The sequence below is a fragment of the Erpetoichthys calabaricus genome, chromosome 13 (genome assembly GCF_900747795.2).
Source record: "Erpetoichthys calabaricus chromosome 13, fErpCal1.3, whole genome shotgun sequence".
In the NCBI taxonomy this organism is placed as follows: Eukaryota; Metazoa; Chordata; class Cladistia; order Polypteriformes; family Polypteridae; genus Erpetoichthys; species Erpetoichthys calabaricus.
The window spans coordinates 125,063,205-125,295,214 of record NC_041406.2 but is presented as its reverse complement, the minus strand read 5'-3'; the positions used below and the strand labels follow the sequence as shown (position 1 = coordinate 125,295,214).

General features: G+C 39.5%; 1 protein-coding gene across 1 annotated transcript; it reads left to right on the top strand.

Moving 5' to 3' along the window:
• The first annotated feature begins 21,519 nt into the window (after positions 1-21,519).
• cibar1 (CBY1 interacting BAR domain containing 1) lies at positions 21,520-181,804 on the top strand. The gene is made up of 9 exons (XM_028817797.2): positions 21,520-21,633; positions 21,942-22,176; positions 55,812-55,880; positions 107,358-107,459; positions 108,127-108,132; positions 112,701-112,805; positions 138,690-138,803; positions 179,771-179,890; positions 181,600-181,804. Exons 1-9 carry the CDS (start codon positions 21,605-21,607, stop codon positions 181,699-181,701), a joined length of 882 nt encoding a protein of 293 aa, XP_028673630.2. The 5' UTR covers positions 21,520-21,604; the 3' UTR covers positions 181,702-181,804.
• The last annotated feature ends 50,206 nt before the right edge of the window (positions 181,805-232,010 follow it).

Here is a 232,010-nt window from a genome sequence, read left to right as displayed (position 1 = left end):
TGAACAAATCTATTTTTAGCAAATGTCTTTTTTAACCACCAAGCACCTGAACTGTGCATTTAAGTCACTACTCTGACCACTTATGGAATTCATCCTGGCCTGAAAACTGACGATAAATGCAGGCATGCATAAAACTGCTGCTAACAGCTGCATCAAAAGTAAAAAAAAAAAATGATGATAGATTTCTTTTTCAAAAGTGAACTGGAATAATTAACACTTAGAATATATTTACCTGCCAAAATAAAAAAGACGCTTTGCCCACACACCATTCTCAGAAAAAAACTGCATCCTACTGCATTTAATAAAAAATATATACCTATCTGCAATATTAGCAGCTACAATAATCAATCAATTTCAGCACGTTAGGCTTGCTTATACCTGGACCTTAACTTAAGTTAAAAAACAAAATTAACTGTGTGGTGCTATATCTTCAGAGATGAAGTGTACTGCACTGGACAGGGGAATTCTTACCAATAACTCAGTTATATTTTCTTTTGTTTTACTGTTGTCTTCTTAAAGCGAATAGTCACAGTGCTACTTCATGTGATTTATGCTAGAAAATGTAGTATTTGTAAAAAAATATTTTAGTGCTTAAGGTGATTAGGTGATCAGGTAATGAGAGACCCCTCATCAGATCTAAATGAGTATCTGGATGCCATAACGTAATTCATCAATAAATGTTTGGACAGCTGTTTGCCTGAAATGACAATCCACATATTTACTAAAATTAAACCATTGATTACCACTGACATCAGGAATTTACTAAAGGCACACAGCAGTGCATTTCAAAATGAAGATATGGAAACGTGCATGAAATAAACATACAAACTAAGAAAAGTAATCAAACTAGCTAAATGTCAGTACAGGAGCAAACTAGAAAAAGAATTTAGCAACTATAACAATTCTCTCAAACTTTGACAGGGATTAGGGGTACTTACAGACAACAAATTAAAACCTAGTCCAATATCAAATTAATTTTCCATTGCAGATCAGCTTAATGATTTTAATGACTATTTTTATTGTGACAATAAAATTGTATACAGCATCACATGATTCATCATTCTTTGTTTCTGTACAGTGAATTAAGTAAGAAGGACTTTAAAATGAGTTGTTGTCCACAAGGCATCAAATGGAATTTCAGGGGATGTTTTAAAAATCTGGAGCAACCAATTAACTGAAAGATTTTTGACATCTTTAATATGTATGTTGCTCTCCAACTGTATTGAAAGGACAGCAATTATCTCTGTCTTTAAGAAAACAAAAATGAATTGTTTGAATAACTACAGCATCACTGGAAATCATGATGACGTTCTTTGACAGACTGGTTCTACAACACATTAAATACAATATTTGAGATGGTTATTGTCACCGCAAGCTTACACATCATCACAACCAGTCCAAAGAGGATGGCATATCCCTTACACTTCATACCATCCTAGCACATTCAAATAATAAAAGCTGTTATGCCAGAATCCTGTTTATAGATTATATCTCAGCATTTAACACTGACTTGTACAGAAAAAAGACAAATGTTAACAATTATTAAAAATGAAATGCACATACAGTATCTAAAATTTCATTGTAGTGTTTGTAATATTAATAAACAGCGGAAAGCTTTTGCTTTGGACATAGTCTCTAACGTTTTGTAACCTTCATCATCTCTCTATTATAATAAAACAATCCTGGGATGAGACAAGACTTTTTACCCTGGAACGAGACGTGACTTTTTCAGAGAGATACTCTCACGTCCCATGAATCGAGACTTTGTGCCAAGAGATTTAACCATGCCTGGGGCCGGATATAAAAAAGAAAGAGTAGATGACAAAGTAGAACTTTGGTTCGATACACCTGCAGAGCAGTTTAGAGATAATGAAAGTACTAAAATTCAAAAGTCTCAAAAAAATGAAAGAAAAGATCACATTAGTGCAAACAAACGAAAATTATCACTCGGTGTAATAACGGAACAGCAAAAAGAGATTGAATATATTGTTCAGATTAAAACTTTAAGTTGGAGATTGTAGATCGTCTAATTTGTTTTGCCATCAGGGAAAAGTAGTGTTTCTTCCCAATGAAGAGGCGTATCTGTGAGAATTAAAAGATTTGTTGTTTGGTGAAAGTGACATTCACATACGCGAGCAGCAGAGACGCGAAGTGGCTGGTGTGTAGCACAGGCCGGAGGGGGTTGGTGAGTGAAGTGAGCAGGGGGCGAAGCCCCCTAATATATTAAAAAAATAAATGCAGGAACAGGTTGAAATTAGAAGAAGACACACACAGCCCTGAAGCAGGCTCAACCGCTCTAGGCGGAGTGATGGCTCTGAGGCTAGGGATCTGCATTGGTAATCGGAAGGTTGCTGGTTCAAATCCCGTAAATGCCAAAAGGGACTCTGCTGTGTTGGGCCCTTAAGCAAGGCCTTTAACCTGCAATTGCTGAGTGCTTTGAGTAGTGAGAAAAGCGCTATATAAATGCAAAGAATTATTATTTACATTGACTTGGGTCCCATTTGTGGGTTATTTTCCTCATTTTTAGACCATAAGTTACTTTTCCTCTGCTTTTGAGCTGGATTCTTATGTAACTTTATACTATTTGTAAATTTAAATTATGGAAAGGACATTTTTTTATTCCATATCAAATCATCCATCCATCCATCGATTTTCCAACCCGCTGAATCCGAACACAGGGGTCTGCTGGAACCAATCCCAGCCAACACAGGGCACAAGGCAGGAACCAATCCCGGGCAGGGTGCCAACCCACCGCAGGACACACACACCAAGCACACACTAGGGCCAATTTAGAATCGCCAGTCCACCTAACCTGCATGTCTTTGGACTGTGGGAGGAAACCCACACAGACACGGGGAGAACATGCAAACTCCACGCAGGGAGAACCCGGGAAGCGAACCCAGGTCCCCAGATCTCCCAACTGCGAGGCAGCAGCGCTACCCACTGTGTCACCGTGCCGCCCATATCAAATCATGCCATTGTTTTTACATTACAATTCATTAATTTAAATGCATTTGGTATATACATGGGAAATAAAAAAATAGAGACCCACAGGAAAAATAATCAATAATCATTTGTTAAATTTACTAAATGCAAGGGAAGAGAGGGTAAAGGCTATTATCCAGATTCATACTGTGAAACTGTTATTAGCAGAAAATAATATCCTAGATAATTCCCAGCTTTGCACCATTAGGTTTATATAATGGGAGGCCCCGACCAGGTAGTACAACATTTTGGGAGGCCTTAGCTTAAAAAAGGTAAAAAATCCCTTGCCTAAACTAGCAGCATCATCTGGAAGACAGGACCCAACCCTGGTACTGGTGCTAGTCCACTGCAGGACACAAATATTATCAATGTTTATTTTATACAGCACCAAGAAAAGTATGCACCATCACAAGATGTTAAAGAGAAGATGTTGTGGAAGACTGCGTAGGGTTGAATATATTCAGTAGAAGATATTTTTAAGTGTGTCTGTTTTGAATGTTTTTTCTGCTTCAAAAGATAATGACAAACTTGAGAATTTGAAAAACAGTTGGAGAATTGTCTGGGATCTTAAAAGATTATTTTGTGAAACAGAGCAAAAGTATTTGCAGACTTATATTAAAGAGGGTTATTCTGCATGTCTGTTCTCAATTATATATAAATAGGGGTAAAGAGTGCATCAGGTAAGCTCATTTGTATTTTCTATTAAATAAAACAAAGCTGTAATACATTCTCATGTATCATGATTCTAGAGAGTGGTTATGTATTACATGTTGGTCATGCATGCAAGTAATAATTTCACTGTACTTTGTACATGTGACAATACTACTACTACAGTGATTAAACAGAAATAACTATATAAACCTCCTTAGACACTGGAATATTACAACTTCACAAAAATAAATGGAAAACAAGAATCTAACTTCTGCAAAAACATAATATCAGGAAACAATTCTAACAAGCATACATCATGATGCTTTAATATATAAAATAATTAAAAGTAAATCAAAATACAGACCATGCAGGTCTGTAACAATCTTGGTCTTCTCTATGATAAAAGTATACACAGACTGAATACTTTCAAGATTGCCTTGCTGTCCCCTAACAGGCTGGATTGAAACAATCTTATGACTACCATAGGTCTTTCCAGGCTTCCTCCTACCGTAATACAGTTTTAAATAGGGTTTCAGTTTTTCATGAATTTATTACATTAGTCAACTTATGAAATTAATAGTTTGGTTAACTAATAATACTATATATTAATTAAGATTGTATCTTTATTTACATTGTTTTGAATATAACTTCATTTTTTAAAACCTCCCACTTTTTGTATGTGGTATGGTCTAATCATCTTCCTGCCGTTAAAGTATTACCTTGAAAGCAGTAACATAACATCTTAAAATGGCCCATCAATCCATCTTATTATAAAGAAAAAAATGAAGCTCACGTATGTTATACTATGTGTTTTTATTAAGTTTAATGTCACTGTTCTCTGTGCCCACTGTTATAGACTCATTCATACAGGCCGGCCAAGTATGGCACACAGGGGCACTGCATCAGTATTTAGAATTGCCGAGCCAAGCACAGGACTAGAGAGCCAAAGGACAATTGGAGAATTGAATAGTCAGCCTAAAGACAGACTAGTATATTTCTGTCTTCTGTCAGCACACCATTTTCTTTCCTTGTTGGGATAATGAGAACTGTATGTAGGCATTGTGCTATTCCTATATGTTTGAAGGTGGGGTTTGAGTCCTATCCTGACCTTGTTTGGATTCGGAGCTAAGGAGCCTGCACATGGAGCAACCAGTATATAAGAATGGACACCTACGACCAACACTTTGAAGCTTCCGGGCGGAAGAGTATGTCTTCCGTCTAAGGCCGGGCAGAAGATTATGTCTTCTGTCCGGTGAAAATCCTTTCAGCGTGGCGACGAAAGATGGCAAGACTGAGTAGTTCAAGCCACCCACATGCTTGAAAAGAGTCTGTCATAGGCTTCCCGTCTGTAATACCACGTGAACCTGTCAGTAAAGAGCTAGATTATCCTTTATGCTTCTCGTGTAATCTTTTAACAGTCTTATTGCATGAGGGGTGGGGATAATACCTTTTTTATTTACAATTATTTAAATTCAGGTTTATTAAAACGCCGCAATTCAAAACAACACATTTCCAGAGAGCTAATGTCTCTTAAGGAAACAACGTACAATTAAACAGAGAGATAGTTAGACAGGAGGTTTCAGGAATCTTTAGAAGAAGCCATGAGACTTACAGAAACATGAATTGTTATTACATACAATATAACTCAAAATATCACAGGGTGCTGACCTGTCAAAACTTTAAATGTAACATAACATTTTCAGACTTAACTCACTTTGGGGCCATATGGATCAGACTATACACAGGTAACAATGGGTGCAAGGCAGGAAACAGCTCTGGACTGGATGCTAGTCCTACACTGGGCCCGCTCATACATATACCAACACATACATAGCCAAATTCTGTAAAATCAGCAATGTAACACTTACGTGTTTAGGAATGAGTAATGAAAACCTCCACAGTCAGGGGGAGAATGTGACAGCTGAGCAGAGGATTTGAACTTAGGACACTGGATCTGTGAGGCAGAGGTACTAGCCACTGCATCAACCTCAATCAATAACTACTGTGCAAGGAATCAGTGGTGATTTCATAGTCAGCAATTAGTACCTATTAGTACCTTTCAAAAACCTACAATCACAAAATGCTAAGTAATTAAGAAAATGTTAAAGTCTAGGAAGCACTATCAGTAATTTTTTACATTTAGTACTATTATTTTGGTATTTGGTACACTGCATTATACAGTGTGCCCATTTACTAGATAGATAGATAGATAGATAGATAGATAGATAGATAGATAGATAGATAGATAGATAGATAGATAGATAGATAGATAGATAGATAGATACTATAGCACCTTCAAAAATTTTAAAAAAGAATAAAACAAAGTCAAGAGTATTATTATAGCTAAACATTTTTTAGATAATGTTTTAAATAAATATCACTATAATTGTAGTGCACTCAAGAAAAAATCTCACAATCATGACAGGAATTCACAGAAAACAATATTAAAAGTCATTGGACAAAGGAAACAAACAATATTATGAATCTATATTTTGCTTAGCTTCTTTTATATTTAGCACTATCAAAAATTATTACACAGTGCTATTACAGTCAAAGTTAATTTCATAATGTTCCTTTCAGTGTGATCACTATTAAAAATATACTTGCAATCAATATTTTCTATAGAAAAGTAGTGTAAAAATCAAATGCAAAATTTGTATTAAATAATTATTTTAGATTGCACCTTGCCCTAGTGAGTGCTTTCACAAAGCAATTTAAAACACAATTACCATTTCTTTATTAACGGTTTTAAAAATTTCAGTCTTTAAAACACGGCAACAGATTGCCTTATTTACAAAATATGCAGAAGATTTCACGATTAGGTTTCAATGTGAGCAGTTTCATATATATAGCAATAGAAGCAGTGACACTGGGCCATTCACAAAGCTGCAAGGCAAGACAGCAGGTTAGGAGATGAGACAAGATATTTGAATGGCTAACTAATTTAGAAACAGAATGGCAAAAACACAGTGGAGACATAGTTAGGCTGGCTCATGTCATGTATAATGATTTTATTGTTAAAAAAGAAACTTTGGCAAGAAAATAATACCCATCCATCATCCAACCTGCTATATCCTAACTACAGGGTCACGGGGGTCTGCTGGAGCCAATCCCAGCTAACACAGGGCACAAGGCAGGAAACAAACCCCGGGCAGGGTGCCAGCCCACCACAGGGCACACACACACACACACACACCAAGCACACACCAGGGACAATTTCGGATTGCCAATGCACCTAACCTGCATGTCTTGGGACTATGGGAGGAAACCAGAGAACCCGAAGGAAACCCACGCAGACACAGGGAGAACATGCAAACTCCACGTAGGGAGGACCCGGGAAGCGAATGCAGGTCTCCTAACTGCGAGGCAGCAGTGCTACCACTGCGCCACCGTGCCGCCCAAAAATAACATTGTTAGTAAAATTCTATTGACGTGAAATATACCAGAAATTTGGTAGACCTTTGTCTTTCATGAGCTTCAGGTCACAACTGTTGACTTCCTCTCAGGTCAGATGGTTTTTATGGAGGCAGAAGAGGTGGAACGTTGAGTGGAGGTCACGTCAGAGTTTCTTGGATAAGTCCTCTTCCACTCTAGGACAAACAGAAATTAGGTTAAAGCTGGTGTTACATTCAAACTATTCCCTGTATTTTTAACCAGTCCCACCCCCACAAGGCACACCCCAAGCTTGCATGTCTAACAATATATAGACCATGTATTCACATTTTGTTTAATTTTTTCCATGCAGACAGCAAATTTTTTTTGAAAAAGAGCTTTATATTTACTTGTGATATTTACCCATAGATATATATATATTTTTAATTTTATTGAATTTATTGAAATCAAATAACATTCCATACAAGCAAGTCAAGTTTTACAAAACTAGGTTCGAAACTAATCAACCCTCACCCCTGAGAAAGAGAGCTAGGCCAACAGAATAAAACTTTAATAGTAGGAAAAATAAATAAATAAGATTAGATTAGATTAATAGATATTTAAACAATCTGCTAAGATAAACGGTAAGGTTTCCAGTCTAATATTGTGCACTAGAGAGTTCAATGGAAAAAGCACAGTTTTATTCAAATTGATTTTGAGTCCAGACATCTTTTGAAAATCTGTAAGTGCTTTTATAACTGCTGGCATAGAATTTTGTGGGTCAGATATAAACATCACCATGCCATCTGCACATAATGATATTTTCTTAATCCTTCTAGCTAGAACTTTGGAGAGTTTCTTAACATTATTATTCAGGAGTGAGATTGGTCTATATGATGTACATTGTAGTAAATCCTTATTTTTCTTAGGAAAAATGGTTATTAATGCTTGGTGAAAAGTTTGAGTTAGAATTTTGTTGTCCTTAGCTTCTATAAGCATTGCTAATAATGGTGGAGCTAACTTATTTGAAATGTTTTCATAAAATTCCACTGGGTAGCCATCTGGGATGGCTGCTTTACCACTTTGAAGTGGGTTTATAGTGTTTAGTAATTCTGAGACTGTCAGAGGTTTATCTATTACCACAGCACTAAGAGTATCTAGCTGTGTATCTGTAATGAATTAAAAAACTCATTACATTTTATCTTATTTTCTTTAGACTGATTCACAGTACTCTGTAAATGTGTGGGTGATATTTTTATGGTCAATGATTTTGTCTCAGTCTGTGTTGGTAATTGCTATTATAGCATTGCAGACTTCCTGTTTATGGATTTGTTTGGCTAAAATATTATTGGCCTTCTCTCTGGGTTCATAATAATGATGTCACATTTTAAACATGAGCTATTCCATTTCTTTAGTAGTCAAGAGGTTAACTTCTGATTGTAAAACCTGTCTTTTATATAAAGTGCCTCATTTGGAGACCAGTATTCTATTCTGGTAATTTTGCTGATTAACTCAGATGCCTTCTTGGTTTCCAATTTATTTTTGTGAGAAAGATATGAAATATTCTGTCCTCTTAAAAATGTTTTCAGAATTTCTCAGAGTATTCCTGCAGAGACCTCGGAGGATGCATTTGTCTCCAGAAAATAATCAGTTTGCTTGGATATGACTTCTGTACAGTTCTTATCAGCTAATGACAGGAGATTAAGATACCAGCTACAAGATGAGTGTGTAGGGCACAATGATTTAAGCTCAATGATCAGAGGGGCGTGATCAGAGATAACAAAAGTCAATGTCGACTTTATTTATATAGCACATTTAAAACAACATCGGAATGCTCTGGCCAAAGTGCTTTACAAAAATAGAATTAAAGAAAAACATACAATTAAAAAAAAATACAATTAACATGAATTACATAAATAGAAATAAAATAAATAAACATAAATAAAATAATAAATACAAGTAATGTTACATAATCACAATGAGGAAACCATCAGTATTACTGAAGGTCATAGAATGCAAGTGAATAGAAATGAGTCTTTAATCTTGTTTTAAACAGTTCAATTGTAGACGACTCCTTTATGTGATGAGGTAAAGAGTTCCACAGGTGAGGAGCAGCAGCTGCAAAAGCCCTGTCCCCCTTAGTTTTACACTTGGTACGAGGGACAACAAGAGACAACTGACCAGCACTCTGGATGGTTGGTGTAAAACACATAATTCAGATAAATAGGCAGGAGCAAGCCCATGTAAAAGTGTTGAACTAACAAGATTTGCTAACGGGCAAAAAATTATTGTCTGGATTTAAACATCTAACCAGATTATAAAACAGGAGTGCATTTAACAAAAACGTATGAATCATAACAATTAACAACCATCTTTACAATGTATGTATGTAATGTACAGACTACTTTTTCATGTGTTGCCAACAGCCCTTCTTAACTGGCCATTTTAGAAGTAAAGATAAAATACTACTTTGCTAACTCCACCCCTAAAGCTTCCTGCAAAGAAGCATCTGAAGTTACCAGATAGTAAATGCCTTTTTGGTCCTTTAGTAGAATGAAACAAAGTTGTAAAAAGTTATATGAAGTAAACAATTAAAAATTAAGCCAAAGAGTATAAGTAAACACAGAACCAAACACATTGTTTATAAGATGAACACAAAAGGAATGAAAGGCACTTGCCGTAAAACGAAACCCCTCTTATTCTTTTAAATGACAACACAGTGTTGTTGTTTACTAAAGCATGTGGTAGCCGACAGTGCTTTTTTCACTGCATTTCCGACAGTGAAAAAAGAAAGTAGGATGAGAAAGTGAAGAGAATAAGTAAGCAGCACATCACAAATGAATATTTTTCCATTTCACAAAGACATATAGATACCACATGGGCAGTGTAACAATTGGTTAATTGTTTATGTATATACTGTATGTAATTTAAAAAATCTTTTTTTTCTGCAGTATCCATTAAAAATCCCCATACTTCCTATTACAGTGCACTCTGTCTATAAATTATCAAACATATATATCATTACTCAAGAATCATAAAAGGCAAACAAAGTCTCTTAATTACAAGTAGGTGAACCAAAAAAATAGCTATGTAAAATTTTGAACTGAAGATAGAACTAATGAATGAGTGGGAGGGGCAGACCTTCAATTCAAAAGTATAGTATTAAATATATGGATGTTTTATGAAATACATCAAAAAATACATGCATTTGCACATGTTGAGCATACTTGATAACAGAAAAGTGGATTATGTGACGTGAGTAACATGAGAATTTTTTTTCCACAGATGTTTTCACATCGTTTGCCATTGCACAGCATTGGTCACCACTGGGTTCTCTTATATCATAATTTTTTGCCCTTGTTCTATATAAAAACATGAGATTCATTTTTTTTCTCTGCCATTAATACAAACTACATTGTGCAAGCAACACATAAAAAATATTTTTGGGTGGAGTATTTCTTAGAGTTTTTCTAATTTTAAAATATTTATTAGCTTTAGCATGTATTTAGTGTTTGGTTTTACTTTTTAATTTTTATTTAAGGTTTTTCAGCAATTAACTTTTAGTTTTTGTTGCCTATTACTTACCAAAAATGTCCACATGGACACTGTTATGAAAATGTAAAAACAGTATTCTTTATAGTTGTCAAATTGTATATTATTAATGTTGTACATACCAACGTAATACATACAATTTCACTCTCTGTGACAAAACTCAGTTTTCTCCGGATATTGTGACAGTTCAAGACTTTTAATATAATCAAAAATACAAAATAAAATAACAAGCATGCTCTGATGTCATTTGTTACCTTATCCTGCAACAAGTTTAAGCAAGTGGTCATTTAATTTAAAAAAAAAAAGTTATGTTTTTATTTTTGAGATTCCCTTTGTGAGCAATAAGATCACTGTTATTCTATATATATTTCGATTTTTAAGGAATTCTTACTTTGTTTACTTTTTGAAATATGGTTGATGTTACTACTTGAACTGTGTAAATAATAATAATAGCAGAAATAGAGATGAAAAATTTTCCATGCATATACTGCATCTCTACAATCATACTATTTACATTAAATAAAGAACATTCACTTAATAAGAAACATGCAACACGTAAGAGGCGCCACTTCAGTCTCAGCTTTAAAATCCTGGCTGAAGACTCACTACTTCAGTTTAACCTATCCTGACTAGAGCTGCTGATTAATTGTACAAACTGCATCTCTGTTGTAAGTCATTAGCACTAAATCATAAGTAATATGAAATTTATAATTTGTTACTAACCCTCACCCATTCTATTTCTCTGCTATTACTGCCAAAGTGCACTGGAATAATCAGGTAGAAGGGTCCTTTCATCACACTGGCTGGCTCAGCACTGACTCAGATGTAGAATGGCCAATAGTGGGGAGACAGCTTGTTGGCCAAGGTCTCCAGGACTCTGACTTTGTCTGCCTTGTCTGACTCATTTTCTACATTCTGGCAGTGGTTCTACAATTAGCTGATGGACAGATATTGTTGTTTTTTTTAGTTTTGGTAATTAGTTTCTACTTTGTTTTGATGTATTTGAACAAACCTGTATCCTTAAATGTGATAGTTCTGTATTTAGTGAGTGGTGTAATCTATTCTTACATCTTGCCTTGAGAGTTGTTGTGGCATTCTGCGCCTACAATTGATGACGGGTGCTGTGCAAGAACAAAGTAGTTTTACTATTGTATTGTATTTCTGATGTGGCAATGACAGATTGGCCATCTAGTTCAGTTTTTATTTTCAGACATTTTTTCATTTTTATTTAGTTTTATTTAAAGAAATTATTCTTTCATTAATTACATATTTTGTTTTATTTTTTGAAAAAGGAATAAAACTGGTATTCCTTTAAGGAACTTTCCATTAGCCTTACTGAAAAGGTCCATTTTGTTTCATTCATTCCTCTCTGGTACTTTATACTGTAACCAAACAAGGTGTTCAACAGTGAAGCAAAGGTGTCCAAGGAAATATAAAATTCTGAATGAAAGCATTGCTGATAATTCAGCATGGGAAACAGGCATTGAAGAATTTCCAAAAATACAGTAAATGGATTGAAATTTTGTAACTTTAAATGCTGAAGCATTATTTGTTTGAAAGTTTAATATAGAAAGGATAAAAATGAAAGTTCACTGAAGCAGAGACAGGCAGTGAAACAGCTTGAATCCATGACTGAGACTTAAACACATGTAGAATATAACATTCTACCCATATACATACTGAGGGAGACTGCAACTTCTGTGTTAAGGAAGGTTCTGTTGTTTTTAGATAAAGCAGACTAGGAGACTACAACATATGTTTGATAAATACAAAAAGTAAAAATTTAAACAGAATGGGACAAGCAGTCCTACGCTGGGCCTAACAGAAAGACTACATTCCATGTGCAAGTAAGATTAGCAGTGGAAAGAAGGAAGGTTCACAGCTGAGATACTACAGAAATTTCTGTGCAATCAAGGACACTCTGACCACTGTGGCAAGTGCAGCACTGCTCTCTAAAATTGTATTCGACAAGCTGATACACATACTTATAAGAGGCTGCAGCAAGATAATTCAAGCTCTTGGGCAACAAAGGTGACCAGGGCTTGGGTATTTCAGTGTGAATGGGAAGTCAGTTACAGTAATCCCTCGCTATATCGCGCTTCGCCTTTTGTGGCTTCACTCTATCGCGGATTTTATATGTAAGCATATTTAAATATATATATTGCTGATTTTTTGCTGGTTCGCAGATTTCTACGGACAAAGGGTCTTTTAATTTCTGTTACATGCTTCCTCAGTTGGTTTGCCCAGTTGATTTCATACAAGGGACGCTATTGGCAGATGGCTGAAAAGCTACCCAACTTACTTTTCTCTCTCTCTCTCTTGCGCTGACATTTTCTGATCCTGACGTAGGGGATTGAGCAGGGGGCTGTTCGCACACCTAGATGATACAGACGCTCGTCTAAAAATGCTGAAAGATTATCTTCACGTTGCTCCCTTCTGTGCAGCTGCTTCGTGAAGCGACATGCTGCACGGTGCTTCCCATACTTAAAAGCTCGAAGGGCACGTATTGATTTTTGATTGTTTGTTTTTCTGTCTCTCTCTTTCTCTGCTCCTGACGGAGGGGGTGTGAGCTGCCACCTTCAACAGCTTTGTGCCGCGGTGCTTTGCATACTTAAAAGCCAAACAGCCCTATTGATTGTTTGCTTTTCTCTCTCTTTCTGACAGTCTCTGCTCCTGATGCGCACTCCTTTGAAGAGGAAGATATGTTTGCATTCTTTTAATTGTGAGACGGAACTGTCATCTCTGTCTTGTCATGGAGCACAGTTTAAACTTTTGAAAAAGAGACAAATGTTTGTTTGCAGTGTTTGAATAAGTTCCTGTCTCTCTACAACTTCCTGTGTTTCTGTGCAAATCTGTGACCCAAGCATGACAATATAAAAATAACCATATAAACATATGGTTTCTACTTCGCTGATTTTCACCTTTCGCGGGGGTTTCTGGAACGCAACCCTCGCGATGGAGGAGGGATTACTGTATACACAAATAATTATGCAAGATGCAACTTGGAACCAACCTTCTGTGATATCCCGTGTAGTGGGAAGTGGCCCCAGCCTACACTCTGGACATCTGATAGTTTATGAACTGAACAGGATCAGTGGAGAGATGAGACACAGAGAAAAATTGAAGGGTGAATGGTGCAGGTTTATTTACAAGAGTGCTGTACAACAAAAAAATGCAGTAGTATCAGGTGGGCTTTGAGACACAGTCCTTCAGCACTGACACTTCTTAGGAAATATCTAAAAACAAAAAAAGGAAAAATATGGTGTATTTACAAAAACAGTGCAATCCTACAAAAACTACACACACACTCCAATAATGAAGGTTGTCTTCTTTTATCTCTGGCTCAAGAAGCTCCTCCAACAGGAAAGAAAAAAAAATGCACAAGAACAAAAACAAGTGTGTGTATATACAAAAACAATTGCACCAAACCTAAAAATCAAAATTACCCCAGCACCAAAAATGTATATATACCTCCACTATGAGATATATAACTCTACTAGCCGACGCCAGCCGTAGCATACGGCGGTGTAAGAAAAGGAACGGAAAACGGTGAGAAAGGAATTCAGAAATCAAGAAGAAATAAATACTTCTTGAAAGACGCAGTGTGCATATAGAATTTCTGGCCAAGCAGGATTACATGTGAAAGTGATAAATAAATCGGGCTTTCCGAATTTACGTACTATGGCCATGGCATCCTGATAGTTTTGTTGCGTGTACTGTATCTTGGACTTCCTAGAAATGTGGACGGTAATATAATCATTTTGCCTACACGAACGTTGTCATTTTCAGCATTTGCTTGCAGTGCGTCTGATAGTTCAACGCGCAGATCTTGTTGCTGTAATCTGAGATAGTTGAGACGTGTGCCCTCTGTTTTAACATATGCATCTACGACATACTGTTGGAATAGTTTGCCGCTGGAGTGCAATATACTAAATGTTTTCCTCATTGCTAATCTGTACGTGTAAAATTGCCATTGAGTAAGCTTTATTCGCTTGGCGGTTCATTTATCGGGAACATGTTGTAAATCTTTGTGCCAGCTAATGTCTCCGTAAGGGAAAAAAAGTGGGTAAACCATAGAATCGCAATTCATTTTGAGTGTGGAAATCTGTTTACAGGAGTTGCCTATGGGATAGATGCAAATGTCCCTTTCGGCAGGCGTTTCGACATCTTCTCCAATGAAAATCGCTGCAACATCGGTGTGACATGTCGGGGCATTGTATCGTCGTAAATCCTGCCTAGGGGTTTCCTTGAAAACCATTCGTACAGATGCTGTTGGATTAGACTGAGCGATTTCATGCATGTGTTTGTATGATTTAGCGAAGGGGTTGATGGTTCTGAGCATGGAATCTAGCTGGAGAAGTACATTTTCGCTACATGCAGAATTTGCTTTATTTTGTAAGCGTACTTTAGTAGCTTGCGCTGTATCAAAAACATACAACTGTCCATATCCTGGTGAGGTAGAAGTGTTAGCGTATAGTGGAGAGATTTGGTGATAAATTTGCCTGTGTATTTTAAAACAGTATGGTCCGTGGCCAGGAGGTTGAGTTATCTGTGCACCCATGGAAGCAAACGCTAGAGAAGGGTAGTATTCTCGAATGTGTTCACGATAATTTTTAGCTTCAGATCTTTGCTGTGTAAGAAGCTGTTGCAAAGACACAGGTGGCTCCCGCAAGGGTGGAAAATCTACTGTACCATTGTGGCAGCACCTCGAATACTTGTTGGATGTATTATGTTCAGCAGGCCAGTATAGTGCATGACATGGAAGACGACAAATAGGAATCGAGAAATGCCGTGTCGGCTGTGTGTGGGCAGGACCGGTTTTGAAGTGGAAGCAGGACGAACCAGAAGAGAAATATTTATAACAGATATATAAAAGAATATTTACAAAGTCACCAAAATCACAAATGCTCCTCCAATAGTTCAGCAGTGCTTACTCCTGCCTCGCCTTTAGGTCCACTGATGACCTCTGTTGGCCAGTAACTTCTTAAATATAACCGTCAAGATTGTCCAGCCAATCTACCACCCCGTCTACCTCACGCACCTATCCAGGTAGACGCTAGCGTGTTCATGCCATGCGCCGCGACACGCCCTGAGCAACTATGCATTTAAAATCGAACCACTGCGGGTCGCGCTCTATAAACCCCCAGGGACGGCCAACGGCTATGCTGAGCTCAAGCACATCCATTGCTGACTCATCAGTAAGTAAAATCATTTCTTTACAATATAGGATCCCCATCTCTGACTCAACCTAGTTTACATAGGCTAATGCCGGCTTTCCTTTCAGGCACGCCGCACCTTAAACTGCCTGCGCTGGGCAGGCAGTGAGGACACCGGCGTGTAAAAATGAACACGTGTGGTGGAGACTATACTGGCCATTATACTGGTTCCACGTGTGTAGAGACACACCGCGCCTCACAGTGTTCACCAGCTAGATGGCCCCGCGTTCCCGCGACAGCGCCCTCAACACACAAACGGTAAGCGCACTACCTTACAACCATGTAAATACCGCTGCTTCAATTTCAAGGCTTCTTCAACTTAAATTTGGTAATGCCACACCATCATATAAAATATTGCTTGTTTAATAGCCTCATGCATAACGCCGTGCGTAGAATTCGCACTATAACATGACATAAGCACAAAAGCCGAAATGTGCTTACACACAGAAAAATCCAGATGCATAAATCTGTGCGTTCGCCAACTTCCATGTTCTTCCACTACATAAATTCCAGTCAGCGTGAAAGGTAACGCTCATGCACGCGCCTGCTGTCCTGCCCCAACTCCTCCCAGAATTACCTCTTTGAATATGCAAATCAATATAAACAGCCCTTAAGCTCAGTGTTCTGTGAAAAGGCAATGGCAAAAGTACGAGGAAAAATAGAAGAATTTCAGTGAATACCAAATGGAGGCAAAGAAAAACGTACTATTTGTTGGTTTAAACAGTTATATAAGCAACAAAAGGAAGATGATCGAGTAACATAGCGTGTCGGAGAAACTCGAAAGCTCAAGTTCACAAAGTCGCGCAGTGCCCAAAATAAAAAAGAAGCTGTCACATATCAAAGTCGCCGTGAAAAGGCAACTCGTAGCCCACTGTCTGAGTGTCATATGAAAGCTTATTAGGGTACAGTGAAAAAAAGGCACACAGTGTCAAAAAAGCACGAAATGTCAACTTTAATCTCGAAATTTCCACTTTAATCATGTAGTTTATTTTGTCATTAAAGTAGAACATCATAAACTTCATCTTAAAATCGTTTAATTTACTAGTTTCTCAAATCCCATCGTAACTAAAGTAGCATGTTAAATGCTTTGTTTTGTATTTGATCTTATATGTGCTCTATGTGCCTGAATCACTACGTGCTCTTCCTCCGACAGGACACAGAATCCATTACATTCGTAATATTACAGCTTTCTGAATAATTAAAATACTGAGAAGTATACGTGATATCATTTTCATGATGATATGAGTTAAAGCATGTTATTAAACATGGGAACACGGTGGCGCACTGATTGTTCATGTCTTACGCAAGATGCTTGCTGCACCATGCGCGACCTTCGATGAAATGCTTTATTACAGAATTACTGTCTTTTTCAAACGTACTAACCCCCAATTCCTGTCCTTATTTCTTTCTCCAAATACCCAATCACCACACAATCAGCTCTGTAATAGATGTTAAGCCATCTGTAAGCTTAGAACGCCGATTCAGTGCAAGGCAGGAACAAACCATGAACAAAGCTCAAGTTTCTCGCTAGCGCTGCGGCACCGTGTAGTTAAAGTTAAAGTTTTATCTGTATAATATAATAAATATATTTTGCTGCATTTCATCTTAAAAATGATATCGTCATCATATGTAAATACACGCTTTATAAAGTGGCTCAGGTTGTGCAATATTATAACTGTATCATAAGTATAATTACCTCACGGTAACTTGCAAGTACAAACAGTTCTACAAGGAGCACTTGATGGACTGATTGAGTGCGTGTATAGTTCTTGGGATGAAACTGTTTGTGAACTGCGAGGTCCGAACAGGAAAGGCTCTGAAGCATTGGTCAGATGAGAGCAGTTCAAATAGCAAATGGCTGAGGCAGCGTGTGCTTGATGCTGTATACCGATAATTCTCTTTCCGATCGCTGTAGATCTGTGATTCACACTCGGATACAGTGATATAAATACTCCGAGTGGTGCAGTGAGAGTAATATGGAAAAAGATGATCTGCTGTGGCAACCCCTAATGGGAGCATCTGACAGAAGAAGAAGAAGGTGCAGTGAGAGTAACAATGCTAAAGCAGTTAAGGTATTTAGAATAGTTTGACCATTCTGTGGACCATTATATTGTTATAGGTTAATTACAATCATATGCATTAAACTAATAAACAATATGCGGTTAATTTCAGTGTATTTATAAAGCTGCATCAGGGTTGTGGATCTAAAAAAGAAAGGGAAACCACACAGGAACAGTAGCACTGCTTTGACTCTGCATGCCGCCAGTCTGCAAAACCAAGCAGAGAACTTGCGTACGACAGGGTATGAGCTACCATGGAAATGTGCATGGCTTTATGCCAAGTTTAGGTTTTATACATCGCGATTTGAACATGGAAACATTCTTACGCAACATTTCTGTGCGTACGCACCGTTTATACATGACGCCCTAGGTGAAGGTGTAGCCCAACCTTAGCAGAAATGTCATTTGATATATTATTAAAACACATGTATGCAGCCAGGGATGAAAGAAGGCACTAACAGCAGTTGTCATGCTGTTTTTTGGAAAATCTTTGGAACTAGTTTTCCTTTGCATATCAAATTACTGAACAGGGCCAAAAATCATTAACCTTTGTGCACTTTCAAAGTGCTTGTGTGGTGATGGTGAGTGTTTGAGCATCTATCTAAGGAATATGTGACAGAAAGTTTTCAGTCACTTTAAGGATAAATCAGGAGTGCTTTGCTGGCCTATGCTATTCAGTGCTGTATCATTAACTATTGGGTATCCAAAACCCTCTGTCAACTATAATGCCCTTTAAAGACACATGGAAAAGAGATAGTGAAATAGTATTAATATGGTGATAAAACAGAAGGTGAATGCATTTTGCAGGAGGTAACAAGATATCACCACTGGTGCACCACAAAATTTATGGGTCCCCCTGGCAATAGTGTAGGTAGCGCCTCTCACTAAAAAAAAACAAAAAACCATTTACAATGAAACTTTGATTATTATTTAGCATTTTCACACATTTAACTGTTTTTTGGATGCTGTTGTTTAGCATAAAACAGCTATTGCCTAATGAAGCATGAGTCTTTTAAGGCTATGCTCACACTGCAGCTAACAGTTACTCTATGCTGATTTTTGCTTCATCACTGGTTTAATTTTTTGTCTTTTTGTTTGCTCAAAATAATTTGTGACTGATCCTAATCTGACATGAGTACAGATGTCTGTTCTTAACATGTCCAAAACAATAAACCAATTTTGTCAGACAGATGCTGGCTGCTGTGCTACTTCACATTGTTTCTGTACAAGATATCTGTGAACTTGTCAGCTTGTGATGGCAAAGAAGAGAACAAGGAAATGAAAGATCAGAGCTGTTGGTCTACACACTTTTATTACTTCTGGTGTTGTACAAAGAAACACATGGCCCAAAGGACTGGTGAGACTGTGATGAGACTGATTTTATTGCTTATTAGTTGTTATGAGAACAATATCAACCTTTTTTGAGAAGTTGTGATTCCTTCTCTTTTTTGGTAATCACAGTTCTTCAGGTGCATCAGATGTGTGTCACACATAAGTGAAAAAATGGGAATGGAGCTACAGTGGGAATTGGTCCTTTTTAGGTTTCAAAAATTAAATGCAATTGGTTGAACAAAGTGGCTTAACAATGTAATATTTGCTATCAACAACACAGCGACATTTATAAAAAAAAGGAATAACAATGTGAAACGACAAAAATGACAATAACAGTTCCACAAATTAAATAAACCAAATCATCACACTTGAAACTTGATCTCTGCTCTTCATCAAAATAAAAATTGCAAAATTTAAAAAAGAAAAAAAACAAAACAAAACACAGCAAACTCAGCCTGTACTAATGGGATTCCAGGAAACCACTGACAATTTCCTGAATTTAACAGTTTTTTTTTGTCACCAGTCCCCAGAAGTTATTTCCATAAGTGAGATATTAAAGCTAATATTCAAAATTGCCTGCCTCTATGCTGAAGTCAGTTACTACTCAAAGAAATGTTTTCTTTTTTTAAACATGTGCTGTGCATGACCAGTTTATTGCAATTAAGGAAAAAACTAATGTGGAGTTAAAATTTGAAACATTTTGAGAATCCAACAATTTCTTTTCAAATACTGTATGCTGTGATTTCTACCTTGATCTGGGCTGTCAGTTTGCTCTGCAAACCTTTGTAATAGGCTTATCATCATCTGTAATGGAAGAGGTGGGCAAGGGGGACGAGGAGAAGAAGCCTTTTTCTGTTAACCTCGCCACAACATTCCATTCGCCTGATGCATAATCTCAGTAGAACATTTAGAAGTATTATGTTATCTTAGTTATAGTTTGGCAAAGGCTTGTTGTGCCAATTCCTTGCTTTGAGCAGCACTTACTTATTTTCTTTTTCTTATAATGATGCAAGTCTTTGTCATCTATTCGTTAACTTTTGTAGATTTCAAAGATTATAGTCTGTTCCTGGTAGATAGACAGATAATTAGATAGACAGATGGACAATAATGTCACATGATGCAACATTGTGACTGCTCACAGTTTTCTTTAACCTAAAAATACAGAAATATTTTTTTCTGTTTTCAACATTTAAATATATATATTTTTATGGAGGGCTTTGTGGAAGTCTGAAGAGGGTGCTCTGATGAGGGTGATGAATGGCCTGTTGCAGAGGTGTATGCTACACCACTGGATATCACCACAACTGAAAGGAAAAATGATATGCAGGACATGGTGTACCAGGCCTAAATGAATATACAATACAATTTATTAGTAAGTAGTAAGTATAGTAAGTAGATCAACATCTTGAGATCTTAATGTGCACTCTGGTTTGTAAGTAATAAATTCAGATAAGTAAGTGGGACCTTGGCCATTTAAGGCCTTATATGTTAAAAGTAGGATTTTGAAATCTGCCCTAAACTTAACCAGATGCCAGTTCAAGGATTTAAAAACTGGAGTTACGTGTTCGTATTTTCTTGTTCTTGTAATAACTCTTGGAGCAGCATTTTGGATTAATTGGAAGCTGTATAAAGAACAATTATATATATATTAGAATATTCCTTAAATTCGTTGGATATGTGGCTTACTTCAGTGCTTAGCACAGTCTAAAAGTATATCTTTTAAAAGCAGGCATTACATCTCCATCAGAAAATGACAGTATTAAATTTATTAGAAAGGCAACAACAACCACATGATTTAAAAACTAGTGCTCTTCATTCTGTCATTTTTCTCCATAAGACACCCCCCCATCCCCAGGATAAGCAGACAGACTGTTTATTCACAAATGCAAGCTACACACACCCTATGGTTCAATCAGAAGCACCACTCTAAACGAAGTGTACATAGTTAACAGGCAGGAACATTTAGAGGTTAGTAAAAAGTTAATAGCTTCCAGTGAGAAACAAATGACTGCTTTTACACAGAACTGCTATTAATGACGTACAAGTTAACACTGCTACAATCTGAATAATAGACTGCCAAAACAGTATTCTGCACCCCTCGGTCCTGAAGAGCTCCTTAGCTTCGCCCCGACGTCAGCGGCTTCACAGCCAGTAAAAAGCACTTTTTAGGTAATCTGGAGGCACAGAAGGCAAACTGAAAAAATGACGACTAATATCAAAACCTTATCATCTCAATTTTAAAAAAGATAGTATGACTCGTACTACAGAATACTACACAGCAGGCTCTGCACATGAACGCAACTGACGCCAGCGTCAAAACCATGGAAACGGTCGGCGTGCCCACGGATTCGGTTTCCGGAAGTTGTCGGTGGAAACTCATGGAGGAGGAGGAGGGGGAGAAGGAGGTTTTTTATGGATACTTGAAGACGCGACGTCATGAGTATTCTCGCAGATGTTCGTGTTAGGTAATATAAGTAAAAAAGTGTATTTTCTACATAATTTGTTACATATAAATAGATGGTATAGTGTTTCATATTATCGAATGGTTAAAGATAATGTTCAAATGATATTGCCGAAGCCCTCGATACGTGTGTTATACTGTTCAATACTAAGATCCCTTAACATTTTGTTTTGTTCATTCAAAACGATTATTGTGATTTTTCCAACACACTGTAAATGTATAGCTCCGTTGATCAAAATAACATGATTGAAATAGAAAAGAACATCACAGATTATGTATATCATCATTTCTTGCCTTCTGGTATCCATACAGAGACAACCAGACTAAGCAGATTCAAGAAATGGTGACAAATGTGGAGAAACACTTTGGGGAGCTCTGCCAGCTGTTCGGTGCCTATGCGCGTAAGACAGCGAGGCTACGGGACAAAGCCGACCTGCTAGTGAAAGAGATGAACGTTTATGGGGACACCGAGACACCAAATCTGAGATACGGGTTGAAACATTTCGCAGATCAACTGGCAAAGGTTCAGGATTACCGGCAAGCTCAGGTATTGGCTTTAATAACTCCCTTATGGAATTCATTTCAAAACATCTTCGAGACAGCAGCTGGCAACTGCATATACTGTACAGAAACGATCATTCTTAGTGGGGAATGTAAACACTTCGATATTCAGCTTCCCTTGCATACTTATTATATCTGTATGTATTTTTTTATCAGAGGTGTGTAAATTATTTAATAATGCATGATTGTTAAAATGTATATGGAGTTCAGCTTTGACACAGGCATTTTGTAAAAGTTAAGTTTCCCTCACAGTTCTTTTTCACTTGAAATCAAAAGAGTAACTTTGAAACTAGTATTTTAATATGCATTGTTGACGTACAGGATGCCACATTAAGGCAGCAGGTAGTGAAGTTGCTCTGCAGCGCCGTTTGTAAACTTTGTGTTTTCTGTATGTTTTCACGTAGATTTCCTTCCACTTTCAAAGGAGAAGCTTTTAGGTTAACTGCTAGTCAGTGCAGGTGATTGTGATGTGTTGGTATGCTGTCCAGGTTTAGGTTCTGTGTGTGGCCTGAATAACTTCTGACTCTCTAAAATGTTTTAAAGCACACTCCTCTAACAGTTGGCAGTTGAATTGAAAGAGTAATATCACACTAACCCTCAGTATGTAAATTAGTTAAATTAGCAGTCCTGAAATGTAAAATTATAATATTTGAGATGGCAGGATTTCTTTTCTATTCCACCAGATTGTGGTTAAATTAATTACCAATCAAGTGAAAATGGATGAAAATGTTTTGGCTACTTATTATAGATGAAGAAATGCTTAAAGGCTTGCATATTTTTTTGTTTCTGCTTCTTAAAAAATAATAATTTTTCATATGCATTTGTGTGGGGGAGGAGGGAGTGAGGTTGGGAGGATTCACTAAGGATTCAACAATCAATAGTCTTTATTATGTGCATTTCTTTGCTGTCTTTTACAAATGATGTCAATGTAATATGCCAGTAACTGTAATTAATATACAGTATAGGCTTCAGGGCATGAATTACAACATGCAACTGTGAAAATTGCTAATTTTTTAAAAATGTTATGCACATATTGTTTTAAGCAAGTAGTAAAATTATGCTCCTCTTTTAATACAAAAATTACTTTTCCAATTGCAATATGATTATATACACATTTTTGGACATTCTGTAAAAGTGTGATGGTTTCACTAATCAATCGGCAGATGAGTTCTAACCATTTCAATTTTAATATCTCACTGTTAGGAGAGCTGGCAAGTTAGGTAGAAGACATATCCTGTTGCCCTTTTGGAAAGCAAGGGAAATGTTGCTTCATTGACTTTACTCTTGTGCTGTAAGAATAGTTATATTTGTATTTTTGTCAATTTTATTTTGGTGCTGCATGATCCCTGATTATATAGCCATAATGATTTTTTAGATCAGAATTGAAAGCTCAGGTCTAACCTATGATTCTTTCAAATGCCTTTTTTTTAAATAACGTTATACACATTTATCAACTTACACTGCATATCTTTTGAGTTGTGCACAAAAACATTTTATTACAAAAATATAAACAAAACTGTGAATACATTCCTCTTTTAATAAAAGCAAGCACAAGTATAAAATAGTATAATTAAAATTAAAATAGCTATTACAGTATACCTGTCAAGTGGCAATTACATATATATGTGTATTTAAAGGTTTGAAACATAATAATCAGAAATGTAACATGGCAGTATTTTGTCAAGTGGCAAACAAGGAGAAAACTAACATTTTTCATTTGGAGTCGCACATTCATTTTATTTAATGATTTTTGATCATAATCATTATGGTTATCAAAGTAATTGTGTTACCCGGCTTTGCCTAGGAATTTCCTAAGACAGTGGGCCTTGGTTAAAGTGCAATTGGTTAATCAGATATATCAGAAGTACCACGTAATTAACCAAATATATTTCTGTATACAATATTTCTTGTGTTTCTCCCCCCAAGGGGTAATATTGCTAATTCACTGGAGCTCCTTATTCTTAAACAAGAAACGTTACATAACGTTTCTAATGTGTAAAACATTCCTGCTATAGATCAATTCTTGCTTTTGCTAGTGACTTGGCTTTTGTTGATGGTCATTGCAAAACACAGTTTTAGAGGATACTATAATGTTTTAAATTGAAACAGGTAATTAGCAGGAATTTGAGGTATAAAAATAACTTCACCCTGTAGCAAATCCAGTATAAATGGAAGCTTCAATCAAATTTAATTGTAATACTTTGATCTGTACTTTTCTACTGCTACAAAGCTTTGGAGGGTTTAGATCAAAAACAATGTACACTGAATTAGAGATGTCATGATACAAAATTTTTTTACGTTCTATACAAGTTCCTGTGAATTATTTTGATACTCGGTACCTTTCAATACCACAGGAAAAACAGAAATACCATCCAATGTTCATATGCAGTTCAGTATTTGCGGATCGAGGAAGGGGACCACACATTCCTCCAGAGTTACACATATGGGACTGTGAGAAGTGTGAGCATTGCCAGCACAAGCAAACATTGATGCAAGACTCAAACGAAGTATCTGTGTGGATTGTTTACACCGGCAATGGCATGAGTTGCTCCATTTGTTAATACCAACATAAAATTTATTTAGTGTTTGAATGCTTCAAAGCACCAGGTAAATCTTCCTATCATTATAACATGTTAACATAGATACATAATCGGCAAAACACACAGCAGAATAAATAAAACCACATAGTTTATTGCTAAATACACTGAATTTATGTTATTCATTTGGCTTTTGAAACAAATCATTGTTCATTACTATAACCCATGAGTGACAGCAGATATCATTTATATAAATTGTTGAACAATGTAATGCTGCCTCACAATTAAAAATTTATTGAGTACAGGTAATGACAGCCAAAGTAATTTTGTAATTCTGAATTTGTACACCAGCATAAGCAATAACAAAGTCTTGATTTTTACTTAAGAAATCTTAAACAGCAAAACAAACAATTTTAACACTAGAATACCTGAAGTGTACAAAAAAAGTTGTAATGCCGGGCCACCTTAAATTCCCTCACACCTCTTCATCAATGTCTTTGTTTTGCAAATGTGTCAAACAACGCAAGCAGCCTGCTATCCCATCCCACACCGACTCAGTTGAAGTCAGTCACAAAGTTCTCCCAGCTCAAGTCTTTTTATCTGGGTACGAGTGCGTGGAGTTGTATAGGGTCAATAATATATCGTTGTTTTGAGTACATACATCTCATGTGTGTTCCTTGTCTACAACGATCTGGGTAAATGTAGGATGACAGGAAATGCAAGGCAAGAAATCTTGAACACATAACTAAAACAGAAACTTTTTTCCTGTTCAACTAATAATTGGCAAAATGCTAACGTGAAATGTATAATGTGTGAAGACTGAAGTCCATATATCAAATAAACACTTTTAAAAAAGGTATAACAAAACAAGTGCACTTTTATTCAAGAATATAACCAAAGAAAATGAAGTTATTCAATTTAGTTGTTGCTCTCAATAAATTAAAACTGAAGGTCAAATATCAATTGACAGAAAGTTGACTGTCTGCTTAGCTGGTGTAGAGGTAAGAGTTACTGCCACGTAAACAAAAGGTTGCGGGTTTGAGCCTGGGCTTTCCTCGTTTTGAATAGCGAACTGCTATTATTATTATTATTATTATTACTATACTATAATAAAAACGTTCTTATTTGCAATGGTGATGGACTGGTTGAAAGACGAGATTAGACAGGAGTCCCCGTGGACTATGATGTTTGCTGATGACATTGTGATCTGTAGCGACAGCAGAGAGAGCAGGTTGAGGAGACCATGGAGAGGTGGAGATATGCTCTAGAGAGGAGAGGAATGAAGGCCAGTAGGAACAAGACAGAATACATGTGTGTAAATGAGAGGGAGATCAGTGGAATGGTGAGGATGCAGGGAGTAGCGTTGGCGAAGGTGGATGAGTTTAAATTCTTGGGATCAGCGGTACAGAGTAATGGGGATTGTGGAAGAGAGGTGAAAAAAGAGAGTTCAGGCAGGGTGGAATGGGTGGAGAAGAGTGTCAGGACTAACTTGTCACAGACGGGTATCAGCAAGAGTGAAAGGGAATGTCTACAGCACGGTAGTGAGACCAGCTATGTTATATGGGTTGGAGACCGTGGCACTGACCAGAAAGCAGGAGACAGAGCAGGAGGTAGCAGAGTTAAAGATGCTGAGATTTGCACTGGGTGTGACGAGGATGGATAGGATTAGAAATGAGTACATTAGAGGGTCAGCTCAAGTTGGACGTTTGGGAGACAAAGTCAGAGAGGACAGATTACGTTGGTTTGGACATGTGCAGAGGAGAGATGCTGGGTATATTGGAATAAGGATGCTAAGGACAGAGCTGCCAGAGAAGAGGAAAAGAGGAAGGCCTAAGCAAAGTTTTATTGAGGTGGTGAGAGAGAACATGCAGGTGATGGGTGTAACAGAACAAGATGCAGAGGACAGAAAGATATAGAAGAAGATGATCCGCTGTGGCATCCCCTAACTGGAGCAGCCGAAAGAAGAAGAAGAAGAAAAACATTTATTTAATTTGAGACCAGGTCAAGTTTTTGCTTATCTTTGTTTTTGGTGCCCGACTCAGTAGATGTTGCTAGTGTGCCTGTTAAGGCTTTTTACGGGAAAAGAACTTTACTGTCTAATCACTGCCTTCAACATTTAAACTAGATGTGTAGACTTGGTACGGATTTAAACGATGCATCGGTAAAGAACAACTGGATAAAAAGCCATATGTAACATGTGCAACTCAGAAGTTAAGTACTGTTGTAACACAATAAATTTCAGAAATCATTTCTCCCGACGTCACCCATAAATGTAATCTCAGTAGACATCCAAACGAGTAGAGCCTAAACAATATATACAGAGACAGCAGATAGCTCCAAGCTTCCATTCAATTTGCCTCTTGCCCAAAAAATAACAAAATCTATAGCAGTTTTTATCTGTAAAGATATGAGACCCTGCACCATTGTTGAAAACGAGGACTTTCAACAAATGATACAGGTTTTTGAACTGCGGTATGTTATACCAAACAAAAAGCAAGTGAGTGAAGTTATTGTACCTAGGCTTTATGAAGATCTTAAACAAAGCATCACTACGTCTCTCAGGTCAGTAGAGAGAGTAGCCCTAACTTGCAATAGCTGAACATGTAGGTTAGCAGACTCCTAAATGACAGTCAGATGTCACTACATTAAAAACTGCTAGGGATCTGTGGCAGATGTGTTGCAGACAAGTGCGATGCATACCAGTCACACCTGGAGCAACCTCGCTGCTTATATGCAGAGCATCTGAGGTGACTGGCTGTTGTTCCAAAAACCTTTGTAGCATTTCCACTGCATTGTTCCATTGCATGACTGCATCAATCACAAGTTTTTGAGTTGCCAACTCTAAAAACATTTCTTCTCTTTTAGCACTTGGCTAGCTGTAAAGAGCGTGTGTGTGCAAAGCAGCCAATGTGAACATCTCCACAAGCTGTACTGCACAGGTCACATTAGTGGCATTATTAGTCACAATACCATTTCTCTTTTATGTTTGATTCATCCAACGCCTCTGTCAACAAGTATTAACTCAAGATCCTCATTTTAAAACGCTTGCTTCCTTTTTGTCTGAGGAGGAACTGTGAGGCCACATTTTCAAGACTTGTTAACGTGACTGGTACAAGTGAGAAACTGAAGATATGTGTAATTTGTGAAATTGTAGAAAGACATGAGTCTTCCCACTGTATCTTTAATTTCGACTTATTCAAGATTATTTTAAATGTCCAATAGGGGAATAAATTTGGCTAACAGTTTAGTTGAAGGGTGTCTACATGGAGATTCATAATACACGAATAGATTATTGAATAACATTTGTTATTTAAGAAGCAATATTTGATAATTTTATAGTAATATTTGCAAGATTATATAGATGTTTTATAAAGTAGATGCCATTGCATTGTATTAAAACAAGGAGCACCCCCATAATATGTGTGGACACTGATGTGGCAATACATATGTTAGTTAAATTATGGTGAATTTTCAATGAGTGCAGTGCTGCGAAAATAAATACAAAAACTTCAAATAAAGTGTTACTGAAATTTGTCACATTATATTAATGTTCTTTATGCATAGTTAAGTAATCTAACCCAGCCACAGGGGATGCACAAACCAGTGTGTTTCTTCATGCCGGTCCCAAGCCCGGATAAATGGGGAGGGTTACATCAGGAAGGGCATCCGGTGTATAATTTTGTCAAATCAATCTGCGGACAACAATACAAATTTCCATACTGGATCGGTCAAGCCCCGGGTTAACAACGACCGCCACCAGTACTGTTAGTCAACAGGGTGCTGGCGGAAATTGGGATACTGTTGGCAGAAGAAGAGGGGGGAGACGTGTCTGGAGGCAGGATAAGAGAGGGAAGGTAAAGAGAGTGGAACTGAGGGTAGGGACTTTGAGTGTTGGCAGTATGACTGGTAAGGGGAGAGAGTTAGCTGATATGATGGAGAGAAGGAAGGTGCGTGCAAGAGACTAAATGGAAGAGGAGTAAGGCCAGGTGGATCGGAGGTGGATTCAAATTGTTCTATCATGGTGGTGTAGATACTGTAGCAGGAGAAATGGAGTAGGGGTTATTCTGAAGGAACAGTATGTCAAGAGTGTTCTGGAGGTGAAAAGAGTGTCAGACATAGTAATGATTATGAAGCTGGAGATTGGAGGTGTAATGATGAATGTTGTTAGTGCATATGCCCCGCAAGTTGGGTGTGCAATGGATGAGAAAGAAGATTTTTGGAGTGAGTTGGATGAAGTGATGAACAGTGTACCCAAACGACAGAAAGTGGTGATTGGAGCGGATTTCAATGGACATGTTGGTGAAGAGAACAGAGGAGACGAGGAGGTGATGGGTAGGTATGGTGTCAAGGAGAGGAATGAAGAAGGTCAGAGGACAGTGGATTTTGCCAAAAGGATGGACATGGCTGTGGTGAATATGTATTTTAAGAAGAGGGAGGAACATAGGGTGATATACAGGAGTGGAGGAAGATGCACACAGGTAGATTACATCCTATGCAGAAGAGTCAATTTGAAGGAGACTGAAGACTGCAACGTAGTGGCAGGGGAAAGTGTAGTTAAGCAGCATAGGATGGTGGTCTGTAGGATGATGTTGGAGATCAAGAAGAGGAAGTTGAGAAAGGAAGACTGCAAGGTTGAGTTTATGGAGAAGGTGAGGCAGGCACTGGGTGATAGTGAAGAATTACCAGACAGTTGGGAAACTACAGCAGATGTAGTTAGGGTGACAGCAAGAAGGGTGCTTGGTGTGACATCTGGACAGAGGAAGGAGGAAAAGGAAACCTGGTGATGGAATGAGGAAATACAGGAGAGTATAGAGAGGAAGAGGATGGCAAGGAAGAAGTAGGATAGTCAGAGAGATGCAGGAAGTAGACAAGGGTACAAGGAGATAAGGCACAGGGTGAAGAGATAGGTGGCGAAGGCTAAAGAAAAGGAGTATGATGAGTTGTATGAGAGGTTGGACACTAAAGAGGGAGTAAAGGACCTGTACTGATTGGCTAGACAGAGGGACCGAGCTGGGAAAGATGTGCTGCAGGTTAGGGTAATAAAGCATAAAGATGGAAACGTACTCACAATCAAGTAGAGTGTGTTGAGCAGATGGAAAGAGTACTTTGAGAGGCTTATGAATGAAGAGAACGAGAGAGAGAAGAGGTTGAATGATGTGGTGGTAGTGAATCAGGAAGTGCAACGGATTAGCAAGGAGGAAATAAGGATGGCTATGAAGAGGATGAAGAATGGAAAAGCTGTTGGTCCAGATGACATACCTGTGGAAGCATGGAGGTGTTTAGGAGAGATGGCAGTGGAGTTTTTAACCAGATTGTTTAATGGAATTTTGGAAAGTGAGAGGATGCCTGAGGAGTGGAGAAGAAGTGTACTGGTGCCAATATTTAAGAATAACGGGGATGTGCAGGACTGTAGTAACTACACATCATTTGATTTGTAGCATTGTTTTTCTCACCAAGTAGGCATAAATCTGTTTTTTGAACTTATTCCATAATGTGATAAAGGAAGCAATAATGTAAGCATGTGTGTGTTTTGCTTAAAAAATATATAAAAATAATAACATGTATGATACCTGCACTTGCACGCTGAAGTTCTTTTGCATGAGCAGAAAAGCATTTCCAGACATGGCATGATCTCTGCTGATGTTATTTTTGACATGTGATGATTCCATGCTTTATGTTCACCACTAAGGATGTCATAAAAACTGATACGTCAATACTAATTCAGTGCTAGTATCCAAAAATGTAACAGTACCAGCTTTTTTACAGTACTGGTAGAACCAAGAAAGTGGGTACTGTGCTCAGCATGACTGCACAACATATCATTCTTTATAAACCCTATGCTGAAATCCCTCCAAGATTATAAATTCCCCATTTGTTGTTATATTGGGTGGATCCTTACCTCTGCCACACATTAAAATTCAAGCTCTGCATTGTACTTTGAAATAATGAATACCAATACTTGTTTATTTAAATTATAGTTGGGTAACTACTTGATAGATATTCCAGTATTTTAAAGCTGTTGTTACTGTTAGTATTTATATATTTTGTACAGTATTACAGAAATATTTTTCACTTCAATAAAAGGAGGCATTTTTCTAAAAAGCCATTGAATGGGATTTGTTTTTGCCATAGTATATTGGAAGGTATTGAGTATCATAAATTTTCATTGGTATTGATTACAAAAATTCTGGTATCAAGACCTCCATAATCAACATAGTGAGACATTTGTATATGCAGTTTTTACCCTTTTTTTATCATGTATTGTTGTATATTTTAGAGTAATTCGTCTATTTGCAATCACATGAGTGCAGTGTTGACTTTCTCTGTGCTACCAATAATGTTAAAAAAAAAAAAGCTGGTATAGAAATATTGCTACTTGTGACTTCCTTAGGAAGGGTACATTTTCTGTTTGCTTGTTTGAGTTGTCACATAAATACAGAAGTAAAGCAAAGCAAAACACAACCACATCACACAAACTATTTTTTGTGATGTTATTGTTCGAGAGGAAATCACTTCTCGGTGGGGTGAAAGGCACCCATAGTTTTCTTTTAAATTGGGTGAATACCATAATATTGGTGCTTTTTTATTTTAAATTACTTGTTTTGTGCTACTGTACAACGTATGTGCAATTGCATGACATGGATCAATACTTGACCATTGTCTTGGCTTAAAAGATGGACAGATGGCCCTGTTTATTCCAATGTGAAGAGTCAGTTTGGGCAAGATATATTTAAAAATTTATTGAAAACATTGAACTTCAGTTTCGTGTGCTAAATATATGTACACCATGTTTAGGAAGACTTGAAACATACCAAGCATATCCTTTAACAGATCTGTACAAAAACTAATAGGCCAGGAGTCTGTATGAAGACAAACATAATGCAACTCATTTGAATAAGATAGGTCAATTTTTTCAGTATAAAATATTGTTATACTGTATAGTACATAGATTTCAGCATTCTGGGCAAATACCCGAGAAATTACTCTTTCTAAATTTTAGTATCTTTGCTAGGATGTAGTCATTCGGCAGCTCTACATAATACAAAAAAAAAACCCACATAATTTTCCAAGTAGAATCAGAATCTGAACTTAACTTGAAAGCAATTGTTTTATCCCATCAACAAACTGTCATTTAAATGGAACTAATACATTCTAGTCCTTACAGTTTTTTTATATGTATGTTTATAAAAAATGTCTCTTTTTTTCCTATGCATTCAGCATAAAATGGTAGGATTGTGGTAATAAACACATTTCTAAACTTGCTGAAAACATGAAAAATAAATATAATAAAACATTGATGTTATTATTTATAATACCAAATCTTGCAACTCTTTGGACTCAGTGTTTTTGACAATGTACAGATCAGTCTTAATACCTTTTACTGAGCTAAGGCACACTCTTACAAGTAAAGGTGCCAAAGTGGTTCTTAGGAGTTACACCATAGGAGAGCCATTTTTTGCTTCCAGAAGAACAATTTTTTAGCAACTATAATGGGCACCAGAAATTGCCTTAAATATACTGTATGTTAACAGGTTTATGTAATACCAATGCGTTCATGATTTTAAAGGGCTTTAGTTCAGGTTTTCGGAATGCAGCGAATTAACCTTATGAATATACAAACAAATTCCCATAGCACATGAATGCAGCTAAATTACTTCATCAAGAAATGCTTGCCAGGTTTCTTACAGTGCTATGCAAGGGAAAGGGGGGCATTTATAATTCTGAGGTGTCTAGAAGTGTGTTTGTAACTGAAAAACTGGAACATGTGTATTTTATTCCATTTATGTAAAAATTGCATATATCTGCTTAGTAAAAAAGTGTCTTGGCAAACACCAATGTACTTTTATTAAAACATTTCAGAAACAATGCCCAAATAAATAGTGCCAAAATGTTCAAAAAATAAATAATCCAATAAAAACACGGTGAACGTTAAAATCCAAATAAATAATCCATTAAAACTGGAGGTTATAACCAGAGACAGTCCATAACAAGAAAAATGTGAGCCCTAATGTTGCCTTCTTAAATCTGCTGACAGTTGCAGTCAGCCCTCAAATCCCGGCTCCTGTCCCCATTGCCTGGCCTTCGGCAATCCTGGGACACCATGGTGAGCTGCATACGTCTACCGCTGCCAGTCTTTTGGCGTCCACAGGAACAACACATATTGGGCTGCTTCTATTCCTAGGCAGGTGCTCAGTAGGAGCTCCCCTTCCACAGCCTCTGGTTCCTACAGCCCCCAAGGCTCACACCAAACCACCTGCCTCACTCAATTTATCATGGGCTGTTCTCTTTCTCTTCTGCCTCTCTTTTTAACTTCATTTTCTTTTAACCTCCTTCATGTCTCTCTTCTCCCTTCTCTCTTGCTGGCTAGTTTATATTCTCCTTTCATTCATCTTTTTCTTTTTTTCTCTCGCTGGCTCTGCCTTATATGCCTCTGTGGACGCAGTGCCTCGATCACACTCTGCAGAAACCCGATGAAGAAACTGAGACAGACTGCATCCTCACATGCAGGTGCATCTCGCCCCAGTTATACCAAAAAAGTCCCACAACTGTGAGACGCACACCCATGGAGATCGAGCCGGCCAATTAATTGTTTATTTGTTAAAACAAGCTCCTGATTGTTAAAATGTTGCGTAAGCCTGTTTCCATGCTCAAATCGCAATGTATAAAACCTAAACTTGGCGTAAAGCCACACACATTTTCACGGTAGCTCCAACCCTGGGGTACGCAAGTTCTCCGCTCGGTTTTGCATACTGGCGGCACCCAACGTCAAAGCAGTGCTACTGTTCCAGTCCCTTTCTTTTTTAGATCCACATCCCTGACGCGACTTTATAAATACACTGAAATTAACCGCATATTGTTTATTAGTTTAATGCATCTGATTGTAATTAACCTGAAACAATATAATGGTCCACAGAATGGTCAAACTGTTCTAAATACCATAGATGCTTTAGCGTTGTTACTCTCATTGCACCTTCTTCTTCTTCTTTCAGCTGCTCCCATTAGGGGTTGCCACAGCGGATCATCTTTTTCCATATTATTCTCACTGCACCACTTGGAATATTTATATCACTGTATCTGAGTGGGGAATCACAGCTCTACAGCAGATAACAACAACATTTATTTATATAGCACATTTTCATACAAAAAGTAGCTCAAAGTGCTTTACATAATGAAGAAAAGAAAAATAAAAGACAAAATAAGAAATTAAAATAAGGCAACATTAGTTAACATAGAAAAGAAGTAGGTCCGATGGCCAGGGTGGACAGAAAAAAACAAAAAAAAACTCCTGAAAGCTGGAGAAAAAAATAAAATCTGTAGGGGTTCCAGGCCACGAGACCGCCCAGTCCCCTCTGGGCATTCTACCTAACATAAATGAAATAGTCCTCTTTGTAGTTAGGGTTCTCACGGAGTCACTTGATGCTGATGGTCATACAGATTTCTGGCTTTTAATCCAGCCATCATTTTTGGAACATCATGGTACTTAGAGTAGATGGTGGTGCGCCACCACCAAAAGGACACCGGAAAAGGAAACAGAAGAGAAAATAGGGGTTAGTACAGATTTTAGAGTCACCATGAATGGTTATTATAATGAATTGGATATACAGAGTATCAGGATTAAATTACAGTGAAGTTATGAGAAGGACATGTTAAAGTAATGTGTTTTCAGCAGTTTTTTTAAAGTGCTCCACTGTATTAGCCTGGCGAATTCCTACTGGCAGGCTATTCCAGATTTTAGGTGCATAACAGCAGAAGGCCGCCTCACCACTTTTTGAGTTTTGCTCTTGGAATTCTAAGGAGACACTCAGTTGAGGATCTGAGGTTGCAATTTGGAATATAAGACGACAGACATTCCGATATATAGGATGGGGCGAGATTATTTAAGGCTTTACAAACCATAAGCAAAATTTTAAAGTCAATCCTGAATGACACAGGTAACCAGTGTAGTGACATCAAAACTGGAGAGATGTGCTCGGATTTTCTTTTCCTGGTAAGGATTCTAGCAGCTGCATTCTGCACTAATTGCAAACGATTTATGTCTTTTTTGGGTAGTCCTGAGAGGAGTGCATTACAGTAATCTAGTCGACTGAAAACAAACGCATGAACTAATTTCTCAGCATCTTTCAATGATATAAGAGGTCTAACTTTTCCTATGTTTCTTAAGTGAAAAAATGCTGTCCTAGTGATCTGATTAATATGCGATTTAAAATTTAGATTACAGTCAACAGTTACCCCTAAGCTTTTTACCTCCGTGTTGACTTTTAATCCTAATGCTTCCAGTTTATTTCTAATAGCCTCATTGTATCCATTATTGGCAATTACCAAGATTTCAGTTTTCTCTTTATTTAACTTGAGAAAGTTACTATTGATCCATTCTGAAATACAAGTCAGACATTGTGTTAGTGAAATTAAGAGATTCGGGGGTCATCTGGCGCTATTGATAAATACAGCTGTGTGTCATCAGCATAGCTGTGGTAGCTGACATTGTGCCCCGAGATAATCTGACCTAATGGAAGCATGTAGATTGAGAAGAGCAGTGGACCCAGGATAGAGCCTTGTGGAACACCATATAGGATATCATGTGTCTTTGAGTTGTAATTACCACAACTAACAAAGAATTTTCTCCCTGCCAGGTAGGATTCAAACCAATTTAAGACACTGCCAGAGAGGCCCACCCACTGACTAAGGCGATTCTTAAGAATATTACGATCAATGGTGTCAAATGCGGCACTCAGATCTAAGAGGATGAGAACAGATAAATGGCCTCTTTCTGCATTTACCCGCAAATCATTTACTACTTTAACGAGTGCAGTTTCTGTGCTGTGATTTGTTCTAAAACCTGACTGAAATTTATCAAGAATAGCATGTTTATTAACGTGCTCATTTAACTGTGTTTATTAACGTGCTCATTTAACTGCATAATGACTGCCTTCTCTAGAATTTTACTTAAGAAAGGCAGGTTAGAGATGGGTCTATAATTTTCAAGAGCAGAGGGGTCGAGGTTATTTTTCTTAAGTAGGGGTTTAACTACAGCAGTCTTAAGACAGTCTGGGAAGACCCCCGTATCTAATGACGAATTTACTATGTCAAGAACATTATCAATTAGCACGCCTGATACTACTTTGAAAAAATTTGTTGGTATTGGGTCAAGGACGCAGGTGGAGGGTTTCATTTGAGAAATTATTTTATGTAAATCAAGTAAATCTATCCTAGTGAAACAGTTCAATTTGTTTATAACAGAATACTGGGGTTTAGGAGGATCCTTAGTGTTGGGGAGATATACTATGTTATTTCGAATATCATTAATTTTTTGATTGAAAAATACAGCGATAGCCTCACAGGTTTTACTTGAAGTACTTAGGATGCATTCCTTTGAGTTACTTGGGTTTAACAGACGATCAATCGTTGAGAATAAGACTCTGGGATTACTAGCATTGTTATTTATAAACTTAGAGAAAGAGCAGCGCCTCTCAAGACGGACTGTGTTATTGTATTCTGTTATTTTAACTTTTAATATTTCATAGTGGATAGTTAGTTTAGTCTTCCTCCATTTACGCTCAGCTCTACGGCATGCTCTCTTTAAATCAGACACTCTTTGGGTCTTCCATGGTATAACAATGCTAGAAGATTTTTTAACTATCTTTTCAGGTGCAGCTATGTCAACAGCAGCTCTTACCTTAGTATTAAATCTTTCCACCTTACTATTTACATTATCCTCGCTATTATAGTTGGCACTATAAACGGACTGACTGCTTAGAATGTTTGTAAGTTTTAAAGCTGCTGATGAGTCAAAGAAGCGTTTTTTAACAATATGCTTCTCATGAGTGTTTTCTATCATTATTTCTATATTAAAAAGTAGAAGAAAATGGTCTGATAGACCAATATCAATGACCTGTTTCATATCAACTTTTAGTCCTTTAGTAATCACTAAGTCTAACATATGACCTGCTTTATGTGTAGGCTGATTAACGAGCTGTCTCAAATCAAAAGAGTCCAGGAGGTTCATAAATTCTTTTACTTTTTGGTCACACTGATTATCTATATGAAAATTAAAGTCGCCAACTATTAAGAATGTGTCATAGTTCGTAATTAAAATTGACATTAAGTCAGAGAATTCCTCAAAAAAAGATGCGTTGAATTTTGGAGGTCTATACACGGATAATACTAGAACGTGAGAATCGCCATGGATAACAACGGCGAGATACTCAAAGGACTTGAATTTACCAAAACTGACATCTTTACATTTTAACCGGCTTGAGTAAATGTTTGCCAAGCCACCGCCTCTCTTTCCGTGGCGATCTGCACAAGTAAAACTGTAATCCGGAGGCGCAGATTCGATTAAAACAACTGAGCCATCTGAGCTAAGCCATGTTTCATTTAGTGCAATAAAGTCTATCCAAGTCTATGATTGGAAAGAGATTATCGGTATACAGCATCAAGCACACGCTGCCTCAGCCATGCTGTCTGTTGAACTGCTTTCATACGGCAAACTCCTCAGAGCCTTTCCTCGCGGTTCAGAAACAGTTTCATCCCAAGAACTATAAACGCACTCAGTCAGTCCATCAAGTGCTCCTTGTAGAACGCTTTGTACGTATAAGTACAATTACCTCACAGTAAACTTGCGATACAGTTATGATATTGCACAACCTGAGCCACTTTATAAAGCGCGTATTTACATATGATGACAATATCATTTTTAAGATGAAATGCAGCAAAATATGTTTATTATATCTATACTAATAAAAGGCAAAGCACTCACTGACTTGACTGACTGACTGACTCATCACTAATTCTCCAACTTCCCGTGTAGGTGGAAGGCTGAAATTTGGCAGGCTCATTCCTTACAGCTTACTTAGAAAAGTTAGGCAGGTTTCATTTCGAAATTCAAAGCGTAACGGTCATAACTGGAACCGCTTTTTTGTCCATATACTGTAATGGACTGCAGCTCGCTGGCCGTGGGAGGCGGAGTTGCGTATCGCGTCATCACACCTCCCATGTAATCATGTGAACTGACTGTGAATGCAGTACATAGAAAACAAGGAAGAGCCCCAAAGAGCGCTGAAGAAAACATTCATTACACAATTGAGAAGGCAGCGAAACAATAAGAAGCGAGCGAATGACGCATACAAGCATATTCATAAGTACAGCTATGGCGGAAACAAAGCACGGTGTAAACCGTAAGTTTAAATTAAGTTTGGCAAGATTGCTTTTCTCCTGTACAACTATACGTTGCATTCTCAACAGTAAGCTTGCTCGACTTGGTCATATTACAACCAGAGTGCTGAACTGACAACATGGTATACAAAGAGAACTATAACAATCGTAATTGTTCTGGTTCTAATTGTTTTTGCAAACCTTTGTAATCCTAATATAAAAATCCTAATGCTACTGCTGCAAGCAGGAAGCCATGTGACAGGAGGCAGGAAGTAGGAAGTAGGCAGTGAGTGCAGCAGCAGTAAGCATGGTGTTTGTTCTCTCAAACAATCCTTCGCCATCCTGCTTAGTTAGCCCTTGTGAAGGCATTCCCTTTTCACACCATTTTTGTAATTAAACATTCTCAACATCACTTCGTGGTTCCGGGAATTATTGCATGAAGGTGTTTAGCTTGCTGGATAATTGAACAGGAGATTCAGTGAGGCCAGTACAGTGAAAAGGGAGACCTACAAGCAAGATTGCTCAGTGGCTCTGACTCCATTGTCTTATAAGGCATCTTAAGGCAGAAATAACAGCGCAGTAATTTGCTCAAGAATTGCTAGAGGAGTTACAGTTACTACATTGTCCAGTTGTCCATGTAAAATGGAGCTTCAAGAATTGGAAGTTAGATCTGTTGCTTGTCGTTCGACTAAATCTTCTGCTGTTTCAAATGTCAGTGTAGCAGCAGCCAAAGCACGCGCTAAGGCAGAAGCTGCCCAAGCTAGATGTTTTAGTTTGGGAAAATGGTTCAAAGATTTTAACAGAAAATAAGCAGGCAAGAATCAGAGAGGAAAGGTCCAATACTTCAATTGTTTACTTGTTCAAATATAATATCAGTTACATACAATATAATAGCAATATACATGCAGATATAGGAATTGTACTATTGACTTACAGTAATATATATAAAGATATATGATTTATACTATTAACTTACAGTAATACAGATATGTGAATTATACTATACTTACAGTAATATCAAAAGACCCAGAGCCATCATCCTAGACCAGTAGACTGAGGGAGCCCGCGTGTCAGTCTCGTCAGAGGATCAACTCGTGAGCCTGGTCCAATACCGGGCGGTGTGCACGTTCCCCACGGTTGAGCTTCCGAAGAAACTGAGGGCGGAACCTTCCCTTATATACTAATTGAGTGTCCTTACCCAAAATGGCTTACGTGTAAGCAGTGTATACAGAAGTGATCAGTTTCTGCACACCTTCTTCCCACGGGACACTTTATTGTTTTTCTTCTACTTGGCCCTCACTGAGATGGTGCCTAGTATCAGAAGACACACAATAACAAGCGTTGCTTGCAATGAAGCCCCTCGAAGTGAAAAACAAGTACATGGCCTTGACTGTATTCCCATAACATTCTGAAACTCTTTATGAGAAGCAAGTTTTTGCACATTGTTTCGCTATCATCCCAAACATTCCAATCTTTGTAGCTGGTTTTGCACTGAAGCGACCAATCCCCCCCCTCTTACTCCTTTATTTCATCCCTTCTCCTGTTACAGAGAAAACCTTTTTTATTACAATCGGTCCCTCGCTCAGCGCAAAATCAACAACCTTGTCTGTCGTGCTCTATTATTAATTCGTTTTAAAACACAAAACACATAGCAATTAAATATAGTCATTAAAGCAATAATAATAATATCTTGCCATATTTGCATATTATTAGTCCTTAAAGCCATTTGCATGTTATTTTTCTGTATCTGTGCTTGTAATATGTTAAAAGTGCATACAGTCCAGTTCATGAAAGTTGAGACATTTAGCCATCGAGTGTCATTGCTAGCCGTGATTATCCAATCTGAAGCGGGTTGTTCCCAGTTTACTGTTTGCTGATGAGAGACCATGGACTGAGGTAACCACCTAGCCATTTGGTCTGCCACTTTGTGAGTATATCGTCCCACATTCTCAAGCTTGTTTGCAGTTATTTCATTATCTACGGTGTTTAAAGTTCCTAGGGTGGTGCCAACCCCTCCTAAGAAAGTGTCATACCATGCCCGTTTAGCACGCTTACACTGTGGCAACAGTGGAAACGTCACTTGCCATGTAACCTTAGTCCTTTTTGCTGTCATAGAAACAAGTTTACATGTGTCAATTATTGGTTCTACATGTGACTGTCTCGTTATGGGGGTTCTGGCCCACACGGCTATAGCAAGCATTGGTATAGTCCTGTTAATAATTTCAGTTGCATTGATCCAGCCAATGGGCCCAGTCTTATTAGAGGTGTATTCGCCTGATGTTGCATTGACCTCGCACTGTACCTTGGAGCCGTTCCAGGGCCCCATACACCAAGTTACTTTCGACGTCCAGGTAATATTTAAGTTTTCAGAGCACTCAATCAGATACTTCTGTGGTTTTACCCCCGACACCTTCAAGTTCGAGGAGTAGATGGTGCACCCGTCACCAGTCGTAATGGTGAGGACATTGCAAGACTGATTCTCCGGACACGTCGTGTTCTCCTGCCGTCTAGATTTAGTGGAAGTGTTCCACCACCATTGGACCTGAGTCGTCTCCGTTGCCTCGCCTCCTAATGTGGTGGCTCCTACTTCATTCAGAACACCCCCAATTCTGTAAAACAAGAACACAGCATGTTGCACCCACTCCTCTCCTCCTCCTAAAACAGAATTTATGATTACGATACTACCTATTTACATTGTGTTAATTCTAAAAAAAAAAAAAAATTTTAACTTACACTTTAGCTTTACCCTTAACAATTTCGTGCTGCACGTTCTAATTCTTCGACGGGATATAAAGTCCTTCCTTTATTTTTCCCTTTCCCTTTGCTCTTAGCTTTCTTCCCTCCTTTCTTATGTTTACTCTTGCGCCGGTTTTTCCCCCTGTCTTCCTCCTCCTCCTCCGAGGAGCTCTCGGAAGATGAAGAGGGGCCAGTTTCATCACGCTTCTTACTCAACTTTTCCCATTCAGCGAAGGTAAGAAGTGAATGTACTTCTGCCTTTGCTACTCGTTTCTTTATTCCACCAGACTTATCTATAAGTCCTTTTTCCTTTGCCCTGTCCAGGAGCACTCCTGTAGGCAGTCCATCTATCTCTTCCTTAGGGACTTTAGCATTAATTAACGCTCCCCATAACTCCTTCCTATTCACTCCCCCTGTTCTATAGGCGCTATCCCTTGATGTAGCCCCAGTGGGTTGTGTTGCAGCTGTCCCTGGCGGGGCTCCTCCCCACTCCCCTAGGTCACCTAAATCCCGTAATTTGGCTACAACTTCCCCCACTCCTGCACCTACCTCATTCAGTAAAAGAGTCATTATTATTCCTTTCAAGTTAGCAGGGGCTGTTTTTATTAGGATGGTCCTGGCTACAGATGTAAATGGGAACACATCTAACTGATCCGCTTGGCCCGCTACCACGGCGTCCCTCATTGCCAATTCTCTAACCACTCGAATCGCCTGCTGCAAAGTCGTCCATGGTTTTACTTCAGGCCAATTCTGTGGGTGTGGATATATTTCATATGCTGCATTCGCCGCTAGCGCCAGCAACGTGCTGTCCCCTTCTAACTTAGTCAATTCTTGTCTCATTGCTTGTTTAAAACGGGAATCGACAGCATAATCTGTAAATTCAGTACCATCCCCCTTATCCAGTGACACATGCCCGGCTCCTGCATCATGCAAGCGTACGAGCCATGTGTCTACTGGCTCATTTCGCCCTTGTGCATAACGTGATCTAAATCCTTCCCTTTCTTGTGCAGTATAATCTTCGAAAACATCTCCCCTCCTAACATTACCATGTGCGTCAGTAAAAAGTCTGCGACGCATCACGGGTTTAGCCTGTAAAGGCAGAGGATCAATTACCGACCCTGCATCGGGTCCGTCATCATCCTCATAATCATCATCCCAAATGTTACCGTCCCATTTTTCAGGATCCCACTCATGGACGTTAACTGCGGCTACAAACGCTTTGATCTTCGCAACATCCGGTCTACGCTTCTTTTTCGCATTCACCTTGGCTATGCAAAAGGCTGCCTTTTCCGCCATCCCCTCGGCTCTCTGTACCCGCGGCAATAATACAGCTACCTGGGATTCGGCCATTGAGGCCCGCCCTAACGCATCCGCCAAGTCCATTTGCATTTTCTTAATCTCCCTTTCTTTTTCGTCTATCAGACTATCCAGATTTTTAACCGCAGTTAGCAAAACCCACCCTCGCGTCTGCAAGCCCATTATGGGTTCCTTTGCAGACACCTGACATTTCTTAAGCGCGGCTAGCACATTCACTGGTGTTGGGGGATCCAAGCTCTGCCAATATTGTGCTAATCCCCCCCCACATCTCAATTCTCTGGCGCAGTCTTCCCATACTGTTTCTTCCCAGCCGGGGAGAGGTAAAGGAGCTGCGCCAGGGTTTTTATCCTTTTTCTTAAACATCTCTGATTTCCTTTGCCTCACTTAATAGTTCAATATTTTACCAGATTCCCCAAAATCCTGCAACCGACTACGCCAAAATGTTTTAGTTTGGGAAAATGGTTCAAAGGTTTTAACAGAAAATAAGCAGGCAAGAATCAGAGAGGAAAGGTCCAATACTTCAATTGTTTACTTGTTCAAATATAATATCAGTTACATACAATATAATAGCAATATACATGCAGATATAGGAATTGTACTATTGACTTACAGTAATATATATAAAGATATATGATTTATACTATTAACTTACAGTAATACAGATATGTGAATTATACTATACTTACAGTAATATCAAAAGACCCAGAGCCATCATCCTAGACCAGTAGACTGAGGGAGCCCGCGTGTCAGTCTCGTCAGAGGATCAACTCGTGAGCCTGGTCCAATACCGGGCGGTGTGCACGTTCCCCACGGTTGAGCTTCCGAAGAAACTGAGGGCGGAACCTTCCCTTATATACTAATTGAGTGTCCTTACCCAAAATGGCTTACGTGTAAGCAGTGTATACAGAAGTGATCAGTTTCTGCACACCTTCTTCCCACGGGACATCTTATTGTTTTTCTTCTACTTGGCCCTCACTGAGATGGTGCCTAGTATCAGAAGACACACAATAACAAGCGTTGCTTGCAATGAAGCCCCTCGAAGTGAAAAAACAAGTACATGGCCTTGACTGTATTCCCATAACATTCTGAAACTCTTTATGAGAAGCAAGTTTTTGCACATTCTTTCGCTATCATCCCAAACATTCCAATCTTTGTAGCTGGTTTTGCACTGAAGCGACCAATCCCCCCCCCTCTTACTCCTTTATTTCATCCCTTCTCCTGTTACAGAGAAAACCTTTTTTACTACACTAGAGTTGCCTTTTCAAAGAAGGAGATTGAACTTAGAATGGAAAAGGCCCGTCTAGAAGCCACGTTAGATGCTCTGGAGAAAGAAAGAGAGGCAGAGGCTGCGCTGGCTGAAGCAGCTGTGATGGAGGCTGCAGTTGCAAACTTAGAGGCCGCAGAAATTGAACTCGGATCCCAGTTACTGCCAGCACAGAGCCCACAGCAGCGTACTGAACAGTATGTAAATGAGCATAGCGGCAGGCATTCATTCAGGGAAGGATGTTTGAATAATGGCCCCATTCCGGACATGTGTGTCCTCAACCTGGTAGCAGATGAAAATATAGCCCGAGAAGAAGCAAGCTATCTGGCATCAGGTCATCCTGCAGATACTACTGTACACAATAAAGAGTCTCCTTTAAGGCAAAGGAGCGATCCTACCCTTTTAAGTAATCAGCCAAGCAGTGCTCGGAGCCTGCCTGTGCTAACACCTTGCCCCAGTCGTTATAACCACCACATGGATGAAACTGCTGGACACTCTCGTGACCATGCCTCATCAGATTTAGCAAGGTATCTGGTACGAAGCCAACTGATATCATCTGGACTAAATAAGTTTGATGACCGGCCCGAGAATTATTTGGCCTGGAAATTCACATTCCTTAATGCCATAGAGACATTGGGTCTTACAGCGGGAGAAGAGATAGATTTATTGATTAAATGGCTTGGGACAGAATCTGCAGAACATGCGCGTCGCATCAAGTCAGCGAATGTGCGGAACTTGTCTATTGGGCTGCAGCGCATTTGGGAGAGATTGGAGGAGATTTATGGGTCACCAGAAGCCATAGAAAGTGCTCTGCTTGCAAAACTGGACAATTTTCCTAAAATATTACCAAAAGAACCCCAAAAGCTTAGGGAACTGAGTGATTTACTGTCTGAGGTTGAGGCTGCAAAACGAGATGGTTTTTTAGCAGGGCTTTCCTACTTGGACACTGCTAGAGGTGTTAACCCAATAGTAGAAAAGCTCCCATATGCGCTTCAGGAGAAGTGGATGATGCAGGGCTCCCACTATAAGCAAGAACACAAGGTCACCTTTCCCCCATTTTCCTTCTTTTTGCAGTTCATACGCGGTGAAGCTAAGGCACGTAATGACCCCAGCTTTACTCTCCCGTCCTCCACTGTTAACCCAAACAAGAGAGAGAGATTCGTCGAGAGTCACAGTGATGCCCGTAAGCCAGTGTCTGTACACAAAACAGATATTACTCCCTGTTCCAATTCCCCAGCCAATGATGACCCAGATAGACAATGTCCAGTTCATCGCAAACCTCACCCCCTGAGAAAGTGCAGAGGCTTTAGAGAGATGCCCCTCGATGAACGGAAAAGAATATTAAAAACACATAACATCTGTTTCAAATGCTGCGCATCAACCAAACATGTTGCCAGATGTTGTGAAACAAGTGTCAAATGTTCTGAATGTGAGAGTGACAGGCCCTCCATCCAGCCTCCTTGGCTGTCCAAGTCCCCTTCTCCCCTCGCACAGCATGGCGGGGAGAAGAAAGAAGCAGCAGATGACGCTATTACGTCCAAATGCACTGAGGTGTGTGGTGAAGGCTTTAGTGGGAAATCCTGTGCAAAAATATGCCTTGTGAATGTTTATCCAGCCAGTGACCGCAGCAAAAGCAGGAGGATGTATGCCATGCTGGATGACCAAAGCAATAGGTCCCTAGCTCGGCCAGATTTTTTTGACATTTTCAAAATAGATGGACCTTCAGCTGCATATACATTGAAAACCTGCTCTGGAATAGCTGAGACTACTGGCAGGCGAGCGGTTGGTTATATCATAGAGTCATTAGATGAAAAAGTAAGTCTTCCTTTGCCCACACTCCTAGAATGCTATATGATCCCTGACAACAGGAATGAAATTCCTACTCCAGAAGCTGCTCACAATCACCATCACCTCAAGGCAATCGCCCATGAAATACCACCTCGTGATAGAGAAGCAGCAATTCTGCTGTTGCTGGGAAGGGACATGTTAAGGGTGCATAAAGTCCTTAAGCAGATCAATGGGCCCCATGATGCAGCATATGCCCAAAAAATGGACTTGGGCTGGGTAATAATTGGTGATGTGTGCCTGGGTGGTACACACAGGCCTTCAGAGGTCACTAGCATGAAAACTTACATCCTGGATAATGGCAGGCCAAGTCTCTTTCACCCATGCGAGAGCCATATGATGGTCAAAGAGAGGTTCATCCCTTCTGAGCAGCACCAACTCTTCTGCCGCATTCCCAGTGAAAGCCATCTGACTGGAGCAAATGGGGAGAAACTTGGACAGTCGGTTTTCTACCAAACAAAAAGTGATCACAAACCTGCACCTTCTATGGAAGATCTTTTGTTTCTCAAAACTATGTTGAATGAATTCTTCCACGACTCCAGCAACAGCTGGGTGGCCCCACTTCCTTTTTGCAAAGCACGTAGGCAATTGCCTAATAATCGTGTATATGCTATGAATCGTTTTAGATCTCTAAGCCGCACCCTTGAGAAACATCCAGAGATGAAAGCTCATTTTCTAGAATTCATGAAAAGGATGTTGGATAGCTGTCATGCAGAGCTTGCGCCTCCGGTTCAAGAAGGTAAGGAGTACTGGTATTTGCCCTTCTTCGGAGTGTACCACACACAAAAGCCCACCCAAATACGTGTGGTTTTTGATTCTAGTGCTCAATTTGAAGGGGTTTCCCTTAACAATGTGCTGCTCTCTGGGCCAGACTTGAATAATAGCCTGTTGGGTATCCTTATAAGATTTAGGAAGAACCCCGTTGCACTTACGGCTGACATTCAGCAAATGTTTCATTGTTTTCTAGTGCAAGAAGATTGTAGGGATGTTTTGCGCTTTCTATGGTATGAGGACAGTGACCAGGACAAAAGGGTTGTTGACCATAGAATGAGGGTGCATGTTTTTGGTAATAGTCCCTCACCTGCTGTGGCCATTTATGGTCTAAGGCGAGTTGCACAAGAAGGAGAAAAAGAGTATGGCAGTGATGTGTGCCGCTTTATTCAAAGAGGCTTTTATATGGATGATGCTTTAAAGTCTGTCCCCACTGTGGAGGAAGCAATTGATCTCCTTAAGAGAACACAGGAAATGTTAGCAGCTTCAAATCTTAGGCTCCACAAAGTGGCCTCTAACAAAGCTGAGGTGATGGATGCGTTCTTAAAGGAAGATCGAGCTAAGGATCTACAAAATCTTGACTTGTTTGTGGATGACCTACCTGATCAGCGAAGTCTTGGGGTAAGATGGAATATTATGTCAGACATTTTTACATTTTATGCACCTGAAACTGAGAGACCATATACCCGCAGAGGAGTACTCTCCACGGTCAATAGTCTTTTTGACCCGCTGGGTTTCCTGGCACCAGTGACTATCCGGGGGCGCTTACTACTTAGAGAACTCTCGAGACACGGCAGTGATTGGGACACCAACCTTCCAGAAGGCATGCATGAACAATGGGTGCAATGGCAGAGTTCACTGCAGTGCCTCAGAGGCATTCAAATACCCCGTATATATTCTGCTATTCCACCTTCTAATGCCCTGCACATTGAGCTGTGCATTTTTTCAGATGCCTCTGTTAATGCCATTGCTGCTGTGGCTTATCTTAAATTTCTAAGCCATGACAAGCAAATAGATGTGGGCTTTGTCCTCGGCAAGGCAAGACTTGCCCCCCGACCTGAACTTACAGTGCCCAGGCTGGAGCTATGTGCTGCGGTGCTAGCTGTGGAGATTGCGGAAGTCGTCAGTGAGGAAATAGATCTCCAGCTAAACTCCACTAGTTTTTATACAGATAGTAAAGTGGTTTTGGGTTATATTCACAATCAATCCAGACGCTTTAGTGTCTATGTAAATAATCGGGTGCAACGAATCCGGCAGTCTTCTAAACCTGAACAGTGGCATTATGTGCCAACAGATCAAAATCCTGCTGATCATGGTTCACGCTCCATTTCAGCCTCCAAGCTTTCCAGTTCAACATGGATTACTGGACCTCCCTTCCTTCACCTTTCACTAAAGAAAATTCCAGAAGAACAAAATAAATTTGACCTCATCAACCCAGAAAGTGATGTAGATATCCGACCTGAAGTGAACTCTTTGTCCACTTATGCCTCTGAGAGTCACTTAAGCTCAAAACGGTGGGAACGCATGATTGGAGTGGTACGACACATATTAGACTCCATGCTGTTGCAGTCTGGTCGTGTACGACTTACTCATGAAGTGTTAACAACGCTAATGGCAGAGGTCATCACCATAATTAATGCACGTCCCCTGGTACCTGTTTCGTCTGATCCTGAACATCCTAATGTCCTAACACCTTCCATGCTGCTCACCCAAAAAATAGGCACGCCTTTTCTGTCTCAAAGTAACTTTGGTACAGGTGAGATGTTGAGACACCAATGGAAGCGTGTCCAATACCTCGCTGAGGAATTCTGGAGCAGGTGGAGAACGGAATATCTCAGCACTCTGCAGACACGACAGAAATGGCAAAATAAAAGGCCTGACATCAAAGAAGGTGATGTTGTCCTTCTAAAGGAAAAGCAAGTCAGAAGGAATGAGTGGCCTATGGGAATAATAATGAAGGCTGTTCCTAGCAAAGATGGATTAATAAGGAAGGTCGAGATAAAGATAGTTCAGCAAGGAGCAACAAAAATCCTTTACAGGCCTATTTCAGAACTGGTTTTTCTTTTATCACCAGATTAAAGTATTTGGCTCAGTTTTTGGTGGTATCTTAAAGATACCAGACGGGGAGTGTTCTGGTTCTAATTGTTTTTGCAAACCTTTGTAATCCTAATATAAAAATCCTAATGCTACTGCTGCAAGCAGGAAGCCATGTGACAGGAGGCAGGAAGTAGGAAGTAGGCAGTGAGTGCAGCAGCAGTAAGCATGGTGTTTGTTCTCTCAAACAATCCTTCGCCATCCTGCTTAGTTAGCCCTTGTGAAGGCATTCCCTTTTCACACCATTTTTGTAATTAAACATTCTCAACATCACTTCGTGGTTCCGGGAATTATTGCATGAAGGTGTTTAGCTTGCTGGATAATTGAACAGGAGATTCAGTGAGGCCAGTACAGTAATAAATGAACAATAAAACAGCGGAGAACCCGTGGATTACATAAAAAGGCTGCTTCCTTGGCGAAGCAAGGAAAAAGGATGGCCTTATATGGCGTTCGTTTATAAAACAGCGGACAGGCTGTGTAAAGGCAGCTTCACAAAAAACAGATCCTTAACAAATTGTTATTGGTATATTTTCCCTCAATTTAAAAAGGTTTTCTTTTCTTCTTAATTAAAATTTAAAAGCAATACTTCACCGCTGCGAAGGAATTTGGCTATATGCAGTGAGTGTGTACGCCTGATGAGCCCAGAATTAGGGCAAAACACGTGTCGCGTACTCTTTGCATTATTTGACAGTAAACTATTTTCAACCATTCTATGATCTGCTTCTCACAACTGAGGGCACCGTGGCGGATGTTAGCTGACTTGCTGGCCAACCACAAGCATTACCTGGTAGGTAACCACCCATACAATCAGATTGTGATTCAGACTACGAATGCCGTGAATGTAATTACCCCGATCTACATGCTATCAAATAAACGAACCACACGCCGTGGCGCAATGTTAGGGGCTTCGCCTCTAGTGCTGACGTCCGAGGTTCGATTCCCGTAAGGGACTGCAGTGAGTGTGTACGCCTGATGAGCCCAGAATTAGGGCGAAACACGTGTCGCGTACTCTTTGCATTATTTGACAGTAAACTGTTTTCAACCATTCTATGATCTGCTTCTCACAACTGAAGGCACCGTGGCGGATGTTCGCTGACTTGCTGGCCAACCATAAGCGTAACCTGGTAGGTAACGACCCATACAATCAGATTGTGATTCAGACTACGAATGCCGTGAATATATATATGTAGATATATATATATATATGTAGATATATATATGTAGATATATATATATATATATATATATATATATATATATATATATATATATATACATATTAATAAAAGGCAAAGCCCTCACTGACTGACTCACTCACTCACTCACTCATCACTAATTCTCCAACTTCCCGTGTAGGTGGAAGGCTAAAATTTGGCAGGCTGATTCCTTACAGCTTACTTACAAAAGTTAGGCAGGTTTCATTTCGAAATTCAACGCGTAATGGTCATAACTGGAACCTCTTTTTTGACAATATACTGTAATGGACGGCAGCTCGATGGCCGTGGGAGGCGGAGTTGAGTATCACGTCATCACGCCTCCCACGTAATCACGTAAAAAGACTGTGAACGCAGTAGGGAGAAATGAAGGAAGAGCCGCAAACAGCGAAGAACAAAAAATTCATTAAACAATTGAGAAGGGAGCGAAACAATAAGAAGCGAGCGAGTGAAGCATACAAGCATCTTCATAAGGGAAACAAAGCACGGTGTTAATTGTAAGTTTAAATTAAGTTTATTGAAACGCTCCCGTTGCGGATTGCAGTAACATATTCGCGAGATAAAAGAACGCAGTAGGGAGAAATGAAGGAAGAGCCGCAAACAGCGAAGAACAAAAAATTCATTAAACAATTGAGAAGGGAGCGCAACAATAAGAAGCGAGCGAGTGAAGCATACAAGCATGTTCATAAGGGAAACAAAGCACGGTGTAAAACGTAAGTTTAAATTAAGTTTATAGAAACGCTCCCGCTGCGGATTGCAATAATATATTCGCGAGATAAAAGTTTAATGAGAAGACACGAGGTATAAACGAACCACACGCCGTAGCGCAACGTTAGGGGCAACAGTTTCAACCATTCAATGATCTGCTTCTCGCAACTGAAAGACGGCACATGGCGGATGTTAGCCAACTTGCTGACCGCAACGTTAGGGGCTTCAACTCTGGCGCTGACGATAGAGATTCGATTCCCAAGAGGGGATGCAGTGAGTGTGTACGCCTGATGAGCCCAGAATTAGGGAGAAACACGTGTCGCATACTCTTTGGTTTTAATAGATTACTTTCAAATAATGCATTCTATGATCAGCTTCTGGGAACAGAAAGAGGGCACGTGGCGGATGTAAGGCGACTTCCTGACCAACCACAAGCGTAACCTGGCAGGTAACCACCCATACAGTCAGATTGTGATTCAGAAAACGAATGCCATGAATATAATTACCACGATCTACATACTGTCAAATAAACGAAACACACGCCGTAGCGCGACAGCTGTATAAAGCGAGGTTCACAAAAAAACAGATCCTTAACAAATTGTTATTGGTATATTTTCGATCCATTTAAAAAGGTTTTCTTTTCTTCTTAAAAAATTAAAAGCAGTACTTCGCCGCAACGAAGCGCGAGAATTTGGCTATATATATCTGCTTCTCGCAATTAAAAGAGGGCACGTGGCGGATTTTAGACGACTTCATGACCAAACATAAGTGTTACCTGCCAGGTAGGGTTACCACTAGTAATACAAAAAAATAAGGGACGCATACTGCAGCGGGTGCCACATCCCAGTGCCAAAACTTTGCAGACTCTACTTAAAAGACCCGCCCTCCTCACTGGACAGTTAAAAAGACCAATCAAACTAACGATGACATCAAGTATTACCCAATCAAAAGTAGGAAAGGAGGCATCTTCATAAAATGCGTGTGGGATGATTTGCATGAGACGCTGCTTTAAAAAAAATGATAAAAAAAATACGGGACAAATCCCGTCCCATATTGATTCAAAACGGGACGCGCAATTTCATTCTCAAATACGGGACGATTCCGTATTTTAAAGGACGGGTGGCAACCCTACAGTGCCAGGTAACCACCCATACAATCAGATTGTGATTCAGACTAGGAATGCAATGAATGTAATTACCCCGATCTACATACAAGGCGAAAGTCTTGCAACATTCAAAGATGATGGTTTGGGATAAGTACACCATGGAACATAAAAGAGCTTATGAAGCCTTGAACCGAAAAAAGCAAGATCTCAGAGATCGTAAAAAAAAAAAAAAAAAAGAGGTAATGTCGTTTTACTCGCTGTAGATTTTAGTCAAACATTACCAGTTATTCCACGAGGGAGACCAGCAGATGAACTCAACGCGTGTTTAAAATCCATGCTTCTCCCACGCTCGGTTATATGTCGCGTGTTCTCGGGTAGGTGCACCAAAAAATGTATACATTTAAGCATGTAATGGGCAAACAAAAAATGAGGTATACCCGAAGGCACTGCAGTAGTACTTAATGTAACTTTACTTCTTAAATGTTAATGTTTTACTGTTTAATAATTTATACGCTTCTTATATGTTGTTCAAATTCTTTTATCAAAATACCAGTGACAGCGCAATGCACGATAACGTGGAGTGAATACACCATACGCATCCGCCCACGGCCACCCTGGTGTGCGCTGATAGGAGTTGATTCTACAATAAAATAAAATAAAGATAAAAAGAGTAATACAATCATCACCCAAAAAGCGGATAGTAGACGTGACGTACTATATGTGTACCAGATTTCAAGCCAATAGGTGAAACGGTTTGCGAGCTACAGGTGATTTAAAATCCTGGACAGACAAACGAATAGCCACGGTAGCAAATTACAGAAGAAGATTTTACTGTTTAATAATTTATATTTATATGAAATGTGCTTCTTATATATTACTTCATATTCTCATATGATAATGATGGTAATGTTGTTTATATTGATTTCTATGTTATTGAAACTGCATGTATGTGTGTATATATATGTATATATATATATATATATATAATATATGTGTATGTGTGTGTGTATATATATATATATATATATATATATATATATATATATATATATATATATATATACACTAGCAAAATACCCGCGCTTCGCAGCGGAGAAGTAGTGTGTTAAAGAGGTTATGAAAAAGTAAAGGAAACATTTTAAAAATAACGTAACATGATTGTCAATGTAATTGTGTTGTCATTGTTATGAGTGTTGCTATCATGTGTATATATATATATATATATGTATATGTATATACAAGGGCGGCACGGTGGCACAGTGGGTAGCGCTGCTGCCTCGCAGTTGGGAGACCTGGGGACCTGGGTTCGATTCCCGGGTCCTCCCTGCGTGGAGTTTGCATGTTCTCCCCGTGTCTGCGTGGGTTTCCTCCGGGCGCTCCGGTTTCCTCCCACATTCCAAAGACATGCAGGTTAGGTGGATTGGTGATTCTAAATTGGCCCTAGTGTGTGCTTGGTGTGTTTGTGTGTGTGTCCTGCGGTGGGTTTGCACCCTGCCCAGGATTGTTTCCTGCCTTCTGCCCTGTGTTGGCTGGGATTGGCTCCAGCAGACCCCCGTGACCCTGTGTTCGGATTCAGCGGGTTGGATAATGGATGGATGGATGGATGTATATACAGTGGGTACGGAAAGTATTCAGACCCCCTTCAATGTTTCACTCTTTGTCATATTGCAGCCATTTGCTAAAATCATTTAAATTAATTTTTTTCCTCATTAATGTACACACAGCACCCCATATTGACAGACAAAAAAAACGAATTTTTGAAATTGTTGCAGATTTATTAAAAAAGAAAAACTGAAATATCACATGGTCCTAAGTATTCAGACCCTTTGCTCAGTATTTAGTAGAAGCACCCTTTTGAGCTAATACAGCCATGAGTCTTCTTGGGAAAGATGCAACAAGTTTTTCACACCTGGATTTGGGGATCGTCTGCCATTCCTCCTTGCAGATCCTCTCCAGTTCTGTCAGGTTGGATGGTAAACGTTGGTGGACAGCCATTTTTAGGTCTCTCCAGAGATGCTCAATTGGATTTAAGTCAGGGCTCTAGCTGGGCCATTCAAGAACAGTCACAGAGTTGTTGTGAAGCCACTCCTTCGTTATTTTAGCTGTGTGCTTAGGGTCATTGTCTTGTTGGAAGGTAAACCTTCGGCCCAGTCTGAGGTCCTTAGCACTCTGGAGAAGGTTTTTGTCCAGGATATCCCTGTACTTGGCCGCATTCATCTTTTCCTCGATTGCAACCAGTCGTCCTGTCCCTGCAGCTGAAACACACCCCCACATCATGATGCTGCCACCGCCATGCTTCACTGTGGGGACTGTATTGGACAAGTGATGAGCAGTGCCTGGTTGTCTCCACACATACCGCTTAGAATTAAGGCCAAAAAGTTCTATCTTGGTCTCATCAGACCAGAGAAACTTATTTCTCACCATCTCAGAGTCCTTCAGGTGTCTTTTAGCAAACTCCATGCGGGCTGTCATGTGTCTTGCACTGAGGTATGTGTGGAGACAACCAGGCACTGCTCATCACTTGTCCAATACAGTCCCCACAGTGAAGCATGGCGGTGGTAGCATCATGCTGTGGGGGTGTTTTTCAGCTGCATGGACAGGACGACTGGTTGCAATCGAGGGAAAGATGAATGCGGCCAAGTACAGGGATATCCTGGACAAAAACCTTCTCCAGAGTGCTAAGGACCTCAGACTGGGCCGAAGGTTTACCTTCCAACAAGACAATGACCCTAAGCACACAGCTAAAATAACGAAGGAGTGGCTTCACAACAACTCTGTGACTGTTCTTGAATGGCCCAGCTAGAGCCCTGACTTAAATCCAATTGAGCATCTCTGGAGAGACCTAAAAATGGCTGTCCACCAACGTTTACCATCCAACCTGACAGAACTGGAGAGGATCTGCAAGGAGGAATGGCAGACGATCCCCAAATCCAGGTGTGAAAAACTTGTTGCATCTTTCCCAAGAAGACTCATGGCTGTATTAGCTCAAAAGGGTGCTTCTACTAAATACTGAGCAAAGGGTCTGAATACTTAGGACCATGTGATATTTCAGTTTTTCTTTTTTAATAAATCTGCAACATTTTCAAAAATTCTTTTTTTTGTCAGTCAATATGGGGTGCTGTGTGTACATTAATGAGGAAAAAAATTAATTTAAATGATTTTAGCAAATGGCTGCAATATGAGAAAGAGTGAAAAATTGAAGGGGGTCTGAATACTTTCCGTACCCACTGTGTATATATATATATATATATATATATATATATATATATATATATACATGCACATATATTATATATATATATATATATATATATATATATATATATATATATATATATATATATATATATATATATATGTATTTATATATGTGTATATATATATATATATATATATATATATATATATATATATGTATGTGTATATATATATATATGTATGTGTATATATATATGTATGTGTATATATATGTATGTGTGTATATATATATATATATATATATATATATATATATATATATATATATATATTATATATATGACAGCAACACTCATAACAATGACAACACAATTACATTGACAATCATGTTACGTTATTTTTAAAATGTTTCCTTTACTTTTCCATAACCTCTTTAACACACTACTTCTCCGCTGCGAAGCGCGGGTATTTTGCTAGTGACAAAATAAACTACGTGATTAAAGTGTAAATTTCGAGATTAAAGTTGACATTCCGTGTTTTTTTCCCCCACTGTGTGTCTATTTTTTTTCTCTGTACCCTAATAAGCTTTCATATGACACTCAGACAGTGGGCTGTGACTCGCCTTTTCACGGCGACTTTGATATCTGACTTTTTTTTTATTTCGGGCACTGTGTGACTTTGTGAACGTGAGCTTTCAAGTTTCTCCGACACTCTGTTACTCGATCAACTTCCTTTTGTTGATCATATCACTGTTTAAACCAACAAATAGTAAGTTTTTCCTTGCCTCCACTTGGTATTTGCTGAAATTCTTCTATTTCCCCCCATGCTTTTGCCATTGTCTTTTCACAGAAGGCTGAGGTTAAGGGCTATTTATATTGATTTGCATATTCAAAGAGGCATAATTCTGGGAGGAGTTGGAGCGGGGCAGCAGGCATGTGTGTTACTTTTCGTGCTGACAGAGATTTATGTAGTGGAAGAACGTGGAAGTTGGCGAATGCACAGATTTATGCATGTGGATTTTTTTGTGCGTACGAACATTTCCGCTTTTGTCCATACACCTTGTTATAGTGTGAATTCTAGGCATGGCGTTATACATGAGGCCCCAGGTGTTGCTTCTGGTGGCTGACAGGACTTAAATGGTTTGGTGGTGCTGTGCCCTTGACTAGCTCCACGGCCAATGCCATGACCATGACCACATCCAGCACTCCTACCTCTAGCCTTCATTTTTACTTTTACCTAAGGAAAACAAAATGGGGAATTGAACACTTTTTGGGTGGTAAAACTAAAGGAAAAACAGCTGCAAAACATATATATAAGCATAAAAAATAGTCTTTGTAGAGCTGGATTTAGATGCCAGCTCAACTAAATTTCTGTGATGATAAACTGATATATTCACTTGTACTAACAACTCGTTGTTGAATATCGATGGGTGATCTCTATTATTACGTTTTCTGTAGACATTGATGGATTACACAGTGTTTATGATGGTGTATTTTATGGCAATCTTGAATGTGTTGCACAAAAATAATTGTCCAAATGCTTGCAATAGACCCTAATGACATACACCCTTGATATTTAATATATAGTTTATCAGTTTGTTTTTTGACATGCTTAAATTTTGCTTGATGTTTCTTTAATAGTAGCTCTGTATTCTAATATTGTTTTATTTTCCCTCCTTAGGTTGAAAGGCTAGAAGCCAAAGTGATTGAACCTTTAAAAAGTTATGGAACTATCGTGAAGCTCAAGAGGGTAAGCAGGTGTTAAAGCTGTAATAGTGAAGTTAAATCTACTAGTGATCTACAGTAGAGCACATAGGAATGCCCCTTGGCAGTTCATTTGGTTTTTTCCACATTCTACCTCACTGTCACATGACACCCAACCATTTTCCCCACCCAAGTCACTGAAATCTTACTTTGTAGTTGTTATTTTTCATGGTCCTTGCAGTTCCAAAAACAAGTGCTAGATGGCTTATAACTTACTGAGAAAACCCTGTATGCCACCTTTCACAGACTTTCTGTGAGGAGTCTTACTTTTGTTTTTTTTTAAACGCTGGTATTTTTCCATCCTCTATGCCACAAAAGTTCAGTCCAATGTCATGCTGCATCCAAACGGTGCCATCTTTCACTTTATGTCTGGTATAGCTGTATTGTTCTTCTGTGTGAGTGGACATTTCTTGCAGGGATGGCTTCTGTTGACTTTCTCCATTGTAGGACCCTCATCCTCATCTCAGTTCACCTCTGTTATAGCATGTCTTTATTTGAAAACTAACAGTGTCAGATCGGGGTTGCATGAACGTGACTGAGAGAATAAAAGTGAATAATAAAACACTAACTTATACAAATATCATAAATTTACACTGGCTGTTACAGACTCAAATAAATCAAATTTAGTTTTTATTCTATAATAGTAATAATAATAGCCGCTCACTACTCAAAACAGTTAATGCGTGAAGGACCTGGTATTGAAACCGCAACCTCTTAACTTGGACACAGCAGCTCTTACCTCTGCACCAGCCAAGCAGGTGTGTGTGTGTGTATGTACAGGGTGCGCACAAAGTCCGTATACCCCTATCTTTAGGAGCATTTACAGGAATAACCATGACAATTTGGTTCCTATGGACATCAGCCCAAGTCTTCCCGGTATTTCGAGGTGCGTTTCCGACATCCCGTCTGGTGCTGCCGCTCAGGAAATCGACGAAGCGATGGGTGACACAAGTGTTTTCACGATCGAGGAGCGTTTGGTGGCCACTGTGTGGGTTCATGAGCGGCCTGTTACTGGGAAATTGATCAAAAATGTCATGGATGACTTTGTTGTGCGTTTTGGGAAGGCGTCGCCGACAAAGAGGATGTTGTTGCAGTGGGAGAAGAAGGCTTTTGCAACGGTCAGCGTCCGAGATGCGCCGCGAAGTGGAAGACCATCCACAAGGCATGAAACGTGTGCAGATGTGGCAGAGTCTGTCCAACGATCCCCAATGAAATCCACTCGTAAATGTGCTGCTGAGTTGGGAATAGCGGAATCAACAATGCGAAAACACATCAAACAGGACTTGCAAATGAAATGTTGGCGTCCATTGCCTGTTAACGAGTTATCAGATGCCGACTTGGACAGACGTCAGGAAGCTTGTGATCTGATGCTGCACCAATTTCCAACAAATGCTGAGAAGGAAAAGGTTCTCTGACGAGTGCACGATTTATCGCAGCTCCCGCAATCGAAACGTGTTTTTCTGGGGAAAAGAAAATCCACATTTCTTTGAAGAAATTGAGCATAGCCCACCACACGTGATGATCTGGGCCAGAATGACAGCACAACATTTGTTTGGCCCTTATTTTTTTGATGGTTCTGTTAACCAAATCAGTTATCTGGAAATGCTGAATGGCTGGCTCATCCCGCAACTGAGAAACCAGGGCGTACTTGACAGTGTTTGGTTTCAACAAGACGGGGCACCTGCCCATTTCGCAATCACTGTGCGTGATCGCCTCAATGATGTTTTTGGGAATCGTTGGATCGGATGAGGATCAAACAACAATCCCACTCCTCTTCCATGGCCTCCGAGAAGCCCTGATCTCACAACTCCAGATAATGCACTCTGGGGGTTTATCAAAGAAGACGTGCGGAAGTGCCGTTATTCATCGAACGATGAACTGAAACATGTGGTTTGCGCAGCGTTCCAGAAAGTCACCCCGGAAATGTTGCAGAACATGAGCAGGAGAACCTGGCTGCGCATTCGGCTATGCAGAGATCATGGAGGGACCCATACAGATTTTTTTGGATTCCTAAGAGGTAACCTTTAGCTTTCAAAATCCTCCCAAAGAAGGGGTATATGGACTTTGTGCGCACCCTGTATATTTTGGTTAAATTCTAGAAAAAAGAACACTTCTTTTGTTATATGTGTCTTTTGTGAAAGTGTTTATTTGACATTTGGACTTAAGTCTTCACATATTATACACTTCACGTCAGCATTTTGACAGTTATTAGTAGAACATGAAAAAAATTCTGTTTTAGTTATGTGTTCAATATTTCTTGCCTCACATTTCCTGTCATCCCACATTTACACAGATCGTTGTAGACACGAAACACACATGAAATACATGTGTTCCAAATAACGATATATTATTTACCCTATACAATTCAAGGCACCTCACACCCAGATAAACAAACCTGAGCTGGGAGAACTTTATGTATGACTAAAGCTGCATCGGTGGGGGATGGGATAGCAATCTGCCTCCTGCCTGTGCTGATCGACACATTTGTAAAACAGAAGACGCTGATGAAGAGGTGAGAAGGAATTTAAGATAGCCCGGGATTACCAGTTTTTTCGTGGGCATCAGAGATTCTAGTGTTAAAACAGTGAGTTATATCTGCTGCTACCAGCTTGATGTAGGTTGACAAGGCTGTAGGGCTGAAGGTTTGTGGACAACTGATCATTACACCTATATGAGTCTTCTGGACATCCAATTCCAAAACTATGAGCATTAATATGGAGTGCCCCCCAGATCTGGCTATGGCAGCCTCCACTATTCTTGAAGCCTATATATGGAAATGTGTGTCCATTGAGCCAAGAGAGCATTTGCAAGGTCAGGCACTGATGTTAGATGAGAAGATCTGGCTCAGAATTGACATTACAATTTAACCAAAGGACTCCCAGCAGGGTTGTGGTTAGGGCACCGTGCACACCAAACTCGTCAAGTCATTTGTTTATAACCCTGGCCTTGTGCATTGGGCACTGTTGTGATGGCACAGGAAAGGGTCATTCCCAAACTGTTGCTACTAAATTGTAAGTGCACCATTGTCTAAAATATTTTACCATGTTTTAGCTTCAACAGTCCCCTTCACTGGAACCAAAGGGCCTAGCCCAAACCCCGAACAACAGCCTAAGACTGTTATCCCTCTACACGTCTGACTTCAGGTACAGGTCTCAGTCATGTCACCTGCAGAAATTCTCTGATGACTCTGTCATTGTGGCCTGTATCAGGGATGGACAGGAGGATGAATACAGGAGTGTGGTGGACAGCTTTGTGGAGTGGTGTGAGCTGAACCATTTACAGATAAACATCACAAAGACAAAGGAACTGGTTGTGGACTTTAGGAAGCAGGCTCCTCTTCCCACCCCTGTCACCATCAGAGGAACGGATGTTGAGGACTACAGGTACCTGGGGGTACACATTGACAGTAAACTGGACTGGTCCAAGAACACCAACACGGTTTTCAAGAAAGGGCAGAGCCGGCTTTACCTACTGAGGAGGCTCAGGTCTTTCAATGTCTGTAGGAAAATGCTGACTATGTTCTATCACTCTGGTAGAGAGCGTGGTGTTTTTTGCAGCTGTGTGCTGGGGCAGTGGGGTGAAGACAGCTGATGCCAACAGACTGAACAAGCTGATTAAAAAGGCTTGTTCTGTCCTGGGTGTCAGACTGGAGAACCTGGTGGAGGTGTCTGAGAGGAGAATGCTGAAAAAGCTTCTCGGTATCATGGACAACCCCTCTCACCCCATGCACGCCTCCTTGATGGGTCATCAGAGCACACACAGCAAAAGACTCATTGCCTCCAAATGCAGAACCGAACGCCACAGGAAATCCTTTCTACCTGTGGCAATAAGACTGTGTAACTCTTCCTCATTCTGTAGGTGATCTTTTTCAGAATTTTTGTCATTAGGTCTCATTCGGTTTTTTATTTACTCATCTGTATGTTACTGAATGTTTGTTTCATCCCATCATCACATGCTGCTATCTCATTTATTCATGGCACAAACACTAAGTCACTTTTCATAACCACTTGCACTAATAATCTGTTGTTTTATTATATCTGTTATAGTTTTAGTTATAGTTGTTGCTTTGCACAAATTAGTTCTACAGTTATAATACAAACTATTATAGTTATTTGTTACTTTGTTTAGAGTTGTTATTCTGTTTGCACTATTACTACTGTTCTTTTTAAACTCTTACTACCTTATCTTTATTCCTCTTGTTGCACTGAGCATGTATATGACAAAAGAATTTCCCTCGGGATAAATAAAGTTCTTATCTTATCTTATCTTATCTTATCTTATCTTATCTTATCTTATCTTATCTTATCTTATCTTATCTTATCTTATCTTATCTTATCTTATCTTATCTTATCTTATCCCTCCTCTACCAAACTCTACAACAGGCACTGCACATTCTGGGTGGTAGTGTTCTCCTGGCATCCGGCAAACCCAGATTCGTTCATATGACTGCCAGATAGTGAAGTGTGATTCATTACTCCAGATAACACATTTCCACTGCTCTAGCCAATGCTTGAAATTGTATGTAGTGATCATGGGCTTGTGTCATGGAAACCCATTTCATGTAGCTTCGGACGCACCATTCTTGTGGTGATGTTACTTCCAGAGGCAGCTTTGAACTCTTTTGTGACTGGCACAACAGGGGATAGGTGATTTTTATATAGCAGCATTTCTCAACCTTTAAGTATTTGCGACCCGAGTTTTCATAACAGTTTTAAACCCGCCCCCCTAACGTTTTTTTGAAAGGAGCCCACTAATACCAATTTGTTCTTTTTTAATTAATGATATATCATAGATGCATATTTTATTATACCTACTTAACTTTTATTGACATTTATCTAACTCTATATTTATTTTTCTAGTATCAGAATGTAGTTGAAGTTAATTTGTTTTGGTTTCAATAGATGTATTTTTCATATTTTCGATTCTTGTTTTCTTTTTTTCACATCTTCGCGCCCCCCTAGGTGGGCCCGCCCCACAAATTGAGAAACACTGTTATATAGTATGTGTTTCAGTACTTGGCAGTAGGGCTGATGATATGGCTCAAAATTCAAATCACAATATTTTTGGACCAAAAGCCAATGTACGATAATGCAACAATATTTTTTCCTATCCAATTTTACTCACAAAGATGTTATATTTTTCTTATATTTAATTATCTGGATTTAATTAAACTGTAATAACTTTATATCATATACTTTATAATAGAACAGACATAAACAAAATATACACATTATCGCAAGAAATTCATATAAACATTAACGCAAGAAAGCCAGTTTTCTGACTGTACTTGGGTAGTGTAGGAGTAGGTGCTTTAACTACTTTAATAGTTTTGCCATAAAAAATTAGTAGGAGCATATTGAAACATTTTTATTTTTAAGCTATATTTTGTACACAAATAAACCATAGGAAGAACAAGCATTCAAGTGAATCCACAAATTTTGTTTAAGAAATACAAGTCTTATCAACTGCTTCTGGGTTTAAAGATGCCCTATGATGGTTCACTTTGTTGCTGGGTGGCAGAGTCATCACACGTCTCCCTCCAATAATCAAGAATTTTGGTCTTATTTGACATAGTAAGATCTGTGTCCTCCTACTGGTGAGCCAAGATCCTGGTTTGTAAAAGGTGTAACACAGGCTAAATATTTGAGACTGTGACAAAGGGCTGAGCTGACAGCACATCTGTAAATTCCAGGAATGGTCAGAGAACTTTGCCAATTGACTCCAGAACATCAATGTCCTGCCAGGTGAGGACAAGATGTCTATATTTTTTGTCAGATGAGAGAACTTGGGTGATGGCCCGCTGTTGTTTCAACACCCTCTGGATCATTGCCACCCTTAATCCCCATCTTATATTTATTCTGTTATGAGCTGATGCGAAGGCAGATTAAGCACTTTCTGTGCTGCTGTCAAATCTATACTCTTTTTCCAGCTGAAGGAAAAACTTGCAACAATTCTCTTGCATACACCAATGGCCCGTTCAATGCGTGGATCTCTCATGCTTCTCTCTAAAACCAAAAACAAATTATAGTTCTGTTCATTATTTACATTATTATTTCATTTAAAATATTTCTCATACACGCACACACACTCAATGCACACATGCACGCACACACACAATCCCCTTACCAAATGCTAGATGTCAGTCAGTGACCAAAGCACTGTAGTCTCTTCCATTTTTTAAAATCAACGGTTTTAATCATTAGCAGCGCTGTCTGTGGTAGTGGAAGCTTGTCGCACATCATCTAAGGTTTAAGCACATCTCTGAGCCCCAGCGCAATCATTTCTCCAGTATAGTCATCTGGCACATAGCCTGTCTGAAGACAGACGCTGTTCATCTCCCAGTTCTCAATACAATGGACCGGTAGGTTCATGTACGATTGCATGGTATGACTAGTCCACAGACCAGATGTGGTGGAAAAGTGGCTTACGTTCTGAATCTGATTTAAAATTTCCTCCTTCACCTCATTTTATAGATTGGGCAGCATTTCTTCCACAAAGTATTTCCAACTAGGAAGAACATATTTAGGATCCATGTCCTTAGTCTGCTTGTCTTCAGCAAACTGTTTGCGGGCTTTCTTGTGCATCATCTTTAGAAGATGCTTCCTTCTGGGATGACAGCCATGCAGACCAATTTGATGCAGTGTGTGGCATATGGTCTGAGCAGTGACAGGCTGACCCCCTACCCCTTCAACCTCTGCAGAAATGCTGGCAGCACTCATACGTCAATTTTCAAAAGACAACCTCTGGATATGACGCTGAGCATGTGCATTCAACTTCTTTGGTCGACTATGGTGAGGCCAGTTCTGAGTGGAACCTGTCCTGTTAAACCGCTGTATGGTCTTGGCCACTGTGCTGCAGCTCAGTTTCAGAGTGTTGGCAATCTTCTTATAGCCTAGGCCATCTTTATATAGAGCAACAATTTTTTTTTTCAGATCCTCAGAGAGTTATCTGGCATGAGGTGCCATGTTGAATTTCCAGTGACCAGTATGAGAGAGTGTGAGAGCAATAACACCAAATTTAACACACCTGCTCCCCATTCACACCTGAGACCTTGTAACACTAACGAGTCTAATGACACCGGGAAGGGAAAATGGATAATTGGGCACAATTTGGACATTTTTCACTTAGGGGTGTACTCACTTTTGTTGCCAGTGGTTTAGATATTAATGGTTATGTGTTGAGTTATTTTGAGGGGACAGCAAATTTACACTGTTATACAAACAGTACACTGACTACTTAAATTGTATCAGTGTCATATCTTCAGTGTTGTCCCATGAAAAGATATCATAGAATATTTACAAAAATGTGAAGGGTGTACTCACTTTTGTGAGATACTGTGTGTGTGTGTGTGTATATATATAATATATATGGTATATACATGGTATACATAGGACAAACATCAAAAAGATCAACACGTATACAGGAACATTGCAGTGCTGTCAGAAGGAAGGACTCATGATCACTGATCTATACGCATACAAAATCAACCGGACATACATTCAACTGGGACAATGCACAAGTAAGATTTAAGGCCAGTACTAAAAGTGCCAGAGAGCTGACTGAATCTTGGCAATCAAACGAAAATGCCGTTAATAGACATTTGGACATAAACCTAGGATATACAAACTTAAGAAGAACATCCATCCATCCATCCATTTCCCAACCCGCTGAATCCAAACAGGGTCACGGGGGTCTGCTGGAGCCAATCCCAGCCAACACAGGGCACAAGGCAGGGAACCAATCCCAGGCAGGGTGCCAACCCACCGCAGGACACACACAAACACACCCACACACCAAGCACACACTAGGGCCAATTTAGAATCGCCAATCCACCTAACCTGCATGTCTTTCGATTATGGGAGGAAACCGGAGCGCCCGGAGGAAACCCACGCAGACACAGGGAGAACATGCAAACTCCACGCAGGGAGGACCCGGGAATCGAACCCAGCTCCCCAGGTCTCCCAACTGCGAGGCAGCAGCGCTACCCACTGCGCCACCGTGCCGCCCTAAGAAGAACATGTTCACTTTGAGTGCCTGGCTCTTAAACTAATAACGGAATCAGGTCCTGTCTCACTCATTGTTCTCTATCGTCCCCCAAAATACAATGCATCCTTCTTATCCGATCTGATTGAACTTTTGACCCACCTAAGCTCTTACTCTCAGAGAATTATGCTTCTTGGTGATTTCAACATCCATATTGACATTACTACATCTAAACTGAGAAATGAATTCCTGTCCGTACTGGACTGTTTTGACTTGACACAACATGTTGATTTTCCAACCCATTCTGGCGGTCATATATTGGACCTGATCTGCACTTCTGGACTATCTGTTGCCAACATTTACAGCACTGATTTGGGACTCTCTGACCATAAAGCAGTATTTTTCACTGTCTCATTACCTATCCCACCTCTTACCTGTAAACGACAAATTTCTTACAGAAACCTTAAAAATATCTGTCCCTCTATCCTTTCTGGATCCATTTCTGATCTTTTACTGTCTGCACCTATTCCACCAACACTAGATAGTTTTGTTGACCACTATAACTCAGCCCTTCACTCAGCATTAGATAAAACAGCTCCTTTAAAACATAAGGAGGTTTCCTTTAAGCGCTCAGCTCCTTGGTATAACTCAGAATTGCGATCTATGAAAGCAGCTGGCCGACGCCTTGAGAGAATGTCACGTAAGACTGGCCTCACCGTGCACATCCAGGCTTTCTCTGACCACCAAAGAGCTTACAGAGAAGCACTAACTTCTGCCAAGAACACCCATTATGGCAGAATAATAGAAAGTGGCCATGATAACCCAAGGGTTTTGTTCTCTGTAGTTAATAAACTACTCGAACCCGCATCTGGTCCAACTACCTCTTCTACTGAAGTCTGTGAGGAATTCCTCCACTTTTTCCGTAACAAAATTAAAGATCTAAATAATTCAACTAACATAAATATATCATCTGTTTATATCTCTCCCTGTTTTCCCACTCCATCCAGCTCCTTCTCTAAGTTCTCACCAGTCACCTCTGCGTTTGTTAATAACCTGCTTTGTAAGATGAGGCCGACTACTTGTGTACTGGACCCCATCCCCACCACACTACTTAAATCCTGCCTTCGTGCCATAATCCCGACTGTTACAACAATAATAAACTCATCCCTTGACACTGGCTCCGTGCCACTCACTTTTAAAATTGCTTCTGTAACCCCAATGTTAAAAAAGTCTGGCCTTGATGCTGACAATCTTAACAATTTCCGGCCTATTTCCCACTTACCTTTCCTGTCAAAAGTTCTTGAGCGTGTTGTAGCTTCCCAACTCACCAATTACCTAACCTCTAATAATTTGATGGAACCCTTTCAGTCTGGTTTCAGGGCGCGGCACAGCTGTGAAACTGCTCTGCTACGGGTAACCAATGATTTGCTTATGGCAGCAGACTCTGGACAAACCAGCATATTAATTCTGTTAGACCTCAGTGCAGCATTTGACACTGTCAGACATGACATCCTACTGTCCAGAATGGAGAACATGCTGGGTATCTCTGGCACTGCCCTCCAGTGGTTCAAGTCCTATCTGAGTGATAGGCAAGAGTTTGTTAGTCTTGGCAACAGCAGATCCAACTCCGTGCCAGTCACACAAGGAGTCCCTCAGGGCTCTGTCCTTGGTCCTCTGCTTTTCTGTATTTATATGCTTCCCCTTGGCCATATTATCCGTAGTTATGGATTGGGTTACCATTTTTATGCAGATGATACCCAGCTCTACTTCAATGTTAAAAGTGGAACTTCATCAGAGCTTTCTCAGCTCACAACCTGCCTTAGTGAAATTAAAACCTGGATGGAGCAGAACACTTTAAAATTAAATTGCAATAAAACTGAACTCCTGCAAATTGGGACTAAAATGCAACTTAATAAAATGAGCTCCTTCCCAGTCCATCTTGGCAGTGATCTCATCAGACCTGCCTCTACTGTAAAAAATCTTGGTGTCATTTTTGATTCCTCCCTCACTTATTCCACCCACATAAATCACATTAAGAAACTTTCTTACTTTCACCTCCGTAACATATCCCGTGTTCGCTCCTTCCTCTCCTTCTCTAATGCTGAGAAACTTGTCCATGCTTTTATCACATCCCGCATCGATTATTGTAATTCCCTACTGGCAGGTGCCCCTTCTAATCTTATATCACAGCTCCAGCTTATTCAAAACTCAGCTGCAAGAGTCCTTACTCGAACCAGCAGCAGCGAGCACATCACACCCATCCTGCTCCGTCTTCACTGGCTCCCTGTGTCCTACAGAATCGAATATAAAATCCTACTAATAACCTACAAAGCTTTAAATAACCTCGCACCAAACTACATCAGTGACCTCCTCCATCACTATGTGCCTGCCCGCCCACTAAGGTCCTCTGATTCTGGTAATCTTGTTGTGCCCCTCACTAATCTACACTCCATGGGTGACAGGGCCTTCAGCTGTATAGCGCCCAGACTCTGGAATGACCTACCAAAATTAATCAGGTCAGCTGACTCCATGAATTCCTTTAAAAAACAACTCAAAACTCATCTGTTCAGGAAGGCTTTTAGCTCTATTTGACTTTATTACCTTTCTCTCAGTTTACATCTCTGTCAAGATGCCAATGTAACCTGTATGTGTGTGCTAGACCATCAATTATGTTGTCTGTTTTTTTTTTTCAGAATTTACTGTCTTAATCTTCTTTATTTATTTATCTGGTTTGTACAATGCTATATACTGTATATTCTGCCGTTCTTTATTATATTCTGTAAGTGCCTTGAGCATGGGAAAGGCGCTATATAAATAAAATGTATTATTATTATTAAACCCCCCCACCCCCCCCCACACTGACCTAAGACCATATATATAAAATATATATATATCTCTAAATCAGATATACAAAATGATTAGAATAGTCCTGCTTCACAGGTAAACAATGTTTAGCTCTCTCTATACTTAATCTGACCCACTCATACCTTGCAAGTAACGGACGTCAGTAACCACTCTGGGTATTTACTCATTCCTTCTTACTTTAACATAAGACATTGCTTGCTTAATCATTGCTATGTGCATCCAGGGGTGCTTGCGTTTTGGGGGTTTGTAGATTATACTGTAATATACAGACATAAACATCAGATATTTGTGAAGCAGTAATATTCTGATCATTTTGTATTTCTAAACACTGATCAGCATTCAGAAATAACCACATAGCTCCAGTTTTCCATACCCTTTCTGATCTGGAATTCTCTTAAATGAAATGCTACCAATGAGGAATAACAGAAATCATTGTTAGATGTCCTGTACTAACTGAATGCACCAGTTCAGCAGCTGACCTTCCAAATATCTTGATCGCAGTCTCTTTTTTTTTTCTTCCTTTCTTCTAACTTTAAGAGATACATCACACAGAGAATCACTTCCACACACCCTTCATTTTTGTTTGTATTTTTCCCTTGCTGTTTGTCAAGGGTGATCCCTCCATCAAACATAGTTAATCATTGACAGAAAGCCTTGCAGGGGTTTCTGTTATTCCTTATTGGCAGCATTTCATTTAAGAGTAATCCAGATCAAGAAGGTGCAAAGGATGAACTGTCTTTGTGTGGAGAAAACTGGACCTGCACTGTTTCTTTTGCATGCTGAACAGGGATACCGAATGATCAGAACATTCCTGTTTCACAAATAAATTATGTTTTGTGCTGGGGTTAGGCATTTTAACTATAAACTGAAGATAATAAAAATCGGCTCATATAATAATAATAATGATAATAATACTACATTTTATTTATATAGCGCCTTTCCCATGCTCAAGGCACTTCACAGAGAAAGAACGGCTGGGTATACAGTATATAGCATTGTACTAAACCAGATAAATAAATAAAGAAGAGTAAGATAGTAAATTCAGAGTATCCATTGCATGCTATGCTCAGAAAGTGTTCTGACAAATAATACCTTTTTATATTTTTTTTTTTAATCATGTTTTCGCTTAAGGCATTAAGACATTTTCGTGTATGTGAAATCCACGGATTAAAGCTGTCTCTGGGGACTGAATTTTCTTGTAATCTCATGCCTTGCAAGTGAATGACAGTAAATGCCCTGTATTTATTAGTACTTTCTCATTCTAATAGAGGAGACCCCACGTTTAATCAGTAGTGTCCCCGTCGGATGGTATGTGAGTTTGTGTTCGTGTGTACATTTTAGGAGCAGTTTAACTATAAAAAGAGTTAAACATCAGTTATTTGTGAAGCATTAACTCTTTCAGGGCTGATGTCGACTTTTGTCAAAAGGAGGAGTTGACAATGGTAATCGACCGTAAACAGTGACAAAACCAACTGTTATGTTTTAGTTGGACTCTTGTTGCTAGAAGGAAAGTTAGCTTCATTGGTTTTGACCAAGATTTCCTGCGCTCCCATGAGTAGCAAGGCACAAACAATGGCAAAATTGGCACTGACATCTGCCGAGAGATCAAAGTGAATGCATAAAGCAAAATACTCAGTGGATGATGTTTTGCCTATTCTCTCTGAACTGGACTATGACTTGTCAGACTCCGATGTTGATACAAGCGATCAAAGACGAATGTGAGGTTCCGGCTTCAGCTGATTGGTCCCCAGCTATTCGTGGTGCTAAACTGGTTCAAGTAGCTAACACACCTACAGCACTGTTCGCATGGGAGTACTGCCATTTAGCAATGATAAGAGGTAGAAACCAGATTGCAATAAACTGCGACAGTGACCGCTGCTGCTGCCCCAGCCACACAAAGACAGCCTGGCAGCAAGCCTGTCGCACATTCTTGGCAAACTGGCAGTCACAGCACACAGCAACAGACGTTTAATGTTGATTTCTATGTTAAACCATTGCATTTCAGAAAACTATGTTTTTTGTAAAAAAAATATTCAGCCCTCAAAGAGTTAATATTGTGATCATTCTGTATCTCTGTTCACTGATCAGCATCCACAAGAAGCTCCGGTGTTTCCCTCCATAAAGAGGATCTTCCTATCGGCAAATGGGACTCTTATCCTTCCTGATGTAGATTGTCGTTCAGTGAAATGCTGTCAATAAGGAATACCAGAAATCACTGTGCGGCTTTCAGTTGATGTTAAACTAATGTTTCATGGGGTGAAAAGGGGATGTACAGTGGCTGCAATCAGTGCTTTCTAATAATGTTGCTTTTGAAAAGAATCTTTTTGTTGGAGGAACAGAAAGAGCTGGAGAGGCATGTGGCATGTGGTTCAGGGTGGGATGGAATGGGGTGAGGAGGCAGAGATATGTGTGAGTGTTCAAGTATTGAAAGAAAAATGAGTGATTTGGAATCGAGGCCCCTCAGCTAAGACGGCTTGTGAAATAAAGTGCACCTGATAGGCATATGCTTCTTACAGAAATACAAAACAGTTCAAGTATGTATTCATTTGAACTGTTTAATAATTTGTTCAAAGTGATTTTTTTTCTGCTTGACGTCTATGAGGCTCCTCAACCAACTTATTCTGCACTGTAAAAAAATAAAAATGAACTGTTAGTTGTAATAACAGGACAGAAATTGTGCCCTCGTACACACTGTTTACTTAGAACTAACAAATCCAAATCATAAAAAGTCATAGAAAGTTAGAAAAATCATAATCTAGGCAGAGATTCAAAGACAGTCCATCAGAAGACAGTCGGGGAAGGTAAACAAGGGGGCATTAACACTGGAGTTTATCTGGGAAATACAAGGAACAAAACAAGAAGTAGGAAATGATAAAGGCGCACATACATGAAAACAAGGGAGTTAAATCACCCAGACACGTTGCACAAACACTTCACAAAGTGCAGTTATAAAGCTATTATGTCTGTTTATAAAGTATGCTGTTTAGCTGCAACTCATACTGGCACTTCTGAGTACAGAATATAGCATTTTTCTTTTTTCATGTAACATTATATATTTAAAGCTGCTTTTTGCCAATGCTTTTTTATAGTGCTATATAAAATTATATGTTAGCACTTAGTAAAGTCAAAACTAATTTCTTTACACAACAGAAATCTACAGTGGTGCAGTACAGTGGAAAAGGGGCAGCTGAAGAGAACGTTTCGGATGTGCCCCTAATCCGCAGAAATTATGCACTACAAACTATTTGGTGGAACCTATTAAATTAATATATCGCAATACTTTTATTTTTAAACGATGCATTAAAAAGTATTGTTCATATTGTGGCATTCGATATACTGCCCATGCCTACCTGGTGGCCCTGCTCAATGAGTTTGGGTGCCTAAGATGTTATCATTCCTAGGTGCTTCCACTTCACAATAATAGCACTTACAGTTGACTGGGGCAGATTTACCAGAGCAGAAATTTCATGCAATGACTCCTGGCAAAGATGACATAGTTTAAAGTCACTGAACTCTTCAGTACGACTCATTCTACTGCCAGTGTTTGTTAATGGAGACTGCACAGCAATGTGTTTGATTTTTATGTATCTGCTAGCAATAGGTATGGCTGAAACACACATACTTTTGGCCATACTAGTATATTTGTCCCAGTTTAGATATACAGAGTCCTTCTGAAATAATTTTTATATGTTCCATGTTTTAGTTGTGACTCATTTCCTAGTAAAGTAACATATTGAGACACTGTGCCTGTTGTGACATGCATTGCCATACTGAGGTAGGTGTATCGGTACTAAACATTTAACCACCAGTCACATTAGATCTGTTAAAAACAGACAAGATCACTTTTCCTGCAATTATGAAACTTGCAGGCCACAAAACCACTAGTTCTATGATAATACACTTACTATCTGGATGACAAAGTTTGGCCATGCATGTACCCCACAACCCGGGTCATCCCTGCGTGGAGTTTGCATGTTCTCCCCGTGTCTGCGCGGGTTTCCTCTGGGCGCTCCGGTTTCCTCCCACATTCCAAAGACATGCAGGTTAGGTGGATTGGCGATTCTAAATTGGCCCTAGTGTGTGCTTGGTGTGTGGGTGTGTTTGTGTGTGTCCTGCGGTGGGTTGGCGCCCTGCCCGGGATTGGTCCCTGCCTTGTGCCCTGTGTTGGCTGGGATTGGCTCCAGCAGACCCCTGTGACCCTGTGTTCGGATTCAGCGGGTTGGAAAATGGATGGATGGATGGATGTACCCCACAAAAAAATTTTTAAATATAAAGTATAGTTTTCATGCAGAGAACAAGTAGCCCAGCACCTACAGCTAAGAATGGAAATTTTGAGGTTTTGGTTTTTTAAATTACAGCATGCACTTCCTTTTTTGTTGTAATTGCTTGTTTAACAAGTATAATTTGTTGTCTGCACTGCAGTAATTATATATTTTTATGATCCGAGTAGCCGTCTTACAGGTCTGTGGAGTTTTATGTGCAAACTGTATTAATGATATGTGAATGATGAGTGAAAGATCTAGGTGTGCATTTAATATCACTATTATAGCAGAGAATGTAAAATCACATGCCTGAAACCCCCACATTAATTTAGAAGGTTGGTATGCATAGCTTGATGACTTTGGGCATGAAGCACTTACTGCCCAAAGGGCAGTTTGCAACAGAGTTAGCCGTACAGGAGCATGAGACATTATTAGTAACTTCCTGACAGGTAGGACAGGTATTAATGCAGTCTTCTACCTAATAAATGATGCCTGGAAGCCTCTTAAGAGAAATTTTGTCCATCATTTGAGAAAATGTTTTGGAAATGGACATATACAAGATGTGAACACAGATTTATTATAGAAGAAAGAAGCCTTTTCAATTTCCACCAACTTCCTTGTGGTAATCAAAATACCTCAAAGTTATGGCTTGTAGCGCTTAGGTTGGATATGAGCACTCGAATGGAAGACCAACTGAAAATGGACGTGCAAGTTTGTAGTGCTCCATGGACAACTTCTTGCAGCTGAAAAGAAAAAATGTTTCTAATTGTTAAAGCCAGCTGCAATTCTAAACATATTTAAGGTGAGTCATTTCACTGCAGCTGTAAGTGAAGGTGGCTGAAATGTAGAGCTGTACAGTAAGTTTGAATCATAGGCCTGATCATTGTCAGTGTGTAGGTTGCATGTTCTCTAAGACTTAGCATGCTGTTCCCTGCAGCACACTTACAAAGCCATAAAGATAATTTGAAATGTTGCTTCCAGCTTAGTGTATATAGGCATGTGTGTCAGTTGTTCCTGTGTTCAGCATATAAGACTGTGTGTCATTTGTTCCTCTGTTCAGCATTTGCTCATGCTTTGCCTTTCACACATTGCCGCAGAGGGATAGACAAATGGCAACATAAGGTTCAGAACCAGTTTTGTTTTGAAATGGCCAAATCACATTTTTTTTTTTAACCCTTTTCTAAAGTGACATGGATATGCCTTATTACAGTATTTGTGCAATCTCAAGATGCAGATTAATATACTATAACATTATTTCCTTGAAAAGTGGATGTGTTTGGAAAGTTAAGTGTTTTTTCATGTTTGGACCCTCAGTGTTTCTAAACTCCCATATTTGCATGACATTAATGTGGCTGAGTTCAAAATGCTTTGTTAAAACAGAAGCACTAGAAACACAGTAATAGCTCAGTGTCACAGAGTTTATAAATAGCCTACCTCATCAGTAAACACAAAGTAGCAAACTCTAAATTTGTGGCACTAGTAAAGTTTTAGAAGTAAATAGAGTATCCATCGGTACCACAGCTAAAATATTTTGGAAGCTGTAAAATGACATAGGAAACATATTGACTAATATGGAAGGAGCTGAGATATATTAATGGACACCATGATTGCACCAATTAAAGAGCTAATTCTAAATGACTCCACAAATATTTGAGTAATGTTAAATGTCTGATCACTTACATGGCATACCTTTACAACAAAAAAAAACAGATTTTTTTTTTTTAAAAGAGTTCTGAAATAGTAGAAGGACATCCAATTGAGTTGCAAAAAATTAGTGATAGATTAGAAAACCAAAACTGGCATCAGAAGTTTTGTTAATTAATCTGATTAATTCATTAATGACTTTTTATTAAGTATTATTGATCATTTAAATTTATATTTGCAGCAATATACAGTATTTTACAAAAGCAAATGTTAGAAACCAGACAAAGTGACTTGCTGACAAACCAAATTTAAAAGGTTTTAGTGAAATGGATGCAGTCTGAATCATCTCAGCATTTACCATTCATGTGGCATTGAGTTTATATGTTTGGTTTGAAATTTTGTTAGTATTGAAATACATTTGTGTGGGATTTATTCCCACCTTGAGGCTAATGATGAATGGTGAGATTGGGTTAGAAAATGACTTAATAATATGTATTTTTGTTTAACAAAAGGCAGATGTCAATGATTATATTAAATGCAAGAACAGGCAAGGATAAGTCCAACAGTCTAAGACAATTGTATGTTATTTCTAAATTCCATGCTTTAATCCAACCAAGTTTATGAAGTCTTTACTTTTTGTTAGGATTCCCAACTTAAAAACCTCTGTTAGACTCTGTAATTCTCTTAAATTACATTATCATGAATGAAACATTTCAGTGCACAAATGAATAGTTCACACGTTGTGATTATGACAAATTAGAGGAGATGATACAGTCATTCTTGTTTGCTTAGTTGATAGTTAAATAAATGTACACTCAATTTTTATCACCTTTCTCATGCATGTTTTCAGACAATCTATTACACTTCCCAAGCTTGAGGATGTTTAATTTTTCATGCTAAATAACAACAGTAATATTCTGTATTCATCACGGATCTCAAGCAGTATTATTTCAAGCACATTTGCCTGTTGTAGGCTGGATGTAGAGGATTGGCATAAAGCTAGTAATCTCAGACAGACTCACTAAGAGGTGTAAAAAGGATTGTGTCCTTAAGATCAGTTGAAGGGCTGTTTTTGGGGATGCTAAACCTCTGTAGTACCTTGATTTGATGTGGTGCAATCTCCCTGTATTCATCCCTCCTGTGTGATTTTCTTGTTAATAAAAGCACTAGTTGTATTTATTTTTGGCAGAAAAGTGAACATACAGTATTCTTACTGATTTCCACTGCTGGTATGTGGAAGGTTCTTTAAGGATTCATATAATTCTTAAACACAGTGTTTGTGAAATTGGTAATAAAATTACACTTTTAAAAACTGCTAATTTTGACTAATAATATTATAGGCTTTATACATCATTGAGTTGCTGAAGTTAAGAGTTAGTCAGGTGTTGGTAATACAAAAGGAATGTTTCGTGCAACAATTTCACAAATACATTAATGATCATAGTTTATTTGTTTACATTTTTTAACATATTTGCTTTGGTTTTATCACTAATTTGAACTTTGATTCTGGATTTTAATCAATCTGCAAGTTTCATTAATTAAAGAGTTTTATTTTTATTGATTTTAAGTGGTTCTTACTGTGATTTCATAGCAAATATACCAAACTGGACAACTATCCATAGTTTATAACATCTTTCATACTGTATATACTGCATATACTTTAATTGTTCATTTCCATTGGGGAGTCCCCTAAATCAATTTCTTCAAAGCCATCCATATAGGCCTGGACATCAACAACAGTGTCTTTGTCCTTTTCAGTTTGAGGTTCAGTGTTGAGAGTTGAGACAGGATTAATGAAAAAAGATATTGGAGGCGTCTGAGGAAAACCTAATCCCAATGGCCCTGAAGAAAAATGCAGATTTGTAATGTACACATCTGTCAATTTTTCAATGTCAATAATTGCTAGTTTTTCTTGGTAGTAGTCATTTTTCTCTTGGGGATAAATAGTATTCTTCTTTTCACATAAAACCTTCTCTCGACTTTCAGATGGGTGCTGTAATTTAGAGCTTATTCTCCTTGTGGAATTTGCACAGGTCACAAAGCGTATCCAAAAATAGAGAAAAAGTATTGATATGTAAAAGAGAAGGCCTAAGAGACACAGAACCCAGAAAGAGTACATTTTAGATAACAGATATAAATGATTTTGTAATCAAGTAGTATTTTTATACACTTTATACATTATTGTAAACTTGCAGTAAATATTTGTTCTCTTGATTCTGATATGAATACTTGAATTGTAGTGTTGTAAACGAAATAAGCTGTACTCTACCAAATTAAACTAGTACTTTCTACATCCTTGTACTAGTACATCCATTGTCTCATAATGCTTGTACAATATATTAAGTTAGTCCTATCTTTCTAAAGAAAAAAGTGTATATATTTAACTTAGTAATATAATACATGTCATTTATAGGGCCAATTTAAACAATCATTTTACTTTGAGCAATTAGTGAGCCAATTAACAAACTTACAAACTGCTATGTAAGTGAACATCATGACACAGTAGTGTTTTTCATTAATTAATGAGGAATTGCTGCTTTCACTGTCTTGGAGGGCACAAAATATGCTCCAAATTCAGGGTTGTATTTGAACATTTCTGCACTTTATTGCCTCTTTTGCACTTGTCAACGATTACTAAAGGTGAGACCTGGTAACACAAGAATAAATTAAAGTTTTAATTACAAGTATCCTAAAAAAATTTCATATAAAGATATCATACTAAGGGAAATTTCAAATAAGTATAGCATTACCTGTTTATTGTCCGTGTATATTAACACAATGTTTAGCTTTTTTCCATTCTTTTCTCCTGAATGATTGTTGACATCTGACAGTTTTAGCTGGCTAATTTTAAAAGAACACTAGTCTGTCACAGTATCCTTGATGCTCCACGATTTTGGATTCAAAATCAAAAGGTTTACTTTAAAGGAACACAGAAATATTTAAAAATAATTGACTTGAAATGTTTTTGGAAATCATTTTAGTTTACTCAATGGGTGATATAATTTTTCTAGTAAATTGATAGAAGATTATTAATTGTAAATAGAAAATTCTGATTATGGATGTATGAGTAAAATATAGTAGTAAGAAAGAAGCTTTGTACCCATGGAGTAGACAATTCCAACTTTTAAAATAATTGTTAATTAAATATAGCTCTGACCTATTTATGTTAATTCTTGAAATTTTATGGGTGTCATTTTAATTTTAATTTTAAACTGAAACATTAATTAATGATACTTACATCAAGGTACAATTTAAATTAAATAAATTTATAGGGCTTGTATATTAACTTAAAATTAACTTATAAGCAGGGAGAGCTATTGTAGTCACCTATCATTTCCATAATTACAGATGTGCAACCAAGATAGCTACAAACTAGTGATTTTTTCATTTAATAGGACAGATGACCAATCCTTGGCAAAGTTGCTGTTCTTTTGAACAGTGGTGTTTAATTTTAGCACCTACTGAAAATGTGTAGCTGAGAGAGACACTCACTTATATTAATGTTTGCGTCAGTTTAATTCTACCAGTTCCCCTCTCTCCTTGCTCATTTTTACCACATAATTCTTCATCATCACTTAAATAGATATACCCATAATGCCAAAGAGCCTTATTTGCATACATTAGCTAATGAACAATTCTTGGCAATTTCCTTATTTGTCTTGGATGATTCTTTGTAGAATTCCAACTGAACTGTAAGAGAAAAAACTGTGGATTACAAGTACATTATAATAGATTTGTAAAATATTAGCTTGGAGTTAATATTATAAATATCTGGAATTTTAGACTGTTAGTGTATTCAACAGCATTTTCTGTATTATGCTTTTACAAATCACAGGAGATTCAACCCATTTTTACATGATTGTTAACATTTTTACATTCACGACAAAGTGCTTATTTACAAGTTTCATTCTGCACAATTTAAGATTGCATGATGCATTAACATATTTTAGTAAATGTAATATATAATAATTTATTATAGGAAAATATTTACTACACGAGGAGAACATTTTCTTATACATTTCCCCTGTGTAGCAAAAAGAAAAAATAGATTACTCTGGAAAATTTAATTTATAAGTCCATATACCTCAATAATTTCTGAACCCCATTTAGTGCAGTTCAGCATTGCAGACACCTGACTTTTTGTTTAATAATTTTGTTTAATTTTGTTTTCAGCTGTCTGTAGTAAAGGGGCTTCATTTCATTGTAGGGTAAATGCACCTGGATCTGGAAGGTTCAACTTTTGATGTATCAGTATTGTGGTTTTATGTGCAAAATGAAGACCAAAATAAAACAATAGAAGCAACCCAGTGAAACGGTTATTTAAAAGCTAAAGTAATGGAATGGATACAACAAAATATCCAAGTCACTTAACAATCCTTGGAGTACTTTTAAATTAATTATTAAGAAATGAAAAGAATTTGGTACACATATAATTATGCCTGGAGTTGATCTGAGTGATTGTACAGAAAGTCTAGTGAGGAAGGGATCCATGATAAAAAGATCCATAAAGATCCATGATAACCTTGAAGGAATTACAAGCTACAGTGGTTTAGATTGGAGAGACTGTGCATATTATAACAGTTGCCTGGGTGCTTTGTAGTTGTAGGTTTATGGGAGGTAGACCAAAAGATAGCCACAAAAAAACAAAAAAAAACAAAACTAATTTCAGCTAGAGTTTGCTAGAATGCACATGGAAGACTCTGAAGTTGCAAGAAGGTCCTATGGTCTGATGGCACCAAAATTGAGCTTTTTTTACCATTATACTAAACTGTTTCTGAAATATCAGGTGGTTATTTAGTGGTTTGAGTTGAAAGCTGGAAGCATGTAGTGACCCAGGCAGTCACTTTTCTTTATAAGTGAGCATTAGACAAAATTATTAGCAACAGTAGTAATAATATCTAAAAAAAAAAAAAAGATAAAAGATAATCAAGGAATGCTTTTATTAATGAATTTATTTAAAAGATATATAGTGTTAGGTTAACCCTTCCAAATTAAAAATTACATCTCTCTATTAAAAAAAAAAAAAAAAAAAACTTGTGATGAGACGAGACTTTTTCCCGGGAACAAGAAGTGATCTTTTGAAGAGAGACAGACACACCTTCACTTCCCGCGAGATGGACGAATCACGTCATACTCACAACTTTCAGACGCAAGGACCATGATACACGTGCAGAACAGGTTAGAGATAATGGAAGTAGGAAATTCGAAAGTCTCCAAAATTGAGAGTAAAGATCGCATTAGCGCAAAAAATCAGAAAATATGACTCTGGGAAATAACAGAACAGCGAAAAGAGATTGAATATTCAGGTGCTGTACAGGCTTTTAAATGTTTGAAGCTCTACACAAAATGCAGATCACACGGCACGCAGCAGCTGTAAGCCAACAAGCATCTCGAGCAAAGAGGAGGTGAAAAAAACACCTGTTACTTGTTTCCCAATGTATCACCGTTTAAGAGGGGTTTCGGAGGAGTAGCCGCGTCTCCTTGTGGTGCGGTCAACCCACCTTTTCACAATGGCTGCCTACTGCTGGTGGGGGGGAGGGGTAGGCGAGCAAAGTGGTAGATCATGCGTAAGGGCAGCAGCAGCACGCCAGAAGCAGCTCGCGCAAAGAGGAGTTAAAAAAAACAACATATTTGTTTCCCATTAGATCACCGTTTTTTTTTGTTTTTTTTTAAAGTATTCGTTTCCCATTGTATCACTGTTTAAGAGGGATTTCGAAGAGGCGGCCGCTTTGGGGTGGTGAGGGTGGTTGGCAAGCGAAGCAAGCAGGGGGCGAATATAACAAATATAACAAAGCTAAACAGTTCTATGCTTAATAATTGAATGAATTACTGGAAGAATAAACACATCTTTGCACAAAAGTAGAAGCATACAAATTTGCGATGCTTAGGCTAAAGGCAGCACATATCATGCCAACTTTATGTTGATTATAAATGCTATTGCTAAATATAAAGAAATTCCAGTTGAGAGCAGTATTACTAAGTAAAACTCAACTAATTTGTACAAAATTGCATCAGTTTATTTTTTAACAATACGTAGCTGTTTGAGGAATGTTTATATATAATAGCCACCATAATGTAAGTATTGTGAAAAATAATATTTTGAGGAACGCACATAAAATAAACAGCATCCTTAATATAACAGAATCAATAAACTACGTCAAAGTTTGTAAAATGGGTTTTGTTATTTTAGACAGAAGGACGACCAAACAGGTTATTAGCATTTTTGCTTATTTTCAATGTGGAAGAACATGTGAGACTTTTAACATAATATCCAAATATTCATAACCCTGTACATAATTAAATCTTCATGAACTATGTTTTGTCACATTCTGTACGCTTCATCTTTGATCTTCTTGGGCAAGCTTTGGGGTCATCAGCTTTTATTAAGTTATGTACTGTTGTCCTCAATACACGCCCTTTAGGCGCATGTAAAGAAACACATTAGAAAATAGATTTAAAAGTAGATAAGTTGAATAGAATCTGTGATAATCTTTTTGAAAAATGCAAAAAGATGATTTTTCCTAAAGAAATTAAGGAGTTTAGTTAGTGGCATATATAGTGTTACAGACGTCCGGGGACGTTGTACCACCGGGACGCCAGAAGAAGCAGAGGACCGGAAATGGGGCAGTACTTCCCCCGGAACGCAAGAGGGCAGCCTCCCTGGACTGCATGGGGGTCACAAAGCTTACAGGAGGATGTGGCCACCGCCAGGGGGCACCCCGACGTTTATGGAACCCTGGATGGCAGCACTTCCACCACACCAGGAAGTGCTGCCGGAAGAAATCCCAGGGGCCCCTGAAGTGCTTCCGGGTGTTCATCTGACACTTCCGCCACACCAGGAAGTGTCGCTGGACACAGCACCTGGAGTCCTTCCGGGTTATTATAAAAGGGGCCACCTCCCTCCAGTAGATGAGCTTGTGAGGAGGGGAGTAGAGGCGAGAGAGAGAGAAGAGAAAGTTTGTGGTGTTTATACATTGTGTTTTGGACATTTTGGTGTCTGTCTGTGTCTGGGGGCTGACTTTCCATAATAGGTAAGGACAAATGAAAGGCCCTTGAAGAGAATAGATACCATTTGATTTTATATGTACTGTATGCATCGAGATCTCTTAGTAACAAAAGCAAAACAAAAACAGTACCCTTTTGCTTTTTAGGTGTTAGCCTTTTAGTTTTACAGAAAATTTTTTTTTTTTTTGGTCATGTAATTTGATAGGTTGCATAAGGTAATATACTGTACTTGTATATCAATAAAGAGAATTGAAGGATCAGAGAGCAGTTCTCCACATACAGTGCATCTGGAAAGTATTCACAGTGCTTCACTTTTTCCACGTTTTGTTATGTTACAGCCTTATTCCAAAATGGATTAAATTAATTTTTTCCCTCAGAATTCTACACACAACACCCCATAATGACAACGTGAAAAAAGTTTACTTGAGGTTTTTGCAAATTTATTAAAAAAAAAAAAAATTGAGAAAGCACATGTACATAAGTATTCACAGCCTTTGCCATGAAGCTCAAAATTGAGCTCAGGTGCATCCTGTTTCCCCTGATCATCCTTAAGATGTTTCTGCAGCTTAATTGGAGTTCACCTGTGGTAAATTCAGTTGATTGGACATGATTTGGAAAGGCACACACCTGTCTATATAACGTCCAATAGTTGACAGTTCATGTCAGAGCACAAACCAAGCATGAAGTCAAAGGAATTGTCTGTAGACCTCCTAGACAGGATTGTCTCGAGGCACAAATATGGGGAAGGTTACAGAAAAATTTCTGCTGCTTTGAAGGTCCCAATGAGCACAGTGGCTTCCATCATCCGTAAGTGGAAGAAGTTCGAAACCACCAGGACTCTTCCTAGAGCAGGCCGGCCATCTAAACTGAGCGATTGGGGGAGAAGGGCCTTAGTCAGGGAGGTGACCAAGAACCCGATGGTCACTCTGTCAGAGCTCCAGAGGTCCTCTGTGGAGAGAGGAGAACCTTCCAGAAGGACAACCATCTCTGCAGCAATCCACCAATCAGGCCTGTATGGTAGAGTGGCCAGACGGAAGCCACTCCTTAGTAAAAGGCACATGGCAGCCCGCCTGGAGTTTGCCAAAAGGCACTTGAAGGACTCTCAGACCATGAGAAAGAAAATTCTCTGGCCTGATGAGACAAAGATTGAACTCTTTGGTGTGAATGCCAGGCGTCACGTTTGGAAGAAACCAGGCACCGCTCATCACCAGGCCAATACCATCCCTACAGTGAAGCATGGTGGTGGCAGCATCATGCTGTGGGGATGCTTTTCAGCGGCAGGGACTGGGAGACTAGTCAGGATAAAGGGAAAGTTGACTGCAGCAATGTACAGAGACATCCTGGATGAAAACCTACTCCACAGCGCTTTTGACCTCAGATTGGGACGACAGTTCATCTTTCAGCAGAACAACTCTGTGACAACTCTGTGAATGTCCTTGAGTGGCCCAGCCAGAGCCCAGACTTGAATCCGATTGAACATCTCTGGAGAGATCTTAAAATGGCTGTGCACCGACGCTTCCCATCCAACCTGATGGTGCTTGAGAGGTGCTGCAAAGAGGAATGGGCGAAACTGGACAAGGATAGGTGTGCCAAGCTTGTGGCATCATATTCAAAAAGACTTGAGGCTGTAATTGCTGCCAAAGGTGCATCGACAAAGTATTGAGCAAAGGCTGTGAATACTTATGTACATGTGATTTCTCAGTTTTTTTATTTTTAATAAATTTACAAAAACCTCAAACTTTTTTTTAATGATGTCATTATGGGGTGATGTGTGTAGAATTCTGAGGAAAAAAATGAATTTAATCCATTGTGGAATAATGCTGTAACATAACAAAATGTGAAAAAAGTGATGCGCTGTGTATACTTTCCGAATGCACTGTAGATTTCTGAGTTTGGACTTGCCTGAATTAGACTTGGAAAAATCTTAATGAAACTATTGTTAAATAAAAAGAGAAGCCAAGCAAAATGACACCTTTTATTGGCTAACTAAAAAGATTACAATTTGCAAGCTTTCGAGGCAACTCAGGCCCCTTCTTTAGGCAAGATGTTCAAAATAACACCTTTTATTGGCTAACTAAAAAGATTACAATATGCAAGCTTTCGAGGCAACTCAGGCCCCTTCTTCAGGCAAGATGTTCAAAATGTCACCTTTTATTGGCTAACTAAAAAGATTACAATATGCAAGCTTTCGAGGCAACTCAGGCCCCTTCTTCAGGCAAGATGTTCAAAATGACACCTTTTATTGGCTAACTAAAAAGATTACAATATGCAAGCTTTCGAGGCAACTCGGGCCCCTTCTTCAGGCAAGATGTTCAAAATGTCACCTTTTATTGGCTAACTTAAAAGATTACAATATGTAAGCTTTCAAGGCAACTCAGGCCCCTTCTTCAGGCAAGAAATCTTGCTTGAAGAAGGGGCCTGAGTTGCCTCGAAAGCTTGCATATTGTAATCTTTTTAGTTAGCCAATAAAAGGTGTCATTTTGCTTGGGTTTTCTCTACATTCATAATGGGTAACACGGTACAACACCCAAGTCCTACTTAAATAAAAAGAAAATTCAGTTGTGTGCAATATTACTAAGTAGAAATCAAATTAATAAGCACAGAATTGCAGCACTGTTGTAACAATAAGCAGCTGTTTACAGAATGTTGGCATATCTACAGTTAGTGCTGGGCAGTATGACCAAAATTCTGTATCATGGTATTTTTCAAAATTATACCGGTTTCATGGTATTCGACGGTATTTTTTTCACATGCATGAGTGGATGTTAACCACATTTTCCACTGCAATTACTGCAGTAGACTGGCTAAGAATAACCTATTCCACTGTCTTGAGAATTGTACAAAAACACATTTTAATGTGCGCACAAGTATTAATACGGTCTGCATGGCCCCATAAAGTGATAGTTTTCATGGGGGTGGCACTAATGAAGAGAAGGAATCACATTGCATGACAGTTGCATTCAAAATATAGAACCTTTTTATTGAACAAATTTTGCAAACAACGTAACTATAATTTTGACAACGTTTTCAACCATTAAAAGAGGTATTTAGACTTAGTAAAATATCCAGAGGTGCTTGTCAAAAGTTGTATTGCACTGAACATGTCTTAGAAAAGTAATAAATAGTAAATATTTTTTGTAAACCAACTACACTTTGTTAATGTTAATAATCTGTTGTCCATTGACACGTTAAAGTGACTTTTTAAGTAACTTTACCATCGTTAAACTGCATAATATTTAAACTAATAAATAATCCATATTACTAACCGAGAATGGTAAAATGGATATGGACGCAGGGAACTGCCTGCCCATGGACGCAAAAGACGTACTGCGCCAGCGCCATGCCCCCCCCCCATAAGGACGCTAAAGAAAAAAGGATTCAGACGCAAGCGCAAACCCATGGCACACAAAAAAGAGGATTCAGGCCCCCCCCCCTCCAACCAACGGATCCAACCAACAGAAAATAAGAAATGAGGACGCTAAAGAAAAAAGGTGTCAGACGCAAGCGCAAACCCATGCCACACAAAAAAGAGGATTCAGACCCACGACCGCCACACAAAGCTCTCCTCCACTAACAGAAATAAGAAATCAGTCCACGCGCCCCTATATGCCGCAAGCAGGATAAAGCGAGGTCAGAAATAAAACACAAAGTAGGAAATAAAGTAAAACTTCATAAAGGGATTAAAGAAACCAAGCCCACCCCCCCCCCCCCCGAGTAAAACGGGAGAGACTACCCACTTGTGCAGACAACACACAAAGCCCCCCCACCAAAGCAAAACGGAACAGACTACGAACCGTCAAAGTAGGAAACAAACTAAAACGTCATAACGAGGTTAAAGAACAGAAACAAACACATAGAGAGCAGATTACAAAACAAAGCCCCCCTCCCCACAGTAAAATGACAGACACTACGAACGGTCTGACATGCCGCAATCAAGATAAAGCGAGGTCAAAAATAAAACACAGAATAGAAAGCAAAGTAAAACTTCATAAAGGGATTAAAGAACGGGGACAAACACATGGAGAGCGGGTTACAGATGATGAAACCTGGAATGCAACAGCTACAAAAAATCCTAGCCACTAAACACATGCACACCGACATACACAATATAAAGGCAGAACCATCGACAGTTTAACGTCCACACCACACAGTGGATATGGACCCTGAAGGTTCAGGCGCCTACATCGGGCGTCACAAAGCCCAGTAAATTACAAAAGGCAAATGCTCCTACACAGCATGGTAAGAACCGACATAATACGGAATGCGCAGGCTTTGCCGCCATATTGTGAGTGGCATTACTGCGTAGATCTAATGAACGTGAACTCCTACAACGCGCATCTCAAACTGCATAAGCAAAGCAGGCACGGGTTCAACACGACACACCTCGAGTTACCGAGATACAAACACGCGCTTGCCTGGATATAATTAATTAACAGTGGAGAGCCCCGGAGTGACGCGGGCAAGCTCTCCGTATTAAACGTGCGTCATCCTCACACGTGGCTACCCAGCGGGCACGGATTCAAAACGCTGGGGGTAGGCGAGCGAAGCGAGCAGGGGGCAGAGCCCCCTTGTAACAATATAGTAAATAATAGTGCAACTTCCAGTAATAATACTATTACTTCAAGACTTCAAGCCCAGGTGCATTACACTGTATTCACCAAATAAAAATAAAATAAAACAAGTGCAACTTGGTGATGACATCTTTACCAACTGAACCATCATTAACGCACACTGCATTAATATGGACCTTGCTTCAAGCTAAGCCTTATGCAAAAATAATAAAACTGCAACTTGCATTTATAATGCTATTTGTGGTATAGCCCTACGGAAGCGTATTAGGGCCACGGTGAAGAAAAAAAATTACAGACACAGAGAAGAAAAAAAAAAACTATACGTAGAGAATAAAGTCGACATGTTGACTGTACATCTTTTGTTCTTCTTAATTAACGTGCTCCTTAATTAACGTGCTTTATCCAGTTATTGGAGTGAAGTCAGCCAGTGCCCAACATTAAGATGTGGGTTAATGTAATTTATTTAAAAACACATTAAATATTAAAAGAATGTATATTTTGGTTTTATTTATAAATTTATGCAAAAGTAAAATGCATTCACACTCAAAAAATAAAGTCAAGGGGAGTTTTACTTTATACATGAAATTTAAATTATCATCCATCCATCCATTATCCAACCCACTGAATCCAAACACAGACCTGAAACTTAAAATGTTTGCTGGTATTACATAGCTGTTTTTAGTTATAATGACATAAATCCTTTAGATAGATGACGCATTAACACAGTTAATTGACATAGCCACCAGACAACTTTATTTTAAACAGATGCACGGTCAGTCCATGGGACTGTTGATAATTATTCACCTATTTTAAGTTAATGTTACTGAAAATTAACACCTTTGTATACTTAAAAAATGATGTTCCCATTAGCACAATACACGGTTGCATCTTGGTTGATGATTATAGCTCAGTGTTTAATACAATCATCACTGGCATACTAATCGATAAGCTGTATAACCTGAACTTTCCCCATACTTCTGCACTTGGATAATGGATTTCCTCACTGGTTACCCACAAACTGTTACAATTGGCCCCCACAGCTCCTCCATCCTCACACTTAGCACTGACTTCCCTCAGGGCTGTGTACTGAACCCACTTCTGTATGCCCTGTACACTTATGCCTGTATATCTAATTACTCCAGCAACACTATCATCAAGTTCGCTGATGTCTCCACTGTGGTAGGTCTCATAACTGGTGACGATGAGTCAGCATACAGGGATGAGGTGCAGACACTGTGGTGCTCTAGGAACAATCTCCCACTCAACACCCGCAAAACTAAAGAGATGGTCATTGACTTCAGGAGGCACAGAGCAGAGCCATACCCTCAATACATCAATGGGGACGTAGTAGAGAGGGTCACCTCCTTTAAGTTTTCGGAAACCTACATTTCTGAGGACCTGCAATGGACAGCAGACACTCTGGTGTTGGTCAAGAAGTCCTAGCAGCGACTGCTTTTCTTGAGAATTCTCAGTAAAGTGAAAATAAAGGAGAAGTTGCTGTTGACCTTCTACTGCTCAACCATCTAGAGTGTTTTAGCATGGTATGCTGGCTGTACAGCAGCAAACATGAAAGCTCAGAAGAGAAAATCATGGGCTGCTCTCTACCCAACGTGGAAGATATCACCAGTGCCTAATGTCTCTGCAGAGCCAAAAAAATCATTAAAGACCCTTTCCGTCCTGGCCACTCACTGCTCATACTACTGCCCTATGGCAGGCGGTACAGGAGCATTAAAAGTAAAACAAAAAGATTTGCAGATAGTTTTTATCCTTGGGCCATCAGAATTTTAAATTGTAAGAACTCATAGAACTGTTACTTTTTGTTCCCTCCAGTACGTATGACGATTACTTTAGTGAATAATAATTTCCTGTCCCTTATTTATTTATATTTTGTATTTGTTTGTCATAGGATGTGTGCTTTTTATATTATTTGTTCATCGTTGTTTGATGTACTTGTACTTTTTTTTTTTTTTTACAATTTTACTGTACTGATACGATGACAATAAACGCGTCCTTCCTTTAATTTGAAAAAAGTTTTATGTACATGACTGTCCTTTATTTGCCTAAATTAGGACATTTTGCATAAAGAACCAATCCCTGTTGTTGCATTGTGTTCCATGGGATTCACTAATAACTTTGAACAGTAGGAAAGAAAGTTTAAAGGTGTTTTTTTCCTTGAAGGAAAAAAAGGTTACCAATCTTGGCTAAGATCAAGTGTATTAGTCAATCCTGTTGGAGTGCGGAGACCCCTTGTATTGTGGCATGGTCAAGTACTGTTTTTGAAGGGTTTCTCAGTTTGGCTTTGGAGTGCTACTGTCCTAGTGGGTTTTGGATGCTAAAAACAAAGGGAAAAAAACAATAATTTACAAAAATTACATGATAGAAAATAGTTGCATATTCTTTATTACTTGTGTTGATATGGTATAAATGATGGGTTTGAATAAAAACCTATTTGAATGTTAATTACAACCAACATACTTAACTACTTTTAAATAACCTGTAAGAACTGCATTAAACTTTTTCTTGGACTTAAGCTATCTACATTTTATCATGTTACTATACAGTAAGTGTGTTTGGTAAATACCATGTGTTATTTTTAAGTTGTATATACCTAATTCACTGCGGTGGGTTGGCACCCTGCCCGGGATTGGTTCCCTGCCTTGTGCCCTGTGTTGGCTGGGATTGGCTCCTGCAGACCACCGTGACCCTGTGTTCAGATTCAGCGGGTTGGAAAATGGATGGATGGATATACCTAATTCAATTAGGTGGAAAATCTTGACATAATAAAGTTAATTAAATTCAAAGATTTATTTTGTGACATTCAAAAGCAAAAGCTTGCAGTACAGTGTAACCACAAAAATGCATCTCTGACCATTTCTGACTGACTTGATGTTTATTTATTTATTTAAACTCTGAGGTATCAAAACCACTCAGTAGGGTTTCTGACTAATTCACTGAGATTTGAAATATTCTTTCTGAGCTAAAGGATGGTCACTCTTATTTTTATGGGGTAGTGGGGTGGATGGTATATTTTTCACTTAAAGTAATTTTTGCAGCCATACATGGCTAAAGCAAACTATTTGATTAAAACATTTTGACATACACATTAATTTTGGAATCAAAGGATGAAACTGTTTGTTAAATGTACTGAACTGCTGTATCTGTAAGGTACTGTATGTAAAAACACAGACAGTGGAATGTTAGCTTAACGTACTGTATTTCCTGAGAAGCTGATCACATCTAGAATGCTAAATTAAAAAAACTAGGGGGCTTCGCCCCCTGCTTGCTTCGCTCGCCAACCCCTGTTTTTAGTTAATCGGATATACAATTTAAAATTTTTTTTTCTTTGGAATTGCTTCGATTTCATTATTTGCACTTTAACTTTAAAGCTTCATTAAAAACAATATTTTTTGGAGACACATTGTGACAACGCAACATATAACTGCCCGTGAGTGAATATTGTTTCTGTAATAAATAATCCTAGTTTTTCTAATGTTTGTCCCTATGATTTATTGATTGTCATAGCAAAAGCTATTCTCACGGTAAACTGTAAACATTTTAATACGAATGGCATATCACAATCCCCTTTGGTGTGTAATGTTATTTGCGGAATACAGTGATCCCTCGCTATATCGCGCTTCGCCTTTCGCGGCTTCACTCCATCGCGGATTTTATATGTAAGCATATTTAAATATATATCGCGGATTTTTCGCTGCTTTGCGGGTTTCTGCGGACAATGGGTCTTTTAATTTCTGGTATATGCTTCCTCAGTTGGTTTGCCCAGTTGATTTCATACAAGGGACGCTATTGGCAGATGGCTGAGAAGCTACCCAACTTACTTTCTCTCTCTCTCTCTCTGTTGCGCTGACGTAGGGGGGTGGGAGCAGGGGGGCTGTTCGCACACCTAGACGATAGGGACATTGCTACCTTCTGTGTGCAGCTGCTTCCTGAAGAACATGCTGCACGGTGCTTCGCATACTTAAAAGCTCAAAGGGCATGTATTGATTTTTGACTTTATTTTTCTCTGGCTCTCTCTCTCTTCCTGCTCCTGACGGAAGGGGTGTGAGCTGCCGCCTTCAACAGCTTTGTACCGTTGGTGCTTCGCATACTTAAAAGCCAAACAGTCCTATTGATTTTTTTTTTGACTGCTTGCTTTGTTCTCTCTCTCTCTCCTGACACGTACTCCTTTGAAGAGGAAGATATGTTTGCATTCTTTTAATTGTGAGACAGAACTGTCATCTCTGTCTTGTCATGGAGCACAGGTTAAACTTTTGAAAAAGAGACAAATGTTTGTTTGCAGTGTTTGAATAACGTTCCTGTCTCTCTACAACCTCCTGTGTTTCTGCGCAAATCTGTGACCCAAGCATGACAATATAAAAATAACCATATAAACATATGGTTTCTACTTCGCGTATTTTCTTATTTTGCGGGTGGCTCTGGAACGCAACCCCCGCGATGGAGGAGGGATTACTGTATATACATCACCTTTCTTTTTCCCTGTTAAAATTTGCATCGCTTCTCTGTGATCATCAATATACACCAGACTGAATTGTGTATTCTTTGAAATCTAACTTGTCGTTACTTAAACTGTTCCAAGACCACAGATTCTCATAGTGTATGGTCCATTATTGTGTAAATCCACGTTTTGTGCATTGAATGTTGCGAATGCGAAAAGACTTTTTTGTCTACTCTTTGCCTTTTATTTCTGACCTCGATTTATCCTGCTATTTTTTCAATTACACCTGGTTCTGATGATTAATCACCTTTTGTTTGCGTTAATGCAATCCTTTCTATCTTTTCTTTGATACTGTAGCGAATGAAACGATAAAGTGTCCCAAAAGTTTTACTTGAACAATCGCCGTCTTCCTAACCCCAAACACAACTTTCTAGCACCCTCTCCAACACCCCCCCTTACTGCATCAATCAATACCCCGCTATCAGTCTTCTGTGCTGTACTCCGCCCTCCCTCAATCGGATCTTTACAGGTGAGGGGACGCTGGCGCACTGATGTTGTTGCCGCTCCTCCCTGTTAACAACACTTTTCACAAAATTCACCTTAATTCTACACTTTCTTACACTTGTTTTATTTCTTTTATTGTACGTATAGTTCGTGGATACAGCTGACTCGAATTGTATGGATCTGGCTTAATATTTACAGATTTTATGGACTCTACTTTGACTGGGAACAGCTGAGTCTGTGGATCACGGGACGAGAACCTACGAACATTTCTTTGTACCTGGCAATCTAGGACCTCGGGATGATCTGTCTCCGTGATTATATTAAATTCGCTATGCTGATCTGCTCCTGTTTCATCTTACAGTACTCTACGACTGGAAACTGATCTGATTTTCATATTAACCTGGCTTTTGGCTCCGGGGCGATCACGCCTGAAATTACCAAGCGTTACTCCTTGTGGCTGTGTATTGGAACCTCCAAATCCTGCTACCTCCTCCTGCTGTGCTTTCTGCTGCTTTGCTATCGCCGCTCACCTACGCTACCACACCCGCCTGTCCTACCGGTTCCGCTGTGCTGTGCTGCTTCTCCAGTGCTATTCAGATAAGTATTGCCCAGTATCATGCTAAAATACTCTCATGACAAACTCCTTCTTATTAAACAGTCTGTCCAGAGCAAATGGACTGACTGGAACATTCTAAAAGACGCCGGTATTTTGCAACGACCGAAATACATACATCACGGGTCACGTCGCCGCCACTGCCGGGCAGCGAATGAAAAGACCACCGACAGCATTTGCTCAGGAATACGCCGTCTTTCTCATGACCCTGGAAATAGAAGTGTCAGTATGCCAAATTTACATTATGTGGAATTAAACCCTGATCGCGGCTCTGTGCAAAAAGAAGCCTCATTAACTAACATTGCACTATTTAACTCGAGGTCTCTTAATGGCAAAGCATTGGTGCTGTCAGAACTCATCACTGACACCAAACTTGATATTCTGTGTTTAACGGAGACTTGGCAAAAACCAAACGAATTTGCGTCTCTCACAGAGGTGACTCCAATTGGTTTCACTTTCCACACAGAGCTTCGCAGCTCAAGACAAGGCGGGGGCTTGCAGTAATTGTCAGAGATGACTTAAACATTAAACGAATCCTGATTGACTGTCCATTGTCTTTTGAGTGCCTGGCTCTTAAACTAATAACGAAATCAGGTCCTGTCTCACTCATTGTTGTTTATCGTCCCCCAAAATACAATGCATGCTTCTTATCCGATCTGATTGAACTTTTGACCCACCTAAGCTCTTACTCTCAGAGAATTATCCTTCTTGGTGATTTCAACATCCATATTGACATCTCCACATCTAAACTGAGGAATAAATTCCTATCCTTACTGGACTGCTTTGACTTGACACAACATGTTGATTTTCCAACCCACTCTGGCGATCATATATTGGATCTGATCTGCACTTCTGGACTATCTGTTGCCAACATTTACAGTACTGATTTGGGACTCTCTGACCATAAAGCAGTATTTTTCACTGTTTCACTGCCTTTCCCTCCTCTTACCTGTAAACGACAAATTTCTTACAGAAACCTTAAAAATATCTGTCCCTCTATCCTTTCTGGATCCATTTCTGATCTTTTACTGTCTTCACCTATTCCACCAACACTAGATAGTCTTGTTGACCACTATAACACAGCCGTTCATTCAGCATTAGATAAAACAGCTCCTTTAAAACATAAGGAGGTTTCCTTTAAACGTTCAGCTCCTTGGTATAACTCAGAATTGCGATCTATGAAAACAGCTGGCCAACGCCTTGAGAGAATGTCACGTAAGACTGGCCTCACTGTGCACATCCAGGCTCTGACCACCAAAGAGCTTACAGAGAAGCACTAACTTCTGCCAAGAACACCCATTACGGCAGAATAATAGAAAGTGGCCACGATAACCCAAGGATTCTGTTCTCTGTAGTTAATAAACTACTCGAACCCGCATCTGACCCAACTACCTCTTCTACTGAAGTCTGTGAGGAATTCCTCCACTTTTTCTGTAACAAAATTAAAGATCTAAATAATTCAACTAACATAAATACATCATCTGTTTATATCTCTCCCTGTTTTCCCACTCCATCCAGCTCCTTCTCTAAGTTCTCACCAGTCACCTCTGCGTTTGTTAATAACCTGCTTTGTAAGATGAGGCCGACTACTTGTGTACTGGACCCCATCCCCACCACACTACTTAAATCCTGCCTTCATGCCATAATCCCGACTGTTACAACAATAATAAACTCATCCCTTGACACTGGCTCTGTGCCGCTCACTTTTAAAATTGCTTCTGTAACCCCAATGTTAAAAAAGTCTGGTCTTGATGCTGACAATCTTAACAATTTCCGGCCTATTTCCCACTTACCTTTCCTGTCAAAAGTTCTTGAGCGTGTTGTAGCTTCCCAACTCACCAATTACCTAACCTCTAATAATTTGATGGAACCCTTTCAGTCTGGTTTCAGGGTGCGGCACAGCTGTGAAACTGCTCTGCTACGGGTAACCAATGATTTGCTTATGGCAGCAGACTCTGGACAAACCAGCATATTAATTCTGTTAGACCTCAGTGCAGCATTTGACACTGTCAGACATGACATCCTACTGTCCAGAATGGAGAACATGCTGGATATCTCTGGCACTGCCCTCCAGTGGTTCAAGTCCTATCTGACTGATAGGCAAGAGTTTGTTAGTCTTGGCAAGAGCAGATCCAGCTCAGCGGCAGTCACACAAGGAGCCCCTCAAGGCTCTGTCCTCGGTCCTCTGCTTTTCTGTATTTACATGCTTCCCCTTGGCCATATTATCCGTAGCTATGGACTGGGTTATCGTTTTTATGCAGATGATACTCAACTCTATTTCAATGTTAAAAGTGGAACTTCATCAGAGCTTTCTCAGCTCACAACCTGCCTTAGTGAAATTAAAACCTGGATGGAGCAGAACTCTTTAACATTAAATTGCAATAAAACTGAACTCCTGCAAATTGGGACTAAAATGCAACTTAATAAAATGAGCTCCTTCCCAGTCCATCTTGGCAGTGATCTCATCAGACCTGCCTCTACTGTAAAAAATCTTGGTGTCATTTTTGATTCCTCCCTCTCTTATTCCGCCCACATAAATCACATTAAGAAACTTTCTTACTTTCACCTCCGTAACATATCCCGTGTTCGCTCCTTCCTCTCCTTTTCTAACGCTGAGAAACTTGTCCATGCTTTTATCACATCCCGCATCGATTATTGTAATTCCCTACTGGCAAGTGCCCCTTCTAATCTTATATTCCAGCTTATTCAAAACTCAGCTGCAAGAGTCCTTACTCGAACCAGCAGCAGCGAGCACATCACACCCATTCTGCTCCGTCTCCACTGGCTCCCTGTATCTTACAGAATCGAATATAAAATCCTACTAATAACTTACAAAGCCTTAAATAACCTCGCGCCAAACTACATCAGTGACCTTCTCCATCACTATGTTCCTGCCCGCCCACTAAGGTCCTCTGATTCTGGCAACCTTGTTGTGCCCCTCACTAATCTACACTCCATGGGTGACAGGGCCTTCAGCTGTATAGCGCCCAGACTCTGGAATGACCTACCAAAATTAATCAGGTCAGCTGACTCCATGAATTCTTTTAAAAAACAACTCAAAACTCATCTGTTCAGGAAGGCTTTTAGCTCTATTTGACTTTATTACCCTTCTCTCAGTTTACTTCTCTGTCAAGATGCTAACGTAACCTGTGTGTGTGTGCTAGACCATCAATTATGTTGTCTGTTTCTTTTTTTTCAGAATTCACTGTCTTAATCTTCTTTATTTATTTATCTGGTTTGTACAATGCTATATACTGTATATGCTGCCGTTCTTTATTATATTCTGTAAGTGCCTTGAGCATGGGAAAGGCGCTATATAAATAAAATGTATTATTATTTTTTTTTATATTTTTATTTTATTAATTTTCATTGTAATCATTTCATACAAACAGATCAATTTATAACCCAACAAAATTGAAGACAAATCAAACCCCACCCCTGAGAAGGAGAGCTTAGCTAAAGGAAAATTGCTTAAGGCTTTTTAATAAGGCAACATTAAACAAAGGAAAGGGAGAAGTAAATATATATGTAAATAAGAGATGGAGAAGGGAGTTAAATGCGGTAATAGTTATTTCTCTTATTCTTAAATAATATTGATTAAATCCTGCCAGGTTTTGAAAAAATTTTGTACAGATCCTCTAACTGAGAATTTGATTTTTTCCAATTTCAAATAATATAAAACATCGGTTTCCCACTGACTAATAAGAGGAGAATTAAGATTCTTCCAATTTAACAAAATAAGTCTGCGTGCCAAAAGTTTAGTGAATGCAATCACCGTTTGCTTGTCCTTCTCCAATTCAAGTCCATCTGGAAGAACACCGAACACAGCTGTTAACACTAGAATTACCAGAGCCTACGAAAAAACTCGTAGATCCGGCCCACCTTAAATCGCTTCTTAAAACCGTTCTCACCTCTCCGCCAGCGTCTTTTGTCATCTAAATATACTGATAAAGACATGCTGCCAGTAGCCGGCTATTCCATCCCCCCAACGACTTAGAACGTAAACGAGCTTTTCCCAGCTCATGCCTTGATTGATTATCTGGGAGTGAAGGGGAGTTTTAGAGTAGAAATAATAGATTGTTATTTGGAACACACGCATTTCATATGTGTTGCATTTCTACAGCAATCTGTGTAAACGCATTGTTAAAACAGAAATGTTTTATGTATTCTAGTAGCAAATGACAAAATGTAGGCATAAACTATATAATGTATAAAGCCTGAAGTCCAAATATCAAAGAAACACTTTCACAAAAGGTACAAAAAAAAAAGCCACCGCCAAAAAAAGCCACCTTAGTGTGTGACATTGACATGCATTAGCTATCACTGCTTCCGTGGCGCAACAGTATCAGTCGCTGATTGGGAATCAGAAGGTCATGAGTTCGATCCTGCACAACTTCCTTTTGAGAAGTGTTCTTATTTTCACTATTTTAGAATAAAAAGATACATTTGATTTCAGTCTGTAACAGCCTGTGTAATTTATGATATTTGTAAAGGTTAGCTTTATTTTTTTTTTTAAATTCACTTTTCATTGTCTCAGTCGCGTTCAGAATCCTTTCCTACCCCATCTGACACTGCTGTTTTCACATAAAGACGCGCTATAGTTCCGCAGTGTATCACGATACATACGACCGCGTGTTTTTTTCCCCCAATATTGCCAGTCCCCACGTGTTGCTGTATGCTGTTTATGTTGTACTCCAGGACATGCAGAGGAAAGCATAGTAAAGAGCAGTAACTTCAGCACTATATGCAATCATCAGACACTCCCCATCTGATACTGCTGTTTTCACATAAAGACGCGCTATAGTTCCGCAGTGTATCACGATACATACGACCGCGTGTTTTTTTCCCCCAATATTGCCAGTCCCCACGTGTTGCTGTATGCTGTTTATGTTGTACTCCAGGACATGCAGAGGAAAGCATAGTAAAGAGCAGTAACTTCAGCGCTATATGCAATCATCAGACACTCCCCATCTGATACTGCTGTTTTCACATAATGACGAGCTAAAGCTCTGCAGTGTACTTGTGGCTACATTGTCGTACCAATGCTTGCGAACTGAAGTGTCTGCATGCACTTTTCGTGGCATTACACGTGTATTTTTGACTATGCCCATGTAGCTCAAACACAGGAACATATGTTGATGTAAAAGTATAACAAAACAAGTGCACATTTATTCAAGACTGTAACCGAAGAAAACAGAAAAGTTACAAGTTACAGTAGGTGGTTGATATGACAGCTTGCGTGGTGGAATGCTAAGAACTGCTGATTTCCATTCCGTGCTATATAACTGTTAACATTTGAATCTGATGATTGCATATAGCGCTGTCTTATTCAGTGTGCGCAAGAACATGCAGGTGGCCAGTTGCTGAGTGCTACAATGCACATTTTAAAAAAAGAAAGAGACAAATATATGTGACGTTTTGAAGAAATCATTTTATGACGCCAATAGTACCAATCAGAAAACATCGTCGAAGTAATGCAATATTATTTGAAAACGAACAGCGTCAGATGGGATGTGAAGTTATACTGGCGCTGTTTGAGTCAAATCAGAAACTGAATAAGCTGAAAAAGCTCCTGTTCTGACTCTAAGTAAAAAAGCATGAATTAATCAACAGAAATAACCGCGATTGACATTTTAAAGTTAACGATTTACAGTGCATACCAATTTATAAATTTAATGTCTGAGGAAAAAAAAACACTTTCTTCAAAGCTGAGAATCGAACTCACGTCTCTGTAGCACGGTAGGGCAGCTGTGCTCCAAGTCAGCAAACCGTAGTGTTAAGCCACGGAAGCTGTTGTATCATCCTTGAACCTTTTGTGAAAGTGTTTATTTGATGTTTGGACTTCAGGCTTCACATATTCTATAGTTTATGCCTACATTTTGTAACATTTATTACTAAAATATGAAAATGTTTCTGTTTTAGCAATGTGTTTACACAGATTACTGTAGAAACGGAACACACATGAAATGCGTGTATTCCAAATAACGATCTATTATTTCCATTCTAAAACTCCAGCAGTTTACTCACTCCCAGATAATTATAATCAAACAAGGCATGAGCTGGGAAAACTTAGTGAACGTTCTGCGACAGTGGGGGATGGAACAGCCGGCTACTTGCTTCTCATCTTAATCAGCACATTTAGAAGACAAAAGAGAGGTGAGAACGGTTTTAAGGTGGGCCAGATCTACGAGTTTTTTCGTAGACTCTGGTAATTCTAGTGTTAATGGGTTAGGAGGGATTGTGATACCAAGGCTGTCTGAAAGGCACTTAAAAATTTTTGTCCAAAATGTGCAGGCCCAGAACATGTGACCCAGTGAGGCAGGAGCTTGGTTGCAGCGTTCGCAGGTTGGATCCTGCCCTGGAAACATTTTGGACAGTTTTAAGCGAGACAGATGAGCTCGATATATAATTTTTAGTTGAATAATTCTATGCTTTGCGCATATAGAACTCGAGTGAATTCTCTGCTTTGCTACCTTCCACTCCTTTTCTGATATATTGATTAAGAGATCTTCTTCCCAATGTCCTCTTGGATCTTTGAAAGGTAGGGACTCTAATAAGATTTTATATATTGCAGAAATTGTGTTTAATTCCTCGAGCAATATTTTTTCCAGCATTGTGGAGGGTGCAAGGTGGGGGAAATTGGGCAATTTCTGTTTAACAAAATTTCTAATTTGAAGATAGTGAAAGAAATGTGTAGCTGGGAGGTTGAATTTTGAATGTAATTGTTCAAAAGATGTAAATATGTTGTCTATATAAAGATCTCTGAGCATTTTAATCCCAAAACTTTTCCAGGTATTAAAAACTGGATATACTTGCGAAGGTTGAAAGAGGTGGTTCTCTTGCAGAGGTGCCACTGATAAAAGGTTTTCCATCTTAAAATGCTTTCTAATTTGGTTCCATATTCTGAGTGAGTAAAGCACAATTGGGTTATTAGTATACAGTAATCCCTCCTCCATCGCGGGGGTTGCGTTCCAGAGCCACCCGCGAAATAAGAAAATCCGCGAAGTAGAAACCATATGTTTATATGGTTATTTTTACATTGTCATGCTTGGGTCACAGATTTGCGCAGAAACACAGGAGGTTGTAGAGAGACAGGAACATTATTCAAACACTGCAAACAAACATTTGTCTCTTTTTCAAAAGTTTAAACTGTGCTCCATGACAAGACAGAGATGACAGTTCCGTCTCACAATTAAAAGAATGCAAACATATCTTCCTCTTCAGAGGAGTGCGTGTCAGGAGCAGTGACTGTCACAGAGATAGCCCTATTGATTTGTTTGGTTTTCTCTCTGTTTGGCTTTTAAGTATGCAAAGCACCGCGGCACAAAGCTGTTGAAGGCGGCAGCTCACACCCCCTCCGTCAGGAGCAGACAAAGAGAGAGAGACAGAGTTTGTTTTTCAAGCACAAATCAATACGTGCCCTTCGAGCTTTTACGTATGCGAAGCACTGTGCAGCATGTCGTTTCAGGAAGCAGCTGCACAAAAGATAGCAACGTGAAGATAATCTTTCAGCATTTTTAGACGAGCGTCCGTATCGTCTAGGTGTGCGAACAGCCCCCCTGCTCACACCCCCTACGTCAGGATCACAGAAAGTCAGCGCGAGAGAGAGAGAGAGAAAGTAAGCTGGGTAGCTTCTCAGCCATCTGCCAATAGCGTCCCTTGTATGAAATCAACTGGGCAAACCAACTGAGGAAGCATGTACCAGAAATTAAAAGACCCATTGTCCGCAGAAACCCGCGAAGCAGCGAAAAATCAGCGATATATATTTAAATATGCTTACATATAAAATCCGCGATGGAGTGAAGCCGCGAAAGGCGAAGCGCGATATAGCGAGGGATTACTGTATTTGTGATAACTTGCATTTATTGGAGAGCAGAGCAGGGAATATAAAGAAGTACTACAGGATTTTACTTCTATTGCGGACCAAGCCTGTGTATGTTCATTTATTTGTGTCCAGGTTTTTATGGCTTGTATGTTTGCTGCCCAGTAATAAAACTGAAAATTAGGTAAAGCCATGCCACCTTCTGCCTGAGGTCTTTGTAGGGTCGCTCTTCAGATACGTGGGTGTTTTGAGTTCCAAATGAATGAGGTTATTGTTGAATCTAACTGTTTAAAAAACGATTTATTGATATATATTGGAATGTTTTGAAATAAAAAGAGAAGTTTAGGAAGGATATTCATCTTAACAATGTTAATTCTTCCGGCTAGAGTGAGATGAAGGGTTGACCATCTATGCAAGTCTTGCTTAATTTTTTCCATACAGACGCCAAAATTTTGTTGATAAAGAGCTTTATGTTTACTTGTGATATTTACCCCTAGGTATTTAAACTGATCTGCTATGGTAAAAGGTAGGGTGTCTAATCTAATATTATATGCTTGTGGATTCACTGGAAAGAGTATACTTTTATTCAGATTAATTCTAAGACCAGATATCTTTTGAAATTCTGTTAGTGCTGTTAAAACAGCAGGGACAGTGTTTTCTGGGTCTGATATATATAAGACCATATCATCTGCATATAGAGAAATTTTCTGTTCCAGTCCTTCTCTGACAATCCCCTTTATCTGATAAGAATTTCGGCATTGAACCGCCAGTGGTTCAATAGCGATTGCAAACAACAGTGGCGACAAGGGACATCCTTGTCTGGTACCACGTTCTAGTTTAAAGTAGTCTGAGCAAATGTTATTAATACAAACTGAAGCTTGTACTAAAATGTATTATTATTATTATTATTTATCTAACAGTCACTTAAAACCAAAAAGCCCTCAGCTTGGCTGGGACGCTACAATACTTTCGAATTTTACTGCTTTCATTAACTGTACGTTTCTCTGCATGTGTATCGTGCCATCATTTGTTTGAGCCTTTCGAATTCCACTGCTTTCATAATCTCTTATCTGCCTTTTTTTCTCTCCAACGTCTTTGGGTCTCTATTCTCCGTATTGTCCTTTATACGCTTTATATGTGCTGAGAGCACATGATCTGTGTGTACTACGTGCTTTTACACGACTGAGTTTTTTTTTGATGGGTGTGCTCATATATGATATCTTTTGTAAGCAGGGCGTGTCTTGCAAGAATCTCATGTTCCATATCCCCGCGAGACGGCCCTGGGACAATCTCTTGGCACCAAGTCTCATGTTTACGGTCCCCGCGAGACGCACCATGGCATGTCTCTTTTGTCTGGTGGGTCTTTTAAATGTCTTCCGAGAAGATCACGTATCGTAGCCTTGCTTTTGCTTTCCAGGATTTTTTTTTTTATAATAGAGAGAAATAAAAAACAGGAGACCTAAACTGGGGCTAATGCAAGGGCTTCTTCTGTAATATAAATATAGGGGAACATTTATGTAAAAGGAGGTTTTGGTATAATATTATATTGTATTGTGTTGTTCTGTGTCACTGTTGCTACAATAATGGAGAATCTTATCCTTTTCACTGAGTACAAGACCGAAACCAACACTGGATGGCCTAGGACTATAATCACAGGGCAAATTCAAACACACAACCACACTCACTGAAATATTAAAAACAGTTTCATTACAATACAGTGTGCATTCATATTGGGAACTGCACACTGCTCTGTTGATGATCTCTTGATTATGTGCTTCCTAAGTTTCTTAGTACATCTGTTCCATGTTACTTTTATCCACATGATTATGTTCTGGATTTAAATACAAGATATCTATCATTTCATCTGTTATGGAGTTGCTACTTTTATTTATTTTAACTGTTCTATGGACTCTTCATTTCTCTTCTGTTACTGCAGTCTGGGTGTGGCTTGTACTCGGTGTGAGACAATTCAGTGGTCAGGAGTAGCTCCTACACCTGCTCACTTTTAATCACCAGGGTAACTATAATCAAAATAATGAGTGAAAGTAATGCATGTCAGAGACACAGGGGTGTCAGGCTGAAGATGCAGTCTGGAACCCACTGCATTCCTCTCCCAGCTATTATCATGGTGAATGTGCAGTCTTTATATATTATAAACTGGATGACAAGTGTTATGTTGTAATTTAGTGGGATTACAATGAAGCCTGCATCCTGTGTTTTACAGAGACTTGGCTTTCTGAGACAGTCAGTGATGCAGAGCTGAGCACTTGTGAGAATAGATTAAATCAACAGTGCCACAGGAAAAAGGCATTGAGGTGGAGTCAGTCTGTCTGTTTATGAGCAGTAGTATGAATCACTAATATTTAGAAAATATGTGTATTCTGCAGACACAGGGTTATTGTCACTGTCCTGTTAGAGAGTCCATTTTACTTGTGATTTTCCACAAATATTTGCAGTTATATGTATTCATTCTAAATCAAACCCTAATTTTGCAACAGAAATTATTATTAATGTGGTATGATGATTGCGGTCAATCTCTCTAGTCTATTTTTAGGACTTCAGGCACAGTACTATTCTTGACCTATTCCATGGGTCAGAAAAAACCTATATATAAAGAGCTAACATGTACAGGCTCTGTTGTGTATGATTCTGCATACAGCCTTGAAAAAATAAAATGTAAACAAAAAGCAACTTTAGTGTGAAAATTAATTTCAGTACCTACAAGGATGGTTTCAAAGTGCTGACTGGGCTATATTTAAAGATGTATGCTCAGATCTGATGTTGTTAGTGACAGTATTACATTTTATGAAGATATACTAATTGCAGCTAAAGATGTTAAGATGTATTCTGTCAGCCCTGGGTGAACAGATTCATTTCCCAAAAGAAACAATGAGACACATACAGTAGAAATAGATTTTAAACTTGTGATAAAATTTTCATTGTGGCTGTCAATATATTAATAAATAGAAATTGTTCATAAATAATTTGAGCTCCACTTGGTCAGGAGTTTAAATATTTTGGTTGACTAGCTTCACTAAATCATATAAATGTTTCTAGTTTAAACACCTGCGGTGGGTTGGCACCCTGCCCGGGATTGGTTCCTGCCTTGTGCCCTGTGTTGGCTGGGATTGGCTCCAGCAGACCCCCGTGACCCTGTGTTCGGATTCAGCGGGTTGGATGATGGATGGATGGATAGTTTAAACACCAATTTTATATTAAGCTAGTGGGTTTAGTGAATTCTTTTTTAAATTTGAGCATATATTTTTTGATGAAAAATATGTAGACAACCTTGTTAGAAAATTTGGAGCAAGTATGTCTTAGGTCATGACCGTGTTAGTGGAAAACTTTTGAAATCTTGTACAGAGCACTTGAGGTCCATTTTTTAATGAATTTATAAACTGTTATTAAAACAGCAGAATGTTCCAAAGATGTGAAACAGGCAACAAGTACTATACTACACAAAAAAAACATACTGTAAAATCTTAAAATTACTTTAGACAAGTTGTGCTGCCATCCTGATAATGAAATTATTTGAAAATTTTATAATGGAAAAGGTGATGGATTGCTTATTTTAGCTCAGGGTTGATTATTTTAATTTCACTTTGACTACCAGACTAATAGAAGGACAGGTGACGCTGACTCATACAGGGTTCCTGCTCATGGTCTTCACTCAAGCTGTTAATATCATCCAGTCCTATCTTCTAGCAGAAAGCTTATTCAAGTTTTCAATTTAGATTTTAACTTGGTAGAGTGACTTACTGACATTTTAACAAACAGAAATCAGAGTGAAAAACAGTTGTCTGTCTTGACTTGCTGTCCTCAACAATGAGATCTCGGGGCTGTGCCATTTCCCCTCTCTTATACATACTACACAGAAATCGATATTGTAGGAAACCTCAGAAAAAGTATCATCTTAAAATGTACACATATGCTGTGGTTTTGAGCCAACTTTATGTCAGCAAAATTAATCATGGCCCAGTGGTATATAATTTTGTTAACTGCTGTGCTACAACAACTTAACTTTACAAAACATAAAGTGTAGATATTTAATTTTATAAGAAACACTATTTGCCCACAATAATCAGTCATTAAAATCTAGCATTTAGAGATTATTTAAAGTCATAAGTGTCTTGAAAGTATTATAGACTTAAAAACTATAAGGAGCAAGTGTTAGTGAGGTAGAGGACAACAGTACCTCCTCAGTTTTAAAAATCTTAAGACTTTTTTTAACTAGAATTCTAAAACATCTATATATATATATATATATATATATATATATATATATATATATATATATATATATATATAATCATATAATCTTGAGTTAATTCTGTTTTAGTTTGGGTTCTTCTAGCTTGTTTTGGAAATCTTAATGTTAAATGTAAAAGTAGGATAAATCAAAATGTAAAATGGAGTAATGAAAACGGTAACAGCCAAATTTGAACAACCTCTTTAAAAGAAACAAGTATTTTGGCCAGCAGGGTGCACCCTTTAATGCAGAACTCACCCATTATATTAATAACTTCACTTGTTACCATTGTTTCACAGGTTTTTGATGCTGAGGTAAAAAGAAAATGATTCAATTACTCCTTTGTCGCAACTTCTGTTCATCATCTAAATATAATTTATGTTAATTAACTTCCACAGGCTTAACTTATGGACTTAATAGTTACCATTCATGACTGTCTTTAGTTACATTTTGTATACAGTGATTACAAGTTGGTATTGCATTATTCTATTTATTTCTGCAGAGTTATGTTTGACGGTTGCCTTTTTGTCTAATATGTTTTTAACATATCATGGCCTCTTTCTAAAAACCCTACTGACAACATATTTCCATCTTGAGACAATAAACATTTTTTATAATTGAGAAAATAAACTAAAAATATGCTTCTACATAAAAGTAATATTATTATAAGAAAAAAATACATAGCCAGGCTGATAACATTTGTACTGTATTTAATGAACAATCACAAAAAATTTACTCTTTCAAAAATAGTAACATACATTTTATATTTATATTAATTTTACTTTGAGAATGTGAGCTGTGAAAAACTGAGGACATTATGCCAAAAATGTTCAGCAGATGGAGACAAAGTAACAAAATGCAAGTTTTAAAAGTGAAACAAAGAACAAGAACTTTTTTTATTTTTTCTATATGATGTTCCTGCCTATCCAAATACAGGTGTATGCTTCCAGCTAGTAGAAAAAACTTTACTAAGATTGCCTTGGAATTGACTGTTCCTCTTACTTTTCCATATTGTACATGTAGTATGAAACTATACCTAGCATGGCTGAAGGTTCTGTAAATGAGAATTCCTCTGTGTATTCTTCCTACAAAGCAATTTAAGGCTTAATCTGTGATTGCATATTGGGTTGTCTGATTCTTCTGATAGTTCGAGATTCTTGGGTAATCTTGTTATTCTATGCAAATCATACTCCTGCTTTTAATTAAAGTTTATGGCAAAATTTGTTGATAGACAACCCAAAATACATTATTTTTCAGTAAGATTCACAGGCCTTTTGGTGTGCAATGGCTCAAAAGGGGAGAAAACTCTTTACAGTACAAGATAGGGATTTCTGATCCTCTGCTTGAAATGAGAGAGGGAATGAATTGGCAAAGTGTTGAAAATAATATTTTTTCCTTTCCATGCAACTAATTACAAGACTTTACTAGAACCGAACCGAGTATGGGGTTTCTAGTCATCTGTTGCCGGAGGCCTATTGAGGGTGGAGTGAGAAGAGGTCAGTAGTGAGAAGTAGTGAGTGGGAAAGAATGAGTGTGGAACATGAGGCGAGCAAGTATATAAGGCACTTAATCTGGTAGACCTGGGTTCTCATATTTATATCAAGCTTTTTTTTTTTTTTTTTTTTAAATGCTTATTTATGCTTGTGTTCTCCTTTTTGATCCCTCCAATGTGTGCTTTAGAAATGAAATAAAACACTATTTTTAATAGTGTGGATTATTTGGCTTCATTATGGATATGGAGAGATGCAACAAGTGTGTCATGTTTTGTTATATTACAGTAAAAACAAATTAACTTTGAAATGTTAAAGACTAAGAAAAATATAAATACTGTAATACATATGAAATTGCTGGAATGCCATATGTGGCATTTTCATCCCAGTTGCTCTGAATTTTTCAACTTCTCTGTCATACTTTTTTTTTTTTTTTAAACACTAGGGGGCTCTGCCCCCTGCTTGCTTCACTCACCCACCCCCGTGTTTGTTTTCCCGGGTATACAATTAAAGAGATTGTTATTTTCATAGAAATTGTTACATATGCATTATTTTCACTTTTACTTTAAAAACTTTTGTAAAAACAATACTTTCCTTTATTTCCGGCCCTGTGCGTGGTTACATCTCTTTCTCACCAGACGTATAATGCTGCTCGTGTTGTGAAGTGGGGGTGGCTGAACGCACGCTAAGGATATGCCGTCGGATCATCTGTTGTCTTTTTGCTGCTTGCGAGCTGCCTGTTCTGCTTGTCGCATGTCGTTGTTTTAAGAGCTGGGAGCACATGATGCTTGTCTGCCAAATACAATCCAACAACTGCTAGGTTAGATGTCTGTGGACTTGTTTTAAATGATGGCTCACTGCCACGTGACGTTGTTAAAACAATAATTGTCCTTTATTTCCTGTCCCAGGTGTGGGTAAATCTCTTTCTTGCAGGATGTATTATGTTGCTTGCGTTGTGAAGGGGGGGGGGGGGGGGGAGGCAGCTGCTCTTGCGCTGCCCTTCAATCATTTTAAAGCCTGTACAGCCGCTGTCCACTTCGTGTCTCTGCTGCTCGCGTTGTGCTCGCTTCTCCGTGATCATAAATATACACCTGACTGAATTGTGTTTTCTTTGAAATTAAACTTGCCTTTGCTTTAACTGTTGCAGGACCACAGATCCTCATAGCGTATGTTCCATTATTGTGTAAATCTATGTTTTGTGCATTGAATGATGCGAATGCGAAAAGACTGTTTTCTGTTCTTTGCCTTTTATTTTTGACCTTGCTTTGTCCTGCTATTTTTTCAATTACACCTGGCCCTGATGATTAGTTTCCTTTTGCTTGCGCTAATGCGATCTTTTAATTGTCGACGTTTCATTTATAATGTATTGTCCTTTATACACTTTATATGCACTGAGACACCTGTATCTGTGTGTGCTGCTTCCCTTTACACTACCGATTTTTTTGCTGGCCGTGCTCTGATATTGCTTGTAAGTAGGGTGTGTCTTGCAAGAATCTCATGTTCTATATCCCCGAGACCTTTCGTCTCACAGGTCTTTTATTTGTCTTCCGTGATGTTAACGTGAAGATCACGTATCGTCTCCTAGTCATTCCCTCCCACAGGATTTTTTTTATAATAGAGAGATGGACAGATTTTTTTTCCAGTCTCATTCAGCAGCCATTAAAAAGACCATTATTTTTACAAATAATTGTGATGGTTTGTTTACCCAAAATACTCAAGTGCTTTATTTTACTGTCAATTTTGTTTTCCACAGATAAGCATACAGGAATGTTGATCAAGTTACTGATGTTTTATTTACTAATTAATTTGCATGAATGGGACCATAGATATTTAAGCTCAGTATAGAGTACATGGCTACATTCTTATAAATCTGCTTTATTCTGTGCTGTTTTATCTCCTGCTGTATGCACAGTCCCAGCATGATTGCACAACCACTGGTCCTCAGCTCAGCACAGCACACTACATTGTATAGATCCTCCTTTCAGGTTTGTATCCTCTTTCACCTCCAATTCAAATTATTTCATTCATTCTTTTAATCAACAGTTGCAAGCAAAGGTTTGGACATTATTTGTCAAATTGTTTGTTTATCTCTCTTAATTCACATCTTCTGTTTGCTGTGTTATAACAGATTGAAAAAAATGTAACTAACCTTAACACTCTGTCAGTACTTTGTAACATATACTGTGCCATGAAATCACCGCTTCCTGAAGTTTCTTTTAGCTAGCTAAAATATTTTGTTATTTTTTTAGGAATTTTTTTCACTCTTACTTGCAGAACACTTCTATCTCAAACATTCTTACGTGGATGGCATATTTGAGGTTTTGCAGAGCAGCTCTTTACTTGCTGTGCTCAAACTACAAATAAAAATAATCACAGCATTTTATTGTAAATTCTTGGCAATCACATGACACATAAACCATGCATGATGCACTAAAATGTTTCAACATACTGTATATGCTAAGCCTCTGTGTAATTGAGTCAGTTTCAAAATAAAAGTAAAAATGTAGCTTTTTAAGTATTACAGCCAGGCCCGGCTTTATGGGGTTGTTTATCTAAACTAAGCCTTCCAATATCATTCAAGCCACCTCACCCACACTGTCTTAGCTGTTCCTCCCAATATTTATGACATGTTGTTGCCCATGCACATATCATTATATTGTAACAACCAAGCAGGAGGGATAAGAGCCAGAGACTCTACATTACATATATACTGATTATGTCGTTTTGTAAAATTACGTTAATTTAAGGTGTCAGTCATATATCATGTGGTTTAGTTAAAAGGCAGGTGCTCTTGAAAGACCTGAGGTATTTAGAGAAGCAAGCAGGAGGATACAGTGTTTCATTTTGCATTGAATTTCTTATTATAAATTCATTGTTTTTATTGTAAGTCACCAATTCTGTGTCCAGCAAAAGAACCCCAGACCATCATGCTTCCTCCTCCCATGTTTGACAGTTGGTGTCACACACTGATGAACCATCCTTTCACCAACTCAATGGCATACAAACACCCTGCCTGATGAACCGAAGATTTCAGTTTTGATTCATTGGTCCATAAGACTTTCTTCCAGTCATCAGTAGTCTACAGCCGGTATTTCAAGGCCCTATTTTGTCCTTTAAAGACTGGCTTTCTTACTGCCACTCACCCTGTCAACCCTAGAGCACAAAGTCTCCTCTTCATGGTAGAAACTGAGATTTGCTTTTTTTCAACCATTGTTAAGCTGTGCTTGAAGCTGTTGTGCTGTAAGGTGTCCATCATGCAAGCTGGTGACCCTCAGAAACTTGTCTTCTGATTGAGTTGTGACTTTGGGTCTGCCAGATCTCTTCAAGTTTCTTCCAGTTTCCAGTTGCCTTTGCAATGTGTAGGACTCACTCACTGACACTTTTGATAATTTGATTTTTTCTGTTTTATTATTATTAATTATTTTTTTACAATTTCTCTAAATGAAAGGCTGTCCCTTATAAAGGTAGTAATGCTCTGTGTCATTTCATTTGATACTTACCATTTTCTTGCCATTATCGCTTGAATTTACAACTTTCTGCGGTGTAATATTGTCCAAGTAGTACTTAAGAGGATGTAGGGACACAGTCTGTTCCAACTTTGCTTTAAGACTGATAGAGCTTTTAAGTATTTAACAAAACCTGTGCAAATTTTTTGCTTCAACTTGCAAGGATAAATTACTTTATTTGCTGCAGAACATCTGTAGGTTGTAACCTAGTAGTTGTTCCCTGAAGAAGGCCTATTTGTAATATTCTGATATTCCATTTTTTTCAGTTATTGCTAACCTCACTGGTTTAGGACAAACTAAGGTGTTCTAAAACTTTTGACCTGTAGTGTATTTTTTATTTTTATTTTGAATCATTTGAAGGTCTTTAAGTCATGCATGAAAATGTATAGCAACTGAAATAAGAAAGACTGTACAAAATAAAATGTTATACATACTGGTGTTATATTATTTGCCACAGTAAATTTATTAATTACTCTTTTTTTAATTAATTTTCCAGGAAGACCTCAAAGCAACTTTGAGTGCCAGAAGTCGTGAAGCAAAACAGATGCAGCAGCTGGAACGAATGAGGCAAAAGAACCCTTCAGATCGACAAATAATTGTATCCTTCTTTCCTCTGAAAGACAGTTTAGAAGATATAAACTTTCTGTTGTTTAACTGTTTATAATTAAATATGATAAAGTATGTGTTGCTAAAATAAATTTAATGTTCTATTGTACTTTGCAGGGACATTTAAAACATTAATCCAAACATTTGTTTTTGAAACCTGCCTATACTGTCCAGATCCATGGATAGCCTTAGCCTGTCCTGGCAATATTAGAAAAAAGTCAACAATACACTTTAGATTTTGTTGTTATGCGTTTGTAGAAAACTACACCCTCACTCTAAAACATTTGGGCATTTTAGAGTAACACAGCAATAGGCAGATCCATGTCAGGTGAGCTATGAGCAGTTTCCTGATCATTCTTGAAATTGAGTGACACTGTCTGTTTTGTTTCTAACTGAATTTTCCTGAAGGCTACTGTATTCTTATTTGTTCATACTACTTAACTTTGCTTTATTTTCTGGAAGTATATATTTAACGATATTTTAGAAAAAAAACTCAGTCAGTCCAATAAATTATAGTGGGTAACATGGTACAAATTATTCCAATGGAAGTAAATGCTCAAAAATATACACAGAAAAGTGGATAATAAGTATTTTCAAGAAAATGTGTTTTAAATGCAATCTTTTTTGGTTCTGTTTACTTGCTTAACTTTAAAATACAGTCTCAGGTTGGTTTGGAAAGACTTAAAGAAACTCTGCTCTTCAGATGGTGACATTTTTTTCTCTCTCATTAATTCACCGTATACTTGTTTTTTGAGATGTTAAACAAGAAAATACACTTTAGATTTTTTTTTTTTTTTTATATATAAAATTGTGAACAAATTTTTATCCATTCTTAAAAGTTGATGCATTTTGCATAGAATCCTACAATCTGTTTTTGTGACAAAATATTAAAATAGACAATTAATGTTTGATTAAACAAAGTTAACTGGAGTCTACCACAGACTATCAAGTTAATGTTACCTTTATAGATCTTGATTTGGGCACTTATTTTTAGTTTTTCATGTACTGGTGTTGTACACCTATCCCCAGCGTCTGTTTTTTCATGCACCTTCAGTAGAGTTTGAATTGAAGTGAGCAGAAAGTGAAAGAGTGGCAATTCTTTACGTTATTATGGGCCATGGACTTTGCAGGGATAGACTGTAAGTTGGTAATACTGGAGGATGAATAACCTGTTGTTAGGTCTTAGACTTTGCAGCCCCTTCCATTAGTTCATACCCCTTTCTCAACCCATCCACTCCTTTCAAGATATTCCAACTTTCTCCATGTTGCTCCAAGAAAATAAAGCCAATTTGCTTGTAGATTGTCATGAATCCTATTATTTAAATCTATATTCAGATTGTATGTATAATTTTGATATAGTACAACTTTTTTATTAGTGATTTTCTTTGCTGTTTTGTAGTGACATAACATTGCAATACCAGTGCCATTTGCAACAATGAAATGATGATTCCTGTGATGCTGGCCATAGAGGCCGGGTTCAATGGAAAATCTACAGTAATCCCTCCTCCATCGTGGGGGTTGCGTTCCGGAGCCACCCGCGAAATAAGAAAATCTGCGAAGTAGAAACCATATGTTTATATGGTTATTTTTATATTGTCATGCTTGGGTCACAGATTTGCGCAGAAACACAGGAGGTTGTAGAGAGACAGGAACGTTATTCAAACACTGCAAACAAACATTTGTCTCTTTTTCAAAAGTTTAAACTGTGCTCCATGACAAGACAGAGATGACAGTTCCATCTCACAATTAAAAGAATGCAAACATATCTTCCTCTTCAAAGGAGTGAAGCAAACAAATCAATAGGACTGTTTGGCTTTTAAGTATGCAAAGCACCGCGGCACAAAGCTGTTGAAGGCGGCAGCTCACACCCCCTCCGTCAGGAGCAGGGAGAGAGAGAGACAGAGAAAAATCAATACGTGCCCTTTGAGCTTTTAAGTATGCGAAGCACCGCGTAGCATGTCGCTTCACGAAGCAGCTGCACACAGAAGGTAGCAACGTGAAGATAATCTTTCAGCATTTTTAGACGAGCGTCCGTATAGTCTAGGTGTGCGAACAGCCCCCCTGCTCACACCCCCTACGTCAGGATCAGAGAGAGTCAGCGCAAGAGAGAGAGAGAAAAGTAAGTTGGGTAGCTTCTCAGCCATCCACCAATAGCGTCCCTTGTATGAAATCAACTGGGCAAAACAACTGAGGAAGCATGTACCAGAAATTAAAAGACCCATTGTCCGCAGAAATCCGCGAACCAGCAAAAAATCCGCGATATATATTTAAATATGCTTACATATAAAATCCACGATGGAGTGAAGCCGCGAAAGGCAAAGCGCGATATAGCGAGGGATTACTGTATCTGAAACTGGCAAGTCAAAAGAATAGGTTATAATGGGTAAATGCTTGGAACCACCCAGAAATCCTTCATCAATGTTTGTGTTCTTCTTCCCATTATAACCTTTTCTTCTTAGTGTTGTAGACAGCACTCTTTGGCATGTACTATTTAATGAAGCAGCCAGCTTGAGGGCCTGTTCAGCTTCTGGTGTACTTATCCTCTTGCACAGTTTTGCATCTGGGCTTTTCACTTTCTTTTCTGTCTTGGTTAGATCCGGTTTTCAACTGGCAACTTGCACTATTCTACTACAGAATTCACCTTTATGTAAAACCTTGACCTGTACCTTAAAGAATAAGTTATAAAGGACTGGTTTAACATGACCAAAGGTACAGCAGTTTTCTTGAAACTCCTTGCCGATGTTCTTATTTTACTCCATTTACAAAATGTAACTTAAAAATTATATTTAGTGGTCCATAGCCAAATTGACATTGCCAGACCAATTTAGTTAAGAGGAATGACTGCAGAAATTGGAGGGATGGTTTTGCAGCTGCAACTGATGATAAAAGTTATCCTATCAAAGATTTAATTCGGTTTATTCTAGTATAGGATACTTTGTTTCACAAGTCCAGAACACTGCACATATTTAAAAATATAGTTTAAAAGAAAGTACATGACATGAAACAAAGCAAAAGAGAAATATTCTGTAGTTGACACATTTAATATTGGTATAATAAACTAGATTTTTAAAATGTCTAGATACTAATAATTAATTTGAAATATTAATATGTTTAATTAAGATGAGCTAGTAATAAACAGAAAAGAGAAAAATTAAATTCTAGTTTATACAGGTTTCCTCTTTATATCATGGTGCCTGCAAGCATTGATTATTTTAATAAATTATTGAGAGGTTTTAATGTGATGCTCATTATCATGGCATTCCAAGTCCAGCTTTGTAATTGGTGATAACATATCCACTGTAAGCTTCCATTGTACTTCCAACCAATGATGTCATACACTGTCAAAGATTTCTGAGAAGAGAAAGAGAATGAAAAAGAGTAACATACAATTATTAAAGTTGCTACAATTTTTTAAAGACCTGTGGAGCCCCACTCCAGCAGCTCTAAGAATACTTTGCTAAAAAAAAGTCTTCAGCATTAAATGAAATGTTTTGATCCTTGAAGTATTTGAATTATTGTTTAGATGTTAGTTACAATTCTTTTAGGAATCCTTGCTAGAGAACTTAGATCTTGTGATTAGTCTGTACAATGACGTATATTTATGATTGCAGTCATAATCTTTTAATCAGTTATCTGTGCCTTTTAAGTACAGTACTGTTTGAAATTGTTCTGTTTTTGCTATTATTTTATAGCTTATGTCCATACTTTATTTCAGTTCATGCATGTTTTAAATTAAACAATATTTAGAAGTAATATTTTATTAATGTTTTTTTAATGACCTGGAGAAAGCATATGACAGGGTGCCTTGAGAGGAGCTGTTGTATTGTATCAGGAAGTTGGAAGTGGCAGAGAAGTATGTAAGAGTTGTACAGGATATATACGAGGGAAATATGACAGTGGTGAGATCTGCGGTATGAGTGACAGATGCATTCAAGGTTGAGGTGGGATTACATCAGGGATCGGCTCTGAGCTATTTCTTATTTGCAGTGATGATGGACAGATTGACAGATGAGATTAGGCAGGAGTCCCTGTGGACTATGATGTTTGCTGATGACATTGTGATCTGTAGCAAGAGTAGGGAGCAGGTTAAGGAGACCATTGGAGAGGTGGAGATATGCTCTAGAGAGGAGAGGAACAAAGGTCATTAGGAATAAGACAGAGTTACATGTTTGTAAATGAGAGGGAGATCAGTGGAATGGTGAGGATGCACGGAGTAGCGTTGGCGAAGGTGGATGAATTTAAATACTTGGGATCAACAGTACAGAGTAACAGGTTTCTGGAAGAGAGATGAAAAAGAGAGTGAAGGCAGGGTGGAACAGGTGAAGAAGAGGGTTGGGAGTAATTTATGACAGACGGGTATCAGCAAAAATGAAAGGGAAGGTCTATAGGACAGTAGTGAGACCAGCTATGTTATATGGGTTGGAGATGGTGGCACTGACCAAAAAACAGGATACAGAGCTGGAGGTGGCAGAGTTAAAGATGTTAAGATTTGCTTTGGGTGTGATGATAATGAACAAGATTAGAAATGAGTACATTAGAGGGTCAGCTCAGGTTGGATGGTTTGGAGACAAAGTCAGAGAGGCGAGATTGTGTTGGTTTGGACATGTGAAGAAGTGAGATGCTGAGTATATTGTGAAAAGGATGCTAAGGATAGAGCTGCCAGACAAGAGGAAGGCCTAAGAGAAGGTTTATGGGTATGGTGAGAGCGGACATGCAGGTAATGGGTGTAACAGAGCAAGATGCAGAGGACAGGAGGAGATGGAAAAAGATGATCCACTGTGACAACCCCTAACGGGAACAGATGAAAGAAGAAGAAGGTTTTGATAAATATGTGTTTTTAATAAATATGTGGAAGAACAAAGGTACATTCTCAGTGAAAGCACACATTTTTCTTTCAAATGAGTATCACACCTGTTAGCAAATACATGTACTAGAAATATTTTATATTTTCCAGTTCAGAGATGACTTATGAAAAACATGGAATGTTTAATGGCACATTATTCTGTGCTGAACACAAGTGATGTGATGAAATAAGGTTTATTGGTTCAATTAAATAACGCAGTACATAGCGTTAAGAAAAATCAAAAAGAGCAAGACCTTGGATGTGATTAAAGAAAAATGAATTTACTGAAAAGAGTATTATAAAAATTTAATGTGTGATCTTGATAACAGGATCATACTTACATGTACTTTAAAATTAAGCTTCATTCATGATTTATTCTTTTTAAGATAGGCTGAGAGTGATCTTCAGAGAGCAACAATGGATGCCACACGCACAACACAGCAACTTGAGGAAACTATTGATGATTTTGAAAAGAGAAAAATAAGAGATATAAAGGTGAGTTTTTCTCTACAATGTTGTAGTTGTTTATTTTAGTTCAAGTTTATTGTCATTTTTGTACATAGTTCAATAAAATTATTACTTGCAAATCTGCTCAGAATATTTTCTGACTCAGAAAAGAAAGCATACATTGAGTGCAACATATGTACAATGATAGAGAAATGTATACATTATATATGTGCATATACAGTATGTATGCAAACACAAATACAAGAATACATCCAATATTTGCTATTGAAGCCAACTATTCAGTAACCTTATGTGCAGTTAAAACCGACTGTTCATTAACCTGACATGCAAAGAATGTGAACAGTAGTTGTTATTGTGACTGTTTTGTACCTTGCATCCAATGAATAGAAACTGTCTGAATTTATTAGTGGGAGTGCATATTGATCCTGTACTGTTATCCAGAAGGGAGGAATGAGAAAAGTTGATTGTGCAGAATGTCTAATACTTTTAATAACCGTGTTTTGCCTTTGTAAGGCAGTGTATCTTATATACTGTATATACTGAACATTTACAGTAATTAACATCAGCATTATGTGAATTTCATTTAAATTAGTTTACTTTATAGTTTTTTTTTTTAAACAACTCGGTCTGTTCAGCTACTTTAATTATGCATGAATATTCCATATTTACATACAGTGTAAATTAGTAAAGAGCCAGAAATATTATTTGTATATTTTTCAAACATAAGGGGTGATTAAAATATTGAGACTGATCTATTAAGAGAAACTTAATAAAGCCAATCAAGCTTTATTTTTTGGGTATAATCCCTGTGAACACTATATACAATTGTCGTAATTTTCATAAAGCTTTTCTGTAACAATCAAATAAAACTTGCTTTGCAATCACTTTTTTTTGCCGACTTCTTCATCATTATCTTTGAACATCCCAAGGAGGTAACCCTTTACAGTGTGAAACAGATGGCAATCACATGGAGCTATGTCTGGAGAATACAGCATGTGTGTAATATGTTTGAATCGCTTTGAGGTTTTGCAGAACAGTCTTTGCAACCCATGCAGTGTGTGTGGGAGGTCATTGCTATAAAGCAAAATAGGAATACTACACAGATTTCCTTGCTGCTTTTTCCTGATTGACTACTGCAAATACCAAAGCAAATCAGCAACATATTGTGCAGTCATGTGAACCTTTTGAGGTATGTAATCACAACAGACTACACTCTTGACATAATAAAAATATTCTTTAGTGGTCTACACCTCAAATTTCTTTGGTATAGGAGAATTACTAGGCCCCCACATTGTTTTTAAAAGTGTTAGCAGTTTGGGTCAGTAATGTTTCTAAATCCCATCCTCAGTTAAGAAAAGCATCTTAATTTTCAATAAGACAATACATGATGTCGATTTATTGATTTTGACATCCATGTTGACTTGGTTCTGTAATAAGAAACTCAAAGTGTTCCATAAACCACAAATGCTAAGGACTTGTAGTTCAGATATTTTATTACACAGAAGGTAATTATTGGATGTTTACCATAGAATATCACTTTAAGATTCAAGTTCAAAGCTTTTTGGTTACCCCTCATAATCTGGCTATTTTAATCTAGTACAGAGCATTTGCCTTAGATTAATTTAAACTGAACAAGATTTATTTTTATTTACAGCAATATGTTTTGTGTGATTCGTTACCTATAGGTGTTGTTAGAGAACCATACCTGCATTGTATGGTATACTTTTTAAACAGTTTTCCCACTCATATGTTTGGTGTCTTTAGGCTGTGTTCTTAGAACTACAATAGTCTTACATTTTTGCTGTGTGTGGTGTGTAAAAATATTGCTGAAAATGCTTAGTAGATAAACAGTAGTCTTAAGCCATTGATATATCTGAACTGCAAAATGGACATGCTTTATATAAGCAAACTGGTGAAGCCCTATGTGCTCTTGTTAAATGCATCATGACAGACTGAAGAAATTGAACAGAATGGCTTCCTTTAATCAGCTGCATTCATTTACATATAATAACTATACAGCAGGTTAGCCACTACAACAGCAACATTTCTCTGTTTAACATTACTTCAATAGCATTATTATTGTAGCAGTTTTAAGACATTTCCAGTAATCCTGTATGCTATTTAAGGCAGTGGTTTGTCTGGACTACTCATAGTGTTTCACTTCTTCTTTTTAAGACATTCAGCGGTAACTTTAGCTTTTTATTTGCAGTCATGTTGTTGTTGAATTATGAATCATCTTCTGCCAATTAAAAGCATCCCCACAACATAAGATTGTTACCACCATACATAATTGTGGGAATGTGATTTTGTAATGACTCTGCTCTATTTTTGCCACACAGTAATTTGCATTAAAGCCAGATAGCTCAATTTTTGTAGCAGAATTCTTTGTCAGCTTCCTGTCAAATATTCCTACTTGCCTTTTTTTGAGGAAATAAAGAACTTCTATTAATTTTTTTTTGTTTTGTTACAGGACGTTCTTCTTACCATGTAGTACAGAGCAATGGAGTTCTTAATCGCTAAAAAGTTTTGCTTTTATTTTTGGTTGTCAGTCTGTTCTTTAAAAACTCTTGACATTTTTTGTGTCCTCTCTTTACTGATTTTATTATGTTCCTGGGAATTCCCAGTTTCTTTACTTTTTTTTTTACATCTCTCTACCAGCCCATGTGTTATCAGAAATTCTATTCTGCAGTTTTTTGGGGAAATTATATTGTTTTCATATTTAGTTGCATGCAATTTCCAACAGAATGAGTTTATTTGACATTGGAAAGATGGACAAATTCAGTTTAAATGTTTAACTGCACACAAGCTGATTTCTACCTACACACTGTTCAAAATTAAATGGCAACATGTTGAGCTGTAGTTTTATAATAATGATAAATGCTAGTGCAGTTACTATTAAAAATAAATAAATAATACATTCACTGTATTGTTCTTTGATATACTGTACATGCTGGAAAATTTTTATCTGATGGTGGCTTTCATTACATACAACTATAACATTATGGAGACACCTATAAACCGTTTAAATTGGTTAATGTTCGCCATCTGGTGTAACTGGAATACATTTTCAGTATATAGTCATTAAGAAAACCTCATCTGTATTTGCTGCCATTATTCTACTTTACATTTTATTTTGCTGTGCTTGCTTACTGGTGAAACCATTGACACAATTCTTAGCACTTTCTAACCTAAGCCCCATCTTATTAACTTTTATGTCTTCTAAGTCTGTATAATTCAGCTTTCCGGTTATGTCAGCTATGAATGACACTATTAAATATAATATATATTGAAAAAATCGTTTGCACTCAGGCCAATTAAAAACAATGGGAACAAATGTAATACATGAAAATCTCTCTATTATAAAAAAAATCCTGTAGAGAAACAGTACGGCTACGATACGTGATCTTGACGTTAAGATCACGGAAGACACTTAAAAGACCCACGAGACTACAGAGATTGGCCACGGAGCGTCTTGTGGGGACCTTAAACATGAGACTTTGTGCCAAGAGATTGACCCAGGATTGTCTCCCGATGACGTAGAACATGAGATTCTTGCAAGACACGCCCTATTTACAAATAAATAAGAGCAAGGGCAGCCAGCAACATGCTCACTTGTGTTTTGGCTTTGAGCACACACAGACCCGGGGCTCTCAGCGCATATAAAGCGTATAAGGACAATGAAACGTAGATGACAAAGCGAAGAAGAAAGTAGCATGAAGAAAAGAGACTCAAAAGCATTGGAGAGACAAAAAAGAAAAAGAATAATCTAGGTGCAAATTCAGAAAATAAGGAAAGTAATTATCAGCCCGGAACAAGTGGAATTGAAAAAAAAGCATGCCCAATCGGGATGTTTGCACTATACACATGCAGAGCAGGTTAGAGATTATGAAAGTAATTATTAGCCCGGAACAAGTGGAATTGGAAAAAAAAGCACGTCCAATCCGGACGTTGGCGCTGTACACATTCAGAGCAGGTTAGAGATTATGAAAGCAGTGGAATTCGAAAGGCGCAAAAATAAATTGTTGGCGCGATGCACATGTGGAGAAAGTTAAAGAATATGAAAGTAGGAAAATTAGAAAGTATAAAAAAAAAAGAAAGTAAAGATCGCAGGAGCTCAAACAAACAGAAATTATTACTCAAAAAAGGGAAAATAATCACCACGGATCAGGTGTCATTAAAAAAAAGCGGGATAAAGCAAGGTCAGAAATAAAAGACAGAGTAGAAAACAAAGTAAAACGTCATAAAAAGGTTAAAAAACAAGGGGGGCAAACACATGCAGAGCAGGTTAGAGTTAATGAAAACGGGAATTCAAAAGACTAAAAAAAAACGTAGCCATGAAACACATGCAGAGCAAGATACAGAATATGAAAGCAGAAAAAAACGACAGTGTCAAAAGAAAGAGAAATTATTACTCTGAGAAATAACGAAAAGGCGAATAGAGATCGAATATATGGACATAGGTAATATGTCAGAAGTATGTAAATATTGTAAGGCTTTGAAGTTTAAGTCAAGAGAATTTCATAAAAATGGAGTTTACCACACATGCATTTATTGTTTACTTTGCAAAAAAAATGATTAACTGCTGATGATGTAGATCGTTTTGTCTGTGCTGAAATTCCAAACAGAGAAAGCTATCCTGAATTATGGTACAGTCATTAAACACATGTCTCACTGACCTCTTTAAAAAGATTCAGCTCGTTGGAACTCGAAAGATTCCAAACAGAAGTTCTGAAATAAAAGTGAAACTAATGAAATAGCAACAATTCAAAGAAAAAAAAATCTTAAAAGTGTGTATCCGGAAATACAAAAACGGGGGTTGGCAAGTGAAGCCCCCTAGTAAATAAAAAGTAAAACATTTTTTAACTGATAAAAGGTATTATAAAGTGAGTATAAAAAGTCTACACACCCATATGAAAAAAGCAGACTTGTGTAATGTACAAAATTTAAACCAAAATAAATCATGTCAGAACTTTTCTCACCTTCATTGTAAAATTTCAATCTATACAAAGAAGGTAAAAACAAATCAGAAATTGTTTTGGGGAAAAATAAAAAATAGTTGTTTAAGTATATACACCATTAAGCTCATATTTTGTTGAAGCACCACTTGGGTTTTATTACAGAGCTCAGTCTGATTGAGTAATAATTATAATCATCATCAATTTGTTTATATAGCACCTTACATATTAGCTTGGCATATCTTGACTTGGTCAGTATTTTCCCATTGGCCCTAGTGTGTGCTTGGTGTGTTTGTGTGTGTCCTGCGGTGGGTTGGCACCCTGCCCAGGATTGTTTCCTGCCTTGTGCCCTGTGTTGGCTGGGATTGGCTCCAGCAGACCCCCGTGACCCTGTGTTCGGATTCAGCGGGTTGGAAAATGGATGGATGGATGGATATCAAATTGCCAGGGCATCTCCTATTATCTTCCCTCTTCAGATCACCCAACAGTTCTCAGTTTGATTCAGTTATGGGCTATGATGGGCCATTCCATAATGTTGATCTTATTTTGATTAAGCCACTCCTTTGCTGATTTGGATAAATGCTTTGGGTCATTGCCATGCTGAAAGGTGAAATACCTCATCTTCTTTACCTTCGAAGCACACACTTGAAAGTTTTGCACAAAAATCGATTGGTGTTTAGAGTTAATCATGATCGACTCCACCATAACACTAGAATCACTGAAGCCTACTGAAAATTCTTGTAATCCCAGCCCACCTTAAATCCCGTTACACCTCTCCATTAGCATCTTTTGTTTTGTAAATGCGTCGATCAGCACAAGCAGCAAACAACCTGCTGTCCCATCCTCCGTCTTGACGGAGCTCAACTCTGGCAAAAAGTTCTCCCAGTTCAAGCCAAGGCTCCTTATCTACATGTGAGGTTCTTGGAATTGTATAGGGTAAATAATACAGTATATCATTATTTGCAACAAGGTTATTATAGTTTTGTCTTTTTATATTAGTTTTTATTTCTATATTTTTTCTGACCTTTGTTGGAAATTCAGTTTAGTTTTAGTTTTCCTTCATCGTGTATTTTTAGTTTTAATTTAGTTTTTATTTTACAAAGACATTTCTTTTTTATTTATATATACTGTATATTAGTTTCAGCTTTAGTTTTAGTAATTATAGTATAGCTAAAGAGCTACTATGAAGTTCAGTTTTTGTGTCACAATGACACAGAACTGTATACTTAATGGGTTTGGATATAATATGAGTTTAAGTCTTTCAGGGCTGATGTCGACATTTGTTGAAATTCAGAGGGTAGAGGACGGTATTCGGCTGTAAACTGCGAGAAAACCTACCCCTCCATTTAAGTTCAACTGTCTTTGCCAGAAGGAAAGTTAAGTAGCTTTGTTGATTTGACCTCGATTCCCTGTGTGAATAGCGAAGAGCAAACAATTTCTAAATTGGCATCAAACCTGCGAGAGACTAAAGCGAATATGCAAATTAAAAAACCCCATGGACGTTTTACGTATTATCGCTGAATCGGACTATGACTTGTTGGACTTGGAATTTGATGCAAGTGATCAGGAGATGGAGATCAAAAACTAAAAGTGAAGTACCAGCATCAGCTGATCAATCCCCAGCTGATCTTGTGGTGCTGAACACGTTTGGGTAGCTGATGCGCCTACAGCAGCATTTGCCTGGGAGGACCACCACTTATGATGATGACAAGAGGTACAAATCATATTGCGTCACACTGCGACTGCCACCGTTGCCCACCTGCTGTGCAAAGACAGCCAAGGCAAGCCAGCCCACCGTGCATTCCTGCTGGCCATCGAGGTGCCCCCGCGCAGCCACAGAGATGCCAAACATGCACCAACAGCAGCCACAGCACGTAGCAACAGACATTTTAGGTTGATTTATGTGTGAAACCATCACATTGTATGCTTTTCAGAAAACTTAGTTTTTTGGAAAAAATATTCAGCCCTCAAAGAGTTAATGTTAGTGGAAGCTTACTACACAATACAACACAGTTTACTATTTGGTTTTGTTTTTGTCTGATAAAAACAAGTATATGAACAATTTTACACAATTTTATAATTTTTAATATATTTTCTATGTCATTTGTGCTGAACAAATCTGTGCTGACTGTTGGCACTTTTTGTTTTTCCTTTTCCTTTTATTGCCCAGAAGGTGAATTTTAAGGTGTGAAGGTTTTTTACTCTAAATGTCTACAGCACACAACATATCCTGCTCCAACGACAAAGTGCTTATAATGAATGCCTTTAACATTGCATTCAAATATCTCAAATACTGGGCTTTGTTATTTTCTTCCCGCCATATTGATCTCTGATTCCATCTCGGGCACAAACAATTTATAGACAGAATTTTGCCACCTGCAGGCCTGAAAAGATATAAAAAATTAGAAAACAGAATCTACTGTCTTCTGACAGGTGTGACCATGAAAATCACAGTAGTGTAAATGTTAGGGGCAATGAGACTTGAATAGCCCATTATAAGAACCCATAATGAGCAGAGCAAGAGCAAATAATAAAAGAGTATTGACAGGCACAAAATGACAGAGACAGCATCTGAGATTAAGAACAATATATACAGTTAGGTAAATAAATATTTGGACAGAGACAACTTTTTTCTAATTTTGCTTCTGTACATTACCACAATGAATTTTAAATGAAACAACTCAGATGCAGTTGAAGTGCAGATTTTCAGCTTTAATTCATTGGGGTGAACAAAACAATTGCATAAAAATGTGAGGCAAATAAAGCATTTTGTAACACAATCCCTTCATTTCAGGGGCTCAAAAGTAATTGGACAAATTAAATAACTGGAAATAAAATGTTCATTTCTAATACTTGGTTGAAAACCCTTTGCTGGCAATGACAGCCTGAAGTCTTGAACTCATGGACATCACCGGATGCTGGGTTTCCTCCTTTTTAATGCTCTGCCAGGTCTTTACTGCAGCGGCTTTCAGGTGCTGTTTCTTTGTGGGCCTTTCTGTCTGAAGTTTAGTCTTCAACAAGTGAAATGCATGCTCAATTGGGTTAAGATCAGGTGATTGACTTGGCCATTCAGGAATTTTCCACTTCTTTGCTTTAATAAACTCCTGGGTTGCTTTGGCTGTATGTTTTGGGTCATTGTCCATCTGTATAATGAAACGCCGTCCAATCAATTTGACTGCATTTAGCTGGATTTGAGCAGACAGTATGACTCTGAACACTTCAGAATTCATTCAGCTGCTTCTGTCCTGTGTCACATCATCAATAAATACTAGTGTCCCAGTGCCACTGGCAGCCATGCACGCCCAAGCCATCACACTGCCTCCACTGTGTTTTACTGATGATGTAGTATGCTTTGGATAATGAGCTGTTCCACGCCTTCTCCATACTTTTTTCTTGCCATCATTCTGGTAGAGGTTGATCTTGGTTTCATCTGTCCAAAGAATGTTTTTTCCAGAACTGTGCTGGCTTTTTTAGATGTTCTTTAGCAAAGTCCAATCTAGCCTTTCTATTCTTGAGGCTTATGAGTGGCTTGCACCTTGCAGTGCACCCTCTGTATTTATTTTTATGCAGTCTTCTCTTTATGGTAGACTTGGATATTGATACGCCTACCCCCTGGAGAGTGCTGTTCAGTTGGTTGGCTGTTGTGAAGGGGTTTCTCTTCACCATGGAAATGATTCTGCAATCATCCACCACTGTTGTCTTCCGTGGACGTCCAGGTCTTTTTGTGTTGCTGAGTTCACCAGTGCTTGCTTTCTTTCTCAGGATGTACCAAACTGTAGATTTTGCCACTCGTAATATTGTAGCTCTGCAGCTGCATGAATAAGAAATAATCGAGAATGTGTTCAGGTAAAGTACCACTTCCGGTTGATGGATTTGGCCCAAAAGTTAATACAGATCTACAAATTTGGTGTAACAAACACATGCCAAATCGCATCTAGTTGTGTTTTTGAGTTATCGTGTTTATACATACACATACATAGTTCCCAAAAAAAAAAGTCAAGATTCATCAAAATCTTGAGCTCGAATTTTTTTCATGATTACTATACTTACTCTATACTTCATATACTTTGTGTGCGAAGTGGCAGGTAAATTACTGTCAAGAAAAAGCAGGCGGCTGAGAAATATACTGAAATGTTACTCACTCGTGATTTTTCTGTCCATACAATAAAGTTTTTGTTGACCAGCACATTCCAATTTCAGGCGTTTGAATTACATCTTGATATACAACAAGTGCAAAGAAAAGCGGCACGTAAATCGCTTTTTATTCCACAGGCTTTACCCGCATATTCAGCTTGCTCTGTCACTGCAAATGCTGTATGAACAGCCACCCTCCGTCACCAGCCGCCGATCACTGGATGAATATATCCCTGCAGCTCGTGGTGGATGATTGTCAGTTTTAGAGTTAAAAGTTTTATAAGAGTTAAAAACATAACAGCAAGAATATTCATTCAAAAATGAAAACTAAAATTATTTTAGTAAATTATTTTATTTCGGCTAGTCTTTCCAGCTACTTTAATAGTTTCATTTAGTTTTAGTTTTTCATTTTGGTTTTATTCATTATTTTATTTTAGTTTACGAAAATGTTTTTTAATAATAGTTTCAGTTTTGATTTTAGTTTTTCATTAATTATAATAACATTGATTTGGAATACGTGCATTTCGTGTGTGTTTTCCGTGTTTACAAACATCTGGGTAAGTGTAGGATGAAAGGAAATGCGAGGCAGGAAATGCGGAACACATACCTAAAGCAGAAACTTTTTCCCTGTTATACTAATAATGACGTGAAGTGTATAATGTGTGAAGGCTTTAGTCCAAATATCAAATAAACACATGTGCTTTTATTCGAGAATATAACCAAAGAAAAAAAGCATTTGATTTACATACCTAAAGCAGAAACTTTTTCCCTGTTATACTAATAATGACGTGAAGTGTACAATATGTGAAGACTTAAGTCCAAATATAAAAAAAACATGTGCTTTTATTCAAGAATATAACCAAAGGAAAAAAAACAAAACATTTGATTTACATGTTGCTGTCAAGGAGTTAAAAACCCAAGCTCAAATGTCAATTGACATGGATCTGATACGTGTTCTTGAATGATGTAGAGCTAAAAACTGCTGCCTTACAACTCAAAGGTACTAGGTTCGATACTGGGTGCTCTGCATTTTGAGTAATGAACTGCTATTATTATTATTATTACTATAATATAATAAAAACATGCATTTGATTTTAGTCTGTAACACCTGGTGTAAACAGCTTTTAAAAGTTAGCACTTGTTTTTTTTTTTTTATTATTCCGTTTTATTCTCTCAGTGACATTCACGTGGTACAACGAACTTGCCTCTCCCTCTCTGAGTGGATGGCATTTATCTCCATTCTTTTCACAAGAGCAGTGCTGTGGCTGATGCCTGCTCAGAACTATTTGTTGTACTGGCAATCAAAGATATGATGTCCGTGACTGCTATCAGACTGGACAAAGGCAGGACCGTAACAACAGACAGCTTCTTCACAGCGCTTTCACTGGCTAATAGACTGCTGCACTCTGCTTGGCACCATAACGTAAAATGGGACTGCCACCTGCAGCTAAAGTCACTTCAGTACGCGAGCAATTTGCCACGCTGCTGTTTAGATCTGGCACATTTCCCATGCTCAAGGCGCTTAAGATGCAAATATTTTCTGCATAGAACAATAAATAGATAAATACGGGGTACACAAAGCATTAAATAGAATAAAAGAAAAAAAAAAGTAAACCAGAGTATAAAACTACATTCAATAGTAAAATAAATACCTAAACAAATCACATGATTTATGATTTAACTCAAACAAAATGAATGGAGTCAGTTGATTTAATCAATTTCAGGAGGTCATTCCGAAGTCTGGGTGCTATACAGCTGAAGGCCCTGTCACCCATAGACTGCAGGTTAGTGGGGCACAACAAGATTGCCAGAATCGGAGGACCTTAGTGATCAAACAGGGGTATAGCAATGGAGAAGGTCAGTGATGTAGTCTGGTGCGAGGCCATTTAAAGCTTTGCAGGTTATTAATAGAATTTTATACTTGATCCTGTAAGACACAGGGATCCAGTGAAGGTGAAGCAGGATGGGTGTGATGTGCTTGCTGTTGCTGGTTTGTATAAGGACTCTTGCAACAGAGTTTTGAATTAACTGGAGATGTGATGTAAGATTTGAAGGGGCACCTGCCAATAGGGAGTTAAAATAATCGATGCAACATGTGATAAAAGCATGGACAAGCTTCTTAGCATTAGAAAAGGAGACGAATGAGCAAACATGGGATATGTTACGAAGTAAGAAAGTTTCTTAATGTGGTTTATGTGGATGGAGTAAGAAAGGGGGGAATCAGAAATGATACAAAGATTTCTTGCAATAGAAGAAGGTCTAATGAGATCACCTTCAAGAGTGACTGAAAAGGAGCTAATTTTCTTAAGTTGCGCTTTAGTGCTAATTTGCAGCAGTTCAGTTTTGTTACAATTTAATTTTAAAGAGTTATGCTTCATCCAGGTTTAAATTTCACTGAGGCAAGTTATGAGCTGAGACAGCTGTGATGAAGTTTTGCTTTTAGCATTGAAATAGAGTTGAGTAGCATCTGCATAAAAATGATAAACCAGTCCAAACCTATGATATGGCCAAGGGGATGCATATAGATACAGAAGACCAGAGGACCAAGGACAGAGCCCTGAGAAACTCCTTGTGTGACTGGCACTGTGCTCGACCTTCTGTTACCAGAACTAACCAACTCTTGCCTATCCGTCAGACAGGATTAAACCAGTGGAGGGCCATGCCAGAGATAGATAGATAGATACTTTATTAATCCCAATGGGAAATTCACATTCTTCAGCAGCAGCATACTGATACAATAAATAATATTAAATTAAAGAAAGATAATAATACAGGTGAAAAAAACAGACAATAACTATGTATAATGTTAAATATTAACGTTTACCCCCCCTGGTGGAATTAAAGAGTCGCATAGTTTGGGGGAGGAACGATCTCCTCAATCTGTCTGTGGAGCAGGACAGTGACAGCAGTCTGTCGCTGAAGCTGCTCTTCTGTCTGGAGATGACATTATTTAGTGGATGCAGTGGATTCTCCATAATTGATAGGAGCCTGCTGAGCGCCCTTCGCTCTGCCACAGATGTTAAACTGTCCAGCTCCATGCCAACAATAGAGCCTGCCTTCCTCACCAGTTTGTCCAGGCGTGAGGCGTCTTTCCTCTTAATGCTGCCTCCCCAGCACACCACTGCGTAGAAGAGGGCGCTCGCCACAACTGTTTGATAGAACATCTGCAGCATCTTATTGCAGATGTTGAAGGAAGCCAGCCTTCTAAGGAAGTATAACCGGCTTTGTCCTTTCTTGCACAGCGCATCAGTATTGGCAGTCCAGTCTAATTTATCATCCAGCTGCACTCCCAGATATTTATAGGTCTGCACCATCTGCACACAGTCACCTTTGATGATCACTGGGTCTATGAGGGGTCTGGGCCTCCTAAAATCCACCACCAGCTCCTTGGTTTTGCTGGTGTTCAGGTGTAGGTGGTTTGAGTCGGACCATTTAACAAAGTCATTGATTAGGTCCCTATACTTCTCCTCCATTCTGGACAATAGAATGTAATGTGTGACAGTGTCAAAGCTGCACTGAGGTCTAACAGAATTAATATGCTGGTTTGCCCAGAGTCTGCTGTCATAAGCAAATCATTGGTTACCCAAAGCAGGGCAGTTTCACAGCTGTGTTGCACTCTGAAACCAGACTGAAAGAGTTCCATCAAATTATTAGTGAGTTGGAAGGCTACAACATGTGCAAGAAGATTGGATAGAAAAGGTAAGTGAAAGAGAGGCCAAAAATTGTTAAAGATTGTTGGCATCAAGACCAGCTATTTTTAACAATGGGGTTACGGAAGTAATTGTAAAAGTGTCTGGCACAAAGCCAGTGTCAAGGGACGTGCTTATTATTGCTGTAACAGTCAGGATTATGCCATGAAGGCAGGATTTAAGAAGTGTGGTGGGGATGGGGTCCAGTACACAAGTAGTCAGCCTCATCTTACAAAGCAGCTCATTAACAAATGCAGATATGACTGGTGAAAATTTAAAAAAGGAGCTGGATGGAGTGGGAAGATGGAAAGATATAAATGGATGATGTGTTTATGTTAGTTGAAATATTTAGATCTTTAATTTTATTTTTGAAAAAGTGGAGGAATTTTTCAGACTTAGAGGAGGTAATTGGGCCAGATGCAGGTTGAGGTAGTTTATTAACTACAGAGAAAAAAAAAACCTTTGGGTTATCATGGCCACTTTATATTATTCTGCCATAATACGTGTTCTTGGCTGCAGTTAGTGCATCTCTGGAAGCCCTTTGATGGTCAGAGAAAGCCTTGATATTCACAGTGAGGCTGGTCTTAGGCAACTATTCTCTGAAGGTGTCAGCCAGCTGTTTTCATAGACCGTAATTCTGAATTATACCATGGAGCTGAACGCTTAAAAAAACTTACTTATGTGTTAATGAAGCTGTTTTCTCTAGTGCTGAATGAAGTTCTTACACAAGTCTACAGCTTTAACTAATAATAAAAAAGTAAAAGTTTGCCTTATTTTCAGTCACAGGGATGATGAATACAGGCAAAGTTTATCATTTTGTAGCTACTGGAATTTTTCAACACATACATTGTGAATGTTCCATTCTTTACTAGCATTGTGCATTATCAGTCTGTTGGAGTTACTTTTCAAACCGAGGCCATCTATGTTAGAAAAATAACCTAATAAACTTCAGTTTCAGCATCATATCAGCATGGGTTTACTGATACCAGTGTGCATGTAGCAACCAAATAGTGGCCCAGTATATCATTACCTAATATTATTGGTTAGGCCCCACTGCTATGCTGGCAAAAAGAACATGGTAACTCTTTTACCTAGATGAGCTAAATTAACAGTCTTCATGTAAGGCTTGGGAACAGTGTGGTTGGAAACAAGATCAAATATATGGCACTTCTTTGATGATCCCTTCAGTGAAGGCATGTTAATTATACTGTGAACAAATCACAAACTGAAAGACCTTTTTTTTTTCTCATGTGTTTGTGACGTGTGCGTGTTTCACATGTCTCAGGTGTCCTCACGTGAAACCTTGAGAGGCATACTGAATGGTAGTCAGCACACTGAAACATTGCCAGTACTCCAGGTTGAAACTGAAAAAGTACTGCTCAGAAAACTAACATTTGGGAGAACGTGCAGAAGACAGTGTTCAGGTATGGTAATTGAACCCATGACGCTTGAACTGTAAAATTGCACACTGTTTTGCTTCAAAGAGTACTTACAAATCCAGCATAGCATCAAGTCTTTCAGCAAATGTATTGTTTTCAATAGAGTAAAAACTGTGATCACAATCTAGCGCAAGCTTTGTGCATAAAGATGAACTGTCGCAGTAGCAATATATTTCCTGCCTTTTGCACATGGCTGTGACATGCAGTATGACTGACCCAATGACCAACAGACAAGTGTACATCTTTGGAAGTTCTGTTTGAAAGAAGACAGCATTGGGTATGTAAAAATACCATTTTTACTTTTCATTGACAAGTGGGTTTATTGCAAAGTACACAACTTCAAAATATGACTGTGTCTCTCCAGTAGGACACTTCATGCATACTTAAATGTTTAAGCACAGGCTGAAAGCTTTCTCAGCATGCATTCCCATAGGACAGAATTTCACATGCACAATATCACCAGAACTAGTAAAAGAAATTCCTACCTGGAAGGTGTCATGAGCTATCCCTAAACACAATACATTTGCGAAATAACACAATCATAATTGTAAAATAAAGCAAGTTAGAAAAAGACTAAAGATGAGCAGCAGGAGAAAGCCTCAGCAGTATTGGGGAAAAAAAATCAACTTCCTAACAAGAAAAATGATGAGGCTTCTCAATAAACCTGTGCATTTATTGTGCTGGGCTTTTAAAGGAAGCAGTTGCTACATGGCTGTTATTTTTTAGAACTGCAACAGTCAATAAAAAATAGTAAAATGCTGTGAATTTCTCTTAGTTGATGCAGCTATCAATTAAAACAACAATTAAACACTTAAAAAGCCATAGAAAAGTGTGACAAATTTATGAGATTTGTTGTATTTATGTGGGTCTGCCACTAGTGCATACATTTCAAGTTGTGATCTTCATCAGTTTGTTTCTGTAGATTCTATTGCAGACAAGTGAACTTACTGAATGCAGTTTGGAAGACGTGTTTAAAGGCATTTTGACATCTGGTTCGTTTGAGGCAGCCATGGACCCTAACGTGCTTCTCTGCGCACACACAAAATCAGCTAAATTGAGAAAGCCAAAGTACAAATATCATCCACGCAGTCTGGTGAAATGGAGAGCCACAGCAATGAAAGATAACTGTCTCATTGCTGCCTTCTTCCGCCAGCCAAACTTTTGAAGAAAACTATATGCCTTCTTTGTTTCAACAGTTTTTTTCAGTCTGCATAGCCATACCAGTGTCATAGTACAAGAAAAAAAATGAAATCTTTGTAGATTTAATGTTTTTTCTACATAAAATAGATTTTATGTTTGTATATAACAGTTAAGTATCAATTTTTGTAAAAAGATCTGTTGACATTGTCTAGAATCAGAAGACAGATAATTTCAGTATCGGGATTCCCTATATATAATGTGTGTGTGTATATGTATACTTCAATTCATTTCAAGTTTATTGTCACAAGAGGGAGATTTGTTTGTTAACAGTTGTTTTGTTTTTAACAAAGAAACCAAGACATCACACTAAAAAGCCAGCAAAAAAGAAATTGGGACATCAAACATTATTTTCCAAAAAAAGTAAATAAAATATAGTAGCAAACAAAATACATAATATATAAATATCAGATCATAGGTATTGCACATAAAAATTAAACCAACATTAAGACTTGAGTAATGACTGATCTCCTCTATTCTCATCATCTCAACTACTTTTCCTGTTGTGGCGTAGTAATTGATAAAAATGATAATTGTATTGAATTAATTATTAGTTTACTAGCCAACCCACGGCGTAGCATACGCCGCATAATTATGTATTGATGGGTGAACACTTCCTGAACGACACAGTTGTCCAAATGGGGTGGGTTTGTGGATACCACTGTGAGTGAATGAAAAGATGGACCTCTGGAGAGAGCAACATACAATTGTCCGTGACTGAAAGCAGGATCGTCTGTGACGATGGAGGCCACGCTGGTGAAAGTTACTTCGTCGGTAGGGATAAGTTTCAGCAGTTGTTCATTAAGGTGTAGCGAGTCTTCGTTGTTGACGCTTAATATAGCTTGCATACTGAGTTGTTCCGGAGTCACAGTTGAGAAACACTTTTTTAATGTCTTTTAAGCACAGGGATAAAAATTAACATGTGAAACATCCGTAATGTAATAAGCCACCAAGAAAAGTAACATTGCAATAATGCACGCTACGATCCGATCGCTGTAAACAGAAGTGAAAACAAAATCGAGCCCGGTGCATTCTTTAACTGCCTTGACATCCTGCTAGACTAATCTGCTACACGGCTGTGTTTGAAAAACCGACTTATCGCTGATGAGTTTCACTGGCATTAATGATTAGGAATCTGGTTGGAACAAAACCTTGCATCCACAGGGGTTCACCAGGACCGAATTTGGGAAACACTGCTGAACACAGACGAAACTGACTCAGGTGAGGAGTTGGGGCGGGCAAAGTAGTTGCAGCTATTGATTATTCAGTGTTGTTTGCCTGGGTGTCTGATCTGTTCAACGGGATCATAAATAAAAGGAAAACAATATGAAGGCAATGTCACAGGTGATCCTGTGGTATAGCGGGTCCACAGCTCCCCTTCAAAAGGCCATTTTTAAATAAATAATCATCGCACTCACTGCGTAGCGAGGGGCGTGGAAGTGTGGCTGAAACGGTTTCCCGGTGGAGTCGTGCTGTGGGCATTTCTCCCCTGTGCAATGCGCGAGCGAGAGAGGAGAGAGAGAAAGCCGGTACGTCAGAGTGAGCGAGAGCAGGCTCGAAGGCAATGTGTTCCTGTGGTATAGCGCGTCCATAGCTCCCCTTCAAAAGGCCATTTTTAATCAGGCGACTGACAGTAGTGGAGTCAGGCACAGAGAAGGTCAGCTGCTGAGAGAGCGTCTCGACTGTTGCAGGGCCTGCATCGGTGAAGCAGGTGAGACGCTAATGAAAAAGAGGCACAGGGCTTATTGGTTTTTAAAGACTGCTTCCTTCATTGTGTTTTAACCTCAGTTTTAAAGGATTGTTTTAAGGATCCCATGGGATACCCCTCGCAAACTGTTTTACACGGTGGGCGTGGCTGTCTTGCGTGCTTTCCATGGGTGTCTACTTGTCGGCGGCTTAGTGAATTATATATATAGATTAAACCATAGAATGTAAAGCGTAATAGTAAACTAAATGTAAAAACATTGAATAACACTGAGAAAACCTTGAACAACAGAGAAAACTAACACTGCAATAGTTTGCGCTATAGCGCTACCAACCGCTGGCGAAAAACACTTTTTTTTTAATGAGTTTTAAGCACAGGGAAAAAAATGAACATATGAAAAAATCCGTAATTTAATAAACCACCAAGAAAAGTAACATTGCAACAATGCACACTACGAACCGATCGCTGTAAACAGAAATGAAAACAAAATCAAGCCCAGTACATTCTTTAACTGCCTTCCTACCTTATGAGTCCAGCCCCCTCTCTCTCGCGCTGCCTGTGTGTGTGCGTCTGTCTCTCTCTGGCACTGCCTGTGTGTGTGCGCGTCTCTCTCTCTCGCGCTGCCTGTGTGTGTGCCTCTGTCTCTCTCTGGCGCTGCCTGTGTGTGTGCGTGGCTCTCTCTCTCGGGCTGCCTGTGTGTGCCTCTGTCTCTCTCTGGCACTGCCTGTGTGTGTGCGCGGCTCCCTCTCTTGCGCTGCCTGTGTGTGTGCCTCTGTCTCTCTCTGGCGCTGCCTGTGTGTGTGTGCGGCTCTCTCTTGCGCGCTACCTGTGTGTGTGCCTCTGTCTCTCTCTGGCGCTGCCTGTGTGTGTGCTCGGCTCTCTCTCGCGTGCTACCTGTGTGTGTGCTCGGCTCTCTCTCGCACGCTACCTGTGTGTGTGCCTCTGTCTCTCTCTGGCGCTGCCTGTGTGTGTGCGCGGCTCTCTCTGTCGCACTGCCTGTGTGTGTGCCTCTGTCTCTCTCTGGCGCTGCCTGTGTGTGTGGCTCTGTCTCTGTCTCGCGCTCCCTGTGTGTGTGCCTCTGTGTGAACCAAGGTTCCACTGAGGTTGACTAATGAAAAGTCAACGTGGCTCAGAGCTGCATGTAGAGTTGGTGGGCATGGCTCCTTCCTGCGTGCTTTCATAGGTGTCTTGCCCGCTTTGACGGCGGCTTAGAGAATCTATATATGGCTCCATCCTGCGTGCTTTCATGGGTGTCGTGCCGCTCTGGCGGCGGCTTAGAGAATTATATATATAGATTTTTATTCTTGGAAACATGAATCCGTAACCAGCATTTCTTGTAAGTGTTTCTTGCATAAATTTTTATGATTTACCACATACTGTTTTCTAGTAGTGCAAAAGACGTAAGTCAAAAGCCCTACCTCACCCGCCACTTATTGAAGGTTTTTGAAAATGGATACCACAATGATCATTCTCCCAGAAATAAACAATTAAAACATGGAATGTCTGGGAAGTCTATAGACAAATCCTTTGAAAATTTACATTAATGTTTGGACACTTTATGCTAATATTATTCCTGTAGAATAAGGGTCATCGAGTAGATTTGACCTGGGGTCTATTCTTGCAGAGGGAAATACTCCTTCAGCCTGGCTTGTCGCAACAAACACCACAGAGTGGTCACATGTACAGAAAAAATGATTAGAAAATGGATGAATAACTAAATAAACAACTGTAGCTATGCCTGTTACATGTATGGCTGTGTATGGTACTACACTATAAAGTGATTGATTTTGCTATTTTTTGTACCTTGCTCATATAAAATGTGTGACACAAATTAAAGTGATTACAACTCACAGCAGGTTGTTCACAAACTTTTATAAAAGACATGTGAACCTTGTAATCCCGTGTTGAAATTCAAGCTCTGTAGAATCAGTGCAGAAAACTTTAAATTAATTTTTAATTTCATTATGAATTATTTGCCACACGTTGTGTGTCTTGTTAATGTCAGACATACAGCTTCTTCTTCTTCTTTCGGCTGCTCCCGTTAGGAGTTGCCACAGCGGATCGTCTTCTTCCATATCTTTCTGTCCTCTGGATCTTGTTTTGTTACACTCATCACCTGCATGTCCTCTCTCATCACATCCATAAACCTTCGCTTAGGCCTTCCTTTTTTCCTCTTCCCTGGCAGCTCTATCCTTAGCACCCTTATCCCAATATACCCAGCAGCTCTCTTCTGCACATGTCCAAACCAACACAATCTCGCCTCTCTGACTTTGTCTCCCAACCATCCAACTTGAGCTGACCCTCTAATGTACTCATTTCTAATCCTATCCATCCTCGGCACACCCAATGCAAATCTTAGCATCTTTAACTCTGCTACCTCCAGCTCTGTCTCCTGCTTTCTGGTCAGTTCCACTGTCTCCAACCTATATCTATCTATCTATCTATATAACATAGCTGGTCTCACTACCGTCCTGTAGACCTTCCCTTTCACTCTTGCTGATACCCGTCTGTCACAAATTACTCCTGACACTCTTCTCCACCCATTCCACCCTGCCTGCACTCTCTTTTTCACCTCTCTTCCACAATCCCCATTACTCTGTACTGTTGATCCCAAGTATTTAAACTCATCCACCTTTGCCAACTCTACTCCCTGCATCATCACCATTCCACTGACCTCCCTCTCATTTACACACATGTATTCTGTCTTGTTCCTACTGACCTTCATTCCTCTCCTCTCTAGAGCATATCTCCACCTCTCCAAGGTCTCCTCAACCTGCTCCCTACTATTGGTACAGATCACAATGTCATCAGCAAACATCTTAGTCCACGGGGACTTCTGTCTAAACTCGTCTGTCAAGCTGTCCATCACCATTGCAAATAAGAAAGGGCTCAGAGCCGATCCCTGATGTAATCTTACCTCCAACTGGAATGCATCCATCACTCCTACCGTAGACCTCACCACTGTCACACTTCCCTTGTACATATCCTGTACAACTCTTACATACTTCTCTGCCACTCCCAACTTCCTCATACAGTACCACAGCTCCTCTTGAGGCACCCTGTCATATGCTTTATCCAGTTCCACAAAGACGCAATGCAACTCCTTCTGGCCTTCTCTAAACTTCTCCATCAACATCCTCAGAGCAAACATTGCATCTGTAGTGCTCTTTCTTGTCATGAAACCATACTGCTGCTCACTAATCATCACCTCACTTTTTAACCTAGCTTCCACTACTCTTTCCCATAACTTCATGCTGTGGCTCATCAATTTTATTCTCCTGTAGTTACTACAGTCCTGCACATCCCCTTTATTCTTAAATATCGGCACTATACACTCCTTCTCCACTCCTCAGGCATCCTCTCAATTTCCAAGATTCCATTAAACAATCTGGTTAAAAACTCCACTGCCATCTCTCCTAAACACCTCCATGCTTCCATAGGTATGTCATCTGGACCAACGGCCTTTCCATTTTTCATCCTCTTCATAGCTGTCCTTACTTCCTCCTTGCTAATCCGTTGCACTTCCTGATTCACTATCTCCACATCATTCAACCTCTTTCCTCTCTCGTTCTGTTCATTCATCAGCCTCTCAAAGTACTCTTTCCATCTGCTCAACACACTCTCCCCGCTTGTGAGTATGTTTCCATCTTTATCCTTTATCACCCTAACCTACTGCACATCTTTCCCAGCTCAGTCCCTCTGTCTAGCCAATCAGTACAGTCCTTTTCTCCCTCCATAGTGTCCAACCTCTCATACAACTCATCATATGCCTTTTCTTTAGCCTTCGCCTCCTCTCTCTTCACCTTGCACCTTATCTCCTTGTACTCTTGTCTACTTTCTGCATCTATCCGACTGTCCCACTTTTTCTTTGCCATCCTCTTCCTCTGTATACTCTCCTGTATTTCCTCATTCCACCACCAAGTTTCCTTTTCCTCCTTCCTCTTTCCAGATGTCATGCCAAGCACCGTTCTTGCTGTCCCCCTTACTACATCTGCTGTAGTTTCCAAGCTGTCTGGTAACTCTTCACTGCCACCCCATTGCCCGTCTCATCTCCTCCCTAAACTCAGCCTTGCAGCCTTCCTTTTTCAACTTCAACCACTTGATCCTTGGCTCTGCCCTCACTCTCTTCCTCTTCTTGATCTCCAATGTCATCCTACAGACCATCATCCTATGCTGCTTAACTACACTTTCCCCTGCCACCACTTTGCAGCCTTCAATCTCCTTCAGATCAACTCTTCTGCATAGGATGTAATCTACCTGTGTGCATCTTCCTCCACTCTTGTACGTAACGCTATGTTCCTCCCTCTTCTTAAAATACGTATTCACCACAACCATGTCCATCCTTTTGGCAAAATACACTATCCTCTGACCTTCTTCATTCCTTTCCTTGACACCATACCTACCCATCACCTCCTCATGTCCTCTGTTCCCTTCACCAACATGCCCAATGAAATCCGCTCCAATCACCACTTTCTGTCCCTTGGGTACACTGTTCATCACTTCATCCAGCTCACTCCAAAAATCTTCTTTCTCACCCATTGCACACCCAACTTGCGGTGCATATGCACTAACAACATTCATCATCACACCTCCAATTTCCAGCTTCATAATCATTACTCTGCCTGACACTCTTTTCACCTCCAAAACACTCTTGACATACTGTTCCTTCAGAATAACTCCTACCCCATTTGTCATCCCATTCACACCATGATAGAACAATTTGAATCCACCTCCGATTCACCTGGCCTTACACCCCTTCCATTTAGTGTGTTGCATGCACAATATATCAACCTTCCTTCTCTCCATCACATCTGCTAACTCTCTCCCCTTACCAGTCATACTGCCAACATTCAAAGTTCCTACCCTCAGTTTCACTCTTTACTTTCCTCCTCTCCTCCTGCCTCCAGACATGTCTCCCCCCTCTTATATCACAACACGTGTTTTGCCAATGGAACATTGTATGCTTTTCAAGCAGGAGACCCAAGTCAAACACCCGACTGATTTCCTGGTCTTCAGTCATCAGCATTTTGGTGGCACCATGCTATTAAAGTGTTAACTGCATACGGTGGCAGTGCTTTCGAATGGAAATGGAATCATGAGATGTCTCAAAGTTTAAATTCCAAGATACTGTAAATGTCATAACCAGCAAGGCAAGAATCAAATAAACAAAGTTCAGGATGTTTAGCAAAAATTAAAGTGCAGGGAATCTGTAAACCAATAAATGACCAGTAACCTACTATTTAGGCTAATGAGGCCAGTCATCAGGGATGGGATTTTTTTAAACAATACAGACCTACGAACATTCAGACTCATTATGACCAAATGTTTTATATTATTTTCATATACTAGCGATGTTTGGTGTTAACGTCTACCGACCTACATAATCCAGAAATAACACAAACAGCAGCAGCAGGAATAATAATAATAATAATAATCCTCAAACTGAAGCATAGAAGACACGAACATGGCAAAATAAACTAAGATGATCAAAACTACTAGAGATTCCTATGTAAAGATAATCGTTATACTTCAGTTTCATTACATTTTGTTATGTTAAGTTTGTGTACATCACTTGTATGAAAATGTGCTATATAAATAAATGTTGTTGCTGTCAATTTATTTGATTAATTTAAATGACATGTATATGTTGCAGAGCTGCAGTGGTAAAATTATGACTAAACTGTCACTGTCATCATAAAGTACATGTTTGGACAAAAGGTTTAAATTGAGACCTATAGAAATCAGATTTGTAGTCCAAGAGTGTGATTTTAACACATAGGAGTCAGGGTGTTTTTTAAAATAAAAAACAGTGCGTTCAGGCTCAGGTGGTATGTGCTTGCGATAGTATAGCTGTGCATCCTTGGGTAGTTTAATGGGTAATCTGGCTGATTCACATGCATGTGCAAATGCAACTGGAGCAGACAGTTTTATCATTGACATTCTGGGGGGTGAAATCAACGCACCTGCACCTACAGTAGGGATTAAAGGAGTCTGAGGTTAGTTTTGGGAAAAAGATGGAGGAAGAATTGGGGAGTACAAGTCAGCTTGGTAGATAGAAGGCACAGTGGTTGGAGGTCCCATGGAGGAGCGAGACGTGGAGCAGATGTGTTACTCTGAGCCCTTAGCATTTCAGAGGAGAGGGAGCAATCAAGTGCTCCAGGGGTCCTGCTAGACCAGGGGTAGGCAACGTCGGTCCTGGTGAGCCGCAGTGGCTACAGGTTTTCATTCCAACCCAATTGCTTAATTAGAAACCAATCATTGCCAATCTCAGACCTTATTTAATTTTATAGCTTATTAGTCTGTGCAATGTAAGGCTCTTATATCGTAGATTTTTTTCCTTTCCAAAGATATCATCCAAATGATATGAAGCCTAAAACAGATCATTTTCAGTCTGCCACATTTTTCTATTAAGTGTTTTATTAAATCAAACAGTGCATGATGAACACACACAGATGTAATTGGAAAAAAGCTAGCTGGAGAACTGCTGGCTGCTTTGTCTTTTACATCTTATTGCTAATAAGGAGCAATTAAAACACTGAATGCAGCAGTTTAAGATTGAAATAAGCAATTAAGGTTGGAGAACCTTAACAAGCGAGACCACTAAAATGAAGCATCAAAATGTCATTGCTTCATCAGCAATAATTGAGTTCTCGTTAAGGAACTGGGTTGGAACAAAAACCTGCACATACTGCGGCTCACCAGGACCGACGTTGCCTACCCCTGTGCTAGACTGATGTCAGCTGGCAGGATAAAGGAGGTCCAGCTCCTAGCACCCCAGTAGGTACTGCCTTAGGTGGTAGGGACAAGAGCCAGGGAGTGGGACCGCAGATGTCACCTTCTCGGCCACTGCACCTCTTATCCCCACCACCCTGCTGCTTGTCTGGTCATACAACAGAACAGCAAACATTTTATGCAACTTTACTTAGTAGGGACTTATTTTTCCAGGGAGGCAGAAGAAAGAGCACATTACAGGTACTGCATGTGCCAGGATGGCCTTTTCGTATGCAGTAACATGTTTATCTTTAAATGCTGTACTGCTTGCCCGGTCATTCTGGGAAAATCAATCCATATACAGACAGGAGTGCTATCCCTGCCTGGCCTAAACATTTCCCCTTCTGGTCCTCTCTGTATTTTTTTTAACGCTTCACCCCAACAATCTATCTGCATGGAGTCAACATATACACTTATAAAGAGAAGAGATTTTGTGAATTTTATTCAGTGTTCTGAAGAAGTTGTGGAAACTTAAAAACAAGTGCTTAACATCACAATTTAGACTGCTGCATATTGATTTTTATTAAATATTGAATCAAATTTGAAATTCAAGTTTATTGCCCAGACGTAGTGATGCTTATAAGACAGACAAAAGGCGTCATGGAAAAATGTGAATCACAAAATAAATAGGATCAGTGGAATCTTTGGTCTCTGAATCTCCAAAAATAATGTCTAAAAATGATTAGCAGATGAAGGAACAAACAGAAATACTTAAAATAGTGAGTTTGATTATGACATTTGAGGAAGAAGCTGGCTACAAAGGACTTTTAATATTAAGAATGGAAGAAATAGAGTGAGTTGGCTGTAAATGATGGAGAAATACAACAGCGTTAGGAATGACTTTGGGAGGAATTGAGAAAGAGGTGACAGAAAAAATACACAATTCTGTACTGAAAACAGTGGCTCCAAAAGCAAAGAAGAACCTCAAATATAATACTGAAATACATTTCTAGTGAGGGTTTAACCCAAATAAGTACAGATTTTCAGGTCTATGTGTAATATAGTGCAGTAAATTGTGTATTTTCAATAAGAAAAAGAACAGCTACTTGTTGCTTGCAGTTACCTGTCACTCTAACAAGACAAAAAGGCATATCGGTCATGCTCCAGTGAGGCTCCGCACTAATTTGCACACTGGTTGAGATAATGAACTTAGAGCAGAGGTGGGCCGCTGCTCAGAAGCAGATGTTGCGAAAATGGAAACTATTTTCAAGCAAACATAGATTAGAACAGAATTGACAATTACAATTAGAAGAAAACAACTAATGTACAGGTGGGTCAACTGTTATTATGAGAAAGAAACAACTTTAGACAATTAACTTTTATTTAGCAGTGACTTAAAGGTTTAAACTTAGTAGTCCTGGTAGAATTCTGTACCACTGCTTGTTTGAGAGCCTTGATACAAAATAAGTGCATTTTCCTCAGAAAGGCCTTTCTTAATGTGTATTTAGCATTCACCTGATATTTCACCTTATATTTATTTTATTTTATTTTATTTTGTATTCTTTTATTCTAAGGCATATTTGCTCTTTTTTTTGTTTTCTGTTATTCCGGACTGAGATCTAGCTTTTCTGTAGTTTACCTGAGGATCTTCTCTATTTTCTATTGAGCTGTTATTGTTGAATTTATATTTAATGCAGTAGTTCATATTCTATTTAAAGCAGTAGATAAATGAAAAAATGCCAGCAACCCTTTAAGTGCATGTATATTTACATTTAAACATTGTTTAACTGCCAATATTGATCAACTGGTTCTAGTTACAGCTTTTTTGGCACCATGTTATGATTAAAGCAGTTTCTTAAAGTAAGACTTTAATTGTTTGATTCTTTGATTTTTTTTTAGTATTATGACAAGATACAGAATTCAGCTAAGTTTACGAATGTTAGTTACTGTATATTTTATTGACGTTAGTCCACAAAAAAATCACATGGTTGTACATATTTGTAGGTTAACAGTAAATATTGTTAATTGATGACATAATTATAAAAGATCTACAGTACCTTTATGTGCTGACTTTAATGCAGAAAATCCTGGGAGAATTTGTTACTATTGAAATGGCATTCCATGCAAAGGCTCTGGAGGTTTACACAACTGCATTTCATCATATACAGAATGTGAAAGAAGATGAGGATCTACAGGTAAGACTATATTCACATTTAACTATTTCCTTAGGGGTCCAATAGTTAAAGATTTTCCCCAGGTAATTTCACAAGACCTACCTCTTGTCATTGCGGTGTTTTGTAACTAGTACAGTCCTTGTAAGTTTGTTAATGTAACTTAGTAAGGAAATTTATTAACACTTGTCCCACAGATGCTTTTAAAACTAGTTTAGCATAAAACAAACTAGCAATATTTGTACTGTTTTTAAAAGTTATAACTAAAGTATTTTTGTCAAGCACAATTGTCCACAATTATTTCAAAGTTTGCATTGTTAGACCTTTTGTAAATAAATAAGCTATTAGTCCATATATTCTTAAAGGTGGTTGTGAAAGCTGTACTCTCCTTTGCAAAAAATTCAAATTTTAATTTTCAGTTAAACTTGTAAAATGTTTATTATAGTAGTGTTTTTTTGCCTTTCCATAATTCTCAAGCTACTGGAAAGGATTGAGTATGATGTTTATAAAAATATTCCACAGTCCAAATATGTTGTTTTTAAAAATTTTATTGAAATTCAAAGCAACATTTATTTAAGTTTTACATTTTTTTTAGGTATTCTATTAATTACTCTTTGTGTTGTGTTGCTAAGTACATAAAGTTTGGACCACTTCCATTTTGTATATTGTCGTAACTTATGCTGGGAATTTAGAGTAGCAAAATTCTTATCTGACTCTAGCACTAAATAAGCAAAATTAGTGCTCCACCTGTAACATCTGTCAGTTTTTAGTGGCACACATTAAATAAAATACATCAATATGCAAATGGAAAAATTTAATTTAAACTTAATTTCCTTTATAATAATATATTGAAACAGTCATCAACCTGAGCTGCATTGGTTGACCAGGAAATGACATGCAATTTAAGATATGTAGCACAAACAAGACATGCAAATGAAATTATTGATTGACAGCAAGTGTCAGTGATGCTGAATGGTAATGTGTGTTATATGCACATTGTCCCTTCCCACAGATACTCAGGTTGCTTCCATCTGCTGCAATATTTTATTTAATGGACTCGGTCATAAATAAAGAGATAATATAAGTAATTTAAAATCCGTATTAGAGTCTGTATTAGAAAATGTTTTATTTCAGTGAAAAAGGACAGGGACACACCTGCAGCTTAGATTTTACAAAGGGCTGTCTAAGCTGATAGGAAGAATATAGCAAGGTAAATGGCTGCTTTAGACTACTGGAAAAATGTCAAGCACAATGGCTTCTTGGAACATGGGAATGCACTGACCATTTATCATTTACTTGAGGTAAACCAGTCATAAATAAAAGAATTTGTGTTTAACTTCCTTAACGTTAATGTTTATGTCACTTCCACATTTCGCCTGACACAAACATTCATAGTTGCCTGTCCTTGCACTTGATGACAATTATTTTGCCTTTTTTATCATGCAGCTACTGTTGCATCATGGTGAAGCTTCACATGACTGAATTCATAAGGCATATCACAGTGGTTTGGTTGTACAGTGCCGTATCATGCATAAGCTTCGCGTTCTGAAGCTTAACACCATAAAACGTATTACACTTCACCCCAAGCCTAACTCGGATTAACTGTAATTGTATAGAATTCCAAGCCAGAGTCAAGCTCAGTGTTAACCCCAAGGAGGTTAATAAGATAAATTAAAATAATTGCCCATGCTTGTGTACTGACCTCTTTCACACATGATTTTTGCCTACAAAACAAAATGAAGAATATTACTTTCTCATTAACCTGAGGGTATGTGCATAGGTGTCCTCTGTAACAAATTTAAATCTTGTCCATGATTCCTGATTTACAGTTTTATCTTTGTCGGTGTTTCATTGATGCTGAAATGTCATGCTGTTCAAACAAGGGAAGCAAATAACACAGTATTATATTGAGTACTATCCTCAGATGATATGTATACATTCTGTTTGTAGTTAATATCCTCAAGGAACTCATTAAGCTAGCAGTAAGCCCACTAATCTAACAGTTTTAAACCAATAAACAATAAAGCCTCCAAACTAGCCTTTTCCAAAATACTCCTTCCTGATTTCTATCTTATTGTCAAGTTTCTCAAAAGACATGTTTGCAAAATATTTCATTCATGAACAGAAAGCCAAAGGCTGACTGTGGTACTAGCTGGCACAGGGTCATTCATTTGGTTATTTGGTCCATGCCATGACACTACCCTAACCTCCTCAGTGCTGCAATGGACACAGCGAAGTACATAGCCATTGACTAACACAAGTTATTTACATAGACACAAAACACACACTTTGTTCTGTTAATGTTACCAAAATACTTTAATAGCATTTTTTAAATATAACAAAAAATAGCAAGCTATGGCGCAACAACAGATCAGTCCCTTGCACATTAAAATTTTATTAGGTTTAACTTTTGTGTCTTCTGATGACTTTCCCACTGATTTTGAAGGACTTGTGAATATTTTTAAATATAAATCTTGTTTCAATACAAAGAAAGCAGGAAATGTGATTTTTATCCCAGTGTATTCATGTATGTGTAACTTCTTAAAGTTAATATATTTGTGTATGAATTTATTGTTCATGCAAAAGGAAAGATTAAACCTCATTTATGTCAGTGTGTTAACTTCTTAAAGATAATATTTTTCTATATGGACTTATATGTGATGTTTGTAGTAAGTGAGCTTACCTCAGTAAAGATATTGCACAAATTATGTGTGATTTGAAGCAGGAAGAGAGAGATAAAAAAAATGCTTGTTATCAACTTCGTTTTAGTAAGAATTTTAATGTGTATGTTGATAGATCAAGACGTGCACCCGTATGCACAGTTAATCACTAATATATGTGTTACTAATGAAAAACACACATTAGTCTGAAAATATTATATTTACAAGTGTATTTAATTACGTTTGTAAAGTGGTTGTTCATCATTGTGCCCTTGGCATATTAAGAGCCTTTGAAATGCTGGTAAAATTACTTATGAATGTAAAGGATTCACAGGTCTTATAGTGAAGTATGCAATATCAAGAGAATATGACTCACTTAAGGCAAAAAATTATTTTAGATAGATAGTTTTAGTAGGTCAAATTGTAATGATGAATAGCCACTTCACTGAAGCTTTGTAAGTGTTATCAAAACCAAAAGAAGTGTATGTTAAGGTATTGTTACATAAGAGTAAATGAGTGATAGATTCTTATTTGCACTACCTAAACTCAAGTGATACCAGAAAAAAAACTCCTAAGAAGTTACTAACTTCATGCATTTTTCTTGTACACATTTGTCACATTGCACTTTTGTTGAGAAAAATTTTTGCCACAATTTTTTTTGTGCCCCCCAAGCTGTACATGTTCTGACCAGTCAGTGTTGACTTAGTACTATTTATTATGCAGTGTATGAAAACAACAAGTATTTCATATAATCTTATGATAATAACAATTGTCCATTGTTCTCCTCATACATACCACCAGACTCTCAAATAGTATTTTTCCCCTGGTCATTTGGACTACTATTAATTGATCAGTGACTAAGACACCCCTATGTAGTTACCGCCAATTAGTTTGTGTTGTAGTTTTATTGTTAAATGTGTATTTTTTTATGTTGGGAGCATGCACTGATACAACACATTGCTGCTCCCACCACATAGTGTATTGTTTGGTGGTTGTTTGTTTTATCTGGTACATGTTATATATTTGTATTGTTAACTTTTTTATTGTAATGTCAATTATTATAATAAATTTTATCATGGTGGCAAAAGGCCCCAGGTCCCAATACTTTCCTTACAATTAAAAGTTAAACAAGATCTTGTTCTGGATCCAAGAAGGGCCTGACTAAGCAAGACCAAATATGTATCCTTGCTTAACTTAACATGAGCGACTGAAATGGTGAAAAGGAGTAAAAAGGCATAAAATAAATCATTCTACAGATGCCAAAAGTAATATGGAATAGCCCAAGCAAACAAACAAAAAATAACTAATAAATAGTGAAGTTAGAATTTCAAAAGATGGAGTCAGACTTTTCCAAAACAGTCAAATGTTCTGAGCATCTGTTGAAAATACATCAATGTATAAAAACACATAACATGTTTGGTCAAGGAAGAAAAAAAACAAGTTAGGGTAATACACCATGTTATAGTCTAAAGGAGCATTGCTTATTTTATCTAGAGGGTTGTAAATCTATAGCAAAATATACTGCTCGAAAAATTAGGGAAACACTTAATTCACACATCAGATCTCAATGAACGAAATATTCAAGTGGAAAATCTTTACTGAGTAATACTAAGTAATTCGTTGAGAATACAATGATGTAACAGTGGTCAATGGAAACCAAAATCACCAACTCATTGCAGGCTGGATTCAACATAACACCAAAAATTTAAGTTACAGGCTGATCTGACTTGGATGAATTTCATTATGGCATTTCATAAGGAGAATTAGTAGTGTGCGTGTCCCCCACATGCCTGTATGCACTCCTGACAACGTCTGGGCATGCTCCTGATGAGATACCAGATGGTATCCTACGGGATCTCCTCCCAGGGCATCAATGAGCTCCTGGACACTCTCTAGTGCTACTTGGTGGTGTCAGATGCCCTAATACATAATGTTCCAGAGGTTCTGAATTTGATTCAGGTCTGGGGAACGTGCGGGCCCGTCAGTGGCATAAATTAATTTGTCATCCAGGAACTTTCTACACACTCTGTCCACATGAGGCTGGTCATTGTCCAGCACCAGGAACAACCCAGGGCCCAAGGCACCAGTGTAAGATCTGACAGTGGCTCTGAGGATTTCATCCTGGTACCTAACAGGGTACTGTTCCCTAGCATGTGGAGGTCTGTGCGACCATCCAAGAATATGCCTCCCCAGAAGATCACTGTCTTCCCACCTAACCGGGCATGCTGGCTACATAACTTTCTCCATGGCATCTTTAGACACTTTCACATCTGTCACATGCTCAGTGTGAACCTACTCTCATCTGTGAAGAGAACGGGGTGCAGTGGCGGAGCTGCCAGTTGTGGTATCCTCTGGCAAATGCCCATCGAGTTGTAGAGTGATGGGCTCTGAGCACAGGTCCCACTAGAGGACGTTGGGCCTTCATGCCACCCTCATGGAGTCTGTTTCTGATAGTTTGGTCAAAAACATGCACACCCGTAGCCAGCAGGAAGTCATTTTGTAGGGCCCTAGCAGTGCTCCTCCTGTTCCTCATTGCACAAAGGACCAGATAATGTTCCTACTGTTTTGATGCCCTGCCACAGCCCTGTCCAGCTCTCCTCGTAAAATGGGCCATCTCCTGGCATCTCTTCCATGCTCTAGAGACTGTGCAGGTAGATGCAGCAAACCCTGCGATGGCACATATGGATGTGCCATCCTGGAGGATCTGTTTTACCTGTGCAATCTGAATCAGCTGCAGGTAGTGCTTCATGCTACTAGTAGTGACAAGGACACTAGTAAAATGCAAAGCCATTCCTTTTTGGGGGTTGTCTTTCTGTTGTTACTTTCATTTGCACCAGAGCAGATGAAGTTGATTCACAATCACTTATGCTTCCTAACTGGACAGATTGATATCGCTGGAGCTTAATTGACTTGGTGTTAGACTGTGATGATTAAGTGTTCCCTTAATTTCTTTAAGTGCATTTTGGATTTTATATGTATCTTGTAAATAAAATAGTATTCAAATGAAGAAGACATAAGAATGTTTCTCTGCTTAAATGTGGATATTCTTCCAATTATCCCACACAGCTACTAGACAAAATCAGGATGTCCAAAACAACTCCAGTACTACATCTGCAGAATCTCCAGTCCAGCTGATGTATGTGTTCATATATCAGTAAAATGCTACAATATGTATAGCAGTAATATTCAAAGAAAATAAAATCTAATATTAGAGTGTTTCTTTCCATATTATTATTTCATGACTCTTTGGTAAGAGATCCTGAAATTGTCACTTTAAAAGCAATATTGATCATAACAAAAAAAAGATAGGTTTGGTGAAAGCTTAAGAATGCCTACCATCAAAACAACCTAATTTGTATGGTGTTGGGAGTGTTCTGGATGAACTTTGATACATCAGCTTATGCAAGATAAATGCAAGATTTTCTGCTTTACTGAGACTTGGCTCAGCCTCAGCACCATTAAACCTTAGGGCTTCTTTTTGCACAGTTTGGATTGCAACATGGTAATCATCAACGAGACAAATGGACGCTATGTATGCTTCTTCTTTTTTTTTTTTGTTTGTTTTAATAAACTCAACAGCTTCTGCTGTGGAAGCAATCCTACAGTCCTATTCACCAACCTTGGAGTACCTGAAGTGCCAGCCATTTTACCTGCCAAGAGAGTTTTCCTCAGTGCTGGTCACATTAATTTATACTCCACCAGAACCTTCAGCAACACCATTTGTAAACAAGAGCAAACACCCAGAAATTATCTACATCATTTCAGTGCATTTCAACCACTGAAACCTCAAGAAGGTCTCCCCCAAGTTCTACCAGCCCGACACCTGCCCCACAAGGGTGATTAGGCACTCAGTCACTGCAACACCACAGTTAAAGGTGCCTATAAGTCCACCCCTTGTCCACACTTTCGCAAATTTGACCACACATTGGTGCCTCTACTGTCTGTTTACAAACGGGTACTAAAGCATGCAAAGCCAGCAGGGAAGGAAAGTACAGTGCTGGACTCCGGAAAACAAATCCAAACTGGTCTGTTTTTAAGAATTCCTCTGCTAACCTGGATGAATTTTCCAACTCAGTGATGCGTTCTATATGGACTTGTGTGTGCCTACCAGAACTGTTTGCTCTTACCCTATTAGAAGCCCTGGGCAAACAACACTGTTTATTTGCCCTTGAGGGAGCCTGCTGATGCCTTTAAGGAACCAGCTACGTTAAACTGAGGCAAAGTTACAGAATAGAAACCGGTTGAAAAATGATTTTAATGGTATGTCCAGTCATCCTGAGGGTTCGCGGGATCCCCTCGAGGTTCTTGGATATCATGGCCGGCCTGTATACTGGTACTGTGAGTGCTGTGCAGAGTGGAGGCAGAACCTCTGCGTTTTTTCCAGTTGATTTTGGGGTTCATGAGGGGTGTGTTCTTGCTCCTACTCTGTTCAATGCTTGTATGGACTGGGTGTTGGGCAAGATCGTGGGGTCCAGCAGCTGTGGGGCATCTATTGGTGAAGAAAGATTCACAGATCTTGACTTCGCTGACAATGCTATGATCTTCACGGAGTCAATGGAGGCTCTGATTGGGGCGCTCGAGAGACTGAGTGAGGAGTGTGAGGGTCTGGGCTTACGAGTGTCCTGGATAAAAACCAAGATCCAGGCCTTTAATGACCTCTTGGGCACAGCCATCAGCAGTGTGTCTGTTTGCAGAGAGAGTGTTGACCTTGTCGAGAGGTTTACTTACCTTGGCAGTGACATTCATGTCTCTGGTGAATCTTCCCATGAAGTCAGTAGACGGATTGGGAGAGCATGGGGGGTCATGAGGTCGCTGGAAAGGGGTGTGTGGCGCTTCCGATATCTATGCAAAAGGACGAAGGTCCAAGTCTTTAGGGTCCTGGTGCTTCCTGTCTTACTATATGGTTGCGAGACATGGACGCTCTTCAGTGACCTGAGATGAAGACTGGACTCCTTTGGTACTGTGTCTCTCCAGAAAATCCTTGGGTACTGTTGGTTTGACTTTGTGTCGAATGAGCGGTTGCTCATGGAGTTCCGAATGAGGCACATTACCTGCATTGTGAGGGAGCGTCAGTTACAGCACTATGGCCATGTGGCGCGTTTCCTGGAGGGTGATCCAACTCATAAGATCCTCATTGTTGGGGACCCGAGTGGCTGGACCAGGCCAAGGGGGTCGCCCACATAACACCTGGCTGCGGCAGATAAAGGGTCATTTCCGGAGGGTGGGACTGGATCGCGTGTCTGCCTGGGGGGTTGCCAACCGTGATCCCGAGTTGTTTCGTTGTGTAGTGGGTGCAGCAACGCACTGTACCAGTGCATGCTCCCCAACTTGACTTGACTTGACTTGTATGTCCAGTAGGGGGTGCTTGCACCCTGGGATTGTGTTCTTTTTTGAAGGCAGGACATACACAAGCCTTCTGCCCACCTCTTTCATAACTATGGCGGAAATAATCATACAAGAGGAATATGGTACAAAAAGAGATATCTGTATTTAACTTGCTTTAAAATGTATCTTCCACCCCCAAAATACAATGTACAATCATTTATACAGTGCATCCGGAAAGTATTCACAGCGCATCACTTTTTCCACATTTTGTTATGTTACAGCCTTATTCCAAAATGGATTAGATTCATTTTTTTCCTCAGAATTCTACACACAACACCCCATAATGACAACGTGAAAAAAGTTTACTTGAGGTTTTTGCAAATTTATTAAAAATAAAAAAATTGAGAAAGCACATGTACGTAAGTATTCACAGCCTTTGCCATGAAGCTCAAAATTGAGCTCAGGTGCAGCTTGTTTCCCCTGATCATCCTTGAGATGTTTCTGCAGCTTAATTGGAGTCCACCTGTGGTAAATTCAGTTGATTGGACATGATTTGGAAAGGCACACACCTGTCTATATAAGGTCCCACAGTTGACAGTTCATGTCAGAGCACAAACCAAGCATGAAGTCAAAGGAATTGTCTGTAGACCTCCGAGACAGGATTGTCTCGAGGCACAAATCTGGGGAAGGTTACAGAAAAATTTCTGCTGCTTTGAAGGTCCCAATGAGCACAGTGGCCTCCATCATCCGTAAGTGGAAGAAGTTTGAAACCACCAGGACTCTTCCTAGAGCTGGCTGGCCATCTAAACTGAGTGATCAGGGGAGAAGGGCCTTAGTCAGGGAGGTGACCAAGAACCCGATGGTCACTCTGTCAGAGCTCCAGAGGTCCTCTGTGGAGAGAGGAGAACCTTCCAGAAGGACAACCATCTCTGCAGCAATCCACCAATCAGGCCTGTATGGTAGAGTGGCCAGACGGAAGCCACTCCTTAGTAAAAGAAAGGTACATGGCAGCCCGCCTGGAGTTTGCCAAAAGGCACCTGAAGGACTCTCAGACCATGAGAAAGAAAATTCTCTGGTCTGATGAGACAAAGATTGAACTCTTTGGTGTGAATGCCAGGCGTCACATTTGGAGGAAACCAGGCACCGCTCATCACCAGGCCAATACCATCCCTACAGTGAAGCATGGTGGTGGCAGCATCATGCTGTGGGGATGTTTTTCAGCGGCAGGAACTGGGAGACTAGTCAGGATAAAGGGAAAGATGACTACAGCAATGTACAGAGACATCCTGGATGAAAACTTGCTCCAGAGCACTTTTGACCTCAGACTGGGACGACGGTTCATCTTTCAGCAGGACAACGACCCTAAGCACACAGCCAAGATATCAAAGGAGTGGCTTCAGGACAACTCTGTGAATGTCCTTGAGTGGCCCAACCAGAGCCCAGACTTGAATCCGATTGAACATCTCTGGAGAGATCTTAAAATGGCTGTGCACCGACGCTTCCCATCCAACCTGATGGAGCTTGAGAGGTGCTGCAAAGAGGAATGGGAGAAACTGGCCAAGGATTGGTGTGCCAAGCTTGTGGCATCATATTCTAAAAGACTTGAGGCTGTAATTGCTGCCAAAAGTGCATCGACAAAGTATTGAGCAAAGGCTGTGAATACTTATGTACATGTGATTTCTCAGTTTTTTTATTTTTAATAAATTTGCAAAAACCTCAAGTAAACTTTTTTCACATTGTCATTATGGGGTGTTCTGTGTAGAATTCTGAGGGAAAAAATGAATTTAATCCATTTTGGAATAAGGCTGTAACATAACAAAATGTGGAAAAACTGATGCTTTCCGGATGCACTGTACATATGTATACAGGCTGGAGAGAAGACAATGGAATGTACAGTCATCATTCAGTTCTTCAGTAAGAATGCTGATAGCTATACAAGTCCGGTCTGGCAGGGTGGGGGCAGCGCTGGTCGGCTTCTGGCTTCATGATGGATCCTCATCATTATATGCACCGATGTATGTACATATTCATAGAATTTGTTATGAACCTTGCCAAGTATGGACAACTGCCATCTGAGCTGTCTGTGTTATTTGTATACTGTGCCCAAATAACACCTTCCCCTGTTCTAATCCGTCATGGTTTCTGCAGACAGTGCCTCTTGGTCACCCTGGCCGTACATTGATTCAGCAAACATCAGCACTTTTAATAGCCTGACAGTGTCCTCTGCTGTTTTTGTCATGCCTCTCCCTGTCAGCTTCACTCTGTTAGCTTATTAATGGCTTTGAATTAAACTTCAAAGATTACACACTTCAAACCTATTACTACAGGTGGCAGTGATTCATGTCGACTATAAAAAGGTCTGCAGGGGATCACAAACTGAAAAAAAACCTTGTCAGCTGTGCTACAAAAACCGTCTTCTTCCTTCCGGATGAGCTAAATGATTTTTTCGCTCAGAGGTCGTGGGCATTGCAGCGTTGCCAGTACTACAAACAGATGGATCTGTTTTGCAGGTGTCTGAGGCCAGAGTGAGTAAAATCTTTAAACAGGTTAAACTCTACAGTGCCACCCATGCCATATCCTAAAGGCGTGTACCACCCAGCTTTCCTGAGCGTACACTAAGATCTTCAACTTGTCCCTGTCTTTTTAGTTGGTGCCACTGTGTTTCAATGATCCACATTAGCCACAACATCCCTGCTGCCCTGGATCTACTACATACCAACAAAGAGAATCTGTAGATGATACCATCTACCTCACCGTGCACACTGTTCTGGGACATCTGGAAAGGAAATCACCTATGTCACTGTGCTGGGGCCACATGTATAACACTGCGTAGAATTCATACTAACACATGGCATATGGGCAAAACTGGAAATGTGCGTACACATTAAAAAAAAAATCAAAACATAAAGCTTATCCTTAATAAATCCCAATCAATGTGAATTGTAACGCACATGCACGTGCATACAACCGTATGCATACAACTCCTCCCAGAATTACATCTGTTTGAGTATACAAATCAGTATAAATAGTGACTTCATTTCAGTGTTTTGTTAAAAGGCAATAGCAAAAGCACATGTTAAAAGGAAGAATTTCAGCAAATGCAAAATGGAGGCAAGGAAAAATGTACTATTTGGTGGCTTGAGCAGTAGTATAGGCAACAAAAAAAATTGAAGGAGTGGTACAGCATGGTAGAGGCACTCAAGTTCACACAGTCGCACAGTGCCCGAAATAAAAAAGACGTCACATATAGGTTTTGGTCTCAAGAACCATTAGAACCAGGGAATCTAAAAAACATGTGAATTACGATTCCACTTATTGACTTCCCCATGTGAATGTTCAATTAACTCTTTTAGGGCGGATGTCGACTTTTGTCGACAGGAGGGGTTGAGGGCGAATGTCGACAAAAGTCAACATCCGGGGATAGAGGGTGGCAATCAGCTGTTAATGGTGACAAAACTCGTCACAGGCATACCCTCTGTGCTTGGAGGAATGTTAGACTCTTTGACTCAGCAAGTGATCTTTGCATGTGCTGTGAGTAAACAAAGGCAAGATAGCATCGAGATCTCACAAGGGAGTGAAGCGAGTGCAGAAAAGAAAATACTCGGCAGACGATGTTTTGTGCATTATCGCTGAGTCGGACTCTGGTTTTTCAGAATTGGATTTTATTGACAGTGATCAGGCGATCGAGCAAGAGAGTGAGAAGCCGGCATCAGCTGATCGGACACCAGCTGAAGCTGCCCCAGCTGATCGGCTGCCAGCTGAGCGCATTCGCGCAGCCGATGCACCTACGGCATGGTTCACGTGGGAAGAATACCCAGACATTGATCAATGGGAGCCAAACTGGCTACCAAACTTCACAAGACGGCATGGCTGTTGGACATGACAGATTACCAGCCGCTGGACTACTTCAGGCTGCTCTCTCCTGATGCTGCTTTTCAGCTACTGTCAGACGAGACAACCAGGTAGGCAGAGCAATTTTTTGAATTGCGGGCTACACTTGCATCACATTCTCGTTTTTCAAAGTGGAAAGCCACAACAAAAGATGATGTAGCGGTCAGGAGCCGCTAAGATTCACATCGTCAAAGGTGATGGTGATTTATTTATTTTAATAGAGGAGACCCCAGGAACGTCCCCAGCCTTGGATCGACCCACACACACTCTCTACAGAGACCAATAACGCACACTGGGAAGGGTAAACAATTAAGAATATAATGAAACAAAATTAACTAAATGGAAACAGTATTACCACCCCTGACCCCTTCGGCGATATTATATTTAACATATATACACAAACACCACACAGCAAAGTCCATGAAGACCAAACCGAATGAAAAATGGAAGGTGACGAAATTAAGTCCAGCGATCTGTATGTTGAAAGGGTGAAAGAAAGCACAGTCCTACCGGTAGTTACTGAAAGGATGAAATCGGATGGATGGTTCAGGAGTGCTCCACTCTTCCGGAAAAGCAATGAGTCCAACACAGTCCTCAGTGCACAGGTAGACAGATGATCCAGACCCCAACAAACGAATACAGTCCTGGTCACAATGATTAATTAAAGTTCCAATAACAGCAGGCAGCACGACAGATAACCGCAACACACAATGCACCAAAACAAAACAAACCTTTTTTTCCTTTTGCCCTCTGCCCTCCTTTAAACCTCCTTTGACCACCTTTGACCCCAGCTGCCCCAGCCAGGACTGCTGGGAGATGCAGTTCTTATATAGTAGCACTGCTACAATCCCAACCCCCAGGCCGTGGTGTACGGTCGAACCAAGGCTTGAGATTAGAGATGTTTACAGTGTCTATTTTCTTAGTCCCTGGCAATCCCCACTCCACTGCGTAGGTCACTGGTCCCTTCTTTTGGACAACTGTAGCCAGGCCGAACCACTTAGGAGCCAGTTTAGCCATGAATTTCTCAGAGGCTTTGGAGAGGGGATGAGTCCTGATCCAGACTTTCTCCCCAACCGAGAATTGCACAGGCTTATGTCTCCGGTTGTACGATTGAGATTGTCTGGACTGGGACCTCACTATCCTCTCCTTTACCCGTTGTGTGATTTGCTGTATACTCTGCAAGTGATTATGTAGTGATGTGTCTGGTTTAGGTGGGTTGAGCTCAATTATCCTTTCTAGTGGACCATTTATCTGTCTGCCTAAAGCTAACAATGCAGGGGTTTCACCCGTAACCTCGTGCACCGCCGTGTTCAATGCAAACCGCAGTTCAGGCAGCCACTTTGTCCAATCCTGATGTTGGTCTCCAACAAAGGATGCTATCATGGTCTTCAGGGTACGGTTCACCCACTCAGTGCGATTAGATTGGGAATGGTTGGCTGTCATTTTGAGGTGAACCTCTCCCCATTGTTTCCACAATTCTTCAGCCTCTGAGCCGGTAAACTGCAGGCCCCGGTCTGTGATGATGTTCTTCGGCACCCCCCATCGGGTAAAAATCTCATCCTTCAGGGTGGAACATATCTTCTTGGCGGTGGCATTAGCCAGTGGGAATAGCTCCGCCCACCGGGTAAAATAGTCCACAACCACCATCAGGTAGGTTTTCCGGTCCTTACTAGCAGGAAATGGTCCCATTAGGTCCACACCTAGGCTTTCCCCCGGGGTAGTGATGGTTACTGGTTGAAGCTGTCCCGAGGGTAGACCAGGTGGGGTTTTGTATTGCTGACAGGTGGTACAAGTCTGGACATGAGACCAGACATGTTTGCGTATAGTTGGCCACCATGCCACCTCCAAGATCTTAAACAGTGTCTTAGTACGTCCAAGGTGACCACCGATCGAGCTATCATGGTAATACTGTAGGAACTTGGGCACATATATCTCGGGCACTACCAACTGATAATGGTAACCCCGATCTTTTGTTGGGACACAGCGATAGAGTGCCCCTTGAAGTTCCCTATAATGTATGCGGTCAGGCCTCCCTCCTGAGCCCTCTCTCAACCCCTGACATACAGGACTGGCTGCTTGAGATTGAATGATTTCTTGCATGTTCAGGGGAAGATCAGGCCAAGAGTTAGAGACCGATACTGCACATACCACTGGTGCGGGCTCGTGCACTCGTGATAAGGCATCGGGCACAACATTAGCACAACCCTTGCGATAGCACACCCTGAACGTGAACTGTTGGAGGCGCAATACCCACCTTGTTAGCATAGACGTGGTCTTCGGGCAATTGAATGCCCAGGTCAGAGCCCTATGGTCAGTGTAGACTTCAAACGATGTTCACTCCAGGACGCCACTTTTCCACGGCCCACACGACAGCGAGGCATTCCTTCTCGGTGGTGGAATAATTATACTCAGCGCCCTTTAGTGACCGTGAAGCATAGGCCACCACTCTTTCCTCTCCTTGGCTAGATTGTGAGAGAACGGCGTCAAGCCCGAGGTCACTTGTGTCAGTGTGGACCTGAAAGGTTAATGAAGGATCAGGCTGTGCCAGGACTGGAGACGATATCAGTGCCTGTTTGAGTCTTTCAAAAGAGTCCTGGCACGTTGGTGACCACTCCCAGGGGGATGCCTTCCTCAGCAGCTGGAACAAAGGAGCAGCGATGTCGACAAACCCATGCACAAATTTGTGGAACCACCCGGCCATCCCCAGGAAGCGCTGGAGACTTTTTACCTCCTGGGGTGATGGGTAGTCCAAGTTGGACTTAATTTTCTTTGGGTCCACCCGGATCCCGACTGAAGTCTACTGACACCACATGGCCGAGGAAGTTCAGATGGTCTTGCTAAAATCTACACTTCTTGGTGTTGAGGGTCAGATGAGCCTTATGCAGTCGCTGGAAGATGTGGTCGAGGTCCTTTAGATGTTGTTGTACAGATGGGGAGATTACAATGATGTAATCGATATAAACAAAACAGGTCTTCCCCATGAGTTCCTGCAGGACCTGCTCCATTAGCCGTTGGAATGATGCCCCAGCATTTTTAAGTCCAAAGGGCATCACCCGAAACTGGAACAACCCCTCCGGGGTGATGACGGCGGTCTTCTCCATGCCACTCTTCCCCATCCTCACCTGCCAATACCCAGATTTCAAATCTAGGGAGATGAATATTGCTGCCCCATGCAAAGACTCCAAGATGTCATGAATGAGTGGCATGGGGTAAGCGTCATCCAAGGTCTTCTTGTTCAGCTCCCGATAGTCCACACAGAATCGGTAGGTCCCGTCGGCCTTCTGAACGAGCACTGCAGGGCTAGCCCATGGTGAGGTGGAAGGCTCGATGACCCCCTCCACCAACATCTGGTCAACCCACTTCTTGCTTATTCCTCTTTTCAGAGGCAACACTTTGTAGGATCGGTGCCGAACTGGGAGAGGGTCGACTGTGTGAATGTGATGACACACCACCTCAGTCCAACCCAATTTGTCCATCCACACAGAGTGCCACCTCTTAAGCAGTGGCTGAACGCGCTCCGGCTGTTCAAGAATAGCCTTCTCTACTGGGCTGGGCTCATCCACCAACTTCGCGAGATAATAACACAAGTTAGGCCAAACCAGATCACTTTGAGCCTTCGTCCCAAACCGATAGACTTCACCCCCCGGCAACTCATACTCCAGCCGCGACAGATGGATAGTAAGACCTACCGACACAAGAGAGTCTATTCCTAGTAATAAGGGCATTGACAGGTGGTCATCTTCCAGGATGTAAACCTCTGTCTCCCAGTGTGTCTCATGTAAGCAGAGCCTCATAGGAACCCTGCCCCTGGCCCCGTGCGCCCTTCCATCCACAAGAAAGAATTTTACTTTTGCACTTCCTCATGAAGCACTTTAAGCTTTTCCCACAAGCTGTATTTCATAAGGGTATAGGTGCTCCCTGTATCTACTACTGCCTCTCCAGTAACACCTTGCACTTGTATGGGCAGTACTAAGAGGGGCAAGGTGGCTTGCACCAGGGTGAGATCGGCACGGGGATCCACTGGGGCCTTTCCTCGTGGTTTGGGACAGGGGACATCCCGAGACGTGGGACCCTTTCGAGACACACTAATCCCGATAGCCGCCTAGTCCTTTTCCACTCGGGACCCCACCTTCACCAACTCATCAACCGACTTCACGACCCCCCTCAGAGTAGCTGCCACCCGAGGGTCACAAGCGTCAAGGACACGTCGCAATATCTCTTCCTCACGCATGTCAGATCGCCACTTCAGGCACAACGCACGGAATTCAAAGACAAAGTCCCTGAGACTCTGCGATGGCTTTTGTACAAAGGTCCGGAGCTTTTCTTCCAACTGCACCTGGTATTCATCTGAGAGGAACACTTTCAGGAAGGTAGCGTGAAACTTCGCCCAGGTATTACACTTGTGCCGCTCAGCAAACCACCAAGAGCGTGCCGGCCCGCTGAGTGCCGTGTTCGGGAATCCCCGCAGCTCGGCTCCACTCAGAGGATGCAGTTCCACGAACAAGTCGACCTCCTCTACAAAGTCGACAATGCCCATGGATGCACACTGAGGGGCCAGCTTAGGGAACTCCATCCGCGGCATCGCAACGGATAAGGACGACTGTCCCCAGTTGTTCCACACTCCCGCTAAAGGAGTCGACTGCCCCAGTGGCTGCGTGACAGCACGGCAGCTTTCTTGCACCTGCGTCCTGATCTCCTCTCTCATATTGGCTTCCAGGCACTGCACACACTTCGCGAAGGACTGTTCCAGACGCTGCACCCTCACAACCGCCTCGCCGGAAACTTGGGTGGCCGTGGCATCGATGAGATCATGGATGGTTTCATCTCGATTCAGAAAACTGCGGGTGATGTCATCCACCCACGTCTCTAGCTGTTCTAGGCGCAGCGTCAGGTCATGCAGAAGCCGTCCCTTGTTGGTCTCGGCCTGCTTCGGACTGGAGACACACAAGGAATCCAGCAGGCTCAACTCCTCCTCAGGAGGGGCTCTGACCGTAACGTGATGTGGCCTAGGCAGCGGATGCACATCAACCAGCGGTCCTCTCAGTTCAAGCTCCTCGCCCTGCACTGCGCTTACAACAGACATGCTTCTGAAAGTGGTGTATGTAAAGTCAGCAAGAAGGGAACGTAAATAACCCTGGCTGCTACCCGGCTTGCCAAATTCTGTAGCGGTCAGGAGCCACTAAGATTCACACTGCCAAAGGTGACAGTGATTTATTTATTTTAATAGAGGAGACCCCAGGAACGTCCCCAGCCTTGGATCGACCCACACACACTCTCTACAGAGACCAATAACGCACACTGGGAAGGGTAAACAATTAAGAATATAATGAAACAAAAATAACTAAATGGAAACAGTAATACCACCCCTGACCCCTTTGGCGATATTACATTTAACATATATACACAAACACCACACAGCAAAGTCCATGAAAACCAAACCAGATGAAAAATGGAAGGTGACGAAATTAAGTCCAGCGATCTGTATGTTGAAAGGGTGAAAGAAAGCACAGTCCTACCGGTAGTTACTGAAAGGATGAACTTGGATGGATGGTTCAGGAGTGCTCCACTCTTCCGGAAAACCAATGAATCCAACACAGTCCTCAGTGCACAGGTAGACAGATGATCCAGACACCAACAAACGAATACAGTCCAGGACACAATGATTAATTAAAGTTCCAATAACAGCAGGCAGCACGACAGATAAATGCAACACATAACGCACCAGAACAAAACAAACCTTTTTTTCCTTTTGCCCTCTGCCCTCCTTTAAACCTCCTTTGATCACCTTTGACCCCAGCTGCCCCAGCCAGGACTTCTGGGAGATGCAGTTCTTATATAGTAGCACTGCTACAATGAGATGAAAGGCTTTGAGTCATTACAAATAGAGATGGGAATAGACTGGTGATATAACTTCAGGGAGCATTGGTCCAAACGTGCTTTGTCCCCTGGTGGCTTTGGACAGGTTATGCCACGTGGTAGGTACGTGCTGCTGCAAAGTTTTATTCACTTCTGTGATAACCAGAAGCAAATCCCAAGGGTTGAGCCAGGCTATAACCTCCTGCATAAAGTTCAGCCCCTGCTTGACATTGTGGAGCCAACATACAGTATAAACAATTTTATTGATTTGTCTGTGCATGAATTTATGATAAAATAAAAGGGATGCCTTTTTTTCTGCCAATATATGCCAGACAAGCCCACAAAGTATGGCATAAAGGATTTTGTACTGGCAGAAGCAAACACTGGTTTCTGCCTGAAAGTAATTACATATACAGGAAAGTATATCTTTCAAAGAGAGAACTGTCCCTTGACAAGTCAGGTTGTGCTGGAGCTGCTTCAGGGCTATGAACATTTGGGTCATGTTGTGTACATGGCCAATTTTTATACATGCCCAGAATTGTTCATGGAGCTACAGAGCAGGGGAATTGGAGCTTGTGGCACAGTGAGGGTGAACAGAAGACGCATGGCTTCACAGTTGAAGCCAGACAGGCTGAAGATGAAAAGAGGTGACAATACGGTTTTCATGCGGGTGGATAACGTGGTGGCATTGGCATGGTACGATGTCAAACGGGTTACTTGTTTCTACAGTACACACTAACAATATATGTGAGAAAGTGTAGCAACAGACAATTGAAAAGGAGGCACCAAAGCAACACGTATTGTAAGCAGTGCAATGTGGCAATGCATGAAATTGGCTGCTTTGAGCGATATCAGACTTTGCAGGACTTTGCTGTGTAACATGTATGTGATATGTATGTGAAATCATATAGTATGCAGGCTCATACAACATGCAAGACAGTAACATTTGTCAAAAGTAAATATTTTTTGTTGATTTGATATGTTAAACAAGTGCTTTGTGCTCTTTTTAAAAAAATGTTAGTTTTTGGAAAAATATTCAGCCCTGGGAGAAAAGAAACAAAAAAAAATTAGCCCTAAAAGAGTTAACTAAATAACTGTAATGCCATGGACTCTCACCACTAAGCATCTCAGCCCAAAGATTTGCTCTGTGGTAACCATCAGCAATCAGTTGCAAACCCCTCCCTATGTAAAAGAATGTACTGCCTTCAAAGTCTTATGGTCTCCCAGCCCAAGTGCCTCAGCTAGTGCTAGCACATCACTCTCAGGTTACCTTATATATCCATAACTGGTAAGGGTAAGAGCAAGTCTTATTTTACACTGCAAGAGAGCAAATTAGCTCACATTTGATAAACAATATTTTTGTTCACCTCTGGTGCAGGCAAGGACTCCAAGGTGTGACACTCTGTTCAGTTTATCGATGAAGGCAAAGATGACTACAGAGAAAAATGAAGTGTCACAGAGCAGTTAAAGTATTTGTGGTGAAAGGGCTACACTCTTTTTTACTTGTTGAATCACTGTCATTTATGTAGGTAGGAATAATAAGTAATAAACAGAATAATAAACAATAATTTAAAGATAGTACCAGTACTTTTATTTACAGGAAAGATGACAAAGGTCCAAAATTCAAAGTACACTCCCCCTTCTAGACAAAATTGTCTAATCATTTGGTGCCTGCTTGGTATGAGGCAGAGATATCAAAACTGGTATCAGAGCTCAGTGATGTTATCAAAGTGGCTTTAACCAGCGACAGCTGAACAAGTATTTCTCACGATGATTATATCACAGAGACAGCACATTACATCACTATAGGCAAAATGAGACAGAAAGTTCTTAAAACAAAAGCAGTTTATAAAGCACAAACAGGACCAGTGGTGGCTGAAGAAATCAGTGATATTCTGCAGGAATTTGGTATCTTCAATAAAGTAAATGCTGTCACTGTGGATAATGCTGCTAATATGGATGTGGAAATAAAAAAGTCACAGTTCATAAAACTAGGGATAGTACCAGAAAAGGCTGGTTCACTGATTTTTCTTAACAAGATCTGTTGACTTTATTGCTGCATGCATGCACACACTTTTTACTTTGTGCTTTTGTGATATTTAGTTTAAAGAAATGTTATTTTATAATTATGGTATCTTGAAATGCCCTATTTTTATTTTACTGCTTCAATTAACTTTTGCTGTAAAATTTACTCGAAATGTTGACTTTAATCTTGAAATTTCCACTTTAATCTTGTAATTTATTTTGTCATTAAAGTATAACATCATAAACTTCATTAAAATTGATGTTTAATTTACTAGAGTTTATCAACTGTCATCATGACAAAAGTAGCACGTTAAAAGCTTTGTATTCTAAGTGTTCCCCGACCCAGTCATTAATCAGTATGTGCTTCATAAACCGCCTTTGTCTTATACCAACAGGAGCGTGGAGGCAGTGATCACCATACAGAATATATTACATTTATTATATTGCAGCTCTCTGAACATTTTAGAATACTAAGATGTATACCTGATATTGTTTTCATAAAAAAATGCATTAATGCATGTATTAAACATGTGAGGGCATAGTGGTGTAGCGGTAGTGATGTGCTGGCGCCCCGTCCAGGAATTGTTTCTGCCTCGTGCACAATAATTGCTGGGACAGGTGCAACCCTGGATGAAATAATTTATTGCAAAAACCCAGTGAAATTTGCAGTAAAATTACTCTCTAAAATAATTGGAGATGACTTTAAATTAGATACCGAAATAGCAGCAGCTTATCGCATACTCAGATCAAGCACCTTTAAACCTAGGTCTTTTATTGTCCGCTTCGAGTGATTACGATGTAAGCTTGATGTGATGGCACTTCTCAGACACAAGCAAGAGATTATATTTGAAAAAAATCTTATTCGTATTTTCCCCGACTTCACACCATTAACAGCTGCAAAACACGCAGCCTACTTTAACATTAAAAAGCTGCTACAGAAAGCCGATATCAAATACAGCCTCTTGTGTCCCGCCAAACTGAAAGTGGAAGTTCAAGACCAATATTATGTATTTTCAAGCAAAGAGGAAGCTGAAAAGGAATTAAAGAAGCTGTTCCCGACACTCTTTTGAAAGTCAATAAGGAGCTGTATTCTGTCATGGCATGGGAAGGACCTATCACCTGCTGTCAGATCTACTTTTAAAGAGACTGGTACTATAATTATACATCCTTTAATTTACTTGGACACTATATGTTTATGTCTTAATTACAGTTATAGACGTGAGTGTGTGGAAGTAATTAAAGTAGGGTTTTGTTTTTTTGTTTTTTTTTTGTACTACCTTAAAGTAGACGTTAGTTAGAATCTACTATGTTTATTCTAGACCACTTTTTAAAATCATTCCCAGGGTTCATTATTTTATTATCTTAATATCTTAAAATTGCTGAAGATTATTTTAAGCTTATAGACTGTTAATGATTATATTTTTGGCAGATAGTATTTAGACTTCAGCTGCAATAGATATCTCTACGTTGTTTTAATTCTCAAATGCCGCTGCGGGTTTGGGGCTTGTTTTGTTTTGGACGTGCTCTGTCTCTTTGTATGTCAGAGGACTGGGACATTGCGAAGTGGGATCAAGCCTCATGCGGGGAGGCAAAATAGGGGGGTGGGGCTATAAAGGGGGGAGAGAAGGAGAGCAGGTTATATCTAATCTATTCTTCTTATCCTTATAACTATAAATATCAACGTAACAATAGACTATATGGCAATAACTCGTGGGGAAATTTGAAATTAAGATTAAAACTGCCTCACTACCAGTTAAGACTATAAAATGACATTAAAAATTCAGAATCAATGTCTCCATGATGGGACAGTTAACTTTGTGAGCTGGAATGTTAAAGGCCTGAATCACGAATTAAAGAGAAAGAAAGTATGCTCTCACCTAACAGGCTTAAACACTAAAATAGTATTTTTACAGGAGACCCACTTACTAAGCAAGGATCAGTCCAGACTACCGTCTTTTTCTGAAAATAAGACATCCCCCGAAAATAAGCCCTATCGAGATTTTCGGAACTTTTTGTAATATAAGCCCTCCCCCGAAAATAAGCCCTAGTTAAAATAATGTGAAAAAAAGAATTCGTTAAAAAATGCTGTTGATTTATTAAGTATGTTTAGCTTCCCTAATACTCGTATTTCAGAGAAATGTTTGAAATAAAATATTCCGAGAAATTCATTCTTTACCTCTACAGTTCGTTTCAAATTAATTCTTGGAATTTATCTTAAAAATACAACATAAGGCAGCATGAATACATAAATATTGTGTCCGCTCTGCTCTGCTGTGTTGTACTGCGTCGCGCGTATCGCAGAGTATGGTCGAATGAGGTGTGGAGGGGGGCATGCATATGCGGAATGCGACGGAACGCGTCGTTGGCGCACACTATAAATAATTGTTCGTTAAGGCAGCAGTCTACATTGAGCGACAGTGCAGATACAATGTTTGTTCATTTCAGTCTTGTAAGTCTGATTATTTCCTCATACGTAATTTTATTTTTTATAAAGTGAATAATTTTTAACCGCAGTTAAAATGAGTACAAAACGAAAGAGCTATTCCGTCGAGTACAAAAAGGGAATTGTGGAAGACTCCAGGGGTGTAAATCTTGATTTATGACGATGTTCCAGAAGAAGATGACATGACTGTAATTGAATAAATTTTAATTTCTGTATTCTGTGTAAAATAAATAAATATTAAATAAAAATATATAAATATACTTTTATTTTTGTCCTCCCCCGAAAATAAGCCCTAGTGCGTATTTTGGACCAAAAAAGAAAGTAAGACAGTGTCTTATTTTCGGAAAAAGACGGTACAAAAAGACTGGACTGGCCAAATGTTCCATTCTAGCTTTACAAAGAAAACTAGAGGTGTGGGAAGTCTCATACACAGAACTGTCCCATTTGTAGCATCAGATGTAGTATCGGACCCTGATATGTGATGGTCATGGGCAACTTATTTAACAGTAAAGTGATTGATAAATGTTTATGCACCCAATGTCGATGATAAGGAATTCATGCAAAATCTATTTGTCTATCTATCCCAATGTGAACACTCATAAAATTATAATGGCTGGAGACTTTAATTGTGTTTTAAATCCACTATTAGATGGGACTCCTATGACAGGGGGGACGACATCTAACACTGCAAAGACAATTACACAGTTTGTAACTGACCACAACTTATCAGACCCCTGGAGGTTTCTTAACCCAAACTGAAGAACATATTCGTTCTACTCACCAGTGCATCATAGCTACTCAAGAATTGATTATTTTTTTATAGATAATAATTTCTTGCCTACGATTAAATCGTGCAAATACGACACAATTGTTATCTCCGACCATGCCCCTTTAGTCTTGGAGCTAAAATCATTAAGCCCCTCACACTCATCTCGCAGGTGGCGTCTTAACCCTCTTCTATTGGCAGATGAGAACTGCACAGAATTTATATCCAAACAAATCAGCTTCTTCCTAGAGACAAACACACCCTCAGAGGTTTCTGCAGGAACACTCTGGGAAACTCTAAAGGCCTTCTTAAGAGGACAGATTATTTAATATCTTTCCCACAGAAATAAATTAGAAACCAAGAAAGCGTCAGAGCTAAGAAGCGAAATTACTAGAATAAATGAAGAACAAGCCAGGCGTCCAAGTGAAGCTCTTCATAGGAAAAGGCAGGCTCTGCATACAGAACTCAACATCTTGACAACTAAGGAAACTGAACAATTTATTTATAAGTCAAGACATCATTACTATGAACACGGAGAGAAAGCTAATAAGCTTTTAGCTCAACAAATTCACAAACAAGAAGTTCGCAATGCAATCCCAGTAATCACCAACACAAATGGAGAAGAAATCATTGACCATAAAAATATAATGCACACATTTAGAGATTATTATAAATCCTTGTATTTTACTGAGTTCAAAGAAGACAACACACAATCTAATGCATTTCTGGATACATTACAGACACCACAAATAGGTGCTTTAAGTGCTGAGGAACTGGGTAAACCTCTGACCCTATCAGAATTACTAGATGCTATAAAGTCACTTCAAAGCAGGAAATCAGCAGGCCCTGATGGTTACCCCGTAGAACTTTATAAGAAATTCTCCACTCAGCTAGCTCCCCTCTTATTGGCAACATTTACAGAAGCTAGAGACAATCAAATTCTACCTCAAACTTTTCGTCAAGCATTAATTACCATCTTTCCTAAACAAAATAAGGACTTGTTACAATGTGCATCATACAGACCAATTTCATTCCTGAATAATGATGTTAAGATACTCTCAAAAATTATAGCTAGAAGAATGGAGAAAGTGCTGCCCTCTGTAATATCACAGGATCAAACTGGATTTATTAAAGGCCGACACTTATCTTCCAATCTCCGACGTCTGTTTAATGTAATATATTCACCAGCAAAGTCAAACACCCCAGAGATATTACTATCATTAGACGCAGAAAAAGCATTTGATATGATTGAATGGAACTACCTTTTCACTGCATTGGAGAAATTTGGGTTTGGCCCGCATTTTTGTGCATGGATCAAACTACTGTATACCAATCCAGAAGCTTCAGTTTGTATTAACAACATTTGTTCAGACTACTTTAAGCTAGAACGTGGCACCAGACAAGGATGCCCCTTGTCACCACTGCTGTTTGCAATCGCCATTGAACCACTGGCGGTTCACTGTCGAAATTCTTACCAGATAAAGGGGATTATCAGAGAAGAACTGGAACAGAAAATTTCTCTATATGCAGGTGATATGGTTTTATATATATCAGACCCAGAAAACACTGTGCCTGCAGTTTTAACAGCACTTACAGAATTTCAAAAAATATCTGGTCTCAGAATTAATCTGAATAAAAGTATACTCTTTCCAGTGAATTCACAAGCATATAATATTAGATTGGACACTCTACCTTTTACCATAGCAGATCAGTTTAAATACCTAGGGGTAAATGTCACAAGTAAACATAAAGCTCTTTATCAACAAAATTTTGCCGTCTGTATGGAAAAAATTAAGTAAGACTTGCATAGATGGTCAGCCCTTCATCTCACTCTAGCCGGAAGAATTAACGTTGTTAAGATGAATATCCTTCCTAAACTTTTTATTTCAAAACATTCCAATATATATCAATAAATCATTTTTAAGCAATTAGATTCAACAATAACCTCATTTATTTGGAACTCAAAACACTCATGTATCTGAAGAGCGACCCTGCAAAGACCTCAGGCAGAAGGTGGCATGCCTTTACCTAATTTTCAGTTTTATTACTGGGCAGCAAACATACAAGCCATAAAAACCTGGACACAAAAAAATGAACATACACAGGCTTGGCCCGCAATAGAAGTAAATTCCTGTAGCACTTCTTTATACTCCCTGCTCTCGCTCCAATAAATGCAAGTTATCACAAATATACTAATAACCCAATTGTGCTTTACTCACTCAGAATATGGAACCAACTTAGAAAGCATTTTAAGATGTAAAATCTTTTATCTGTGGCACCTCTGCAAGAGAACCACCTCTTTCAACCCTCGCAAACATATCCAGTTTTTAATACCTGCAAAAGATTTGGGATTTAAATTGCTCAGAGATCTTTATATAGACAATATCTTTGCATCCTTTGAACAATTACGTTCCAAATTCAACCTCCCAGCTACACATTTCTTTCACTATCTTCAAATTTTAAACTTTGTTAAACAGAAACTGCCCGATTTTCCTCATCTCGTACTCTCCACCATGCTGGAAAAAATACTGCTCAATTTCGAGGAATTAGACACCATTTCCGCATTATATAAAATCTTTTTAGAGTCCCTTCCTTTCAAAGATCCAAGAGGACATTGGGAAAAAGATCTCTTAATCAATATATCAGAAAAGGAGTGGAAGGTAGCATTGCAGAGAATTCGCTCGAGCTCCATATGCGCAAAGCATAGAATTATTCAACTAAAAATTATATATCGAGCTCATCTGTTTCGCTTAAAACTGTCCAAAATGTTTCCAGGGTAAGATCCAACCTGCAAACGCTGCAACCAAGCTCCTGCCTCACTGGGTCACATGTTTTGGGCCTGCACCAAATTAACATCATTTTGGACCAAAATTTTTAAGTGCCTTTCAGACAGCCTTGGTGTCACAATCCCTCCTAACCCATTAACAGCTGTGTTTGGTGTTCTTCCAGATGGACTTGAAGTGGAGAAGGTCAAGCAAACGGTGATTGCATTCACTACACTTTTGGCACGCAGCCTTATTTTGTTAAATTGGAAGAATCCTAACTCTCCTCTGATAAGTCAGTGGGAAACCGATGTTTTATATTATTTGAAATTGGAAAAAATCAAATTCTCAGTTAGAGGATCTGTACAGAATTTTTTCAAAACCTGACAGGATCTCATCCATCCATCCATCCTCTTCCACTTATCCGAAGTCGGGTCGCGGGGGCAGCAGCTTGAGCAGAGATACCCAGACTTCCCTCTCCCCGGCCACTTCTTCTAGCTCTTCCGGGAGAATCCCAAGGCGTTCCCAGGCCAGCCGGGAGACATAGTCCCTCCAGCGTGTCCTGGGTCTTCCCCGGGGCCTCCTCCTGGTTGGACGTGCCCGGAACACCTCACCAGGGAGGCATCCAGGAGGCATCCTGATCGGATGCCCAAGCCACCTCATCTGACTCCTCTTGATGCGGAGGAGCAGCGGCTCTACTCTGAGCCCCTCCCGGATGACTGAGCTTCTCACCCTATCTTTAAGGGAGAGCCCAGACACCCTGCGGAGGAAACTCATTTCAGCCGCTTGTATTCGCGATCTTGTTCTTTCGGTCACTACCCATAGCTCATGACCATAGGTGAGGGTAGGAACATAGATTGACTGGTAAATTGAGAGCTTTGCCTTACGGCTCAGCTCCTTTTTCACCACAACAGACCGATGCAGAGTCCACATCACTTCGGACAATTCACCGATCCGCCTGTCGATCTCACGCTCCATTCTTCCCTCACTCGTGAACAAGACCCCAAGATACTTGAACTCCTCCACTTGAGGCATGATCTCGCTCCCAACCCTGAGAGGGCACTCCACCCTTTTCCAGCTGAGGACCATGGTCTCGGATTTGGAGGTGCTGATTCCCATCCCAGCCGCTTCACATTCAGCTGCGAACCGATCCAGAGAGAGCTGAAGATCACGGCCTGATGAAGCAAACAGGACAACATCATCTGCAAAAAGCAGTGACCCAATCCTGAGTCCACCAAACCGGACCCCCTAAACACCCTGGCTGCACCTAGAATTTCTGTCCATAAAAGTTATGAACAGAATCGTTGACAAAGGGCAGCCCTGGCGGAGTCCAACTCTCACTGGAAACGGGTTCGACTTACTGCCGGCAGTGCGGACCAAGCTCTGACACCGGTTGTACAGGGACTGAACAGCCCTTATCAGGGGGTCCAGTACCCCATACTCCCGGAGCACCCCCCACAGAATTCCCCGAGGGACACGGTCCAACGCCTTTTCCAAATCCACAAAACACATGTAGACTGGTTGGGCGAACTCCCATGCACCCTCCAGGACTCTGCTAAGGGTGTAGAGTTGGTCTACTGTTCCGCGATCAGGACGAAAATCACACTGTTCCTCCTGAATCCGAGGTTCGACTATCCGACGGACTCTCCTCTCCAGAACCCCCGAATAGACTTTTCCTGGGAGGCTGAGGAGTGTGATCCCTCTGTAGTTGGAACACACCCTCCGGTCCCCCTTCTTAAAGAGGGGCCTGGCAGGATCTAATCAATAATATTTTAGAATAAGAAGAAATAATTATTTCCGCATTTCTTTCCCTTCTCCATTTTTTATTTACCTATATATATTCTTTCTTTTCTTTTGTTTATTTTTGCCCTATTAAAAAGCCCTAAGCAATTCTCCTTTGGCCATGCTCTCCTTCTCAAGGGTGGGGTTTGATTTGTCTTCGATTCCTTTTTGTATAAATTGATCTATTTGTATGGAATGATTACAATAAAATTAATAAATAAAATAAATTAAAAAAAAGAAATAATTTATTTCAGCAGTACTGTCTCTGTCAAACATACCAATCCCCAATTCCTGTCCGTAAGTTTTCTTTCTCAATGTAACCAATCACCACACAATAAATCACCAAATCCCCTAACCTATGTGCCTTCAGAAGGAAACCGAAGCACATATAGGTAACCCACCAGGAAAACATTCAAACTCCATGCAGGGGACACCCACATGTTTAATTATTAACAGTATACATTATTAAATGAAGTTAACAATTTCTCTGCAAAATGCATTTCATCATGAAATTGATGTCAAGCGCACATCCTAGTAATCTAACAGCACCCAGCTCCAAGACGATAGCTCTTGGAAATCTAAATTGACTTTGAAGCCAGGCATCATCATGGGACAGGAAATCTGTATGATCTGTAAATACTTGCTCTTTTCTAATTCTTTCATTTGCAATGTCTTCTAACAATGATGAAGCAGCCATGGTAATTGGAATATTTTGGCCATTCTGTGCAAGATCATATTGTTACTGAATGTATGCAATCAAGTGAAATAAATTTGTAAACGATATGCAGTTAATTTCGATGTACTAAATAAAGTCTGCGTCATGGATGCAAAACTTAATTTTATTGATTTTATTGTAATCATTCCATACAAATAGATACATTTTTACAAAAAAAATAGGATTGAAAACAAATCCACCCCACCCCTGAGAAAGAGAGAATGGCCAATGGACTAAAACTTAAAAATAGTAAAAATAAATAAATTGAAGAGTTTAATAGGCAGATACAGATAAATGGAAAAGAAAAAGAAATAGGGAGAGAATCTACTTCCTCAGTGCTTTAAAAGTTTGTTATTAATTAGATCTCTGCCAGGTTTTGAAGAAGTTCTGCACAGATCCTCTAAGTGAGAATTTGATTTTTTCCAATTTCAAATAATATAAAACATCAGTTACCCACTGACTTTAAAGAGGAGAGGTAGGATTCTTCCAGTTTAACAAAATAAGTCTGCATGCCAATAGTGTAGTGAAGGCAATCACAGTTTGTTTGACCTTCTCCACTTTAAGCCCATCTGGGAGGACACCAAACACAGCTGTTAGTGGATTAGGAGGAATTGGGACACCAAGGCTATCTGAAAGGCACTTAAAAATTTTTGTCCAGAATGATGTTAATTTGGTACAGGCCCAGAACATGTGACCCAGTGAGGCTGGAACTTGATTGCAGCATTCACAGGTTGGATCTTGCCCTGGAAATATTTTGGACAATTTCAAGCAAGACAGATGTGCTCGATATATAATTTTGAGCTGAATAATTGTATGTTTTGCGCATATGGAGCTCGAATTAATTCTCTGCATTGCTACCTTCCACTGCTTTTCTGATATGTTGAGTGAGAGATCCTTTTCCCATTGTCATCTTGGATCTTTGAAAGGGAGGGACTCTAAAATATCTACAGTGGTGTGAAAAACTATTTGCCCCCTTCCTGATTTCTTATTCTTTTGCATGTTTGTCACACAAAATGTTTCTGATCATCAAACACATTTAACCATTAGTCAAATATAACACAAGTAAACACAAAATGCAGTTTTTAAATGATAGTTTTTATTATTTAGGGAGAAAAAAAATCCAAACCTACATGGCCCTGTGTGAAAAAGTAATTGCCCCCTTGTTAAAAAATAACCTAACTGTGGTGTATCACACCTGAGTTCAATTTCCGTAGCCACCCCCAGGCCTGATTACTGCCACACCTGTTTCAATCAAGAAATCACTTAAATAGGAGCTGCCTGACACAGAGAAGTAGACCAAAAGCACCTCAAAAGCTAGACATCATGCCAAGATCCAAAGAAATTCAGGAACAAATGAGAACAGAAGTAATTGAGATCTATCAGTCTGGTGAAGGTTATAAAGCCATTTCTAAAGCTTTGGGACTCCAGCGAACCACAGTGAGAGCCATTATCCACAAATGGCAAAAACATGGAACAGTGTTGAACCTTCCCAGGAGTGTCCGGCCGACCAAAATTACCCCAAGAGCGCAGAGACGACTCATCCGAGCGGTCACAAAAGACCCCAGGACAACGTCTAAAGAACTGCAGGCCTCAATTGCCTCAATTAAGGTCGGTGTTCACGACTCCACCATAAGAAAGAGACTGGGCAAAAACGGCCTGCATGGCAGATTTCCAAGACGCAAACCACTGTTAAGCAAAAAGAACATTAGGGCTCGTCTCAATTTTGCTAAGAAACATCTCAATGATTGCCAAGACTTTTGGGAAAATACCTTTTGGACTGATGAGTCAAAAGTTGAACTTTTTGGAAGGCAAATGTCCCGTTACATCTGGCGTAAAAGGAACACAGCATTTCAGAAAAAGAACATCATACCAACAGTAAAATATGGTGGTGGTAATGTGATGGTCTAGGGTTGTTTTGCTGCTTCAGGACCTGGAAGGCTTGCTGTGATAGATGGAACCATGAATTCTACTGTCTACCAAAAAATCCTGAAGGAGAATGTCCGGCCATCTGTTCGTCAACTCAAGCTGAAGCGATCTTGGGTGCTGCAACAGGACAATGACCCAAAACACACCAGCAAATCCACCTCTGAATGGCTGAAGAAAAACAAAATGAAGACTTTGGAGTGGCCTAGTCAAAGTCCTGACCTGAATCCAATTGAGATGCTATGGCATGACCTTAAAAAGGCGGTTCATGCTAGAAAACCCTCAAATAAAGCTGAATTACAACAATTTTGCAAAGATGAGTGGGCCAAAATTCCTCCAGAGCGCTGTAAAAGACTCATTGCAAGTTATCGCAAACGCTTGATTGCAGTTATTGCTGCTAAGGGTGGCCCAACCAGTTATTAGGTTCAGGGGGCAATTACTTTTTCACACAGGGCCATGTAGATTTGGATTTTTTTTTCTCCCTAAATAATAAAAACCACCATTTACAAACTGCATTTTGTGTTTACTTGTGTTATTTTTGACTAATGGTTAAATGTGTTTGATGATCAGAAACATTTTGTGTGACAAACACGCAAAAAATAAGAAATCAGGAAGGGGGCAAATAGTTTTTCACACCACTGTATATATATATATAATTCACTAAGCCGGGAGACAAGTAGCCACCCATGGAAAGCATGCCGGAAGGGGCGTGGATTCACTAAGCCGCCGACAAGTAAGCCGCCCATGGCACATGCAGGAAGGAGCCACGCCCACCAACTCTAAGACCATTGGATACGACGACAACTTGCAGAGCCACGCCCACCAACTCGGACGCGACGACTGGGAAAAAACGCCGTCATTTATGTTCGTCTGGGCTAGAGGCCACATGCATCTCTGAGCCACGTTGACTTTTCATTAGTCAACCTCAGTCGAACCTCGGTTCACACAGAGGCACACACACAGGCAGCGCCAGAGAGAGACAGAGGCACACAGGCAGCCCGAGAGAGAGAGCCGCGCACACACACGGGCAGAGCCAGAGAGAGACAGAGGCACACAGGCAGGCAGTAAGAGAGAGAGCCGCGTACACACACTCAGGCAGCACCAGAGAGAGACAGACGCAGAGAGACAGAGGCACACAGGCAGGCAGTGAGAGAGAGAGCCGCGCACACACACACAGGCAGAGCTAGAGAGAGACAGAGGCACACAGGCAGGCAGTGAGAGAGAGAGAGAGAGAGAGAGAGAGCCGCGCGCACACACGGGCAGAGCCAGAGAGAGACAGAGGCACACAGGCAGGCAGTGAGAGAGAGAGCCGCACACATACACAGGCAGAGCCAGAGAGAGACAGACGCAGAGAGACAGAGGCACACAGGCAGCCCGAGAGAGAGAGACGCGCACACACAGAGGCAGAGCCAGAGGGAGACAGAGGCACACAGGCAGGCAGTGAGAGAGAGAGCCGCGCACACACACAGGCAGAGACAGAGGCACACAGGCAGGCAGTGAGAGAGAGAGCCGCGCACACACACAGGCAGAGCCAGAGAGAGACAGAGGCACACAGGCAGCCCGAGAGAGAGAGCCGCGCACACACACAGGCTGAGCCAGAGAGAGACAGAGGCACACAGGCAGCCCGAGAGAGAGAGCCGCACACAGGCAGGCAGTGAGAGAGAGAGAGAGAGAGAGCCGCGCACACACAGGCAGAGCCAGAGAGAGACAGAGCCGCACACAGGCAGGCAGTGAGATAAAGAGCTGCGCGCACACGGGCAGAGCCAGAGAGAGACAGAGGCACACAGGCAGGCAGTGAGAGAGAGAGCCGCGCACATACACAGGCAGAGCCAGAGAGAGACAGACGCAGAGAGACAGAGGCACACAGGCAGCCCGAGAGAGAGAGACGCGCACACACAGAGGCAGAGCCAGAGAGAGACAGAGGCACACAGGCAGGCAGTGAGAGAGAGAGAGAGCCGCGCACACACACAGGCAGAGCCAGAGAGAGACAGAGGCACACAGGCAGGCAGTGAGAGAGAGAGACGCGCACACACACAGGCAGAGCAAGAGAGAGACAGAGGCACACAGGCAGCCCGAGAGAGAGAGCCGCGCACACACACAGGCTGAGCCAGAGAGAGACAGAGGCACACAGGCAGCCCGAGAGAGAGAGCCGCACATAGGCAGGCAGTGAGAGAGAGAGCCGCGCGCACACAGGCACAGGCAGAGACAGAGAGAGACAGAGGCACACAGGCAGCCCGAGAGAGAGAGCCGCACACAGGCAGGCAGTGAGAGAGAGAGCTGCGCGCACAAGGGCAGAGCCAGAGAGAGACAGAGGCACACAGGCAGGCAGTGAGAGAGAGAGCCGCGCACATACACAGGCAGAGCCAGAGAGAGACAGACGCAGAGAGACCGAGGCACACAGGCAGCCCGAGAGAGAGAGAGACGCGCACGCACACACACACACACACACAGAGGCAGAGACAGAGGCACACACACAGACAGATGGATAGATACTTGATTAATCCCAAGGGGAAATTCACATTCTCCAGCAGCAGCATACTGATACAATAAACAATATTAAATTAAAGATTGATAATAATGCAGGTAAAAAAAACAGACAATAACTTTGTATAATGTTAAATGTTAACGTTATACCCAACCCCGGTGGAATTGAAGAGTCTCATAGTTTGGGGGAGGAATGATCTCCTCAATCTGTCAGTGGAGCTGAACAGTGACAGCAGTCTGTCACTGAAGCTGCTCTTCTGTTTGGAGATGATCCTGTTCAGTGGATGAAGTGGATTCTCCATAATTGACAGGAGCCTGCTCAGCGCCCGTCGCTCTGCCACAGATGTTAAACTGTCCAGCTCCATGCCAACAACAGAGCCTGCCTTCCTCACCAGTTTGTCCAGGCGTGAGGCATCTTTCTTCTTAATGCTGCCTCCCCAGCACACCACCGCATAGAAGAGGGCACTCGCCACAACCGTCTGATAGAACATCTGCAGCATCTTATTGCAGATGTTGAAGGACGCCAGCCTTCTAAGCAAGTATAGTTGGCTCTGTCCTTTCTTGCACAGAGCATCAGTATTGGCGGTCCAGTCTAATTTATCATCCAGCTGCACTCCCAGATATTTATAGGTCTGCACCATCTGCACACAGTCATCTCTGATGATCACGGGGTCCATGAGGGGTCTGGGCCTCCTAAAATCCATCACCAGTTCCTTGGTTTTGCTGGTGTTCAGGTGTAGGTGGTTTGAGTCGCACCATTTAACAAAGTCCTTAATTAGGTCCCTATACTCCTCCTCCTGCCCACTTCCTGATGCAGCCCACGATAGCAGTGTCATCAGCGAACTTTTGCACGTGGCAGGACTCCGAGTTGTATTGGAAGTCCAATGTATATAGTTTACAGTTGGTGGGTGGGTCTCTGTTAGTTGCTTTTGTGAGTGGGCACATGACCAGGCAGTGTGTATGCTTCGAGAGCGAAGGTGGACGCGACAGCACGAAGAATCATATTTGTCGTGGATGTGAATCGCTGTATGCAGCGTGTAAAACAGTTTGCGAGGGGTATTCCATGGTCTTAGCAGTGTCTGTACTTCGATGTGAATCGATGTATGTAGCGTGTAAAATGCTGTATTGTATGTTGCCCTCTCCAGAGTTACATCTTTTCATTCACCTACAATCGTATCCTCAAAACCAACCCCATTTGGACAACTGTGTCTTTCAGGAAGTGTTTACCCATCAATACATAATTATGCGGCGTATGCTACGCCGCGGGTTGGCTAGTTTTTATATATTCCAGAAATGCTGGCAGAATCCTCTAGACTGAGCAATATTTTTTCCAGCATAGAGGAAGGTGGGAGATGGGGAAAATCAGGCAGGTTCTGTTTGACAAAGTTTTTAATTTGAAGATAGTGAAAGAAATGTGTTGCTGGAAAATTTAATTTGGAATGTAATTGTTCATAGGATGCAAAGATGTTGTCTGTATAAAGATTTCTAAGCAATTTAATTCCAAATGTTTTCCAGATATTAAATACTGCATATGTTTGCGAGGGTTGAAAAAGGTGGTTCTCATGCAGAGGTGCTTAAAAATGCTTTCTGCATTTGTTCCATATTCTGAATGAGTGAAGCACATTGGGTTATTAGTATTTTGGCGATAACTTGCATTTATTGGGGCACAAAGCAGGGAATATAGAGAAGTATTACAGGATTTTATTTCTATTGCTGACCAAGCCTGTGTATGTTCATCTATTTGTACCCGGGTTTTATAGCTTGTATGTTTGCTGCCCAGTAGTAAAACTGAAAGTCAGGCAGAGCCATGCCACCTTCTGCCTTAGGTCTTTGTAGAGTTGCTCCTTGGATACGTGGATGTTTTAGGTTCCAAATAAATGAGGGTATGGTTGAATCTAATTGAATCTTATTGCTTAAAGAATAATTTATTGATGTACTAGCCAACCCGCGGCGTAACATACGCCGCATAATTATGTATTGATGGGTGAACACTTGCTGAACGACACAGTTGTCCAAATGGGGTGGGTTTGTGGATACCACTGTGAGTGAATGAAAAGATGGACCTCTGGAGAGAGCAACATACAATTGTCCGTGACTGAAAGCGGGATCGTCTGTGACGATGGAGGCCACGCTGATGAAAGTTACTTCGTCGGTAGGGATAAGTTTCAGCAGTTGTTCATTAAGGTGTAGCAAGTCTTCGTTGTTGACGCTTAATATAGCTTGCGTACTGAGTTGTTCCGGAGTCACAGTTGAGAAACACTTTTTTAATGTCTTTTAAGCACAGGGAAAAAAATTAACATGTGAAACATCCGTAATGTAATAAGCCACCAAGAAAAGTAACTTTGCAACAATGCACGCTACAATCCGATCGCTGTAAACAGAAGTGAAAACAAAATCGAGGCCGGTGCATTCTTTAACTGCCTTGTAGCGCAATGGTAGTGCTGCTGTTTTGTAGTAAGGAGACTGTGGAAGATATTGGGTTCGCTTCCCGGTTTCTCCCTGTGTGGATAGCGCTTTGAATACTGAAAACACCGGTATATCAATGTAATGAAGTATTAATTATTCTTATGTGTCCAGCGCGCTCTCTCTCGCGCAGCTGTATGCGTGTGTGTGTCGCTCGCTCTCTCTCGCTCGTTGCACGTGATCCTGCAGGCATACCAGTAAGTGAATGAAAAGATGGAACTCTGGAGAGAGCAACATACAACTGTCCGTGACTGAAAACTGGTTTTGGCAGATACATTCACATCTTTTTGAAAGTTTGGCCCTGTGCCTTATTAATTGTCATTGCAAAGGCAAATCTAACAGGAAATTGTGTTTGCTCAGATGCACGGGCAGGCTCTCTCTCAGCAGCACAGGAGCTTTCCCAGCCACCCATACCCCCCCCCCCCCCCCCCCCCCCCCCCTCTCTCTCTCTCAGCAGCACGCAAGCCCTCTCTCTCTGTAACATTGCAGCAGTTGTATAAACACTTTTTTTTTAAATGAGTTTTAAGCACAGGGGGAAGAAAACCCAGGCTCCCTGCTCAGCTGCATACGCAGGCTCTCTCTCTCTCTCAGCAGCATGCGAGCCTCCCCAGCCCTCGATCTCTCTCTCAGCAGCACGGGAGCCCCCTCTGTCTCTCAGAAGCAGGCGAGCCCTCTCTCTCTCTCTGTAACATTGCAGCAGGTTGTATAAACACTTTTTTTTTAATGAGTTTTAAGCACAGGGGGAAAAAAAAGGAACATTTGAACAAATTCGAACTTTATTTAAAAGCCAACCAAGATAAGTAACATTGCAGGAGTTCACCATTTTTAATCAGGCGACTGACAGTAGTGGAGTCAGGCACAGAGAAGGTCAGCTGCTGAGAAAGCGTCTTGACTGTTGCAGGGTGGTGAAGCAGGTGAGACGCTAATGAAAAAAGAGGCACAGGGCTTATTGGTTTTTAAAGACTGCTTCCTTCATTGTGTTTTAACCTCAGTTTTAAAGGATTGCGCGGCTCTCTCTGTCGCGTTGCCTGCGTGTGCGCGGCTCTCTCTCTCTCGGGCTGCCTGTGTGTGCCTCTGTCTCTCTCTTGCGCTGCCTGTGTGTGCCTCTGTCTCTCTCTGGCGCTGCCTCTGTGTGAACCAAGGTTCCACTGAGATTGACTTATGAAAAGTCAACGTGGCTCAGAGCTGCATGTGGACTGTGGCACAGACAAACAGAAATGACGGCATGTTTTTCCGAGGCATCGCGTCCGAGTTGGTGGGCGTCGGCTCTACGAGTTGTCGTTGTATCCAATGGTCTTAGAGGTTGGTGGGCGTGGCTCCTTCCTGCGTGCGCCATGGGTGTCTTGCTTCTCGGCGGTTTAGTGAATCCACGCCCCTTACAGTGTGCTTTCCATGGGTGGCTACTTGTCTTCCGGCTTAGTGAATTATATATATAGATATTGGAATGTTTTGAAATAAAAAGAGAAGCTTAGGAAGGATATTCATCTTAACAACGGTTAATTCTTCCAGCTAAATTAAGGTGGAGGGCTGACCATCTATGCAAGTCTTGCTTAATTTTTTTCCATACAGACGGCGAAATTTTGTTGATAAAGAGCTTTATGTTTACTTGTGATATTTATTCCTAGGTGTTTAAACTGATCTGCAATAATAAAAGGGAAGGTGTCCAGTCTAATATTGTATGCTTGAGAATTCACTGGAAAGAGCACACTTTTATTCAAATTAATTCTGAGACCAGAGATCTTTTGAAATTCTGTAAGTGCTGTTAAGACTGCAGGCACAGTATTTTGTGGGTCTGATATATACAAAACCATATCATCTGCATATAGAGAAATTTTCTGTTCCAGTCCTTCTGTGATAATCCCCTTTATCTGATAAGCATTTCGACAGGGAACTGCCAGTGGTTCAATGGCAATTGCAAATAGCAGTGGTGACAAGGGGCAACCATGTCTAGTACCACGTGGATGCAAATCTAAAAAAGAAACGCAAGACCACACAGAAACAGTAGCACCTCTTTGACGCTGGGTGCCACCCATTTGCAAAACTGAGCAGAAACATGCTGTGATGGAAATCCAGGTGCCAGCAACTCCAAACCCCAATACGAACACACAAGCACAGTCCCGGGTTCAAATAATGGAAGGTTTTTATTATAAATACCTCCAAAAATGTAACACAAGCACAAAACACAGGTTTTCTTTCCATAATACTTTCTTCCTGCCACACTACCCTCCTCCACTCAAGCGTTGCTCCACTACTTCCCAGCTCTGACTCACCTGGATAAGGGAGTGTGGCCCCTTTTATTACAGATCCAGGAGTACTTCCATTACCAGGGCAATTGGCCGATGGAAGCACTTCCATGTCGCACGGAAGCCCATTAAAACAGGGAGCTTGTCTCCCTGCAATGCCCTCTTGTGGCCCCCAGTGATTCCAGCAGGTGTTCACTGCTGAACTACATCTCCTGGTATGTCTTGCTGGTTTCCTAGGGGGCACTGACATCCATGGCTGCACCCATCTAGTGTGATGGGGGAATAAAAAGCTTCCAGCGATGTCTTTCTTTACTAGTTAACTGTCCATCCATCCCTTTTGGTCCTCCCATCCAGGTAAGGAACCATCCCATCTCCTGGCCGGGATGTCCACCCAGCCCATGTGGTATCTATAGTGCATACGCATGGTGTGAGGCTGCCATGAAAATATGAGTGGCTTTATGCTAAGTTTAGTTTTTTATACATCTCTTTAAGTGAACATGGAAACAGACATACGCAAAATTTTTGTGTGTATGCACCGTTTGTACATGAGGCACCAGGTCATTGACTGTAGCTCCGCTTTTAACACCTTTGTGCCCACCAGCCTGGTTCCAAAGCTCAGAGACTTTGGACTGAGTGGCTGTTTCTGTGACTGGTTGTGTGACTTCCTGACAAATAAGCCACATTCAGTGAAGACTAGCAACAGATACTCATCCACACTGTTGATCAATATCAGTGCTATGCAAGGCTGCTGCATCAGCCCACTGCTGTATAGCTTATTCACCTATGACTGTGAAAATGATGGCAACAGAATCATCACTTTTGCAGATGACACCACTATGGTTGGCCTCATTAGCAACGATGATGAGGCTGGCTACAAAAGGGAGGTAAAAGACCTGACTTTATAGTGCCATGGCAACAGCCTCTCCCTAAATGTTGACAAAACAAAGGAGGTCATTGCTAACTTCAGGAAAAACAAAGGCAGTCATGCTCTACAGTTCATCAACAGCTTCTCCTGACCATTTAGCAGCTTCAGTTCCTGGGAGTCCAGATCACTGACTGCCTCTCAGCACCACCTGCATCCTCAAAATGCTCAGCAAAGACTCTTTTTTGTCTTTGTTTTTTTTTTTGCTGAGGAGGATAAAGAGCTTTGGGGTAGAAATGAAAATCCCTTTGAACTTCTACAGCTTCACTATTGAAAGTATTCAGACTGGATGCATCACAGTGAGTTTAGTAACCTGACTGGCCTGAATTGCAAGCTATTCCAAAGGACTGTCCATACTGCTTCTAAAATCATTGGGGCTGACCTTCCAAAGCTTCCTACTATCTGCTCCACCCAATGTCTCATGCGGGCTAAATCCATAACCTCAGATGCCAAGCCATCCACCTGTTTTTACTTCTGCCTTGTGGTAAACACTACTGGAGCCTCACCACACAGTCTGCCTGCTTCAGGGATAACTTCTTCCACCAAGGCCATAAAGACACTCTGCTATAGGTAAATTGTTTTTACCTCCCCAGTACTGTACTCCCTTAATGTTTTCTGAAGTCTGACTCTGACAGCCTGTCAGTTTGATTTACAAATTTGAATGTAATATTTTTATTAATATTTGAAGTGAACTCAATTATGCCAAGAAAATGCTATTTATAAGAGTTCATGAAGGGCTGTGTCAGAGTGCATGTGCAAAAAGAACTATAGTCAAAAAATGTTTCCATGTTAATAAAATAAATAAAAATTTTCACCAGTTTTTTAATTGTATTATTCTTTTAATATTTTAGCTGAAAAATTGTGTATAATGTGGCTAATCTGTATATATTTACGACTATTTTCTTAACTTTTTAATTTTTCACATCAATGATGACTCTTTATACTTTAATTTACTGATTACAAACAGTGTTTACTTTAGAACCCTAAATGGGGGGTGTCATGTGACACACACTGCTAATCACTTCTTAGTTCTGCATCTGCTTTTATCCTTTCCACCCTTTGCTCAATACTGATTGCCCTTGCTGTGTAAAGTTTTTCAAAACATCATTCAAGATATTCAGCTTACCTTGGTGCATCCAATCATGGCTACTTTGCAAAGAAGAACTTATTCTGTCCGTAACAGTCTGGATAAAAAGATACCCCGACCTGAAGGCAATACAAAGGAGGATGCCATCTCTCCCTTCAAAAAAATGTTTTGGGACTGTATCCTGCAGAGAGCATTAACTCCCTGGGAATGAGTTCTTTAGTAATTGCAGCCTGTTACATACCCCAAATCTATATAGATATAATAGACAAAGGCAATACCCCTCCCTTAATGATACGGTGGTAAGAAATCACATAGGAGAAAAAACTATAAGCTATAATAGCTTTGTTTAATGATGGCTTACGCTGTATAAGAGACGAAGGAAGCCAATGGCAAGAACCCAGTTCAGGAGTTGGGGCCCAATGTGTAGAGTCTGCCATTTTTGCCATGCAGTGGAAGAATTTTCAGGATCGAATGACATTATCTTCCATGCATCTGTCAGCTTCAAATATGTGCCGGGCAGTGTTACAAGGCTGTATACTCTTTCTTCATGTGGAGGCCCCCACTTAGGTGAATCATGCCATTCCAAACAAGGCAAACAATGATACAGTTTCATGCTGATTTTGACATCCAAAAATTGTATACAATGGTCCTCAGTCTGACTGCCCATTTCACAGTTGTCCCTAACTGTCTTGTCTTATAATGCTTGCCTAGCAGTTCTTATATGGTGCTAAATGTGCTAAATCTGGCTCATTGTCAACTATGAATGTGAGTAGAAAAAGGAAGATTTATAAAATATAAATATGCTGGCTATCCTTCATCAGCTCTGGCCATAAATGTTTCCCGCTGTTGCTTTCTTTGAACCTGTTACAAAGACAAAACACAGGCTGTGTAGTGTGTGAGATAACACATCTCAACCTCCCGCTATTATAATGCGGTTTATCAATTATCAAGACCACCTGTCAGTTATTCAAGAGGCAAGAAAATTTCAGGAGCTCTCATTTGAAGGTCATAAAATTTATTTTTATCAAGACTTCCGTGCTAAAATGGCACTCCAAGACAGGTAATAAATGTGCCAATCAGAAGGGTGTAGGAGTTGAGAGTCGCCCATTATTTGTTTTTTCCTGCGCTCTCTTTTAGAGGTCAGTATAGATTCTACAACATATCAGCCGAGGTGAGCAAAGCTTTAAATGACTATGAATCGCTCGGGACCTTTCCTCTGTGACACTTCAATGAAGGTCTGCACCCTTTACTTCTCCACTGGGCTCTCGCCAAAACATTTCCGAATGTCACCATTGCGAAGTTCACCTAGCTAAGGTTCTCCTGTTAATTGACTTTTACTTGCTCAAAGAATTTTACAATGACTGATTACTCTCTCGTTGTTCTGATGACTTTAATTTCTTTTAAATTTTATTTATTATGTTTTAACCTGGGAGGGTAATGCAGGTTCTGGGTATTTCATTTATATTTTGCATAATTGCTAATCCTGATGGTGGGAGCTTTCATCTCTGTTTGGTGTTTTTCTTTATCTTTTTATTAAACAGGTTTTTAACAGTACAATTTTGATTACAAAAAATGAGGCCTAATGTATTTTCAGTTCAAAAGGTTTACAGACATTTTTAATAACCCTTCATACTGTTTTGGCAGGTCTTCAGAAGTACGCTGCGGCCCACAGACTACCAGTCTCGCTTAGAAATAGTTCGTGCTAATTCTGGATCTTCATTGAACAGAACTGGTTCAATAAAGACTATGTCAGGGACTCTACAGGTAAGAACTGGTGGAATTAACTGTAATTTTTTTTTTTTGCTTCATCCTGGTTTCAAAATCTTTGTTTTCTTATCTTGAAAACATCTATGGACAAGGAGAAGCAAGATTTTTCAGTTTACATTATAATTTTTAGTATCTACCTGTTGATGAAAGATAATATCTGTTATCCTATTTGTATAGCACCTTTCATATGTTTTGCAGCTCAAGGAGATTATTATAAAAAAGAATTAAGAAAATTACCAAATTTAAAAAGTTAAATAGCAATAAGTGGAAATTTTCAGTGTATAAAACAGAAGGAAAAAAATACAAAGTGTTAAAACGTAGGAAAATAAAAAGGAGAAACATCATGAAAACATTGGTTAAATGCAAAAATAAAGTGAGTTTTAGCTGTTGTTTAAAAGTATCTACAGAGCTACTGTAACTTCTCTAATACTTTTTAGGTATGCTGGTTCACTTTTAGTGCACAGTGGCAAAAAGCTGCTTCTTCAGACACCTTATTATTACCTTTAGAAACATTTAGTAAACCTGCCTTAAAGGATCTGAGAATGCCATCTGGCATATATTTTGATACACATTCTGCAAGATATTCAGCATCTAATCCATTTGAAGCTTCAAAAACAAGAAAAAGGACCTTAAAATTAATTCTGAAAGCAACAGACGGCCAATGCAGTTTCATGAGAATAAGAGTTACATGATCTGTCTTTCTAGTTCTGGCTGAAATTAGTGTGTTGTGCACTAGTTGCAATCTATGTTTGGTAAAACTGTGAACCGAGTATTACAATAGCTAAGTCTGCTGGCAGCAAATTCATTCTGGAACACACAAAGACAAAGTGGTCTTACTTTTACTGTTGGAAAAATAGTTTTTGTGGCATTGTTAAAATGAGATGAGAAACTAAGGTTAGAATCAACACCACCTAGGTTTCAAACCTTTGATTTCTTCCATAACACTAAGTGATTATGTAGAATGAAAAATGGAGTACCGAGAGAAAACCATATGCAGGCTCTGGGAGAACATTTCAGCTCCACACAGATAACAGTTAGCTAGTTCAGGATGGTGGGTCCATGAATACTCACCACTGACCAGTTTAACACCGACTAAGCAAATTGTTGCCATGTTTGGATAAAAAATAATTACCTACACTTAGAAATTACATTTTTGACAAATTTTATAACACATTTTGTACCATTTGCAGAAGTTTGAGGATTATCCACAGTTACGTTAGATACATCCTACCATAGACGATCTCTGCTGAATGACCTAAAAGATGAAACACTAATACATTCTGATGTTTTCTTTTTGTTGTTGTACACATTCATTTCCTACAGATGGTCTTCTTATACACGTTGTCAGTGTTGATTTGGAACATCTGTGTAGATACAGAATTGCTGTCCGTTTTCTATGAATGTCAAATACTCTGTAATCATAAAACCGTTGTAAATGAATTGACGTGTTTTTACAGGTGAAATTTTTGTAACTGAATGTTAAGGATACATGTTTCCACTTAAATATTACAAATATTTTTCCCAGTATATTGATAACCATATATTTTACGTTTTAAACTGATTTGCAATGAAAATATACATTTTATAAACTTTGTGTACTTACGTTTATGCCTCCTGTCAGTTCAACTGTATGCTTGTACATACAATTCCTCAAAGTAATACAATCCTTTTGTATACTTATGATTCTTCATTTTGTGGTTTAGCAGCAGCAAACTGTAAGCAGGCCGCTTAAAAAAGATGATGATGAACTTGAAGACGAGGAAGAGGAGGAAGATGAAGATCTGGATGGCACGGAAGATGAAAATTAGTTAATATCAGTGTTTTCTGCCTTAATGATGTATTATTTCAATTATATATGAAAAGTGTTTTTCCATTTATTTTTAAACCAATAAATCTTGTGTTTTTAATGTTCATCTGAGAATTAATTTTAGTTGTTTCCTATGTTGGAGAATATTTTGTGACCGCTTCCGGGAACATCTCTATCAAATGCATCACATGGGTAACGCAATCACAAATAATTTCAGTTGTTTATTTGGCATTATACTGCACTGTAAAAAAAATTTTGATCCCATCCACGTTGCCTCTGTTATTGCAGATTGGTGACACAAAATATTTTCAAGTCTTCCATCAAAGTATAATGTTTGATAAAAGGCACCTGAGTGAAAAAATATATAATTTTTCACATACTTCATTTATCTAATGAATAAAGTTACCCAACACTAACTGACATAGGTAAAAATTGCTATAATAGGGAATTTGAGAAGTGGCAAAAAAATATTTCACAACACTCAATATTTCTAACTTAATGGATAATGGGCTTCACTTTTAAACTAACCAAATCTAAATATGTCTACTGTTTTTATGAAAATGTTGAATGTGGTCTGCTTGTGAAAGTGTCTGTTTTCTATTGCATTTTGTTTTCAAAGAAACAAAATTATCCACTATAAGCTGCACATATCACCGTGTTAGATTTACATTCTTGGCAACCTGAATTCATAACTCTTTGAACTGTTTATCCATATTGTTACATATGTTAACTTCATTCTATCTGCCTTTTTTAAATCACTGCTAAATGATTTTGTCAGCAGAGATTAACCCCATATGCACTAAGGGGTTTACACTTAAGTTTCATGCCCAAAAATAAAAGACTGTTACTCTATTTGTGTAATAAAGGAGCTGCAAATACAGTAGTGAGTAAAATATTCCAGATTTTTGAAAATAAAGTATTTATATGATTTACATCAATTTGTTTACATCAATATCAACTAAATAAAACACAAAAAAATGCAGCTTTAGGGATTTCTCTCCAAAAAACTGGATTTTACAGTATATAACCAGACATTTTATGATGCACAACCCTGAAATCAATTGTCTTTTGTGCCCCCATCTGTCAGCTATCATATATACCAAGTTCAGATGTCGTATCCCTTAGCATTGCAAAGTTATACAGTTTGACACAAGGCGTCCCTTGCACCTAAACAAAACAAGTATTACAGTTTCAGTTTGTTTTTTATTTTTTAGAAAAAAAAATTGTGTATATACATACACACTATATATCACTTTGACACAACAACTAATGAATTTATAATCTATGTATAATTATGTGCTTAGCCAATCCTTTACTTTCAATATTTTTTTTTTCATTTCTGTTTAGCTCTAGACACAAAGGAACCTTATATTTTGTACTACTACTGATTACAGTTTTTGTGCTGCAGTTCACACATCTTTTCTTGCCTTCTGTTGCAGTTGCCCCACAGAAGCTCAGTGTTTGATTTATTTAATTATCTTTCTTCTTGTTGTTTTTGCTTTTTTCTTTCATTTCTCGTCTGGAGTAAATTCAGAACATAGATACATTTTCATACCAACTTCCACTAGTGCTGGGTTACAGATGTGAGGACAACTGCTGAGGTAGTCATACAGACACATAGAGCTAAACCAGTGTTTCTCAGCCACTTTTGAGTTGCAGGTGGCAGTCACTGGTTTTGAGCGCACAAGACTTGTAAACAGTATAAACCACCCCACGCCTGCCCTGCCACCAAAGGGGTTAACAGAGCTGTATTGGATTTCTTAAATCCTGTTTTTAATCACGTTCACTTCAAAACTGAGTGAATTTCTGCCCTTAGACTTAACATGTCATAAAAAATAAATCGTCTAGGTTTTGTCCAGTATTTAATAAATCCATAAGGAGCAACACACTAGGACCCTGATAAAATCTCATCTATTAAGTAATATTGTCTATTATCTAAGACAGGGTTCGGCAAACTTTAGAGGCTGAAGAGCCAGATTAACCTTTTACAGCATCTTAATACATTTTAAAGAACCATAATCATTTTTTAAATATATAAGGTTTATGTGAAAGTTGTTTGACAAGAACATTTAATTGTATATTGATTTATTAAATGAAAAGTACATAAATAAATCACAAAATGTAAGTATACATTTAAGCTAATGAATGCGAGCAATGAGCTTGCATTTCCTTAGAAAGTTTTAGTATGCCTGGTGTTGTTTTTAATTTTAGGCATGACTGTAAGTTCTCATCAGTTATTTGGTTTCTCAGTTTATTTTTAATAAGGTTCATATAAATGCAGAGCCCAAAGATACTAAGAACACCAAATGTAAATTTTTTTCAACTCATTATATGAATCCAGCTGGCTATTCCAAGTATTGAAAATCATTTTCTTTGTCTTCTGTAAATTTTTTACAGCAATCTGCCTGTTCTGTAAAATCAATTTGCATTTTTCTTTCTCTAGATTTTATATTTCAGCACCAAGATGTGCAAATTTTGAGGTCCATAAGTCTTTACTTTGCCAAGTCCAACAATTGCATTTCACAAGCCACTATTTCAATTACAAGTGGAGAAAATTTTAATTCCTTAACATTGGCATTGAGAGGATCTGTAATAAAAGCCAGGGATCCTTTAACATGTCTGAAGTCCTGAAATCTCTGAAGAAATCATTTGTTCATTTTTAAAATTGTTGTCTTGAAATATTCTTTATTAATGACAACATTGTTTTCTTTCTTATATTGTGACAAACTTATAAAATGAATTAGAGTTCCCCTCTCTATATCATTAGCCAAAAGAATCAACTTCCTTTCAAACAAAATAAATTCCTGAAGAAATGAAAGCGCATTATTTCCTTTACCCTGTAGTTTAATATTAGTAGATTCAGTTGTGATATAACGTCCAACAGAAGTATAACTCTTTTAGCCACTGGTCTTCAGTTAATTCTGGATATTTCATACCTTTGTTATTGAGGAATAGTTTGATCTCTTTTAAACAAGATGCAAATCGTTTCAACTTATGACTTTTTGAAAGCCATTGCACTTTGTTAAAGAGGAAATAATCTAAATATCCACTGTCCATTTCACTGAGAAGCTCTTTAAATTGACGTTGGTAAAGTTTCTTTGCTACAATTCTGTTGACAATTTTAATTATTAAATCCATAACTTGACCAATTTCTTATGGGAACGTTTGTGCGCAAAGAGATTCTTGGTGGAGGATGCAATGGAAAGTAATCGCTTTGTGATTAATTTTTGCTTTTAAAATTGAAACAAACCCGTTTTCCAGACCCAACATACTTTTTTCTCCATCTGTTGCCATTGACTCAATTTTAGTGAGTGGGATATGATTTTTTTCCATACATTCTAGGAGAGCATTTGCAATGTCCATTCACGGCATTTGGTTTTTAAGTAGCAATCTAGAAGTTCTTCTTTAGGACCCTCGGATGAAATATAGCATACATAAAGGGAAACTTTGGCTGTATCTTGTATGTCGCAAGACTCGTCTACCGCAATTCGTAAGGATGAAGCTGATTTAATATCTTCAATTTGTTGGTCAGTCACGTTTGAAGACATTTTAACCATTCTGTCTTTTCTTTTTTCAGCAGATAACAGAATGCTTTCATTTTTTTTAGATGCATTTATAAAACAACTTTTGATGTACTTGCCATCTGTAAAAAGTTTTCCTCTCTTAGCAGCTTCCTGGCTCATGATAAAGCTTGCAACCTTTAAGTTATATGCAGTTTGCAACCAGGTATTAAATACAAAAGTTGAGTTTTGAAAATTTTTCTTAAGTTCTTCAACTGATTTCTTTCGCATGTCACCGATGGGATATTTACTGGCAAATGATGCATGTTTTGTCCGAAAGTGTTAATTGCCTGTTTTTCTTTACAGCTAAGGCATGCTGGAAGGCCATCTTAATTTGCAATGAACATACAAGACTCAGTCCATTAACTTTTGAATTTGCAATGTTCATCTTGTATTTTTTTTTTTTCCCCATAGCCATATTGAGATGGGGCGGCACGGTGGCGCAGTGGTAGCGCTGCTGCCTCGCAGTTAGGAGACCCGGTTCGCTTCCCGGGTCCTCCCTGCGTGGAGTTTGCATGTTCTCCCCGTGTCTGCGTGGGTTTCCTCCGGGCGCTCCGGTTTCCTCCCACAGTCCAAAGACATGCAGGTTAGGTGGATTGGCGATTCTAAATTGGCCCTAGTGTGTGCTTGGTGTGTGGGTGTGTTTGTGTGTGTCCTGCGGTGGGTTGGCACCCTGCCCGGGATTGTTTCCTGCCTTGTGCCCTGTGTTGGCTGGGATTGGCTCCAGCAGACCCCCGTGACCCTGTGTTTGGATTCAGCGGGTTGGATAATGGATGGATGGATGGATGGATATTGAGATGGGGCTTGAAAACAAAATCAAAATGTAATAAAATCAATATTTTTCTATACAGATTTCTAGGAAAGTTGCTGTGCAATTAGAACAGATAATATATTCAAAATGCACAATGACTTTCCATATGCACTATATATAAAATAATTATACTTACAACAATAGCTGGGATACAAGAATCTGTGTATGATAATTCAACAGTAAATCGAACTTCTGGACACACCGATCAACGAGATAACACAGCTGATTTAGAAAAACAAGTACAATACAGAGACATGGAGCACAACAGAGATTGAGAGTATGCGAGGCTAAGGAATTTGCAACTGATTGGTTAATAACCACGTACCTCTCCTACGTCATCAGTGTACTACCCATCCTTCATCCTGCACTGGCGTTCCTTATTCTCCATACAGTATGTTCACGTTAGTTCAGAAAGTTGCAGAGACTTATGCTCGCTCATCGACTCTAGCATAGGTGTCAGACATTTTTCATTCTATTGTAGTCCTGCCAACATGCTGCATGAAAATGGTGTTTATTTTATAATATAATGAATTCAATTTTTGTGTGAATTTATTTTTTAATTAAAATTTTATTCCTTATTATGTTAATTTAAAAAGCCACATGCCCCACTCAAAGAAACCGCACGCGGCTTGTGATCCGCAGTTTGCCGACCTCTGATCTAAGACGAATATTGTTGGTTAAAGAGGTAAACCACTTTTCTCAGCAACTGGTAAGAATTATTACTGAGGGCATTTTCATTCAGGCATATAAATATTTTGGCAAAACTAATGGAAATGTCAGTCTCAATAGCAGATGGAAGTGTGGTGTTTCAGGTCACTGGTGAAGTCAGTAAAGCGTCCAATACTCCAGTGTTAAGAAGATGCCATTGGTTTCACATTAGTGTTTGTGCCACACTGTAACAAACGCACAAATGACTGTGTAGGTTATTGCTGTTGTGGGCCTTTGTTGAAGTGAAACATTAAATATGATTTTATGTAAAATTCAACCTTCAGGTTGTGCTTAAAGAAATGGTGCAGGAACAAGCTGTACAGTATACATTGTACTTTGGTAACTTTAGCCTCACCTTAAGTGTAGGTCTGGAAAGATACAGGCTCAGACGTTTCCTGTAGCCAATGGAAAAGGACATCAACTCACAGGAAGGGGCCATTCCCTGCAAAGGATTTGAATTTTTATACCCCAATGTACAGTTCAGTACATTGAATAAAGAGGGATGACCTTTAGTTGATGACAAGAAGGAAATCAAACTGCAGCGGTGTGATGAGAATGTGATATAGCATGCAGTGTCACGGGATTACAAAAACAAAGGACTTTGGCCAGGCAGCCACTTTTTGCCTGGAATGACCACTGCTGGTAATAGCAGACTGGTGTAAATATAAAATCATTTATCTCACTTAAATAGGCTGAAGCTCAGTAATGGTTTCCCTACGCTTGAGTCCCTCACAATGCTTAAAAGTGTAATTGTGATCAGGTTGATAGCCAAGAAAAAGGGCAATTACTTGAGGACTTGCATTGCTTATGACTTTTTTTTTCTTGAAGCCAGATATGATTAAAAGTATTCTGCTGTAGATAGATGCACTCACGCCATTGCATTGACTCTTCAGAGATCATCCTTGACTTAAGAATTGAATAAGCAGCCAGTGTTAATGGCCAGCTGTATTGTCAGAATGTAAAGACCAGGGCTGGGAAGGAGAAAGGCTGTATTCAGCAGATGGCACTGTCTCCCAGGGAATACAAGTAAATTTAGATATTGTGATGGAATTGTGCTATAGCTTTGCCTCCTCCAATAAATAAAGGGGAGTAAAACACAATGAAAATGTACCTTGTTTGTTTTAATGATTGCCAATGGTCAACAAATACATCTGACAGCAGACCACAGAGAAAACTTTTAATTTGTTTGTTTGCCGATCAAATTGTTAATAATGAAATACTACACCAAAAATGCTTGTAAAAATAAAAAATTTAAACTATATGGAAGCAAATACATAAGTGGTGGCACCATCTTCCTACTTGTGTCTTGTTTTCTAATGGGATTAATTGCAATTTAGGGTGAGAAAATGTGAAAGAGACAAAAGATAAGAAAGGTCCTAGAAGATGGAGACATTAGAGGTCAATGGATTGTGGAGAGTGACAACAGGAGCAGGAGGACAGCCCTGGAACATGTGGAGAGAGGTGCCAGGGAAGAGGGAATGGTTCTGGGCACGGGATATAATCTACCAGCCAACTGAATATAATAGGACGTGGTTTAAGGGAAGCTTTGTCAAGGAGGGAAGAGAAACCAGACACAGGTTTGAACTTACAACCTGCACTAATTGGCAACTTTCCCCTGACTTTCCAGCCATGATGTTTGTTCATTTGTTTTTCCTAATCAGAGGAATGACCTACCAAAATTAATCAGGTCAGCTACTCCATGAATTCTTTTAAAAAACAACTCAAAACTCATCTGTTCAGGAAGGCTTTTAGCTCTACTTGACTTTATTACCTTTCTCTCAGTTTACTTCTCTGTCAAGATGCTCATGTAACCTGTATGTGTGTGTGCTAGACCATCAATTATGTTGTCTGTTTTTTTTTCAGAATTTACTGTCTTAATCTTCTTTATTTATTTATCTGGTTTGTACAATGCTATATACTGTATATTCTGCCGTTCTTTATTATAATCTGTAAGTGCCTTGAGCATGGGAAAGGCGCTATATAAATAAAATGTATTATTATTATTTAATACTACAAAAAATAATTCTGTGTTGCCATCTTTTACAGGCAGAGCAATAACCAGCAGCTGGCATTTGCAACTACAATAAATATGGCCGTAGCTTTGCCAGATGGTCATAAATAGTAGCAAACATCCAAAAACAGAATACAAAAATGCACTGAGGTGACAACTTCAAGAAAGTCATAACGAAGATTAGTCATCCCCATCCTCAAATGAGACCCCATAAAACCCATAAGCTCCCCCTTGTTTTGGATATCCACCACCGCAACCATTGAAAAAAAATCAGATTGTGAAAATGTAGAAGGAAAATTTTTTATATTAGCATAAAAATAGCAAATTAACATAATAAGCCATAAAAAGTAATTAAAAGCTTCTAAAACATTAGATTAAGCATAAATTAGAATGTTAAGAAAATAACATAGGTCAACTAAATAGTTAACTAAAAAATCAGTCATTTTGCATTATTATTTAAGCTTACAGCAGAATTGCTAGTGTGGGAAAGAACAGAAAAAAAAGAACAAAAATGACGTATAGAAACCAACTTAGAACAGGATAAGAAGATTGAGAACACCTGTGTCCAAGGATAGGAAGCTGAAGGAACGATGCCACAGAGAAAAGATGGCTCTGGAAGGCACATAAACAAACCAGCTGGATTGATGAATCAGCAGAAAGGTGACAAAAGGCTTTTGCTGTAAGCAAGGTCACACTGATGGGTGAAAGAAACAGTAGTAAATTCAGACATTAGCAATTAACATAGAAGAATATATTAGAAATCAACTTTAGCATAGAAATTAAGGCAAACCAAGCATGCCAAGCAGATGATTAAATAAAGGCACATGCCATAGTTCACTTTAAATTAAAGCTTAAGCTTCAGGCCACCATTATAAAAAAGTTTGGAAGGCTTAGGAAAGGAAATGACATAAGAAAAGCCCAAAGATGGTAAGAGGAAGCCATCTGCCCAGCCTTAGACCAATCAAAAATAAGAAACTGGAACTAAACAATAGACAAGTAGAAATACCGAGGGGCCAGCTGCAGAAAAGTGAGGAGATAATAACGGTTCCCATGGGAACTCAAGGTATCGGCCGGACAGGAGTAGAGGGGAGTCAGAGAAAATGAGTCAAAGTGATAAGAAAATGATATATAAGTTTTGAATCCGGAACTGTTCGAGGCTCAGCTCAATTTGGCCGTATTGGGTTGAGTCCTTGTTATTTTTATGCTTATTTCATTGCAATAAAACTATAAACTCTGTTTGCCTATCCTGAGACTCCTAATAGCCTTTATTTCAGGTAAAAAACCTTCTGGTGATGATTTTTTGGCCACGGCAAATCAAAAAACAAACTTGGTGGATACCAGAGTGGGGTCCCCACCAGTCTGACATAGTAGAAAGACATGGCTTGTGCTAGGGAACTCACAATCTTTAGTATATAGGACTATAAGCAGATGGGTATCAAGCTGAGGACTCCTGATAATGAAGTTGACTTGCACGTGCTGTCTGGGATTAAACCCCAAAGAGCTGCAAACATGCCTCCGAACACCTCGGTCCAGAGAGGGAAAAAGAGAAAATAACATACCACCATGCTTCAACATGATGCAGTGCAGAACCCAATACAGAACTCAAACAACACAGGATAATATTCTACAAGGTGTTAACAGGAATAATGGCAATGAAACCATTTCATAGTCACCAGAATATCACAGGATAGTTGGTCCTCAAAAAAACACACGTAAACAGCGATGACTCAGGAGTGTAATTGTGAAGAGTCTGGAGAAGAGACAGAATTATCCACAACCAGGAGGTCCTAAAAGTGGAGCCACTAGCATGAATCAACAGCCCGGTCCAACGCTTCAGTCACGTCAGCTGAAGTGTCACGAAAAGCCTGCTGATCTCCAAATAAGGAGCTTGACATGAGCTGGAAAAACTTGTAAAGGGGTGAGTTTATTTTTTATTTTTTGTCTTCCTAATCATTGCCATTTTAGGATTAAAGTCCTGAAAATAAAAAGATTTCAATTCCTTTCAAGGAGAGGTCTTCAATCGTACATGCATCAACATGCATAGCAGTCTTGATAATGAATAAATCACATTGTAATTACAGGAAGATGCAAAGTGTTACGCCAAACACTTTTCAACTTTCTCTACAGAGGGCTGGAACGAAGGAAAACCTGGAAATGTTAGTGGCAAAGCTGAATTAGAAAGGCCAGCACATTGTTTCATTCCTGGCCTATTCTTAGCCTGACTAGTCTTAAGTTGTTGTTGTGCTGGAGATCATCCATCTCAGTGTGCTTTGCTTTTACCAGGTCCATCTTCAGTGTTGAAGTATGTGTCAGTAACAGGTTTGACTGAGGTGTTGTCTTTTTGTAGAATCTTGAAGTCAGCCCTTAAAGCATTAACATCAGCCTAGAGCTCAGTGTTAAGTTATGTGTGTTATGTTAGGTGAGGCCAGGTAGGGAATTAATCTGCTCCACAGCAAAATGTTTCATCTCCCTGAAAAAAGAAACCATGAGGGGAGAGAGAGATGGCATCTTCATCTGAAGTACCTTCGGCCCAAGGTGACATCTTCAGTGGACTTTAAAGAGAAGCCCTTGATCTTCTTGGTGAAGTAGACACGATCTAATGGAGCATGTTTAGTCACCGCAATTGTATTATTTTAAAGCAGTTTAGGGGGCAAATGCAGTTGATATGAAGTGGAAAGTGGAAAGAGTGGGAGCAGAAACAGCACTAAGCAGTCAGCAGCAGCATTCATCACATGCTCCCACCACAATATATGTTTATTATGTCATTGACAAATGTGTAGACAAGCTGCTGTTTCACCCTCAACCAAGTGCTCACCCAAAGTAGCGTTATCTTGACATTTTGCAAACGTGTACTGACTTGGAGCCATATGGTCTCCCTCTTTCTCTCTGTCTGTTTCTGTTCTTTCATTAACAAATGTAGTTTCTTGGTGATGGTGAAGTTCAATTCAATCTGCTTCTCATCTTTATGGCAGAGGGTCCATCAACTTCACTTCATAATTTGCCTGTTTTGTTTACCCTTGGAGAGGACAATCTGTATAGTGCAAACAAAACAAAGGAACATTTGAATGTATGTTAGCATTTAATACAGCAACTCTTAATACAAATTGTTTTTATTATGGCACCTTACTCTCTTGGTGCCCAGATTTACCTAGAAGTACTATTCTGATCACTAAACCACTAATCACAGGCGCCACCGAGAGTGGCAGCCTTTTCAGCAGCTCCGTGTACGACTTTATTTTTCTACCTTTTATTTTTCTCTTTATTATTTTTTATTGATCACTCCTATCACTTTCTTTTATGTGGATTAGTTCCGTGGACACTTTTACTTTTACAACGTGGACATGGATTTTTACACGCTGAGACTAGTCTATTCAAGTGGTCAACTTCAAGCACTGAGAACAAATGCCAGTGTCGTTGTGGTTCCCTATTTACCCGATGAGCTAAGAAGGCGGTATCGTGGCAGCAGAGCCGGCACTAAGGTAAAAATGAAGCGGCTTGCGAGAAAGTGGCGTTTTAAGCCTTCTGTGATCCTGGGAAATGTGAATACACTACCAAATAAGATCGACGAACTGGCTGCGCTGGTAAAAAAATTCAAAACCCACAGAGAATGCAGTTTGTTGTGCTTTTGCGAAACGTGGCAATCTACCACCATCCCAGATGCTAACGTTGAGCTACCCGGGTTTAGCACAGTTAGAGTGGACAGAGACGCAAGTACCTGCGGGAAACACAAAGGAGGAGGTCTAGCTCTCTATGTCAATACAAAGTGGTGTAACTCTGGACATGTAAACGTCAAAATCTCCACTTGCTGTAGGGACATCGAACTGTTGGCCGTAAGTTTGCGTCCCTATTACTTGCCCAGAGAGTTTGGACACATCATTGTTGTTATTGTTTACATCCCTCCACGAGCGGACGTGGAGATAGCGGGGGACATCATCCATTCTGCTGTTGCTAAGTTACAAACGCAGCATTCTGAGGCGCTTGTGCTAATCGCTGGAGATTTTAACCATGTGACGCTGGACAAAACATTACCTGCCTTCTCCCAATGTGTGAACTGTAACACCCGGGGAAATAAGACTATTGACTTACTATATGCAAACGTTAAAGACGCATACAGCACCACCCCGCTGCCTGTGCATGGGAAAGCAGATCATAACCTGGTTCTGCTTCAGCCTCACTACAAACCAAGAGAGAGGGAGCTACCTACAACCACATGCTCATTCAGGAAGTGGTCCCCTGAGGCAGAGCAGGCTCTGAGGGACTGCTTTGGAACTACAGACTGGGATATCCTGCAGGGATCACATAATGAGAACATTGAGGAGGTTGTTGACTGCAGTACTGACTACATCAACTTCTGTATGGACATTGTAGTTCCATTAAGAACAGTACGCTGCTATGCTAACAACAAGCCATGGATTACAAGTGACATCAAGGCCTTTTGAACCAGAAGAAAAGGGCTTTTAAAGGCGGCGATCAGCATGAGCTCAAGCGCGTGCAGAAGGAACTCAGAGTCCAGCTCAGGGCGGCGAAGGAGCAGTACAGGAGAAAGCTGGAGCAGAAGTTGCAGAATAACAGCATGAAGGAAGTGTGGGATGGTATGAAGATCATCACTGGCTGCAGCTCGAAGCGGGGTGCCACCATCGAGAGAGACATGAAGAGAGCAAACCAAATGAACAACTTCTTTAACAGGTTTGACCACCCTAACCCACTCTCACCTCGGAGTACTACACCCTCCACCCATCCTTCTGCTGATACCAGCATAGGAGAGACATCCCCACCCACAATTACAGCAGCGCAGGTGAGCAAAGAGCTGAGGAGACTTCGTGCCAGCAAAGCAGCGGGTCCAGATGGAGTATCGCCACGAATGCTGGAGCTGGGGAGTCCTCTACAGCGCATCTTCAACCTAAGCCTGGAACAGGGGAGAGTCCCGAGGCTTTGGAAAACATCTTGCATCACCCCAGTCCCAAAGGTATCACGTCCTAGTGAGCTGAACGACTCCCGGCCTGTCGCTCTGACGTCACATGTGATGAAGACCATGGAGCGGCTGCTGCTTCACCACCTGAGGCCACAGGTACGCCACGCCCTCGACCCTTTGCAGTTCGCATACCAGGAGAAGGTGGGAGCGGAGGATGCCATCATCTATCACTCTCCCACTTGGACAGAGGCAGTGGTGCTGTAAGAATTATGTTTCTGGACTTCTCTAGCGCCTTCAACACCATCCAACCTCTGCTCCTTAGGGACAAGCTGACAGAGATGGGAGTAGATTCATACCTGGTGGCATGGATCGTGGACTATCTTACAAACAGACCTCAGTATGTGCGTCTCAGGAACTGCAGGTCTGACATTGTGATCAGCTACACAGGAGCGCCGCAGGGCACTGTACTTTCTCCGGTCCTGTTCAGCCTATATACATCGGACTTCAAATACAACTTGGAGTCCTGCCACGTGCAAATGTTCGCTGATGACACTGCTATCGTGGGCTGCATCAGGAGTGGGCAGGAGGAGGAGTATAGGAACCTCATCAAGGACTTTGTTAAATGGTGCGACTCAAACCACCTACAGCTGAACACCAGCAAAACCAAGGAGCTGGTGGTGGATTTTAGGAGGCCCAGGCCCCTCCTGGTCCCCGTGATCATCAGAGGTGACTGTGTGCAGAGGGTACAGACTTATAAATACCTGGGAGTGCAGCTGTATGATAAATTGGACTGGACTGCCAATACTGATTCTCTGTGCAAGAGAGGACAGAACTGGCTATACTTCCTTAGAAGACTGCCATCCTTCAACATCTGCAATAAGATGCTGCAGATGTTCTATCAGACGGTTGTGGCGAGTGCCCTCTTCTACGAAGTCCTGTGCTGGGGAGGTAGCATAAAGAAGAAGGATGCCTCACACCTGGACAAACTGGTGAGGAAGGCAGGCTGTATTGTAGGCATGGAGCTGGACAGTTTGACATCCGTGGCAGAGTGACGGGCACTCAGCAGGCTCCTATCAATCAATGGAGAATCCACTGCATCCACTAAACAGTGTCATCTCCAGACAGAGGAGCAGCTTCAGTGACAGACTGCTGTCACTGTCCTGCTCCACTGACAGACTGAGGAGGTCGTTCCTCCCCCAAACTACTCTTCAATTCTACCCAGGGGGGTAAATATTAACATTATTCAAAGTTATTGTCTGTTTTTACTTACATTTTTATTACTCTTTAATTTAATTTTTTTTTTTGTATCAGTATGCTGCTGCTGGAGTATGTGAATTTCCCCTTGGGTTTAATAAAGTATCTATCTATCTATCTATCTATCTATCTATCTATCTATCTATCTATCTATCTATCTATCTATCTATCTATCTATCTATCTATCTATCTATCTATCTATCTATCTATCTATCTATCTATCTATCTATCTATCTATCTATCTATCTAAACCTGCACTCTTTATTAATTCATTGTTTGCCAGCACATGTACAATAACCAGTGAAGAGACACACACTGGTGGATGTCTTTCTGAATTTTTCATTCTATAAAAAGTACTTTTGGATTAATGTACAATTAAACAAAACCCATTTTAAACTTTGCTCTTTTTATTTTTTTAGACTCTGTATTTCATGTTTTAAAAATGTCCATTCATTCTTCTTCAGTTATTAAATTGTTCCTCTTGTATCCCCATTATTACCGGCTTCTGTCATGAGCATTTACACAACTGGTGTGACGCCCAGGGTTCCCTCACCCTGACCAGAATGAGCCAATGTCGAGTGAGACAGACAAACAAGATTTCGAAATTAGAATCAATGCAGTGTATTAACAGAGAATTCAAAGTGTCAGAAAGAATGTGCAAGTGCAATAAATAAATCAGTCAATAAATATTTCAAATAAAAACATCCCTTAAAATCCGTAGCATAAAACCAAAGTCAGTATCTTAGGGTGTTTAAAGTAATCCACATAATAAGTTCAAAACCCAAATGTCAGAGAGTTAAAAAAAACGATTGTTTCGTTATGTCTCTCATCCAGTTCTCATCAGGATGATAAGTGACCTCAAGGCTGCAGTCCACTGCATCTCCCATTCAACTAATGAATCCGAGCTCCCAGGTTGCCTTGCTCATCCATGAACACCAGTGTACCTGACTCCTTCCTGGATGCACCTGTCGCATCCCCAGTCCTGAAAATGGATGCAAGCTGCCCCCAACATGGTCACCACAGCTTAAAGGGTGCCTCGTCCATCTACAGGACGCCACTGCTCTTAAGCCTCCTTCCTTCAATGGCCTCTCCTCCTCCTGCTCGTGCCATTACTCAGCAGATGAGGGCACAGTCACCATCTGGAACTTTGTACACAGCCATCACTCAACCCTGCTATTCCATCCCATTCAGCCTGGTCAATGCCTCCTTACCTTCTCTCACCTTTCCTCTCTGACCAGCAACCGTTCTTCAACAAAACCAAAAAAACACAAAACAGTTCTCTATGTAGCACTAACTTGTTTTATTCTAGCCACATGTCTTTTGATTAGTGTACCACGCTGCAATCAGTTCGTTAACCCAGCACGTTCTTTGACATTTGCACAGCATATCGGCATGAGATAAAAACAGATCGTGCTAATACCATAAATTAATTAAACAATTAAAATCACTCCCTTGACTTACCACAAATTGCCCAAGAAGAGTCCATCCTTTTTCAGCTGATAATCCACACAGTAATTCTTTTTAAAACAGCCTGGTTTTCTTTGTTTTTCACTGTGTCACTTCCATTTTCTATCATTTTCCTTTGCGTGCTAAAGGATCATTTTATTGTATGACTGGTAAGTCACTGCCCTCCTGATTTATTGTACTTTACAGTAAATGGTATCCCTTGCAAGTCAGATAGTGCTTATATTCTTTTCCTCTGTCACTGTCATCTGCAGTGCCCTTGTGTCACTTCCCTTCAAATCAGCTGTTGCCGGAATATAATTTTCATTGGCACAGCATTGGATTCTAAGCAGAACTGGCTCTCACTCTCAGTTCTTTATTGCACAATATTTTTATCCATCCTCGCCAAGACTCTATGCGAGTCATGTAGTTATGATTCTTTTTCATTAAATTTCAGTTCAAAATCAGTTATTTTCTGTGCCACCCTTTTTTTGGAACCTCTCAGTATCACTGGTAAAAAAATCACATCTTAGGCACATCTTTAAACTTGTGTTTCTTTCTCTCAGCCCAGTTTCTTTTTCTTTCTGTTTTTATTGTTAAAGTGTCTTTTCTAGTGTTTAGGCTGCCCTTTATCTGACAGAATGATGTCATCTACATACTGATAATTAAAGTCCAAGCAGTCAGATATCTTGCTATTGGATTACAAACTGCCTGAAGAAGAGGCCTGAGTTGCTTTGAAAGCTTGCATATTGTAATCGGTTCAGTTAGCCCAGGGGTCTGCAACCTTCACTATCAAAAGAGCCATTTTGCCCCCTCTTCCTCCAAAGAAAAATAGTCTGGAGCCGCAAAACATAACACAGCTTATAAACTTTTAAAAGTTTTAATCTTTTTTTAGATTTTAAATGTTACAACCACGGAATACAACAAACAGAAGTGCAGTGTGCATGTGTAGGACTACTTTGAAATAAATTTAACTGAACTCTGCAGGCCTATTTGAGTCCTTCCTATACCTGTATAAAATTAAAATAAAAACTAGCCCACTTTAATATAAATAAAACATTTAGCTGTAGCTTAGCAGCTTTAAAAAAGTAAACATAAAATTCCATTTCAGTGTGCTCTCATCCTCTTCAGGTTTCCCTCTCAGCCAGCAATCAACTGAAGCACCTGAACATACAAAAAAACCGACATCAGCTCTGGGTCTGAAATAAATGTGTTTTTTTTTTTTTTTTTAAATATTAGCCTATTAAATGCTATTGTTCTCACCTGTTTAATGTGACTTCTGTTTCTGAAGTTCGCTGCAGATCATCTCTAGCACTTTGAGTTACTTTTTGTATGAAAATGTGCTATATAAATAAATGTTGTTGTTGTTCTATTTTGGGGCTATACGATGTGACTTTGACCTTCACACAGGACTGCAGGCTCATGTGTGAGGTGGGAGAGATATTTGGACTTTATGAAGTTCATGCTTGAGAAAACTTGCTCACATAAGTATGTTGAGCCAAAGATGGACAGGACTCCAAATGCATATTTTTTCATGTTCATATATGTTTCGGGAATGGCACTCCATGTATTGAAAACAAGTTTGTCGGGTTTGGGGAGGTTTTCAATATCAGTCCATTTGTGCTCTTTAGCGAGAGTAGCCTTCTGACGGGCGACTTCTTCAAGATCCGCTGTCAGGCATTTGAACTTGGACACCCATAAATCTTTATCCGCTATGCGGCCAGTTCAATTTCTAGATCGGGCTTACTTACTCCTGTGAATGCGGATGTGTTCAGCAGGGATGGGTCGATGTCCAGGGAAGGAGAGAGTGTTTTTTTTCTTTCTGAACTCACTGAATCTTTCTCTAAATGCAGCTTGCATTGCAATAATTGTACGGTGGAAATAATCACAATTTATGTGAATGTTCACTGCTTTGAACTCTCTCAGGGAGGGGAAGTGAGAGAGTGAACCTTTCTGTACATCTCTGGCAAACACTGTCATCATGCGCTCAAACACCAAAACATTTAAAGTCAGAGAATAGATGCTCTGATATTTTTATGAACGATTCTTTCATGTATTCTCCGTCTGTGAACGGCTTACCCCTCCTTACGATCTCTTGAGCTGCCACAAAACTAGCAGCTGTAGTTGATTGTGGAGAAGTGATCCACTTTTTTTGTTTGCTCTGTTCAGCTTTCCGTTGCAGTTCCGAAATTGCTCTCTTTCGCTCATCTTCACTTGGGTATTTTTCAGTGAATGCTGAGTGCTTGTTTCGAAAATGTCTTTCAACGTTACATTTTTTGTTGTTCGATAATTTATCGCCACATATTAAGCACACCGGTAAGCCAGCGTCGTTGGCGGTGAAGGCAAATGCTTCTGTCCACGCAGAATTAAACTCTCTGTTCTCTTCTGGGATTTTTCATTTTTGGGATTTATTCATGGTTAGTGCAGGGGTCGCACACTCCAGAAGCCACCTGCAGGTAAAGGCGAGGGCTATAGACGTAGATGTGACGCATATTTTAGTTGACAAATTATAAATAAAAAATAAAAATTAGATGTTAAAGTGTATAACAGTAGTAGTAGTAAATAAACATTATATATATTACATATATTATATACAAATTAAATTAAGAAATTGCCGTTATTCATTTTCATGTTTTTTTTTTTTTGTCAAGGCCAAAAGGAGCCATTACAAGGAGGCTGAAGAGCCGCATGCGGCTCCAGAGCCGCGGGTTGCCGACCCCTGAGTTAGCCAATAAAAGGTGTCATTTTGCTTCACTTCTCATTGCATCCATAATGACTAACATGGTACAACACCCTACCACTATTGGATTACTACAAATCATGAAACTGTTCTTCCAGACAACTGCTAAGGTACAAGAAGAAAATGCTACAGCACAAATAAAGAGTAGAACAAAAACCCACTGTCATTTTTGATATGTAATGACAGTATTTTTATATACATTGTAAAATAACAAATTACATTCAGTTGTCACCTTAATATTTTAATGCATTTGGCCTCATTATTATCTTTATAATAGTCCCTATTGTTATTTTTCACTAGTAAGATCTAAAATTACAAACTGTATTGTAATCAAGGAAATGCCAGTAAAACAGATGAGCCCATTATAAAGATTTCCAGGTATAGTTTGCTACTTCGTAAAGAAGATATTCACACAGATGATTGTTGTCACATTCAATGTACAAAAAGTCTGTTTGTTTTCAACATCCCCAAGGGATCATCCATTACATCAGGGGTTCTCAAAGTCGGCCCAGTGGGTCCACTGTGGCTGCAGGGTTTTGTTCCAACCAGATTCATAATCAGTGAAAATAATTGATAACACTAATCTCATTTAATTAGCTGGTATTTTTTTCTCTTATTCTACATTCAGAAAAGAACGGCAGCATGATTTTTAAATTTATAAGATACTAGCTGTACCCCGTGGCTTCGCCCACATACTAATTAAACAGGACAAACTTTAAAAATCAATAGACGTTGGCACTATATCTGATCGTGTTCAGCTCTGACAGGAAAGCGTTCCCCGCGTGGGGAGAAAAGCACATGGCTGTGATATCCATGGCAATCAGCAGCTACCCTCTAAATCACATGGAGCTCTGACCTCTCTCTCTCTCTCAAAAACGTCAAACGTTACTCCTTAACAATCTGTAGATGATAATGTCTGTTGAACAAACAGGTATCACTAGCTAAGTGTGCACTCCAACATATGGGGAGACATAGACTAACTCGAACAGAGGCTGGCGAGTGAATGAGGAAGGCCCCGCCCCCCCTGCTCTTGGCCCACTGCCATTCTGTTGGAGTTGCATAAATACATCGGTACCGCAAGTGAACTATGGTACTTTGCGCAATGAGAGAAGTCGCAAAATCAACCGGAAAGGACAGCAAATTATAGAAAACAACCAGATCTAAATCCGTTAAGTAATTCTCTCGTGAAAAGCGGACAGGCATACAGACAGAATGCGCTTGGACCGCGAAATTTTTAAAACCGTTTCTTAGCAAGCACGTATTGGCCAAGGGTAACGTACATTGCAAATTTCAAGTCCAAAGTCCTCATGGTTCGGGAGATTTTGTGATGAGTGAGTCAGTGGTATTTGGCTTTTATATACAGTATATAGATTTAGAAATATTTCTCTGTGCAGTTTGCCCCCTTCTTTGTCTTCTTATATAATACGCTACCGTGGCTGTTCATTTGTCTTTCCAGGATTTTAAATCACCTGTAGCTCCCAAACCGTTTGACCTATTGACCTGAAATTTGGTACACATACACTACGTGACCTCTACTGTCCGCTTTCAGGATGACAATTTTTATTACTCTTTTTTTTACTCTTATTTTATTTAATTGTAGAATCAACTCTTGGCAGCATTCAGCAAGGTGGCCATGCAGCGCATGCATACGGGGGCCATTCTCATCCCTACCACCTTCGCCATCTTTTCCTCTACCTCTTCATATCTTAAATCATTCTAGAGGCAAATTGAACACTTAAGTGAAAAATTAAGGAATACGTACTAAGTAATTTCAACACAAACACTGACTTAATCAGTTTTAACTCGAAGAGATGCCGACGGAAGAAGAGAAGAAGCAGGCCGCTAGGGTGGAGAAAAGAAGAGCTGCTCAGGAAGCAGCAAGCTCATCAACCTCTGACCAAATGAATGGTAAATGTACAGAGAAAGAGTATGAAAACTAGGAATGCTCAAGTTAAGTATTTTCACTGCACGCCATTACTGGTATCTTAATAATGACAATTAAAAGCAAGCAGAGCAGACACCCAGGTAAACAACACTGAATAATCAAAGGCTGTGTAACAGATGAGGCTTGTGTACACCTCTCGAACCCTCAGGTACCACTCTTGACACGAGGTAAAAGTACAACTATAATTCTTTTTATTATTGTACCGTGCACAAAGCACTCCACACACTACACTCATATATTCACAATAAACTCTTCTTTAAACCAATACCTCCTCGCCCAGACACTTAGCCCACCTTCCTCCCAGCTCAGCTCGGTGTTCTGGGCTTCCCAGAGTCCTTTTATAGCCCCTGACCCGGAAGTGCCTCCAAGCCAAACCCACAAGTCCGTTTTCCTTCCGGGTCAGGGCAAACAGTCCTTTTCTTCATCCCGGGAGCACATCGCTTCTTCCAGTCACGTGACTGAGATGCACTCCCGGGTTATAGGGCATGCCAGAGCCCACTAGCCCCCCTACAGCGACTCCTGGCGGCCCCCAAGGTATCCAGCAGGGCTGTGTCACAACACTACAAAGTCCATGAGGCCCTGCTGGAACTCGGGGCACAAATATGCTGTCCGGAGGGCTCCTCCTAGCGGCCTGGGGGTGACGACCGGAGTCCATAGCCGGTCGTCTGTCACAGCTGCGACTACTTTAGTGTCAGACCCACTGATTAGTAAATAATGGATTAATTAAACAATTAGAACACCAGGAAAAGTAGAATGAAAATCAAGATGAAGATATTGTTAAAATGGAAAAATAAATTATTCCCATATAACTGCTTAGTACATTTTAATATTTTTTTTACCAAAGTTAGTTTTCTAATTCTATATTGTTCTCAAAACACAGAACCTCAGAAATAACAAATCACTTAATTAGCCCAGGAGTCCAATTAAAAACAGAAGCTGGTTGGAACAAAAGCCTACAGTCACAGGGGGTCCCCAGGACCGAGTCTGAGAACCCTTGCATTACGTGTCTGTTCCTTGAAAATCTGATGAATGAGGGAACTCGGATTGTCCATAACAAGTACTGCTAAAGGACAACACAGACCCCTTGGCACTTATTGATGACTATAGAATTGCAAAAAACAACTTTATATGCAGTCAGTTGAAGCTATGTATTGTGAAGTCAACTCGCCATGGCAAATAATGAATTTTTTGGTAAATTACTCTATGTATAATACATTCATTGATAGCTATATCAGTGTCACTAGACTAGATAATGTAATGCAGCCTTCCCAAACATCTCAGGTACAACAGACTGCGCTCATGTGTCAATAATGGCACTGCCAAGCTCATTAGATATTAACTATATAAACTACAATTCACTTATAAGATCAGAGCACTGGCCAGTCTTCTTAAATGATACTGACATGAATGTTCAATTGTATTGTGAGTTTCTGATGAGGGCAAAGTCCTTCAGCATGAGTGACATTGGGGCATCACACCAATGACAAAAGCTGCAACTTTCTTTTTGATTGATAAATGTGCAATATACATTTGCCTATGCTAAAAATACTGTTCTAGTAATTCAAAGGTAAGTTATGTTCTTTCTGTATATATAATTTTCAATTGCTGCCAAATGTGCTTCATTGCTACTAAATACATATTTGTTTTATCTGTTTCAGCTATAAAGTTCACAAATGTATATTTACATTCAAACTGGGCAATTCAAAGGAAATGTTTTAAAATTTGAATAATGGCATTAATATTTAATTATGAAATGCACAAATTCAGAACCATAATGTGTTCAGGCATCAGTCTGCTATAGATTGCCACGCAGCATCCCCTCACTTTCTTAATAGCAGCCTCATTCCCTTTTTGTGTTAATATTGATCAAATATTATTTCTTGATCAAATGCTGAAAACACCAGCACTGTCTCTGTTACAGGGTTTTCTGTTTTATAACAAATATAACTCTAAACTTTTCAAATCTGTCCCAAAATTCACCATACATTGCATCACTTTCACAGGTAATGTCACAGGTCCTTAATCTGCAGATATTGCACTCTCATTTGTGCTTTTTGAACTATCATCGATGTTATTGACATCGGTTCTCAAGGTGCTTAAACATCACACATAATAATGGCTTGCCTTAGCCCCTTTTGAGTCAACAAGAAACACTTTGCGTTCATGGAACCAACTTAAGGCCATGTTACCTTTTGCAATTTTTCCAGTGATTCTTAGTCATAGCCTTCATTCACATAACCTTACTAAGTCAAAGTACGCGTCAGGAAGTTTCTGTGAAACCAGCTGGTAATGTTACTTGCACCATGTCTCACGCCAATTAGTCCACAACTTGCTCCAACACAATCAAAACAGTTTGATTTTGTCTTTAGTCATTTGGGTGGGCTGTGTGTGCATGAGAGCTGACAACCAATGAACGCTCATCCAGATTTACAATGCAAAGAATGCAGTGGTGAGGGATATGGAACATGAGGGATATGGAACATGAAGGCTTTGGACCTCACAAACTGAAGAGAAGCTTGTCTGACTGATGTCTTGTGTTTTACATACTACGACGGAGTGAAAAAAAAGAAGGCCAAGATTGTGGCTGAACTCACCATAGCTGTTAGCCATGTGTTGCAGCATGAGCTCTGTCAGGGAGCACGCTAGAGGCTGTCACAAAGAGGGGTGAGTATGACTCGACTGGAATGTCAGCACAAGACTATTAAATGTGATATGGCCAGCGATTTTCAGTCATTTCAACTGACATGATCCAACAAGATAAGTAACAGCAGTTGGCAAATGTGAGGTACCCTACAATTACTATAGAAGGCACATAATGTGACATTGGCTTAAGCCTCAATTGTAAAATAAGGCTTATTTAAGTGAGTCATACACAGCTAAGTCTTGGTTTCATAAGTGCACTTCATGAAATACCTCATAGCTCACATCTCCTGCAGTTCAATGTAACTGAATAAAAAATATGTCTTGTGAGAGACGGCCAGCAGTTCAACCTGGCCAGGTACACCCCTAAAATGGAAGGATGGTTGAAGGAAGCTACTTGTTGACACTGCCTCCCCAAACCGCTAGGTGGCAGCTTCCCTGGAGTGTAGTGGTGCCCTGGATTCACGCAGGACATCCTGGGACTTGGAGTTCAGTTTCTCAGCTAAGTTGGGTGCTGCCAGGGGAAGCTGTCGAAGGACTTGGGGACTCATGCTTTCCCTATATCCTGGAAGTAGTAGTGGATCATGAGGACGGAAGCCCCGAAGTACTTCTGAGCTGAGAAAAGAACTTGAATTTTCAAGCTGACCCAGAAGTGCTGGCAAGTCATATGGGAGAAAGAACAGAAGCACTTCCAGGTCAAGAACTATTTAAAGGACTGCTGGGAACACAGTGAGCGACCCAGAGTCGTGTGGAGGTGGACAAAGCTTACTGGGAGGTGTGGTTGAGATAGAGAGAGAATTCTTTGGTTATTGTGCTTACTACATGCCTGTTTATTGGGGGCTGTGGTGCTTAGGGCACTATTATTGAGATGGAAATAATAAAAGTATTTCTCAGTGCTTTTACCTTGGGTCCTGGGCGTCTGCCTGTTGGGTCTAAAAGGGCAACAGCGACCCCTGGCATCTTACAGTCTCTTATTGGGAAATGAATGGAAGAACGGAATTATGTAAGTGTCACTCTTTAAACACAGTGAAAAAATAAAGTCAGGTCCATAAGTATTTGGACAGCCTATACACCACCACAATGGACTTGAAACAAAGCAATTAAAATGTGATTGAAGTATAGACTTTCAGCTTTAATTCAAGGGGTTTAACAAAAATATTGTATGAGCTGTTTAGAAAAGATAGACATTTTATACAGGTTCCCCTATTTTAAGGGGCTGAAAAGTATTTGTTCAAACTAACATATCATAAATATAATGATCATTTTCAATATGTGGTTGAAAATCCTTTATAGTCAATGACTGCCTGAAGTCTGGAACTCAAGGCCATTTCCAAGTGCTGGGTTTCCAATCTAGTGATCCTTTGCCAGTCCAGCTGTCTTCAGTTGCTGCTTGTTTGTTGGACTTTCTGCCTTCAGTTTTGTCTTCAGCAAGTGAAATGCATGTCCGATAGGGTTGAGGTCAGTTGATTGACTTGTCCATTGAAGAATATTCCACTTCTTTGCCTTGAAAAGCACTTGGTTAGATTTCGCAGTATTTTTTGGCTCATTGTCCATCTGTATTGTGAAATGTCCTATTTGGCTGAATCTGAGCAGACAGTATAGCCCTGTACACTTCAGAATTCATCCTGCTACTTCTACCAGCAGTCATATCATCAATAAACACAAGTGACTGACTTCCATTGCCAGTCACACATGCCCATGTCTTAACACTGCCTTCGGTATGTTTCACAGATGATGTGGTATGCTACAGATCATGAGCCGTTTCTTCTTTTCTTCATACTCTTCTTCTTTCCAACATTCTGGTATATATTGATCTTAGGTTCTTTTGTCCAAAGAAATCCATCCATCCATTATCCAACCCGCTATATCCTAACTACAGGGTCACGGGGGTCTGCTGGAGCCAATCCCAGCCAACACAGGGTGCAGGGCAGAAACAAACCCCGGGCAGGGCGCCAGCCCACCGCAGTGTCCAAAGAAATTTCTTCCAGAATTGGACAGGCTTTTAAAAAATGTTTTCTGGCAAAGTCAAATCTGTCATTCCTATGCCTTAGGTTTACCAGTGGTTTGCACTTTGTGGTAAACCCTGCATATTTATATTCATGAAGTTTTCTTTTGATTGTTGACTGAGAGTGTTCTTGGTTTGACTAATTGTTATGAAGGGTTTTTCTTCTCCAAGGAAAGACAGCACAGTTGTCTTAAATGATTGTCCAGGCTTTCTGGAGTTGCTGAGCTCACCAGTGCGTTCCTTCTTTATAGGAATGTACCAAATGGTTGATTTGACCACTCCTGGTGTTTCTGCTATGTCTCTGATGAGATTGTTTTGTTTCCTCAGCCTAATGACGGCCTGTTTTTACGTGCATTAATAGCTCTTTAGGCCTCATATTGAGATTTCACTGGAACAGCTTCCAAATACAATTCCAGACCTTTTACTTGCTAAATAGTTAATGAAATAAGGAGGGAACCATTCCCACTTGGCTATGGAACAGCTTCCCAGTCAATTGTCCAGAAAATTTTGATTCCCTGGAAATTGGGGGTTGGGGTGGAGGGCTATGCAGAAAAATGGTAATCATTCCTAAACAGTTCTTATGATTTTTTTTAAACCCATCGAATTAAAGCTGAAAGTCTACACTTCAATCACATAAGATTGCTTTAATTCAAATCCACTGTGGTGGTGTACAGAGCCAAAATTATGAAAATTGTGTCACTGTCCAAATACTTATGGACCTGACTGTATACTATCAGTATTTATATTATACTGTACTAAAACACTTCATGTCTGCATTATCTGAACATTATTATTATAAACAATAGACATTATCAACCTCCAGCTAAAAGCTGTATGAACTAATTGTTTACACAGGAAAGGTACAGCTCCCCTAATTTATATAAACATAGGATAAGTTTAGACTGGGAACTGCAATCGATATGTGGGCAGAAGACTGGAGCTGCTGAGACCGTACTGTGATAAACAGTTTCTGCAGGGCTGGAAGAGGATGATTCTGCCACAAATAGCCAGGATGGAGCAGAACCACTGCTAGTGACATGCTCAAAGAGTTGCTTAGCAGTAAAACATGCAACAAAGACTGAGTTGGAGTTACGGTTAATCCATGTCTGAAGAAGATGCGTTGGCTTCTGTGTATCCTGAGGAGGAAACTAAAATCTTTAAGATTAGTATCACCTTTGCTGTTTTCGTTATTCAATAAATCACTCCCCTTCCTAGTTCTTACTTATTTGCATAACTTTAATGAATTATTGTTTTTTTTACTAATATTAATAAGTAGATGTGAAAACCTTAGTGTAGTTTTCTCCTTTCATGGAGTAATGTTGGTTATGAATTTATGGTAGTATTGGTGATTTTGCATTTATAGTTTTATTTTTTCGGTAATTTCAATTTATGGTTGATATGTAGGCATTTACTTGGTAACTGAGTGGTGTGGTATTGTTACTAAAGTGGAAAAAAGAAGGGATTGTATTTACTGCACTATATATATGTTGAGGTGTTTATTGGATTTTTGTGAGGGAGTATCCCTTTTGCTATTAAAAAAATAATATATTCTTAAATAAAAACCTTACATTACATAATAATTCAATAGTGCTCTCACAGTACAACAACAAAGATTTTAATTTTCTATCAGGTATTTTTTTTTTTAAACGTTATGTTTAAGAAATTTGAAGTAAGACACAGATTCTCGACAACCACCAATAACACATCAATCATTGCCATTTTTACATCACTTGAGTTGAATTCTGCTGTCTCTGAAAGCTACTGAGCCATCACAAGCATACTTGGGGTACGTTTTTAACTACATAAAAGTGTGAAATGCAGTTAAAAAGCAGGTATTTAATGTAGTCTGTTAATTCATGTAGTTTCATATATGAATATGTGGTATAGCGGGTCCACAGCTTAGAATAAAATGCCAGTTTTAAATAAATAATCGCCGCACTCGCAGCTTACAGAGGTGGCATGGTAGTGTGGCCAGAGCGGTTCTCGGATGCGACATGCTGCGGGCTTTTCCTCACTTAAGTGCACAGGTGAGGAATCGTCTGCATCCATAATTGAGGCCGGGAACTGCTAATCGTCACACAAGTGCCACATCCCCATTATATATAGTAGGAGAGCAAGTGCGGAGTGGGAGAAAAAAGATTGAGAAAGTGAATGGAGGTTAGTGGAAGAAGAAGAGAAAGTTGGAAGCTGAAAGCCAGTGAGAGAGAGAGAGAGAGAGCGAGCGCGAGCGAGGGCAGGCTCACTGATAACAGCAGGCAGCTGTGAGGAAGAGCACCTCAGGAGAGTTAGGCCAACACTCAGGGGCAGCAAGTAGTGATCACTCCTGCTGAGCACTTGTGAGGAGCAGGAGTGACCGGAAGGCAGTTGGCTTGCTGCATAAGGCTGCGGGAGTCAGAGGCTTGGGAGGTTGAAGCCCCAGCATGAGCGCCCTGTTCACTGGGGAACCCAAGTCTCAGTCTGGTGAGAGCTGAATGAAGCCAGGGATTGGGAAGCTACCAGACCAGCAGAGGAAGAAGGTCAGCTGTAGCTAGGGTGACTCCCCTGGTGATGGCCTGGACGGGAAAAGTAGGGGAGCCACCAGTTGAAGAAGGCACTGGGTTTTGTTTTTAAAGGACTGCTTCCAGCTATTGTTTTAACCTCGCTTTTAATGGAACTATTTATTGGATTTCAACCTCCACCCTTTCACCCTGGTTTTAATGGATTATTTATTATATGATGTTTTGGAGCACTGCACTTTATTTGAAAACTTTGTTTTGGTTTTGTTGTTTTTAAATAAAATCACTTTTGTACTTTTGCACCTTTCCCCTTGCTTCGTTAAGGTGTCCTCATTGTCCAGTTCATCTAGTTACATTACCGACAGTGTCGGGTTCGGAAGGCTCCCTAAAGGGAAGTGGGAGCCATGGAGTAGAACCTGCATTGTCACAGAATATAACTTAGTGTTAAAAAAATGTTTAATAAACAAAAATGCGATAACTCCTGGATGAAGTAAATGTAAAATGTACGGTAAGTAACTTTCAAGAAAGTTAACTAAGTCCCCATATGCACCTGAATATTATGCCAGGTGTATATTTTCTACTACTAGTAATATCTTTAATTCCAACTTCCAACTGTCCCAGGTCAGCGAACCAATTCTCCCCACTTTGGGCACTTTCAGGGCATCGCTGTGCAGGCAACAGATGACAATTCCAGTTGGCTGTGCAATGTTCTGACAGTGGGTCCATCACTGATGATGACACGTTTACTTCAGGATTCACTATGGGTCTTCAATAAGAGAAGAGCATTGGAAAGACTTGGTAGTAGTCAATAAAAAAACTGTTAAACAACAAATACCAAATTCTTCAGTAACATTTTACTTCATTTATCATGTACTGAACATATTAAAATAATAAAAGGTCTTACAAAAATGATAATAATTTTACTTTAATTATTTAATCATTGACTGGCCATTTGTTAATATTCATTCTGACTGATAACGTTGTAAAAAGTGTGATTCTGTCAAATAAAAGAAATTAAAAGTGTAGAGGAGATCAGTAATGAAGACTCTAGATGAGCAAAAAAGCTGAATGGTTCGTGAAATCTGCTTGGACAATACCAATGCAACATGGCAATCTTTCTTCACCTAAAGTCCGCAAGATTTTGCTGACATTTGAAGATCTCCGAGGTGTCGATTTCAAGCATATTAAATAACTAATTCTGTAAAGAAGTAAGGGAAACACTAGAACAGGAGCCACCCAGATGCATCTATAAGTCACTTACTGGTATATAACAAGACCTCAGCTAACATTTTGTTGGGTGTTAACAAGGCTTACAAAGCACTAATGACAACACTTCAAAATAGGAGCTATTCATCGTAAGCTGTTAATCATTTACAGTTGCATAGCAAGACTTTAGTGAAGGCTTTGTTAAAGTAGAAATAATTAATAGACAGCCATCACTTAAAGCCTCTATTCTGAAGTGTTACCAGATATATTTCCTACAAGTTGTACACAACAATCTGAAATACCTTACCAACAGCGATACGCCAGTCCAACATCATGGATCATTCAAAAAAAAAAAAAAAACTTTTTAAAATTTTGCTTTTTTGTAGCTATATTTTAGTTCTGCTCCTAACAGACTATACATGTACAGAAGAATCATGTTCTTTATGGTTTTGCAGTCATTGCTAATCTTTACTTTTCTCTGTTTTCTTTTCTGGTCCGTCTATGGTGTCCCCACCTCCATCCGATCATGTGATGCTCAGATGAAAGCAGATACACAAACTGTCCATAAATCACAATGCATTGAGTCCTCTTTGATGAAGCCTAAAAAGCAATAACGAATGACTTTAGTACATTTATGTTCAGTAGAATGCCCAGTGGGGCTGGGTGGTCTTTTGGCCTTGGATCCTCTGCAGATTTTATGTTTTTTCCTGCTTAACTGGAGGGTTATTATTTTTTAATGTCTACCATGGCCATCTGACCTTATCATCAGACTCATCTTTATAAATTAAAAAAAAATAATAGAATATATAAAGATTTCTTATTTCTACCAATTATGTGTCTATTTTATGTAGGTGTGCATTGATTAATTTCTTGTTATTTGTTCATTATTATTCGTATCTAATATTAATTTGTTTTTCTTTTCTCGTAACTATTTCCTTGACATTTCGTAAAGCAGTTTGAGCTACATGCTGTTTGTGAAAACATGCTGTAGAAATAAATGCTGCTGTTATATTCTTGATCACCCCTCTTCTCTGGCTGTATAAGCCGAAAGAATGAAATACATTCAAATTTTTGTCTTTGTGCAAAAGCTTGGAATGTACTGTGGTTACTTGAGAGTATTTAACCACTTATTTGTTCATTCATTTTCTAAACCTTCTCATTCTAAGACAGCACTGCAGGGATATAGCGCTTATATCCCCTCAACGATGGACATAATTCAGGATTCAATTATGAATGTTTACTGTATTCACATATATACTTAGTCATCCTAAGTCAATTCAGAGCTGTCAGTTATCCACAAACCAATTCCTTAGGATGTGAGAGGAAATCAGTGGTCATAGAGAAAACTCATGCCGACATGGGGACAAAGTGCAAACTGCATGAAGACAATAACGGCTCAGATTTCACCAGATTTTCAACAATGCTGCTGGGAGGCAGCAGCATTAACTCATGTGCCTCTCTGGTGCTCAATTATGTATCCTATGAATGATTTCTAATTCTATTTACCAGTATCAAAATTGTGCTTTTTATAATGGTATTATACAATATTATCCATACATTATTGTACATGTGTAATTCTCTGTTAGAATCAGAAGGACCTGGGGTCTATCATTAGGCACATGCAGAAACTAATCCCGGACAGGACACCAGTCCATTACAGCACATGAAACTTAGGTTTCCAAAATTTGAAAGGAACATGGAATTAGTGATTACTGACTAACTAACTGCTCCACACTGGAAGTCGTCTTTACAAGTGTTATTTCTGAAATGAGAGTTTTATTTATTTTCATCTATCAAATTTGTGTTGTTTCAAAACAAGTGATTGTTAATTTTAAAGCTTTATGAAACAAATGTGTAAAAGATATCACTTATTTTAGACATTTTAACATTTGCTTGTAATAAATCTTGAAACAGCCGTATGACAGCAGTGGCTGTAAGCAATAGCCAGATGTTGTCCTTAAAAAAAAATTCCAGTAGTATTGAATGCACAGTAAAAGTTAATTGCACAATTACTAAAGATGACGTGCTTATCCTTGGAGATCATGAGATACTCTACTGTGGTCTATACAGCTGTGAAAGTGTTTGGCTATAGCATGGATAGAGTCAGAGGAAATGTCTTTACTTGCAGACATCTGGAACACATTTTACTCTTAACCCCCAGCTGGCAGCAGCTTTTGAAGGTTGTAAAAAGCTGTATTGAATGTTTAATTAAAACATTGATTGTGTATATATGAAAGGTAACAACTGCTTTCACAGTTTTTATTATATTTTAGTGTGAACAGCTGTTGACTTGGTCATTGCCAAAGGATGCCAAAGGATACAAAGCATGTATTCCAGGTAGGGGATCTTAGCCGAAGTGAAAGAAAAGCCACACAAGAACAAGAAGAGAAAGAAAGCTCAGGTCAAGATCTAAAGATCCTCTCAGTTTGACTTGAGACCTGAAAAGCCACTGAAGGTGTCAGTTGAATTACATCTGTTTGACCCATCACAGAAGGCTCCTTTGATGCATTTGGTGATGAGACCAACAGTTACATACACTTCTGTTGACGGACTTTTACAAAAACGATTCCAGCCAATCTACTGTAGTGATGGTGGAATGAAGAGGCTGTGTTAAATGCAAGTCACAAATTCTTAAAAGCTTACTTCAATGCAAGATTAACATATTAAAAAGATGTTGGCTGGGAAAATGGACCAAGACTTACAACACTGAACCTTCACAGCTGATTCCAACAATTCAGAAGAAAGCTAGTCCTTTAAGTTGTTGCTTATCACTTACGTTTATCATTTGCATATTTTAAGAAATTAAATCTCCAAACCTGCCTTTCCCACCAAGAGTAATCATTTCTTATTTATCTTTATTGTATCTGCAGATTGTAATATTTCTCTGGCACTTTGCATGTTTCCACAAAGCAGTAGACCACTTTACTGAACTAGCTCAATCCCAAGTCCAGTCCTCATCAATGGTAGTTGCTGTCCTTCTTTTTTTGCCTTTTACTGTCTGTGCAGTGTGATGGACAGCCGGGACCCATGCCCGGCAGGGACGCCCCTGCTGCATCTGTTCCGGGGGAGCAACCATGGGCAGCTCAATACCTCCCCCAGGACGCTTGGTGGCAGCCTCCCTGGCGGACAATGATCCCCGAACCTTTCGCATGTTTCCATGGGAGATGGAGTCTTCCACAGCCTGGTTGGGAGCGCAGATGGCCGCTAGGGGGAGCAGCATGGAGTCAACAGCCCGGCTGGACGAATCTTCAGCCCCACCCGGAAGTTCAATTAGGACTAGGTGGTCAAGCACCTGGAACGCTTCCGGGTGGGCTATAAAAAGGACCAGCCACCACCACTCAAGAGCCAGAGTCGGGAGGAGGAGAACTAAGCTAGAGAAGGAGTGGTGGTAAAGGAGAAGTGTTTTGGTGGTGTTGTAATTGTACTTTGGGACTGTGTTCGGCTGTGTGGCATGGGGAAGACGTGTCCCACAGTTGAAGAATAATAAAGCCTGTGTTCATTTTGTACGTGCCTCTGCGTCAGTCTGTGTCGGGTCGGGCGTTATATGGTGTCCAGATTACAGCAGTTAGCCAAGTCCTAGCCTACTGGAGTTTGTCTGTGCAGCTCAGCCAGCGACCTTGGCATCTCTGCCTTAAATGTCTTTCCCGTTTGCCTCCTTTTCATCTTGGGTGACACCCCTGTGTCCGGTCACATAGCAGTTGTCTCATTTACAAGAAGTATCTGAGTTTCGCACTCTGGTAAGTCCCTTTGTTAACATGCAGTATTGTTTTTCTATTCCTTGTGCTTTCCTCCAACCCTGTAATCTGGTTTAACTTCTGAAATCATAACATTTGGGCATTTTTCTTTTTATGTACCTTGCCTTGATGATTAAAATCAATTTTGTTTCACACTTAGAACAGAATAAATAACATAAGTCATCTAGTGAGCATCTATGAAAAATAAAATTCTATTGATTATATCTACAATAAAATACAAATCATTAATACATACAGTACAACATCTTATAAATCAGGGTAGATACTCTCTACCAAATCGATTTAGAGAGCAGAGAAAAAAGGACCTTCCAGATGAGGATGATGGCAGCCAGTGATGTCCCATGGGTGTTACCCCATACAGAGAATTTAGAGGACTATGGATTACTGAGAACCATAGACTGTCTGATAAATATTCAAAGATTTTATTCAAATAGGATCTGAGCTAGGGACATTTCCAAAGCCCATGTGTCCCGGTAAGGCTTGATGACATCATTTGCAATTAGGGCCTTTACTTGGATGTTTTTTGAACTGTCTGAGTTAAGAGAGATGTGTGTGAGTTGACTTGGACTATGCTTTGCACAAAGTGAAAGGTGACTTCTAATTATACTTCTGAAAACCTAATTCAAAGGTCCTCTTCCCAATGCTGTTTAAAATTATGTTAAGGTAGTTTACAGATATTATCTGTATGTTTATCACTACTAAAAACTAAACTTGTACTATACAGGAATAAAGTATAGTTCTTTTAGCAAAGTCTCTAACTTGCAAGATTGTCTTGCAAAGGTGCAATTAACAGTTACATGTCTGCTTTCTAGTGACTTTAATATTGGCACCATATTCTAAATTAGCGTTGAACAGCTGCATTTTAATCAGTTGTCAGTAATTATTGGTACCTGATGCACAGAACAAAGCATACATGAAGGAATTAGTGTAAGAGTATCTCTTCATGGCTAGCCAAGCATGTACAAGTTCATTTCTGTCTGATTGTTTACAAAATCTCACAGTGCGTGAAAGGCAAACCAGTATTACAACTGAAAGTTAGAAAGTGTCATGCCCTCACCTGCATTTGATCACTTTTAAATCTGTGTCCTCTTTGTATTCCAAATTAACAAAGCTACAATGGAATTTTTATTTTAATATCTTTGAAAAACATCAAAAAAGGTTTTGAGTTGATTTTAATAATTTTACTCTACCAGTTAATGTATGATGTTGTCTTGTCCAGCACATTCCACCAGGATGCTAAACCATTGAAATCATTATGTAATTACAATTCCTAGATATTTTAACTGCTGTGATACAGTTAGGAAGAACTTCTTCAATTTAGGCTAAATATAATATAATACTAATAGTCAAATGAATTTTAAATCCTGGATTTGTTAGGTCTTCTCTGGTACTTTAGCTACTGATGGAAGTAATTTTTTGATTGTAATAACTCTAGGGGGCGTGCCAGCCACCCAACCCGACAAAGACAGATGCTAGAGGCACACTGATAAAAACAAAGATGTTTTTATATTTTTCTTCACCACGTGGGAAACACCTTCCCCGTTTCCCACAGGCAATTCAGTCCCACAAACACAAAAGCACACAATACTAACAAGTCTTCTGTCTCTTTACTCCTCCACTCCTCCTCAGCAATCTTTGTCTACCTCTTCCACCCGACTCTGGCTCCCTTGCTGGGTCTCCAACAGTCTTTTAAATAGTCCTTGACCTGGAAGTGCTTCTGTCCTTCTGCCCACGTGACTTGCTAGCCCTTCCGGGTCAGATGGAGAATTGGCTTTTTCTTCAGCCCTGAAGTACTTCTGTGCCCCCGTCCTCGTAACTTAGGAGTACTTCCGGGCTATGGATGAGGCTTGGCTCCTCTGGTCCTCTCACAGATCCTCCTGGTGGCCCCCACGGTACCCAAAAGGGCTGAGAAACTGCACTCCAAGTCCCAGGATGCCCTGCAGGAATCCAGGGCACCTTTACATTCCAGAGGAGCTGCCATCTAGCATTTTGGCCCAGGGGGCGTACCGTTCCCCAAACCCTGACACAGACAAGCTCAGACACAAGGCTTGCCAGAGAACACACCTTTATTTAAGTGGAGAGTGTTTTCTGTTGCTCCCCACTTCACAGCACAGTACAAAGCACCAAATATATCACAGTCCTTTTCTCTTAACTCTTTTTCCACTCCTCCACCCACAAGCTTTGTCCTCCACCACCTGACTCTGGCTCTTTGACTAATGGTGAAGCAGCTCCTTTTATAGTATATCTGGAAGTGCTCCAGGTGTTTCTCGACCTTCTTCCGGCTGCACTTCTGGACTCAGCTGCACCTGCAGCACCCCCTGGTGGCGCCCACGGAGCCAGACAGGGCTGCTCCAAACTACAACTCCCGACATACTCTGCGGGTATCCGTGGTGCTATAGCATCTCAGGGGGGGCTGCCTTCTAGTGTCTCGGGGAAGATGTGGTCTCTCCCTCTGCCCTTCCACCCACTTGGCTTCCTGGTTAGGTAATGGCCCTAACCTTCCATCACAATATATATATATATATATATATATATATATATATATATATATATATATATATATATATATATATACATACATATATATACACACATATATATACATACATACAGTGTCACACACATGTGCATAAGAGATGGTTGACAGTTGGAACAGGGGTTGGCACTGTCACCTGATCCTTTCTGCTTTTATCCCTCTGCAGACCAGCCGAAGAACCAGCCTCCCAACGGCAGTACCACTAGTCCAGCCCCTGTTGACGTCACTTCCAACACTCTTTGATGACAACATATCCAGCACACAGAACTACTCTGCCTGCCATGTCAGTTCCTGTTCCGGCCCCTCTGACTCCATTTCTTCCTTCATTCAGCTTTTCAACCTGTTAGTCAGTTCTGTTTTGGACTCCAGTCTGTAAAGACGTTTTTTTTCTGCCAGTTTTTCAAGTACACAAGGTGACCATCCCCAAATTTTTTTCTGACTACATTCAACCTTATTACAACTGTATATAGTAATAGCCACTGTACCTGTTGAAGACAGGTAATAGAATAATTAAAAAATATTTGTTATCTCTTGCCCTACATGTACCTTCAGTGCCTTTCCACTGTATTTGCATGTTTGTGAAGGCTTCTTCACCAACACTCCCTCTCTCAAGAGTGCCCCCATAAAACCTGCTTCTCAGACTCTGTCATTATTGTCGAGGCCCCTTTCTTGCTTCCTGTCTGGTTTTATACATGCCGTCTTTTGAAGGTGACTCTCTCAGCGTACGCCTTTACTTTTCCTTGTATGCTTCACACTTGTATGCCTCTTTCATTGCATCATCAAAGCCAAACTGACCAATCACACCAAAGCCAAACTTATCAATCAGATTGCTCTGAGGGACTGGACACACATATTATTTATTATATAGTACATATTATATTATAGTTTAGAATATTTTTGTTTAGGACCTTCCTTTACAATTCTCTAATTCTGTGATCGCTTACACAAGACATGACTTGATTTTAATGGGGGTCCCTGAATTCCTTAATTGGATTTTTGAAGTTTGTGAATATTATGTTATAACTAGTGTTGATCAGTGAAATTCTCCAAAGTGTTTTTTGCAAAGAATTTGTGAGGCCAGCATGACACCACAGAGCTGTACAATCCAGTTTAGGATGGAGATGCCACTACCCAATCTGCACTAACCATAGACAGATCCCTGAACACACCTAAAGATCAGTGGGGCTCTCTTGAAAATGAATCCAGCTGACTTTTGGAAGCTGAGCCTGGGTGCATGGGTAAGGATTTCGAGTGTCCTGAAAGGTCAGATTTTTGGCAAGAAGGAAGCCTTAGGACGATAGGCCTGCTGAATTATGAATTAATATTCTTTATTTTTACTGTTGTGCTTCTCAATATATTTAGACCTGGGTTTAGGTTTTGGCTTTTCTTTGCTGTTTAAGTTAAGATATTAAACAAAGATAATGTTAATGGGTGTAACATTAGCGTTTTCCTACAGTAAATTATTTTTTATTATAAGGAGTTTTCTAAAGCTTTACATAAATATCACCGATTGTCACCGATTCTGTTCATACGTTTTATGGACAGAATTTCTAGGCACAAACAAGGAGCGGAGGGGTCTGGTTCGGTGACCTCAGAATCTCATCTTTGCTATTTGCAGATGATGTGGTTCTGTTGGCTTCAATGGACAGTGACCGCCAGTTCTCACTGGAGCAGTTCGCAGCCGAGTGTGAAGCAGCAGGGATAAAAGTCAGCACCTCTAAATCCGAGGCCATGGTTCTCTGCCAGAAAAGGGTGGAATGCTCTCTCCGGGTTGGGAACACATTACTGCCTCAAGTGGAGGAGTTCAAGTATCTCGGGGTCTTGTTCACGAGTGAGGGAAGAATGGAGCGGGAAGTTGACAGACGGATTGGTGCGACATCCGCAGTAATGCGGGCTCTGCAACGGTCTGTCATGGTGAAGAGAGAGCTGAGCCAAAAAGGCGAGGCTGTCGATTTACCAGTCGATCTACGTTCCTACCCTCACCTATGGCCACGAGCTTTGGGTAGTGACTGAAAGAGCAAGATCACGGGTACAAGCGGCCAAAATGAGTTTTCTCCGCAGGGTGGCTGGACTTTCCCTTAGAGATAGGGTGAGGAGTTCAGTTATCCGGGAGAGACTTGGAGTAGAGTCGCTTCTCCTTCACATTGAGACGAGTCAGTTGAGGTGGTTCGGGCATTTGGTCAGGATGACCCCTGGACGCCTCCCTAAGGGGGTGTTCCGGGCATGTCCCACTTGGAGAAGGCAACGGGGTAGACCAAGGACATGCTGGAGGGATTATATCTCCCGGCTGGCCTGGGAACGCCTCGGGGTTCCCCCAGAAGTGCTGGAGGAGGTGGCCGGGGAGAGGGAGGTCTAGGCTTCCCTGCTTAGGCTACTGCCCCCACGACCCGACTTCGAATAAGCGGTGGACAATGGATGGATGGATGGATACATAAATATCCAAAAAAAATTGAAACAATACAGATATTATTTTCATACAAATAGAGAACTGACATTAATCACATCCAGAGGTAACAAATGAAGCATTTGTGTAACCAAATGATACTTTTGCATCATTCAAAAGTTTTCTATGCTTCTGAATTTTCCAAACCTTTTATAGAATTTAGTTAATATTTGAAGTCCACCGCAAAGATGCCACAAAGAGAGTATTCTTGGACCATTTTTATTTATGACTATGAACTTCACCCAAAATAACACATTTATAAAAAATAAGTATGCGTTAACTACTGTCTTATCTTACACAATGCAATAAAAGGTCAAGTCCTTAAACCTCAAAACAAAACTCTGCAAATCACAAAATGATTTTGAAACACATGCTGGGGACCAAGAGATGCAAAAAAATAAAAAAAAACACAAATCAACCTGAAGGTAAAATGGACGGACAGATGGATAAATATTTTAGCGTTTTGTTATTGTATATGTTAATTTTGGTTTCTACATAATCTGTTGCACAGTCACACCTCACTCCCACTCCAGCATCATTACTGAACTTCAGCATCAGCAGCTGCATTTTGCATGTCAACCAAGTGCTGTGCAACACTGCCTGCTCTTCTTTAGCAAGTGAAGCATCAAATCGAGCAAACTACTGGTTGGGACTTTTGTGATCACTTGTGGGGAAGAAAGGCACAGCAATGCTTGCTGTTGTGAAGTTTTACTGTATTTGTGGTTTATTACAAATGCAAAAAATGTCTATGCTCTTATGTTTGCCCAAATTGCCTGTTCTTCACAAAAAGCATGCTAATGACCCCGACGCCCATTATTGTTTTGTACACTATGTACTATGTGCAATCTACTCAGCTAGTATACCAAAGTTAGTAAATTGTGTTTGTTGTCCTATAAGTACAAATGAGCATCGGCATTTTAATGAATAAGGCACTGTTAATTGGCAGGCTGGTTCTGTCCATAGCATTACTTGCCAGCAAAAATTTCATGCATGTGTACTGTAAGCATAATCTGCCTCTCAATTTACGGCTTTGCCTGATCTGCTTCGCGCATGCGTGAATAACTAACGGCATATACAGTACATGCATGTGTGATATAACTACCAGATAGGTATTCAAGCCAGATTTACAACCTGTATGCATAAAAAAAAACCATATATTATCACACACGTGCGATTGAGAAACAGCTGAAGGGCCTAAATTATAGTAATTCTACACCAGACCAGGGGGCAATGGAGTGTGCTGACTGTTTCTCTCAGTCTTTTGCAGACCATCCACGGGAAATTCCACATGGTTCCAGCCTCAATAAAAAAAACACTTCTGTTTTGGACTCTGTTCTATGAACATCTCTGTTCAAATTTAAATCAAGTTTTGCAGCCAGGAAACAATATACGGGTGGCTACTCCAAACCTTTATGATGTCTGTGACTCATTATTGTCACAATATATATATATATATATATATATATATTGTCACACACACATGCTTGGGAGAAGGTTGATGGGCTCATAATGATGTTACGTCTCAGCTGGACTAGGAGCTGGCACTATCTTCTGATCCTTTCTTCTTTAGTCCCACTACAGAACAGCAAAAGATCATACCAAGCAATAACGTCACCACCAACACTCCCACTGATGACATCAGGTATAGATTTCAATAAATTTGAGACAGAAAGCAATTTGTTATTTTATGTGTCAAAAGTAGAATTTTAAAATCATCCTTAAATATAGGTGGAGGTTGGCCAATGTAGACTTATAAAATGGAATTATATGGGGAAAATTCCCAGCTCTATTTATGCACCTTGCTGTAGTGTGTTGTATTTAATGCTGTCTTGCGTTCATATTAGCTTTGACTCCCATCACCCTGAACTGGATTAGGTGGGATAGGAAATGGATCAACAATAGTAGGGTGGCACAGTGCCTTCCTTACATGATGCATTCAAGTCTGGTCACTATGTGTGAGGTGCTTTCTGTAACTGTTAACATTTTTCCTTCCACAAATCAAAATGTGTGTTTGGTGACTCCAACATTATCCTATTTGGGTAAGTGTGGTTGTGTCCTGATCTTTCATTATTTTATTCCCTTTTGATTCTCAGCCTCTGGCTATAAACAAGAATAGAAAGTTTGATCTACATTTTATTAAAAAGTCAAAATGGTCACCACAGCCACTGCTTTTTTTATATGAGCAAATTCAAATAAAATAGATTAATACTGTCATACAGTAGTTAAATGACATTGGGCATTTGCTGTGTGTTTCACGGTAGACTTGGGAGAGTAACAAAGATAGGCTCTAAGTGGGGTTGTGTGTGTACACTCAAGTGCGTGCTGTTGTTTGGAGTTGCAGGCGGTTATTAAAAAACACTGTTAAAGTTCAGATCTAGGCAGACAAATGGACAGAAATTTGGTAGTTACCACACTCTGTCAGATAGGTGACTGGTTACAAAGAAGATGGTTGTGGGTTGACTGGCTACACAAATAAGACCAAACAAGCCAGTTTCTGCCTTTTTTTAATAAATGAATCGATAAATGACTGGTAATGAACAAATTTGGCACGATTCAAGATGAGATGACTCACTAGGCAGAAACAGCATAGTCACCCTTATTCATATAATACTCTATTGGACAAGTGTAGAAGCTGATCTGTTAAAGGTGACCAATGTTGGACAATTGAACAAAAAACAAAAATATAAGCCTGAACAATCCATTTCTTGAGTTCTGTTGGTCATTGACAAGCAAAAAGTAATGTCTGCTTTGTTTCCAAGCAAAATACGATTGCCATTGCTCTGATTCATTACATGATTTTTGTTTTCTGTTGTTGAGCCACAACTTCATCTACCCTTATTTAACACAGCATCAGCAGACAATACTGCATCTGGCATGTATGTATATCTACAGCAATGGTAACTGTTGGAACAGCACTGAGTACGCACAGCACACCCATTGATGTCATCAACCTGACATTTTACTGACATAAAAACACAAACAAAACGGAATATGGTAAAAGTCCAAAATAATGAAAAAAGTGACGTAAATGTGTGAAAACCTATTTGCCCCAATCTCCAATCCACATTATAAAAATTTTGTCGAAAAGAGTCAACATAGTGACCTATTCACCTAGATTGTACAAAATAATATTGAGTCCCTAGAGTCCTACTTTTTACCACACTACTTTGTAATTTATTATATGTGTCAATGGTTCTTTGCGCAAGCAATAGACCATTGCCAGGTTCTTGTTTTGGCCAAGTATGTTTTCACAATGTTTATGTGCAATTTTATTATTTATTTCTTTATTACTTAATATTGTTTATACATTTGTGTTATAACATTAAACATTAGAAGGGGGCAACAAATCAGGGTACACGTGGTCAAAAGAGTCCATGTGTAACAGCCATTTTTGTCAGCTTTTCTGATTTAGATTAGAAATCAGTCTTTTTGAGTTTTGTGAAAGAAACAAACATTACATTTTGCTTCACAGGAAAAACACAGAGTGTTATTAACAGAAAACCTGCTTGTTTTTAAAGCCATAGTAACATTAAACATACAACTTAAACATTCTGAGTTGTAGCCAATGATCTTATAACTATACAGCATAGGTCTAGAAAATTATATCCAAAAATGACATCAATCCAAGCGTTAATCTTTAGGTTCAGTATTTGTAACCAGGATAAGGATTATTTGAAGATCTGTCAAAGATACGCAAGGCAATTCCTTGCTGTAGCAATTTTACTCCATTTTACCGGTGCCTGATCAGCCATGTCCACAGGTTTTATTTATGATTTGGCATCTTCTGAACGATTCATGGTGGTTTTGTTGTGGTGTAGGGAATATATATGGTGTGAGAAAGAACTGATGGATTGATTTTAATTAATGAGGTAATGAATTATCAGTGCTGCCTTTGGCAATGCCAGTAATTCATGTAAAAGGTTCCCACCCATGGATGCCAAATTAATGTAATGTGTGTGAGGATTTTGACTTCTGTTCACCACAGGATCTCTGTTTCAATTCACAGCTGGGACTCTAGAACTTTGAAAAGATTGGTACAATTTATAAACAAGGTTCATAAATTAGCGAAACTCTACATTAAATACCTTTAACTTTCTCTGTTGCAATCTGGGCATGGTGATAGACCCAAACAAGGTTGCTGCAGTAAAGTAAGCAATGCAATTTCTTCCTAACATAAGGATAATAGAATATTCATAGATGCAAGTATATATACAGTAGATCTATAGACAAAGGACAAAAGCAATACAAAACATAAAATCACAAAAGCTTTGATGAACTTTTTCTCTCCTATAGAAAAAGGCACATAACTTATGAATTTTGATCTACCAATTCATATGGTCAAGATGGATACGTTATTTAGCTAGTTATTAAACTTCTAGTGTCAACACTGCAGAGTTCATTTGCTCAAAGCTAGTCTACACTAGCTACACTACCTTCCCTCCCTCCCACACACACACACATACACACACACACAGTTTCTTTGTGTACGTATGTGCATGTGAAACTCTGCTCTGAATTTTCCTACTGGATATTGGAGGAAGCTAATGACAGCTTAAATCTATTCATTTAGATTGATGCCAAAACCATAATATATCAACTGGCTTTTTCCTAACTACTAAATTACAACTAATAGTTTGCAGATTCAAAATACGTATGCTTGTGGTTAGAGGTAGGCGATGCTTTGTTATTTTCCTGGTCAACTTTCTCTGGCACACATTAAGGAAGTTTAAGTGCAGTTTCCTTTCTATGTTCAGGAGTTTTTCTCCTTCATTGTCTTGATTTCACCTTCTGGTTGCAGGCGGAACTGACGCTTCTCTTCAGATTTTTACATACAGTGTTCTTTTTAGCTAGCAAAAGGGATTGCTCTTGCTTTTGTTACAGACACAACCTATAGGTAATGGGGTCCCTGCTATTAGAGAGCAGAACTTGGCAAGTCCATAAAGTGAGCTTGTTAGAGAGAGCATGGATATGGTGCGTGCAACAGTTTGTACAGGAAATAGTAGGCATTTTGCCATTGTTTTTTTAGGGTCACATAAGCCCAACCTTTCAGTTGACAATTAGTGGAAAGTTTTGTCCATCAATGCTGCCCATTGTTTGCTTGTTAACTTGGGAGTTTAGATGTCTCTAATGAGACATCGCTGGGTGTCACTTTGTCTGTGATTGTTCATTTTAAGACTGTGTCTGGCAGCTTTTTAGCAAAGTCTTGTGTGCCAAAGCATGATAAAATGAATAATGCCAGTCTGTCCTACAGTAGAAGACCATTTTTCCAAGGCTGATGACTTCTTTTGAATAAAAACACATTCTCCCAGAACTCTCATGGATATTTTCATTTCTTATAGGATATCCTTATCCCCAGTATTGATAGATAGATAGATAGATAGATAGATAGATAGATAGATAGATAGATAGATAGATAGATAGATAGATAGATAGATAGATAGATAGATAGATAGATAGATAGATAGATAGATAGACTACAGCGCCTCCATCTCACAGCACTGGCTCCACTGCCTGATTCACTTTTCCTTTATCTCTTTCTCTGTATCACACAATTTTTCTCTCTTGTTCCCTTCCACTCAGACTATGGGTAGGCCCATGAGTATAGGTGCCTCATTAATAAACCCAGGAGCACAGCCTGCCAAAATGGTCACTGCAAAGGAGGCTCAGAGCAAAGCATGTGGTCTTTACTAAAATTTATATTTAGATAAATTTGATTAGCAGATGTTTTTATCCAAAGTGACTTAAAAAGAGGTCAATATAATTGAGTAACATCAGTCTGGGAGGACTGGTTTGGAACAGGTGTTACTGAACAAAGGTACAAAACTGATTTCCAGAAAGTGAAAAGCTCAAAACAAAATATAGACTAGTTACAATTCCCAGATTTAAAAAACCTAACAGCTATCAGTTAGACAGAAATTCACCAAACAAGAGAGCCTTCAAGCACTTCCTGAATACATGGCAGGCTCTGGCACACTAGTTCCACAAATAGAATTCTATTTTAATCTTTTTGTGCCCATATCTATTCTACCACTTTAATATAAATATATTAATAAATACAGTAAATGTGTTGTGCCAATTCCTAAAAATTTCTTTAAACAATATCTTAAAAATTGTAAAAATCTGTTATAAAATAATGTTCTAAAAAATTATTTTAAAATTGTAAAATTACAACAAATCCTTTCACAGTTAAGATTATATTCAATTAATATTTTTGTTCAACTAATGTACAAAGCTATCAAATAGAGCATCTAAAAGTACTTAAATATATTATAAATAAAATATTTTTTAAAAGAGAAAGGAATGTGAGGGTTAATGGTGGGACCCAGAGGAGTAACTTCTTAACCTCATGGCTCACCCATACAAATGTTACATTAGGGCTGAAATTTAAACTTTAGGATTAGGCTGGGGGGTGAAAGATAGGAATAAAATATTGAGGTTAAGTGTATAGGGAAAGGTAGTAGTGGGGCCCTGAAGAGTAACGTTTAACCTCGGGGCCCCACATACAGTACAAACTTTACAATTAGGCTGGGGGGTGAAAATAGGAATAAAAATAGTTAGGTTAAGTTTAGGGGTTTTTGGAGGGGTAGGAGAATCTTTACATCCCTGCCATTCATATGCATAGTAGACTATTAGCCGAGTTCAGAGTCAAGAAGTATGGGTCTTGTTGAGATCTACTCAATTTGATTACTGGGTTTAATAAAAATTACTTAAGAGATGTTGATTAAATGCATTTTGATGGTGAATAGTTGGAATTTGAGCTATATAAACCTTGAGGAAGTCAGAGTTACAAACAGAGGTGGGCAGTTCAATTCACTAGCCAGGAGACACACATGAAAACATTCTGAAATGGAATTTGATACCACACAAAGGTGTCATCACCAGTCACCATTCATAAGCAGATCTGAGTGGTCAAGGAGCATAGGACCTCACAAGTGTCTCCATATATATAGGTACAGGCCCAGTGACTACTCTATAGGTAAGCATAAAGGATTCAAACTAAATACATGCCAGTGTAGAAGCCAGTGTTTACATCTGAAGAGAGGAGTAACATGTGGAGTAACATGTTCCCGCCCACCATTTTGAAAAATCTGCAGCAGCTGCTGCAAGCAGAGATTTGCAGTAGTCCAGTTGTCCACAAGACCAGAGCCTGGACCAGGAGTTGTGCTGCATATTCTGTCAGGTACAGTCTGAACTTGCAGATATTGTAGTGAGTGAATCTGCAAGACAGAGAGACTATAGGAGCATGGTCCTTGAATGTTAGCTGGTCATCAATCACCACCCTAAGGTTGCGTACTGACTTGCCAGGTGTTAATGATAATGAACCAAGCTGAACAGAGATGGGGTGCTGAATAGACGGATAAGCTGGGATAGATAGATAGATAGATAGATAGATAGATAGATAGATAGATAGATAGATAGATAGATAGATAGATAGATAGATAGATAGATAGATAGATAGATAGATCTATCTATCTCTGGGGAAAATTACTTTTTACAGAAGCTCTTTAAATAAATAAATAAATAAATATATACACATAGTATAGTCTGAACACACACCATAATGACTTAAATGGAAGAAAATTAAAATGAAAATCTTCTTACCTGGCAGTCACAGTGAGGCATTATGCACACGTATTTCTGCTGGTATAAAGGAGCCCCAGCAAAGTTTCTTGACACACTTCTGTTGAATAATTCATTGACTGAAAGTTCTCAGTGTTAGTGTGTCAGAGAGAGGATAACATTGTTCATAATGGCACTCAGTTTTGTTTTAATTTTCTTCCTTTGCCACTACCTCCATGGACAGAGTGTGCCCCATAAGTAGAAGGTCATGTTTGTTTCAAAATTCAGGTGTTTATCAAGTTTTCATTTTAGTTTTCTAGTATGAGCAAACACTTCTTGTAGGTTGCAGACTCACTACAGTCAGAATCAGTGCATTTACATGGACACACAAGACCGGGGTAAGTGAGTAACCTGGTTAAGGCAGAAACATCATCAGTGGCCATTATGGATCTAAATCCAAGATTGGGCTGCTAAGCTTAGCACTGTACATTCTCCTCTTCAACGCAAATGGGGCTATTTTTAGATTTTTAAAGTGATAGTCCAAGCATTTAACTTTGTGGATGCTTACTTGGTTTCCTACCCATGGCAGCTGAAGACATGTGCAGGCTAACAGAGTGCAATACATATACAGACTACAAAATTCTTATCTGCAAACTGGTTAAGGGTTTACATGGCCACATAACAGGGTTACTCGCAAAGCAATCTACTTGTTAACTCAGTTTCTTAGAAACCAATAATTCAAGTTTCTCTAACTGGAATAATGGTATACATGGCATTTTTGACACTGTTTTTTGTGAATACAGGTTAAAACCCATTACAGTGAATGCCGAAGTAACAAAATTTTCAGAACGATGAATATATTTCTGCGGTGGGCTGGCGCCCTGCCCGGGGTTTGTTTTCTGCATTGCGCCCTGTGTTGGCTGGGATTGTTTCCAGCAGACCCCCGTGATCCTGTAGTTAGGATATAGCAGGTTGGATGATGAATGGATGGATGAATACTTTTTGTGGCCTTGGCAAATGTTCATAGGACATCATTTTAAACAAATCTCATTTTAATGAAATGTAAATCTCAGTATAACAGGCATTTTTGCACCAAAAATGGCCACCGAAGATAATAAGATGTAAAAAATATTTAATGCTACTCCTACACTTTCAGCGCCAAGTTTCAAGAACCCTGCAACAGGTTTTCTCAAAGAAAGAGACAGTCTGTTGTGAAATTTCCAGTCTCGGGCAGTATCAGGCAGGCTTGATGAGTTTGTAGACGTGACATGATACACAGTAGAGAGAGTCAGTGCTCCACCAATCATCCGTGTGAGAAGTTGTGTTGTATGCAGATACTGTACTGTTTGAGTTTCATAGCGCTTCTCAGAGTTTTCTTTGAGTTGAACAAAAAAAAAGTGAGAAACAGTGTCAGTTTACACTGAAAGAATAATTAACAATCGTGGAAAAAGCTGATCCCAGAATGAAGAAAAATGACATGGCAAAAGCATTTTGGAATCATTTTCATCTAACGATTCGCTTTTATTTTGTATTAATACTTGTATTTCTATTTAACAAAATTACATCTAACGTCTCGTTTTCATTCTGAGTTCATACCTGTATTTCTATTTTAAAAAAGCTACATCTAACGTCTCATTTTTATTCTGTATTTTCTCACCAGTATTTCTATTAAAAAATCTAACATCTCATTTTCAAATAAAATATTTTTTGCGTTTTTTTTGCAGTATTTTTTATACAGGTATTGTCAAGTTTGGGTCACAGAGTTGCACAAGAGACAGGAAGGTGAGTCCGGGTTTTCAAAGAATATACAGGTACTTTATTACTGTAGAGAAGGCAGGTACAGTACAGTCTCAAGACTTCATTAAGAATAGGAGCTGTTAGGAGCCGTGGTACGGGCAATCGACCTACTTTAGCTCCCATCTTCAGATTAGAACACCAGTGCCTCAGAGTAGCAGACACGGTCTGGAGAAAACAGATCAGGAGAGCGTGAGGAAGAGCAGATCAAACGGTGTTAAATGTTAAACATTCTGTAACAAGCACATTACATGGTAAGCTTGATCATGCAGAGAACAACCAATTACTTTGCTCTTGGTCCTTACGCCGCTGCCATTAGACACTGCGAATTGCCAGCGGCCTTGGTCACAATACTACAGGTATTTTCCCCATTTTCATTATAATGAAATTTCAGTTATAACACCATATTTGGCACAGTGGCAGTGCTACTGCCTCGCAGTAAAGAGACCTGGGTTCGCCTCCCGGGTCCTCCCTGTGTGGAGTTTGCATGTTCTCCCCGTGTCTGCGTGGGTTTTCTCTGGGTGCTCCGGTTTCCTCCCACAGTCCAAAGACATGCAAGTTAGGTGCATTGACGATCCTAAATTGTCCCTAGTGTGTGTGAGTGTGTGTGTGTGTGTGTGCCTTGCAGTGGGCTGGCGCCCTGCCAGTGGATTTGTTCCTGCCTTACGCCCTGTGCTGGCTGGGATTGGCTCCAGAAGACCCCCGTGACCCTGTGTTAGGATGTAGTGGGTTGGGTACTGACTGACTGACTGACACCATATTTTTATGGTCCTGTGAGTTTTGTTATAACTGGATTCCACCTCTCCTTGCGTTATTAAAGTGTATATAAACATACTAAGTAAAAAAGGCTTGGATTGCCATGTGGGGGAAGTTTCCTCATATTTTCCTCTGGAGTGAATAAATAACTTTAAATGAATATAAGAAGCATTCTGAAATAGCCTCCTTGCCTAGAATTTACATCATGCTACGAAAAGATGGTAAGCATTTCTTTACTTATGTGAGAGAAATTCTCAGAACAATACAAAGCAGGCACACTTTACTTTTAGTTACAGATGTAATAAAAAAATATCTTTTAGAGTTGTTTAGTTACAAGATATGTAGGATTTGTAATAAACATTCTGGGGTCAAACAATTATAGACTGTAATATAAATAACGGTAATTCCATTTGGCTGCATTCAACAGCCTCCCTTGACAAACAAACCTGGTTTTCGGTGAATCGCAGAGAGAGACACACACACACACACCATGACAGTGGGAAGATGATCGGAGATACTGAATATGTCGCATGATAGCGCAAGAGTAGCTGTTGTCAGTTCCCAGTTATTTCCTAGTTTGTTATTTTATTTGTTGATACCCCGGCCTATAACAGTTCTGGAATATGACTGTGGTGCATTACGCTCTCTAAAGTATGAATTCACGATTTGTCATTATTAAATCTGTATGCCCATTGATAGAGAAATCTGTTATTCAATGTGTGGCTTGGTTTTTATTTAAGACTATGATTTTGCTGTTCACCTTAGGCTACCCCTTAGACTGACGAGTCAAATAGAAATCCACCTGTAACAATTTATAGACTCAAATGGACTTTTCAACTCAATTTTACTAGCAAGACTTTTCTCTAGTTTCACTTTCTCTTCTTCAAAACGTTTTATATTTTCACAGAAATGCTTTGGCATATATGAGTGCAAATTAAATATAATTTTGTTTCTCTTGAAAGTCTAATGCAAGTTTTTCCTGTTCCTCTGATTTAATATTTTCAATTTCTGCTGTTCTTCAGGTTATTCCACGGTAAGGGAAATCATAAACCATTCCAAATTTATGGTTTTATTTTACAAATTGCATTTGTTTATTGGAGACACAACCAATTGCGTTATAATGTTTATATACTATGCAATTCAATAAAAATATTTATATATTCTTAAAGAACAATGCGTGACCTTCAACATACGGACTTAAGGAACAAGAGTTTTAAATAAAGATGATGGTTCCTTATTTATTCTGTTTTACTTTAATGATGTTTGTAAGATTATTTCATCTTTTAAATTAAATCAAAGTGCATTTTTCTAAATACATAATTCAGTTTTGCAACATATTGTGTGAATTTCCCCTTGGGGATTAATAAAGTATCTATCTATCTATCTATCTATCTATCTATCTATCTATCTATCTATCTATCTATCTATCTATCTATCTATCTATCTATCTATCGTGGTCTAAGTTAAGATAATTCATTTTTCAGATGTTAAAAGATCTGACAGAATTTTTATATGTGGAAAATGAACATTGCTTTTAGTATGATGAAGTTATGGCCAGTTAAATCAAACCAGCAGAAATTGAACTTTTGTGCATATTTGGTAACGACAGCGGTGAACAAGAGAAAGTTTCAGGGAAAAAAAACACACTGCACTTTTTGGGATGAAAAACGAGGAGTATCTGCTTTCAAGCCCCGTGTGTTGTAAACCCTAATGTATTCATGCTTCCTGACTGCCATTGTCTGCAACAAATTTTACTGTTCTGATATCTGTAGTACTAGGGTGTTGTACCGTGTTAGCCATTATGAATGTAGAGAAAAGCCAAGCAAAATGACACCTTTTATTGGCTAACTAAAAAGATCACAATATGCAAGCTTTTGAGGCAACTCAGGCCCCTTCTTCAGGCAAGATGTAATCATTTTCTATTATTTTGGATTTTTGGGGTATTTTTCATGTTGATTCTTTATTTAATTTAATAGATTAATTTAAATCGTTGATGGTTTATGGCCAGGGTTTTTGCAGGTGTCCCTGACATTTTTTGGGCATTGATTGTTTAGGTCTTTGACTTCAATCTTAACAATTAGATGATGTGTTAATATTTCTAAGACTGGGATGTGAATTACAGTAGCTTAAGCCTACGTATGACATTGCAGTTGGTTACCCCATAGCTAACTGGCCACTGCTTGCTTTGTTTCTGTTAGTGTGCTCAGCTGCCTCTCCTTAGTCAATGCTCAGATGGTCTAACTTACTGTTATGCCTTGTGAATTTATGTGTGTCCATTACGTAAGATTACGACACATTTCTGTTTTTTACCTGTGCTTTTCCAAACACTATCTTCTGTTATTTCAATATTAAATCATATTTTTTGTGTTGAATGCCTTTTGGTAAACACCTGCCTTGTTTTTAGACAATGATTTTCATTAACACTTATGTATTTAACCCCTGATACTTGCATTAACATCAATGATCCAACAGTGAAAAAAAATTATATTGACTGAATCATGGCAGTTACAACCCCAACTCTGTGCCTGATTGCAATGCAATCTAACATGATAAGCAGTTAATATCTGAATTGTGGGGGCTGTAGGTACTTTTTCAAAACTTGCAATCCTAGGTGTTGACTTTTCTGTTTTTGCTTGATTTCTTCTCAATTTATATTATTTTTGGGTGAATGCCACAGCCTCATTGCCATGCACATACACACGTCTGCACTTGGATGATATCACATTCACTTTCTCATTAATCTGAGAAAAAAGATTAAGCCTAAATGTTTGTGTGGTGTGGCCACCAGGGGTGGTGCAAGATGCAAGTCCCAGTATAAGTAAAGGATTTATTAACAAGAATGCCTTGTTCAAAAAGCACTAAATGTGACATAAACCAAATATTCTTCCATCTCTTTTTTCCTCTCTCCTTCCACTCCTCCTACAGCAACAACAACATTTATTTATATAGCACATTTTCATACAAATGATGTAGCTCAAAGTGCTTTACAAGATGAAGAAAGAAAAAATATAAAAAATAGGCAATATTAATTAACAAAGAATAAAGTAAGATCTGATAGCCAGGGAGGACAGAAAAAACAAAAAAAAAACTCCAGAGAGCTGGGAAAAAAACCAAAATCTGCAGGAGTTCCGAGGCTTGATTTAAATCAATCCTCATGGTTTTCAGGCTTCACATGAAAGAATTAGATGATGACGGTCTTGTGGACCTCTGGCCTTCAGTCCATCAATGTAGGGACTGCACGGTGCTTTGATCAGGCGGTAGTGGCACAGATCGCCACCACACAAAACCGGAAAAAGAACAGTAGAGAAAGTAGGGGTTAGTATGGATTTTGGAGCCATGGAAAAAAGAGGTTAATTAAATGCATATACAGAATATCAGGGTTACACTAAAATGAAGCTATGAGAAAGCCATGTTAAAATAATGAGTTTTTAACAGTATTTTAAAGTGCTGTACTCTATTAGCCTGGAAAATTTCTATTGGTAAGCTATTCCAGATTTTAGGTGCATAACAGCAGAAGGCCGCCTCACCACTTCTTTTAAGTTTAGCTTTTGGAATTCTAAGCAGACACTCATTTGAAGATCTAAGGTTACGATTTGTAGTGTAAGGTGAAAGGCATTCCGAAATATAGGATGGAGTGAGATTATTTAAGGCTTTATAAACTATAAGCAGTATTTTAAAGTCAATTCTAAATGACACGGGTAACCAATGTAGTGACATTGAAACTGGAGAGATGTTC

What these genes read in the sequence shown, in the direction of transcription:
- cibar1 (XM_028817797.2), top strand. Translation starts at nt 21,605, where the DNA reads ATGAGTATTCTCGCAGATGTTCGTGTTAG. An exon ending in AAGAAGATGAGGATCTACAG is followed by an intron (nt 138,804 to 179,770) that starts GTAAGACTATAT and finishes CTGTTTTGGCAG; the next exon opens with GTCTTCAGAAGTACGCTGCG. An exon ending in CTATGTCAGGGACTCTACAG is followed by an intron (nt 179,891 to 181,599) that starts GTAAGAACTGGT and finishes GTGGTTTAGCAG; the next exon opens with CAGCAAACTGTAAGCAGGCC.